Raw genomic sequence first — 288,358 nt, forward strand, 5'->3', positions numbered from 1 at the left:
AGACCTACGCAGAACGGGTAAATGGAAGAAAACGGGAAGTAATGTTTCGGTCGGAGTTGAGATATCGGCGCACTTCGTTGTGCAATGATGAGTAGCTTCTTGTGATAGGTCGAAAAGGTTAATAAGCAGGTAGGGCAGAAGTAGTGAATGGTGAAAGTTTTGCAGCGCTGCGAAGAATCCAGGAGAGTAAAAGACAAGACTAAAAGTTGCAGGTAACTCATCCAGTCTGCGATGGAGGGCAGGCTGTCGTGCAAATTCAAGAAGCGATGGAGGTGCTAGTACCATACTGTTTACTTCATTACAAGATCCTTAACTTGTTCCATAGGTTTCCCGGGTAGGTAGAATAAAGATAACCTGGTGTACTATAAAGTTACGCGCTGCTGTGTCCATGTTATCCTTTGTGTACGATGGACAAATTAAACACTGGACACTAGTTTTCACTAGCTGCAGCAGAAGCAGCTTGAACATACATGCTCTACCAAGCATTTAGATTTTTAATTTAAGACGACTGCCTTTCAGACTACACTGTCCAAGTCACATTAACGTTCGTCAACGAGTAATAACCACTCACTTACGGCAGGTGGTAGCCCAGGGGTGGAAAGTAGGAAGGTGTACAAAGCATTTCGGTGTGTGTGGGGTGGAGGCAGGGGGGGGGCAGGGGGGCAGGGTGGGGCATGGGGGGCAGAGGGGGCATGGGGGGCAGAGGGGGCATGGGGGGTCTTTGCTGTAATGTGGAAGCGGAGCGATTTATGTCATGTCCAGTTTCTGAAACGGCTAAGTCCGTAAATTGTTTGCGTGACTCCATCGTTAAAGTATACCGTGGATGGCAACACTGCGCTATTCAAAACCGACGGCGAGGCAACTGTGGTGCACCATAACCCATACATGACAGCATTGAATGACAGCTGCCGAACCGAATGTTTATGGGTGAATATAAGAACAACTTTTGTATAACTGACCACCCAGATGAACATGTGGCCACCAACAGCGCCTTCTCAAGGTCTGTTCAGAAATCGTTGCTGCGAATGGGCCTCTGCAACGTCTGGGTCTTGCATCCAAGCTGACGGTGATGAAGGTTGAAATTTGCACGACGGTACCGTAACTGAACGTCCCTCAGTGCTGACAGGTGGCTTTTCAAATGCATCACGTTTTATTCTCCATTTGGTCTAGAGATGACACTGCTCACAATAGGCAATCGTCCTGGGTGATCAAGAAAAGCCAAGCTGCATTACTTCTTCCTCGGCACTCTTGAGAAAGTTGGTAGGTTTGATTATAGTGGTTCACAACACCGGTGAGATGTTGTGCATCAATTAGTTTGCTCCATTGGCTTTTGTTTCACCTAGCGAGGAACAATTTGTTGCCTAGCCTTTTTGTGCCCATAACTAGAAGATAAAATTCCGCGTTCTGGCCTAACCGGCCCAAGGGACCCGATCGACCGCTTTGTCTTCCACTACCAATTGCGTCATGGCTATCGAAGGTTTCTTGACGTTGGAACCGAGACTAATCTGTCGAGTAGCTCCTCAGGCAGCCTCACGTCATTGAGTGAACCCTGTCCCACTCCTCCTACAAAGGAAAAATCCCTGGCAATACTGGGACTCGAACTCGGGTCCTCCACATGGCAACTGGCCGCGCTGACCGCTCAGCTACGAAGGCGGAAGCAAATAGAGCAACACGTAAATAGTGCTTCTGAAAAGTAAATCAGTAAAATTTGAATTTGAAGACTGTAATGAAAGACATCCTTTCCGAGGTTAGTTTCCTTGTTGAAAGCTGGTTCTTGATCCAATGTTGGCTAGCTAGGCCTATCGCTGCTTCACCAGAGAAGAGTGGAGGAGACGTATGGTGAATGAGTTGTGTGAAAGTGGGAAATGAAAGGACAGATGTTTCCAGCAAACAAGTGGTGTGAAACAGGGCACTGCATTGTCACCTCTTCACTGTGGTCTTGGATGACAATGACTAAAGTGGGAGCAAAAACCTATAGAAGACAAGGAGAAAGCTGTGGTATTTCAGGATGGCTTGCTGATCTGGGGAACCAGAGAGGAGGAGATTTAGGAACAGCTGGAAGCTTGGAAAAAAACTGTGAGGCAGTAGGGAATGAAACTTAATGTACGCAAATCGGAGATCCTGGTTGTAACTATAAAGAAAGATAGACCAACTACCGGAATAAGGATTGGAGGTGAACGATTGTAGAAAGTGGAAGGTGACAAGTACTTGGAAAGTGTGATAGAGGAAAATAGAACAAATGAGAAAGAGATCAGTGAACGTGGCAGACGGACAGAAGCATTCTTGCGAAGTTTTAGGAGCCCATTTTGGAACAAAGACGTCCCACAGAAAAGAAGTGAAGTAATATATAGTAGTCACTCCATCTAAGTTCTGACCTATGGATTTGAAAAATGGCTAATGAAAGAAAGAAATGTAAGCAGATAACAGGCAGGTGAAATGAAGTTCCTCAGAAGTAAGATAGGAGCAACAAGGAGAGATAGAATGAGGAATAAAAGGGTTAGGGAATTAGTGGAAGAGGAACCTTTGCAGAGGAGTGTAGAAACCTCAATGCTAAGACGGCGTGGGGATTTAAGGAGAATGGAAAAAGAGAATTCAAGGGGGCGAGGATTGGACCAGTGTTAACACAGAAAGATGGTGGGAAAACAGGCTAGATGGCGAGCCTGGGACTGGAAACTGTTCAAGACGATGATTTTACCCTGACTTAGCTTTCTTTATTCCGGGTTGGTAATCCGATGTCGATCGCGGCCTTGTTTTTAGTTCATATTGCTTCTGTTGCACATACTACTGCACAAATAACATTACCAGAGCAGCTCTCGGTCGCACAAAAGGGGAGTCTTTTAACCCAGGTTTCGGCACTGCTATGAGTGCCTTCATCAGAAATAAACTCAAATTGGTATGTCACGTATGAAACTAAAATCAATACGTGACTCTCCTTTTTTGCGACCGATGGCTGCTATTACTGGTAATTTTACTTTGTAATCGGTTGCTGACCACGCAGCCGCGTTCAAAACATTAAAAAAAAAACTTTATTGTAGAAGTGTTGGGTCTATCCCGTTATGCGACAGGGCACAGAAGTGAAGCTATAGATGGGGGTCAATTCTGTTCGAGCAGTATCAAGCGGACCCCCGTCTGCTGGATTCCACCCGTTACAGACTACACACACACACAAACACAATATGCTAACAGCATTTGAAATCACTAAAGCACACGCCGCACACCCTTGCACCGTGTTTCTTGATTCTCTGGAGGTTTCTTTTAAATTCCACGCCGTTTCCTAGTGAACAAAATTTGTGCCTATGGAATATCGCGACAGATATGAGAATTGATCGAAAAGTTCCTAGTGAACAGAAGCTGGTAGGTGCTTCTGAATGGGAAGTCATACCCGCAAGGTAAAATGGCACGTAATGTACCATGAAGGACCTAACGGACGACGATTTCTGGGACTATCCGCTGACGGCGCAGTCGTGAATGGTGATGTCACTTCATTTGAAAACTGTTACGGAACACAGAAAGGCAGGAGCCTCTGGTGTAAAGACTGGCAGCTGACGCACAAGGTAAATGTAATGTAATGCGCGCAAGCCGGCGATAAGACGGAACCCGATATCGAGTGTCAATACAATCGGCATTCAGACTCTGGAAATAGTCACGCCGGATATCTAAAAGTACCTGTCCAAATATATTTACGTAATAATGTTCCCTAAGCTATCTTACCAGGAAATGTCTTATTCCAATACGATGATTCAGAAAGGCATACGCATAAATAGCGACTTCAACTTCGAAGCCACTGTCCATGGAAGGGGGAAGTGCATAGTTTTGTAAAGCACTACATTTTGTCGCGACTGAGAACTTTACAGTGGTTTGTTTCGCTTTTAGATATATTTAGTCAACCGAAAAAAAAAATCACAGTAATTGCACTATAAAAACAGTTTAGTGTGGCACAGCAGCAACATTGTAACATCAGCCGAGGAGAAAAAACTGGTGAAATGTTAAAGGAACTGGCGAGTAGAAGAGCACAAAAGTGCTACAGGCAACAAATATCTAAACATCCGCGGAGCGGCTGTGGTAACCAGTGCTACTGGGAAAGTTTATACGGAATGTCGCATCTCCACAGACGGGAAAAAGTCGCACCACCAAAAAATGATGTTTTGTTGTTATGGTCTTCAGTTCTGAGACTGGTTTGATGCAGCTCTCCATGCTACTCTATCCTGTGCAAGATTCTTCATCTCCCAGTACTTGCTGCAACCTACAGCCTTCTGAATCTGTTTAGTGTATTCATCTCTTGATCTCCCTCTACGATTTTGACCCTCCACGCTGCCCTCCAATACTAAATTGGTTATCCCTTGATGCCTCTGAACATGTCCTACTAACCGATCCCTTCTTTTAGCCAAGTTGTGCCACAATTTTCTCTTCTCCCCAATTCTATTCAATACCTCCTCATTAGTTATGTGATCTACCCATCTAATCTTCAGCATTCTTCTGTAGCACCACATTTCGAAAGCTTCTATTCTCTTCTTGTCCAAACTATTTATCGTCCATGTTTCACTTCCATACATGGCTACACCCCATACAAATACTTTCAGAAACGACTTCCTTACACTTAAATCTATACCCGATGTTAAATTTCTCTTCTTCAGAAACGTTTTCCATGCCATTGCCAGTCTACATTTTATATCCTCTCCACTTCGACCATCATCAGTTATTTTGCTGCCCAAGTAGCAAAACTCCTTTACTAATTTAAGTGTCTCATTTCCTAATCTAATTCCCTGAGCATCACCCGACTTATATCGACTGCAATCCATTATCCTCGTTTTGATTTTGTTGATGTTCATCTTATACCCTCCTTTCAGGACACTGTCCATTCCGTTCAACTGATCTTCCAAGTCCTTTGCTGTCTCTGACAGAATTACAATGTCTCCATGGATTTTAATACCTACTCCGAATTTTTCTTTTGTTCCTTTATTGCTTGCTCAATATACAGATTGAATAACATCGCGGATAGGCTACAACCCTTACTCACTCCCTTCCCAACCACTGCTTCCCTTTCATTCCCCTGGACTCTTATAACTGCCATCTGGTTTCTATACAAATTGTAAATAGCCTTTCGCTCCCTGTATTTTACCCCTGCCACCTTCAGAATTTGAAAGAGTATTCCAGTCAACATTGTCAAAAGCTTTCTCTAAGTCTACAAATGCTAGAAACGTAGGTTTGCCTTTCCTTAACCGTCTTCTAAGATAAGTCGTAAAGTCAGTATTGCCTCACGTGTTCAAATATTTCTACGGAATCCAAACTGATCTTCTCTGAGGTCGGCTTCTACAAGTTTTTCCATTCGCGTTAGTATTTTGCAGCAGTGGCTTATTAAACTGATAGTTCGGTAATTTTCACATCTATCAACACCTGCTTTCTTTGGGATTGGAATTGTTATATTCTTCTTGAAGTCTGAGGGTATTTCGCCTGCCTCATACATCTTGCTCACCAGATGGTAGATTCTCCCAAGGACGTCAGTAGTTCTAACGGAATGTTGTCTACTCCCGGGGCCTTGTTTCGAGTCAGGTCTTTCAGTGCTCTGTCAAACTCTTCACGCAGTATCATATCTCCCATTTCATCTTCATCTACATCCTCTTCCATTTCCATAATATTGTCCTCAAGTACATCGCCCTTGTATAGACCCTCTATATACTCCTTCCATCATTTTGCTTTCCCTTCTTTGCTTAGAACTGGGTTTCCATCTGAGCTCTTGATATTCATACAAGTGGCTCTCTTTTCTCCAAAGGTCTCTTTAATTTTCCTGTAGGCAGTATCTATCTTACCCCTAGTGATATGCGTCTCTACGTCCTTACATTTGTCCTCTAGCCATGCCTGCTTAGCCATTTTGCACTTCCTGTCGATCTCATTTGTGAGACGTTTGTATTCCTTTTTGCTTGCTTCATTTACTGCATTTTTATATTTTCTCCTTTCATCAATTAAATTCAGTATTTCTTCTGTTACCCAAGGGTTTCTACTAACTCTCGTCTTTATACCTACTTGATTCTCTGCTGCCTTCACTACTTCATCCCTTAGAGCTACCCATTCTTCTTCTACTGTATTTCTTTCTCCCATTCCTGTCAATTGTTCCCTCATGCTCTCCCTGAAACTGTTTACTACCTCTGGTTTAATCAGTTTATCCAGGTCCCATCTCCTTAAATTCCCACCTTTTTGCAGTATCTTCAGTTTTAATCTACAATTCATAACCAATAGATTGTGGTCAGAGCCCACATCGGTCCCTGGAAATGTCTTACAATTTAAAATCTGGTTCCTAAATCTCTGTCTTACCATTATATAATATATCTGATAACTTCTAGTATCTCCAGGATTCTTCCATGTATACAACCTTCTTTCATGATTCTTGAACCAAGTGTTAGCTATGATTAAGTTATGCAAATGATATAAAGTAAAGAAATTTCCGAAACACATTTCTCTACGTAGAATATTTAAGTGATTAACATTGCAAGATCACAGTTTAATGTAGACGCGAGATAAGGCATTGCAAATGTGAAACGCTCGTAAATTAATAGCTGGTTTAACTACCAGAATGTTTAATGCAAGCAGGCAAACGTGCATGCATTGTCTTGTACAGGCGGTATATGGGATGGAGTTCCAAGCCCGTTGTACTAGGTCGGTCGGTACAGGGACGGTTAATGCTAGACGTCGATGACGTTGGACTTGTCGTCCGATGATGTCTACATCTACATCTACATCCATACTCCGCAAGCCACCTGACGGTGCGTGGCGGAGGGTACCCTGAGTACCTCTATCGGTTCTCCCTTCTATTCCAGTCTCGTATTGTTCGTGGAAAGAAGGATTGTCGGTATGCATCTGTGTGGGCTCTAATCTCTCTGATTTTATCCCCATGGTCTCTTCGCGAGATATACGTAGGAGGGAGCAATATACTGCTTGACTCTTCGGTGAAGGTACGTTCTCTAAACTTCAACAAAAGCCCGTAGCGAGCTACTGAGCGTCTCTCCTGCAGACTCTTCCACTGGAGTTTATCTATCATCTCCGTAACGCTTTCGCGATTACTAAATGATCCTGGAACGAAGCGCGCTGCTCTCCGTTGGATCTTCTCTATCTCTTCTATCAACCCTATCTGGTACCGATCCCACACTGCTGAGCAGTATTCAAGCAGTGGGCGAACAAGCGTACTCTAACCTATTTCCTTTGTTTTCGGATTGCATTTCCTTAGGATTCTTCCAATGAATCTCAGTCTGGCATCTGCTTTACCGACGATCAACTTTATATGATCATTCCATTTTAAATCACTCCTAATGCGTACTCCCAGATAATGTATGGAATTAACTGCTTCCAGTTGCTGACCTACTATATTGTAGCTAAATGATAAATGATCTTTCTTTCTATGTATTTGCAGCACATTACACTTTTCTACATTGAGATTTAATTGCCATTCCCTGCACCATGCGTCAATTCGCTGCAGATCCTCCTGCATTTCAGCACAATTTTCCATTTTTACAACCTCTCGATACACCACAGCATCATCTGCAAAAAGCCTCAGTGAACTTCCGATGTCATCCACAAGGTCATTTATGTATATTGTGAATAGCAACGGTCCTACGACACTCCCCTGCGGCACACCTGAAATCACTCTTACTTCGGAAGACTTCTCTCCATTGAGAATGACATGCTGCGTTCTGTTATCTAGAAACTCCTCAATCCAATCACACAATTGGTCTGATAGCCCATATGCTCTTACTTTGTTCATTAAACGACTGTGGGGACCTGTATCGAACGCGTTGCGGAAGTCAAGAAACACGGCATCTACCTGTGAACCGGTGTCTATGGCCCTCTGAGTCTCGTGGACGAAAAGCGCGAGCTGGGTTTCACACGACCGTCTTTTTCGAAACCCATGCTGATTCCTACAGAGTAGATTTCTAGTCTCCAGAAAAGTCATTGTACTCTAACATAATACGTGTTCCAAAATTCTACAACTGATCGACGTTAGAGATATAGGTCTATAGTTCTGCACATCTGTTCCACGTCCCTTCTTGGAAACGGGGATGACCTGGCCCTTTTCCAATCCTTTGGAACGCTACGCTCTTCTAGAGGCCTACGGTACACCGCTGCAAGAAGGGGGGCAAGTTCCTTCGCGTACTCTCTGTAAAATCGAACTGGTATCCCATCAGGTCCAGCGGCCTTTCCTCTTTTGAGCGATTTTAATTGTTTCTCCATCCCTCTGTCGTCTATTTCGATATCTACCATTTTGTCATCTGTGCGACAATCTATAGAAGGAACTACAGTGCAGTCTTCCTCTGTGAAACAGCTTTGGAAGAAGACATTTAGTATTTCGGCCTTTAGTCTGTCATCCTCTGTTTCAGTACCATTTTGGTCACAGAGTGTCTGGACATTTTGTTTTGATCCACCTACCGCTGTGACATAAGACCAAAATTTCTTAGGATTTTCTGCCAAGTCAGTACATAGAACCTTACTTTCGAATTCGTTGAACTCCTCTCGCATAGCCCTCCTCACACTACATTTCGCTTCGCGGAATTTGTTTGTCTGCAAGGCTTTGGCTATGTTTATGTTTGCTGTAAAGTTCCCTTTGCTTCTGCAGCAGTTTTCTAACTCGGTTGTTGTACCACGGTGGCTCTTTTCCATCTCTTACGATCTTGCTTAGCACATACTCATCTAACGCATATTGTACGAAGGTTTTGAACTTTGTCCACTGATCCTCAACACTATCTGTACTTGAGACAAAACTTTTGTGTTGAGCCGTCAGGTACTCTGTAATCTGCTTTGTGTCACTTTCGCTAAACAGAAAAATCTTCCTACCTTTTTTAATATTTCTATTTACGGCTGAAGTCATCGATGCCGTAACCGCTTTATGATCGCTGATTCCCTGTTCTGCGTTAACGGTTGTAAATAGTTCGGGCCTGTTTGTCAGCAGAAGGTCTAATATGTTATCGCCATGAGTCGGTTCTCTGTTTAACTGCTGAAGGTAATTTTCAGATAAAGCACTTAAAGAAATTTCGCTGGATTCTTTATCCCTGCCATCCGTTATGAACGTGTGAGTCTCCCAGTCTATATCCGGCAAATTAAAATCTCCACCCAGAACTATAACATGGTGGGGAAATCTGCTCGAAATAATTTCCAAATTATCCTTCAGGTGCTCAGCCACAAGAGCTGCTGAGCCAGGGGGCCTATAGAGACATCCAATTACCATGTCTGAGCCTGCTTTAACCGTGACCTTCACCCAAATCATTTCACATTTCGGATCTCCGTCAATTTCCTTCGATACTATTGCACTTCTTATCGCTATAAACACGCCTCCCCCTTCACTGTCCAGCCTGTCTCTGCGGTATACATTCCGATCTGAGTTTAGGATTTCATTACTGTTTACGTCTAGTTTCAGCCAACTTTCTGTACCTAGTACAATATGGGCGTTGTGACCGTTTATTAATGAGAGCAGTTCTGGGACCTTTCTATAGACGCTCCTGCAGTTTACTACTAGCACATTAATATTGTTATTCCCTGCTGCATTTTGCCTACTCCTACCTTGCCGCGTCTCAGGAGGCGTCTTGTCGGGCCTAGGGAGGGAATTATCTAACCTAAAAAACCCACATGTGCACTCCACACGTACTCCGCTACCCTTGTAGCCGCTTCCGGCGTGTAGTGCACGCCTGAGCTATTCAGGGGGACCCTACATTTCTGCACCCGATAGCGGAGGTCGAGAAATTTGCATCCCAGATCTCCGCAGAATCGTGTGAGCCTCTGGTTAAAGCCTTCTACTCGGCTCCAAACCAGAGGACCGCGATCGGTTCGGGGAACGATACTACAAATAGTTAGCTCAGATGCCACCCCGCAATCGAGGTTTTCCGCCTTCACCAATTCCGCCAACCGCCTGTACGAACTGAGGATGACTTCTGAACCCAGACGGCAGGAGTCATTGGTGCCGACATGAGCAACAATTTGCACTCGGGTGCACCCAGTGCTCTCTATCGCCGCCGGCAGGGCCTCCTCCACATCTCGGGTGAGACCCCCCGGCAAGCAGACAGAGTGAACACTGGCCTTCTTCCCCGACCTTCCCGCTATTTCCCTAAGGGGCTCCATCACCCGCGTAACGTTGGGGCTCCCAATAACTAATAAACCCCTCCCCCCGTGTGCCTGCTCGGACCTTGCTGAAGGAGCAGCCACATGTCCACTCACAGGCAGAGCGGGCGATGCCACACGGCCAACCTCCACATTTACCCTCCGCCTCGTGCGCCGCGAACGCCGTGCACCCGCCACTCCCCTTGGCGAGAGGGTGGCCCAACTGCGCCCGGTACCCGCGAAGATGTCTCGACAGCAGGGACAGTGGGTGAAGCTTGTAACACCTGGGGTGTACCATGCGACGCACCAGACTCCCCTCTGCCGCTACACTCCGAGGCAGCAGCCTGAAGACGGCTGACCGCGGCCATCAACACGTTCAGCTGTTCGCGAACACTGGCCAGCTCCTCCTGCGTCCGTGCACAGCAGTCACACATCCTATCCATCCTAAGGAATCAATTTACTGAAGAGATTTAATCAACTGTTAACTAGACTGCCATCACTAAAGGCGGCTGATAGTTGACTAAACTGCGATTGCTAGCGACTTGTAGAAAACAATGAAAATAGCACTACCTGTCTCTGGACTGTATGGAAAACAAACACTAGCACTACTGGCACTATGGTTGACTAAAGGGACTCTCTCTGACTGTATTCAAAACAAACACTTGCGCACTGCTGACACACTGCTCGGCAGCGGAAGGATACTACGCAATGATGATCCATATGTGCTCCATTGGAGACAGATCTGATGATCCATATGTGCTCCATTGGAGACAGATCTGATGATCCATATGTGCTCCATTGGAGACAGATCTGATGATCCATATGTGCTCCATTGGAGACAGATCTGATGATCCATATGTGCTCCATTGGAGACAGATCTGATGATCCATATGTGCTCCATTGGAGACAGATCTGATGATCCATCAGGTCAAGGCTACACGTCAGAGCATGTTGGGCTACAACAGCGGTATGAGGGCGAGCGTTATCCTGTTGGAAAAACACCCTTGAATACTAGTCATGAATGGCAGCACAACAGGTCGGATCACCAGTCTGACGTACAAATTTGCAGTCGGGCTGTGTGGGATAACCGTGAGAGTGCTCCTAGTGCCATACGAAATCGAACCCCAGACCGTAGCTTCGGATTTAGGTCTAGGGTGCCTAACACAGACACACTGGTTGCAGGCCCTCCACTGACTTTCTTCCAACCACGCACGGTCATGACTGGCACCGAGGTTGAACCTGCTTACACCAGGAAACAGAACAGACCTCCACCTGATCTCCAATGGGCTCTCGCCTGACACCACTGAAGTCGCAAATGGCGGCGGTTTGGGGTCAGTGGACAGCACGCTACAGGGCGAGTGGCTCGGAACTGTCCTTGAAGTAACCAATTTGCAACAGTTCATTGTGTCAATGTGGTGTCACCTCCTGCTCAGATTGCTGCTGGAGATGCAATGCGATTTGCAAGAGTGCTACCCCGAACGCGATGGTGTTCGAGTCCAACGCTGCTAGCAATCATGTACAGCGGCTACATTCCTGTCAAGTCTTTTTAGAACATCACAGAAGGAACATACAGTTTCTGGTAGTCCTAACACACGACCTTGTTCAACTTCGGTGAGGGGTTGATAATAGCGTCTTTGTCGCCTTAAAGGCATTCTTAACTAACAAACTCATCTCACCATGTCGAGTCCCAAAGGTAACTAACGAACGCTCACAACCGTTACAGCATGTAGTTAAAAGCAGATCCGATTTGAATCCTCATAGTGGCGCTACGCTTATGCTAGTGGAGCGAAAACTGAGTAGACATCTTCCAGATGCAGAAAGACGCGTCCCAACTTTTATTTATATCGTACAATTCCTTCTTAGTATTGTGAGTTATGGGCGCGGTGCTGCGTGGTATGATGTGCGTACCGTCAGCTTGTACGTCTAAGACTACATACTACGTCTGCTATATTATGTTTTTATTTACGCGTTCTGTACCATATAAGCATGTTTACTCTCAACACATGTAACGTAAATGACTGGAAATACTTGTTTCCAGGTCTGTTTTCCGTGGACTTTTTGACGTAGTGCTTTTTTTTTAAGTGATTGTATTCCAGTGCAACTCCTGGTATTGCTCATATTTTGCTACAGTTTTGGAGCAAACCTGACGTTAGTACTACCGGTACTGGATAATGCTCTGTGACTAACAGATCGTTCATTACAGAATACATTTAACAGCAGATTACGGCGTTACATGGTTTCATTAATTAAGAAAGTATTATCCTAAGTATTGGAGATAATAGCAGAGGTGCGGTTCAAAAATTAATCTCTTAAATAGTAACTTGTAGACGGCTGCATGTTATGCTCTCAAGTCCAATAAAATAATTTACAGCATAGCAGAACAAAATAAATCCTGTCGCAGGTGCTCGTATTGCAAAATATCAAAGGACGTGTAATTCATCCACGACGGATGTCACCAAAATCCTAAATCTAATTGAGATTGAAAGACAGGGCTAGGCAATTCGGTTTTGTTTAGATACACTGCGTCACAGGGCGACTCAACAATCTCCGAATGCACGCGCTAGACGAAAGATGCTGAACATTTCGGATGGCTTTACGCCCTCTGTTCCGAATGTTTGTTCCAAAAGTTTCAATACACGTCAGGAAACTAAGCAGGCATATTTTACCCAACACTAATCTCGCATATTGACAGCAAGGATAAAATTAATTGGAGAAATTTGGGTGTTTACAGAGGTGAATCACCAAATGTTTTTCTATACTCTGTACTAGAAATAAATAATACGACAGGTGCAATTTTTCAATTTTATACCAGTGTATGTAGGTTCTTTGTTGTTTTGATATTTCAATATTGGTTGCGTTTTATAGTAACACAATATCACTAATTCAAGTGTTACCATTGAGTCTTTGGCGCTTTTGAGATCCAAGGAGTACTGTAACGCCCCACCTACGTCCATTAACAGCCATGTTAAGAAACGTTGACAGCCACTTGAAGTGTTTTACGTAATTACAACGCCTGCGTGGGGTTTATCAATGCACTACTAAGCAATCAAAGATGCTTCATTTTTAATATAATGCTTTAAAAGCCAGCAGTATTTCACTGTAGTCTTTACATTTCACTACTACTGCAACCATTTGTAGCATTGAATCGTAATGCTCTTTCTTGGTCGCCAATATAATTTATGTACCATCTACTTACGTGTTTCGTAGTAATCCTCTCTTCAGTTCTGTGACCTGAAACGTACAATACGAGTGCAAGACAAAATATTACAAATCATGGAATGCCACAACGTCGTGAGAAATTTACCTGTCGAAATCAACGCAAGGTACCCGTCACCTCCTACTCCATTCCATAACACCTTCAGTACCCAAACTCACCAAACCACTTCAACATGGTGAAGAGTAAACAATTTTGATAGTGGTGGCATTAGTGTCAGTAGTCCCATGTCAACAGGTGAACATTAGTAATTATGCACATTAATAAAGTCCATGTATTATTGAACTTATATACCTGGTGTAAGGTACAGATCTTGAGACCTACCCACTTCCACATAATTTAGCAGCATAGACTTTCCATTTTGCGTCCACGCGTCCATACTTCAACAAGTGACTTGCTGCACCGGGGAAAATAAACATCAATAGCTTGCTTGTGCCGCACTTACTTGGAGGTACTATGGCTAGTGTTTTTATGGTGTAATGCAATGTCTGATGACTATTATTTACTATAAAGCAGCCATCGAGATTATGGCTTAGCAGCATGTTACCTACACTCATAACATCACACACTTGCTCCTTTACTTTCCACATTTTCAGAGTGTTATTTTTGATCTATCATTTTAACTATAATAAACTACTGTTTTCATCACGAGTGTTTAAACTTTCACTGTTATGTACTGTTATGTACTGTTGTTTTTAAAACATTTTCCTGTGTGTACCATTGTTTGAATAGTTATCTGAAATTCACATTCTGAACAGGCCCCTGTGAGCTGTACTTCTAGGTTCAATCTCAGTAAACTGAGACACTGCAGTTACAGCCTTGTTAGCAGAAATTTGTAACTGCAGTTATTAATATTTCTTAAAATGCAACTCTAATGACCCATATATATGTTACAAGCATTTCCTGCTATTAGGTCATAATTGGTAGTTTTCTTTCTAATCACAATAACTGCCCTGGCTTGCTTGCTTTTACATTTTTAAGATTTGCATTTATTCAGCAGTTTGTAATTTGGATGTGCCACGTAACATTGCTTTTAACATTTTGGGTTTAAATTTATGTACTAAGATATTTCGATGTATGTCATTTACTACGTTCAAAATTTAGCAGCATCTGAGGCCGTGTTAGTACAATGGAATTCCTTTATTAACAAAATTTTATATACATATGTAAATTAAATACACGAACTTTTTAAAAAAGTATAAGCGTAGGCTTCCGCGGCCGTTGTCTTCTTCAATAAAATTCTTCAGGGTATCAGACCGCATCGTCATAATTTAAAATGCGCCAACGTTTCGGCCAGCGTTGCAGCTAGCCTTCATCAGGGCCTTACGTTAACTGCTAAATGAACACACTTGGTTCCTTAAATAGCTGCACGAGAAAACCGTGTCGTTACTTGATTGGCTCTAAAAGGAGGAGGAGGAGGGGTGAAAGGTATGCTTTATTGGTGTTTCCTTTATTATCTGTCATTGGCTGAAATAGCTGTTTTCTACTGGTCTTTATATTAATCCACCCCATTGGAGGAGACGGACGAATAGCGAACAGGTGATGGCTGTGACGTCACACTGTTTCCATGCTGTCCAGAAGCCGGCTGCGGCGTGCCATTGCTTTGTGTGCTCGCGACCACTACTGCGGCTCTCCGCGTGTCTGCATGGGCCGCCACGGCTCTGCCGCCGCTCCGTAGCCCTGCTATTGCAGGCAGCCAAGACCTCGGAAGCTTGTACCCGTCCTCTCTATTCATGTTGGCGGGTCTTTTGGCTATTTCTATCGCCTCTCTAATCTTTCTTTTGAAAGTGAGAGGCTGTTTCGCCAGGACGCGGGCTTCTTGAAAAAATATTGGTTTCCCCCACTCGTCTCGGTGTTCCGCCACTGCTGACTTAGTATGTTGTTTCAGGCGGATATATCTTTCATGTTCCGAGAGCCTTGTGCTAATCGGACGTCCCGTCTCACCTATGTAGACTAATCCACACGCACAACCAATTTCATACACGCCAGCTGTGTGTAGTTTGTCAACTGCATCCTTGGTAGAACCGAGCATGTCTGATATTTTGTTTCTGCTTCGGAAAATTGGTTTGATGTCGGCTTTTCGTAGTATTTTGCCAATACGTTCGGTGACCCCTTGTACATATGGTAACACAGCAATGCTCTGTGTCTCCTTCTCCTCTTCCCTATTAGGATATATGGTGTACCGAAGGTACACAAAACCGACTTTCCCTTAAGGCCCATAGTAAACAGTATAAATTCGCCGACCTACTACCTAGCGAAAGAACTGGCACCTAGGCTCCGACACCTAGTGCATCAAACCGAGTCCTACGTTAAGGATTCCACTCACTTCGTGTCTCTCCTAAAGGAAATGCGCGTTGCGGACCAAGATCTGATGGTTAGTTTCGACGTCAAATCCCTATTCACGAATGTCCCAGTGTCAGATACTGTGAACATCCTAGAAGAACGCGTGGCACCTGATATATGTGAGTTTGTGCGCCACTGTCTGACGACCACCTATTTCAAGTGGAGAGGTCAATTTTATGAACAAACTGACTGTGTAGCTATGGGCTCACCCCTATCGCCTATCGCAGCAGAAATTTTCATGGAGGCATTTGAGGAAACAGCCCTCCAGTCCGCACCATTACGTCCAACTTGTTGGCTTCGCTATGTCGATGATACTTTCGTCATCTGGCCCCACGGAGAAGAGGAGTTACAGAACTTCCACAAGCACCTTAACCAACAGCATAGGAAAATTCAGCTTACAATGGAAACAGAGAAGAATGGGGTGCTGCCTTTTCTCGACGTGGAAGTTTATCGAAAACCTGATGGTAAACTTGGCCACAAAGTGTACAGGAAACCAACCAATACGGACAGGTACCTTCACGCCTCCTCCCACCATCACCCTACGCAGAAGTAGTCCGCCCTGCACACGCTAACGAAGAGAGCGTACAGGATAAGCGACGAAGAACATCTGAAGACAGAACTTGAACGCCTCAGGTCCATCTTCGGAACTAATGGCTATGGGAAGCAGATGATAGACAGCACCATGTCGACAAGGGAGAAGACTAATAGGGAAGAGGAGAAGGAGACACAGAGCATTGCTGTGTTACCATATGTACAAGGGGTCACCGAACGTATTGGCAAAATACTACGAAAAGCCGACATCAAACCAATTTTCCGAAGCAGAAACAAAATATCAGACATGCTCGGTTCTACCAAGGATGCAGTTGACAAACTACACACAGCTGGCGTGTATGAAATTGGTTGTGCGTGTGGATTAGTCTACATAGGTGAGACGGGACGTCCGATTAGCACAAGGCTCTCGGAACATGAAAGATATATCCGCCTGAAACAACATACTAAGTCAGCAGTGGCGGAACACCGAGACGAGTGCGGGAAACCAATATTTTTTCAAGAAGCCCGCGTCCTGGCGAAACAGCCTCTCACTTTCAAAAGAAAGATTAGAGAGGCGATAGAAATAGCCAAAAGACCCGCCAACATGAATAGAGAGGACGGGTACAAGCTTCCGAGGTCTTGGCTGCCTGCAATAGCAGGGCTACGGAGCGGCGGCAGAGCCGTGGCGGCCCATGCAGACACGCGGAGAGCCGCAGTAGTGGTCGCGAGCACACAAAGCAATGGCACGCCGCAGCCGGCTTCTGGACAGCATGGAAACAGTGTGACGTCACAGCCATCACCTGTTCGCTATTCGTCCGTCTCCTCCAATGGGGTGGATTAATATAAAGACCAGTAGAAAACAGCTATTTCAGCCAATGACAGATAATAAAGGAAACACCAATAAAGCATACCTTTCACCCCTCCTCCTCCTCCTTTTAGAGCCAATCAAGTAACGACACGGTTTTCTCGTGCAGCTATTTAAGGAACCAAGTGTGTTCATTTAGCAGTTAACGTAAGGCCCTGATGAAGGCTAGCTGCAACGCTGGCCGAAACGTTGGCGCATTTTAAATTATGACGATGCGGTCTGATACCCTGAAGAATTTTTTTTTAAAAAAAGCATTGCGATACAAGAGTTTGCCTGCTGTCATGGGCATACTGTCAGTCACACCACCTACTGGCCAAATAATTTGCTTTATGTCTCGCCGAACTGCTTGTGACACAGTTTGGACACTGATGATGCCGGTCGCGGTGGTCTAGCGGTTCTTGGCGCGCAGTCCGGAACCACGCGACTGCTACGGTCGCAGGTTCGAATCCTGCCTCGGGCATGGATGTGTGTGATGTCCTTAGGTTAGTTAGGTTTAAGTAGTTCTAAGTTCTAGGGGACTGATGACCACAGATGTTAAGTCCCATAGTGCTCAGAGCCATTTTTGACACTGATGGAGTTGCGAAATGGAGCAGGAGGCGAGAGCATAGTATTTATTGATTTTGCCAGCCACATTTCTCACTGCGTTGTTGCAATGTACGCCTCGAAATATTCAGCTTTATAAACTGGTGTCCAAAATTAAAGCAAGGAACCGTTATTTACCCGTTCTGTGTCAAATTCACGAACGTCAACAGATGTCCGTACGATCGTGTTCCGCGCGGAAGATGGCATCCCAGTGAACGGACAACCACACCAACCATGACGCCAGGGCACCTACCAAACGGGTTAGTGTTTGCCAGAGAGTACCACAATCACAATCGCTGTGTGCACAGTGACGGACGACGCAGTATGACATAGAGAAGACGCCTACCAGACTCTCTGCTGTGGAGGACCATAAGAAGAATGGAAGCAGGACAGTCGCAAATTGATGTGGCCCGATGGCTTAATGTGAATCGTTCTGTTGTTTCTCGGATGTTGTTACAGTTTATAGAGACCGAAACTGTATCCCGAAGACCAAGGGAGGGTCGACACGTGTGACATCAGAAAGAGAGGACCGTTATTTGGCTGTAAGGGCGCGACGGTACCGCGTTAGTACTGCACGGAAACTGGAATCTGACCTCGCAGCAACCATTGGGCGTGTTGTATAGAGGCAAACGGTGGACAGAAGGCTTCGGCAGAGTAGCCTTTATTGTCAGTCATCTGCTGTATAGGTACCGTCGGGAGTATAGTCATCAACATGCTATCAGGACGATCGAACAGAGGACCAATGTTCTTTTCACATATGAGTTTCGATTTGGTCTGGATAGTGATTCTCCACGGATTCGCATCTCGAGGGAACGCGGAACACGATTTCGGGAACCCAAACATCGTGCAAAGATACCGATATCGTGGAGGATCCTTAATGGTGTGGCAGGAATTATGTTGACCACTCTAACACCTTCATGAAATTGTACGTCTGAATCGGCAAAGTTTAACTGCGGCCAGGTATCGTGACGGTATCTTGGGACTTAAGGTACGGTTGGTGTGAGGTACTGTGGACTCAGACTTCGTACTGAAGGACGATAATGCTAGACCTCAAAGCTCGAATGATTGATGTTTTCTTGGAACCCTGGCGAGGTCTGCTTGCTCTCCCTATTTGAGTCCCACAGAGTATGTCTGGCATGCACTAGGGAGTCAGGTTGCATCACGTGACCATCCACAGACCACTCACCAAGACTTGGGAGTAGCTCTGTAGGAAGAATGGACCTTATTGCCTCAACATGAGACTGATGACATCATTCACAGCATACCCCGTCGTTGTCAGGTCTGTATTGCTGCCAGATGTGGTGACACCCCATACTGAGCGCATTAACCAGTTGTGGGAATGTGTTAAGATGGGAAAAAAACGGAGAACATTTTTATCTACCGTTGTGCACGTTGCAGTTGTTTACGTTCTGTATTATTTACATTGTTTCTAATTTACTATCATCTGTTCACCGTGTTTTGTGGCAAAATAAAACCAACCTTGCAAAATTTCCGTTGTTGCTTTACTTTTGGACACCAGTGTATTTTATGTTACGTACAACTGGACTGATGATATATTTATGCCGAAACGTGTAATGAGTTTATGAATAAAAGACACGTCTATCACCACTTTATTCGCAATTACATTTATTTGGACAGTTAGTGCTCAACAAAACTCCAAAATCAACGGCAAGTTAGTACAAATCTCACACATTGGGAATCGACACAAATAACTGGAGTCCGAAATTCAATTTCATATCTTTGATCATTTATTCTACTACTTATTAAGTCAGAAGGACCGCATGAACCATGTTGCTATAACCCTAACTTCAAACTCCCTCCCTACACTGACCTTCAGTTTGGAAATAATAAAAATAAATAAAACCTACTCGAGTTCGTCGTTTTAACTTCAATACAAAAACGAGTTTCCTGTAGTTCAGGCATATGCTACTATGTATCTGGTGGCCCGCCTGCGAAACTGGCAGCCCAAGCTGTCGGGAAATGGCGGCTGATAATTCTAGCATTTCTGAAATGGCGCCTCAGCAGCTACTTAACTGGATTTGCAATGTGCAGAAGTGCGCCATCTTGCATAAAACTGATCCCATCCACACATCCACGTTGTTGGAGAGCTGAAATTACGTGGTTGCGCAAAAGCGACTCATAGTGCTTATCGGTGACGGTACAGGTAACAGGAATGGGAGCACCTCTCTCTTCGAAAAATATGGCCCTATGATAAATGAACACGAAAACCCGCACCACACAGTGACCTTTTCAGGATGAAGTGGTACTGGTTGATTTGCGTGTGGATTTTCTGTTGTCCATATTCGACAATTCTGTGTATTGACATATCCTGTCAGATGGAAGTGGGCTTCGTCTGTCCGCAAAATCTTCCACGGCCAATCATTGTCCACATCCACGCGAGCAAGAAATTCTAAATCAAAGGTCCCTCTTGCTGGCAGGTCAACAGGACGCAACTCGTGCACATGGGTAATTTTGAATGCATAGCAAAGAAGGATGTTTCATACGATTTTACGCACCGTGCTCACGGGTATCTCCAACATTCGGGCAATTCTCCGTACACTACAAGTTTGCACACCATCACTCGTCATCTCCTACATTGCTGTGGCCACTGCTTCCACTGATGTCGAATCAATTCATTTCCTCCCTCTACCACGTTGCACACCAAAAGTACCTGTATTTTCGAATTTCTGAATAATTTTCTCCATACCCACGGCAGCCATCAGACAAACGCCTTTTTTCAAACATTTCAGTGTCCGGAACTTCTGCAGAGCGACGTGTGCACAGTCATCATTCTTGTAATACAACTTTACAAGCAGAGAGCGATCCTGCATTGAGACAGACATGAAGAACGTCGCAGACGCGAAAGAAGGAAAAGCCGTTTATCCGGCGTATTCATACCAACTTCAGTGGGTCGTGCACATGAGAGGTGTTTTCATTTACGTATTCCGACACATACAGCGCCATCTATTGATCAATTTCCACACTGTTTCTTTTCTTCTGACACACGTTTTCCCCTTCTCCGATAATTTTCCGTTGCAATTTGACGTCATTCTGACCACTGGTGCTGTTTCTATAGCGTTTTGAAAGTTTAATTATAATCACCCTGTATATTACAAAACATTCACATTTATACACTGTCCAGTCACCTTAATATAACCACCTGTAAAAACCTTTCGCGGCGCGGACCGCTGCGAGACGACAGTCACTGTGGTCCTGGAAGGTATCAACAGGGATGTGGAGCCATGGCGACTCCAGTACCATGCCAGCTGCGCTAGGTTTCTCGGTTGGGACAGCACGTACCGCAGGATCGAGATGGTCTCAAAGATTCTGGATTGGAACTGAATTCGGGAAGCGGCCAGTGGAGTACGGCAAAGTAGTGCTAGTGCTCTTCGAACCATGCACGTACATTGCGAGCTGTGGGACACGCTGAACTGTGCTGCTGGTAGGTGCCATCAAACCGAGGAAAAATAATATGCATTTAGTGGTGGACGTGGTCCCCAAGGATAGATCAAAGCTTGTGTTGATCTACTGTACCTTCCAGACTGATGAGATCATCCAGGGAGTGCCATGATAACATTCTCCAGACCACAACGCCCCCTTCTCCGGCCTAGACCCTTCCAACGACTGTTGACAGGTGTTTGGTTTCAAATGTTTCACTCTGTGCATAACAGCCATCTGAAAACGCCACCTGTCGCCACTCACAGAAGGTCCAATGGCGGTATTGGCTTGCAAATTCCAGGCTTTATCGCCGATGAACAGCAGTTGGCATGGGTGCATGAACCACACGCCTGTTGAATGGTCTATGAGGAGACACTGTTGGTACCCCCTGTCATCTACGGCACATGGTGCACCACATTGCCACGACACGGTTTTGGATAGTGCCATTTCGTCGTGCATGGTGTATTTTACCCATAGCAACATGCAAACAGTTTACAAACTAAGCACTTTCACCGTTTTGGACGTCAAATAAATCGCTCCGTTTCCACATTATGACGAATGCACTGTTTTCCGCGTCTCCCTGTGCGCTTTATACACACATCATTACTGGCGCTGTCACCTGCCATCTGTGACTAGTTGTTTCACGTTGACCTTGAACGTAGAGGGTGGTCACATTAACGTGAATGTGACCCTGTGTTACAGTACACAGTATCATTTTCTAGACGCACGTGTCAGTACGAACATACACTCCTGGAAATGGAAAAAAGAACACATTGACACCGGTGTGTCAGACCCACCATACCTGCTCCGGACACTGCGAGAGGGCTGTACAAGCAATGATCACACGCACGGCACAGCGGAAACACCAGGAACCGCGGTGTTGGCCGTCGAATGGCGCTAGCTGCGCAGCATTTGTGCACCGCCGCCGTCAGTGTCAGCCAGTTTGCCATGGCATACGGAGCTCCATCGCAGTCTTTAACTCTGGTAGCATGCCGCGACAGCGTGGACGTGTACCGTATGTGCAGTTGACGGACTTTGAGCGAGGGCGTATAGTGGGCATGCGGGAGGCCGGGTGGACGTACCGCCGAATTGCTCAACACGTGGGGCGTGAGGTCTCCACAGTACATCGATGTTGTCGCCAGTGGTCGGCGGAAGGTGCACGTGCCCGTCGACCTGGGACCGGACCGCAGCGGCGCACGGATGCACGCCAAGACCGTAGGATCCTACGCAGTGCCGTAGGGGACCGCACCGCCACTTCCCAGCAAATTAGGGACACTGTTGCTCCTGGGGTATCGGCGAGGACCATTCGCAACCGTCTCCATGAAGCTGGGCTACGGTCCCGAACACCGTTAGGTCGTCTTCCCCTCACGCCCCAACATCGTGCAGCCCGCCTCCAGTGGTGTCGCGACAGGCGTGAATGGAGGGACGAATGGAGACGTGTCGTCTCCAGCGATGAGAGTCGCTTCTGCCTTGGTGCCAATGATGGTCGTATGCGTGTTTGGCGCCGTGCAGGTGAGCGCCACAATCAGGACTGCATACGACCGAGGCACACAGGGCCAACACCCGGCATCATGGTGTGGGGAGCGATCTCCTACACTGGCCGTACACCACTGGTGATCGTCGAGGGGACACTGAATAGTGCACGGTACATCCAAACCGTCATCGAACCCATCGTTCTACCATTCCTAGACCGGCAAGGGAACTTGCTGTTCCAACAGGACAATGCACGTCCGCATGTATCCCGTGCCACCCAACGTGCTCTAGAAGGTGTAAGTCAACTACTTTGGCCAGCAAGATCTCCGGATCTGTCCCCCATTGAGCATGTTTGGGACTGGATGAAGCGTCGTCTCACGCGGTCTGCACGTCCAGCACGAACGCTGGTCCAACTGAGGCGCCAGGTGGAAATGGCATGGCAAGCCGTTCCACAGGACTACACCCAGCATCTCTACGATCGTCTCCATGGGAGAATAGCAGCCTGCATTGCTGCGAAAGGTGGATATACACTGTATTAGTGCCGACATTGTGCATACTCTGTTGCCTGTGTCTATGTGCCTGTGGTTCTGTCAGTGTGATCATGTGATGTATCTGACCCCAGGAATGTGTCAATAAAGTTTCCCCTTCCTGGGACAATGAATTCACGGTGTTCTTATTTCAATTTCCAGGAGTGTAGTTAACCGTCGACTTCCAAGGTGTGGTCTCTCAGACCGCGCGCAAATTTTGAACTCACTCTCTCCAAGGTCAGTTGTGCTGGAATGCTTCTATATTCCCCCAGCCTCATTAAATTGCGAAGCCTACGATGTCTTGTTGTCGGTTGCGTTATCGCTTTCTGTGTTTATTGTTGACACGTGTTACTGATAAGTGTCGGCGTCTCCTAGACCGCGCCTCGTGAACTACGTACCTGTTTTCTTCAGTACGCTACCGTATAGTTCAAAATGTTTTGGCACGAGTGTGTCATTTTTAATTTTTCCGAGTTTGATGAAATTGTTAGTCCGTTTATGGAGGAAGGTGTCAGTGATATAGATCAAGAAATAAACGAAAAAGACGACGATTTTACATTAGCCTGTGATTACAGTACTGCTATAGAACAAGAGTATCATTCAGAGGAAGAACTTCAGGAAAGTTGTGATGGGGATCTATCTGTTCCTTCAATGAAATACTTAATGCGTCTGTTAAAATCTAATGTCCTTTGAGTTGTGAAAAAATGTAGTTCCCAGCAATGAATGTCAATTTGACAGACTTTCTTTTTGTACCTATCGGGTGGAATTTTTATGCGGAAATTTAAACCCTGGAATTTAGTTTTATTTGAATTTTTTTTTGCTACAGAGTTTGTATAATTTTTCAGAATGTAAAATTCAGTACTCTAACGGTCTATTTATGTGGACTATTTAAAAGAACCAAATAAATTACGCGCTTTTGTGTGATAAATAGTAAAATGCTGCAGACTTTGTTTAGTGCAATAAAATAAAGTGGAAATATTTAAACAACACAGAAATAGTTGTAAAAATAAATGTTATATAGCATAAATTAGAAAGTTTCAAATTATTTTTGCCTTAAATCTCGGTTTAAACATAGGGGTCCCAGAAACCCCACCTCGTGGTATACGGTACAGAAAAGTCAACTCGCGATTTAAGGGTTGAGGTGACGTTCCGAAAGCGGAACTTCACAATAAGTCTCTAAATTTATTGGTCACTGTATAACCAAGTTTCCATCATTCGTGTAGCACGAATATCGCATGACATATAATTTGCTTTTTTCATGGTCGTAATCAATTTACTGTGTTGGTTTTTATGGCTTTTAATGTGTTTCCATCCTGATGCAGAGACAAATGAGTCGTTAGTTTTCCTTATTCCTGCGCACTTTTTTTTTTTTTTTTTTTGGCGTCTGTATTTCGAACGCGTACTGTCACACTTTACTGCAAACTCAGATAGAGGAAACTTGCGTTAACCCTAAAGTGTATTTTTTCCCCGTTTCGGCTTTACTTCAGACGTTTTCTGGCCCTTTCTGTACAAAGTGAAAAAATACTTTGGTTTGTTCACATTGAACATAAAATGAAAACAACTGACGATGAAATCGAACAGCAGATGAGTTTCATTTTCTTCAGCTTACTGCTAATGTCCTGCCACAATGATTCTAAGTACTGTGTGACTGGGAAAATTAGTGTACGAGCAGCATCAGAGCTCTGGTAGAGGTCCAGAAACGGTCTTTGGAACCAAACAACCAGGCGCTGCGGCAAGCAATGACTCACAGGGTAATGTCTGACACACAGCGTCGGCAAACAAAATCTGGCGCCGACTGACTCCCTGTCTCAGTCTTTCCAGAACGAATTGACGCTTGCCGGGTGATGTATAGCAAATACTCGTAGATGTTGATAAAGGATTCTCCGAAGAGTTACAACTGGTCTGGTCTGTGAGATTTAGTTGGTTGCAGCATTTTCATTCTTAGGCATCTTAGAAAAAAAAATCATTAACTGACTTTGTGTATGATTGATCCCAGGTTAAGTTTACAGAACAAAGTTCAATTCCTGTAACTCGGCGGCAGTCGTTGCTAACGTGTTTCAATACGAGTGTGTGCGATATTCCAGCAACTTATTCTTCTTTTTGGTATATCACTAATTGCTGAACACTATTCTAGAATTCGAACGACAAAGAATAACGACCTGTGGATCATGTAGAGTACTGCTTTCTACAGGGTGAGACAAAAATGTCCCGGACAAGTGGATGTGATTGGGCGCGAATGTATGCATACAACCACACCCCGTCACTCCCGACAAGATGGAGCAATTGCCCAAACAGCTGGCCGAAACTTGGAGCACATTTACACAATCTTCAAGCCTGACAGAGTTGCCAGTACAAGCAAGTATGATCGCGGCCCTAGGTGGTCACACAGGTCACCTTATTACTCTGTGTGGGGAGCCGTCAAGTCTAAGGTGTATCGCAACAACTCTGTCTTCAAGTACTGCAGCGGAACATTTCGGATGAGACAATTAAATGAAACATATAGTAATGTAACATTTGTTGGTACACTGGTTCCATATTTATCTTTTATCCAGCAGTCCAGCTTCTATTCACCTTCAATAACTTCCTCACCAGGGCCCAAAAGTGTCAAGAGATGAGTAGTGGTCACTTTCAACATCTGCTGTAGTCACTGTATTTCCTTGTCTCTGCTATATTTCTTTGTACGCTGGAACTCTGTTCTGCGGGCCACTTTTATTTGCTACACCCTATACAGGGCGTCTTACAAATCACGTTACACACTTCTAGAAGTTATAGAGGAGACTTAGTACATCAAGGTTTAGATAGAAACCCATGTCCGGAAACGGTTCGTTTCCATGTTACAAGGAAAACAAGAGCTACTCAATCGCGCGCTAGATGTTTCTTACGCAGTTTGCCTATTATGACTTCCCACATTCATGAATGGTACACTGATGCGATGTCACGTGACGTCCTCTTTCTATCTGTCTTGTTTTCACGCTTCCTGGCGATGCGTCACTTTATGCTACGGGAGTACACGTTCGCAGAGCCCATCGATGGGTTGTTAACTTACGGTGTCGTTCGCCGTAATGGAAAAGAAGCTCTATGTCTAATTTCCAAATCGTTTGACTCCATCTCATCTCATCTCATCTCATGTTTGCCACAGTAAAACAAAGGCTGCCTGGAAGTGAGAAATCCACAAGCGACAGAGAAACTGGGGAGCTCCAAGAAGTCGGCGCACTGTCGTACTGGAAGAGGGAGCGCTTCGTCAGGTTAAAGAGAATCCATCGACGAGTAATCGAGCCGTTGCATGCGATTTGCAGGTGTCTCAATCATCTGTCTGGCGTGTTCTGCGCGAACAGTAACTTCGCCCATCACCCTCAGAAGTTATGCACCATGCTCCTGGTGGATTTTGTGTCACTTGCAGTTTCTGTACTTGGTTTTTACGCCTGGGCCATACATCCTTGCTCCCTCCCATTGGGCATTCGGCACGAATTGTGGACCCAGCATGAACTTGTGGTGCCAGCACGATGGCGCGGCAGTACATTTTGCAGTTCGCCTCCGAAACCATCTGAATGTAGTCCACGGGAACAGGTGGATACGTCGAGGTGGACAGCATTCTTGGCCACCAAGATCCCCATATTCACACCACTTCGAACTTCTTCTGTGGGACCATATGAAGAGTTATGTCTACGAAACCCTGCCCACTCGGAGGAAGATCTGGTTGCGTGGAACATGGCTAAGGCAGAAGTGATAAACCATACACCAAGCATGTTGGACAGAGGTAATGGGAACTTACTGCACAGATACACTGTGTGCCCCGAACATGGTGTCTCGGTATATCGAACAGCTATAGCAATATCACATTATATAGGAGTGAAATCTGTATTTTTGTTTTCATTTTTTCCGGGCATGGGTTCCTATGTAAAACTATCTACTAAGTCCTCCCTGCAACCTCTAGAAGCGAGTAAAATGACATGTGAAACTCCCTGTACGTTTTTTTGAAAATGTACCCTTCTACATACACGTTATCTGTGGTTTCATCATTCTTCCACACAGCTGCTGGCTGATAAAACGATGCGTCTTCCACCTCACTGTCTTACAGCAACATTTACAATTAGTAGGATCATACAAGAGACGAAACATTTTTCTGTTATTGTTGTTGTAGTTTTCAATCAGATGGCTGGTTTGGTAATAGCTCTCCAGGTTGGTCTTTTTTGTGCGAGTCTCTCCATTTGTACTGCAGCGCACACACCCGTTTGAACCTTCTTACCACATTCCAGCCTTCATCCCCCCCTCTCTCCCGCCCCCCCCCCCCCGTTCAACTTTTATACTACGCAGATCACTCTCTCATCTAATTAAGTTGATGCTTCAGGATGCGTCCCATCAACCTGTCCCTTCTTTTAATCAAATTCTGTCATCAATCTCTTTTCTTCTTTAACGATCCTGTGTACATAATTAATCTTCAGAATTCTTCTTTAACACAATATTTCGAAATTTTGCATTCTCTTCTTGTCTCTATTGTTTATCCTCCACGACTCACTTTCATATACACTGAAGTGACAGAAGTCACGCGATAACGATATGCACACTTATAGATAAAAGGGCAACGCATTGACGAAGCATCATTTGTACTAAAGTGATGTGAAAGAGTTTCCGACGGGATTATGGTCGCACGGCGGGGATTAACACACTATGAACGAGGAATAATAGTTGGAGACCGACGCATGGGACATTTCGGAAACAGTTAGGAAATTCAGTATGCCGAGATCCACATAGTCAAGAATGTGCTGAGAACAGCAAATTTCAGGCATTACCTCTCACTGCAGACAATGCAGTGCTCGACAGCCTTGACTTAACGACTGAGGGCAACGGCATTTGCGTAGAGTTGTCAGTACTAACAGACAAGCCACACTGCGTGAAATAACAGCAGAAATCAATATGGGATATACGACGAATGTATACGTTAGGACAGTACGGCAGAGGACCGACGCCAGTGCCTTTCCTACAGAACCCATAGCGTCTCTCCTGGGTGCCAGATCACATCAATTGGACCCCAGACGACTGGCGTGGTCAGATGAGTCCCGATATCAGTTGATAAGAGCTGATCGTAGGGTCGGAGTGTGGCGCAGACCCCAGGAAGCTGTGGGCCCAAGTTGTCAAGAAGGCAATGTGCAAACTGTGGCGGCTCCATAATGATGTGGGTTATCTTTACAGGGAATGGACTGGGTCCTCTGGCCCAACTGATCTGATCATTGACTGGAAATGGTAATGTTCGGCTATTTGGAGACCATTTGCAGCCAAAAAAGTATGGAATTTTTATGGATGACAATATGCCATATCACTGGGCACTGTTGACCACATTGGTTTCTGGACACGTCGAGCGAATATTTGGCCACCCAGACTGCCCGACATGAATCCCATCGAACATTTAAGGGACATAATCAAGAGGTAGGGTTAGTGCACATAATGCTGCACCGGCAACACTTCTGCAATTATAGACGGCTACGGAGGCAGCATGATTCAATATTTCCGCAGAGGACTTCCAGCGACTCGCTGATTCCCTGCCACGACGACTTGTTGCACTGCGCTGGGCAAAATGAAGTCCGATACTATATTCGCAGGTACTCCTTTGGCCATCTCACTTTGAAGCTAGTGACCAGAAACATACTTTCAGAAAAGATTTCCAAACATTTGAATTTATGTTTAATATTGTCCGCTTCAGTTCTTTTTCAACTAACACACAAGCGTGCGAACTAGCCTGCCAGACTTATTGCAAGAGCATACGAAGAAATAAGAAACATTTCACGAGCGTCTACTAACTTTCATTCTTTGATTGGTGGGATGTTTTGATTTTGATAGCTGTGTACTGTGTTTGTTCTGTGTAACAAGTTGTGCTTATGTATAAGGGTATATTATTTATTGTTTCTGGACAGTACTTCCAATTACAGCTCTACGTCATTATCTGCATCCCGATCAACAAAATTTATGCAAATGTGAATGTTTGCTCGCCCTAAAACACAAATGTCTGAAACGCTTTAGAGCTACCAGGTGGTCTTAAAAGAACGGAACAGAATGCATACAAAAATTATTGTCTGAATTATTTAAAGTCCTGTCCAGATATAAAGGTGTAAAATTCAAAGTCCAGAGCACTAGTAAAACGGTTTACGAAGTGTCTTACTGTATGTGATGCAATATGACATGGAAAGGAGCCTGTGACCAGTAGTCACAGACCCACAGGTCACACCAAATTAACAACACAACATTTAAATGCTATACTAATCCAAACAAATCCATCTGATGACAAAGGTTTAAAATCCCGAAACGCATTGTGGAAATTAATTACAGGTATTACTAAGCTTGTTGTTTCATTTGACACCCACGAAAGTTTAAATTTATCAGCACAGTTCACACATCACATTGTTGAATGTAGCACAGTGCCACTCTTCAAAAACAAGTAAAGAGCGAGGTGGCATAGTGGTTAGCATACTGGACTCGCGTCCAGGACCATCCTGATTTAGGTTTTCCGTGATTTCCCTAAACCGCTTCAGGTAAATGGTAGGATGATTCCTTTGAAAGAGCATGGCCGAATTCCTTCCCCATCCTTCCCTAATGCGATGGTACTGATGACCTCGCTGATTGGTCTCCAATCAACCGAAAAACAAATCAACCGAAAAACAAATCAACCGAAAAACAAATCAACCGAAAAACAAATCAACCGAAAAACAAATCACCCGAAAAACAAATCACCCGAAAAACAAATCACCCGAAAAACAAATCACCCGAAAAACAAATCACCCGAAAAACAAATCACCCGAAAAACAAATCAACCGAAAAACAAATCAACCGAAAAACAAATCAACCGAAAAACAAATCAACCGAAAAACAAATCAACCGAAAAACAAATCAACCGAAAAACAAATCAACCGAAAAACAAATCAACCGAAAAACAAATCAACCGAAAAACAAATCAACCGAAAAACAAACTATGAAACACGTTGTAAATTTCTAGACTCCTTTCTCTACACCTCACTACTTGACCGAGAATATTTTAAGATCACAGTTAATTCAAGTTGTGTGAGAGAAAGTAGAGCGACTGGGTTCATTTTAGCTGTACTGGGACTAACTCTACATCCCTAGATCCCATGCCCATATACTGCCTGACGAAGAATGTGAAGTTCCCCAAAGAGATAATCAGATGCCAGTGTAACTCCGTATACGCATGCACCATTGGCGGTTATGTAAATGATTATGGAGAAGCAGTTCACTGTCATAGATAGAACGGCAACAAAAGTGAATTAGAGGTGTACGTGGGTAGATCGCATAACTAATGAGGAGGTACTGAATAGGATTGGGGAGAAGAGAAATTTGTGGCACAACTTGACTAGAAGAAGGGATCGGTTGGTAGGACATGTTCTGAGGCATCAAGGGATCACCAATTTAATATTGGAGGCAGCGTGGAGGGTAAAAATCGTAGAGGGAGACCAAGAGATGAATACACTAAGCAGATTCAGAAGGATGTAGGCTGCAGTAGGTACTGGGAGATGATGAAGCTTGCACAGGATAGAGTAGCATGGAGAGCTGCATCAAACCAGTCTCAGGACTGGAGACAACAACAACAACAACATGTGTCTACTGTTGTTCTCAGGCCTGGTAGAGTTTATATGAGGCGTGAACAACGCCAGTCATAGAGTGATCATTGTGAAGAAGATGGGGATGCTGCTTCCTCGTGTGGGACAGCGTTATCAGAATCTGGCAGTTTGAAAGGGACCTCATTGTCGGTCTCCATTTAGTAGGCTGGTCTAATCGTGAAATATCCAGACCTAGGGCATCCGGATGTTACAGACTGGACTGCATAGAAATGTGAGGGCTGGCATGCTAGTCGTCGAGGTTCCGGCCGACCTCGTCTGACCACCGCAAGGGATGACCGCCGTGCTGTGCACCATACATATCCAAAGCGCTTCACATATGCGCCCGCCGTTCGATAACACGAAACGGAAACTGAAACACTGTCTTATTGGGCACTACTGGTCGGAGATCAGCAGCAGTCGGATCTAAAGAATTGCCGTTCCATGAATGGTTGCATTCCGAGTGGTGACGAGCCCAGGAATCATGCTACTTCCTGGCAGATTAAAACTGTGTGTCATACCAAGACTCGAACTCGGGACCTTTGCCTTTCGTGGGCAAGTGCTTTACCATCTGAGCTATCCAAGCACGACTCACGACCTGTCCTCACAGCTCCAATTCCGCCAGTCTACCTGTCTATTTTCACAGTTTTTACCCTCTACAGTTTCCTGTAACACCATGGAAGTCGTTCCCTGATGTCTTAACTCATGTCCAATCATCCTGTCCCTTCTCCTTGTCAGTGTTTCCCAGAGATTCCTTTCCTATCCGATTCTGCGCAGAGTCTCCTCATTCCTTACTTCATCAGCGCACCCAATTTTCAACATTCGTCTGTAGCATCAGATCTCAAATGCTACGATTCTCTTCCGTTCCCGTTTTCCCACAGTCCATGTTTCACTACCATACAATGCTGAGCTCAGAAATTTCTTCCTCAAATTACGGCCTATGTTTAATAGCAGCAGGCTTCCCTTGCCCAAGAATGCCCTAGTGTGTTTTTTATGTCGTCCTCGCTCCGTCCGTCATTGGTTATTTTGCTACCTAGGTATCAGAATTCCTTAACCCCCTCTACTTCACTGTTTTCATTTCTGCTACTTCTTATTACTTTTGTCTTTCTTCGATTTACTCTCAATCCATACTCTATACTCATTAGACTATTCATTCCATTCAGAAGATCATGTAATTCTTCTTCATTTTCACTCAGGATAACAATGTCAACATCAGCGAATCTGATCATTGATATCCTTTCATCTGGACTTTTAATTCCACTCTTGGACCTTTCTTTTATTTCCATTATTGCTTCCTTCACGTACAGATTGAACAGTAAGGGCGAAAGACTACATCCCGGTCTTACACTCGTTTTCAACCCGGCACTTCGTTCTTGGCCGCCCACTCTTATTACTCCCTCTTGGCTATTGTACATGCTGTGTATCACCCGTCTCTCCCTATAGCTTAACCCTATTTTTCTCAGAATTTCCAACATCTTGCACCGTTTTACGCTGTCGAACGCTTTTTGCAGGTCGAGAAATGCTATGAACGTGTCTTGATTTTTCTTTAGTCTTGCTTCCATTATCGACCGCAACGTCAGAATTGCCTCTGGTGCTAACACATCCTCAGTTTTCTTTCCCATTCTTCTGTTTATTATTCTTGTCAGCAACTTGAATGCAAGACATTTTATGCTGATTGTGCGATAATTCTAGTACTTCTGAGCTTTCTTGCAGTCTTCGGATTTGTGTGGACGACATTTTACCCGAAGTTGAATAGTATGTCGCCAGACTCATACATTCTACACACCAACGTGAATAGTCGCTTCGTCGCCACTTCCACTATGAGTTTAGGCGGTTAGCTTTGGTGCTGATTGCGTTTTTTCAGCCGTTAGATTTCGATCCAGATTTGACCACCAGTGACAATTGTGACGGTTCACAAAACCTCCAAGTGAAATACCGCTTCATCAGACCACGGAATATTGTCGTACAACTGGGTATAATCATCTCCCCAACCAAGCATAACCCGCAAAATTTCTTTTTCATGTTGCATTCCTCATCTAACAGTTGTTGCATATAATGTGACTTCCAAGGTCGAAGAAACAGCTCACTCTTTAAAATGGCCATTAAGGTGTGACGTGAAAATCCTTTTTCTGCAGCAGATTGTCTTGTTGACTTTGAAGGGCTCTGTTCAACGACGTGCTGAACGATATTTTCATTTACTTCCGGTTTGGATGTTGAGGGTCTTTCGGATCGAACTGCTTCTTTCATACTGCCAATTGAGATTAATTTCTGTTAATAGTTTCTTTATTGTCTTAGCGATAAGCATTGCATTTCTACCTCGCTCTTCGCCTCTCCCCCCCCTCCCCCCTCCCTCCTTTTTGAACGTGCATCACTGACCGCCAAACTTTATAGCTGGTGGCAATTTTAGCCCTGACTTCTACTGTAGTAAACTAGCCATTTTTCCGCTTTCATTCGATCAACCTCTGAAAACATAAATGGTAAACTCATATTAGTGGCCGTTATTACACGCCAGTAGGAGCTGATGCTGCTTTCTAGAAGAATTAAAAATAAAAATAGCTATTGACTTTACAACCACGCCGTATGTGTCGGTTTAAACGTGCTTGGTTATAGTCAGTTGCATATCTATGCGATACTAGAAAAGTATACGTGGCTAATAACAGATACTGTGCAAAATTTAATCTAGAGCGGATCTCAATATCAGTCAGACATCGACAAAATGGAAAAATCTCAAGAACAACTTCTCACAAGAGCTGGATCATTTACACATCTTGAAGACAAATACGTAATCAAAATAATATGTGATCACAGAACCCTATATCAGTAAGTGAAATAGTTTGGAGTAGTGCGATCGCGATAACTGCTAGTCGGCTGCGACAGCTTGTGGAAAGTTCCCAGAAGTATTTGACTCAGCAACCGGTATGCTCGTGAACCAGTGAGTACGATGAGATGATCTAGCCGTTCATAAATCCACTGTATGGCTAAATTTGCAAGCTCGGTTCGTTTTGGCTATATTAAAGTGACTTGGAAGTTCACTGGATAATAGTAGTAAAGGGACTACGCAGTTTCCAAACATGGATACTACAGAAAATTTCGGTAATACGGTTACACACGAAATTGGACAGCATTGCGTGCCTCTCGTGCCATGGATAAATGCGTTTTGTTTGCTCTCTCATGTTTCAGTCGACATGCAAGGAACCCAACAACATAGAATTTAGCATTGCATTGTAAATCTAAAAAATAAAAAAAATTGATCTAAAGAAGATTCTGCCTCGCTTACCTGATCAAAATATCATGATTTGTCTTTCGAAGTTTTTCACACGTTTTCAACCGAATGCCCGGATAATTCCAACTAATAATTCAAAACCGACTCCTTCCTCTGTCCCTATCTAACAACAGTGAAACGTAAAGCTGTCCTCAATACAATGTTAGTTGCAGCACCCCCACTGTTTTTCTAGACATTGTCCTATCTGAGGTCGCATGCCTTTGCTCTACTCCGACGTTTGAATTCATTTATAGGGAAACCTGCAGTTTAACGAGGACTCTAAATAAAATTCAAGTTAATATTTTTGACATGCACAAATTTTTATTGGAAACGAAAGAAGCAACACCTGAAAGAAACTAATCTAGTACGAACTCAAGATAGTATTATGAGTATTACTACCTTTATCACTATTATTATTCTTTACTTTCTCAGACGTTAAGTCTGGTTAAAAATGGAAAGTGACGCGGACCTTGATCAAGCGTCACTTCCATTTAACTGTATGGTATGTGTTATATTGCATTTAGGAACTTTCGGGTAATTGAACATGTATCAATAATTACTGATTTCTGTAGTTGTATATATAAGTTTGGATGTAGCTGTATTGCATTGATGTACTGGTGGATATTGTGTGCTATGACTCCTGTAGTTGATAGTATAATTGGTATAATGTCAACTTTATCCTGATGCCACATATCCTTGACTTCCTCAGCCAGTTGGATGTATTTTTCAATTTTTTCTCCTGTTTTCTTCTGTATATTTGTTGTATTGGGTATGGATATTTCGATTAGTTGTGTTAATTTCTTCTTTTTATTGGTGAGTATGATGTCAGGTTTGTTATGTGGTGTTGTTTTATCTGTTATAATGGTTCTGTTCCAGTATAATTTGTATTCATCATTCTCCAGTACACTTTATGGTGCATACTTGTATGTGGGAACGTGTTGTTTTATAAGTTTATGTTGTAAGGCAAGCTGTTGATGTATTATTTTTGCTACATTGTCATGTCTTCTGGGGTATTCTGTATTTGCTAGTATTGTACATCCGCTTGTGATGTGATCTATTGTTTCTATTTGTTGTTTGCGAAGTCTGCATTTATCTATTGTGGTATTGGGATCTTTAATAATATGCTTGCTGTAATATCTGGTGTTTATTGTTTGATCCTGTATTGCAATCATGAATCCTTCCGTCTCACTGTATATATTGCCTTTTCTTAGCCATGTGTTGGATGCGTCTTGATCGATGTGTGGCTGTGTTAAATGATACGGGTGCTTGCCATGTAGTGTTTTCTTTTTCCAATTTATTTTCTTTGTGTCTGTTGATGTTATGTGATTTAAGGGGTTGTAGAAGTGGTTATGAAATTGCAATGGTGTAGCCGATGCATTTATATGAGTGATTGCTTTGTGTATTTTGCTAGTTTCTGCTCGTTCTATAAAGAATTTTCTTAAATTGTCTACCTGTCCATAATGCAGGTTTTTTTATGTCGATAAATCCCCTTCCTCCTTCCTTTCTGCTTAATGTGAATCTTTCTGTCGCTGAATGTATGTGATGTATTCTATATTTGTGACATTGTGATCGTGTAAGTGTATTGAGCGCTTCTAGGTCTGTGTTACTCCATTTCACTACTCCAAATGAGTAGGTCAATATTGGTATAGCATAAGTATTTATAGCTTTTGTCTCGTTTCTTGCTGTCAATTCTGTTTTCAGTATTTTTGTTATGTATAGCAAATGTGTGTTTTGTGTGGGTATGTTCCAGTAATATTGTATCCATAATTTGTATTATTTAGCATGTTGGATAGTGGGTTCAGGGCAAGGCAGAACCAGATAGGACTTAATGAGTCTCCTTGGTATATTCCACGCTTAATCTGTATTGGCTATGATGTGATATTATTTGAATTTGTTTGGATATTAAGTGTGGTTTTCCAATTTTTCATTACTATGTTTAGGAACTGTATCAGTTTGGGATCTACTTTGTATATTTCCAATATTTGTAGTAACCATGAGTGGGGTACACTATCAAAAGCTTTTTGGTAATCAATGTATGCATAGTGTAGTGACCTTTGCTTAGTTTTAGCTTGATATGTCACCTCTGTATCTATTATCAGTTGCTCTTTACATCCTCGTGCTCCTTTGCAACAGCCTTTTTGTTATTCATTTATAATTTTGTTCTGTGTTGTATGTGTCATTAATTTCTGTGTAATGACTGAAGTTAATATTTTGTATATTGTTGGTGGGCATGTTATGGGGCGATATTTTGCTGGGTTTGCTGTGTCTGCTTGATCTTTAGGTTTCAGATAAATTATTCCATGTGTAAGTGTATCAGGGAATGTGTATGGGTCTGCAGTGTAACTGTTAAATAATTTAGTTAGATGTGGATGAGTTGAGGTGAACTTCTTTAGCCAGAAATTTGCTGCTTTATCGTTTCCAGGGGCTTTCCAATTGTGAGTAGAATTAATTGCTTGGGTAACTTCATGTTGCAAAATTATCACTTCAGGCATTTGTGGTATCATCTTGTATGTGTCTGTTTCTGCTTGTATCCACCGTGCATGCCTGTTATGTTGTACCGGGTTTGACCATATGTTGCTCCAGAAGTGTTCCATGTCTGTTATGTTTGGTGGATTGTCTATTTTAATGTGTATGTTATCTATTGTCTGGTAAAATTTCTTTTGGTTTGTGTTGAATGTTTGGTTTTGTTTCCTTCTATTTTCACTTTTTTGTATCTTCTAAGTCGTTTGGCCAATGCTTGTAATTTCTGCTTCTTTTCATCTAATTGCTCTATCACTTCTTGTTGTGAGATTTTACCTAACCTTTTTCGTTTTTTTTCTGACATTTCATTTCTTATAAATTGTGTTAGCTGTTCGATGTCTTTTCTCAGTCTTTCTATTCTGATCTGTAGCCTGTGTTGCCATGCTGGTTTTGTGGGTTTCTTCTGTGTGTTGGTTGGTTCTGATTTCTGCCTAGTGTGCATATTTAGTGTAGTGAGTGCTCCTATATAAACCAGTAGTTGTAACTCTTCCATAGTTGTGTTTTAATTTATTTTGTTGTGTCTGATTGTGTTGACAGTTTTTATTGTTGTTTCGACTTGTGGGTTGTTTGGCGGTCTATGCAAGAATGGTCTAATGTCTGTATTTGTGTCTTTGTATTCTATATATGTCGGCTGAAATTTTTCTTCTATATCTAACATGTGTGTCACTTCGTGTTCTATTTAAGCTTGTTCTGGTGGCTGTCTTAAGATTTCGTTTTCCTCTGACTGTTTAATTGATGCGTGTTGTTCTTTGTTTGTTTGCTCTGGGATGTTTGAGTCCATTACTGTATTTTCTTCTTCTTCTGATTGCACATTATTTTGTTCCAGTATTTGCTGTACTTGTTTGATGTTTTCTAATTCTAACTGGGGTATCCTGTTATTTTTGATTATTACACAGATCTGATCAGCTAGTCGTTGTTCTGTTAAAAATTTTAATTCTGGGTATCTGGTAATAAATGTTGTGTATACTTGTGATCTGTATCCAGTTGTGTTGGTTCCTAGGTTTGTTGCTTGGTAATAACAGAACATGAGGGGTCAATTAACTTCATCTGACCATCTCATCCTCGGTCTTTGTTTTCCTTCTAGGGTGGTTGCAGGAAGCATATCCTGCAAAACACCTCTATTTGGATTTGAATCATTTTGCAGTTGGCTAGCAGTGTCGATACCATTGTGGGCGGGCATAGGGCTCAAGCGTCGTCCCCGACCATGACGGCGCTTGTCCGAGGCTTCTTTAGTTCTGTCCTGAACCAACTAATCACACTAAAAGTGGGGTTAGCCCTATTAGTGGTTTGTTCTTTTCGTCGCCTTTTACGACTGGCAGAACATACCGGAGGCCTATTATTTTCCCGGGCCTCCACGGGAATTATTATTATTATTATTATTATTATTATTATTATTCTTGTTTTCGGTGTTAGTCTGATTTGGGATATCAGACTTCCGAGTTTATTAGTCTATGAAGCCTGTGCATATTAAGACGACATTCTCCAAATTGTGTCACTTTACGTAGATGTCAGACTAAATAAAATTACACACTGGAAGCAGAGAATTTTATCAACTTAAGACTAATACGCTGCCACAGTCAGACTTTGCCCTAATTGATAAAAGCAAAGGTCCAGAAACGATCTTCGGTCAGTATCGGCAAGAATCGAGCAATGACTCATAGGATAATGTTGCCAGACTAACACTTCACTGTTATCAAACTAATTCTGATGGAGACTACCTTATAAATATACATATCTATACGCCGCAAGCTACTGTACAGGGCTCGGCGGAGGGTACTTCTCATATATATGATCCCGTCCTATTCCTCTTGAGCTTTGAGCTAGAGAGAAATGTCTGTATGCCTCTGTACTGGCCCCAATCTCTCTTGTCAGTCTCAGGATCCCTATGCGAGATATGCAATGGTGACAACGCAATGGCGGCACAGTCACTTCGAATACATATTCTCTAAATTCACCCAACAGTGCACTAAATTATGTCGCCTTTAGTCCACAAATTCCTATTTAAAATCTCTGGACATATCTGTTACCCTTCCACGTAGACTATACCGACCTGTTATACGATCCTAGCTTCGTGACATTGAATTCCTTCGAAGTCTATTGCCATTTCTGCTTGACAGGGTCGCCAGACAATGGAACAATGTTCGAGAACTGGCCGTTAGCGCCTTCTCTACAATTCCATTTGTACACACATTGGACTTTCCCAACCCTTCCAACGAAATGAAGTCTTCTATCATCCTTTCCTAACACTGATTTTACGTGAGCGTCTCATTTCGTCTCTCCTGCTAGTACGAGGGTCATTCAATAAATAATTATACATAGTTTTTTTCTGAAGACATTAGTTTTATTCAGGATTCCAATACACCATATTATTCTCCACTGTTGTGGCTTCAAAACGCTATTTTTCAACTTAATCTCCATTAAATGCGACGGACTTGCGCTACTTTACTGAGTGGTGTACTGCGCCACACTTTAGATAACACTAACGCCAACTTTGTACTATGTTTCAATAGTAGGAGATATACTGGATGAATAAGCTCAAATAGGTAGGGGAAAAGCAGCGTCGGCCAATGTAGCACGTTCTCTTAACAGTACAATTAGTTGTCCCGACAAGATCTTGCCTACACTCAACAACATAATTTGTGTGACTTGAAATAATCGTTTGCACTAACACAACGACGTCACGTAAGATTTTATGTTCAGTTTCTCACGCTGTAAATTGCACTACCGCTCGCTACGACCTCACTATGTACGAAAGGATGGACTTTTCGCGGTACAATGGGGTCAGTGATAAATACCTGGATACTAATCACAACAATGCATCTGATTATTAGCGTTCACTACCTTCGAAAGATAAACATACCATCAAAGCTAGCATCAAGCACCAGAAAAATACTAAATGCTAGAAGCTACGGCGAGTAGGAATGATGTATTTACTCTAGCAATAACAGCAACCTATATTGGTGGACACGTTTACAAGGCAAAGACATGATTTTATACAGTTTATGCATCGTTGTCAATCAACGGTAACTTGTATAAGTAGCGCCCTGTTATAATAATATCCTTGACTACTGACATTTTATCACAAACTATTTCGTTAATCTCAATCTTTCATAATTAAAGGGACTAATTTTCATTTATTATCTTTCTTTCCGTTACAATTCTTAACTGAAAAATATTATTCCTTTTCTTTCATTCCTTTGAACTTTGCTATCACCAATATTCCAGTCTTTTACTTTATTGGCCATTGAATTTACTTTTTGGCTTTACTTTTTTCCGAGAAGACATATTCCAGGTATTAGTGTGCTTTCAAATAAGCCTTTCGTTATCTTTTCTTGTAATAGTTTTGGGGATAAAAAGATAACTCGAGTAATGACTTTTTGAGTTTAAAACAGTTTTCTTTATTTCCTGCAATTGAATCATGTATATGTACAAGTCAGCGTTTTATTTTAACAGTGTTGGTTCACTATTCAAAACCCTCCCTAAACGGAAATTTAACAAAAAATAAATAAAACAAAAAACCGAAGTGTCACCGCCACTTTTCAGCTTTCTGAACTTCAAATAATCAGACAAAGAGAATTAGCGTGTTCTTTACTAAATGGTTCTTGATTTGTCGTTTAAGGCCAAAGGGAAAAGCTATCACATTCTCACTAAATTTCTGATGCTTTCTCAACACACAGCTACTGCGTAGGACGACCGTTCTCTTTATGAAGACTACACATTCAGTGCATCCAGCGAGATTTCCTGGATTTACTACATTGCGACGCTCACGCCGAAGTCACACAATAAATCCTAACTCATATATCGCTAAATCACTACTCCTTAGTGCTAGCGTACACCTATACAACCACAGTAATACAATGCAACGCTACTATCCCTTAGTGAGTGCTTTAATCCTCAACCACAACACAACACAACGGCTTCGCGTGAACACGTCTCTTCACGTACACCATCCAACGGGAAATCTCACGACAGTATTGAAATACAGTTCGTCTACCATCGCGTGGTTATTAAACAGCACAACGCACAATTAATCACAACTACGAGAAAATAATATCACACTTCAATGAATCGGAGCTCTTCCTATGCCTTGTGAGTCTACACACTACCAAAAATCGGCGAAATAATTATTTCCTACATAAGCCGATAATCTTCGCAAAAAAAAACTCGCTAAACGACTTAGAGCTGCTTTGAATACATTTTATTTCTATCCCCACTGCAGATTAGTTCATGGAGCGCACGTGTGAGCCGATCTCATCTGACTCTTGAGATAATCTCTCTCGAAGCTCACTAATCTAACGATACTCTGATACCATTATTCAAATTCTAAAAGGACAAGCCAAGAACCATTCTCTGCGAACAAACATATCACGCTAATTCTTTCTTTAACGATAACTGTAACTTCTTTGCAGTCGCCGGCGAATGTTCGTAGTGGCCAGCTGCATCGTAGCATTACCGCACGCAGTGATTCAGCAATCTGCTGGGCGTTGCAAGCTCGCTGACTTGACAGGACACTGCATTTGTCGACCACAAAGTGTCACATGTCTACAACATTTTAACACAAAAATTTACGAAAACTATGTAAACAACATTATCTCATTCTTCTAGCACATACAAATCGATAATAAGTTGAGGAGATACAAAGAAGCGACGCGCTTTTTCGGGTTGAAGACACTTTGGCGCATTACAGAGGATCTGTATCCCTGCATGGTACCACTCTACTGGTGGACATCGGCACCAACGTCTTGCTGCACCAATGACGTCCCCATCATCCACGCATTGTTTCCCGCGCAGTACATCCTTCGTTGGGCCAAACAGATGGAAGTCGAAATGTGCAAGATCGGGGCTGTAGGCTGGATGAGGGAGAACAGTCCAATGAAGATTTTACGTTCCTGTCGGGTGCGGAGATTTGTGTGAGGTTCAAATGGTTCAAATGGCTCTGAGCACTATGGGACTCAACTGCTGAGGTCATTAATCCCCTAGAACTTAGAACTAGTTAAACCTAACTAACCTAAGGACATCACAAACATCCATGCCCGAGGCAGGATTCGAACCTGCGACCGTAGCGGTCCTGCGGTTCCAGACTGCAGCGCCTTTAACCGCACGGCCACTTCGGCCGGCTATTTGTGTGAGGCCTTGCGTTGTCATTGAGAAGGAGAATTTCGTTTGCATCCGTCGACCACCTCGAATGAGAGTGTCCGCACGTGTCAATATTGCAGGAGTCAGAGAGATGTGCGGCCAGCGGACGTGCGGGAGATCGGACAGGTTTGCGCGACATTGTTGCGAAGATGACAGACGCGTCGCCCAAAGATTCACTGTGCTTTTACTCATTGCCAGGTCTCCGTAGACATTCTGCAAGCGCCTATGAATATCTGCGATGCTCCAGTTTTCCGCCAAAAGAAACTCTGTGACAGCTCTCTGCTTGGAACGCACCTCGGTTACAGACGGTATTTTGACGGCTACATGTAGCGCCGGCACCTATCGGAACTTCATAAAATTAGAGGGGCTGATGCCGGAATATTTCACGAAGTCCTACAGCAAATTCCGCATTTTTTTCAGCCGAAACTGGCCGAGAAAAAGAAAAGTGTTACATTATTTATTGATTGCCCCACACCACTAATCTCATTTACTTCCACATACATACTCCTCAAGCCAACAACCCATCATACGGTGAATGACGGAGGGTACCTTGTACCACAGGTAGTCATTAAATTTCCTGTTCTCTCGCAAATCTCGAAAGTAGCAACGGAAACCAACTCCCTGTTGCTTCTATACGAGCTCTGATATCTCGTGTCTGGTCTTCTCGGTCTTTGCGTAAGATGTCTGTGGTAGCAGTAGAGTCGTTCTTTAGTCTTTCGCAAATACCAGTTGTGTAAACTTCCGAAAAGAACATGTTCTATCCACCGGGGATTCCCATTTCAGTTCACGAAGCACTTCCGCAAGACAAGTGTGCTGATCGAACCTACGACTAACAAATCTAGCAACAGGCATCTGGACTGCTTCCACGTTTTCCTTTAATCCGACCTAATGGGGATCCCGCACACTCGAGCGGTACTCAGGAATGGGTCGACAAGTTTTCTGTATGTGGTCTCTTGCACATGAGCTACACTTTCCTAGAATTCTCCTATTAACCCGAAATGGACAATTCACCTTCCCTACTACCAACCTTACACGTCTACTCATTTTATTTCGCTTTTTTACTTTATGCTTAGACATTTAACCGCCGGGACTGCGCCCAAGCAGCACACAACTTAATTGTTTTTCCTACTAATCTGTATAGACTTACACTTTTTGCACATTCAGAGCAAGCTGCCGTTCATCAGATCAAGTGGAATTTGTCTCCATATCATTCTATATACTCGACGACGGCATTTTCTCATACACTAGAGCGTCATTGACAAACAAATCCGTCATCTTTTATTTATGTAGAGAAGAAGAGTGGTATTGTCACACTTGCTCGGAGCACTCCTAACGAAAAAAAAAAATTAAACACCGGGAGAAATGCATATTTGAACGTAAATGCAGATGCTGCCCAAGCTTGCAGATTGCGCTGTTGTTTTCGACCACGACCGAGGCCTGTGCAATATCATTAATACGAGTATGTTGCAAGTGTCAATCGTGGTCAGAACAGTGGTCTGTGTAGTTCTGTTTTATGTCCTAGGTAAGGGACTTCAAAAGTGGGCGAACTGACGGTGCTCGTATTTTATGTGCTTCTTAACCTAGGAAGCACAAGTGTTTCGTGAGGCACAGTATCCAACATTTATGCGGTCTGCAGGGAAAGCGGAAAAATATCCACTAAGTCACAACGAGCATGAAACAGAGTGTTGGGTTATCGTAACGAACGGTCATTGAAGAGTACTGTGACGAGAAATAACCTGACGACAGCTGCGAAGATCTCGGCAGCACTGAATGTGAAACGAGCTGAATAAGGAGGGAATTGCAGGAGGAGATGAAATTCCAAACTCACTTGCCGGTGATGCAAATGCACGTAGCAGAAAAACGCGACACGGCAGCCATGAAACCTGGACTGTGGAGCAATGGAAGCATGTCGTTTGGTCGGATGAGTCATGTTTCACACTGTTTCCCACTTCTGGCTGTGTTTACATCCCAACTGCGAAACATGTTCCGGGTGCGTTGATGATCTGGGCAGCCTTATCATGGTGAGAGTGAAGAAGAATGACAGGATCTGTTGAATGGAATTAACAGTCTCATGAGAACAATGTATGGATTGAGAGAAAATCGAGTAATGAGAAGTAGCAGAGGTGAGAACAGCGAGAGACTTAACATTAGAATTGGGGATCAGGAAGTAGACGAAGTTAAGAAATTCTGATACCTAGGCAGCAAAGTAACCCATAATGGACGGAGCAGGGACGACATTAAAATCTGATTAGCACTGGCAAAAAGAGGACCCTCTTGCAAAGAGGACTCTACAAGTATCAACCATAGGACTTAATTGAGGATGAAATTTCTGAGACTGTACGTTTGGAGCATAGCATTGTATGGTAGTGAAACATGGACTGCGGGAAAACCGGAACAGAAGAGAATCAAAGTATTTGAGATGTAGTGCTGCAGAATAATGAGAAAATTGGGTGGACTGATAAGTGCCTGGTAAGATATCAGGGAATAACTTCAGCGGCACTAGACGGAGCTGTAGAGCGTAAAAACTGTAGGGGAAGACAGAGATTGGAATACACCCAGCAAGTAACTGAGAACGTAAGTTGCAATTGCTACTCTGAGATTCTGAGATGGAGAGGAATTTGTGGCGGGTCAGATCAAACCAGTCAGAAGACTGATGGCTCAAAACAGTATGTTATTCCGTGGGCCCCATAGTTATTCGACAATTTCGCACTATTGTCAAGAATTATGTGGCAATATTGGCTGATATGGTCCATCCCACGGTACAATGTTTGTTCCCGACTGCCAATGATGTGTTCCGAAACGAGAGGTCCTCTGTTCACACAAGATTGGTGTTCTGAGCCCGAGGATGGATTGACACATCTCCCCTGGCCAATACAGCCACCAGATGTCAATTTTATTGAGCCTTTGTGATCTGTTTTGGAGAGAAGCATGTGTGATCGCTATCCATCTCCAACATCGTTACCTGAACTTGCAGTATTTTCCAGAAACAGTGGTGTAAGAGACCCCTGAAAACCGAACAGGATCTATATTTATCCATTACGAGGCGACTGGAAGATGTTTCGAATGCCAATGGTATCCCTGTACAGTATTAGGCATTTTTAAACGCATAATGTAATATTCAGTTTTCCTGCCGCTTGTGTTGTAGCGAGAGAGTTACAGTCTGTTTCCGCAACATTCCCCTTATAGTAACATTAAATCAAGGTGGGTTTTTGGCACCTTTCATTACTTTAGTTGACACGTATCTAGAGCGTAATTTATATCTTCTGTCAGCTTTAACTAAAATTGTCCTGCTTCTGACAAATCTCAGCTAAATGTTGTTAGTTCGACCAAACACAAATACTCCTGTACGTTTCTCAATGGCCTTTCTGCCTTTCTGACTTCTGTTACTGAACTAGCATCACAGGTGCTATTCTTCTCTCACTGATTACACTCACTACAAGATCGGATGTGACTGTAGCCGGAAAGTCTAAAATATTCCTTTCGCTTTAAGTTTTCGGGCTAGTTATTCGAGGCGGATGATATACAGTGTATTCAATATTACTTCGCTGGACTGTTTATCTTTACCGCATCAGGTAAGCGTAGTTTTCTCAGTTGGTAGGGGGCAGGCAGGCGACACTAACCACACAGGTTCCCAACCTGGGGGCAATTACCCCGTGAGGAGTAAAATGTAATTATCTGGGGAGTAGAAGCAAAAGGACTGAATTGCATTTCGTCACCAAACTAAATTATTTTTAACAGATCGTTACTGTTATCACTATTTCGTAAGTCTGTAGTACTCATTACGTAAGTTACTAATAATTGCATACTTTTTCGATTACTAGCATTAACGTATGACAATGTCTAGATGTTGCAGCTTGTGGAACCATACGGGGATGCGACAGGACAAGAAGTGAGCCATGAGACTCATCAACCATCATCTCTTACAGAAGTGGAAGAGCGTGGCATAAAGTATCCCAGGACAGTAATCGTCATCTGTACGATCGACTTGATGCCAGAGTCAGCGCCTGCATTGCTGCCCTTGGAGGGCACACCAGGTACTACGAGGGTCGTTCAATAAGTAATGCCCCACACTTTTTTAAAAAGCCATTTATTTTGTTTAATCTATGGCTAGGCCCCCTCGTCGGGCAGACCGTTCTCCGGGTGCCGGGCTTTCAATTTGACGCCACTACGGCGACCTGCAGTCGATGATGATGATGATGATGATGATGATGATGATGATGATGACAGCATTAAACCCAGTCCCTGGGCGGAGAAAATTCCCCGACCCAGCCGGGAATCGACCCCGGGCCCAGAGGTTTGAAAATCTGTCACGCTGACCATTGAGCTACCGGGTACGGACAAAAAGCCATTAATATACATAGACAAACGTCCTTGTTGGTGTTTCACATTTGATGTTTGTTCTATACGCCGGTGAAGCTTCGAACCGTTCCGGTAAATGGCAGAGCCGTAGTACAACGTCAAATGGCATCTACACGCGTCCCATGTTACAAGCAGCGTGCTGTTATTGAATTCTTATGTGCACGAAAACATCCATAAACGTTTTTGTGCAATGTATGGCGATGTTGCAATTGATAGGAGTACAGTTGGGCAATGGGTAAAGTTACAGCCTCAGGAAATGCAGAAACGAGCACCTTGATCAGCCACGCTCGGGACGTCCTGTCACAGCCACTGCACCAGACATGCTAAATCGTGCAGATGCCATTATTCGTGCAGATGCCATTATTCGTGCCGACCGGCGCATCACAACTCGACAGTTGGCTCTACAGTTGTCGGTCAGCTTTGGAAGTGCGTCTGCAATGATCGAGACTCTCGGATATTCAGAGAGGTGCTCACGATGGCTTCCACGAATGCTCGCAGCGGACCAGACTCAAAGAATGCCCATTTCATCTAAATTGTTGGAGCGTTTTGAGACCGACGGAGAGGCCTGTCTGTCGCAGATCGTTACGTGGGACCAAAGCGGGGTGTACCACTTTGCGCCGAAAACAAAAAGGCAGTTCATGGAGTGGCACCATCCTCATTAACCACAAAAGAAGAAATTCAAGACAACAACCTCTGCCGGAAAATTCATGGTGACAATCTTCTGCGATTCTGATGGCGTCATTTTCGTGGATGTGATGCCAAGAGGGTCAACCATCAATTCAGAGGCATACGTGAAGACTGAATAAACTCAAGAACCGTCCGGACGTGTTCGATAGGACAAGAACAAAGCAGAAATCTTGCTCCAACACGATAATGCTCGCCGACAAAAGTCTGAGAATCCGGAAACATATTGCAAAATGTGGTTGGACATCAGTGCCTCATCCACCCTTCAGTCCAGACCTGGCATCCCCGGACTTCCAACTCTTTGGGTCGTTTAAAGATTGTCTACGTGCAACGCACTTTGAATGTGACGAGAGTGTCAGTCATGCACTGAAAACATGGTTACGCCTACAGGAAAAGAGCTTTTACCAGCAGGAAATCCACAACGTTGGTGTATGGCCATAGAACGTGATGGAGACTACGTAGAAAAATAGAACATGGACAAGACATGTTGATGTATATTGCAAAAAAATTCTGGATTATAACAATAAATACGTTCTGAGAAAAAGATGTGGGGCATTACTTATTGAACGACCCTTATAACATTGGTGTTTCAGCATGGGAAAATATGGGGTACCTCAGCACCGCTTGTGCTGTTGATCTGCAAATGTAATTATTTCATATGTGCTGTTGTAACAATAAATACTGTGAATTGGAGGGCCTCAAAGGGTGTACTAATATTTTTCCGGCAGTGTATTTGCAAAAAATGGCTCTGAGCACTATGGGACTCAACTTCTGAGGTCATCAGTCTCCTAGACTTAGAACTACTTAAACCTAAGGACATCACAAACAACCATGCCCGAGGCAGGATTCGAACCTGCGACCGTAGCAGCAGCGCGGTTCCGGACTGGAGCGCCTAGAACCGCTCGAGTGTATTTGCACCTGATGATTTAATTTAATTTACGAAATGTGTCGTGCCTTTAATAAACGATTTACAATAGTTGCAGCGATTTTTATTCAACATGGAAAAATTTGGCTGTGGATGTCCATCCAATAAACTACTTTCGTTTTGTTCTTTCTTTCTATAAGTTCTGAGTTTGTTACGACAGTCTGTGAAACTATGTAACTGACGCAGAGTGCATATGAACCAAATGGTCCGTTAGAGCTAAATTATGAATGTGCCTAGAAGTATTCTGTCGGATATCAACAGTTACCCTGTATATCGTATCCCCTTTTTTTTTGAAAGGTTAGTGTGTGGCGATGCCGTTACACTACAGGCGCAGAACAAGCAACATGTGACATGTGACACCTGACTTAGCACGTGGTTAGCCTATATCGCAGATCCTACGCCTCGCACCATTCCTCGCCTCTCCGCTTTCGTTTTACGTGCTGCGTACGTTTTCCTGGAAGGGAACGGCGCCAGCCATCCTCGTGCGTCGTAGAATCTTTAGGAAACCACTCATGGCCCTCGGATCCTTCCCAGACACTGCTGCGCTTCCAACCACTAAAAACATACTACGCGTTTATTTACTTTTCTTCTTTACAGCGTCGCTATAAACTCGCGGTGCCGTACGCTTGTTTCCCTGTAGGCCCTATGCCGACTTTTATTACTACATTTGGCTTCACCGAAATTTAGTTTTAAATTTTATGTATTATTCTTTCGCAGAAATCCCACTGGGTTTTCAAGGGATCCTCAAGTTCCGCCGAAAATATTTTGGGAACTGCTGCCGTAAGCGACAAAGTGGCGGCAGCGGCGGACAGACAGAGATGGCATGGATAGCGTGTGGAGGTAGTCGAAGCTGTACAATTTTTAATGTCTCCCTTCAAGTCAGGCAATTACTGGACAAGATTAAAGGGGAACATCATGTTATTTCTTACCTTGGGATAAGATTAAAAACAAAATAAATACACTATGTGATCAAAAGTATCCGGACACCTGGCTGACAGTTACTTAAAAGTTCGTGGCGCCCCCCATCGGAAATGCTGGAATTCAGTATGGTGTTGGCCCACCCTTAGCCTTGATGACAGCTTCCACTCTCGCAGGCATACGTTCAATCAAGTGCTGGAAGGTTTCTTGGCTAATGGCAGCCCATTCCTCACAGAGTGGTGCACTGCGGAGAGGTATCGATGCCGGTCGGTGAGGCCTGGCACGAAGTCGGCGTTCCAAAACATTCCAAAGGTGTTCTATAGGATCCTGGTCAGGATTCTGTGCAAGCCAGTCCATTACATAGATGTTATTTTCGTGTAACCACTCTGCCACAGGCGTTGAATTATGAACAGGCGTTCAAAGATGCAATCACCATCCTCGAATTGCTCTTCAACAGTGGGAAGCAAGAAGGTGCTTAAAACATCAATGTAGGCCTGTGTTGTGATAGTGCCATACAAAACAAGGAGTGCAAGCCCCCTCCATGAAAACCACGACCACACCATAACACCACCGCCTCCGAATTTTACTGTTGGCACTACACACGCTGGCAGATGACGTTCACCGGGCATTCGCAATACCCACACCCTGCCGCGGGATCGCCACATTGTGTTCCGTGATTCGTTACTCCACACAACGTCTTTCCACTGTTCAATCGTCTAATGTTTACGCTCCTTACACCAAGCGGGGCGTCGTTTGGCATTCAACGGCGTAATGTGTGGCTTTTGAGCAGCCGATCGACCACGAATTCCTAGTTCTCTCACCTCCCGCCTAACTATCACAGTACTTGCAGTGAATTCTGGTGCTGTCTGGAATTCCTGAGTGATGGTCGGGGTAACTGTCCGCCTATTACACATTGCGACCCTCTTCAAGTGGCAGCGGTCTCTGTTAGTCAACAGACGAGGTCGGCCTGTACGCTTTTGCGCGGTACGTGTCCCTTGATGTTTTCTTCACTATCACATCGGCAACAGTGGACCTAGGGCTGTTTAGGAGTGTGGAAATCTCGCGTACAGACGTATGACACAAGTGACACCCAATCACCTGACCATGTTCGAAGTTCGTGAGTTCCGCGGAGCGACCCGTTCTGCTCTCTCACGATGCCTAATGACTACTGAGGTGGCTGATATGGAGTACATGGCATTAGGTGACATCACAATGCACCTAATAGGAAAAACTTATGTTTTTGGGTGTGTTTGGATACTTTTGATCATATAGTGTAAGTATGTCGATGACTGAATGAACAGAGCCCTTACGGCAAGATATCTCAAAGCATTTTTGAGCCATAGAGTTTTGTGCCATCAGTTATTTGGTTATCATGAACCACTTACTACGTACAGGGCGAATCACCTGAAACTTGCAACGCAAATAATATGGGAATGGGAAGTGCTGTTGGTTTGCGGTTTTTACAGAATGGATTGATAGTCAGGGCATCGTATCGTTAGCCAATAGGCAGACTGTAATAATACTTAGAAAGTGTATTTTTGTGCAAACAAACAAATTTTAACTGGAACAATGCCTATTGACATTAACAAACTTAAATTAGGATAAATTAAAATTTCGGTTTTGGTTATTGCAGGATTCTAGTGCGAGTCGTTTAAGAGTTATTGTATTTTGAAAAGTTCCCACAATGACACTTGTTTGTACCATTCGGACTGTGTAGTTGCTAGGTACGATGATGTTATGTTTGCTTACAGTGTGCTTGCTAGTCAGTGTCTGACAGTCCAAATAGTAGGTCGCAATTGGGCGATTGGATTTACCGATGCAGATAAGCCCGACATTTTCTTGGTGTACGGAGATTGTAGGAAGAATGCAGTTCTTTCTTGCATGATGTATGCGGAATGATATCCCACCAGACGTCAACCATATCGGCAATTATTTTTCATCCTCTTCAACGAGTTTCGTTAAAGTGGTAGTGTAGCACCTAGAGGACCTAACACAAGGAAAGAAGAGGAGGAAATTAATGTTGTTGCTGCAGTTGCAGTTGATCTGCGTTTTAGCTCCCGCGCAATCGCCCGAGGAAATGATGTGTGTCGGGCAAGTGTCCTATTTATGTCCATCGACGTAAGTTCCATCCGTATCACAACAATCCATCAAGAGCTGCACGGAAACGATTATAAAATCGCGTTAACTTCTGTATATCGCATCAAAGCTGGATATTCCAGACGTATCATGTATCTTGTTTAGCGATGTAGTCAAATTTACCGATCATGGTCATGTAAGGCACCGAAACATGCACTACTGACCTGTTGACAATCCCCGTTGGCTTCGTCGGATGGAACGTCAGCGTCCATTGAGTGTAAACGTATTGTGTGGGATAGTGAACCTTTATCTCATAGACCCGTTTCTCATAGACTGAACACAGATCGCGCACAAATATAGCAGCCTCCTGAAAGATACAGCTGTAACATATCTAAATCGTAACATAAAGGTCGTCATTATTTGCAGTTAATCTTCTTCAGTTACTATTTTAATGTTTCCTGTTTTTTTTACTTTGTAGACAAGTGCAAATATTATCCTTCTACTAAGAAATTCAAGAATAATAAAAGTTAATAAATAATACTTTCTCAGTTTTAGAAAATATGAAAATGCAGATAATATTTAATCTTATCTGCAAAATGAACAACAATGAATCATTTTTTTCAAAATAACCACGAAATAGGTATTCAGGTATTAGTGACTTAAAATTTTAAAATTAAAAATACCCTCAACCGTCTATACGTTGAACTTAAGTTTCGGAGTTTCACCACACCATCTTAAGGCCCCATGTCCGACGTATAGGAGGAATCCAACTTCATGTGCAGTCGAAACAGCGCCAAGTAACTGGTAACTGGTATCCGTAATCAGCTGAAGATCGGATTAGGGACTTAGTCCAGCAATGAGCTCAAGGTTTACTGTAGAGTGTTTTGTCTCTGAATACTGAAACTATTTATCAGCTTTGATGAAGAAACTTAACACTTAAGACGACATTTCCCGACAAAGTTATATCAAATACTGACAAAATCGTGACTGGCAAGTGATTCATTTCTGGTTACTTGTGCAAAACGTTACAAATCTCTGATCTGACAGAGCTCGCGCGTGTGGACCACAATAATTGCTGACACCTTGCCAAGTGCGGATTGTACGAGGAACGAAAAAGTGAAGGGTAGTCTATGTCGCCTTTACATAGCGTATCTGGTCTTTGAAAACGCATCACAAGACCAACATCAAAAAATGTGTAATACAATTTAGTGCAGTTGGGAAAAACGGCACGCAAAAAGTAGAAAGGAATTCTAGTGTTTTCGCAACAAGATAACTGACAACGGTAGAAGTAAAGAGGATATAAAATCCAGTGCGGCAATATCAAGAAAAGCTCTCCTGAAAAAAAAAAAAAAATTAAATCGAATATAAATTTAAGTGTCAAGAAGTATTTTCTGAAACTATTTCTCTAGAGCAGGGCTTCCCAACATGTGGTCCGCGGACCCCTTAGGGGTCCGACGGCTCTTTCTAGGGCGTCCGCGGCCACCTTTCACCAAATCGTGTAAAGTGAGTAAAATTATTGAATAAAATTGTGAAAATCAAATTCATCGCTATTTTTTTCGTGTGAAAAACGTGTGTACTTTTATTCAGGTCGTATTCCGAAGCAGTCTTTGCGGTTCCTAAGTGAGAACGCATACACAGTTTAATGCCGGAGAATGCAGCTTCTCTGATGGACTGTTTCGCAACAATTCGGGGGTCTTTTGTGCCCCGGCTCACGGCGCTAGATGCGTTGAAACCTTTCACGCATGCGCGGAGCGAGCTTTGTCGACCAATCACAGCGCTAAATGGCACGTATGCGGCCCCAGGCATCGTTCAATGTTAAACTTGCTTTGTCAGTGCACTAATTATTGCATAAGTCGATTTTTGACCAGTTTATTACTTCTAACATGGATCCGTCGCTGAAGTCGGGATCATTGATGAAGGGTGCGGTTCTTCCATCGCCTTCACAACAAGGGAAGTTTCCAGTTGAAATGACAGAGGAGGGAGGTCGACCAAAGCAAGACCAATCACAAGAAGCTCCAAAGACTATTGATACTTCAGGGAGTGGGGGGAGGGGGGTCATTGGGAACATGACACTAACATTAAGAAGCTTTCAGTTCCCATGGGTTTCGCTCTGAAATTTAAAGTTACCGTGCTTTTGACTGACTAGAGGTCCGCCATGGATTTTCGACTGTAGAAGGGGTCCGCCAGCTGAAAAGGTTGGGAAGCCCTGCTCTATAGTCCCATATGAAAATGAAACATGGAGAAGGAAAGAATAGAAGCTTTTGAAACTTGGTGCTACGAAGGTATACTGACGTTTAGATGGGGAAATTCATAAACTAACGAAGAGACTCTAGCTCGAACGGGAGAGAAAAAGCTTTACGACATTAACAGAGGAAGGGATCCACCGATACGACACCAACCTGAGGTGTGAAGGAATACTTAATTTGGTAATGGAGGTAAGAGTGAAGGGTAAAATTTACAGTGGGAGATCAGAGATGAAATACCGTACGTTCAAAGCTATGAAGGTTACGGTAGTTACGCAAAGGTCAAGAGGGCTTGACAGACTAGATTACCGTGGAGAGTTGAATCCTAGCAGTCCGTTGAGTGATTACAACAAATCAATACCACCACCACCACCACCACCACCACCACCACCACCACCTGTCCTACAAACTGTCCAAAGCACACGCCGAGCTCTCTCAGACGCCGCACGCTGTCCCCCCAGCTACATGGCAGGTAAAAGTATACTACCGAAATGCAGCCTGGACAAGCCAGACAACTCCTGCTCGTTCTTTTATCGTGTGCCGCATGTTCGATAGAAGAAGGGGAACGCATTCCAGTGGTCACTGGAGCGTTACTTAATAGCTGCCGTCTCGCTTGACTGCACACCACACGGGACTCTAGACAATAGACAATCAAAGTAGCATAGGGGTCCTCCCTGCCTAACTCTGCACACCACAGATGGTATTCAAACTTACATACGTAAGACCTCTTTCGTTAATACTGATTTAACTATGCCTTCTGCAGAGGGTACGTTGTATTCCAAAAGGAAACTTACTGGCATCTGTGAATAGAGTGTACTTACTGTCACTACAGAACGAAATCTTTGTTAAGGACTTGAAAGCATAACTTCATTTTAAAGAGATGATTTTCGTCTTTTAAGTGACAAATAGTACAGGGTCATTCAGCTACCCCTACCTATCGATTTTATGCAACACGCAACACCTTCAAAAATCACGGCGAGATTCTCATATTCTCTCGCTTGCTATGTGCAGACTGTTAGTCCTATAGAAAATATGAACACGACCTTTTCCCAGGAAACTTAAAAGTAGTTACATTACGTGCTGGGGCTACACTTTCGCGGGGGCCATGGTTTTCGAATAATTAAAAATAAACAAACATGCTCCAGGCTTCAAGACTTTGTAACTAAAAGTCTAAGAAGCCGACCTTGCCTCAGATATTGGAAGGGTCACAGGTGATGGATAGTGAACGTTCCATCAGTTACGGTGGACAGCTGCGAATACAGAATAAGCAGTCTTCGGACCAAGGCAAAACAAAAACAAATCGACTTATAAAAATATTTGTTTGTGGTTCATTAAAATTTTTATAAGTTTTTTGCTGTAAAATTTTCGCATCTTGATACTATATATAAAGTAAAGTGTACTGCACTGGAGGTTGAAGTTCTTTGTGTTGTATATGAGTAATGTATGTAAATTGTTTATTATGTTAAATCATCATCTGATGACCTTTCGTATTTAAAAATATTTGTGTATAAATTGTTCATGTTAATGTAAATCTGACAATTTAAGAAATGGTCACGCTTAGCAACACTACAAGAAATAGGTGTTATGTAAATACCAGTGTGCTTTTGTTTAAAACGAAAGTGGCTTTGGGGAATGGAAAAGGTGGCAAGGGTGAACTGGCGCGCTACCTAGAGCAAACGCTGGAAGTAAGACACTGTGTCTTTAGGCAGCAGTGATTGAGGCAACACCTTTGTTGAGCAGGAGAAGCTTTGCCTGCAAATTCGCATAAAATTCCTCGGATGGAGACTGCAAACGGCTTATGGCATAGCTGCGAGTTGTTAGGCCATTGTATATAGATTTGCAAAATGCCAAGAAGAGAAACTGAGCTCATGCAGCAAGAGAATTGCAGGCCGTACTGTGGGTAGTGTAGCCGCCATAACTGTTCGCCACACCCAAGCCTACCGCTATCAGATCAGACTTTTTTAACAGTAAATTTAGTTTTTTACAGTGTGAACCATTGATTTAAACTGTTTTAAGAATCATTCTTGAAATTTAAAGAAACCTGTTCACCCTGTTATTTCATCCTAATCATACATCTATATTGGGTTCCTTCCTGGTGTTTGATGAATCCGAGTGTCCTATTTTACAGACTTACGAAGTGCCAAGTTAATATAAAGAGGCACCATTTCAACTGTTTTTGTGTCTTCTTAACTATTGCAAAATGTTATAGTAAAAGTTTGCTAAGTAAGATTTAATCAGAGTGTAGCCAGGTTACTAGAATCTGGCAAATGACTATACGGAGTTCGTTTAAAGAATGATAGTTTTTGAAAGTAAATCCCAGTGAGAAAGAGGTTTTCTTGAAGTGAAATGATCAGTATAAAAAGAGTGTGCTTTATTATCTAAGTATTTTAGTATTTAAGTTGTTTATTATAGGAAATGTTTTTCTACAGATCCCCTTGGCTAAATTTTTTTGGTTTCCTTATCTACTGAGTTTTTTCGTTTACAAACGTAATGTATAAGGGTGTAGTAGTCAAAAAGAAATTCCAATGTCTGCAGCAATATTGTTAACGTGGAGTAATATCTAATATGAACAACCAAATTAAACAGTAGTAAGAAAGTAGGCAAAATTCATACTTCTGCTTTTCCAATACTTTCCTGTTTCATTGCCTGGATAGGTTGGCGACCATTAGTACATGTTTTAAACCACTAAATGAACTTGGAACTGAGTTGTCCTAGCTTCAGTATAATATTATTCATGCTGCGTTTCAATTTAACCGCTAGGTAAAATCTTAGGAAAAGAATAGAATAGTCTGGTTTACTTTTCCATTAGACACAACACACGGTCACATCTTGTAAAAAGGGTAACACTTATTATTGTTCACGTATGGGCCCAGTAAGACAACGCGAGGTACAATCCATCAATGTCGCATCTGATGGTTGGCCTTCCTTTGTGTCCAAATTTGTTTCATCCTTTCAAAATGAGATCTTTTTCATCAGACCACGGTGTTCCAGTCCGTTTTATAATTTCCCTCTGACCAAGTTTCCAACCAAATATCTTTTGTCCGAATGTTTTAGTATCTGTAAGGTCTGCCTGAGTTATACTGGCTGCTTTAAGATCCTTCTTAATCGCAGCAATCCATTTCTTTGGTTCAGTTTTGGCCTTACTTCTGTTTTCGTAGAATTCTCCTATTTGTTTTGTCAACCTAGTGGGTGCCATTCTTTCAATATGCCCATAAAATTTAAGTCTTCGTTTTCTCATGTCACAATGTATGTCTGTGTACTCTTCTATTTCCTTATTACTCTTCGATTTCCTTATTACTTCTCAGCCTATAAGCTTCTCCATCAGTAATTTTGTGGCCTAATATTTTCTTAGTAATCTTTCTTTCCTTCTTTCTTTCTTTTGAATTTCTTTCTATTTGAAGTTAAATTTTCTGCTCCTTAAAGACATTCAGGTTTAATTACAGTGCTGTAATGAGTAACTTTACAGAATTTAGGAAGTAATTTTCTATTATAGATATTTTGTGTTACTCTGAATGCGGTTGCCATCTTTCGACAGCGAACTTCATTTGCATCAGGGTAACTCTATTGATTAGCTTTTCGTGTTAACAGGACCATCCTCCCATAATGTACTTTATTTGGAAACTACACTAAGTTTTAGTAAGAGGGTCATACGTAGCTTTTCCCGTAACAAGATTATTTATTCTGTTGGGGTGTAGTATATATGACAGCAGAGAGACAGGTTTTCTGTTATTTGGGCAAAAGTATACTAAATTACAATAAGATGGGTAGGGTTATAGACTCGGCGTCCGTCTTGTAGCAAGCAGCAGAGCGGTCAGCGTCTTTTCACCAGCGGTGTGGCTGAAATTTATATTCTGGAACCAACCCTTCCAGTCTTTAAACTCTGAGTCCACTCAATGAGTCTTCTCAACTCGCCTGATTCCAAGTACAATCATCGTGGTGCATTTTGATAATCACAGTAATACCGCAGGTGATATTTCTGGAGCATCTTGTCTCTCTCTGTTGCGGCTAGATCAAACTGCAGTGTCCTTCAACACAGGAAGTTTGAGTCCTCTGGCCAACTTAAAAAGAAATACATTTTTTGCAACATTTTATATACAAACACTTTTGCAGCCAAGTAAACTTCGTAAATTTGGAGATACATTAAAAGAACAGAATATTCAAATTCTGTCGCTTCAAGAAACACGAATGACGAACAATGACACCATAGTTTTCTGCAATTATCGTCTTTTTGAAAGGAAAACTGATAAAAGAGAACTTAGTAATACACCACATCTGGGAGTTGCTTTTGCTGTCGCCAAAAATATTTTGAATTCAATAACGGAGGTAAGACCCATTAATAATAGACTAATGACAATTTCTCTTAAATGCGCAAATAAAGCATACACTTTAATTAATGCCCATATGCCAGTCAGTGAGGATAACTGTAAAAAACCTGAAGAAGTTAATGTAACTTGGGAAACGTTGAAAAGCATCCTCTCGAAAATTCCCTCAATCCATGTTAAAATTTTAATACGTGATTTTAATGTTCAATTACGTAAAGAGAAAAAATATAAGAAAACGGTGGGTGGATTTCCTACACATAGATGGACAAACCAAAATGGCCAAAGACTTGCTGAAACGTGCAAAATTATAATCTTAAAATCATGTCAACATATTTTAAAATGAGCTCTTCTAAATAAAAAAATTGGCAGGCATCCAGTACATTTATTGGGGAATTTCAAATCGATCATGTAGCAATTTCATACCGTACCTACAAAGAAGTTTTAAATGTCCAAGTTAGGAAAGGGTCTATTCTAAAGTCTGACCCTTATTTAACGCGAATAAAAGTCAAACTTCAGCCTCAAAAACTCATCAAAACATAAGACGTTATCCCAAAACGTGACACTGCTAAAATAAACTCAACTAACAAGCGAACTTGATAAAAAACAATCCGAAAATTGGCAAAGCCTAAAAGAAAGTTAATCAAAACAGCACAAAGCTTAACTCGCTGCAAAAGACAGGTGGAACGCGGTTGTGAAACAGCAATTAAGGCTAGGCATGAAGCATTCAAAAATTGAATAGTAACAAAACTGAAAATAGGTACAACACCTTCCTACCTGTAACAAAAAAAAAACTAACTTAATCCGACATAGTAAACGAAACTACGAAAATGTCCAACTTTTAGAAACTGAAAGAGACTTACAAAAGAACAATACAAGACACTTTTATAAAACATTCAAAACAAAACTAACCGGTTCCCAACATCAAAGTCACTGCTTCAAAAATAAAAATAGCAGTTTGGCTCTTAACAACTAGAAATATTATAAGGTACTTGCTAATTGTTTTGAAAAACTATTAAACTGTCCAGAACCAGCGAATAAATTCCAACCACAGCAAACTGATACCACCAATCCTAATTCTAAGGACGTGACGAAATCGAAATGACTAAACATATTAAGAGACTTAAAAACATTAAAGCATCTCGAGAAGGCGGTATAATTGCGGAACTACTAAACTCAGCTGGCCGTAACACTATAAAAGAGATCACTCAACCTAACAGGACATATCTGGCAAACTGAGAAAATACCAGAGGACTGGAAAACTGCCCTAATTCCTCCACGGAATAAAAAAGGGAATAGAACCGATGTTAATAATTACCGACGAATCTCTCGTCTCCCAGTCACACACAAGATTCTCTCGCAATGTTTATTTGATCGAGCCCAAGGACAGTTAGAACCTAAAATTGATGAATACCAAGCAAGCTTTAGACCTAACAGACCCTGCCCAGAAAAAATTCTTAATTTAAAACTAATCCTTAGGCATCAAAAGATTTGTAGTGACAATACTGTATGTACGGTGGTGGACTTTAAAAAGGCCTACGACTCATTTGATCCTGAATCTCTTTCCCAAATTTTAGAGGAACAAGGGCTAGACAATAGAAGGCAAGGGTTAGATAATAAAACTCTAAAAATGATTGGGAAAACGTTAACCAACATTAGCTCCAAAGTTAAATTCATGGGAGAAATTTCTGAACCATTTGATAGAAAGACTGGCGTTCAACAGGGAAATGGACTCTCCCCATTACTATTTATTTATTTTTTATTTGGAATAGTTAGTTACAGATTGGAGAGAGCAGAAGTCGAGTCAAAATATAGATCAATCAATCAAGTTAGGTAGAAGTAATATTAGACGGCTTCGCCTTATCAGATAATTTGCCAATTTAACTAGGGATATTACTACAGCTCGAAAACAAATTGAAATTCTTCAAGAAGTTGCGGAAAAAGTAGGACTACAAATATAATTCAAAAAAGGTGAATATACTGACATGCAACAAACAGGCACCAAAGTTTTTGAACACGAAATATGAAAAATAAAAATAGTTTCTCAGTTAAAATACTTGTGGCAAATCATACAAGAAAACGGACTGGAAACGCTGCAAACGAAGTTCGCTATCAAAAAAATGGCAACTGCGTTCAGATTAATACGAAATATAATAAAAATCACTTTCTAAATTCAGTAAAGTTACGCATTACAGCACTGTAATCAAACCTGAATGTGTTTATGGAGCAGAAACTATAACTTCAAATACAAAGAGTGGTATTGAAGAAATTCAAAAGAAAAAAAAAGAGAAAGATTATTAGGAAAATATTAAGCCCCAAAATTAATGCTGGGTAAACTTGTAGGCTGAGAAGTAATAAGGAAACAGAAAATTACACATACATACATGGTGCCATGAGAAAACAAAGACTAAAATTTCATGGGCACATTAAAAGAATGGCACCCACTATGTTGACAAAACAAATAGTAGAATTCTAGGAAAACAGAAGGCCAAAACTGAGCCAATTAAATGGAACACTGCAATTAAGGACGATCGTAAAGTAGCCGGTATAGCTCAGGCAGACGTTACAGATAGAAAAACACTCAGGCGAAAGATATTTGATTGGAAAGTAGGTCAGAGGGAAATTACAAAAGGGACTGGAATGACTGTGGTCTGATAAAGGAAAGAGACTTCACTCTGAAAGGAACAAAGAAATTAGGACACACAGAAAGGTCTACCCTCAAAAGTGACACTGATTGATTGTACCTTACGTGGGCCCACAAGTTAATAATAATAATAATAATAATAATAATAATAATAATAAATTATACTAACAACAACAGGAGTCATACCACACTATATCCACCAGTACAGCAAAGCAATACAGCTACATCCAAACTTATATATACAACTACAGAAATCTGTAATTATTGATACTTGTTCAATTACCCGTAAGTTCCTAAATGCAATGTAACATATACCGTACAGTTAAAAGGAAGTCACGCTTGATCAAAGTCCGCGTCACTTTCCATTTTTAACCAGACATAACGTCTGAGAAAAGAAAGAAATAATAATAACAATAAACAAACGTGCATTTGAAGGTGATTTTTGTACGTTTTTATTCAATAATGCGAAAACTACGGCTTCCAGCGAAAATGTACCCCAGTACAAAATGTAGCTACATTAATTGTACCCCAGTACAAAATGTAGTTACATTAAATTTCCTACAAAGAGGTCCTGTTCATTTTTTTCTGAGGAACGAATGGTTCGTGCATAGCGAGCAATAGAACATTAAAATCTTTGGAGTGGTATCTGAAGGTGTTGCGGGCTGCATAAAACCCACAGGTATGGGCAGCAAATTCACCATGCATTTCATCTTTTAATTTCAATCGACGAATGTTTTGAGCTTCCGGTACATCTGTGGTTGCTGTTGTGTTGACCCACCGCCATGTTGGGTATTACAGATAGCAAGGACTACCTACAGATGCCAGCTTGGTTAGTGAATCTACAGGGTCTCCCAAACCTGTAGGAACAAAAGTTTACAGACACAATTGGACAATTCTGAGGTAAGGAACCAATGTCAGGAGATGAATATTTCAGGCAGTACAAGGTATATGAATGTGTGTAAAGCTTGTGTTAGTTTACTGTCTGCACTTTATGGTCAAAAGTATCCAAACACCTATCAATCGACATCAATATGGGTTGCGTCCACCTTTCGCTTTTACGATGGCTTGATCTGTATTGGTCACACCTAGAATGAGGTGCCTGAATGTCTGTGGAGGATTGGCAACCCATTCTTCCTCAAGAGCCGAACCAGAAAAGAGAGTGACTTTGTACGCTGGGGTCTGCAGCGAAGTCGACGTTCTAAGTCAGTGCAAAGATATTTCATTGGGTTCAGGTCGCGACTTTGGGCAGACCAGTCCGCTTCAAGGAATGTTATTGTTAGTAAATCATTGCCTCGCAGACATCGTGCACTGCCATGCTGAAACACACGGTAATAGTCTCCAGCCAGACTGTTCCTCTACTGTACGCAGTACACAATGTTGTAACATGTCATATCCCTTCCGTATTTAGCGTTTTATTTAGCGCAAGAAGAGGACCACACCCTAATCACCAACAAGTCCCCTACACTGTAACACCAGCTCAGTACTTCACTGTTGGCCCTGAACATGGTGGTACGAAACGTTCTCTAGCCATTCGCCAGATCCAAAACTTGCCATCGAATAGCCACAGGGTATAGCGTGAATCGTCACTCCAAACCATCCGTTTCTCGTAATCAATTGTCTAGTGGTGTTGCTCTTCACAGCACCTCAAGCGTCGCTTAGCAGCGAGTACAGAAATGGGGAGCTGCTGGTCCATTGTAATAAAGTCTTTGTAACTCCCTACGTACAGTAAATTTACTGTTTGTAGCACTTTAGGGCTCGCGAGTGATTCTCCTTCCGGTAAGCCGCGCGGGGTAGCCGAGCGGTGTTGGGCGCCTTGGCACGGTCCGCGCGGCGGCTTCCCCCGTCGGAGGATCGAGTCCTCCCTCGTGTGTGTGTGTGTGTGTGTGTGTGTGTGTGTGTGTCGTCCTTAGTTTAAGAATTTCGAATTCTTTCCTTCCACAAATTTCATGTCATTTGTTACAACCAACCTCTGAATTGCTTAACGGTCCCTGTCCGACAGTACATGAGGTCCCCCTTGTCTTGGTCTAGCATGGATTGTTCCTTAGCATTTCCGCTTCATCCTCTGATCACCGTCTGCAGATAGGCGTCTGTAGACGACTATAGTTCACATATTCATCTCGTGATAATCAGCAACTGTATAGATGTGTAGAATAATTTCGATTTATTGTTCAGTCTCAGTTGCAGTGCAGGTCCCCATTGATTTGTTACTCGGGTGACATCCAATGAATAGTCCACATTAGAAGCCGCTGAGCTGTCCTGGCGGACCCATTTTGCTGTTACCGCTTCCTGCTCACAACACAGTACTCCCCGCCTACTTATACGGTGGCAGTCCACCTCTCGTGACACCTAGTGGCCGACTCTACATTACACAGGGGTGTCCGGATATTTTTGTTCAGTGTATGTTCCCGTCTACGCTAGTGGCACGACCTTAACAATACACAATGATTTGTGATGGGGTAAAAGACTATCCTCACTTTCCACTCTGATACTCTTATTACGTCTTGGTGAAATTTGTGCGCCGTGATTGAATCATCAGTCTGCTGACTTGTTTGATGTGGTCCGACACAACATCCTCTCCTGTGACAACACCTTCAGCTCAGATTAGCTCTTGCAATTTGTGTCCTCAATTGTCTGCTGGATGTATTTCGATCTCAGTCTTCCTCTACAGTTTTTGCCCTCTACAGCTCCCTCTAGTACCATGGAAGTCAGTGCCTCATGCCGGCCGCGGTGGTCTAGCGGTTCTAGGCGCTCAGTCCGGAGCCGCGAGACGGCTACGGTCGCAGGTTCGAATCCTGCCTCGGGCATGGATGTGTGTGATGTCCTTAGGTTAGTTAGGTTTAAGTATTTCTAAGTTCTAGGGGACTGATGACCACAGATGTTAAGTCCCATAGTGCTCAGAGCCATTTCAGTGCCTCAAGTCGTAAAAGATGTTCTATGATCCTTCTCCTTATCAGTGTCTTCCACATATTCCTTGCGTCTCTGATTCTGCGCAGAACCTCATTCCTTACCTTACTAGCCCACCCAACTTTCAACTTTCATTTGTAGCACCACATCTCAAATGCTTCGTTTCTCTTCTGTTCCAGTTTTCCCGCAGTCCATGTTTCACTACCACACAATGCTGCGCTCCAAACGTACATTCTTAGAAATTTCGGCCTGGGACGGAACATCGAGGAGGTCTGCAGCGCGTGGGCAGGCCAGGACCGCTGGCGGCGTGCAGGCAATGTCGGACCGAGGGGCTGTAGCCGACGACTGAACTCGGGACATTTGAAGTTGAGTGAACCGTGTCCAGTACTGAAACCTCCACTGTTTGAGATCTCGCTGTTGTTTGCATGTTGTTGCTACCAGGGTCGGTGAGACCAGCCGCGACAAGTGCAGTCTGTCAGGTTGGCGGAAGCTATTAGCCACATTCTACTTCTTGATGTTAGTTTGGATGTAGTATTATAGTCATTAGTGAAGTGCAACAGGCAGTATATTCTGCCTTGTGGCCGCTAACGCCCCAGTTACCCGCCCTGGAGGTTAGCGTACTTTTCCGGCAGCGTACCTTTCCTCGTCGTGTTGATGCTGTCCGACACGGCGTGTAGTAAGACAGCCTCTTGAATTGTACTGTTCATATGTTTTTGGGAGGTCTACCTTGGTTCTAGTGTTTCCTTCGGCCTTGGGTGTGTTTCTGAAGACGTGGTGCTGTCCGTCTCTTTGTCCTTGCCTAAAAATATTCGATCGTTGTACCGGTGATCGGACGTTAGGCGGATTGGTTAGTCGGACGGTCGGCGCTTAAGCTACCCCTATTGTGAATTGCCATCCTGTTCCGTGAGTACAACTCTTGGCTGCCTGTCTCACCGCTTACACAGCTGCAGTCACCTTCCTCAGGTCGATCCAGGAAGCACTGTCTGTGGATCACTCGACAAGTCGTTATAATTGCTTTAAATTTACACTAATGTTTTAACATGTTATTGCCTTCCCCACTTGTAATTCCGGCCTTCAGCCGTTAATTGTTTGTAACACTGCTTGTGGCCTTCAGCCAACAAATTATTTTCAATTTTCTCTTTATAAGGCCTGCAACCGTCACTATAGCCTGTTACAGTTCGTTGCGATTGTTTTAAAAAGGTTTAGTTTTTTAACATGCAACTGCCTTCCCTACTTGTAATTCAGGCCTTAAGCCATTGTGTATTCTGAAAATTGCTTGTGGCCTTCAGCCCCCAATAATTTTGAATCCTTTGAAAAATCAGGCCTTCGGCCGTTAATTGTTTATAACATTGCTTGTGGCTTTCAGCCGACAATAACTTGCAATTTTTCTAATAAGGCTTTCAAGTAGCCAGTGTAGTAAAATCTTTTAAAAAATGATTGTTGAGAGTTTTGGTTTTTTAAAATAAAGTGTATATGTTTTCAGTGGAACCAACGGTAACTGATTAGGCCCCTTCCACACCTTTCCTGCTTTCCCTAAGTCCCACGTCTCAGTGGTAGCAGAGAGTTGTTACGATTGTAATATTCCCATTACGGTTACCGTTGGTTTGAATTGTAACTTGACAATTGTCTTGCTATTTGTTGTTTTAGGTGACTAATTGTAATGGCGGTCAGGCAGTGCCCTGGGATCGGCCTGTTGAGGAGGGACCACCTCATTTATGAGCTGGCGATAAGGCGCCAGCCTACTGAGGGTAGCGTTCCGGACTTAGCAGCCGTTTGCGTGCTACCGTTCTTCAGCCTGTTCACATCAGGTCGGACGTTGTGGATGAGACAGAAGCAGCCACTGAGTTTTTGTTTAAGGCCATTAGGGGCCTTGAGGACACCATAGTCTTTATGGAGGGCACTCAACCTAGTGGCAGTCAGACAGGGTGTAGGCACAGTCAATGCATTAACCAACCGGATAGCGGATTTAGGGGCGTTAAGGGTGGAGGATAGTCATAAGAAATTAACCGCCGAATTTGAGTCTTTGGTTAATGGATTGCAGTTTAAGCTTACATATTTAGAACTTGATGCGAAAAGAACCGAGGAGCGGGACTTGCTATCTCCAGGGGGGGGGGGGGGGGGGCGGAGCGATGCTCTTGTCTCTTCCGACAAGTTAGGCGTAGTGTTTGCTAAATTGCCTAATCCTTTGGTGCACCTCCTTAGAAACATCACGAATTAGTTAAAGATCGACTCGAGCAAATTGAAAGCTTATTATGGTTGCTAGTTCGCCTTGAGCAATACGCTGCTGCTTTTGGCATTTCGCATCGACTAGTTTTGTCGCTATTGTATCCATTAGCTAGAGGCGAATTTAGGACCCTCGTATCCCGAGCTATGGCCAAGGGGTTTTCTTTGCAGCAACTGAGGGATCTTGTAACTAACGAAAGACTGACCATGGGGGTTCGCAAGCAGCTCGAGTGTCGCTATATTTGCCAGATGCAGCAAGGTAAAGAGGAGCTACATCAATATGTGGACAGAGTTAAAACAGCCTGCTTGGCACTGTTAGTCGATTTGCCAGAACGGGATTTGGTTTCTATTGTCCTGAGGGGAATGCGGGTGGCGGATAAGTCGCACTTTGTTTTTCGTGATCTTCCTTCAAACTTCGTGCCGCCGTTGTAGCGATATCTGCGTTGCCACTCGCGGACGATGCGTGCCCTAAGAGTAAGGTTCAGCCCGCGGGCATTGTCAAGGTAAACTCCTAATTATCTACTTCGGCTGAGGATGCTAAAAGGAAACCGCGGCGTTGTTTCAGGCATGGTCAGATAGGTCATTTAGTTCGTTCTTGCGTTCAACCGCGCGCGCCCAGTGTGAATAAGTGACGCCGGGCTGGGCAGCGACTTCGGGATCGAGCCTTTAAGCACTGTTGTGCCCGTGCCGCCGCGCCATCGTCACACCGCCTTTGCCTTATATCTGTTCTCGAGTAGATGGCGAACCTATTTGTGCCCTTTTGGATTCTGGTAGCTCTCTTTCGTTGTTGAGCTTTGAATGGTACCTTGAATTTGGTCATCTTATGAGACTTCGGTCGGTCCCTTCTCCGGTGCAGAGATGTCGGGTTGCCAATGGACAGCTGTTGCCTCTACATGGTTGAGTCCGAGTATGTATCTCGGTTGGGAATTTCTCCTGCCCTTGTCTTTGGTCTTAGTTAAGAAGCTCCCGATTGATTTGATTTTGGGATTTGATTTATCGATAAAACTGGTCTTGTCTTGGACTGTTCCGAGCACACCTTCTTTCAGTTCGCTTCTGCTCAGAAGTTTGGATTTTGTGTATGTGCTAAACGTACGGAGCATCGAAATGCCGGTATCCTGGCTGTTGATACTAATGTTAATAAGTTTGGTCTCTCCCATCTGTCGTCACAGCAGGCCTCTGATTTGTTGGGAAGGTTTCCTGAGCTTCTCTGTGATGGACTGGGTGTTACTAATGTTCTTAACTACCATATTCGCCTATCTGAGGATATTCCAGTCAAGCAGTCCTCATACCGTCTCTCACCGCCTAAGATGAAGATACTAAGAGCAAAGATATCTAAAATGCTTGAGCAAGGTGTTATTAGGCCTTCTACATCTGTTTATGCGTCCCCCATATTCCTTGTTCCTAGGATCAGGCGTGGGATTATAGGCCTGTGGTTGATTACCGGCGCATGAACACCAAGGTTACCCTTGAACCAGTTACTCTACCTGATCATAACTCCTTTATTTGGTTCGCCGGCGCTAATTGGTTTGCTGTGCTCAATTTGAATCAAGCCTATTATCAAATTCCCTTAGCCGAAGACTGTAAGCATGTTACCGCATTTTGTACTGATTGGGATCTGGTGGGTTCCCTTTCGTTTGGCCACTGGCGCAGTCGTTCTTACTCGTTTGCTGGATAATATTCTTGGAGACTTGAAATTAGAGTGTTTATAATTATTTGGACGATTTAGTAATTTATAGCCGTTCGTTCCAGGAGCATTTGGATCACATTCAGCAAGTCTTTGCTAGATTGCAGGGAGCCGGTTCAACTGTTAAACCCAGTAAGTTGACACTAGACAGGCAGCAGGTACCTTTCTTAGGTCACCTAGTATCAGGCCGGAGGATTCGCATTGACCAGGAGCGGACTAAGGCATTGAGAGATCTCCTGCCGCCTACTGATAAACGTGGGATCGCCAGGTTCATAGGCATGGCGAATTATTTTAGGCGTTTTGTCCCTAATTTTGCTCAGTTGGCGGCTCCTCTAAATGAACTGCGCCGGAAAGGGGTGTGTTTTGAATGGGGATCTTCCCAAGAAGCCACGTTTGGGCACATTAAGGCAGCTATAGCCAATCCTCCGGTTCTCGGAGTGACGGATTTCAATAAAAAATTCATTGTACAAACTGACATCTATTTTGGGAATTTCCGCCGTCCTCCTCCAAGAATTCGAAGGTCAAAGACAGCCATTAGCGTACGCACTTCGTCAGTTAACCAGTGCCGATCTCAAATATTCTATTTACGTGTGTGAGGCATTGGCCGTCTTGTTCGCGCTAGAGAGGTGTCTCTTATCTTGGGCGTAGAGTGTTTCAGCTAGAGCCGGCCGTAGTGGCCGAGCGGTTCTAGGCGCTACAGTCTGGAACCGCGCGACCTCTACGGTCGCAGGTTCGAATTCTGCCTCGGGCATGGATGTGTGTGATGTCCTTAGGTTAGTTAGGTTTAAGTAGTTCTAAGTTCTAGGGGACTGGTGACCTCAGAAGTTAAGTCCCATAGTACTCAGAGCCATTTGAACAATTTTTTCCCCTAGAACTTAGAACTACTTAAACCTAACTAACCTAAGGACATCACACACATCCATGCCCGAGGCAGGATTTTCTAGCTTCCATACCACGTTCAAACGCCCGACATTCCACGTCTCGTTGTAGAACGGTATCCTTTCGTCGGTTACCCAGTCTTTTTCTCATGGTCACCTCCCCGTTGGCAATCCCCTCCCGGAGATCCGAATGGGGGATTAGTCCGAAATCTTTCGCCAATGGAGAGAGCATCATGATACTTTTCCAGTTACAGGCCAGTTGTCCTGTGGATACACATAATGTGTCTTTAATGCACCTGCATGCTCATGCTGTTGATCGTTGCTGATTCTTCCGCCTTCAGAGACACTTTCCCACCCCACTGGCACCAGCGTGCCCTGAACCTTTCTTCGTTCCTGCGCACTCTTCGACAAGGTCGAATGAGGGTATCTTCTTATGCCGCTATTATCTTGGAAATCTCGTAGCTTAACTGAGTCCTAACTCCATAGGTTACGGTTGTGGGATTCACGCTGTCTGTAATCGTTTAACGCTTGTGAGAGATCCGTCGCATGCATGTGGGTTTTGTTAGGGTTGAATTTGAGTCAAGATTTATGTGTGTACTTGCCAGAAAACTCTTCACAATCTGACGTACAATCCGTTATTTTCTCGTTGTAGAAGTTGCTCTTATTTAATCGTGTTGTTCATATTTATTCCTGCTTTCGAAAAGGATAGCTCTGTTTGCTACTTGCTCTAGATGTTTGAAATGAGATCTACGCATTATGTACTAGTTTCTTTTCACTGTAAATTACAGAACGAAGAAGGAGATTTCAACGTTTTTGTTTCCGAAAGATGAAAACATTCGCACTTAGTGGTTTCACGTCTAAATCCCTGAGTGCTGTAGTGTACATATGACATGTGTATGCGTGGTTGCCGAAATAGTGTCCACAAAGGAAATAATACGCGTATAAATGAATCAAACAGCCCTGCCATTGACAGCCCACGCCTACAGAAATACGTTAGACGAGGTCGTGATGATATTCTACTCTAGCTTAAGTACGACGGCGATAATGAATCTATCTAGAATAAATTCAACTAGACACCGTCAAATTATTTTTAAATAACAGAAAAATGCAAAAGCATAAAATCAACGCATTGTCTTAAATCCTACTCTTAATCTAGCTTTGAGACTGGAAGAACATCTGTGGCTTTCCTCAAAATCGCTCCCCCGTTTATTAGACGGACACACTAGGTTGGTTGGTACTGAGTAGCCCCAAGAAACCGAACTCTTCCACCCTGTTCGGCACTAACAGTAAAGAGCCGGAGAACAAGAAGAAGGAACTCAACACATTTACTATGATTGTTTCCCCATCTGTCGAGCTGTGGTGCGTATATCATTTGTTACAGAACTGGGAAACGTGGTACTGCACCGTCGATCTGGTCGGTGACGTTGATCGCCTTGCAGAGGATGTTCGCTGTGTATCTAAAAATTCTGTCTAACAGTGGACGTAATATACTGTCTGAAAACTCCTAGAGCTGAAGCTACTTCAGTAACACAAAAAATGGTTCAAACGGCTCTGAGCACTATGGGACTTAACTTCTGAGATCACCAGTCCCCTAGAACTTAGAACTACTTAAACCTAACTAACCTAAGGACATCACACACATCCATGCCCGAGGCAGGATTCGAACCTGCGACCGTAGCGGTCACGCGGGCCCAGCCTGAAGCGCCTAGAACCGCACGGCCACACCGGCCGGCAGTTCTAGGGGACTGATGACCTCAGCAGTTAAGTCCCATAGTGTTCAGAGCCATTTGAAACCGACAATCATGAAGCTGGGTATTAGCCGGGCCGCGTAAAACTGGCCGTATCGCCAGGTGGGCAGTACGCATTTCAGCGTTTCAATTCGAGGTTAAACACACAATGAGGACTGAGAATGTGCTTGCGGACGTCCTCAGCCGTATGTTCACTGAACATCCACCTAGTGAGACGTCCAAGAAACTAGGTGGATGAGGGGATCTTAGTTGTGTTGTTAGGCGAGATCCCTCCTTTTTTTTGGTGATGCTGGTGAGCATTAGAATCAGGACCCCATTTGGGGACCGGTTAAGGGATGCCTACCGGTTGGGGAACGTTTGGATGGATATGTTGTCAGGAAGAGCATTTTGTGTAAAAGGCTGGGACGTGCCAAGGAGTTCATAATCTGTTTACCAGCCACCCTGGTAAGCCCCGTTTTCCATTACTGTAACAGTTAGTTGATTGGCGGGCATTTAGGAACCTATAAGACTTTGCAGAAAATTAAGGAACATCTGGGTTGGCTATCTATGGACCGAGATGTTAGAGAGATGGTTTCTCGGTGTCGGTTATGTCGTGTGGCCAAACGTAAGAACGCTCTTCAGCAGGGTTTCTTGAGTTCTGAGCGCGAATCCTGCCCCATGCGCAAACTCACTATCGATTATGTGGTACCTGTACCTCGCACGAAGAGAGGCCATCGTTACGTATTGGTTATTTTTTAAGCGTTTCGACGTTTACCTGGCTTCTTCCAAGTCGTAACGTGACTGCTGCTACCACTATCTCGCATTTAACAATCGTTTTTAGTGTTTTTGGAACCCCTAAGCAAATCTTTAGTGATAATAGGCCGGCCTTCCTTTCGGTTCTCTTCAATTGCTATCCGTAAAATTTCAATCTTTGTTTGGGAAGATGAAGTCCATGAATGGCTGCAAATGCTCTCCAAGTAGCTGAACATAACCATGCTCCAGTCCATTGCATGGAAACACAGCCCATGCGACTATGGAGCCACCACCAGTTTTTACAGTGCCTTGTTGACGAGTTAGACCCGTGACTTCATTGCGTCTGCGCCTCATTCGAACCCTACCACCAACTGCAATCGGGACTCATCTGACCAAACCACGGTTTTCCAGTCGTCTAGGATATAGCCGGTACTGTCACGACCCCAGGAGGGACGCTAGAGCCGATGCCGTACTCGTTAGCAAAGTCACTCCTCTCCGCTGTCTGCTGCCAGATACCAGTAACGCCAAATTTCGCCGCACTGTACGAACGGGTACGTTCGTCGAACTTCCCACTTTGATTTCTACGGTCGTTTCACACAGCGTTGCTTGTCAGTTAGCACTGTCAACTCCACGCATAAGCCGCTGCTCTCGGTCGTTACGTGAAGGCCGTCTGCATTATCCATCATGAGAGATAATGCCTGACATTGGGTGTTCTCGGCACACTCTTGACACTTTGGATCTCGGAATACTGAATTTACTAACGACTTACGACATGGAATGTCTCATGTGTGTAGCTCCAACTACCATCCCGCGTTCAAAGTGTTGTGCGGCCATAATCACGTCGGGACCATTTTCACATAAATCAGCTGAGTAAAAATGAGAACCCTACCAAAGCACTGTCCTTTCATACCTTGTGTAGGAGATACTACCGCCATCTGTATATGTACATTTCGCTATATGATCTCTTGTGAACAGTCACAATAAATGTAAGTTGTTAGATTTAAGTCGTTTGTATCCGTGAAATACGAAATATTTATTTCCGATCGTTAGTCCAGAATCCAAAAGTTCTCATTTTACGATCTTATGCCATATAATTGCGACCTTAAACGTAGCTTTTGAATATTAATTAAAGAGCAGATACGCCCACACATTGTGTGCGTCTTCACTAACGCTCCAGCGAAAAGAAGCACTATACAGGGTGGTCCATTGATAGTGACCGGGCCAAATATCTCACGAAATAAGCATCAAACGAAAAAACTACAAAGAACGAAACTCGTCTAGCTTGAAGGGGGAAACCAGATGGCGTTATGGTTGGCGCGCTAGATTGCACTGCCATAGGTCAAACGGATATCAACTGCGTTTTTTTAAATAGGAACCCCTATTTATTTATTACATATTCGTGTAGTACGTAAAGAAATATGAATGTTTTAGTTGGACCACTTTTTTCGCTTTGTGATAGATGGCGCTGTAATAGTCACAAACGTATTAGTACGTGGTATAACCTAACATTCCGCCAGTGCGGACGGTATTTGTTTCGTGATACGTTACCCGTGTTAAAATTGACCGTTTACAAATTGTGGAAAAGGTAGATATCGGGTTGACGTATGGCTGTTGTGATCAAAATGCCCAACGGGCGTGTGCTATGTATGCTGCTCGGTATCCTGGACGACATCATCCAAGTGTCCGGACCATTCGCTGGATAGTTATGTTATTTAAGGAGACAGGAAGTGTTCAGCCACATGTGAAACGTCAGTCACGACCTGCAACAAATAATGATACTACCCAAGTAGGTGTTTTAGCTGCTAGCGCGGCTAATCCGCACATCAGTAGCTGACAAATTGCGCGAGAATCGGGAATCTCAAAAATGTCGGTGTTGAGAATGCTACATCAACATCGATTGCACCCGTACCTTATTTCTATGCACCAGGAATTGCATGGCGACGACTCTGAACGTGGTCTACAGTTCTGCCACTGGGCACAAGAGAAATTACGGGACGATGACAGATTTTTTGCACGCGTTCTATTTAGCGACGAAGCGTGATTCACCAACAACGGTAACGTAAATCGCCATAATATGCACTACTAGGCAACGGGAAATCCACGATGGCTGCGACAAGTGGAACATCAGCTACCTTGGCGCGTTAATGTATGGTGCGGCATTGTGGGAGGAAGGATAATTGGTCCCATTTTATCGATGGCAATCCTAAATGGTGCAATGTATGCTAATTTCCTACGTAATGTTCTACCGATGTTACTGCAAGATGTTTCACTGCATGAGAGAATGGCGATGTACTTCCAACATAGAGGATGTCCGGCACATAGCTCGCGTGCAGTTGAAGCGCTATTGAGTAGCATATTTCATGACAGGTGGATTGGTCGTCGAAGAACAATACTATGGCCCGGACGTTCACCGGATATGACATCCCCGGATTTCTTTCTGTGGGGAAAGTTGAAGGATATTTGCTATCGTGATCCACCGACAACGCCTGACAACATGCGTCATCGCATTGTCAATGTATGTTCAAACGTACCTACGTTTTGTATTTTAATTTAAAAAAACCTACCTGTTACCAACTGTTCGTCTAAAATTGTGAGCCATATGTTTGTGACTATTACAGCGCCATCTATCACACAGCGAGAAAAGTGGTCCAACTAAAACATTTCTCTACGTACTACACGAATATGTAATAAAAAATGGGGTTCCTATTTGGGCCAACCTTAGCGCCATCTGGTTTCCCCCTTCAAGCTAGACAAGTTTCGTTCTTTGTAGTATTTTCGTTTGACGCTTCTTTCGTGAGATATTTGGCCCGGTCAGGATCAATCGACCACCCTGTATAAATAGGCTTTATGCTCTGTCCGAAGAGGCGCACGTGCTCGTGGGGAGGCCTACGGCCGCTGTGACGCGGACTGCGGCAGACGCTGGATGCTGCAGCCCGCCGGCCTCTACGCCCGTTCCGCCGCAGACGCATACAGAAGCGGAGCAGACGTCTGGCGTGACCCACTTGTCGCCGCCCGTCTGCCGGGCCGCACGCCAGCGTCGTTAGCCGGCTGTGTGCCACAGCCAAAGTGCGTGCTGAGCTATACTGTACTGGTCTGTCCGTGCTACGCAGAAGTCCCTGGTCGCGCTTCCCGGAACGGGCAGCCAGCCAACGCAGCCAGTGCGCACCGGCCGTTTCGCAGAAAGCGGCCCGTAATTGCTCCCTGTGCGTGGAAGATGCTATCTCAAATGTCACATTTCGTCTGTTGTGGCTTCACGTGAACTAACAGCAACAGAAACATTTGCGCAGAGCTCTCAGCACGCAACTAACACCCGTTAGAAAGCGAACTCATGGTCTAATCACTATTTCTTCACATACCACAGTCTTAAAGAGTGTCCTAAAACGCCGGCGGGGTGGCCGAGCGGTTCTAGGCGCTACAGTCTGGAGCCGGGCGACCGCTACGGTCGCAGGTTCGAATCCTGCCTCAGGCACGGATGTGTGTGATGTCCTTAGGTTAGTTAGGTTTAAGTAGTTCTAAGTTCAAGGGGACTGATGACCTCAGAAGTTAAGTCCCATAGTGCTCAGAGCCATTTGAACCATTTTGTCCAGGCGTGTACTCTCGAATGCGAACGATCGTAAAGCGCCGAATGGCACCCTGTGATATGTTGTAGAAAGCATCTTATGCTTTTTGTTTCAATTCCGCAACGGTTCTTGCAGGCGCTGGACAATTAGTAAGTTCCCGCTTCGTCAACTGGTGACAGATCTGTAGATCTTGCTGGTCAGGGCTGCTGTTGTACACCACGAAGAGCACGTTGCGTTGCAGTGGCCAACCTGTTGAAAAAGCCCAGCACCGTGCTGTCGAACAAATGGACCGAGCGAGGTGGTGGTGGTGCACTGTTTAGCACAGTGGATTCGCATTCGGGAGGACGACGGTTCAAACCCGCGTCCGCATCCTGATTTAAGTTTTCTGTGATTTCCACAAATTACTTCATGCAGATGCCAGAATGGTTCCTGAGACCTGGCACTCATGGAAAGGCAGGATTCGGTGTGGACGGGGCTGTAATCAATTACCGCTTGTTGCTCAGTTTTTTAAAAAAATCACGTGCACTTCATTTGGAAACAGTTGCAAATAAAGTTGACAAGATGAACAATTATTCAGTTTGACTGTTAAGACACAATGTCTGACTAAAAAAAAGTTAAGCAAGTTACACTCACGGCTGAAGGCCTTATTAACAAGAAATTCAAACTCTTTATCGGCTGAAGGTCCAAACAGTAATAACTCAAAACTAAAATATTAAAAAAGCAATCATCACAATCTGACCAAATCAAGAGAGGTGGGCCTCAGATAGTGCTCCAAGGATCGACCTGGAAACGTCGTCACTCTACTTCGTAAATGATGAGACAGGCAGCCAAGAGTTGTATTCACTTAACCGGATGGCAACTCAAACTAGTGACAGTTTAAACGCAGACCAACACTCTTGCAAAATCTACCTAACGTCTGATAACCAATACAACGATGGAATAACCCAGGCAAGTCAGAACCGGCGGACAGAACTGCGTCTTCAGAATCCGGTGTTTAGAACATCCACAAGCAGAAGAAACCACTACGACCAAGGTAGTCCACAAGAAACAAAATATCCGAACCACAATCAAGGAGGCTGTCTAAGTACACACCTTACCGGACAGCAGCGGCAAGGTGAGGAAAGGTACACTCCCGCGAAAATACACTAACCTCCAGGGCAGGTAACTGTGGCGTTTGCGGCCACTAGGCAGAAAATTGCCGCTGGTTGAACTTCACCAGTAATAACACAAGGAATTCATTGAGTAATAATAAGAAGTGGAGGACGGCTAATTAATTTCGCCAACTCCAAACACTCCACACGTTGCTGTTCATCTCAGCGACCCTGCGAGCAGCAACGTGCGAACAAACTGCATGATCTCAAAATAATAAGGTTTTAATACTGGGTTAATGTTCACTCAACTCAAACGTCCTGGGTCCGATGGACACGATGTTTTGGCCCTCGCAACTAAAGTCCCTCGATCCGGCAGTGCCTGCGTGCTGCCAGCGGTCCCGGCACGTCCTCGTGATGCCGGACCTCACTGCTGCTCCGTCCCGACCGAACTTCCAGACACACCCCGACCCGGAAAATGACTTTACGTCCGTCCATAGATAGTACCACCATGCCAGATATCGATAACCGCTGCTGCTGCCACTCGCGGAGAGACAACGCTAGGAAATGTAGTGGCGCCAGTAAACACAAGAAGAAAACGAGACGCCACTACCCCTATTGCACGATGCTAACCTACCAACGGCATCAACGCGAGCCACAACATGGCTCAGTTCCTTTGAAAGGGCACAGCCAATTTCCTTTCCCATCCTTTCCTCATCCGACGTAACCGATGACCTTGCTGTTTGGTATCCTCCCCCAAATAAACCAACCAACCAACCAACGAAGAAATGGTACAAGCATAGGAGATAGCAGCCTGTGCAATATAGTGGGCGGTGTCTACTTTACGCTGCAGAAACACCAAATGTGACCGTGAGTAGTTGTTGATAGCGCCTCACTCCATGAAGTTTGTGTGTCGTGGACGAATGCACTCTGGAACAGGCAGCTCATAGGTCTACAGTATACAAATGTACATCCATCACTCACATACATATATAACCCAGTCACATTACTGAAAACAACAGTCTTCCACTGTGCAGTAAGTTCTTTCAAGACACCAGACTAGGTGTGCTTGGCAATGTCTTGGTGTCAGTGGCAGCTGGTCAGAGGCACATGTCATCTTAATACTGCTGCAAGGAGACGATTCCCAGTAGTCCCTGACGACACAGTAGGTGCATCATGGGGCTAGATTTCGTCCCTGGATGAGAATAAATCGGCCGCCGCTGCTCATACAATGCGACATCTTGATGTGCGTCTGTACTACGCGAAGATTCAGATTCTTGTCTACAAGTGTCGGAAGGTTCCACAGAACACCGCTGAAAGCTGCACACCACCATACATTGTGCCCAACGTGTGCAGCAATCCTCCAATACGCCCATCCAGCTTCCAACAGACGCACACGGCGACCTCGTTCAAATGGCTGCAGCTGTTAGCAGGAATCCAGTAGAGTTGGTAGGGCATGGCTGCGTCCTACAATGAATGTTACACACAATTTTCACCTCTAAGCTCAACACAACTACCGCCTCCTGGGTGAAAACAGAGTGCGTTGAGAAGCCTCAGTGGCCGCGCGGTTTGAGGCGCCATGTCCCGGATTGCGTGGCCCCTTCTGACGGGGGTTCGAGTCCCCCCCCTTGGACATGGGAGGGAGGGAGGGAGGGAGGGAGGGAGGGAGAGGGAGAGGGAGAGGGAGAGAGAGAGAGAGAGAGAGAGAGAGAGAGAGAGAGATCTTAGCGTAAGTTACTTTAAGTTAGTTTAAAAATAGTTTGTAGTTCTAGGGAACGATGACCTCACTAGTTTGATCACTTAGGAATTCACACACATTTGAACATTTTGAGAAGCCTCCTGAGCGCCATCTGATAGCCGATGCCTATGACAAATGAATTGCTAACACTACAACCTCTCAGCACGCATATACTATACACTAGTGCCACTGAACACAGTACTTTAGAGTAATAAAGTTTTTCAGGCAGTGTACATCATATGAAAATGGTTAGCATTTCAGCCTAACTATGCAAAGTAGACCGGACTAAAGTCATCCACATTCGTATAAGAGCAAAGATTAATACACGATAAGAAAAAATACAAAAACAAAAAAGAAGAGACGTAACACAAAGGAATTATCCGAACGCGACGGAAATTTGTAGATGTGCCGTACACGTACAGGCAAATAAATTATTACAATTTCAGAAAAAATTGGATGATTTATTGAAGAGAAGGACCTTCACAAATTGAGCAAGTCGACAACGTGTTGTTCCACCACTGGCCCTTATGCAAGCAGTTCTTCGGCGTCGCGCTAATTGACAGAGTTCTTGGATAACCACCTGAGGAATATCGTACCAGATTCTGTCCAATTGGCGCATCAGATCGTCAAAGTCCCAAGCTAATTGTAGAACACTGCCCTAATGCTCCAAACGTTCTCAGTCGAGGTGGGATTTGGTGACCGTGCTGGCGAAGTACGAAGACAAGCAGTAGAAAAACAGTCGACGTACCGCTGTGCTGTAAGGGCGCCGCGGGCAGCAGACAAAGAGGTCCTGCTATGAAATGAAGTGGCATCCCAGACCATCACTCCTGGTTGTCGGGTCGGACAGTGGGCGACTGTCACGCTGGTATGCCATCGCTGCCTGGAGCTCTTCCAGACATCTTCACTGGTCCCGGGGTCTCACTTCGAAGCGGGACTAATCACTGAAAACAAGTGTGCTCCAGTCAATGAGCGTACAGACCGAAGACGTGTCTGGAGATGACCCAGACAGCAGTGGGATACCAGCCTGACTGTCGTCCGCAATTTCGTAACATGACCCCTTTGAAATAATTTACGGATTTTCTGCCGGGTGACGCCGTCGACCACCGCCGATATTTTGGCTTTAAGTACGGTTTCTGTTTATCTTCAACTCTCACTAAAAAAAAATGCCGTGATCCTCCACTCTACGATGCCGAAAGTGGGAAATCAGCAGTAAATTTGGGCCATAACAGAACGACGGGAGAAGTGGATACTGTGGATCAGATGTGTGCATCGTATAAAATAGCCAGAATAACCAGGAGATGGCCGGTGGCATTACTCGATTCCATCTTGATATCGCAGGAATAAATTCGGACAACACCTTTAGCCACAACAACCCAGACAATATAGACAGACGACGGCTTTTTCTAATAAACCTATGGTATAATCTTATGAACGCTCATCTAGGACAAAGAGCAAAACAAACGAACCTTCCGAAGGATATATAAATTTTTCCTGAAAAATTCAGAAAACGAGGTTCAGTTCATGACAAACGTGAATATGTCACATATGTGGACGACACAAACATGTCAGGACGAAGACATCGTGCAACTGTTGTGGAAACTATGTCAGCAAGAAGCATTCTGGTTAGAACATTGTGTGTTTCTCTTGTGATGACCAGCTGATGGAAATTTGTTCTGACTGAAGGTGTTTGTTTATGTAACCTATTTTAAAAGAATTGACTGATTTTTTTCTTTACGTTTATCCGAAAAAATAACGCAATGAAATACTGTTTTATTTCAGTGTTTATGGTCTGCCTAAAAGCAATAACAATGCGAAGACGAAATCGCGGTGTAAATGCCGCGGTGCGCCCACTCACGTGAAATCGGAAGGTGGACTCACCATATGGTTAATAATACATTAAAAAAATTACAAGCTTTTCCACAGTTACAAAGCAAGAAACATTTATCCGCTGGCAAGCGAAATAATCACAATTACATCTTTACATTTAAAAACCACAATAGTACCTTACATTTTTATAGTTACATATGCCTGTAGGAACAAAAGAAAAAATAGAAAACAAAATAAAGTCATGGCAAAATAATTTATATCCATGATTAGTAATGCCTTCACAAGGAGCTACACACACACACACACACACACACACAGAGAGAGAGAGAGAGAGAGAGAGAGAGAGAGAGAGAGAGAGAGAAACTGAAGTGGGTAGGTGGATAGGAAGAGTCTGATCGCCACCAACCGGTAGGAAGTCTGGTGACTCGGAACTGTTCTTTTTCCGGTTGTGACGTCCTGCGAACCACCAGCTTCGTTCTCTTAGCTGGCATTGTGTGTGGGGTGAGTGGGCTGCGAGCGTGCCTGGGAATGCTGGGGAGCGCGCGTGACCAAAGCGCTCCCTCCGCCTGCTTCGTGGAACGTGGCGCGCGCGACGACGACAAGACACGCCACGCCGACAGCCGGCGCTATTTTCTGCGCCGACACGTCTCCGCTGCGCCTCGTGCAGGCTTCGCTAATTAACGCTAAAAGCCATTTTCTCGGGAAATGATGCAGCCGTAAGTACGCAGACACTGCCCTGCATAGCTTCTGCTAGCTCGTTGAGAATATAACGAACCCGGAAACGACAATGTGAAATTGAACATGCGTACAGCAGGCAGGAATCCGAATATATCGGCTGCGGATTCGAAGAAAAGTTTCGCAACAAATATAAGAGATGTGCTAATCAGAATATTACTATCCCAGAAGAAACTTAGTCGTAATATACCATGCAGAGGATCAAGTACGTAAAAAGACGAGGGCTAGTAGAAAGTAACATAAGACATATTGAATTTAATTGATGGAAGGAGAAAATATAAAAATGCAGTAAATGAAGCTGGCAAAAAGGAACACAAACGTCTCGAAAATGAAATCGACAGGAAGTGCAAAATGGCTACGCAAGGATGGCCAGAGGACCAATGTAAGAATGTAGGGGCATGTATCACTAGGGGTAAGATACATACTGCCTACAGGAAAATTAAAGAGACCTCAGGAGAAAAGAGAACCACTTGTATGAATATCAAGAGCTCAGATGGAAACCCATTTCTAAGCAAAGAAGGGAAAGCAGAAAGGTGGAAAGAGTATATAGAGGGTCTTTATAAGAGCGATGTACTTGAGGACAATACTATGGAAATGGAAGAGGATATAGATGAAGATGGAATGGGAGATACGATACTGCGTGGAGAGTTTGACAGAGCACTAAAAGAACTGAGTCGAAACAAGGCCCCAGGAGTAGACAACATTCCATTAGAACTACTGACAGCCTTGGGAGAGCCAGTCCTGAAAAAACTCTACCATCTGGTGAGCAAGATGTAGGAGACAGGCGAAATACCCTCAGACTTCAAGAAGAATATAATTCCAGTCCCAAAGAAAGCAGATGTTGATAGGTGTGAAAATTATCGAACTATCAGTTTAATAAGTCATGGCTGCAAAATACTAACATGAACTAACAGAAGAACGGAAAAATCAGTAGATGCCGACCTCGGGGAAGATCAGTTTGGATTCCGTAGAAATGTTGGAACACGTGAGGCAATACTGACCCGACGACTTATCTTAGAACATAGGTTAAGGAAACGCAAATCTACGTTTCTGGTATTTGTCGACCTAGAGAAAGCTTTTGGCAATGTTGACTGGGATACTTTCTTTCAAATTCTGAAGGTGGCAGGGGTCAAATACAGGGAGTGAAAGGCTATTTACAATTTGTATAGAAACCAGATGGCAGTTATAAGAGTCGAGGGACATGAAAGGGAAGCAGTGGTTGGGAAGGGAGTGAGACAGGGTTGCAGCCTATCCCCGGTGTTATTGAGTCTATCTATTGAGCAAGCAGTAAAGGAAACAAAAATTTGGAGCAGTAATTAAAATCGACGAAGGAGAAATAAATACTTTGTGGTTTGCCGGTGACATTGTAATTCTGTCAGAGACAACAAAGAACCTGGAAGATCAGTTGAACGGAATGGAGGCTATAAGATGAACATCAACAAAAGCAAAATGAGGATAATGGAATGCAATCTAATTAAATCTTGTACTGAGAGAATTAGATTAGTAAATGAGACACTTAAAGCAGTAGATTAGTTTTGTTATTTGGAGATCGAAGTAGAGAGGATATAAAATCTAGACTGGCAAAGGCAAGGAGGATCGCCAGTTTAGCATTGGAGGGCAGCGTGGACGGTCAAAACCGTAGATGGAGGCCAACAGATGAGATTAGATTCAGAAGGATGTAGATCGCAATAGTTACTTAGAGATGAACACGATATAGTAGCACGGAAAGCTGCATCAAACCAGTCTCTGGACTGAAGACCACAACAACAACCGTAAGTTTTCCATGTCAACGCAACGAGGCCCAGGTTGCCGAGTAGATGGCTTATCCACAACCTGAAAAAGCATCCATCTACCCGACAGGTTACTTTTGTTGCTTTCGGAGACAACTATTACTAATCTTTTCCAACGTCCAAAATTCTGTTTTCCTTTCTTACATCAGAAGGTTAATCGTTCGCTTCTCTCAACCATTCCTGGAACTCCTTGGCACATTAAAATTGTGCTGGACCGGGACTCGAAGACAAGACCTTGCCTTTCGTGGGGAAGTCCTCTACGGACTGAGGTGCCACGTACGACTTACGATTCGTCCTCACACCCTTACTTCCGCCAAAACCTTGTAATATTTCTGGCTCTACAGCCATCATATTCTGCTACAAGAAACTCGTTTTAGAGCAGTTGAGAAGGCAGCAGTGGAAAGATCACATAATGTGGTGTGGGGGTACCCATGACAGATGGTTTGTTCGGTACAGTTACCATGAGAAAGACCGCCTAAATTGCGGTCCTTCTCCGCGATTGGCTGCTACATTCGGAAGTTGCGCGCCAAAATGATAATCTTCAGTTATTAATATTAGAAAAACTGAACAGTGTATTTATCGGCTTTTCACGGAAAAGCCTCTCTCAGTAGGAGGCCCTCATTCCATTATTTCAGAAGTATTCATGACCAGCAGAACAGTAAACAGCTGCTGCACGATGTGAGGGGTCCACTTGTACGTGGAGCCCGATTTTCTGAAATATTTCGTGAAAAATGACATGTAATGGTTATCACATGTAGAAGAGATTGTATTTTTGACACAACTGAACCAAAGGTGTTGCCTGAGGGTCTGAATCGATAAGTAGGGACGCGCAAAGCGCAGTAGCAGTTGCCGTTGCACTCTGTTAAAGTTAGGCTGGCTCTGAGCACTATGGGACTTAACTTCTGAGGTCATCAGTCCCCTATAACTTAGAACTACTTAAACCTAACTAACCTAAGGACATCACACACATCCACGCCGAGGCAGGATTCGAACCAGCGACCGTAGCGGTCTCGCGGTTCCAGACTGTAGAGCCTAGAACCGCTCGGCCACCCCGCCCAACGTTAAAGTTAGGATGTAAGACTTAAAGCTAGTCTCTGTGAGAATTAGCTGTTGCCCTAAGGACGCAGCATAATACAGTTTTGTAAGGTAATGAAATTTTGTGTATTTAGTTTTAAGTATGTAGTAACGCAATGTGGCTTTTGCTAATTTTACAGTTGACCCTTGAATGTAGGAACTAAGTATTTGCCATTAGATTTAATGAATAAGTTGATTTGGTATGCCCGATTTGTAATAGTTTGTGCGTTTTGTAATCCTGTTACAGCCAACTTAAATTTTGGAATCTGTTTTGTCAAACGATGTCAGACCTTTTGTCATGTAACAATCCAAGTATTGTTAACTATGTCAGTAAATGAGAATTGTAGAACAGTTTAGAAATTCACTTATTTTGAAGTTAATGTAAAGCGTTTCATATTATATTTTGTGAAAGAGAAACTTCATTTTTAATACAAATTTCGAAATGAGCAATTCAGTCTTAGCATATCCTGTTATCAGTACCTCATCGTCTATCATGTCGTGTGACATTCTTTGTATGAAGCTATTTTACGGCCGGCATCGCACTTCGCTGAGCCAGGACCGAGTATTTTGTATGCCTACTGTCGAGATAACAGAATACCAAGATTACATCCATTGTGACTCAAGAGCTAAGGAAACTGTATTTCATTTTTATTTGCATAGGGAATTTTATCAGTTTATTGCACAGGGCCATAGAACTCTGTGCTCACGAGAGAGTAAATTTCAGAGGGATTGATTTCATTATAGGCACTACATACTGGTTTTCCAGATTGAGTTGTTTAATATTTATTTGGGTTACAGTAAAACTGATTAAGCGCACCATTTGCTCAACAACATATTACACAGTAACTTTCCTTAAGACAAACATTACGCATTGTATAACCATTAACAGAGACAAATAATTTTATAAAAGAAAGTTACAACGAAAAGGCAGAGGAGGCACTTCGGAGATCTTCGGATCGCTCCTAACTTGGACGGCGGGTGAAGTGATTCGACTGTAAGATTAGAGCTGGTTCGGCAGTCTCTGATGACTGACATTTGTCTGCATTGGTCGGTATCGGCTGAGGATTTCATTGGTATTCTCTGGTTGTTTGGACATGTAACTGAAAACAATTTGATTGTACCTACGAACAGTTCATTGTTTTGTTTATTTTTTATGAACGTGTGAAAAATTGAAATGATTTACGATTCTTAAAGCGGAATATAGTTGTGCAGTTTCGCATATTCTGCTAATAAAAACCAAGTAACACCCGTATAAACAAACTAATTGAAAATTTTATTATTCGTATAATATCAGTTCCTCGCTAAGAGTTTATTACAGCCTCAAGATAACGGATTCACGACCTACGTGCTGTTTTCTGCGAGGGGACAAACACTATAGAAGACTGCAGGTTGGTGAAAATTAATTAGAACTTGCGCATTCCTCTCAGTGCGGTGGAAGCAAACAGACACCTCGCGTGTACTGCAGTCTTAGTACAAATTACATCAGTAACACTACACCTGTGCTAACACACAGAGGGTATGAAGGAGACAAAATTTCCACGGAAGGGGTTTATCACCCTCACTATCTCCCCCTCTCTTTTTCAACTCGCTGTAACCTTATCTCCTACTTCCCAAAACTTCACAGACGTTCTCCCGCAAAACTTGCAGAGTACCATCGTATCAGCGCACACTGCGCTGCAGAGTAAATAATTCATTCCATGCTTTCGCTATTCCTGTTCAAATATTTTCTCCTCATCCTCAAAATAGCAAGAATTTACTACTTGATGTATCCGTTTGTACAGAGAGCATGTCCCGATTTACTGTTCTGTCACTGTCGTCGTCGTCGTCTTCTTCAGTCCTGAGACTGGTTTGATGCATCTCTCCATGCTACTCTATCCTGTGCAAGCTTCTTCACCTCCCAGTACCTACTGCAACCTACATCCTTCTGAATCTGCTTAATGTGTTCATCTCTTGGTCTCCCTCTACAATTTTTACCCTCCACACTGCCCTCCAATACTAAATTGGTGATCCCTTGATCCCTCAGAACATGTCCTACCAATCAGTCCCTTCTTCTTGTCAAGTTGTGCCACAAACTCCTCTTCTCCCCAATTCTGTTCAATACCTCCTCATTAGTTATGTGATATACCCATCTAATCTTCAGCATTCTTCTGTAGTGCCACATTTCGAAAGCTTCTATTCTCTTCTTGTCCAAACTGTTTATCGTCCATGTGTCACCAAAGAAATATTTTCAGAAACGACTTCCTTACACTTAAATCTATACCCGATGTTAAATTTCTCTTCTTCAGAAACGCTTTCCTAGCCATTGCCAGTCTCCATTTTATATTCTCTCTACTTCGACCATCATTAGTTATTTTGCTCCCCAAATAGCAAAACTCGTCTACTACTGTGTCATTATCAACAAAAAAAACAACTAGGGTTTAACATCCAGTCGACCACTTCAGAAACCTGATGGGATACCAGTTCTATTTTACACAGAGTACACGAAGGAACTTGCCCCCCTTCTTGCAGCGGTGTACCGTAGGTCTCTAGAAGAGCGTAGCGTTCCAAAGGATTGGAAAAGGGCACAGGTCATCCCCGTTTTCAAGAAGGGACGTCGAACAGATATGCAGAACTATAGGCCTATATCTCTAACGCCGATCAGTTGTAGAATTTTGGATCACGTATTATGGTCGAGTATAATTACTTTTCTGGAGACCAGAAATCTACTCTGTAGGAATCAGCATGGGGTTCGAAAAGACGGTCGTGTGAAACTCAGCTATGCGTCCACGAGACTCAGAGGGCCATAGACACGGGTTCACAGGTAGATGCCGTGTTTCTTGCCTTCCGCAAGGCGTTCGATACAGTTCCACCCCAGTCATTTAATAAACAAAGTAAGAGCATATGGACTATCAGACCAGTTGTGTGATTGGATTGAAGAGTTCCTAGATAACAGAACGCAGCATGTCATTCTCAATGGTGAGAAGTCTTCCGAAGTAAGAGTGATTTCAGGTGTGCCGCAGGGGAGTGTCGTAGGACCGTTGCAATTCACAATATACGTAAATGACCTTGTGGATGACATCGGAAGTTCACTGAGGCTTTTTGCGGATGACGCTGTGGTATATCGAGAGGTTGTAACAATGGAAAATTGTACTGAAATGCAGGAGGATCTGCAGCGAATTGATGCATGGTGCAGGGAATGGCAATTGAATCTCAGTGTAGACATGTGTAATGTGCTGCGAATACATAGAAAGATAGATCCCTTATCATTTAGCTACAATATAGCAGGTCAGCAACCGGAAGCAGTTAATTCCATAAATTATCTGGGAGTACGCATTAGGAGTGACTTAAAATGGAATGATCGTATAAAGTTGATCGTTGGTAAAGCAGATGCCAGGCAGATTCATTGGAAGAATCCTAAGGAAATGCAATCCGAAAACAAACGAAGTAGGTTACAGTACACTTGTTCACCCACTGCTTGAATACTGCTCACCAGTGTGGGATCTGTACCAGATAGGGTTGATAGAAGAGATAGAGAAGATCCAACGGAGAGCAGCGCGCTTCGTTACAGGATCATTTAGTAATCGCGAAAGCGTTACGGAGATGATAAACTCCAGTGGAAGTGTCTGCAGGAGAGACGCTCAGTAGCTCGGTACAGGCTTTTGTTATAGTTTCGAGAACATACCTTCACCGAAGAGTCAAGCAGTATATTGCTCCCTCCTACGTATATCTCGCGAAGAGACCATGAGGATAAAATCAGAGAGATTAGAGCCCACACAAAAGCATACAGACAATCCTCCTTTCCACGAACAATACGAGACTGGAATAGAAGGGAGAACCGATAGAGGTACTCAAGGTACCCTCCGCCACACAGCGACAGGTGGCTTGCGGAGTATGGATGTAGATGTAGAAACGCAACACACCTCGGATTGGGAAAATATAGGGAAGAAAAAAGCTATATCCTTTTAAAGGGAACCATCCCGGAATTTGTATTAAGTAATTTACGAAAATCGCGTAAAACTTGAATCTGTATGATCGGACGGGGATTCGAACCGCAACAAAACCGAATACGAGTCCAGTATTTTACCCTGTCCGCTGGCGTTAGCTGAAACCTGAGGTGGAAAGCGCTCAGATATTTAGCGAGATATGGAAGGTATACCCGAAAGACAGAGGCCATTGGAGGGGAGTGTTCATTGCAGTTGACAAAAATATTTTCTCTATTGAGGTCGAAGTTGTTTGTGACAGTGAAGTCATCTGTTCGCGTGAAACAGGTGTACGTGAACCCACTTTCATCGTTGGATGTTTTTAACGGCCACTATTCCGCTGTGGCAACGTCCTTGCCGCAGTGGATACACCGGTTCCCGTCAGATCACTGAAGTTAAGCGCTGTCTTGAGTGGCTGGCACTTGGATGGGTTACCATCCGGGCCGCCATGCGCTGTTGCCGTTTTTCGGGGTGCACTCAGCCTCGTGATGCCAATCGGGGAGCCACTCGACCGAATTGTAGCGGCTCCGGTCACAGAAAACCATCGTAGAGACCGGGAGAGCGGAGTGCTGACCACACGCCCCTCCTATCCGCATCCTCAGTTGAGAAGGACGCTGCGGTCGGATGGTCCCGTTGGGCCACTTGTGGCCTGAAGACAGTGTTATTCCGCTGTGACAGTTCTAGAGTCGTTCAAAGAAAGTCTACGGACAGTAGCACGAAAATACCCAGATGATGCAATGCTAGTTGGAGGATGGATACATTGCGCAGGGTTACAGACAGTCATGCGAAATACTTTTTCTATTTGTTTTCTGGAAACTGCCTTGAGCAAGTAGCTCGGCAGCCCAAACGCAATGGTAATATCTTGACCTTGTAGTCACAAACAGGCCGGACCTTATCCACAATTTCAGTATAGAAACGGGGATTAGCGACCACGATGTCATTATAGCAAATATAGGAAACTTTCAAAAATCAGTCAAGAGGGCTAGGAGAGGGTTTGTGCTAGATAGAGCAGATAAGCAGTTGTTAGCATCTCATTTAACGAATTGACATCACTTAGTTCCAGCGATGGATATAGAGGAATTATGGACAAAGTTCAAGCAGACTGTAAATCGAGGTCTGTAGAGCTATGTGCCTAATAAGTGAATAACCGACGGGGAAAGATGCACCATCGTTTAATAATGAATTTCGGAAGGTGCTAAGGGAGCAGAGTCTGTTGCACTCATGGTTCAAAACAGAACGCACGAATGATGACAAGCGAAGGTTGAGAGAGATTCGTTGAGTCTGTGAAAAGATTTGTGCGCGAAGCATGCAACTACCACTGTCACACCCTAGCAGAAGATCTGGCAGAGAACCGGAGAAAATTCTGGTCCGATGTAAAATCGCTAAGCGGATCTGAAGCTTCCATTCAGTACATTGTGAACCGGTCTGGTGTGGCAGCTGAAGACAGCAAAACGAAAGCTGAAGTTTTAAATTTTACGTTCAAAAAATCGTTCACTCAGGAGAATCGTGCAAACATGCTGTCATTTGACTATCGGACAGCCGACCCGGGTGGCCGAGCAGTTCTAGGCGCTACAATCTGGAACCATGCGACCGCTACGGTCGCAGGTTCGAATCCTGCCTCGGGCATGGATGTGTGTGATGTCCTTAGGTTAGTTAGGTTTAAGTAGTTCTAAGTTCTAGGGGACTGATGACCTCAGAAGTTAAGTCCCATAGTGCTCAGAGCCATTTGAACCATTTTGACCATTTTGACCATCGGACAGACTTTCGTATGGACTACATAGTAATAAGCATCCCTGGCGTAGGGAATCAACTGAAAGATTTGAAAGCAAATAAATCACTTGGTGCGGATGAACTCCCAATTCAGTTTTGCAAGATAAGCTACCTGCACTGGAACGTAATGGCGTGGATTCTTCATTGGCATCACCGTGTAACGCCGGAAGCACTGGTGACTCCATTATATAAGAAGAGTAAAAGAACGGACCCGCAAAAATTACAGCTCAATATGCCTAACTTTGGTTTGATGCAGAATCCTTGAACATAATGCTCAGTCCGAATACACTACCGCTCAATTTCAATACACCCTGTTATTTCGGATTTGTAACAAATCAAACGTTATTTCTCACAAAATATAATTATATTACCTTCCACGTATATAATACATCCACAATCATATTTTACTTCCATCAACGTATCCTCCTTTGAATTTAATGAGTGCCTCACAAACTCGAGGCATGCGGTCAATCAGTTCTTGTAGGTATCGTGACTATGTGATTCCACACACCCTTAACAATATTCCAGATATGTTCCTTGCTGGATATATTAACTTCCCTGGTACGTCTGTTCACTTCATCCCAGACCATTTCCATGGGATTACAATCGGGGCTTTGGGATGGCAATACCATATCATTTAGTACTTTCTGTTTTCCCTTTGATGCAATGTAGTTCGTACAGTAGGCCGACCTATGTTTTGGGTCATTATCCTGTACTAAGGTAAACCCTTTCCCTACTCTGCGCAATCCACTTCGTACTGCATGATACTGAAGTATGCGGTAGTACTGCTTCTGATACATACATCCTATTTTCCCAATGTCGCCAGTTCTGTCTCCGTCAAAACATCCCAGTCCATAACAGAACCTCCACCGCGTTCAAATATAGGTAGAAAACTGCTGGGCTACTCTCTCCCCTACAAATCGGCGAAGAAATATTCTCCTTCTGGTTCCAAAAATCTAGAACTTCGATTCATCGGCGAATAACACCTTCGTCCACTCTTCCGATGTCCAATTAATATGTTTTCTAGCCCATTAGAGTGTCTTCTGTTTGTTTATAGGCCTTAGAACAGGTTTTCTTGCTGTGACAAATCCTTTCAAGCCGGCTTCAGTCAGTCACCTTTTTACTGATGCAGCAGATATTGTATCCATTTCCATCAATACTGCACGAATTTGGGGCGCTGTTTTGAATCTGTTTCTCTTACTGGTAATTCTGATACATTTATCATCACTTTTAGTTATTTTACGAGGTAGTCTTGGTCGTGGAATGTCCTTGTTGGTACCTGCTTTCTACTGGCGGTGAAGGATGTATTGAGCTCCCGCTACACACACACTACACTGTTTCGCAATTTGGCGAATAGATAAACCTGCTTGGCTAAGTGCTACAACTGCAGCACGTTTCTCTATTGATATCTCCACTCGTTGAGCCATACTAGCGATGTGCACACTTCACTGTCACGAAGGAACTGACGTGCGGGAACCACATGTCATATATCGTAGCAATGCTTTCCGTTCGCTGCGGACATCACATCACTACAGGGAACAACACAGCTGCACCAAATGCAGCGTCCGTCAGCAAATAGGTAAACAAACATATCAGATAGGTACATGGCATTTACGTACTCAACATTGTTTACTGGATACTATTGTATCTCGATGAAATGGTTCAAATGGCTGAGCAGTATGGGACTCAACATCTAAGGTCATCAGTCCCCTAGAACTTAGAACTACTTAAACCTAACTAACCTAAGGACATCACACACATCCATGCCCGAGGCAGGAATCGAACCTGCGACCGTAGCAGTCGCGCGGTTCCGGACTGAAGCGCCTAGAACTGCTCGGCCACTGCGGCCGGCTGTATCTCGATGACTACAAAAGAAAGCATGTACAACTGTTATACTATTCCTTTGCTTCCTCAACCGTACCCACAGTATTAGACCTTATCTACAGAGAACTAGATGTCATTTATTGGGTGTACTGTAATTAATAAGCGGTAGTGTATATTAAATTTTCACGAGACAGAGAAGCTGATGTCCACGAATCATCATGGTGTTAGAAAGCATCGCTCTTGCGAAATTCAGGTTGACCTTTACTCACATGATATAGTGTGACCTATGGATGAAGGGGAACTGGCAGATTCCATATTTCTAGATTTCCAGAAAGCCTTTGACACTGGGCCCCGCTGAAGGCTGTTAATTTAGGTACGAGCGTATGGAATAAGTTCACAGATATGTGAGGCACTCTAAGACTTCTTAAATAATAGAAGCCCAGAATATTGTCCTCGAAGGCGAGCGTTCGTCAGAGACAAGGGTATCGTCAGGAGTGCCTCAAGGAAGTGTGATAGGACCGCTGTTGTTTTGTTTACATAAATGATTTGATGCATAGGGTGGGCAGCGATCTGCGGTTGTTTGCTGATGATTCTGTGGTGTACGGTAAGGCGACGAAGTTGAGATATGGACGGAAGATAGAAGACGTTTTAGACAAAACTTCCAGTTGGAGTGATGAATAACAACGAGCCCTAAATGTTGCATGGGGGCTTAATTATATAAATATGAAAATCAGTTTTTTATTTTTCGTCGCTGTATGTCCGATTACGCTGTATCTCGTAAGCGGTTGGCCCTGACTAGTTTTTGCCCGCAATCTGAGTGCATGGAACAACAACAAAGAATGAAATGAAAATTTTCGTTAACAAAGTGTGTGTAGACAATCTTCCTTCTACTTGAGTGTTCTAGTCTGCTATCTTCATCCTCCTTGTTCCATATAGACCAACAAAAAAAATATGCACCTCACTTACTTTACCTCTTATCCACCAAAACTCCAATAATCATCAGCATCACATAATCTCAATACTTCAAAAATACCTCTTACGTCGATACATATAATCTTATCATCAATATCATTTACCTTACCTCTTGTCCACAAAAACTCCAATAATCATCAACTTCATATAATCTGAATACCTCAATAATACCTCTTCAATACGTCGACACATATAAACCTTATCGCCAATATCATTTCACTTCCATAACAACTCTTTCCTCTAGTCAGTCTCCTCGAACAAGTACAGATAAAATCCTAATGCAAACCTCATCATCCCATACAATCCGAAGACACACTGTCAACACACAACCTCTGTGTAATCCATCTGACCCAAATCTTCTACTCATTATGAATTATAAGATGGATTTTGGTTACCTTGTCCATCACTAAATAAAAGGAATGCATACATGACCTCTAACAGACTTAGTTCCAATAACTCTCAGTAATTAAGTACGATTACGGAGTGTGAATGATCATAATATTTCACAGTGTGTACACCACTTCAAGAATTATGGCAAACAGAAGCAAACATGTGGAGTATTGCTTGTGTCAAGTGTCACTTCCTATTTCAATTGCTCACGAAAAATGCAGTGTAATAACTGTCAATGGTCTAAACCTAGTTTTGGTATGTCATGTCGTTTGCTTCCTTCCTATTAGCATAAAGTTATACAGCTTCCATAAAACCTCCAGCTCATGTGACTTCTATGAAGTTTCTTGTACTAATGTCGTTCGTCGAATTATAGCAGTTCATTTTCTTATCTTAAAAATATAAGGCACTTAGCGTAAGCAAAACATGCAATAGCGAGTAAATATACCAGTAGAGAACAGAATGTCAACAAGTGGATGCAGCACAATTCTTACAACGAGGCTCTGCCAAGCGAACAATCTATAATTAATACCATAGTGTGACCTAAACTATGTTTGTACACAGTATATCAGCATTTCTATATACCAATTAAAGAGTAGTTATGACAACAAACAGAAATGTATAAAATGCAATCCATACGCATAGCAGCAAACATATATCTTACGTAATAAACAGGTCATTGGCATCATATCAGCATAAGCAAATAAATGTTCATACGTCATCTTAATAAGTAAACATGAAGGCGCAAGCAGATAAATCACAAAGTATAACTTACATACATAACCACAGTCAGCACAATTAATCAGGTGACAATTATAATTTAAATAAATAAGCACAGCAGACACATAATAAAAAATATGACATCAGTGAAAAAGCCTTGCAGCCAAGCGATGCATAATATATACAAATAACAACCCTGTTCATTAAACAATCATTGTCAAAATCAGTTAACACGCAAGCACGTCGCTTCACAAGTAAATTCATAGAACATGAAATTAGCACAAAGTATGAATCACGTAATTGCGAGCAGCAAATTACGTCCTAAGTACGTACCTAAGTGGAAATATGTTACCTGAAAAATAAACTCAATTAATAGTTACCTTTTTAGTTCATTAGTTTCTTCTTGGAAATTACATTCTTTCTGAAATTTTCTCGATAGCAAGTCCTCTTAACGTTGGAGACACACAGAATTTACCTGAAGTTCTTAAATATTTTATACAACCGTATCCTGAAAAATACTGAACGTTAATAACATAATTCATCAAGTCACTATAGCTTTATACTGAATTTAGTCTGAGAAATTAGACTGTGTATTTGTTTACGGCTGTCAGTGCATTCGCACTGAGCGCTCGATCAGCTGTAGGCGCGTGACGTAGGAAGCAATTGTTTGCGGTCAACGACTGCCTTGTGCGGCGCGCAGACTTTACTGTTGCTTTGAGTATATGCCGCCGCCAAAACACAGCGCGGTATCCTTGTATTCTCTGCATGTTTACAAGTAGCTGTTAGTTTCTCTAAAGTATGTCATTCCCCAAAAATTTTAACGTTCGATATATGATGTACTCACTTAGAGCGCCGAGATTTAAGAGTTTCTACTTCAACAGTGTTATGAATAATTTTGCTAATTCTATATGGACTGTTATAAAGCAGAAAAAATTTGCGACACAAGCCTTTTCCTTTGTGAGACAAACGATGAGACTTAATTAACACCTTTTGACCAACTGACAAAATTTTTAAACGACCAGGACGCTTAGCTGATTTCTCTCTTCTAGCAGCCGCAGATGCAATATTTTGTAGAGCCAGGTTGACAACTTCAGAATGCCGCAGTTTTCGTGAAGGCGGAAAAGGAACGATTTCAGATATGCGATTTGTCGGTGCTTTGTTTTTTAATATCAGTATTGGCGGTAAAAAAGTTGAGTCATTATGAAGTTCATTCAGCATGTTTTGAAAAATATGAAGATACTGATCCCACGTTCTGTGATTCTGATGACAATAAAGACGACACAATTTATTGATTTCCTTCATCCATCTCTCTGAAGCATTAGATTGAGGGTGAAAAAGTGAAATGAAAATTGGTTTAATTTTACGACGCCGTAGAGTACGAAGCCAAATTTTAAAGCGAAACTGATCCATTATCTGATATAACCTTATCAACATGACACACTTCTTTAAGAAAATGTTTGATGAAAGCATTAGATACTGAACGAGCTGTTGCTTTGCGTAAAGGTGTAAAACACACATATTTTGACGTCAATTCCACTGCTACGAAAATGTACGCAAAACCATTAGTAGAACGAACCACTGGACCGAACGCATCGACTGCAGCCATGTCCTTTAATTTCGCTGGAATGATAGGAAACAACGGTGCTCTGTGAGAAATTGTTGGCGGCTTAGCCTTTTGACATAATTTGCATTTGGCAAGAACAAATCGAATACGTTTTTCCATATTACAGAAGTAGCAATTTTCTCGTAATTTATGAAAGCATTTTCTGGGACCAAAGTGTGCATAACTGAAATGCGTATACCAAATCTATTGTTGACCCACTCATCAGGAATACAAACTAAACAAACAGAGTTGTTGACCGATTTTCGTTTAAAAAGAACTTTCCAGATAGTTCGCAAAAACGAGGTGTGGCCAAATCGTCCAGTTTAACAAAGCGTCTAAGAAAATTACAGAGACCAAGGAAACTACGAACATCACGTTTTGTGGAAGGAACAGCATAATTACGAATAGCGTCTAGTTTCTCTGAATCAGGAAGTATTCCTTCTGTAGAAATAATGTGACCGAGAAATTTCACCTGAGAACGACCAAATTCAGATTTTTCCAAGTTCACAGTAATGCCAACTCTTACAAAAATACTTAATAATGAATCCAAAATTTTGTTGTGTTCACTCCAAGAACGTTTAGCAATAAGAATGTCGTCAACATACGAGGGCCGTTCAGAAAGTAACCTCCGGTTGATTTAAAAAAATTCACCAAGTTAAATAAAAATATTTTAATATATACATCTTAAAACTACATCTTTGCACTATTTTTCTACATAGTCTCCATAGCGATTGAGGCACTTATCGTATCTCTTCACAAGCTTTGAAATTCCTTCTGCATAAAAATCACCCGCTTGTGCCTGGAGCCAGCCTGTGACCGCACCTTTGAGCTCTTCGGCGTCATCAAACCGCTGTGACCTGAGCCATTTCTTCAATTGCATGAAGAGGTGATAATCACTTGGCGCCAGGTCTGGGCTGTAAGGTGGATGGTTGATAACGTCCCACTTGAAGGACTCAAGAAGGGCCGTTGTTCTGCGAGCAGAGTGAGGACGGGCGTTATCGTGCAAAAAAACGATACCGGAAGTCAGCATACCACGGCGTTTGTTCTGTATAGCCCATCGTAACTTTTTTATTGTTTCACAGTACACGTCTTGATTAATGGTCGTACCACGTTCCATGAATTCAACCAACAACACCCCTTTGGCATCCCAAAACACCGTTGCCATCAGTTTTCTGGCAGAAAAATCTTGCGAGGCTTTTCTTGGTTTGGTAGGCGAATTTGAATGTGCCCACATCTTTGATTGTTCTTTTGTCTCAGGGTTCACGTACTTAATCCAGGTTTCGTCACCGGTCACGATTCTGTTTAACAATGGTTCTCCTTCGTCCTCATAACGTGACAGAAAGTCTAATGCAGAGGCCATTCTTTGAATTTTGTGGTGGTCGGTAAGAATTTTGGGCACCCATCGTGCACAGAACTTACGGTAACCCAATCTTGCTGTCACTATCTCGTACAAGAGAGTCTTAGAAATCTGTGGAAAACCAGTAGACAACTCCGACATTGAGAAACGTCGACTTTTACGAACTTTTGCATCAACTGTCTGAACGAGTTCGTCAGTCACCAATGATGGTCTACCACTCCTCTCTTCATCATGAACGTTTTCTCGTCCACTTTTAAATAAACGTACCCATTCACGGACAACTCCTTCACTCATAACTCTTGGTCCGTACACGGCACAAAGCTCACGATGAATAGCTGCTGCAGAATATCCTTTGGCTGTAAAAAACCTTATGACAGCACGCACTTCACATTTGGCGGGGTTTTCTATTGCAACACACATTTCAAACTGCCACAAAAACTAAACTAGCGCAGGTACGACGTTCACTCGACCACGGCTTGATGCCGATTGACCTGTGGAGTGCGTGAACGCACAGATGGCGTCGCTACTCCCCCCACAACCCGCACTGTGACCAATCGGAGGTTACTTTCTGAACCGCCCTCGTATGAAGTAATACTGTCACGAAGAGAAACAGGTAAGATTTCGTTTAAACTACGAATGAATCCTGCTGAAGGTACAGTAAGGCCAAACAGTAATTTCCGAAATCTCTTTTGGGTAAAATCGTCATATCCGGTTATTGTTTACTTACTCTCTAGATAGATTGATAGTCGAAGAGTTGGTTTGACAGATGCAAAGAATAGTAAAAGAGTAGGCAGCGGTGCAGAAAACTAAAAGGGAAATAGCACCACTACAGCTCGGGGCCCTATGCACGCTACGGCACATATCACTTAGTGCAGTGAATCCCCTGAGGACTTTAGTAGCCGCACATAATTTCCAGTTTGTGACTTAATGGCAACTTTGGCGGAAGTGCGTACATAAATTGATCTAACCATGCATATGGATGTATGTCATTCTTAGAATTGCGGAAGATCTTAAATTTCCGAACAGTCAAAACGTGTTTATAGTCAAAGTTTTCGCCTCGTGGCGACAAACACCTACCGCGTCTGTCCCAGTCCCAATGTTGATTATTGTCAAGTTTGCGCGCCTGGCGCTCTCTTGTTGCATCCCGTAAATGAAAAATTATTTTCTTCAAACCCCTCTGGTATCTGTGATTCTAAATTTCTTTTGCTGTCTCTTCCTACAATTTCGCATTCGATTTGTTTGACTTGCTGTTTTAATGCCTCAAATTCCCTTTTCACGCGTTCATTAAATTTTCCCTGATTTTCAACATGCTTATTTATGTTCTGGTACTCTTCGGTTTCTGCAAATGGCAATGGTGCTGTATCATCTGAATCTCTGTCCCCATTTAAACTAAGACTTGTCAATTTATCTGAAATCTCCTCAACTCTTTCCGCTAAGTCACCTATTTTTTCTTTCTGTTTATTTACGTCTTCCGTAAGTGTCGCGACTCGGGTTTCAGTATTAACACATTTGGTAGTTAACTGTTCATATTGTTGTGTTAGGTTATTTATTCTGTCATCTGGTATGGATTCCTCGACTCTCTCAAATATTTCTTCCTTATCGTGTGCGCGTTGTAAATTTAACTCTGAAAATTTCTGTACTATCATGCGATCTCTTTCCTCCTGTTCTCTATCCTGTTCCTTTTGTCTGATTTCTACTGCAATTAATCTATTATTGTGAGCATTCAAAATCGGTTGTACTTCTTCTCTAATTTCTTTCTTTAATTCATCTTTCATGTTTTTGAAAGATGTCCCTATTAGTGAGTCTAACCGTGTTTCCATTGTTTCCATCTCTGTTTTAATTGTTCCTATTTGTGATCCCAGTGAGTCTAACCGTGTTTCCATTGTTCCCATATCAGTTTTTAATTCAGATCCCAAAGTTCCCATCTCTGTTTTAATTGTTCCTATCTCTGTTTTAATTGTTCCTATTTGTGATCCCAGTGAGTCTAACCGTGGTTCCATTGTTCCCATCTGTGTTTTTAATTCAGATCTAAACTGTGTTTCCATTCGTGCTCCCAAATTTAATATAGCACCCATTAACTGCTCCATATTAGCCGGTTCGAAATTCTTTTCGCCCCTAACATTTCCCGCAAAACCAGTTTCCTTCGTCATAGCTGTAAAGCTATCTGTGTTCGATACTATTCCAGAATCTTCTATCGTTAATCTCGTATTCTGTGAATTTTCTGATTGAGAAAAATTTTGAAATGGTTCCGGACTATTTTCCCGACTTATTAAATTGTTTTCCACTTCATTATTCATGATACTGTTTTCCTCTGTTGGCGAGTTCGCCATGTTAACAATTTCGTTATTCTGGCTATTCATCATTTTTGCCTTTTTCATCGATCGCGTAATCATTTACAAATCATACAAAACTCGTCACTGTACGAAAATTACACACAATGACTCTTGATCTCCAACAATACCATTTACACGAAATGTTCCCTCAAACACGATTAATCGAACAATTGAAATAATTGCCCTAAATTGTCAAACGCGTATACAAGACAATAAAATTAAATTATGAAATACCATTAGAAGAATGACAATTACCAAATCTACACATGCAAAATAGACTACAATTACTAAACTACAAATTACTACAACAATACTACTGTCTACTATTTTTACAATCAGAAGAATTCCAAGGGACGATCCGAAGCAGCGGTCACCACGTGCATGGGGGCTTAATTATTAAATTTAAAAATAATTTTTTTATTTTTCGTCGCTGTATGTCCGATTACGCTGTATCTCGTAAACGGTTGGCCCTGACTAGTTTTTGCCTGCAATCTGACTGCATGGAACAACAAAGAATGAAATGAAAATTTTTGTTAACAATTAATTAATTAAGTCCCCAGCAACTATAAAACCTACGAAACCAAAACACAAGTGTAATTGTTCTGTGTGTGGGAGTGTGATTCAACGTACACATCTGGCACGGTTCTTCTTCAACAAGACAAGAAATTTTAAATACCATTTATACTGAAGTAATTTAAAAAAATAGAAACACTATAATTGCGCAAGAAAACCGGAATTACACTCTAATACAAGAACTCAAGCCAGATGCTTTGTTGACTGAACCTGTAATGACGCATTATTCAGGACATTGATATAATGAGAAAAAAAAGAAAAGTAGTCTGTTACCTTCATTTATATTGATGAAAAGCACTCTAATCATTACAATATTTCCACACCGACTCGCTACTACCACATCTCAACAAGAACTGACTACTGCCACATCTCGACGAGCACTCTTCACTATGACATCTCAGCAAGCACTCACTGCTACGAGTTCTCAACAAGCACTGCACTCCGCTACTTCTCAATAATCACTGCCAGTGGAGGTGGCGAAACAAAACTCTCTGGCGCTGTGGCTCAGTGTAGCCACCTTTCAATGTGGAAAAATGTAAGTTAATGCAGATGGGTAAGAAGAACAAACCTGTGATGTTCGGATACAGTATTACTGGTGTTCTGCTTGACACAGTCAAGTCCTTTAAATATCTGGGCGTTACGTTCCAAAACGATGTAAGATAGAACGAGCATGTGAAAACTGGTAAGGAAGGCGAATGGTCGACTTCAGCTTATTGTGAGAATTTTAGGAAAGAGCAGTTCACATGTAAAGGAGACCGCATGTAGGACGCTGGTGCGACCTATTCTTGAGTATTGCCTGAGTGTTTGGGATCCATGTCTGGTCGGATTGCAGGATCAGAGCAGCTCAGAGGTGGGCTGCTGGCTTTGTTACTCATAGGTTCAAACAACACCTAAGTGTTGCGGAGACAGTTTGGGAACTCTAATGGTTATCCCTGGCAGGAAGGCAAGAAACACTATTGAGAAAATTTAGAGTCCGAATTTGAAGCTGACTGCCACACGATTCTACTGCTGCCAAAATACACTGCATTTAAGGACTAAGTGAGAGGACAAGTTACTCTCTCACCTATTTTTCGCATACGAAAAATTGTTAAAGATCTAATTACAACCTGATGCACCTTGAGCAAGACTCTAGAAAGTTAATGGCCTGAGCAGATTTGATGGAGCCTGGTAGGGCGCTAAAAGCATGAGGTATTTTTATGGTTCTTAGCGCACACAAACGGCATTTTGGGAGTTGAAACCAACTGGTGGCGAGTCCATCCCTCAGTAAAACTTGCCAGACAGGCCCACAGCTGTACAGGGCAGACCCTCGTAAAGACAAGACTCCAGCAGCACAATGCCGCTCTACCTGCCGTGGTGCCAGCAGAAGCCTGGGCTGGGGCAACGGTCTAAAGGAACACGTCTACATAGTGGAGTCTTAACTCAGGCATTGTGTACAGAGCCACGTCTAATAAAAATTCGAAAGTTTTCGTATTCGCCAATAGTGGAGTTAGACAGTGAACCACTACCTCTGGGCGCCTCGGTTGTATAAGAAAAATCTGGCGTCTGACAAATGCTAGGAGAATCTTTATTACACATCATAGCTAGGGCTAACAAGCTCCAAAGCACAGGCGATTTAGATAAAGATCTTTCAGACTGTATCTGTTCATTTGTTGCCATGGGAAGACACATGAATTCAGAAAAAAATCATCCCTTCCCCTCTGCGAAAACTTAAAAAGCCAGTAACTGGCGGTTTCTTTTTCTTTTCAGAGACGCACGTTTCTTAACCCTTGCCCTGGTTCAATATGAGTTTGTGCTGTCATAGGAGAGAGGAGATTTAGCGCCTATAGAGCCTGTGATTGGCTCAAGGATGAAGGCAGTGTCGTTCGTGCACTTTGTGGGGAAATTGAATTTTTTTCTGCAGAGGTGCGAAGCACTCGGGTGCGGGACTTTGGTCTGGTAAGCACTTCTAGTCGGAGCTCTGGCATGTGTGGTACTTGGGACCTGTCCTGAGACTGGCTTCACTTGCGAGTAGTGTAGGCTGGGGAGCCTGTGGAAGTTCTTACTGTACAGACAGTGCGACGTCAAACGTCTCTGACTACTCGCTTGTCGAGGGCACACTTATTCGTTTTTGATTTACCAGTCTTGATCTTTGGTATCCTTGTGCGCTCTGTCGTATAAGTGAGCCATATTAGTCCTTGGTACGACCAGCGAATGGATGTGTCGCACACTGAGACCTACCGTGATTTCAGGGCTCTGGTAGAGAGTAAATTGCGAGCCATCTTGCCTGGTCGCTAGACCGTGAGATTTTTGCGTTTCTTTCGTGGCCGCGATCGATTCACAGGTGCCGCCCCCACGTCTCATCTCCGCCGCAAGCATCTCACCAGCTGCAAGTTACATCGCCAGACGAAGCAAACAGGGTATTGTCTCTCCGGCATTGTCAGGGCGTACATATCTCAATCGCCACTTGCTCTCAGCTGTACCTATGTAGAGAACAGTAGATTTGATCAAAGTCTGCTCAACGTCAGATCAATTCAGAAGACATCCACTTTTTTAGGGCCAGAGTGGTGGCCTCACTCCACTAGTTAAACTGCCACTCAGGATCCTTGTCCAGTGTAGTCTTAAATCACCTGTTAGTTGTTTACGGTATTCAACCAATAACTTGTTTAGCATAATTTATGTCTGTTTTGGGAAAATAAATGTTGTTAGTACGCTAAATTCTGCCTAAATTCTCAATCATTTAAACAGTGCCACTAGCGTTACCTTTCAGGACCAAGAAGATAAAATACGAGAAATTAGTGCAGATACAATTGCATGTAGATAGTCTATCCCTCGACCTATTTGCGAGTGGGACAGGAAAGGAAATTACTAGTAGTGCAGGAACTCTCCGCCACGCACCGTATAGTGGCTTGCGAAGTACGTATGTAAATGTAGATGTTTACTCAAGTTCAGAGAAAGTAGGAGCCCTGTACGACTACAGATACGACGTTCACAGGACATGCACATTAGTATATTCTGCAGTAATGATTAGCATTTGAACCCTATCAGTCCACTCGTTCAAGATGAATATCGATATCGCGGCGCAACACCGCCTACCGGTAAAATGTTCCTGCGGCTCTCGTTGTTGCTATAAACCGAAGGTAATGGATCAGTGCGACTTGAGCAGATGTGCAGGATGCCTCGAGGACGTCTGTTCTAACTGTACTGTCATATCAGTGAGTTTGGAAAAGGGCGTATTATTGACATGAGAATGTGATGCATTGTGCACAATGGTTCACGGAAGGCCACAGAACGCGACAATATGGGTCAGGTCTCAATGCCTAGACCACCCCCAGAGAAGATCGACACGTTGGTTGGTTGAGTGGGTTTTAAGGGACCATACAGCAAGGTTATCAGTCCTTTGTTTCAAATGAGGTCCCTTCAGACAGACTGACATTGCAGAAAAGTCAAAACTGTAAAAGGTAAAAGGCTAAAAACGTAAAAGTGCAGTACTGTTGTCAATGGTGAAAACAAAATGAGGGAAGTCAGCAAGTTCAAAAATAGCTGTGAGCACTATGGGACTTAACTTCTCAGGTCATCAGTCCCCTAGAACTTAGAACTACTTAAACCTAACTAACCTAAGGACATCACATACATCCATGCTCGAGGCAGGATTCGAACCTGCGACCGTAGCGGTCGCACAGTTCCAGACTATAGCGCCTGGAACCGCTCGGTCACCCCAGCCGGCGAAGTCAGCAAGTGAGCAACCCCAAGGCTATGCTAGAGGCAGGAAATATCCCACCTCTGATCCAATACATCTGCGTTCTCCTCGGCCCTGGTGCAGCAGCTGAACAGTGTAACACATTGTACACTATCAGGGGAGGCAGTCCGCCGTTTATTACGGCACTGGTTACGTGCGCGCAGCCCACGTATATACCACGTGCAGAAACATGCTAGACGTCGATGGTATATGAAACTGCGTCACGGGGGACAGGAATGGCGTCAAATAACGTTTTGGGACGGATGAAGGTTCTGTTTGAAAATGATGGCAGGATTTTGGCTCACCGCAGACAGGGGGAGGGGCAACACAGCGATTGCATTCGCAAAGAGATACAGCGCCAGGTCAAGGCCTTACGGTGTCGGCGCTATTAGGTACAACCACAAATCACTGTCGGTGGACGTCCAGGGCACTGTGACCAGTGTGGCGTACGTAAATGACATCCTTCGACCTGCAGCCATACCATTCTGCACAACACCCCAAACGCAATTTTTCAGCAAGACCATGCACTACCATGGGCCTTCTTCATGTCACAGTATGTCATCCTTTTGCCCTGGCCTGCCAGATTACCAGACTGGTCGCCAGTAGAAAGTGTGTGGAACATGGTAAAATCACAGATGCAGCGCTGTGACCCGATGCCAACCACAACAGATGAACTTGACAATTACGAAAAAGCATTCCAAATTCAGAAGAAAATAAAGGTGTTTGATCTAAAGTTATACTTTCTGATCGTATATTAATTGCTGTTGTAATGTGCAAAATCCCCAAGAGTGACTAAGTTTCATGGAAGCTCGAAATTTACTGCGAACGTCAATGCCAGATGCTTTTAATAGTTTCCACAATGAAACATTGTCTCAAAATATAGTAGAAAACCCAAACAGATTCTGGTGTTATGTAAAGTACACCAGTGGCACAAAAACAGTCAATACCTTCACTGCGCGATAGTGATGGAAGTGTTACCGATGATGGTGCCACTATAGCGGAGTTACTAAATACAGTTTTCCGTAATTCCTTCACGAAAGAAGACGAAGTAAATATTCCAAAATTCGAAACCAGAACAGCTGTTAGCAAGAGTGACATAAAAGTAGATATCTTAGGTGTTGCGAAACAACTGAAATCACTTAAGAAAGGCAAGTCTTCCCGTCCAGATGGTATACCAATCTGGTTCCTCTCAGAGTATGCAGACACAATAGCGCCTTTCTTAGCAATCATATACAATCGCTCACTTGACGGAATTACAGTTATGAGCAACTTAAATTGGAAAGACCACGTAGATAATATTGTGGGGAAGGCGAAACAAAGATTGCGCTTTGTTGGCAGAACACTTAGAAGATGCGACAAACCCACTAAAGAGACAGCCTTCATTACACTTATCCATCCTCTGCTGGAATATTGCTGCGCGGTATGGGATTCTTACCAGGTAGGATTGACGGAGGACATCGAAATAGTGCAAAGAAAGGCAGCTCGTTTCGTGTTATCGCGCAATACTAACTTTCTCTTCCGAATGCGAAAATATTTTTGTTGACACACACCTATGTAGGGAGAAATAATCATAATAAGAGAAATCAGAGCTCGGACGGAAAGATTTTGGTCTTCCTTTTTCGCACGCGCCATTCGAGAGCGGAATGGTAGAGAAGTAGTATGAAAATGGTTCGATGAACCTGAGAGGCACCCACATGCCTTGCTCATACTGTGGCATCAAGCAGTCAGGCCTGCAAGATGAGTGGTCTGCCAAGCGAGTGGATTCATTCTTATTTATCGAGTAACATGAACTCTCGTACTCACAATTTAGTTACAAATTATCCTCCTGTATGAATAATACGCAACGGAAACACGCATCTGACTATCAGTAATTTACAGAACTCTGACTGTACACTACGCACTGGCAATACCACATTTTCTTTTTGTCTTTTATTTAACGGCTTTTGTCAACACGTGGCCACCGCACTGAATATGAATGGCGCACACATTATAAATTCGGGACATTATGACAACATACAATTCGAAGGAAAAGTCCCCCATTCTTTTTCTTTTCACTATCTTATTTATTCCGATAAATTCTCTAACCTAAACACACAAATTCTATAACCTACAACAATAACACATGAGAAATTCCGCCCAGTGGGCATGGCTTTACAATGGTGAATCTCTATATTATGGTCTCGTAATTATTTTAACGCTACAGTGCACTTTCTGGACAGGATGGTGGATCTTTTGCTATATCTCACACTTCGACTCTCACAATCATCATCACGAAACTTTCCTCCAGACCGAGCGGTACCGAAGGAACAAGCATAACCCACTAATCTTTTGAAACTACCTCGCTACTCTCCCATGCAAACCACACATAGCCAAATTACATGACATACACCACACTACGACATGGAATACAAAACACAAAATAGTCACAACACTATCACTTTCAGCTTTCCCACTTCAATTAGTATTTATCCCAGTTTCACACGACACTGCCCCACTTTGTAATTCTACTTTCCTACTATGAACTCTGGAGATATTTGCACGTCTTCCTGTGCAATGCAAGCCAAGTGGCGTTGCTGGATAGACGGCCGACTCACCTTGCTTCTCTCTCAGAGTTTGAATCTAGCGTAACCCTGAATCATATCACGCAAAGTAATATTAAGAACGTATTCATCACACACGCGAGTCCTCAACTGATACCATGGACGAGTACTTCTCTTTATCTTTTGTCTCACACAGTTTGAGACTCGCACAGTACTCACCACGTGGAAGTACTCGTCTCTAATTTCAAGTCCTGCACACGCCATTTCTTAAATATTTCAACTTATGGTACACACGCTATTTCTTAAATATTTCAACTTACTGTACACACGATAGTAATTCAGCTTAACTTAAGTACACAGAAGTATTTCAACTTATTGCTACACGTGGTTTCATTGTGACCGTTGGTCACTTCCGAAGATTACTACAATCCCATTAATATTACCTGCCTGACATTTAATTCTCCCCACAAAAGTTCCTGAAATAGAGAAATTATTATTTCAAACTACTCTTAAATATTCCACATGCATACCATGTCTCCACTCTTTCATCATTACGGAGCACAACTAAAACAGGTCTTAACAGCACAAGATCCAGCGGCAGAGTGCCCAAACATGGCCGTTCTTGAGGTTCTCTCCCACCTCTGTCGAAGTGGGGGAACACCTTTCTACCGCATTGGTCAGCCACATTTCAGGCGCTCAAAGCTCAGGCAAATTTCATCTCTTTGGTCCCACCAAAGGTGGCCAAAGGATCGACTCAAAGATGATCATATATTCACATTCACTATCTGCGGTTAGCAGACGACCATACATTCATTCATTTCGCAGATCTCACCAAATTGGGTGTAGGGATTTATTTTGTGAGAATGCACATGTGATCAATTAAATAAATAAATTGTCATTCTTTCCTACACTGGTATCTGGCTTGGCTGTATTAATTGAAATTGAGTTATTATTAGAAAAATATGTTGTTCTGACAAGAATAACGAAGAATGTTGTACCTATTTTGAATGTCGGGCGGTACTGTACCCTTTCAAACCCTCTGCCAGGCACTTATGTGTGAATTGCAGGGTAACCACGTAGATGTATGAAAGGACGGCCGAACGTTCGTGTGGTTTTTCCAATCACTTGACGCTCCTGGAAGTTCGTCAGAATTTTATCAGCATATATCGCTGTGAAATCACGTATTCGTACTTAAGAATGTATTCTTCCTATTAATTCGTACTCGCAGAATAAGTAAATTTTGTTACTTGCTGCGCTTTCTGGTGTTGCAGTTTCACTGGTCTGCTGTGTGGACTTAGATGTAGAAGCAGATTGTAGCCGCATTGCGAGGAATGTTCGTTAGGTGCGCAACGCTGACGCCTTAATTCCGCCTGCGAAGTGAGCCGGCCCAGCCGGAGGTGGGCGTGTGCCGGGGGCCGCGGTGGGCGTCGCCGGGTCTGCACTGCGGCCCAGTTCCGGCGAGCATCAGGCGGGCGACTCAGCCGCCGGTGCCACTGCAACTCTCTCGAAATATCTTCACGTTGAAGTTCACTCGGATGCCCGTGTTTGCTTACGATTAAAGTTGTTTTTGGATAGTTTCCGCCTCGAGCAAACAGTTGTCCTTTTTACCCAGACATATTTCGCTGAAGATAGAACAGCGTCGGTGGTTTCCTTATTTGCTTCATAGCAAACGGGGAAAATGGATTGTTTATGCCTATTTTTTGTTTTTCAGTGGAGTAATCACATTGTTTTCGACCATAAAACCTCCTGTGGTTTCAAATGGTTCAAATGGCTCTGAGCACTATGGGACTCAACTTCTGAGGTCATAAGTCCCCTAGAACTTAGAACTACTTAAACCTAACTAACCTAAGGACATCACACACATCCATGCACGAGGCATGATTCGCACCTGCGACCGTAGCGGTCGCGCGGTTCCGGACTGTAGCGCCTAGAACCGTTCGGCCACTTCGGCCGGCACCTGCTGTGGTTTCTGAATCTTTCTGTACTTCGCGCTATTATTTTTTTACGATTGCTCTTTGCAGCTTCAGAAAATTTAATATAGACATCTATATAAGTCACTCCTGTAATGCTAAAAGTTTGTGTTTACGTTATTTTGCTCTCTGTGAAATTACATCGCCACACGGGGCAAACAGGGTAATGTACTGTCGCTTGCGAAGTACCTATGTAAATGTAGATGTTTACTCATGTTCAGAGAAAGTACGAACCCTGAGCGACTACACATACGAGGCACCCCCCCCCCCCCCTCTCCCTCTCTCTCTCTCTCTCTCTCTCTCTCTCTCTCTCTCAAAACTCCCGCCCAGAACACATTCAACGGTCTGCTACTCTCCTAACTTGTTTTAGCGTCTTGTAAACAGTGAGACGGTGCAGTTTGACAGCGGACACGGCATAGAAGCCTGTAAAAGTATGTGTAAACAATGCGCACGCGACTATAAATAGCCATACTCAGTGCATTTTGGTTGCAATTCAACAGACTCTTGACAGTTCATGTCATCATATGCTGTTACAGGTGTGTAAGTAGGACACTGAATGCGTTATTTGTAGACGAAGGAAGCGGAATGGGGTTAGCGTACGCCAGTCTATTGGGGTACAAGTTCGCAGGGCGTACTTTTATCCCATCAAGAAACTGTACGCAAACTTTTATTCCATAACCTGTGTAGTCCCCTTCTAGTCTATTCAAACATAGATGTTTTCTTTGTGTTTATTTACCCTAGATGCCTCATTATTTACCTTAGAGAACGTAAATTTCTTCTTTTACGTAGTTTTTCTTCAGCTGCGTAGCGGTTTTTGCAAACGTAGCTACCTCCCAAACACACTTCGAATATAGCCGTATCTTCCATAGTGGAATTTATTTTCCGGAAACCGATAAAGGACACAAACTCGATAGGCAATAACAGACTCGCTTCGCCATCAGGCCAAAAAACGTTGCGTCATGTAGCCGAGTAGCCCGAGCCTTAATATTACAATTTATTATTAGTATTCTGTCCAGTTACGTCGCATATATTTCGCCTCGCTATTTGTAGTGCTGTAATTTACGGTATAGTCACAAGTGTCATGTTTGAAAATTGAGTGTGTTAAATAAAGAAACTTCGTATGTCGTATACAAAAATGAATTACAAAATAACAGAGGGTTGCACGATCAGACACAGATCAAAGAACTGCGTAGTTCCAAGCAAGGTGTTCACATATTATGACACTGTCTTCTGTGCAGTTTAAGTGTAGACGTGTATGTCATTAACCAACTAACAAATACTCCTACAACCGTAAATCCAAATAATCTATTTATTTAGGGTAGATTACCGTCCGATACTGCAAGAAAATCACCAGATACCAGAACAAAATTTTGCTTTCTCCAAACCGTGGATTTTCAATGCCATCGAATACACAGTAAACGATTTTTTGTGCCCGAGTGCTAGTGCGTAAGTGCTGTAAGCAGGTCGTGATTATTTATTTGCAAATTTTACATAAACGAGACTGCATTTATATGAGCCGAAGGAAATGTAAGGGAAGCAGTAGTTGAGAAAGGAGTGAGTCGGGGTTGTAACCTATCCCTAATGTTATTCAATCTGCACACTGAGAAAGTTCTGAAAGTGACCAAAGAGAAATCTGGAAAGGGAATTCAAATTCAGTAAGAAAAAGAACACTGCGGTTTGCTGATGACTTTGTAATTCTGTCCTAGTTAGCTGAGGGTTTCGACGAGCATTTAAATGGATTCAGTGGTGTCTTGACAAGTAATAAGATGAACATCAATGAAAGTAAAGCAATGGTAATGGAAAGTAGTCGAAGTGAATCAAAACAATGCTGAGGGAATTAGAATACGAAATGAGCCACTAAAGGTGTTATATGAGTTTTGTTATTTGAGCAGCAAAGTAAAAGATGATGGCCGATGTAGGGATAGGAAAAACGACCAGTTAAAACCGATATCGGTGTTTTAGTTCTAGATAACTGGTATTTTTCCGTGTTTGTTTGGACTCCGTTATAACAGGTGTTTTTAGTTTTTAATAATAACTGGGTATAAAGTCGAAGTATTAATAGCCATAGCAACAGTGCTAAAATTTTTCGTTATTAAATAAACCCTTAAGAACAATTGACTTATTCATAAAATTTGCATTGCCTTAAAATATTGCGATTTTATAGAAATTGGGGAAGTAATCAGTGCCTTTTAATAACAATGCCGACTGAAATGAGCAACAAACACATAGCATAAGAATTGGTACAGCATCAGTGTACCTGTTACCATGTGGCATCGTCTATTAGATGGTACATGTGTACATTCAGTGTGCAGGACTTGCCCATGTGGTTCGTATACTTGTGACTGTTTCACTGGACATCAGCTATATTACGGAATGGCACCGTCCCTAGTCTGGAAGTATTTTACGAAGTGCGGTATCAATGAAGTACAATGCTCCATTTGCTTTAAGATTAAAAATGGGAGGAACAGCAAGAAATTTGCAACATAATGCTAGGAGAAAACTTAAAACTTAACGTTCATTCACAGTTTACAATAAAAATACAAAGCGGCTGCTCTGCTGGCTGTGTCTACTTACAGGGTGTGTACACGGACAAGGAAACAAAATTCCTGGATTTCCTAGTTAAAAAGACTTTTTCCCAGATGAAAATACAGTTTTTCCGCTTTAAGTGAAAGCATACTTTCCCTCGGAACTGGGAAACTTCTCAAACCTTTGAATGGCAAAGATTTTTTTACACCGGCGCAGAACGTCCCGGCACTTTAGGAAACGAAATCCAGAAAAAAAAAGACTCCTCCTGGAAAGGTCTTTGATGAGCAGCAACATGTACACTGCATTTTTCGTATCATCAAAGTATAAATATGAAGTCCACCAAACACAGCACGTTAGTTTCCGAAGCACTAAAATCGAGATGGCGATGCATTTAATCGCAGCTCACCTCACGTGATCTCACAAGGCAATGACAGCTGATATTCAGAGCACAGGACATGTGATTTAGTCAGCCCATAGCAACATCACTAGTAGTAGTAGTAGTAGTAGTAGTAGTAGCTTTATTCATCTCTAGATCTCTTTTTACAATGATACATGATCTGTCAAAGTATTTTTAAGTTTAGACCAACTTAAAATAAGCTAATTCGTATATACATACATTTACAGACTTCTAGTTAGAGAAAATCATTATGTTGGATGTTTTATAATCATTATTATTTACTTGACAAACTTTTTTTTACCAAACCCTACTGTTTTATTGAAGTAAACCTTCTATGTATAAAATGTATTGCATATCAGGTACTTTTTAGCTGCCTTTTTAAATAAGTGTATTTTTGCAATTTCTTTAATCTCTTTCGGTAATTTATTGTACAGTTTTATTCCTTGGTAGAAAACGCTGTTTTGAGTTCTATGTTTATTTTTTCTTGGCAAATGTAAATTGAGTCTAGCTCTTGTTCCATGGTCATGGACAGAACTGTTTGTGCAGTAATTATCAATGTTATTTTTGATGTGTACAACTGACAGGTAAATGCATTCACACGGAGCAGTTAAAAAATTCCCAGTGTTTTGAACACTTTACAATGAGCTCGACTACTATGTTTGGTTATTACTCTTATGGCTCTTTTCTGGAGTTTGAAAATTGTGTTCATATTTTGCGCATATGTTCCCCAAAACAGAATGCCATAGCTAAGAATTGAGTGTATGTATGAATAGTTTGTAACTAAAAGACACTGCATGTTACGCACTGATGATATAATTCTAAGGGCGTAACATGCTGATAGCATTCTGTTTGCAAGTACTTTGTGTTCACACCACTTCAACTGAGAATCAATATTCATTCCTAGAAATTTTGCATTTGTTATACAGTCTCTAGAGGTGCCATCTATATTTAATATTGCCATTTTCCCTCTTCAAACTGAAATTCATGGCATTAGTTTTCTTTATGTTCAATGTCACTTTACTGCTTATTGACCAATCGTGAACTTCCTCCGAGTTTCATTTGCTTTCTCTATTGCGCAGAGCGAATATACAAGCAGGAAAAGTTAACGGATTAAATTAATTTACATAGAGTCTAGCTACAAGAAAAGTTAAGCTTTCACACATAATATCGATCTTTTGTTTTGCATGTGTTGTCCTTTAAGATATATCAAACACAAATGCGCCAGTAAAACTTAAATGATGACACAAACGTGTGGTCTTGTGTGTCCGAAATTTTGCTAAGTGGCTGCTCCTCGAAGTGTTGTTTTGTATGAGGGTCAAATGCTATGTGATTTAAGAAATTCATTGCACATTCTCACACGTAACAGAATTCATCTTGCACAAAAGGAAATTTACTTTGAAAGTGTCGTTTCTCAAACCACTACTCGCAATATTTTACCGTGACCTGTTAGAAATGTAAACAGTTGTGACGTCACGCTCATCGAAAAGCAGTTTATTGTTACGAAGTATTGCATAGTGTCCGTCCTAAAGTCTCTGACACACTTCGCTGTAGGCGGACGTCTGTCTGAGAACTGTGTTTTGTTGTTGTAAATGGACCATTTTCTATGAAATTTGAGTTTTATTTTAGTGTTTCTCACTCGTTTGTTTTATTGCTGCATATTATTCTGCAGTAGCGGGATAAAGTAAAATTCTTTGTTAGATTATCAATTCTTACTAGTCAAAATTACAGAAATTTAACTGAAAAATGAAAATGAAAAATTCCCGGGTTTTCCCCGTATTTCCCAACTGTCCCAGAGAGTATACACCTTGCCTTTATCTGCTTGTAGCCCTTGAAAACGGACAACAAAGTAACACGAAAAATAGTGTTGTTCTCTGATGAGTTTTCATCTTTTAGCCATGACTATTGGTATTGTCCTAATAGTGTTATAATCACCGATTACAACACGATTTTTGGGCAAATACTGGTGACTTTTTGCATTAGTTGATCACTTAACCACTTTTCGAGAAAAGCACTGAACTATGGAGGTTTTTTTTTTTTTTCACTTTGGAGGTGTGGCGGTGGGACTCTTTTACTTTAGACAAAGGAATTACAGAATTTGGCTGCGAGAGCACACTCATTTAAATCAAACGGAAAGTTGAAAATTTGTACCAGATCGGGATTCGAACCTGGGTCTAGGCAGATATGCTGAGCATTGCGCCATCTAGACACTGTGGTAATTGCAACCTGTTCGGTCTACCCTCACACGCCTCCCATCATACCCTAATTCTCAACATATCCACACACTGCTGATGTAGTGCTCCTTGCCCATTATCCTGACTACTCGCGGCCCATCGCCGATTCCTGTAAAAGCTCGCGTCTGGTGCGCATCCGCACTGAAGAGATCATTGGCCGTCCTCGCTTTAATTATATATACTTTTACGTGGTGTCTGTTGGTTTGGACGTGTCCGAAGGAACTGACACCGGCTATACATTTCTTTTATTTGCTTAATATTTTGAAACTGAGGGAGACAAAATTTTTCAATCTTTGTTCGATCTCTACATTTACTACAGAAAATAATAGGAATAAAAAAACCGAAAATTGCTTATTTCGGAACCAGAATATTTTAAGTGGCTGTAACAGTCCGATTACAATGGCGTAAAAAAAACCGACATAACCGAAAACCGGTTGTTTCAGGGATAACCGCCATCCCTAGACCTATGTACGATATAAATAATATGCAGACTGACACTATCAAGAAAGGTATTTCTGAAAATGAGGAATTTGTTAACATCTAATGTACAGCTTCGTGTTAGGACGTCTATTTTTATGATCCAAAACATTATGCCACATACTTAAGAGCGCGATGTCCCACTTCTGGAACGAAGTTCAGTAGTGATTCTGCGTGCCATTGATTCGACAAGTACTTTATACACTATGTGATCAAACGTATCCGGACACATGGCTGAAAATGACTTGCAAGTTCGAAGTTCTTAGTGCCCTCCATCGGTACTGCTCATATTCAATATGGTGTTGGCCCACCCTTAGCCTTTATGACAGCTTCCACACTCTCAGGCATACTTTCAATCAGGTGCTGGAAGGTTTCTTGGGGACTGGCAGCCCATCGTCCACGGTGTGCTCCACTGAGGGCAGGTACGATGTCGGTCGGTGAGGCCTGGCACGAAGTCGGCATTCCAAAACATCCCAAAGGTGTTCTGTAGGATTCAGGTCAGGACTCTGAAGGGTCAGTCCATTACAGGGATGTTATTATCGTCTAACCACTCCGCCACAGGTCGGACATTATGAATAGGTGCTCGATATTGTAATAGTAAGTTTATTGCAGCCAAATAGCCATATAAATTCTATGTACACTGATAATAATAAGATAAATTAGAAATTTCACATATTGTGATTTGCATAGTCACTTATTGTTCGTGTCCTTTTGGTACAGGGCTCTATATGGTAGCGTTTGCAAATTTGGTGACAGTTTACACTCACACATTTCGTTTGGTTCATGGTATGACGTGTTGTTACAAATAAGGTGGTGGAAACCATGGACTGCCAATCTGATCATCACGTGTCTCATTTCGAAGTTTTCCATTGTTCACGTTCGGTCAATCATGGCACCTGTGCTGTAAAATTCTGGAGGTATGTCTTCCCTTTTTTTCTTCAATGTTTTAAGTAGACTTTCCAAGGCGCTGCTATTGGGTAGCATCAGGATTGTCCGCTTGTAGTCGATTGTGAACAGTCGCGGCACTTACCTCGCAGGCAGCATCTTCATTGCCAATTTTCCGTGAAGAATATTATGTACTTGCTCAGTTAAGACAGCTACAGTCTCAGCAAACTCACGAAATTTTATTCGGCGGTCTTACATTACCATATGACGGATTTTGTCAGTGATTTCCTTTGTGATAACTTCAATTGAAAGGCCGGAGCGCGCTTCGTTTTCGACTACTACTACGACTTTTAAATTCATTAATCCAAAAGTACATCGTCTAGAATGACGGTACAGAGTCTGTGTAAAGTCTATACAGTTCTGTTTTGACTTGTGCGGCATTTCCACCCTTCAAATGATATGTTTAATAACAGTACGAAACACTGTTTTCTCTATTTTCAATCGCAGTCGACACATTGACCAGTTCCGACGGCTGTCAACAATGAACTGTATGGTGTACGTAGTTGAAATTCTTTATAGGAACCTTGGAATAATCATGCATACCAACCATGTAGGCGCAACAAAAATGTGCCATTCTTTCACGGAAATTTACCAGACTTACCAAAATCAGCGTCGTATATTACTATAATCAACATTTAAAGCCATTTCATGAAACTTTGTAACTACCTGAATGATTAATTTCAGACTTCGGCATCCTATAAAATAGTGCCTTCAGTTACTGTGACATATTAGGAATATGTTCGATACGGAAATGTATAAAACTTGTGTAATGTGTGACTCATGCTTAAAAAGGTGAATAGCTTTTCCAAATAACTATCGGGATCAATGATCCAAATTTCCGTTGTTTAGAAGTAGTTGCGTTGCACCATTTGTTTCTAATATATCATTTCTCAAATATGATTACACTTTAAGGAATACGCCGTCAATCACCGAATAATGACAAGATATCCGTTATTTTTGTTCATTCACATGTGTGAATATCTTTCCAAGAAATAACAAAAGGAATATAATGTTATAAAAACTAATCTTTTCTCTTAACAAAATAGGAGCACTGAGATATTAATGAAAGATCTCACTAAGTTAGTGCGTTTTTCTTATTTGCCTTACATATAGACAACCTAAAATATTTAAACGCTGAAGAACATAATTGAAATGAAATTTATCTCAGCACACCTCATGAAACGTATAGAACACCTATATTTTGTTACGTCAGGATGGCCGAGTGGTCTAAGGCGCTGCGTTCAGGTCGCAGTCCACTTCTGTGGGCGTGGGTTCGAATCCCACTTCTGACAAATTATTTTTACTCGTTAGGAAAGACATCAAATTGTTACAAATTAAGCAAATCGTTTTTCAAAATAATATAGAGTTTGAAACTCGAAGTTTTTGAATTTGTATGTGAAGTTGAGTTCCGCAGAGGTTGTAATGAAGAGTACCTGGAAACAGTTATTTTGAGTTTTTACGAATTAAATGCAGAATATAAAGCTGCAGTTGAAATATAATTTCATTTCTTCAGCGTCCACTTGCCAACAAGATTATAGCAGACAAACCGCTAGCGAGGGCTGGACAGGAAACTGGGAAAAGAAGTTGCCGTTTCTTTCTCGAAGGAACTGTACTGTCATTCCCTTTAACAGACACGGGGAAACCACGTGAAAGTAAGTGTGGATAACCGGACTGCAATCGGATCCATGCTTCTCCCAATACAGAGTCCAGTGTCTGAACGGTTGCGTGATCTCGTTCAGTTAAGTGGAACATGAATATTTGCTGCATGAATAGCTTTAGATAGCTCTGAAGTTATTGCTACCTGGTTGATGGCAACTTCTGCACTAGTATTATCTCAACTCTGACGCAAAAAATCTCAGTACTGAATAATTTAATGTCAATCAAGCACAAAATAGATGAAAAAGAGATTCCTCAGTCGTGATGTCTTGAGTGTAGTAGATACGTAATGCTTGGGACATACCGTATTCAGTAATAGAAGTAGATATTGGTACTACCTATAAATCAAATATATTAACCATGATAGCAAGGTAAAATTAAAGTTAGACTATTATTTCTTGTAATTTATATATTTATATTTTTCAGGGTCGAAACAGCATTTCTGCTCTTATTTGCAAATGACATGAAATGTGCCCGCAAGTTATGCTGACTCAGTTTTATTTTTGTTTTCATCGTCAAAACGATCGCTGCAAGGATTATAGAATAAAGTGTTAACCAGCTCCATCCAATTAGTGAATTTTATCGATTGTGGATGCAGAAGAACTCCGTGACTTACTTTATAGTGTAATGTTGATGCTTTAATTTGTTCTGAAATCGGTGCTGATATTCAAGACCATAAAAGTGGGTTAAAAGCTGTGAGCTATCTGAGGAAGTTAACCTTGCATTACTGCGCAACTGTTTCACCAGGTATCCAGTCTAGCTTACCAAATTCCCAACCAGACTAAAATTATAATCTTTTAGTACTCATCTTACGATAACCGGTGATATATATATATATATATATATATATATATATATATATATATATATATATATATATATATATAAAGACAACTTAAATAAAAAGAAATAAATCAGTTTATATTTGGACATTTATTTTAACAGTGATCATTGTTCCGATAAAATTTCAGAATATCAAACTTGATTCATAACTAAACTGGTGCCTTATTTAGGATTGTGTAAACGTGAGTTTGTAATCTTACAGAACACATCAAATAGGGAGCCAAGATTGGGAGACTACATACAACACTGCATACATATAGTAACACACGAAGAACGTTGAAACATATGCAAGAGGAAATTAACCACAACCAACCGATTAAATTTTCACCCAAAGAAGTTACGTTCGTAGCGTAATCCTGTCCATCATGAAATTACCACACACTGGTATACTAAATTCATACTAACTCTCTGTGAAATCTTCCCGAAAAGAATAGCTGATGTCTACTTTGATGCTTAGACCACATGCTTCACGTGGTCAACTTGGTTTACACGAAGAGTGTAACTTCACAATAATTTTGATAATTAAAATAAATTACATCGAAACGCAATTTACAACAGAAAATCCTCGAACTGGTTACTATCGTCTTACTATTAACCTGATGGGTCAAACTATTGTATAAGCACGTGGTACTGGTCTCACGAAGTACACCCCACGTGGGTTGAACATAAAGAAAAGTTGATATATTGAAAAATATTGTCAAGACGAGACGTTATAATCTCACGCACATTCGCATTTAAGATTGATGATCTTAGTTAGAGTTACTGATCAACACGTGGTTCCTCTTTACTCACAAAGTAGTGACAAAGCAACTACTGGAACATATTCTGAACTTCACACTCTAATTACACTGTGTTGCAATTTAAGATAACATTAGATATTTTAGAGCCAAACCTGAAATAAAGGTGATTAAATTTTCAGTTAGGCTGAACTTAAGAAATCCATTGTCCTACGAACTTAGCAGACACGCGCTTAGCCGGAGATCTTACCACTTCAGATGCTCGCCGCGGACAGACTCCCATGGATCCCTCCTGAGGGGTGCCTCACAAATACAAACGGAAGTGACCAGAGAGGCAGCTTCCTATACCAACATGACAAGGGACGGACAGGACCATACTAAGAATAGAAACCTCTTTGCTTCTAGAAAGCGTAGCTACCTGTTCCATCGTTGGTCCTACTGTTCTCTAGCAGACAGGCTTGTCTGCTACCGTCAAGCATGCAACTAGAAATACATTTGCTCATTCATTCTTACACACAGAAGGGAAGGGGGATGACAGTATCTTATCATATACAGTATATAAAAGAAAGCGGATGTAGGTTCCGTATGAGACTGTGTGACATGAATTACATATAAACTGTGTTTTAAAGTGTAGTAGTGTGACAGATCGTTCTTGTTTATGTGTAAAAGTAACGTTTCACTGCTCAGTCTAACCCCAGATAGAAACACCACAGTAAATTTAGAAGTGGAATGTATGCCGTAAATGACAACAGATTTAAGAAATTAACATGAAATGAATCCAACAGAGACCTTTCAATAGGTTGTAGAATAATAACCGCTACCAACCACAAAAGGCGATTTCATTTCATGTATGCCCGGTTTCGAGCTCGGGCCCATCTTCAGGGTGTTATACGTTCAAGTACATGTTTCAATGCTCATTATTGGTGGTGGTCACTGTTTAAATATCACCATTATATTATTCGTTTTTTTTATTTAAACAGTTATCTCCAACACTGAGCATTGAAACATGTAATTAAATGTAAAAAACCCTGAAAATTGTTTGTGACCACAAACCCGAAACCGATCGTGCCTTAAATAAAATCACATTTAGTTGTGATTGGTAGTGGTTATTATTCTACACACAATACATTTAAATAAGATGTGCTAATGTGTATCAATGGGCAAGCTTCGAATAAAGTAACGATAAACCAAGGAGCGAGTTAGATGTGCCTTCTCTGTTATGAAATGGTTTTCCGCTATTCGGAAAACCTCTCGTTTAGACAACTGTAGCATTATGTGGCTGATCGCAGTGAGACAGTACCATAGCAGTTACCATATTCTCTTTAAAAAGCGTAACATCAGCCATAGAGCGAGAGCTTCATTCGTTTGTTAGTCGCTCTCTCTTCCATAATAATGAATACGTTGCTGTACCGCGGATCAAACGAAGGCGTTAAAAAAGCCACTTTTGCGTGGCGTGCTCGACTTCCCTTTCAGCGTAATTCGAAGTATTGTTGTCAAGTTGGCAACGAGACGTTTCCCAACTGTAGTGGAATCAAATTATCCGTCGCAGGATTCTTAACGATATTAACAACTGGAGCATTGTTGGGTTTTACAGAACGCCACGTGCGGTACCGTGTGCTCTGCACTATGCCTTAAATAGTAAACAATTCATCACAAGTCGTCAGATGACCACAACTCTAAGTAATTCGGACTTTTGAGGAGAAGAAAGTGCGGCAAAGCAGTCAACCTCACACTCTCTGTAAAGTTCTAAAGTCGCCCTTTTTCTTTTGTAAAACCACACCCACTTCCAACAACCAGCGACATTCTCGATTTGATTTTAGATGACAGACTATGTACTGTAGGGTATAAAAATTGCATGTTGTCTTTTATGGATTTTCTCAAATCACAATACTAATTATGCTCACTTTGCAATTTTCTAAAGGTTTTTAACATATGGATGAGCTCCGAGTGAATTGTCGAAATTTCTCAGAAGAAACTTAATTTGCTGTGACATATGTACAACAAAAACGTTCGCTCACACTTCCAAGACATACTGTCTGAACAACTTAACAAAGCTCCAGCAACCACAGATGACGTCGAACAAGAATGGACCACATTAAAGAACATCATCAAAGAAACTGCTGAGAATGTCGTTGGTTGTAGTGCACGGAAAAGAAGTGACTGGTTTGATGACAACCACGGAGAAATCCAAGCCATCATCAATGCAAAGCGGGATGCTTACCTATCCCTTGCTCAAGATCCATCCTGCGCAGAAAAGAAAGCACACTTTCAAGAACTCAAGCAGAAACGCAAAGTGAAATACGAGTAATCAAGAACAAATGGTGGCAACAGAAAGCCACAGAACTCCAAAATCTTTCTGATGCAAGGAACCTGCGTGGCTTTTACGCTGGTATTAAAGAGCTGTATGGACCTATCCGCTCCTCATCAGGAGCACTGAAAGCTGCTGACAACTCCACCATTCTTACTGAAAGTCAGGACATCTTAAATCGTTGGAAAGAGCACTTCAGCTCACTATTAAACAGCCCTTCTACTGCCGCTGGAGATTTTCTCAAAAATGTCCCACAGCACCCTCCAAAACCCTGGCTGGCTGATCCAACTTTTCAAGAATTTTGCAAGGCACTCAAGAGTGTGAAACCTGGGAAGGCTCCTGGACCTGACAGCATCCCGATGGAGCTTATTGAGGGTGGCGGCTTGCCTCTAAAAACTAGACTCTTCTCACTTATTATATTAATGTGGGAAACCCGCAAGGTACCAGCTGACTTTAAGAACTCCACAATTGTCACCATCTTCAAAAAGGGCGACAGAAGCGTCTGTGGTAACTACCGGGGAATATCTCTACTCTCTGTCACTGGAAAAATTTTTGCAAGAATCCTTTTAAATCGCCTCCAGACACTTTCCGAGACTATACTACCTGAGTCTCAATACGGGTTTCGACCTTCAAGAGGGACAATTGACATGATCTTCTGAACACGACAACTACAGGAGAAGTGCAGAGAACAGCAAAAGCCTTTACTACTTGTTTTCTACGATCTAGAAAAGGCCTTTGATACAGTTCCCAGAGAAGCCATGTGGATGGTCTTAAAACGCTTCGGCTGCCCTGAACATTTTGTTGACCTGGTTGAAGCTCTCCACGTTGATATGACTGGACAGGTCCTCTGCCAGAATGAAATGACTGGTGAATTCCCAATAACAAGTGGGCTTAAACAAGGATGCGTTCTTGCACCAACATTATTTGCATTGTATCTGGCAGCTATGCTTTACGAGACAACCGTAAACAATGCAGGAATAGAACTAAAGTACAGGTTTGACGGAGGATTATTCAACCAGTCCAGACTCCATTCAAAAAGGTTCACCAGTACCACTCGTGTGACAGAGCTGCAGTATGCTGATGACAATGCCTCTCCAGCTCATTCACCTGCAGAGTTGCAGCTGTCAGTTGATTCCTTCAGCAGGGCGTACGAACGATTTGGTCTCTCCATCAATATTCCAAAGACAAAGGTGATGGCGCAGCCAACTCCTGGCTCCTCCGTTCCTGACTTCAGCATATCCATCTATGATACACTCTTGGAACAAGTGGACCATTTCCTCTACCTGGGAAGCATATTGTCATCCAACTGCTCATCTGGAAAAGATGTGGAGAATAGATTACGTGCTGCACATTTAGCATTTGATCGTCTTACAAAGCGTGTCTTCCTGAATAAAGACCTAACACTGTACACCAAACTGATGGTGTACAAAGCTGTAGTCATTTCCACCCTGCTATATGGTTGCGAAACCTGGACGTTATATCGCTGCGATCTGAAGAAACTAGAACGCTTCAACCAACAGAAGCTAAGATATATCATGAACCTGAAATGGGATGACTTCATATCCAACACGGCTGTTCTAGAGAAAGCAAAAATGCATAGCATGGAAGCTCTTATCATTGGGCATCAACTCAGATGGGTCGGACATGTCCAGCGGATGAAAAATGACAGACTTCCACGCCAAATGCTGTACAGCGAAGTGAGCACAGGTAAAAGGCCACCAGGTGCCCCTCTCAAACGTTATAAGGATCAGTACAAGAAAAATCTGAAAAACTTGAACATCGATCCGAGTAACTGGTCCACAATAGCAGAAGGCCGAAGTCGCTGGCGCTCAGTTACCTCAAATGCTCTTCAAAACTTTGAGCTGGAACGTCGAAGAATGGAGAATGACAAACGCCAGAGACGTAAACTCCTCCAGGCTCAGCCACGTCCTCCACCTTCCATCAGCTGTAATGTCTGTGGCCGCCTGTTCCACGCTAGGATTGGATTGCTAAGCCATCAACGACACTTCCACGCCTGAACCGTGACAAAGGAAATCTCAGGAGGGAAATGAAAACTCGGATACGAGTATCAGCCGACGACGACGACGATGTACTTGATAATTTACAACTCGGCAACGCTAAGCTGCCTGAGCCAAAGCGACTCAAAAATATTGTAATATTGATAACTTTTTATCTGAAGCAATGCTGTGGACTGGTTTATGGTCAATGAGAACACAAAAACCTACAAATATAGCCATTACTGATACACATACAGATTCGTCCCTGCAGTAGAAAAGGCTTTATTAATTGCTCGTACTTTGCCTGCGACTACATGTACAACTGAACGATCTTCTAGTACTCTACGAGAAGTGAAATTGGCCTTTCTCTACAAAAAGTGAAAACAGGTTATGTAAGTTGTGCATGCTAAGTGATCACAGGAGAAAAATGTTCGAAAAACCTTATTTTACTAACTTACTCTTTGACAATTTTGGGCAATGCATCGGCCATTGTTATTCGATTTCAAACTGTATCAGCTGTAGTACTACATTTTGTGTACTTTCAAATCAGATGTGGTTCTTCATGGACTTTTTTCCTCATCATCTATTGTTAAGAAAACAGTCTTTTGATTATTTCGAACTGTAAATGGTGAGGTTGCACTTGATATGACAGAAGCCATACTTTGTGAATGGTAATAGATGCATTTTTTGGAAGCAGAGCTATAGATAAGGATGTATAAGTATTTTAAAAATTCGATCTCTGCGTTATCATTTTCAAGGAAGATTAGTCAAAGGATTTTCATGAAGGGTTATATTTGTATAGAACCAACAGTATTCTCATTTATGAATTTTTCCACTTTAAACTTTCCTCTTTCAGTACTACTTTAACATCACTGTTTTTAACAAAAATATCTTTCATAAAGATTTTTCTGCTTTATTTCCTGACTTATTGACCATTTTGTTGGATACAGTGAAGCACAAAAGCACTCGAGCACCCTCATTGTTCTTGAAATGTGAAGTTGTCTTCGAACATTTGAGGCCCACGAGAAGCAATTGCCGGTCCAGTCTGTAGTGTGAATATTGTCTGACAATGTACTACAAGCAGGTCGCTGTATAATATAATTAAGTACGTGCGATGTATATTTGCATTATAAGACACCACAATATGCAGTGACTTTATTATTAAGGCACATGTATAGGCGGCGGTGGTCCCAGCTGTAGACCGAGCAGGCTCATTCTGTGCTGCGTTTTCGTGTTAACAGACATGACGCACAGTACAATGGGGCGGAAAGGAAACAATACGTCATTTGAAAAGAGACAACTGGTTATTTTCCATCGCCCTAAAGAACGTTCCTAAAGAAAGAATGCCGCCTTGTTACAACTGAATAAGTAGTGTAAGTGACATACGAAGATTCAACATAGAAGATAGAACTGAAGATAAACAGGGCGACCAAAGAAGCTGAGTAGAAGAGAGGAAACGGGAGTAATAAGTAAAATTAAAACAAATCCAAGGTTGTCGGCAACGAAAATTGCTGCCGTAGTGCAGCAGGAATATGGGAAGGACGTGCATCCTGAAACAGTTCAAAGAATTATCAGAGGAGAGTGATAATGGTCGAATAAGCAGAAGGAAGCCAACGATAAATGAGAGGAATAGAAAGAAACGGCTGGACTTCGCGAAGCAGCCGGTAAATAAGAGTGTCAGTTGGTGGGACGAAGTAATTTTTGTCGATGAATGTGAAGTGCAGATGTTCTCAAACGGAAGACCTATGACTTGGAGAAAACCGCGTGAATAGTTTCAATCTAAGCATCTGCAACCCACAGAAACACGGTTATGGAGGTATCATGATTTGGGTTCCATGTGGGGTAGGCGAATTAGTATTAACTGAAGGTACAATGGACAAGCGTAAGTATCTGAACATCCTAAAATAGAACTTACTGCAAAGTGCTACAAGTTTCGGGCTTTCGAGGACGTTCAGATTGTATCAAGACAATGATCCGAAGCATAAAGCGGATACTGTAGCTATGGACGCCGTATAATTGCCCTAAGGCTTTGGATGGCCCTCCTCAATGTCCGGACTTGAACCCAATAGAAATCTTTTGAGTGAATTAAAGTACGACAAACGCCAGTGACATCTTAACAAGCTTTAAAGGAAGTAAGTCCTGATTATACGCGAAAGCTCGTTCACAGCATGCCTAAACGCTTGGAAGAAGTGATTAAGCAAGCAAACAGTACTGCATACAAGGTATTAAAATGTACAAGGTTGTGATTGTTGCCGCCCGAAAACTTTTATGGTTGTGATAGTGGGCGTGTTTATGTCTTACTGTTTATGTTTGAGTTAAGTTTGCAAATAAGAAAATGCTGTTCTGTTATTACATAGTTCGGGATACAACCAGTCGGCTTTGGACAATGACGTCACAAGTGGCCAATCGAGAAGCGATTCTTCTTAGTGTTGTAGCTCCCTTCAGTGGCTGATAAGTGTTTTTTGGCTTTTAAAAAAAAATCTCACGAGATAGAATAAACAGATCCACTTTATTAAGCAATCAGTAAAAAAACGAAACTGAAACATAACAGCAAAAGCGAAAATGGTAAACTGCTCTCTGGCGACTTGTGACGTCATTGTCCAAAGCCGACGGGTTGTATCTCCTGCTGCACCAGACCCCATAGTTCTATACTATTTTGTGCCGAGACTACTCCTGTAATATGTGATGCCTGTATATAATGAAGAAAAAAATAAAACATAGCACTGTTGGCCGAGTACTTTTGTGAGTCACTATGTCATGTCGTAAAAAACTATTTTAGATTAACTTAAAAAATGTCATTCAGAATCATCTTAATACGAAAAGGATTACGTAGAAGATAATCATGAGAGAATTCTTACAGAATCAAGGTATGCTACCTACATGATGTTTCAGAACAACGTTTTAAAAATTTGGGACAGGTTCCGTACACCAAAATAAGAAAAATAATGTTCAGTAAACTTGGGCTTTAAAATGCGTATGAGGGCTTGTTCATCTTCGCTACTGTGAAAGCATCTCCTTTACTGAAAGAGTGCTCAGAGCTCGTCAGGTATCCACCTAAGAGCCCATGTTTACTAGACATTTTCTTGTGTTGGTACATAGTGACAAAACATAAAAAGCGAAGAGCTCACAGTAGAAATGTGATTCACAGTATCGAAGGCGAACAAGTGCTCATAGCTCGTAAGATATGCATTTAAGAACCCATGTTTATTGTCCTTTTTTCCTTCTTTTGATTTGAGGAACCTGCCCCCAAATGTGTAAAACGTCATTCAGGAACCACCCTCTACAACAAATTATTGAGTGGGTAACCATCGATTCTCAGTTATGTAATAAATTTTAATTGTAGTCTTCCCTTCAACGCCCTCCCCCCTCCCAAAAAGATTCCACCCATGTCTATTTAGACACATTTATTTGTAGTAGAGAGTTGCAACTAAGTAAAAATACTACCTTTTAAATGATACTTCACTTGTTGATTATTTTGTTCTACTAAAATCTGAGTGTAAGCTCTAAAATGTTTATCATCTTCTACAGACAAGTATGGTAAAGCCTAATTTAAAAATTTACTTAAAACACGGTATAACTTGCAAAAGCACTAACATTAACATAGTTTAAATAACAGTAGTATTTGTTTTTGATGGCTGGTTCGAGTCAGTATAGAGCATCTTCAGATAAACTTATGTTAAAAACTGTGAATGCCACATACAATAGCTATATTGGTCAACAAAGTAAATACGTGAATGAACTTTGTTACCTAAAAACACCCCACTGCACTGTTACATGAGTCATCAGCAGCACTGTTAGAGGTATTTTAATGATTATATAGATGTGACAATGCCACATGTACACTCCTGGAAATTGAAATAAGAACACCGTGAATTCATTGTCCCAGGAAGGGGAAACTTTATTGACACATTCCTGGGGTCAGATACATCACATGATCACACTGACAGAACCACAGGCACATAGACACAGGCAACAGAGCATGCACAATGTCGGCACTAGTACAGTGTATATCCACCTTTCGCAGCAATGCAGGCTGCTATTCTCCCATGGAGACGATCGTAGAGATGCTGGATGTAGTCCTGTGGAACGGCTTGCCATGCCATTTCCACCTGGCGCCTCAGTTGGACCAGCGTTCGTGCTGGACGTGCAGACCGCGTGAGACGACGCTTCATCCAGTCCCAAACATGCTCAATGGGGGACAGATCCGGAGATCTTGCTGGCCAGAGTAGTTGACTTACACCTTCTAGAGCACGTTGGGTGGCACGGGATACATGCGGACGTGCATTGTCCTGTTGGAACAGCAAGTTCTCTTGCCGGTCTAGGAATGGTAGAACGATGGGTTCGATGACGGTTTGGATGTACCGTGCACTATTCAGTGTCCCCTCGACGATCACCAGTGGTGTACGGCCAGTGTAGGAGATCGCTCCCCACACCATGACGCCAGGTGTTGGCCCTGTGTGCCTCGGTCGTATGCAGTCCTGATTGTGGCGCTCACCTGCACGGCGCCAAACACGCATACGACCATCATTGGCACCAAGGCAGAAGCGACTCTCATCGCTGAAGACGACACGTCTCCATTCGTCCCTCCATTCACGCCTGTCGCGACACCACTGGAGGCGGGCTGCACGATGTTGGGGCGTGAGCGGAAGACGGCCTAACGGTGTGCGGGACCGTAGCCCAGCTTCATGGAGACGGTTGCGAATGGTCCTCGCCGATACCCCAGGAGCAACAGTGTCCCTAATTTGCTGGGAAGTGGCACTGCGTAGGATCCTACGGTCTTGGCGTGCATCCGTGCGTCGCTGCGGTCCGGTCCCAGGTCGACGGGCACGTGCACCTTCCGCCGACCACTGGCGACAACATCGATGTACTGTGGAGACCTCACGCCCCACGTGTAGAGCAATTCGGCGGTACGTCCGCCCGGCCTCCCGCATGCCCACTATACGCCCTCGCTCAAAGTCCGTCAACTGCACATACGGTTCACGTCCACGCTGTCGCGGCATGCTACCAGTGTTAAAGACTGCGATGGAGCTCCGTATGCCACGGCAAACTGGCTGACACTGACGGCGGCGGTGCACAAATGCTGCGCAGCTAGCGCCATTCGACGGCCAACACCGCGGTTCCTAGTGTGTCCGCTGTGCCGTGCGTGTGATCATTGCTTGTACAGCCCTCTCGCAGTGTCCGGAGCAAGTATGGTGGGTCTGACACACCGGTGTCAATGTGTTCTTTTTTCCATTTCCAGGAGTGTAGAAGCTGTGAGAAGCGATGTACTGGGCAGACAGGGCGGAATTTTCAGATACGTTACGAGCAGCGTATCTGTTCAGCAGCAACTATTACGTTACAAATATCGAGGAATACTAAACATTGTATTAGGAACAAAAGGCCAGCCTCTTATACCTACTGGAGCAAACTGAAATCACCAATATGAAAAACAAAAAAACAAAAACGGTTAACCATCGGAATTAGTTTAACGACAATGCATATTTCAATATATACAGAAATATTATCGCTAAATATAGCAGTTTTACATTGCAGTGTGACATCGGTTGAAGACGAACTTTTACCTGAAAATTGTCTCGCTTGCAGCTATGTTGATGCGTGATGCGCGCGCCGTTTCATGCGTCCACACTGACGACAGAACCAAAACTGTGCCAGTCCCTGCCAGCTTTAAGGCCCCTAAACACGCACCAATTTATCGGCTGACCGACAGACCGACCAATTTCGTGGTAGCCTACACAACGTGCGTACCGACTGCACTCAGCGATTACGGCGCCGCCGTGTCTGTTGTGATTTGTTTATGTTCTACGAGATCCCGATTGGTTTCACGCAGAAACAAAAACGGGGGTTTTCCTTGTCTATTTTAGAGGTAACAAGGCCAATAAAGACCGAGAGAAAGCTGTGGGCAAAGAACTGGCTAACACAAGGACAGAAATTCACCCATTTTCTGTTACTTAAGGCAGGTGGTATCCTATGGTTTTCGTAATTAGCTAAGAATGGGCGAATCTCTTAGTTGCTGAACATCATCAAACCATTCTTAACGAAAAAGAATGGTGTCATGACAGAGGCTGAAATTAAAACATGAGACTCAATGCTGTTGTGTCCCCAAAATTATTAACTAAAATGAATCCTGAAACCTGCAACGCGTCTTAAGCTGACTGAGGAAATGTAACATGCTAAAGAAAAACGCATTAAACGAAAGCCTTTCATGTAAACATAATTAATTTATTTATGTATGTAGTATAAAAGATGGCCCGTCAGTTTACGAAACTCATTTCAGATTCGGACAAGGAAGACTACACATGGCCGTGGCGTGCATTAACAGATACATAGGAAATGAAGCACTTAGCAACTGTTAGACTGGTGAAAGAAAAATCCTAATTTTTTTAATACTTATGACAGCAAGTAAGCATTTTACGAATGAGCGTTCATTGAATGTCGATATTTCGGTTTTTATATTTCATTTCCGATAAGTATTGGAAATAAAACCTAAAAACAAAACTACATAAGCTCGATGGATTTTCGTTTTCTGTAAGTCCACACGGAACCAATAGGATTCCTTAAAGAAATGAGGCAAGTGCTGGATTTCTTGGGTCTATATTGCTATACTCATTGCACGACGTATCCTACAAACATCCTCAGTCTTTAAATTTCTCCAGAAATGATGTCCTTAAGGTTCCGTCTGCGTCGCAGCCTGTCATGTGCATTAGAGCAGCATTTAATCCCGCGCGAGGTGAAAAAAGACAGATATCTGTAGGGAGGCTGGTACGACAGCTCGACTACACACGGCACAGTTTGTTAGGTGGTCGATTGCCGGGTGGTCCTACCCGCCCGACATCACGACAAGGAATGTTCGTCGGTCGGTCAAAACGCTTACATGCGTCCAACTAGCCGGTCGCTCGGCAGGCAGGTGCGTGTGTAGGGCCCTTTAGTCGACCGCAATATTATTACATCTGCGAGTAAGGGCGCTTTGGCTGGTTTGTTGTCAGCGCGTAATCAAGGTTGACAATACCGGGTGATCAAAAAGTCAGTATAAATTTGAAAACTTAATAAACCACGGAGTAATGTAAATAGAGGTAAAAATTGACACACGTACTTGGAATGACATGGGGTTTTATTAGAACAAAAAAAAAAGCAAAGTATTGCTAGATGCATGAAAGATCTCTTGCGCACGTCGTTTGGTGAAGATCGAGTGCTCAGCCGCCACTTTCGTCATGCTTGGCCTCCCGGGTCCCCAGACGTCAGTCCGTGCGATTATTGGCTTTGGGGTTACCTGAAGTCGCAAGTGTATCGTGATAGACCGACATCTCTAGGGATGCTGTAAGACAGCATCCGCCGCCAATGCCTCACCATAACTCCGGACATGCTTTACAGTGTTGTTCACAACATTATTCCTCGACTACAGGTATTGTTGAGGAATAATGGTGGACATATTGAGCATTTACTGCAAAGAACATCTTTGCTTTGTCTTACTTTGTTATGCTAATTATTGCTATTCTGATCAGATGAAGCGCTGTCGGACATTTTTTGAACGTTTGTATTTTTTTGGTTCTAATAAAACCCCATTGCATTCCAAGCATGTGAGTCAATTTGTACCTCTCTATCTACATTATTCCGTGTTTTATTCAGTTTTCAAATTTATACTGACTTTTTGATCACCCGGTATATGCAGTACTGACCTGAAAACATTGACAGTCCGGTGCATTTCCCTCGGTCACCACTGTTCTTGTTTACTGTAACATCACCGAGTGTTTTCGATAACGGCCAAGTGCAATAACAGTTTAGTAGTACTGAAGTGAACAACAACAATAACAGGAGACACATTGCCCCCTGTGAAATCGTCGAACCTACAACAACACAACCATTACAAAGATAATTATGCCGTTATTTTATGGCTTAATATGTTATGTATTTACTCACTGCATTTTTTTGAAGTGAAAACGTGTATTCATTGTTCGGTCAAACTGTTAGATCATAGCTGTAAGTGTGGAGCAGTACTCGTTTTCCTGCGACGCCATTGTACCAGTGTAGGGGTATGCACGTGTTTGTTAACGAATTAGCTTTGTGAAAAGTTATAAATTGGTGTATCGTGGAAATGCCTTGGGCTAGGACATTAATTCCGGTGTCATTGTGAAGCGCCGGCAGAGCAACAACTAGGACCCAAAGTAAGACAGCAAAAACATTCGCCGGAGTATTACAAAATAATGAAGGACGTCTTCTCGTATGACTCGTAAATATCCTCGGAGGCATAGAAAACCAAGTGAGAGAAAAGCTCGTTTCGAAAGGAAACCAAACAGCCTAAAACGACCAGCGCCTAGTGCGTAATGAGAGAATTATAGCAGCGACGAAAATGGCATAAAAAGCCGCGCAAAGCGATAACATAAAGTGAGCAGACGTCCATATTTGGCCGGGACAGTTCCGATTCTTGGCGTCCGGTCCCCTTCTAGCCATAGGGGACGTGCCGGCACGCCTAAATGTTTTGGTTTTTAGAAATAAAGTCAAACTCTCTGCCAGCTAAGGTATCAACATATAACTACTTGTATTTGTAGCATGATAAAGGTATCTACATTTCAATATATTACCGCTAATCTATCACGCCATGACGCACTGTATTGTGAAATGCATTCACGCGGCCTACTTGATAATGCATTCAGTTTCAAGGTCTTCAATAATACTCGCGCTGAAGCTGGTATCACTGAGTTCGATTTGCTTAGCGGTAATCCTAATGCTTTCATGTGTATTTCGTTGGCGTGAATAATGTAGGACGTATTGCACAGCTAATATTTTCTTTATTCGCTTTGTTTAGACTGTAACCAAGTCTGCAATGCCCAAGCGACAATGCATTTTCAGTTCGGAACTTCAGAAGCGATAAATAAAGTATTCATAATCCATTACCATAAACCAAGTGATATAACTCTTACATTAAACTAAATTTATACAAGCAAACTCTCATACATTATCATTTATTTACTTTTAAAACAGGTATCCATTAATAATACAGAGAGGTCCAACAGACTACAATGTACATTGGACGAAATGTTGTGTCCTGTTTACTAACTTTTAAGACTTAAGTATATTATAATCATACAGTATCCGTTTTAGGTTATGTCTGTTATATTATCATTTGCTGCCTCTTACACATTTCGCTGTAGGCATTAAAAGTGTATTAACAATTACAGATCATTGTTACATTCCGAGTAGTGAGCAGTTATACGACTGATCCCAGCTTTGACTCCCAGAATTATGGCCATCTTAGCATTAGGTAGCTGACCTATCAGATACACAGCTGCCCGCGACAGTCCAGACTTGTGAATTACTTATTTCGCAAAATTGTACTGGTCTGTGTAACCATTGTGTTAAAGAGACATAATTAAGTTAAATACTAGTATGAAAAACTTACAATTTTATCCCGACGTTTTCGCGAACAGCTTAAATGTGGATTCGAGCTGCACGCACAGAAACTTTTTTCATCCCATTTTAGTTTTTTAATTTTATTATATAACTTTGCAAACTTTCCTGTAGTTAAACTTTTAACCATTTTTGGATCGCAGTGATACTACATGCCATCATAAGTGCCAGAATTGAAACTGATTTTACTTACGTATTTACAAACTTTTACACTTTAAAACGTACTAGTTTTATTTTCTAGATAGCAATGAACGTACATGGGACAAAGAAGTAGTTTCGCACCCACTTTTCGAAGTTTTAATAATTATTTAACAGATGCAGCGTGCTCCTGACACTGCATTTATATGGAACACACACGACAGATCTATTCCTATGGTTCCACAAGAGCAAACAATAATAAAGTACTTATAATCATTTGTCAGCACAGTATTGCCTCGATTAAGGAAATGCAAAATGAATGAGCAATTACTCACACACAAAGATGCGAAAGCAAAGTTCACCACTTTCCAGTAATAAATCAATCATCAGAGCCAACTCGTGATTCACAGCGAAAAGAAGCTTGAGAATTAACTGGAGACTGAATTTACGTAAAGCGATACTGAAATCATCGCTCGCAAGAATTACACACTGCTTGTAACGATGGTTTCATCTTTACAGAGGATCCTAACTCAGAATCCAACTAATTCCTATCCAGAAATTACTATTTATTTGGTCGCAGAGCACCGACTGCTTGCTGTGTCTTGCGTCCTCTGTGCCCCGGTAATTTCTCTCCAGATCCAAACTACGTCGCCCATGCATGCAGTCACAAAGTTGGTGGGAGGCATTGACCAATCATCAAGATGCTTTTACCTGTAACTGCAGGTATTCCCTCCATTCAGAAAATATGAGAGGAACACCTGCTATCCTAACACGTGGCTTCGAAAGGGCCAACCACATCGCCGCACTCCTAGTGACACACAGCCACATGTGATGACACATTGTCACGACAGACTGTCACCACAGGAGCTGGTCTGGAAAATAACATTCAGCTGCCTTTCAAGGCTGCTACTGCAAAGGAAAGCCAAGAAATTGCACCTGAAGTTGCCTGGTTGTATGGATTTGTAATTACAACCACATCCGTTCAAAATGAGTGGTCATCCATGTTTGGGACAGGTGATTGTAGGTACATGTTGTGCTACCAGTTGCTACTGAAAAGAGAATAAACACATACAATTCTCGTTCCCAGAGTGATCCTCGTCTTTGGTACGGAAAATATGAGCATCAAAAATTTGAGCAAATGCAGGCAGAGAGAAGATACTCTGGCAAATATGACGCAACAAAACCTCAAAATTACATGAGAGGCAGATTGAGTGACGGCTTTCAGAGTCCGTAAAGCAAGACACAAAGCATACTTGATACTTCGTATTTGAAATATAGAGACCAGCCAAAGTCGGACATACTCAGTTTAGAAGAGAGAACAGAAGAGCGTAGAGAACAATAAACAGAGCACGTGGAATAAACAGACTCTCTTTACTGGCGTTCTCAGAAGTCCGTTCTGGTTGTAATACCCTACAGTGGCTGCTAGATTTGATAAATGCATGTGTAGAAAGGCTCCATATTCCAAAGATGTGGAGGAAAGCCCGAGTGGTCGCACTTATTAAACCAGGAAAGGACTCTGATGATCCAAAAAACTTCCGACCTGTGTCTCTTTTATGTCACTGTTTTAAGATCTTGGAACGCCTGACGCTAAGTCGCATAGAAAGCGTCTTGGAACAACAGATCATCCCACAGCAGGCAGGTTTCCGACCAGGCAAATCGTGCTGCGGTCAAGTCCTGAACCTGACCCAACATATCGAGGATGGGTTTGAGAGGAAAGAGATCACGGGAGTGGCATTCATAGACCTTTCAGCTGCATATGATACTGTAAACCATCGGAGGCTCCTTAGGAAAGCATATAATGTGACAAGAGATTACCATTTAACATCACTGATAGGTACTTTCCTTCATAATAGGAGATTTTTCGTCTGTCTCCAGGGCAAGAAGAGCAGGTGGAGAAACCAGAGGAATGGCCTGCCTCAGGGAAGCGTCCTCGCTCAGCTCTGTATAAAATACATACAAATGACCAACCAGTGCCAAACATCACGCGCCAATTTATGTATGCCGATGACACTGCAGTTGCAGCCTAAGGTAACAATTTTATGGACGTAGAGTAGAAATTAACCAGTACCTTGGAAGCTCTCTTCCAGTATTATAAAGCAAACCACCTAAGGCCGAACCTTTCCAAGACGCAGGTCTGTGCATTCCATTTAAAGAACAGGGAGGCAAATCGTGAATTAAATGTAATATGGAGAGGTGAACGTCTCGAGCATTGTAAAACGCCCAAATACCTTGGTGTCACGTTGGATCGCACACTGACCAATAAACCTCATTGTAATACCACAAGGGAAAAAGTCTCAACTAGAAACAACATCATCAGAAAACTAACCAGCGGATCCTGGGGTGCAAACCCAAAAGTCCTGAGAACTTCAGCCCTTGCGCTCAGTGTGTCAGCCGCGGAATACGCCGCTCCAGCTTGGTCTGCATCAACACATGCGAGAAAAGTTGATGCCTGAGGCCAACCCCAGTGCACAAGATGTACTTAATCATGGGGATCGCACCGCCCAACATACGACGTGACATCGCTGCCGAAGCCGAAAAAACCAAGCAAGAAAAGGACATGCGTCACCCTTTATATGGACACCAGCCTGCTGACCGACGGCTTTGTTCGAGGAAGAGTTTCCTGTCACGTACCCGAGCCCTGGAAGGGTCGGCTGCAGAGAATCGTTTGAAAAGGTGGGAAATCGACCTGAGAAACCCCCATAAAGATGTAAAAGAAGAACTGGCGCCTGGTGGAGACCTACCATACACAGTCTGGAGAACCCTAAACCGTATGAGGGTAGAAGTGCCAAAGTGCAAGACAAACCTGGAGCAATGGGGTTTCCTAAAAGGGAATGAGAACACTCTCTGTCTGTGTGGTTCTGTCCAGGATCCTCAACACTTGCTTATCTGCCCATATTTAGACCAGCCCTGCACAATGAATGACTTATGGGAGGCAAATGACAAGGCCATATTGGCTGCTGGTTATTGGAAGTCTGAAGTCTAGTTCCGGACACGGAAAGTAGGTATGTTTACTGGCCTAATAATCCCAACAGTATGGACCACCTGTAGGACAGTTACTTTCTTTTTTTTTTTTTTTTTTTTTTTTCAAACTCCGATCGGTCGCGAAATCGAAACCATAGTGATAATCAGAATGTTTTGTTTGCAACAATTGTCTACAAACTGCAGCTACTTCTCTATATTGTCGCTGCTCCAACTTAGACATTTGTCCCTGCATGCTATCACCTTTCCAATACACACGTGACAGAAAGCAGCCGACTGTGATTTCCGCCCATTATCTACACTGATCTGCAGCTCGGTATCTGTGGGCAAATGCTGTTCTCATAGCTAGCAGTACACGCGAGCGAAGAGATGAAAATCAGAGGGAGCTACGTCTGAGCTGTATGGTGGGCGACTAACACTTCCCATCGAAAATACTGCAGGAGCGTTTTCGTTGCACTTTCAATATGCAGCTCAGAATTATCATGACGAAGGAAACACATGACAGTTACGTTATGTGGGCTGCATGGAAACAGGCGAAACCTCTCACAGGATTTCATACTTAGCAGAGGCAATGCTTTCTAGGCATCTTCACGTTCACAGTGCTCTCTCTGTACCGAAAAGTGCGACGTGACACATAAGCGGACATACTACAGACACTGCAGAACACATTTGTGTAAAGTTTCAGGGGCTATTCACTACGGTTATAATTTCGCGACCGATCGGGGGCTGAAAAGAAAATGTATGTTCTGCAAGATTGCAGTGGAGCATCGATTAGGGGAATACCGATGAGTTGAAAGTTTACTGAAAACCTACCAGTCGACAAATTCAAGTTTGTGCGTGTGTCATGTAGAAATTTTGCTGGCCTTGGGGTGGTTAGTCCGGCAGTTTTTCTTGGGACAAGCTGATGTCACACTAGACTTGGCAGAAGTGATGTAAGAGTGACGTGTCATTTTATGCGGCCACGAAACTCTGTAGGAAGCGACGAAAGACGAACTTAGGAGATGCCATATCGGATTTCGTCTTATTTAGTTGTTTTCGTATTATAAATTACATATTATGAAAGTAAGTCGTTTCAAGGCAACAGTACTTTGTAAATTTATCACAAAGCCGTCAGTCTTGGTACGATTTCTTATAATTGTAATACCACATCTGTGGTAAAAGCCCTCTGGCGATCGTAAGATGAACGACACTGTTGTCAAATGTTGAATGTGCCCATCGTGGCGTAGTGGTTAGAGACATCGAGTTAAGGAATCGAAAAATTAGGTGTGAATCGGGCTACATTCTTGAGGTGTCACCGCCAGACACCACACTTGCTAGGTGGTAGCCTTTAAATCGGCCGCGGTTCATTAGTATACGCCGGACCCGCGTGTCGCCACTGTCAGTGATTGCAGACCGAGTGCCACCACACGGCAGGTCTAGAGAGACTTACTAGCACTCGCCCCAGTGGTACAACCGACTTTGCTAGCGATGCTACACTGACAACTAAGCTCTCATTTGCCGAGACGATAGTTAGCACAGCCTTCAGCTACGTCATTTGCTACGACCTAGCAAGGCGCCACAGCATTTGATATTGAGATTATAAAACATATATAAACCAGAGCGATGTACACCAATTATGGATTAAAGTTAAGTATTACATCAACTACGTACTTTATTTGCTACTATTAATTCCCTTAACTGTTCTAGACCTCACTCCAGTTTGCGTGAGCTTAAAAGCGTGCATTTCGGCCTCCTCTAGCAACACGGTGTTGGCTCTTCTGCCAACACTTCAATTCTAATATTTTTTAAATTTTCCTCTGCGGTTCTAGAACTTTGCTATTAATGTAACAGAAATATGTTCAGCAATGTTCGATGTTACTTACTTATAAGAGCGGTCTCTCTCAGGAGTGAGTCTCTTCGGGTTTGTGACCTCAGTCTAATTAAAACACGGAAGATTAAATTGAAATTTGTTTTCTCGCTTGACGCAAATATTTGGCGGTTTCCTCCGAATATGTCGCGATTTCAGATGGTGTAATTAGGTAGGAACCTACGTGCACGGCTTAAATAATAGCTGCGATTGAAACGAGCGCCACTGTTTACATTCTTCGCTGTGACAAATATTTAGCCGTTTCTTTTATTTTTTTCTGTACGTGTTGCGATTTGCGAGTGTCCTCTCACACAGTGGAAAAGCTGGCGTTACTCGGTGCACACTGGGTCGACTGCTATCGTGTTTCGTGGTCGCAGCGTGTGACACGTCATTTTGACGTCACTTCCGAGTAACTGGAGTGTAACACTAGCTTCTCTCGTTTTCCTCTCTCTGACAACCGCTGTTGTCCCTGTTATGTGCTAACGTTTGAACCTTCGTTCCTGACAGATCTTCATATTATTGTGACGTTCGCTGTAGCGACTAAACTTAAAAGAATAGACCAAATGAAGAAAGTTGGTAGTAGAACAATGGAGTTAGAAATTCAGCAGTAGCAGATATCAAAAATAACTGTGATGGCATTACAAAATTCTTTCACAGGAGTCGACAAGGGTGATTCCATGATGCTGTTACCAACTTTCAGGATTGATGGAGAAAGGTAAATGCATCAATGTGAGGTAAGAGCCCCTGGTCCGGTAATGACCGTGTCGAAAGGTATAAGCTAAAATCATTCTGATAGCTCTGACAGTGGAATATATGTATAAGTGCTGTTGCTGCTAAGATTGTAAGAGATGCGTTCACAGCATGGAAGATGAAAAAATGCTTCTGCCTCTCAAGGTAAGCATTCCACAGCCCATGTTTACCTGACTTTTTTCCTTCTTTTGGCCGATACTTTGACCACTGAAAGTTGTCTACGCTGCAGTCTTAGCAACATCAGTATCGGTACATGTTATCCACTGTCAGAGGTGTGAGAATGATTTTCGCTTTTAACTTTAGAATCGGTCGTTTCTGGGCCAGGTCCATTACCTCAAATTGATACATTTACCCTTCTCCATCATCCCTGAAACTTTGTAGCATCATCGCGAAATCATCCTGAATAACTGCACCTGAAGAGCCACCACCAAATAGCCGGTTTGCATCAACTTCAGGATTTGGAGAATGCAATCAGGAAAATACTGAAGACTGGCTCGAATGTGATGTTGATGACAGTGGCTATCAAGTAATGGCGGACTGTGAAATAACTGCTAGGGTTATATACGACCTGGACACTTGTGACCACGAGGAAGATCCCAGCGACAATGAATATGACTAACAAGGACCGACTGTTGCGGAAGATTCTCACTACCTGCACATCCTATGAAGTCGACATAAAAGTTTTCTGGGTATGGAGCGGCGTCATATTGTATAAAACTACTGCTGAAGAAAACCAACGTTCCGGCCAAGATTGCAGCGGCCTTCTTCTGCGTCTAGACTGACTCTGGCTTCGGAAGCCTATGCAATTAAATCCTACGAAGTGATTAGAACATGATTAATTTCATACTCTCCGTTTGATGTCTTTAAAGCGTTTGCGAGATTTAGAGGGGAAAAAACTGTCTTAATTCTGAAGCAAAAACAAAATTGGATTTATTTCCCTAAGCTGTAAGCATACTACAATGACTAAGACTATGTAGTCAAATCCTTGCGTTATTTTTGAGACGTGTGAAGCAAAATATAGATCTACATCTACATATATACCCCGCTAGCCACCAAGCGGTGTGTGGCGGAGGGCACAATTCGCGCCAAAGTCATATTTCCCCCCCCCCTCTGTTCCACTCGCGGATCGCACGAGGGAAAAACGAGTGCCTGAACGCCTCAGTACGAGCTCTTATTTCCCTTATCTTTGAATGGTGATCATTGCACGATTTGAAAGTTGGTGGTAATAATATATGCTCTACATCCTCGGCGAAGATCGGATTTCGGAATTTTGTGAACAGCCCCTTCCGCTTAGCGCTTAGCCTATCTGCAAGTGTATCCCACTTCAAACTTTCTATGAGACTTGTAACGCTCTCACAATGGATAAATGTACCAGTCACGAATCTTGCCGCTCTTCTTTCGACCCTCTCAATCACTTGAATGAGACCCAATTGGTAAGGGTCCCATACAAACGAAAAATACTCTAAGACTGGACGACCTAACACATTGTAAGCAATTTCCTTTGTGGAAGGACTGCATCGTATCAGGATTCTGCCAATAAACCGCAATCTAGAATTCGCCTTGCCCGTTACTTATGTAATCTGATCATTTTATTTGAGATCATTTCGAACAGCCACAGCCAGATACTTGACGGATGTTACCGCTTCCAAAGACTGGGCATTTCGCTTTGTTATACGCGGTAGGTTACACTTACTAATATTGAGAGATAACTGCCAGTCATTACACCAAGCATTTATTTTCTGCAAATCCTCACTGATTTGTTCACAACTTTCGTGTGATACTACTTTCCTGTAGACTACAGCATCATCGGCAAACAGTCTAATGCCACTGTCAATTTTGTGTTAAATTCAGTGTTACACAGTTTTTTTTGTTAGTATAAACACTGGTACAATGTGTCTTCGTAACTGATCGGTTAAAATCAGTTATCTGAAGCTCACCCGCCCACCCCAATTGTTTCGAACAGCCTATTCATGTAACAGGATAAAAAAAATGAAACTAAAACCACCTGTTGACGCATGTACTGTAACTAGAGTTGCGCCCTATCGAAACTATGGTTCGGTAGTTTTGGTATACTACATAAATATACCCCCCCACCCCCTCATTAACCATGGACCTTGCCGTTGGTGGGGAGGCTTGCGTGCCTCAACGATACAGATAGCTGTACCGTAGGTGCAACCACAACGGAGGAGTATCTGTTGAGAGACCAGACAAACGTGTGGTTCCTGAAGAGGGGCAGCAGCCTTTTCAGTAGTTGCAGGGGCAACAGTCTGGATGATTGACTGATCTGGCCTTGTAACACTAACCAAAACGGCCTTGCTGCGCTGGTGCTGCGAACGGCTGAAAGCAAGGGGAATCTACGGCCGTAATTTTTCCCGAGGGCATGCAGCTTTACTGTATGGTTAAATGATGATGGCGTCCTCTTGGGTAAAATATTCCGGAGGTAAAATAGTCACTCATTCGGATCTCCGGGTGGGGCCAACTCAAGAGGACGTCGTTATCATGAGAAAGAAAACTGGCGTTCTACGGATCGGAGCGTGGAATGTCAGATCCCTTAATCGGGCAGGTAGGTTAGAAAATTTAAAAAGGGAAATGGATAGGTTAAAGTTAGATATAGTGGGAATTAGTTAAGTTCGGTGGCAGGAGGAACAAGACTTCTGGTCAGGTGAATACAGGGTTATAAACACAAAATCAAATAGGGGTAATGCAGGAGTAGGTTTAATGATGAATAGGAAAATAGGAATGCGGGTAAGCTACTACAAACAGCATAGTGAACGTATTATAGTGGTCAAGATAGACACGAAGCCCATGCCTACTACAGTAGTACAAGTTTATATGCCAACTAACTCTGCAGATGACGAAGATATTGAAGAAATGTATGATGAGATAAAAGAAATTATTCAGATAGTGAAGGGAGACGAAAATTTAATAGTCATGGGTGACTGGAATTCGAGAGTGGGAAAAGGGAGAGAAGGAAACATAGTAGGTGAATATGCATTGGGGGTAAAAAATGAAAGAGGAAGCCGTCTGGTAGAATTTTGGACAGAGCATAACTTAATCATAGCTAACACTTGGTTCAAGAATCATAAAAGATGGTTGTATACATGGAAGAACCCTGGAGATACTAGAAGGTTTCAGATAGATTATACAATGGTAAGGCAGAGATTTAGGAACCAGGTTTTAAATCGTAAGACATTTCCAGGGGCAGATGTGGACTCTGACCACAATCTGTTGGCTATGAACTGTAGATTAAAACTGAAGAAACTGCAGAAAAGTGGGATTAAAACTGAAGAAACTGCAGAAAAGTGGGAATTTAAGGAGATGGGACCTGGATACACTGACTAAACCAGAGGTTGTACAGAGTTTCAGGGAGAGCATAAGGGAACAACTGACAGGAATTGGCGAAAGAAATTCAGTAGAAGAAGAATGGGTAACTCTGAGGGTCTGAGGGATGAAGTAGTGAAGGCAGCAGAGGATCAAGTAGGTAAAAAGACGAGTCCTAGTACAAATCCTTGGGTAACAGAAGAAATATTGAATTTAATTGATGAAAGGAGAAAATTCAAAAATGCAGTAAATGAAGCTGGCAAAAAGGAATACAAACGTCTCAAAAATGAAATTGACAGGAAGTGCAAAATGGCTAAGCAGGCATGGCTAGAGGACAAATGTAAGGATGTAGAGGCTTATCTCACTAGGGGTAAGATAGATACTACCTACAAGAAAAAGATACCTTTGGAGAAAAGAGGGCCACTTGTATGAATATCAACAGCTCAGATGGAAACCCAGTTCTAAGCAAAGAAGGAAAAGCAAAAAGATGGAAGGAGTATATAGAGGGTCTATACAAGGGCGATGTACTTGAGGACAATGTTATAGAAATGGAAGAGGATGTAGATGAAGATGAGATAGGAGATACGATGCTGCGTGAAGAGTTTGACAGAGCACTGAAAGGCCTGAGCCTAAACAAGGCCCCGGGAGTAGACAACTTTCCATTAGAACTACTGACGGCCTTGGGAGAGCCAGTCCTGACAGAACTCTACCATCTGGTGAGCAAGATGTACGAGACAGGTTAAATACCTTCAGACGTCAAGAAGAATATAATAATTACAATCTCAAAGAAAGCAGGTGCTGAAAAATGTGAAAATTACCGAACTATCAGTTTAATAAGTCACAGCTGTAAAATACTAACGCGAATTATTTGCAGACGAATTTAAAAAAACTGGTAGAAGCTGACCTCAGGGAAGATCAGTTTGGATTCCGTAGAAATGTTGGAACACTTGAGGCAATACTGACCCTACGACTTATCTTAGAAGAAAGATTAAGGAAAGGCAAATCTGCGTTTCTGGCATTTGTAGACTTAGAGAAAGCTTTTGACAATGTTGACTGGAATACTCTCTTTCAAATTCTAAAGGTGGTAGGGGTAAAATACAGGGAGCGAAAGGCTATTTGCAATTTGTACAGAAACCAGATGGCAGTTATAAGAGTCGAGGGGCATGAAAGGGAAGCAGCGGTTGGGAAGGGAGTGAGACAGGGTTGTAGCCTCTACCCGATGTTATTCAATCTGTATATTGAGCAAGCAGTAAAGAAAACAAAAGAAAAATTTGGAGTAGGTATTAAATTCCAGGGAGAAGAAATAAAAACTTTGAGGTTCGCCGATGACGTAATTCTGTCAAAGACAGCAAAGGACTTGGAAGAGCAGTTGAACGAAATGGACAGTGTCTTGAAAGGAGGATATAAGATGAACATCAACAAAAGAAAAACGAGGATAATGGAATGTAGTCGAATTAAGTCGGGTGATGCTGAGGGAATTAGATTAGGAAATGAGACACTTAAAGTAGTAAAGGAGTTTTGCTATTTGGGGAGCAAAATAACTGATGATGGTCGAAGTAGAGAGGATATAAAATGTAGACTGGCAATGGCAAGGAAGGCGTTTCTGAAGAAGAGAAATTTGTTAACATCGAATATAGATTTAAGTGTAAGGAAGTCGTTTCTTAAAGTATTTGTATGGAGTGTAGCCATGTATGGAAGTGAAACATGGACAGTAAATAGTTTGGACAAGAAGAGAATAGACGCTTTCGAAATGTGGTGCTACAGAAGAATGTTGAAGATTAGGTGGGTAGATCACGTAACTAATGAGGAGGTATTGAATAGGATTCTAAAATGTAGACTTTCACGGCCGGAAATATCATGTCCATTATAATTATCCGGGCTGTTATGCCGTGGTCGGTTGATGAATTCTGTGCCGATTCCCAACGTTTCGTCTCCGACTGCGGGAGACATCTTCAAGGGGGTCCATAGCTCAATGGAAGGTCCAACACACCCACTGGCTCGCTAGTGTGTTGGACCTTCCATTGAGCTACGGACCCCCTTGAAGGTGTCTCCCGCAGTCGGAGACGAAACGTTGGGAATCGACACAGAATTCATCAACCGACCACGGCATAACAGCCCGGATAATTATAATGGACACGGAATAGGATTGGGGAGAAGAAAAGTTCGTGGCACAACTTGACTAGAGGAAGGGATCGGTTGGTAGGACATGTTCTGAGGCATCAAGGGATCACAAATTTAGCATTGGAGGGCAGCGCGGAGGGTAAAAATCGTAGAGGGAGATCAAGGCATGAATAAACTGAACAGATTCAGAAGGATGTAGGTTGCAGTAGTTACTCGGAAATGAAGAAGCTTGCACAGGATAGAGTAGCATGGAGAGCTGCATCAAATCAGTCTGTGGACTGAACACCACCACCACCACCACCACCACAACCACAACAACAACAACAACATGCAAGCGAGATGAACGGAATATTATAGAAAGGGAAGTGTTAGCCTTGGGAGAGAGAGCCAGCTATGACAAAACTTTTCCACCTGGAGTGCATGATGTATGAGACAGGCGAAGCACCCTCAGACTTCAAGAAGAATGTAATAATTCCAATTCCAATGAAAGCAGTAGCTGAAAGGTGTGAAAATTACCGAACTATCAGTTCAGTAAGTCATGATTGCAAAATACTAATTTCTATAGAGAAGAATGGAAAAACTGGTAGACCGACTCGGGGAAGATGAGTTTTGATTCTGGAATAACGTAGGAACACGTAAGGCAATACAGCCCCTACGAGTAATCTTAGAAGACAGGTTACGGAAAGACAAACAAGCTTTTGACAATGTCTACTGGAATACAGTCCTTGAAATTCTAAAGGTAGCAGGGGTAAAATACGGGGACCGAAACGCTGTTTACAACTTGTACAGAAATCAAGCGGCAGTTAGAAAAATCGAGGGGCATGAAAGGGCATAAGTGTTAGAGAAGGGACTGAGACCGGGATGTAGCCTATTACAGATTAATTACTTGTATTCCATCTGTCTCGTTTTCGTTTGACTGCCCCTTATACATATAAAGCGCTTAACACAAGAAGATAGTGGCTTCAGTAGATAAATTTTATGTTCTTGACGCCGTGGTCTTAATATTTCCATGCAAGCTGCTAAAAATAACTTTAAGAGACGTGAAGATGTTTTGAAAATCGAAGCAGTTGTGAATATAAATTATTTCTCAGTAGTGTCTGACAGTTAAATTATGACGTTTTTCAAGTACTGACAATGTGTGGGGCACCATCTTCACAACATGTATTGGAATCTGGGAACAGTACTAGGTAACGATGTTATGAAATTACAGCGTTCTTCGATGAATGAAATAGCTCCGCAAAAAAGAATATTGTCAATACGTCCTGTTTATAGTAGCAGCTATGGTCGGAACGAACAGTGGGACAATGAATGCTATGGATGATGCAGTACTTGAAACACTGAACTCTTATTAGGAGGAGTATGGTTCAAATCCCGTCTGATAATCACGACTTATTTGTGTTTCTTCTCCAGCTCAGATCGTGTTCTGTATCTAATGACTTCGGTGTCAACGAGATGCTATCTTTTCAATTTCTTTTCGTAAAAGCCGGCCGGTGTGGCCGTGCGGTTCTAGGCGCTTCAGTCTGGAACCGCGTGACCGCTACGGTCGCAGTTTCGAATCCTGCCTCGGGCATGGATGTGTGTGATGTCCTTAGGTTGGTTACGTTTAAGTAGTTCTAGGTTCTAGGGGACTGATGACCACAGATGTTAAGTCCCATAGTGCTCAGAGCCATTTGAACCATTTTTTTTTCGTAAAAAATGATACATACAGTTTGTGTGCCATGCAATTGTAGCGTCGATTGGACGTCTGAAAATTTCATCGTTAGAAGGTATTCAAAAATTAATCATCACCACCATGTCAGGTTAATATCCAACAACTGTGACTTTCTTAACAACGAACTAGGGAGCTTTGACTAAACTGTTGCAAACTGGAGGTAAATAAATCATGCAATTTAGCTGTCTTGACCATATAAGAAATTGGAAACAAATGGTTATCAAGGAAATCGTGCTAAATAAAATTAACATATGCAGTTTTGATCGGAAATTGAACCCAGGCGCAAAAAAGGGTGAAGGGTGACTGGGCTTTAAAGGGTGAAGGGTGACTGGGCTTTAAAGCAAGCAGAAGAGAAATGCTATTGTTAGAAACAGTTGGTGGAAATCATAGGTTCCTAGAATAGAGTTTCACAAATGAGAAAAATTCACTTGTCAGTCTTATTTCGACAACAAAATAAAAGTTGGATGAAAGAGTTCGCTTAATCCGACGTACCTTATTAAAGATATATGCTGCTTTCGTGGCATAGGTTCATATTTCATTCGGCAAAACACGTGGTCGTCATCGAAAATTTACACTGAGCATTATCTAGACAAATAGATGGAAGATTTAAAACGAAAATCGTGAGAACTGCAGGTACAAAGTACTGTCATTGCAAACACCTAGTGTCTTTGTTGAGGGCTAAAAGTAAAACTGACTACGTTAGTAGAGCGTATCTTGTATCACCTTTAAAGCTATATATGCATCAGGTAGTGCCAGAAAAATATGTGAAATTTAAGTAGGTGAACACTGCATTGTTACTAGTGAGAGGCGAACGGCCTTATGCCCGTTTAGCTATTCAGTCGTAGTTTTAACAAATGCTTGACTGACGCAGCTGAATGCTCGCTAGACGTTATCCAGTACGACTAAAACTGTTCTAACTCTGTAAACTGAGCTATGTGTTAGGTACTCTGTAGACAGAGGAGTTTATCACACAGGTGTAACGGTCTGCTATTAAGTGGATTTTAGAGACATGACATAATCATAACCACATTCAAACTTCAGCTGTAGAATGAAATGTAAGTCTTCACTGATGTACAATGGGTCAGAAAACGAGGGTGTACTTCCAGTTACCTTAGATAACTGTGTTTGGGATGTACAGAATGATACAAGCCGCGGCAGGTTAGAAGAGAAGAAAACGTAATGAGAAGAAAACGGAGAATGAATTTTAAGGGGGTGCAACCACTCGTTTTGGTTAAATTCCCATGATGATTATTTCGACTAATTTCAATTGCAATTTTCAGGTAGACCGAAAACTGGGATGGCTACGCAGCACATTGCCTCTAGGCTCACCATTACCTTATTATTGCTGGCCACAGGTACAATAATATGACACCTGGCGTTCTTCTTGTTTCTGTATATTTATTTTGAAATATTGAAATATGGTATTAATTCAGGATCTTTCTCTACAACTGTGCAAATCTTAGCTGTCCTCAGAAAAACACGGCGACACAATACCAACTAGAAGGTGATGGGAAAAACACGTAATACACAAAGAATTCCATTACGAGACCAGTTACTACGTCTGAAACAGACATTGTGGAAAGAGATATTTGATGTAGTGGTTCTGAATGTGTGATTAGCAAACACAATTATAGTCGTAGAGAAACCAGATGGCACGGGGAACACTTTTCTATGACGCAACTGGACGATTCGAAATAAGCAAAGGAACGCAGGAAACACATTAACATGTAATTGTTGAGGCAAACTAATGGTTTTAGTGTTCTAGACGCAGTAAAACCCTAGCCAAAGACGTCTTGACAAAAGATTTATTTCAAGAATACGGGCAAATTAGTTTCAGGAAGTTTGGGAAATTGGATATTTCAGACGATCACATCAGATTCTAAAGCACATACAAGACAAAAGGACGACGCACAACGAAAGAATTGTCCAAATGGAACGGAAATCGGGAGATGTGCTGTGCATTTACAGACAAACGAATGATTACAATATTTTTAAAAAATTGAATGATTATTTCAAGAGATAGAACAAATTGAGCAAGTCAAGTGTTGGTCATTCCTGGCTCTCATGCAATCAGTTATTCGCCTTAGCATTGATTGACAGAGTTGATGGATGTCCTTCTGAGGGATGCCATGCCGAATTCTATCCAATTAGCTCATTAAACCGTCATACGCCCGATCTAGTTGGGGGATCTTGCCCATAATATTCCAAATGTTCTCAATTTGGGAGAGATCCGGTGAGCTTGCTGCCCAGTATAGGAATTGTCAAGCACAAAGCCAAGCGTTATAAACTCTCGCAATTTGCTTGCGAGCATTATCTTGCTGAAATTTAAGCCCACGAAGGCTTGCCATGAAAGGGAACAAAACGGGGCGTAGAATATCCTCGACGTACCACTGTGCTGAATGGGTGACGCGGATGACAACGAAATGGGTGCTACTGTGAAATGAAATAGCACCCCAGACCATCACTCCTGGTTGTCGGCCGTATGGCGGACGACAGTCAGGCTGATATCTCACCACTGTCCAGGACATCTCCAGGCACGTCTTCGCTGGTCATCGGGGTTAAATTCTAGATGGAACACATCAGTCCAATGAGAATCCAGGCAGAAGATGTGTCTGTAGATTCCTTAGACAGCGATGTGATACTAACCTGACTATCGCTGCCATACGGTGTGACAACCCAGAATGATGCTTTGGGATACCATTTCTTTCCATTCTTGGTTGTCATCCGTGGCACCATTCCAGCACAGTGGTGTGTCGATGTTATTTTATGTCGCCTTGTGTTGCACTTCATAGCAAGCCATCCTGGGCTTACAAAATGGTTCAAATGGCTCTCGGCATTATGGGACTTAACACCGAAGGTCATTAGTCCCCTAGAACTTAGAACTACTTGAACCTATATAACCTAAGGACATCACACACATCCATGCCCGAGGCAGGATTCGAACCTGCGACCGTAACGGTCGCGCGGTTCCAGACTGAAGCGCCTAGAACCACTCAGCCACTCTGACCGGCCTGGGCTTACATATCAGCAAGATAATATCCTCCCATGCATGGCGACGAATTCTACTGCTTGTCAGTAGTGGGACAAAGTTTGTTCTGAGCCACTCTGCATTGTTGCCAAATTTATTCAAGATGGCGGATCCAAGATGGCGACGATAGATTTGGCAATGTCACAATAATGTCATGGTGGGAAGTTCGAATTTTGGCGCGAAAAATAGGTCAATTGGGCCACCACCACTAACCTAACCCCCTACCCCCGTACCCTACTTCCCAGAAAATGGCGCGAAGTTCAAATTTTGGCAGAAAAAAGGTCACTTGGGCTACCTCCACTAACCTGAGAAAATGGCAGGAAAATAGGTCACTTGGGCTACCGCCACTAACCTAAGTCATCTGACCGCCACCTCTTCCTTGGAATTGGTGGGAAAAGGACTCAGCCTGTGCTGGGCTACAGGACAGGATGGACGTAAGACTTTATTTTGCAGGCAGACTTTATTTAAACATATTGAGACAGTCGCTCCATCTGGTGTGTTCACCATGAGATCCAGAGTCCAGCTAATCTAGTATACGGTAATGCCATCTGACAGCAATGTCATTCCATGGTGGTCTGGTGAAAAATGGTGCAAAAAGGACTATGTCTGTGTCCAGCTGCTGGAGAAAGAAAGGAGTGCACTTTATTTATTTTCGAACAATTTATTTAGGGATGAATTTGACATAGTATATTTATTACACTGATACAAAACACTAGCCTTGACATGCTTGGGGTTACAGTAGATAGCCTACAGACCTGCAAAACCACTCATAAATCACCGAAATAATGCAGTACAGAGATGTGTAGAGACGCAAACAACTCGAAAAGTGTCACAATAATACATGTAAAAGGCTCTGCAAACACGCTTGCTAATCTGTCGAAATTATGCATTACACACCCTGCACATATGTTCACAAACTAGTGTAAGAGACATGAAAACAACTCATAAATTCTCAAAAGTTAATGCCTGAGTAACACTATGCAAACATGCTCACACCACTTACACAGCCGAAATTAATGCAATGCACAAACATTCATTCTACGTAAAAAACACTTTCGAACTATCATCAACCACAACGCATCAGTGTATTCTTCCGTACAGAGCCCCAAGGTACGCAGGCTGGATTGGTGTGCTCACGCCAGTCCCATAAACGAGACGCCTCTGGGCCACGCCCATGTGTTTACCATTGCTTTCTCGATGCCCCTCTACCTGCAATCCAGCAAAGACCTAATTTCGAGTGATTCTCCATTGTAGATGCAGCTAAAAGGTTCTCAATTTTATACTGATGTCACATGGCTATGTAAATAAGAGCCAAGTCTACCTCCTAGAAATCGTAAAATGCAGTAGAAATAGTTAACAGTCGCTTTTGTAGGAGCTTTCGTGATGTCTCAGCTTGTCTGCATAGAAATTCTCGCCCTAACAGAACCTGTTTAAGAAAATAGGCCAGAATAACGATGAATGCATTCCTTCTGATGGTCCTAACGTGGCACCCCGCCCATCACATATTACTCTTCCTGGAAATAGTTAAATCCTTTCAACAAACATCTCTGAAATGCAAATGTTCTCACCACTATGTAGGGGCTCCTATGACCCAGCATAAAGGATGTCTTGCGAATAAATGGATCATTCTGATCGGCTCTTACTGAATTTACGCACCAAATTACTGATGCTTCCAGTGTGGAAGCACTGTCCGCCTTTTTATCCTGCAGACGAGTCTTCCAGTGGCAAAACTATTTTGTGCAGATCCCCTTATAGCACAGACAGTTAAACCCTGCAAAATTGGCCTACAGATCGTCAAATATGGAAAGATTCTTGCTCAAAAAAATGGCTCTGAGCACTATGGGACTCAACTGCTGAGCTCATTAGTCCCCTAGAAGTTAGAACTAGTTAAACCTAACTAACCTAAGGACATCACACACATCCATGCCCGAGGCAGGATTCGAACCTGCGATCGTAGCGGTCTCACGGTTCCAGACTGCAGCGCCAGAACCGCGTGGCCACTTCGGCCAGCGATTCTTGCTCAGTTACATTGCTCTGCAACTGAGTACAGAAGCTTGAATATTTCAGCGAGAAACCGATCGCCACGTCCCATATCGATGTAACAAACACACAATTCGTATCCTGTGGCATACAAAATCGCCTCTTTTCATCATGACCGTAGCTATCGATGACCAGGCACTAGTACATGTACCACGAAGACAGACAGCATAAGTACTTGCATACTCCTCACAGCACTAGATATTTTGCGTGAGGTTGGGCAGTCATCCACCACAACTGATGGTCAGAAGTCATCTGCTCCCAACGTGTGACCAGAGCACCCTCAGTGGACCGAAGTCACTCTCTGATCTGTTGTACAAAGTCGGGCTCATTACCCCTCACTGTTTCTAGCCCCAACCTATTTGATTGCATGCTTGCTTTCTAGACCCATCTCCAGACCCTGGGATTACAAGAACACATGTATTTTCGCATGGTTTGCCGTAATATATACTATTTCCCCGTTACTTCTCGATATCAAGCATATAGTAGTATCGCTTGCACAGTATAATTCCGAAGAAATAGACTGCAAATTATTTCTCTAGGAACCCAAAACTTTAGCGAGGTGCATGGTGCTGTAAACTACTGAGTAACTAGAAACTTATCCCATCTGCGAAGACCTTTACACGAAAACTCGAAAAAAATAGAGATAACTGATATTTCCACTCATGAATACCAATGTTGGTGATGTAACAGATTCAAAATCATCCCTATAATTTACAAAGTCAGCTAAAGTGTTTCTCACGTCTAGAGAACCAGCAAATGTGTCTTCCACTCGTCTTTCACTTGCTAGATGCACACATCACAATCGATGTTATCTCAACTAAATAAAGGCGCAAAATGTGAAGAACTAGTCAGCCAGACAATTTACTTGGGAGGGAATAATGGTCCAGCGCAAACACATGTCCATATTGAATCTTCTCAAATTTCCACGCGACCATGAAAGCAGTCTAACACATACTATGTATTAGTTCGCTAATCGGTCGTCTAGAGGACGACACGTTTAAGTCAGCAACAATTCTGCATCTCAACAGGCCTCTCCATTTGGATGGCTCCCGCCATTAGTCTTAAATGTGAATCATTCCCACCTCTGACCACCGCTGGCATGCCAAGCACATGTAGACAGAATCGTCCTAGGAAATCGGCCACATACATATTTCATCGCTATACTTACAATTAAATATTATGATCACGGTCTCAACTGCACAACATTCGACAATACACCCTGCTGACAGCTGTCGCTCTGGAAACAGAAATATCTGTACCATTCTTCTGACTTGACATACTTTTACCTTCGCTATCACAGTATTCCACATTAAATCCATACCTTATTTAAGACTGGACATAGTCATTTCCTTTGCACATGTCAGAAAACACACACACACAGACACAACACACACACACATACTCTCTCTCTCTCTCTCTCTCTCGCTCTCTCTCTCTCTCTCTCTCTCACACACACACACACACACACACACACACACACACACACACACACACACACACACTTTATAAGCCTGATGCTTAAGTAGAACCTATTACACATCCCCTGCTACTAAGTATAATACTTCGCTAATAACTGATTGCTGGCGATACGAAATAATACTGACCGAAAATCAGCGATGGATGGACATGTCTCATAAGTTTTTCTTGGAAGTGGTACCACTGTGTCTTAGAAAGAGAGGCGTGATCGTCTTACAAACCACAAGATGATAGAAAACACGATCGCAACAATTATGTTACTGTCACAAGCGGCTATGGTTCTACAGATGCATACAAGTGTCCATGTTAAAAGCTATACTGACTTTATAAATCGAGGTATGGCATTACTTCCGAATGAAGTGGTCTTTTCCAGACAAATACCATGACACTGAACATGGACAGTGATCGCCAGAGTATATATAATCCGACCATCAGTGCAGTTACACGTCGCCGAAAGTGCAACCTCATAATAAAATTACCGAATTTAGAAAGTGATTCGGCTAAGGAACGTGGTATGAAAACGGGATTTGCAACTCCCCCATGCTGCCGTTAATTATCTCTACTGTATACGCGAGTGCAGGCTTTCTCGGCGAATTTCATATATGAAGTCTTCACGGGTTGTCAGCCGAGTAGCATCGTCGTCTCGTAAGAACGTTTTGATGGAATGCGTCTCGATCATCTTCAGGCGAAGTGTCGGGATACCGTCGGTTGCGGGATTATATCTCTGCTGGACCGCTCTCCGCTTCCCGCGGCCGGCCAATCACGCGCCCGCGGAATCGCCCGATGCGCCTGGATCAGCCGGTGGTGGTGGTGGTGGTGGTGGTGGGGGGGGGGGGGGGGGTTGGGGGGACGCGTGTGTGGGGTTCGAGTCCCGGCGTCCGTCTCTGTCTGCTCTTGGTGGTACGGAATGTTCTTCTCTGTTTTTCCTGATTGCAAGCTCCCAGGCTGTGCTGAGATGGTAGCCACTGTCGTGGTTGATTAGGTTGTCGTGTAACCGTATTTCTGTGGACTCTTTGATTACTGAGTCCCAAAGTCCGTTTGTACCGCATACTTTCTTTGTGTGCTCGAAATCGAAGGTGTGCTTCTCGTAAATACTATGTTCCGCTACAGCACATTTGTTGGTCTGACCCAAGCGTACATTCGTAATGTGTTCACTGCAGCATTGTGAGATGCAACGCTGCGTCTGTCCTACATATTGCATCCCACATTCGCATCCGATCTTGTACACACCTGTATCCCTCAGGGTCCATTCACGTCTATCACCCAAATATGCTATCATTGTTATTCTCGACCATCCAAGAAAGAAAAAGTACGAACTATAAAAGCTCCACCAACTACATCCATTAAAGAACTCCATAAGATCTTTACCGAATGTTTATCCTCCCATATATCGAAAACAAATACCGTCTGCATGCAAGCATCGAGCACATGTGACGATCCTATGAAATATACAGGTATTGATCCAGTGCACAGACCAGTATAAAGTTGCATCACCTGTACTGTAGGACGATGACCACATCCAACAAACTATACTATAAGTCGCAAGAGACACTCCCTGTGACCCAGTTGTTTGAAACATGTTTTTTTTCTGCTGTAACACGCTTCGTACACTGCCACACATTTTGTTTTCTCCACTACGGCACATGCACATACATAGAGGTACGGAAAACTGAGGAAGCACACTGCAAATGTAGAATATGTGGGTGGAGGGGACTGGATGCAATCGAGTACAGTGCTATTCTATGCCGACTAGGCCAGGTGTTAGCAGCTGTACTATATTTACAAGCAATTTTAGCACATGAGACGAGAACATGTCATAATTGCACAGATAGAAGTGACATAAAATCGATAAAGTTACGAAAACGGACGGAAAATACGTATAAATTGAGAGAAAATACGCCGAAATGCGGGGAAATTGAGGATGTACTTTCGTGTCTTCTGGTTGGTCAAGAAGAAGTCTTGTACTTGGGATCATTTATGTGACAGTAAGAGGAATATTAGAAAACGTTGACATATAAGCTTCGGGAACCAGGGAAAGATCATGTTGGGGTGATGGACGTGAATGGGCCCTGAGGGACGCGCCTCTGCTTCAGCCTGCGGTATCTGTATGTAGTTTGAGAGTGCACCACAAAGCAGTAACAAATCCTCCTCCTTCTGCCAGTTCCCGTATTGTCTTGCAGGACCAGGATTTGTTTGGCGCCAACCCTACAAAAAAAAAAAAAAAAAAAAAAAAAAAAAAGGCTCTGAGCACTATGGGACTCAACTGCTGTGGTCATTAGTCCCCTAGAACTTAGAACTACTTAAACCTAACTAACCTAAGGACATCACAAACATCCATGCCCGAGGCAGGATTCGAACCTGCGACCGTAGCAGTCGCACGGTTCCGGACTGCGCGCCTAGAACCGCGAGACCACCGCGGCCGGCCCAACCCTACACATCGTACACTGTTGGCGGAGCTACAACAACTTGTTCCCATTTCCACTGAATGGTCCAAACGTGGTCCTGTCACACTAACTCAGGTCATTCTGTTTCTACATGGGTTGCAGAAGATGGTCGATATAGCTCTCTCTGTCTGCTGCTCAGTTCCAACTTAAATTGGAACGATCACATGTGCAAAACTGCCTGTAATGGTGAGTCGCTACACAAACGTTTCCCAGTGATGCATCAGCTATGCTGGGCAGATATATGTGTGCACAGCTAGACACAGCATTCATGTCTCGTTAGGATTGCTAGGAACAATGCACCCACGCTATTCTGGGTATGCAACAGATTTCTAAAGTCCGACCTGTGACTTCAGTTTAACATTGATAACCTTTTAGCCGCGCCTATGATGGTGAGTTGCTCGGCATTTAGGTCTTTGTTGGACCACAGGTAGAAAGGCATCATGCAAGCAACTGTAAACAAATGAGTGCAGCCCAGAGGCATCTCGCATATGGGACAATCATGAGCTCACCGTCCAGCTTGCGCAACTTGCGGCTCTGTAGGGAAGAGTTTGCTGGTACGTTGCAGTTGACGATAGTTTGAAAGCATTGTTTACATACTATGAGTGTTTGTACACTGCATTATTTTCGGCTGTTTAAGCGGTATGAGCGTGTTTGCATAGCATTGCACATGCATTATCTTTTGACAATTTTCGAGTTGTACTCATGTCTGTTACATTATTTTGTGAACCAGTTTGCAGGCTGTGCAATGCATAATTAAGACAGTTGATGATTAGCAAACGTGTTTGCAGAGCCTTTTACATGCATCATTTTGACAATTTACGAGTTGTTTGCGTCTCTGCACATCTGTGTACTGCATTATTTCAGTTATTTACTATTACTTTGCAGGTCTGTACACTACTTACTGTGACCCCAAACAAGCCATTGTGAGTGTTCTGTACCAGTGTAATAAATAAACTATATGAAATCTGTCCATAAATAAACTGTATGCATGATTTAGACAGTTTAGAATTAGTGAGCGTGTCTGAAGAGTCTATTTATGTGCCTTTATTTTGATAATTTATGAGTTGTTTACATGTCTGCACGTCAGAGAACTTCATTATTTCGGTGACTGACAAGTAGTTTGCAGGTTTGTAGGCTATGTAGTGCGACCTCAAGCATGCCTGGGCGAGTGATTTGTGTCTGTATAATAGACATAGTACGTCAAATCCATCCGTAAGTGAATTGTACCAAAATAAATCATGTACCTTCCTTCCTCTCTCCAGCAGCTGGACACAGACTTAGTCCTTTTCCCGCCATTTTCCCCCCAGACCGCCATGGAACGACAGCGCCCTCTGGTGGCAGTACTGTGTACTAGGTCAGTTGGACTCTGGACCTGACGGTGAACAAACCGGATGGAGCTACTGCCTCAAAATGTTTAAATAAAGACTGCCTGCAAAATAAAGACTTATGTTGATCCTATCCAGCAGCCCAGCACAAGTTGAGTACTTTACCCGCCAATTCCATTTTCTCAGGTTAGTGGAGGTGACCCAATTGACCTATTTCCCGCCAAAATTTGAGATTCCTGCCATGACGTCATTGTGACGTTGCCACATCTATCGCCGTCATCTTGGACCCACCATCTTGAATAAATTTGGCAACAATGTGGAGTGTGGCAAAATGAACTTTGTCCCAATACTCTTGTCTTCACACTAACCAAACCCTATCTTTGCCAGGAAGGTCGCAAGATCTCTCCCCAGCTGAGAGCATTTGGAGCATTATGGATGGGACTTTCCATCCAGCCTGAGATTTTGACGCCCTAAACGCCATTTGGGCACAATTTGGCACGATATCCCTCAGGAGGGCATTCAACAACTCTATCAGTCAACGCCAAGACGGATAACTGTTTACATATAAGCCAGAGATGGACCAACATTTTATTGAATTTCGCGATTTGTGAAGCTCTTTCTCCTGAATAAATCATCCAATTTTTCTGCAATTGTAGTTGTTCACTTGTCTGTACATGTAAATAACATATGCCGATTTCTGTCCCATTCAGATTAGTCTTTTGTGGTGGGTCCTCTTTTTTTTTGTCTTGCAGTGAGAGATCAGACGTATAAGGGATGGAAGGGCTGTTGCTTGGAAGGCTTATGATGATTATGATGAGGATGGGTAGACTACTGGCAAGTAGGGGCCCAGAAATAGTCGTAACTGGGAGGTTGGGAAGTTTAAATTGTCACCTCAAAAAAATAGTATTATGTAATTAACTTTTTGTTTGTATGCAGGTGCATGACTGCAGTCCTGATATATGTGAAATCCCCGCGCCACAGTACCCAAACAAGCTGATAGAAGATCCAAAACAAAATTACACCAGCCACTGGGAAGTTGAGCATCATTTCTGCGTTTGAAGGGGAACAACGCCTGTGTTTGAAGGGGAACAACCGGTGCTGACTTGGCAGAAGTGTACGGCAATAGTGCACCGTCATATGACCAATGGGTAAGTGACTCAAACACTTCCAGGGTGGTCAAAGATGTCTGAATGACAAAGAACGAATTGTCATACCATCTCTCTGTAGGCCTAAAGAACTGGGAACCACAAGAAACTGGTCAAAATGTCTAATATCGTGTAGGGCCCCTGGGAGCAGTCAGAAGTGCCGCAACACACCGTGGGATGGACTCGACTAATGTCGAATTAGTGCTGGAGGGAGCTGACACCGTGAATCCTGCAGGGCTGCCCACATATCCCTAAGAGGACTGGCGGGGAGTCGGGGGGGGGGGGGGGGGGTTAGAGATATATTCTGAACAGCACGTTTAAAGGCATCCCATGATGTTCATGCCAGGAGAGTTTGGTGGCCAGTGGAAGTGTTTAAACTTGTAAGAGTGTTCCTGGAGCCACTCTGTAGTAATTCTGGAGGTGTGGGGTGTCGCAGTCTCCTGCTGGAATTGCAGACGTCCGTCGGAATGCACAACGGACATGAATGGATGGAGGTGAGCATACAGGATGGTTATATATGTCCCACCTGTCAGAGTTGTATCCAGACGTATCAGGGGTCCCATACAACTCCAACTGCACACGCCCCACACCGTTACAGGGCCTCCACCAGCTTGAACAATCTCCTGCTTACATGCATGGTCCATGATTCATGAGGCTATCTCCACACCCGTACATGTCAATCCTCTCGATACAGTTTGAAACGAGACTCGTCCAACCAAGCAACGTGATTCCAGTTATCGACAGTCCAATGTCGGTGTTTACGGGCCCAGTCACGTTCTTGCAGGATCTTTTTCCGGCCGCCGCGAAGTAGCAGATTTGATGTTTTACCGGATTCATGATACTCACGGTGCACTCGAGAAATGGTCGTATAGGAAGATCCCCACTTCATCGCTACCTCCCAGAAGCTGTGTCCCATCCCTCGTGCGCCGACTATAACACCACATTCAAACTCATTTAAATCTTGAGAACATTCCATTATAGTAGCAGTTACCGATAGAACAGCTGCGCCAGACACTTGTTGTCTTATATAGGCGTTGCCGACCGCAGCGCAGTATTCAGCCTGTTTACATATCTGTGTATTTGAATACGTCTACCTATACCAGTTTATTTGTCGCTTCAATGTATTTCTGTACTTAGTTACGTAACACACTTCATTCACAGTTACTCACAGTCCTCCTGTCCATCTTAACGCCGTTCACACGTGGTTCCAATAGCGAGTTTTCAGACAGTTCATTCTGCACTGTTCGTCAGCGTGAGACGTTTATCGGCTTAAGCAGAGACACAGAGACTTAAAAGATGAGCTGCGCGATGTGTCGTGCCTTTCGTTTCTTAGCACGAGATATTTGCACAAAAATCATACAAAACCTGTGGGAGACATTACAAGAAAAGTCACTTGCATCGTCGAAAGGCTTGTTTTCCAAATTTTTCAAGTGACTGTTACGTCGTGCATTTTGCGAGATGACCAGGATTGTAAAAAAATAGAGAAATTTGTGATTACGTAAACTCGTACTAACAGTTATTGTTTCCAGTCATCTTCATCATGTTTACAATCCTCATATTTATGCTGAAGTGCAGAGACAGATGAATAATCAACAAAGTCCAAGTGAATGTAATAAAATCGGAAGGTCAAGAAAGATAATTCGTATCAAGAAAAATGTAAAACAGGGTTTCAGCTTATCACTGTTGTTGTTTTATTCGGACACCGAGAAAACAACAAAGGAAACGCCAGAGAATATCACGCGAGTTTTAAATGTGTAAGAAGAAGTGATGCCATCGCTAAAGTTTACAGACAACGTAGCGCATGAAGTCGGATATAAGGAAGACTCATTCTGATGAGCCAAAACATTATGACCCCCTGGTCAGCAACATCTTGGTCCACCTTTGGAAGGGAAACCAGTAGCGATCCCGTCTGCCATCGGTTCGACAAGTCCTTGATAACTTTCCGGACTAAACGTGGCACCAGGTGTGCACGCACGGGCCACGCAGTTCACGTAATTTACACTACTGACCATTAAAATTGCTACACCAAGAAGAAATGCAGATGAGAAATGGGTATTCATTGGACATATATATTATACTAGAACTGACATGTGATTACATTTTCACGCTATTTGGGTGCATAGACCGTGATAAATCAGTAGCCAGAACAACCACCTCTGGCCGTAATAACTGCCATGATACGCCTGGGCATTGAGTCAAACAGAGTTTGGTTCGCGTGTACAGGTACAGCTGCCCATGCAGCTTCAACACGATACCACAGTTCATCAAGAGCAGTGACTGGCGTATTGTGACTAGCCAGTTGCTCGGTCACCATTGATCAGACGTTTTCAGTTGGTGAGACATCTGGAGAACGTGCTGACCAGGGCAACAGTCGAACATTTTCTGTATCCAGAAAGGCCCGTACAGGACCTGCAACATGCGGCCGTGCATTATCTTGCTGAAATGTAGGGTTTCGCAGGGATCGAATGAAGGGTACAGCCACGGGTCGTAACACATCTGAAATGTAACGTCCACTGTTCAAAGTGCCGTCAATGCGAACAAGAGGTGACCGAGACGTGTAACCAATGGCATCCCGTACCATTACGCCGGGTGATACGCCAGTATGGCGATGACGAATACACGCTTCCAATGTGCGTTCACCGCGATGTCGCCAAACACGGATGCGACCATCATGGTGCTGTAAACAGAACATGGATTCATCCGAAAAAAATACGTTTTGCCATTCGTGCACCCAGGTTCGTCGTTGAGTACACCAACGCAGGCGCTCCTGTCTGTGATGCAGCGTCAAGGGTAAACGCAGCCATGGTCTCCGAGCTGAAAGTCCATGCTGCTGCAAACGTCGTCGAACTGTTCGTGCAGATGGTTGTTGTCTTGCAAACGTCCCCATCTTTTGACTCAGGGATCGAGACGTGGCTGCACGATCCGTTACAGCCATGCGGATAAGATGCCTGTCATCTCGACTGCTAGTGATACGAGGCCGTTGGGATGCAGCGCGGCGTTCCGTATTACCCTCCTGAACCCACCGATTCCATATTGTGCTAACAGTCATTGGATCTCGACCAACGCGAGCAACAATGTCGCGATACGATAAACCGCAATCGCGATAGGCTACAATCCGACCTTTATCGAAGTCGGAAACGTGATTGTACGCATTTCTCCTCCTTACACGAGGCTTCACAACAACGTTTCACCAGGCAACGCCGGTCAACTGCTGTTTGTGTATGAGAAATCGGTTGGAAACTTTCCTCATGTCAGCACGTTGTAGGTGTCGCCACCGGCGCCAACCTTGTGTGAATGCTCTAAAAAGCCAATCATTTGCATATCACAGCATCTTCTTCCTGTCGGTTAAATTTCGCGTCTGTAGCACATCTTCGTGGTGTAGCAATTGTAATGGCCAGTAGTGTACAAGCCACTGGTTTGTGGGCATGGAAAAGGTGCCCGATAGCTATGCAGATGGATACCATCTGGTTCATATCAGGCGAATTTGGTAGCGAAAACGTTATGCTAGTTCACTATTATGATCCGTAAATGACTGCACCACGACTCTGGCATTGTAACAAGGACAGTTATTCTCCTTGAGTATGCATCGCTGTTGGGGAAGATACGTATCAAGTATGAAGGGATGCAGCTGGGGGACAGCAATATTCACATAGCCCACCAGAGCATAATAGTGCCCCCATCACCCTACGTCCGTGGCGCAGGCCATGTTTTGAGCAGCCGTTCGCCAGGATGACAGCTTATCTGGACACGATCATCTTCCTTGTGTAACAAGTCACGCCATACATTGGACCAGGCGAGACGCTTCCATAGATATGCAGTGCAATCTAGATAATCCCATGCCGCTGCAATCGTAACTGACGATGTCGTTGAGTCAACACGCGAACACGTAGCGGTCTTCTGCTACGGGAACGAATTATGATCGACTTGTGCTGTTGTGCTTCGGAACGCTAAAGCCTGCGCCAGCATTGTGTGCTCTAGTCAGATCTGTGTACTGATAACTGGCTACCCTGCTGTACTGAGCGAACGTGCCTATGATTTCCCAGTTCTGTGATGAAGTGTGGACGTCTAACACGCTGTCGCCTTGTCGCGATTTCACCTTCCTTCATTAGATATTCGTGACAGTAGCACGCTAACAGTCGATTAGCTTTGCTATTTGCGAGGTGTTTGTTCCCATGTGCTGAGCTGTAGCAATGTGCCCTTTGTTAACCCCTCAGCACCACGATAGAAGTAGTGTCCTCTGATCGTTGGCGGTCCCAGTGTCTCCCCTCTAGCGTTTGCCGCTTTGTGTGGTTTTACTGTTATTTTGTTATTGCCAACTTATGCAGAAAAGGCTTGTAAAGCTTTGCAACCTTCTCTGGTCGAAGACTTTGTACCACAACAGAACCAAAGATACCCTGGGTACAGTGCTGTCCAAAATTAAAGCAACAAACCGCTATTTCCCCATCCTGTGTCTACATCACTGTGTTCTCATACAAACTTCGACAGATATGATCCGCACGGAAGACAGCATTCCAGTCAATGGACAATCAGGCCAGCGATGACGTCAGGACACCCATCAAACCTGGTATTTTTCGGGTGGTCCAACATCCACATTTGGTGAGTGCAGAGTCACAGAAGGTGCAGTGTGGCACGGAGGCGATGTCTGCCAGACTCCCTGCAGTGGAGCGGTGGAAGAGGAATCATAGCAGGAGAGTCACAAACTGATGTGGTCCGATGGCTTAAAGTGAATCATTCTGTTGTTTCTCGGACGTGCTGACAGTTTATAGAGATCGAAAACTGTGCCCCATAGAGCAGGGCAGGGTCGACCACGTGGGACATCAGAAAGACAAGACCGTTATTTGGCAGTAAGGGCACTACAGTACCGCAAGGCAACTGGCATCTGCCCTTGCAGCATTCGTTGGAAGTGTTGTATCCAAACATGCGGTGTGCCACTTCGGCAGAGTGGCCTTTATTGTCGCATAACTTCCGTGTGTACACCTCTGAGGCGTCTTCACAGAAGGGAACGTCTAGGGTGGAGCCGTCAACATGCCACCTGGATGGTCGAACAGTGGACAATGTTCTTTTCGCAGACGAGTCCTGAACTGATCTGGAGAGCGAGTGTCAACGAATTCGCGTCTGGAGGGAACATGGAACACGATTTCAGGACCCAAACATTGTGGAAAGGGAGAGTTATCGAGGAGGATCCCTAATGGTGTGGGCAGGGATTATGTTGACCACTCGAAAAGCTCTTCATGAAACTGTACGGGTGAATCGGCAAGGTTTAACTGCTGTTAGATATTGTGACCAGATCTTGAGACATCGTCTGCGGTTGCTGTGAGGTGCTGTGGGCGCAGACTTCGCACTGATGGACAATAATGCTCGACCTCATAGAGCACGGGTGGTTGATATTTTCTTCGAAACGCATGATATTGCACGCATGGCGCGGCCTGCTTGCTCTTCCGATTTGAATCCCGTAGACCATGTCTTGGATGCATAACGGAGACGAACTGCAATCACGTCAGTATCCACCAACCACTCCCCAGGACTTGTGAGCAGCTCTGCAGGAAGAATGGGCGTTTTTGCCTCAATATGAGATTGATCACATCGTTCACTGCATGTTCCGTCGTTTCAGGCCTCTGTCGCTGCCAGAGGTGAGCGCATTAATCGGTTGTCGGAAGTGTGTGCAAAGCCGTTAACGAACATTTTTGTCTGCCGTTATGCATGTTGCAGTTGTTTACAATCTGTGTTCTTTAAATTGTTTCTACTTATCTATCACCTGTTTATTGTGGCAAAATAAACTTAGTCTTGCACAATTTCCCTTGTTGCTTTAATTTTAGACACCTGTGTAGTTCGATTTCAAAGTTGGCAGGACTACTGCAAGTTGCTAAGAGGCACCTCAACTACTATTACAAGTCTGACAGAGGAAAGAAATGGGGAAACATGTCTTCCAGTCTACTAAATGGTTGTCACTTTTCCTCTTCTTTTATACTGTGGCTTGAGTTATGTTAGCGGTCGACGAAGTCCAACAGGAATAATGGAAAATCGTATGCCTCCTGCCACATGTGATGGAAAGTGCGTGTGGTACCCGTTTCAGGCGTCACAAACACAAAGCACTATATTATTATTTCTATCCTTTCTCAAACGTTATGTCTGGTTAAAAATGGAACGTGACGCGGACCTTGATCAAGCGTGACTTCCTTTTAACTGTACGGTATGTGTTACATTGCATTTAGGAACTTTTGGGTAATTGAACATGTATCAATAATTACAGATTTCTGTAGTTGTATATATACGTTTGGATGTAGCTGTATTGCGTTGATGTACTGATGGATATTGTGTGGTATGACTCCTGTAGTTGATAGTATAATTGGTATAATGTCAACTTTATCCTGACGCCACATGTCCTTGACTTCCTCAGCCAGTTGGATGTATTTTTCAATTTTTTCTCCTGTTTTCTTCTGTATATTTGTTGTATTGGGTATGGATATTTCGATTAGTTGTGTTAATTTCTTCTTTTTCTTTGTGAGTATGATGTCAGGTTTGTTATGTGGCGTTGTTTTATCTGTTATAATGCTTCTGTTCCAGTATAATTTGTATTCATCATTCTCCAGAACATTTTGTGGTGCATACTTGTACGTGGGAACGTGTTGTTTTATTAGTTTATGTTGTATGGCAAGTTGTTGATGTATTATTTTTGCTACATTGTCATGTCTTCTGGTGTATTCTGTATTTGCTAGTATTGTACATCCGCTTTTGATGTGACCTACTGTTTCTATTTGTTGTTTGCAAAGCCTGCATTTATCTGTTGTGGTATTGGGATCTTTAATAATATGCTTGCTGCAATATCTGGTGTTTATTGTTTGATCCTGTATTGCAATCATGAATCCTTCCGTCTCACTGTATATATTGCCTTTTCTTAGCCATGTGTTGGATGCGTCTTGATGGATGTGTGGCTGTGTTAGATGATACGGATGCTTGCCATGTTGTGTTTTCTTTTTCCAATTTACTTTCTTCGTATCTGTTGATGTTATGTGATCTAAAGGGTTGCAGAAGTGGTTATGAAATTGCAATGGTGTAGCAGATGTATTTATATGAGTGATTGCTTTGTGTATTTTGCTAGTTTCTGCTCGTTCTGTAAAGAATTTTCTTAAATTGTCTACGTGTCCATAATGTAGGTTTTTTATGTCGATAAATCCCCTTCCTCCTTCCATTCTGCTTAATGTGAATCTTTCTGTTGCTGAATGTATGTGATGTATTCTATATTTGTGGCATTGTGGTCGTGTAAGTGTATTCAGTGCTTCTAGGTCTGTGTTACTCCATTTCACTACTCCAAATGAGTAGGTCAATATTGGTATAGCATAGGTATTTATAGCTTTTGTCTTGTTTCTTGCTGTCAATTTTGTTTTCAGTATTTTTCTTGGTCTTCATCTATACTTTTCTTTTAGTTCTTCTTTAATATTTGTATTATCTATTCCTATTTTTTGCCTGTATCCTAGATATTTATAGGCATCTGTTTTTTCCATCGCTTCTATGCAGTTGCTGTGGTTATCCAATACGTAATCTTCTTGTTTGGTGTGTTTTCCCTTGACTATGCTACTTTTCTTATATTTGTCTGTTCCAAAAGCCATATTTATATATTTGCTGAATACTTCTGTTATCTTTAGTAATTGGTTGAGTTGTTGATTTGTTGCTGCCAGTAGTTTTAGATCATCAATGTATAGCAAATGTGTGATTGTGTGTTGGTATGTTCCAGTAATATTGTATCCATAATTTGTATTATTTAGCATGTTGGATAGTGGGTTCAGAGCAAGGCAGAACCAGAAAGGACTTAATGAGTCTCCTTGGTATATTCCACGCTGAATCTGTATTGGCTGTGATGTGATATTATTTGAATTTGTTTGGATATTAAGTGCGGTTTTCCAATTTTTTGTTACTATGTTTAGGAACTGTATCAATTTAGGATCTACTTTGTATATTTCCAATATTTGTAGTAACCATGAGTGGGGTACACTATCAAAAGCTTTTTGGTAATCAATGTATGCCTAGTGTAGCGACCTTTATTTAGTTTTACCTTGATATGTCACCTCTGCATCTATTATCAGTTGCACTTTACATTCTCGTGCTCCTTTGCAACAGCCTTTTTTTTCTTCATTTATAATTTTGTTCTGTGTTGTATGTGTCATTAATTTCTGTGTAACGACTGAAGTTAATATTTTGTATATTGTTGGTAGGCATGTTATGGGGCGATATTTTGATGGGTTTGCTGTGTCTGCTTGATCTTTAGGTTTCAGATAAGTTATTCCATGTGTAAGTGTATCAGGGAATGTGTATGGGTCTGCAATGTAATTGTTAAATAATTTAGTTAGATTTGAATGTGTTGAGGTGAACTTCTTTAGCCAGAAATTTGCTATTTTATCATTTCCAGGGGCTTTCCAATTGTGCATAGAATTAATTGCTCGGGTGACTTCATGTTGCAAAATTATCACTTCAGGCATTTGTGGTATCATCTTGTATGTGTCTGTTTCTGCTTGTATCCACCGGGCATGCCTGTTATGTTGTACTGGGTTTGACCATATGTTGCTCCAGAAGTGTTGCATGTCTGTTATGTTTGGTGGGTTGTCTATTTTAATATGTGTGTTATCTATTGTCTGATAAAATATGTTTTGGTTTGTGTTGAATGTTTGGTTTTGTTTCCTTCTATTTTCACTTTTTTTGTATATTCTAAGTCGTTTGGCCAATGCTTGTAATTTCTGCTTCTTTTCATCTAATTGCTCTATCGCTTCTTGTAGTGAGATTTTACCTAACCTTTTTCGTTTTTGTCTGATATTTCATTTCTTAGAAATTGTGTTAGCTGTCCGATGTCTTTTCTCAGTCTTTCTATTCTGATCGGTAGCCTGTGTTGCCATGCTGGTTTTGTGGGTTTCTTCTGTGTGTTGGTTTGTTCTGATCTCTGCCTAGTGTGTGTATTTAGTGTAGTGAGTGCTCCTATATAAACCAGTAGTTGTAACTCTTCCATAGTTGTATTTTCATTTATTTTGTTGTGTATGATTGTGTTGATAGTTGTTATTGTTGTTTCGACTTATGGGTTATTTGGTGGTCTTTGCAAGAATGGTCTAATGTCTGTAATTGTGTCTTTGTATTCTATATATGTTAGTTCAAATTTTTCTTCTATATCTATCATGTGTGTCACTTCATGTTCTATTTGTGCTTGTTCTGGTGGCCGTCTTAAGATTTCGTTTTTCTCTGATTGTTTTATTGATGCATGGTGTTCTTTGTTTGTTTGCTCTGGGATGTTTGAGTCCATTACTGCATTTTCTTCTTCTTCTGAGTGCACATTATTTTGTTCCAGTATTTGTTGTACTTGTTGTTTGATGTTTTCTAATTCTGACTGGGGTATCCTGTTATTTTTGATTATTACACGGATCTGATCAGCTAGTCGTTGTTTTGTTAAAAATTTTAATTCTGGGTATCTGGTAATAAATTTTGTGTATACTTGTGATCTGTATCCAGTTGTGTTGGTTCCTAAGTTTGTTGCTTGGTAATAACAGAACATGAGGTGTTGGTTAACTTTATCTGACCATCTCATCCTCTGTCTTTGTTTTCCTTCTAGAGTGGTTGCAGGAAGCATATCCTGGAAAACACCTCTATTTGGATTTAAATCATTTTCCGTGTGGCTAGCAGTGTCGTTGCCACTGTGGATGGGCATAGGGTTCAAGCGTCGTCCCCGACCATGACAGTCCTTGTTCGAGGCTTCATTAGTTCTGCCCTGAACCAACTAATCACACTAAAAGGGGGGTTAGCCCTATTAGTGGTTTGTTCTTTTCGTCCCCTTTTACGACTGGCAGAGCATACCGGAGGCCTATTCTTTTCCCGGGCCCATTATTATTATTATTATTATTATTATTATTATTATTGCAAGGGTTGACTGAAAAGTAATGCCCCCACCTTCGTAACGCCTCAACAGTATGCGACAGGTACTGGATTGTTCTGTAGCCTCTCTCTACTGTTCCAGTTGGCAGAAAGCCTTAGCATTGAACGAATGTGTTGTTACAGTGTAAAGTATGGAACCCTGCGCAGACGGTCGGTCAGTGCGTTTTAAGTAACGTGCAGTCATTGAATTCTTGACAGCAGAAGGAGTCTCCCCAAAGGAGATTCATCAGAGACTGAAAGCAGTTTATGGTCATTGTGTTGATGTGAGTATTGTGCGTCGTAGGGCGAGTAAGTTTAAAGAAATTGAGTCGGGAACATCTGACCTGCGTGACAAACTAAGAGTTGGAGGTTCTGTGACAGCAACCATCGACATTCACAAGCAAAATGTTGACAGATTGATTCAGGACGATCGTCGTATCAGTCAGAGAGAAATTGCAAGCACAATCGGCATTTCACAAGAACGTGTGGGTCGCATTATTGCTTTGCTCGGCGGTCGGAAGATCTGTGCTTGACGGGTACCGCGGATGCTGACTCCTGAAGTAAAAGCCCTCAGACTTGAAATTTGGCAGGAACTCCTCTCGCGTTACGAGAATGAAGGTGACGCCTTTCCCCACTCAATTGTGACAGGAGACGAGACGTGGGTACACCATTATGACCCTGAGACGAAACGTCAGTCTATGGAATATCGACACAGACTCGCCCCAGAAAAAGAAATTCAAGACGCAGCTCTCAGCCGAAAAAGCCAAGGTCACAGTGTTCTGGGACGCAGATGGTGTTATCCATGTTGATTTCGTTGATCGTGGAACAACAATAAATTCAGAGCGTTACATCACAACGCTGCGAACTCTGAAACGACGGCTAACAAGGGTCCTGCAGCATGACAATGCCAAACCACACACTTCACGTGCCACCACAGCAGAACTTCAGACACTGAATCTCACCACTGTACGGCATCCTCCATACAGTCCAGATTTAGCATCGTCTGGCTTCCATCTGTTCACGATAGTGAAAGACGATCCGCGGGGACATCATTGTGCTTCTGATGAGGACGTTGAGAGAACTGTGAGACTGTGGTTGCAGAAACGGGGTATCGACTTCTTCCGTGATGGCTTCAGAAAATTTGTTCATCGTTAGCAGAAATGTATCCAACTGGCTGGTGCTTATGTAGAAAAGTGAATATTGGTAATTAAAGATTACATTTTAAGGATTATTTCTGCGCTTGACTTATTAAAATATTCCCATCCAAACCCGATTAACGAAGGTGGAGGCATTACTTTCCATTCAACCCTAGTATTATTAACTACCTGGGAAACCAGACGTTGCCTGGGTATTTATTTACACTCCTGGAAATGGAAAAAAGAACACATTGACACCGGTGTGTCAGACCCACCATACTTGCTCAGGACACTGCGAGAGGGCTGTACAAGCAATGATCACACGCACGGCACAGCGGACACACCAGGAACCGCGGTGTTGGCCGTCGAATGGCGCTAGCTGCGCAGCATTTGTGCACCGCCGCCGTCAGTGTCAGCCAGTTTGCCGTGGCATACGGAGCTCCATCGCAGTCTTTAACACTGGTAGCATGCCACGACAGCGTGGACGTGAACCGTATGTGCAGTTGACGGACTTTGAACGAGGGCGTATAGTGGGCATGCGGGAGGCCGGGTGGACGTACCGCCGAATTGCTCAACACGTGGGGCGTGAGGTCTCCACAGTACATCGATGTTGTCGCCAGTGGTCGGCGGAAGGTGCACGTTCCCGTCGACCTGGGACCGGACCGCAGCGACTCACGGATGCCCGCCAAGACCGTAGGATCCTACGCAGTGCCGTAGGGGATCGCACCGCCACATCCCAGCAAATTAGGGACACTGTTGCTCCTGGGGTATCGGCGAGGACCATTCGCAACCGTCTCCATGAAGCTGGGCTACGGTCCCGCACACCGTTAGGCCGTCTTCCGCTCACGCCCCAACATCGTGCAGCCCGCCTCCAGTAGTGTCGCGACAGGCGTGAATGGAGGGACGAATGGAGACGTGTCGTCTTCAGCGATGAGAGTCGCTTCTGCCTTTGTGCCAATGATGGTCGTATGCGTGTTTGGCGCCTTGCAGGTGAGCGCCACAATCAGGACTGCATACGACCGAGGCACACAGGGCCAACACCCGGCATCATGGTGTGGGGAGCGATCTCCTACACTGGCCGTACACCACTGGTGATCGTCGAGGGGACACTGAATAGTGCACGGTACATCCAAACCGTCATCGAACCCATCGTTCTACCATTCCTAGACCGGCAAGGGAACTTTCTGTTCCAACAGGACAGTGCACGTCCGCATGTATCCCGTGCCACCCAACGTGCTCTAGAAGGTGTAAGTCAACTACCCTGGCCAGCAAGATCTCCGGATCTGTCCCCCATTGAGCATGTTTGGGACTGGATGAAGCGTCGTCTCACGCGGTCTGCACGTCCAGCACGAACGCTGGTCCAACTGAGGCGCCAGGTGGAAATGGCATGGCTAGCCGTTCCACAGGACTACATCCAGCATCTCTACGATCGTCTCCATGGGAGAATAGCAGCCTGCATTGCTGCGAAAGGTGGATATACACTGTACTAGTGCCGACATTGTGCATGCTCTGTTGCCTGTGTCTATGTGCCTGTGGTTCTGTCAGTGTGATCATGTGATGTATCTGACCCCAGGAATGTGTCAATAAAGTTTCCCCTTCCTGGGACAATGAATTCACGGTGTTTTTATTTCAATTTCCAGGAGTGTATATCTGCCCTCAGACTTCGTACACATATAATTTACTTTTGATTTATAAAGATTCTTTCTATATAACGTTTGAAGCACAATGATTGGGGACATGAACAAAGAACTTGTTTGCTTCACTAATACCGGAGAGAGCCAGGAAAGCCACCTAGAGCTGGCTGTGGGAAAAGCAACTCACACTAAGGTGCAGCGCGTGACCTCGTGCTTTGTTTTCGGTCAAGGCATAACATAAGTTCACTGGTAATCGTACACATTTAAAGCAAAATGGTAAACTGCTAGGAATAAGTGGGATTCGGGGTATAAAAACTCACACACCTGCGCCACTTCTCACCAAAATTTCTGCTTCTGTGACATTATGTTGGAGAAAAGTAACTTTAAGTCTTTGTGAGTGAAGGGTTTGAGGAGTGATGTAACGCATGACGCTCTCGATCAGAGTTACGTCACGCCTCAATATTGGAAGGAGTTTCTGAAGAGCAAGTTAAAGCCTGATATTCTCAAGCCACCACATGATCTTCATTGGATTCTTGAGACTGCATAGTCCTCAGTATTTTACTCTAGTGTAATCGGAAAGACTCGACTGTTTTCTTGGCATTTTTTATTCGTAAGCAAAACGAAATCAAAATGTAATCCAAATCATAGAGCTAACTTAATAAATTCGTTTTTTCTAGCAAAGAATAGAAATAAAACCTACTGAAAGGAGCAAAGCAATGTCGATAAGTTTTTAATACAAAGCAAAATCAGTAAGTCCGTATATCCTAGCCAAGTAAATTTACTGTGTGGCGCTTAATTCTGCCACCGACAGAAACTTCTGAAAATACGTCTGTCACTAACAGCGCCATCTATTGGTCCTTTGGTGTGCTGCACTCTGATGTTTCAACATCTAAACTGCTAAACTGAGCAGGCGACTTTCCATACCTTTTTTTTCAGGTTCCGATTTTGATGAAAGATTGCCTTTATGTTGACCGAAGCTAAGCTTAGGTTATGTGTGAAAATCTCATGAAATTTAATGTGTTCAAACAGACAAAGAGACAGACACCACTGTTTTACAGTTTTATTATTTGTGTAGATAGATTGTCCCTTAATACAGCTTCTCTGCTGTTCTAAACCATAACGGTCGAACAAACAAGATGTCGAAAACTCGGCTCTGCACTGATGCTCACAGAAAATAAGTTTGAATTCGAGCAAAAATTGCAATGCCTAACACGGAAAGCTGCAATTTACAGTTTCTGTTTCCGTGAATGAAATAGTTGTCACTTCCTTTCTGCAACTCTACCCCAGGGAATTGCTTGAAACTGTGACCAATGTTGTCACATTGTTCTCAGATCATTGTCCGCGAAGACTGAAGCGTGGCTGCCTCGGCACGACCCAGAGCGTTGCCCTCCGATTGTATGTAAAGAGCAGGCGGGGCGTGCAGGCGACCCACTGCAGTAGCTCCAGTGCTGTAGCGACAATTCTGGCCTGTCTCACTTCGTCTACAGCTGCTCAGCATGCAGTTGCTTCGATACATACAAAGTGAGACAGCTGGGTTGGTGCATGAGTTCGTAGGCTTTTGCCATAAGTTTAACAAACACAAGAGATAAACGTGACAGAGGATATAAGTAACAGACTTAAATCATCTGTAACGTAACCTCCTTCATTATTTACACCTGTCTGCCAACGCTGGGGCAACTTCTCGATTTCGCAACTGTAGAAAATCACATAGTTGTGAGAAGAAGAACTTGTCGGGACACGTTCGGAGAGCATTTTCATCCGCAAGGGAATTCCCTTGAACGTTGTTCGATAGATAGTGGAAAAGGGGAAAATCGGAGGGCGCGAGATCCGGTGAATAACTAGTTCGCGAAATGATTTCTCACGCCACTCCTTTTCGTCAGTCTAGCAGAATGCAGGCGGGCGTTATTGTGCAGTAGCATCAATCAGTTCACGCAATCTTCTTGGTCATTGTTCTTGGATTCCGTCTGCGAGACGTCTCAGTTATTGATGATAAATGTCAGCAGTGGTGGTTACACCTCGGGGAAGCAATTCGTAGTACACTACACCGTCGCTGTTCCATCAGATGCATAGCCGGCCGGTGTGGCCGAGTGGTTCTAGGCGCTTCAGTCTGGAACCGCTTGACCGCTACGGTCGCAGGTTCGAATCCTGCCTCTGGCATGGATGTGTGTGATGTCCTTAGGTTAGTTAGGTTTAAGTAGTTCTAAGTTCTAGGGGAGTGACGACCTCAGATGTTAAGTCCCATAGTACTCAGAGCCATTTGAACCATCAGATGCATAACATCCGGCTGCACATCCGAAAATTATTAGAAGAAGAAATACGCCGGGAAAATTTCAGTTCTTGCACATTGTTTCCAACTTCTGGAAGAGTTTACATCCCAAGAGTGAAACCTGGCGGCGATTCGGTAATGATTTAGGCAGTCATATCGTGATATTCTATGAGCCGTCTCTTCAAGGTCGGGTGCTGGTAGGGATTATGTGACCATTTGACTGATTAGGTCCGTCCCATGGTACAATGTTTGTTCCACAATGTGGTGCTATGGTCCATGATGACGATCGGGTGCGTTCACACAGCCCGCATCATCCAGGACTTGTTTTGTGAGCACGAGGGTGAATTGTCGCATTTCCCCTGGTCACCACAGTCTTCAGATCTCAGTATTATTGAGGCTTAGTGGCCTAAATTGGAGAGAACCGTGCGCAAACGCTATCAAAAGATGGTTCAAATGGCTCTGAGCACTATGGGATGTAACTTCTGAGGTCATCAGTCCCCTAGAACTTAGAACTACTTAAACCTAACTAACCTAAGGACATCACACACATCCATGCCAGAGGCAGGATTCGAACCTGCGACCGTAGCGGACGCGCGGTTCCAGACTCTAGCGCCTAGAGCTGCTCGGCCACTTCGACCGGCGCGAACGCTATCCACTTCCAAGATCGTTACCTGATCTTACCACTATTTCGCCGGAGTAAAGGAGTGAGATTCCATTGAAAACTATACAGTACCTGCATTAATGCATTCCTTGACGAATGGAACCACTTTTGAATGCCAACGGTTTTCGTACACCGTATTAGGCTTGGTATCGTGTTATGCTTTTTTTTTTTTTTTTGTCCACTGCCTGTATTACAAGCATTTGAATTGAATTGCAAACAGTCTTGGAGGTAACGCCTTGTGTATTGTATAATGACGATCGAGGAAAGATTGGGGAGGGACTGCAGCTGCTAAAATATTAGGCCAACTCGCCTGGGGGATCTGACGAATATAAATTGTTTTCGAAATGACTACGCCTACTGGCCACTGGTCTGCCTCCAAACAACGAGAGCATCCTGCAGCCCGGTAGGATGCCTATGCTAACGAGTACTTCACGTCTTGCAATTAACGAGAGCATTCAAGGTCAAAAGAGAAAGCCTTAGAGGAACTAGCTTGCCTATCGGTGAGATCTCTCACGTGTTTTTCATGCTGAATTTGACCTATTATCAGCTGCTACGGTTTTCAAATGGAAATCACTGGTTTCTCTAGTCACAGAAAGAGCGTTAACGTTAACGTGGATTCAGCACGGCCGCATGCTATATATTCTAGCCTCTGCTAATAGCGTAGTAGTTACAGATCAAAGAAGTACAGCTGAAGCAGGTGTTGAGAGTATTCAGAGAGAATGCCAAACAAGCCTTCCTGAGGGTAAGCCAGAAAAAAAATCAAATTGGTAATGAATTATGAATTAACTCGAAGAAAAAGGTCTATCGACACACAGTCAACATGGGTTTAGAAAACATCATTCTTGTGAAACACAACTAGCTCTTTATTCGCATGAAGTATTGAGTGCTATTGACAAGGAATTTCAGATCTATTCCGAATTTCTGGATTTCCAGAAGGATTCTAACACTGTACCACACAAGTGGCTTATAGTGAAATGGTGTGCTGATGGAATATCGTCTCAGTATATGTGACTGGATTTGTTACTTCAGAGAGGTCACAGTTCGTAGTAATTGACGGAAAGTCATCGACTAAAACAGAAGTGATTTCTGGCGTTCCCCAAGGTAGTGTTATAGGCCCTTTGCTGTTCATTATGTATATAAACTGTATGGAAGATAATCTGAGCAGCCGTCTTAGCTTTTTTTTTTTTTTTTTGCTGTCGTTTATCGACTAATGAAGTCATCAGAAGATCAACACAAATTGCAAAACGATTTAGAAAAGATATCTGAATGGTGCGAAAATTGGCAGTTGACCTTAAATAAGGAAACGTGTGAGGTCATCCACATGAGTGCTAAAAGGAATCCGTTTAACTTCGGTTACACGATAAATCAGTCAAATCTAAAGACCGTAAATTCAACTAAATACCTAGGAATTACAATTACGAACAACTTAAATTGGAAGCAACACACAGAAAATGTTGTGAGGAAGGCTAACCAAAGACTGCGTTTTTTTGGCAGGACACCTAGAAAATGTAATAGACCTACTAAGGAGACTGTCTACACTACGCTTGTCCGTCTTCTTTTAGAATACTGCTGCGCGGTGTGGGATCCTTACGAGATATGACTGACGGAGTACACCGAAAAAGTTCAAAGAAGGGCAGCACGTTTTGTACTATCGCGAAATATGGGAGAGAGTGTCACAGAAATGATACAGGATTTGGGGTGGAAATCATTAAAAGAAAGGCTCTTTTCGTTGCGAGGGAATCTTCTCACGAAATTCCAATCACCAACTTTCTCCTCTGAATGCGAAAATACTTCGTTGACATCGACACCGATACAGGGAGAACATAGGGAAGTCAGAGCTTGTACGGAAAGATATAGGTGTTCGTTCTTCCCGCGCGCTATACGAGATTGGAATAATGGAGAATTGTAAACGTGGTTCGATGAACCCTCTGCCAGGCATTTAAATGTGATTTGCAGAGTATCCATGTAGATGTAGATGTAGATGAAGTGGGTGGACTATGTGAGGAACCTGTAACCTCCACCGGATTAATGCTACTAACTGAGAAAAAGTAATTATTGATAACTTATGTACACAATATTAGAGTCTTACAAAATTGTAATAATGATAAGGATCTTTTGAAAATAATTTAGTTTCGTGATTGAATCAGAATCGAATCGTTTAGTTTTTACGCCTTAGAAAATTTATTTTTACCCCCAGCGGGTAATAACCCCCAGGTTGGGAAACATTGAACTTGGCCCACTTTAGTGCACTCATTCCATACGACTGACTGGCTGAGACATAGTTTGACTGCCATGACGTCCATCATCGGGAGAGAATCAGATGACAGCCCGGTAACAATTCTCAAAAGTGCTTCAAAAAGACCAGAGCGGTGTTTTAAGGGGTGACTATAAAATTTAGTCCTGCTCGGTTAAACGGAGACATATGACAACAGAAAACTGTGGGTAATGGCCGAAGCACTGACCGTAGCATCCTAATTTGAAGGTAAGAGATTCACCCACTTGGTAAGGGGATGTAATTAGAAGAGATATGGAAAGCGTGAGGGAAAGTTTGAAAGGAAATACGGGGAGAATAAGATCAAAATGAAGACCAAGACAAAGATGGCCACATAACATCAAAACAATACATTGCTTTACTGCAAATAGAATTTTACATCAACAAGAAGGGTCTGCGAAGGCTTAGTGATGAGATAAGAAACCAGCTTAGGTTTGAGTGACCACCATAGGCAGTCTCAATCGGAACTGTGGATGTTCTGTATTATTATTTTATTTCGTGAAGCGATTTTCGGTCTACAAGACCATCAGCAAACGATAGCTCGCTATCCTCTTTGATGAAATACGTACGAAATATCGGTTATTTTAGTCTTACAATCATTTAAGTTTCTTAGGTGATCATGCGGATTGCAACGAAATTGACGCCGGCCGCAGAAGTCTACGTGTTTACATGTGTCGTTCGTTTGGGAGATTCTGTAGAAATAGTGCATAGCGACCCACAATTAATGTTTAGAGGCGGCAAAATGTCTGTCATGAACTCCTGAAGAATCACCATGAAATCACGTGTCGCAATTACGACACAGAGTGGTCCTTTCGCGCGGCAATGATTACGATTGTCGCGCCTTTTTCAGAGCTCAATGGAACAGTATATTACGGTACCGGAAGTATTTCTTCTGTTTCTGACATACAGTACAACAATACAAGTTGAATTTTATATTATGTGTGATAGCTGACTTGATTCCTGAATCGTGGTAACCGGAATTTGATTAATGATTCACTTCTAACTAGCAAAATGTAAATTGCCATTTTTCTTTGTCTGCCCAGTTTTTCACAGCACACAGCTCAGCTTATCTTGTATGTACAGTGTAAATAATTATGGTCCTCCTGCGGCGGGGCGGGGTAGGTTCGTCTCTCGTACGTCTCGTATTATAATGTCCACCCACCTCAATAAGGCTTCCGCCCGACGTCCCTTCACTCTGCAATCGCAGTTACTTACTAGGCAGCGAAAAAGCAGCGTTGAAGAAAAATCCCACCTAATACCTACCCTGCTGAGGCCGAGTAAGTCTGGTAGTGAAAAACAGTTCCCGCAAATTCATATTTATCAATATTTCGGGCGGTAATATGGGGTATTTTTGACTAAAATAAGTGTCCGAAATATGCATGACCAGTATGTTAAACAGAGGGAAATGGCTACCAAGTCCTTATTTAGAGATATACGACTCTATCAGGCACAATTCACAGTCACAACTACAGGTTTCATACGCAAAAGCTCCCAGATTCTATATCAGTCTGACCCGACTGAATATGCGATCTCACAGTCACTGATCCACTATTATAAGTGAGTTTTACATTCGGTCTTATCAGTTGGCTTTTATAAAAGAAATGCTCGCCAAATATTCCATAATGAAATGCGGAATATGCCACGCGGAATTTTAAATAGATGCTGAAATCTCACATGCTCATAACTCTTCAATCAATAGACTCAGACACATCAAACTTTACTCAAATTGTTCTTAACTGAAATCTCCGGTGTTACGATTAGTCCTAAACGCAATGAACTCAACAATTCTTCATTTTACACATAATTTTCAGCGTGACATCTGACATGACCTTTCACGTCAGATGGCTAACGAGCGACGCTCCCGATGGTACCCCACTCTCTACCTATCTACTTTCAGTATGCGGGAACCTCTTCATTCTGATTGGTTGATCAGTCTGACTGACCAATCAGAATGATGCTTCTAGATCATTCTCGAGGCAAAACTTGCCTAAGCCAATCACTCTGCCATCCGGTGTGGCCGTGCGGTTCTAGGCGCTTCAGTCTGGAACCGCGTGACCGCTACGGTCGCAGGTTCGAATCCTGCCTCGGGCATGGATGTGTGTGATGTCCTTGGGTTAGTTAGGTTTAAGTAGTTCTAAGTTCTAGGGGACTGATGACCACAGATGTTAAGCCCCATAGTGCTTAGAGCCATTTGAACCAATCACTCTTCAGAAAGTTATTTACGTCATTCCAAAATGCAAATGTTAATATAATGTTTAATAAAGAGGATCGAAATGAAAAATAATCTTGAAATTAATTTAGAAACCGATTACACTTCCAATTCATATTCTGGCTGCTCTTTTACAAAAGCACGCACACCTCTACATACATCATTAGCAACGTGGGTACAATATATGTTTCCCACAGTCTAATTTCGACAAGTTTTACAGAAAATAATATTGAATTTTAAAGTATGCCTCACATACACACTCTCATTCATTCCCATTTATTCACACTACTACATAATAAGCAGATATTAATTTTTCATGAATTTTATACTACGAAATGCAAAGTAATTGAAGTATTTGAAAAGAAAAAATCCAATTATTTTTTTTACACCCTGAAAATTCTGGTAATGATTTCAAATGATAACAAAAGACCAACTGTTATTATTTCTAACAAAGTTTTGTAAGACGCAATTCTGCAGTCTCCTTTCAGCCACCGGCTCCACGTCTGCGTATCTTACTGCAATAAATGTTATCCCTTAATAATTTTCTACGTTACACTCCGTCACTGATATTAACGGGAGGTTTTGCCTGTGTACAGCTGCTGCGGAGGCTCATTACAGGCAAACGCGGAGCAGAGGTAATTTTGTTAGTACTTGTTGCTTTACTCGGAATTTCACAGTGACCTCTGCTACGAAAAGTGAGAGGAAAGACCATTAAAGACAAATACGCGACAACAGTAGTTTTGCTGGTACTTGCTGCTTTATTTGGAAAAGTGACAGGAAAGACAGTGACGAAACGGTCAAAGGAGGCGCTTTAAAACCAAACACATGCTTTTATATATCAGTGATGTTAAGTAGACGTATCTTGACAGAAGCGAGTAAATACGTAACTGTGCTTCATGTTTCAAAAATTTTTCAATAAGATTACATTAGACTAGGCAAAGATGTCCAAAGAAATATGGAAATTTGCATAAAGTCACAATAATTTTGAATATTATCCTAGTCTGACATGAGCCTCCTACTCGTCCTTCTGAGGTCTGGGCAGGGTGTTTCAGAAGATATGGTCAATATTCAGAGATATGCCAAGAATGATCATCCGAAACACGAAAATTCAAGTAAACATGGATTCTAAAACGCATTCCTTAAGAGCTATGAGCAGTTTTTTGTCTTCGATACTGTGAAACAAATCTCTTCTACTTCAAGTTCTTTGCTTTCCATATTTTGGGAAGTGGTAGCGTGGACCAAAAAAAAAAAAAAGTTCACTAAACATGTTCTTTAAAATTCATACGTTAAGAGCTATGATCACTTGTTCTTTTTCACTACTTTGAAACACAACTCTTCAAAAGAACAAGAGGCCATAACTTTGAAAGTATGGGTTTTACGGCATATGTTTACTGCATTTTTTTATTTTTGTGGCCCATACTACTACTTCCCAAAATATGGAAAGCAAAGAGCTTGCAGTAGAAGAGATATGTTTCACAGTATCGAAGATCAAGACTTGCTCATAGCTCTTAAGGAATGCGTTTTAGAGCCCATGTTTACTTGACTTTTTTCTTTAAAAAATGTTCAAATGTGTGTGAAATCTTATGGGCCTTAACTGCTAAGGTCATCAGTCCCTGAGCTTACACACTTCTTAACCTAAATCATCTTAAGGACAAACACGCACACCCATGCCCGAGGGAGGACTCGAACCTCCGCCGGGATCAGCCTTTTTCTTTCGAATGGTCTCTTCTGTCATATCCCTCAATATGGACCATAACTTCCGAAACGCCCTGTATTACTATGAAGATTTCTCTACCGAAATGTTATCAACGACGATAATCATTTTCTCTTTATCCACGTTTCTACTTCGTTTCCCCATGAATGTACGCCTACTGCACACTGGTGTAATAAATTTCCGTAATTCCTTACACATCAGACAGTGCTCATAACAAAGGCCGAACACTGAACAACGACGACGATGACAGAATGCGCGCCGTGTCTTGCAGAGGCAACTGCAGGGCGCGAGCTGCTACCTGGAGCCAGGCTGAGTGTGTTTCACAGATAACGGCACCGGCTTCTGGCTCAGTGCCTTAACCTTTAAGGTTAAGGTGGTGACGCATTTGATAATGCCACAAGGTGCTCATAAACACATGCCCGATGCAGTTGGGTAACTTCGCAAAGTATCTTATGCCCCAGCGAAATTTATAAGCAGTCAGTCGGTGAAGTAATTAATTTTTTTCTGTGCTGTAGTCCTAAAATCTCTGAGAGGCACTGTCTGAAAATTCTTTGTACCGCAAAATCTTCAATAAATTACAATTATCTGACAATTTCCAAGTATAGAAAAGAGAGAGTGAACGCATAAAAAATTGATAACTGACAGATACCGCAGGCAGTAATAGCCCCGGTTCCTATCCTAAATTTATGAAGTACGTCAGTTGCTTTTCCAATGTTCGTAGCATACAATTCTAAGGACGCCATAATTTTGGTCGTAATTTTCACACTTGTTTGATACCAAATAAAGCGTCGCCATCGGGAGTGTGTACGAGTGAATACATTTTACAGTTCCCGTTCTCTATTTTGAGAACACGACGTCCTCTGCCAAACATTTACTGAAATATTGGAGTACCAATTAGTCATGGTGACATAAAAAGGCCTTGTGAGAATTTGCTGCTAATCTCCACCATCACACCTGAAATACGACGATTTTCGTGCTACTAGCTACATCATTTTCATTACACCAAATATTACAGTAATTCGGATATTGCAAACGACTATAGGTGTAAAACTATCTTGGTACCGCCAATCAGATGCAAGTGAATGGGTATATTTTAGCTACTATTGAATAATTTAACACAACCACGTTAAAACATTAATACTTTCACTGACATTCAAAACAGGAATCTGCGAGGGACACTATTTAAGTTTTATTTGTTTGGGTCTACTTCTGGCCTTCACCGTAAAATAGAATTATTAAATACCATAAATCATGGTGTAGATACCGGTGTCTTTAAATAAAACCGCTACAAACAGAAACGGCCGATCAGTGCTCGGTTCCCGTGAGAAACTAAAGTGTGTCAGCTTTCACCATATGCTACAAAATTAGATCAGTAACAATGATTTTACAGCTGTTACAGGAACTAAATAACGCGTATTTGTCTATACAAATAACACTTAACATCTGCAGAGTACTTAATTTTGCGTTGCTGCCAGTCGTTTCGAACCAGTAATATAAAGGGAGAGAGAATCGAAAACACTTTCAACCACAGACTACAAAAAAGAGAGGAAACAAAAACAAATGTTTACAACTATAGTGCAGACAGACTCCCACAAAGCTGGAGTGAGCTGTGCCTCTCTCCAGTAGCCTTTCATTGCTCCAACTTCGATGTGTTGGTGCCAGAATGGGGGCACTTCATCGGGTCCAGTTGCCTTTCCTGTAGTGCCTGCCGATTCTAAAGCATCTATCGGCGTTAAGTAGCCAGACGTTTGCTCTAATTGACTATGAAGTTACATCATATAACATAATCGTCGTGTGTTGATGACAATTTTTTTTAATCATTGCCGTTTATGCGTTTCGACCATTGGCCGTCTTCCAAGGACTGCACAACTACTATAATTAGAAAACAGTTATGAGAGTAAACCACATTACCATTCACAAGTTCGAACATACCACGAGCCAGAATCCATAAAACCCCTTCGTCCCAGTTACTAAAAAAATGGAACAATCAGTGTCCAGAAAAGAAACAGTTTTGTTTGCCAAGTGACGCTGTAGAACGTAGAACACTCAACAAGAACGATGCATTTGACATCAAGATTAACGCGATTGGTGGCGTCGTCTTGTCGTGGCAACGTTTCGATGACTTTCGTACCCATCATCCTCAAACGAGGTGTGCCTTTTAGAGAGGAAATCGTTCAGAGGAAGAGGTGGTGCAATGGCTAGCGTTACAGCATCACATTTTAGCCACCCTCGCCCCACGTTCAAGACCCGATTGTTATACGTTTGTTTTTCGTTTATCTACCCTTTTCCGCAAAAGATTACTACACGAAAGTTTTCCAATATATACTGAAATAATGTTGATCTTATTCGTCTACTCCTTGGATGTCTGGTGAATAAATTTAAAAAAAATAGAAAACAAAAAACAATAAATTAATGAAAAAGTTATTTGAAATTATTACGATGAAATTCCTGTTGTGTATCTTCATTCGTACTCCACTGCAAGTGCCAGTTTTCGGTAAAGTGATCCTTTATGTATGGCTTGCCCGAAATAATATCCAACGTGTGAAATCTTGAACAGTGTTAACGTTTCTTTCCCGTGTGAGATTCATAAGAAGAATTGTCACTGGCGCGATGCTCGTTATGTTACGAACTGCTGTGTTTCGAACGTTTCTACAACTGATACCATCCAAGGGAGTGCACTGAATCTTCCTGAAGAATAAACACAAGACTAAAATAAAAGAATTAATATACGCATTGATATAAGAACGACACACAAGAACATACGAATTTAAAAACGTTGTAATCCCTGAACATAGAATACACACTTATATAGTACAAGCATGTCACTTATTGTGAAACCCAGTTGTGTTTTTACAGTTAATATAACGCCCCTGTTTCCATCAACTTGGTAAGAAACATTCGTGTGATAACCTTCTACGGACATCGATAGTTAAAAGAAAAACAAAAATAAAAGTAATAGTCAGGTTTCGAACACGAGGCGCAAAATTCAGAAACCGCGACGGTAATCACTGTGCCACTATTTCAACTGAAAAAAGCGCTCACTAAAAGGCATGTAAATTACATCAAAACTTTGACCGTCGTTTTCTCAGAAACGGTCGAGTACCTACAGATAAACCGAGACACGTGTCCTCTTATTTCGACTCTCCTTCCACTGAGCGAAGTGTCTGGGGAATCGGGTTACGGTACTTGCCGTGTTCTCATCTTTAGTACAAATGCCCAGACCCATAGCTGGTGCATACATGTTACGGTACCAGCACATGCCACTGTAAGGAGAGACTAAAACGGCGGTAAGGTAAGATAGGTCGATCACGGTTTGTACCTTTGCCTGTAACATCGTCTGGGATCAGTCCTCTGGATTTTCGTACTTGGGATCATCTCAAAAGTGTACAGCAGTCCCACTGATTAGAATTGAATCAGCGAATTGTCCAGGCCTGCCAGATTTACGAACGATCGAGAGGTATTTGAAGTAATTTGTAACTCAGAAACGAATGCGATATTGCTTCCAAAGGCCAAAGGTACGAGTGCACAATTAGTGCTTTATGTCTTCTTTAAGATGCGCCATGGTGCATTAAATTGCAGTAAAATAATATGTGGGTGCCGTACATGCAGGTACCATATTCCCGAACCATGGGCTATGGGCGAAATTTAAGCTCAGTTGGATTGGGACTTCACCAAAAACCTTAAGCGTCGTACACTTTTGTGCTGCTTAAGACAATATTTCGTACTGAAGTCATTGGCCACTCGTAACCACCAAGTCACATTTACCTTGGTCGCAGACCCTGTTTACTTGAACGCTTTTACTTCTATGGGTAGATACTTTCTCCAGTATTAGTTTTCGCTATTAATTAAAATATACCGAGTATATGCACGCATAAGAAGGTGGCGACAGCGTGAAAATAATACTGCTGAAACTGATTGCGTCCATCGATGACACAGGAAGATATCGACTGACTTCCAGAGCTGCATCATGGTTCCCACACCGAGGAAAGCGACAGCTACAATAAGTGAACGTTACCGAATCTTAACACTGACATCACATGCATAAAAAAATTCTTAAAATTCCCCTAAGGATATTCATGAGGAATCTTCGAAAGGAGGTGAAGAGTATACTGAGCGAAAATCAATCAGGATTTAGAAGGGTTTTAGGAACAAGACATGCAATTCTGGCACTGGGGCGTTTATCTAAAAAGAATTACACTAAAATAAGCCAACTTATGTTGCCTTTGTAGAACTGAAAAAGGCACCTGACAGTGTTATCTGGCAAAAGATGGTCAGAGGACTGAAGAAAGCACGCCTAAATTGAAAAATGCTGGCGAGACTTAGCTTCTACAAGAACGAAGTGGTTGTGATTAGGAATTTTCATGAGCACCAAGAACCATAAACCGTAAAAGGCGTCAGGCAAGGATGTACTCTCTCTCCTCTTATATTCAGTGCTTACGACCAGGAGGCTGCAGATTTTCGCGAAACTGCTGAGGTGGAGATAAAAAAAGACTGAAGATAATGCTGAGTCATGCAGATGATATTGCTATAATAACGGAGAACAAAGGTCTAAAGAAGGTTCTCAGCAGAATGAAAAGGATTTTCTGAAATCAATAGGCACGAGAATAAATAAGAGACATATAAAGTGATAACATGTATTACTGAAGAAGACTATGAAGCTCTAACAATGGAAGTTGGAAGAGAGGAGTTAGAAGTGAGAGAGTAATTAACCTATTTAGGAAGCAGGATCACAAGGGGTGGTATAAGCCGGAAAGAAATTGTGGGCAGAACGCAGCAGGCCAAAATTGCATTTCATCTCAGAAAGGACTTACCCACGAGTAAAAACATTAGTCTGCAAATAACGAACGGAAAATGAAAGTGAAACTTGAACACTAGGAAAGCAAGATAAAAGGCGACTGCAGGCGCTGGAGATCTGGTGCTGCGGAAGGATGAAGAAAACCAGGCGGAGGGATGGAGTTACCAATGAAGGCATGCTGAAAAGAATGTAGAACACCAGATCTCTTCGGAGGCACATCCAAACATGGAGGTACAATATCATCGTTGGAGCTTCAAAATGGGTCCGAGCACTATGAGACTTAACATCTGAGGTCATCAGTCACCTAGACTTAGAGCTACTTAAATCTAACTAACCTAGGGACATCACGCACATCCGTGCCTGAAGCAGGATTCGAAACTGCGACCGTAGCAGCAGAGCGGTTCCGGACTGAAGCGCCTAGAACGGCTCGGTCACAGCGGCCTGGTGATCATTGGAGCAATATCAGAGTGAGCTATCGAGCCAACAAATCGCCGGGAATGATTATGATTTATGAATTATGCGAGATCTGCTGCATAACCAGAGAATAAAGGGAAGGCAGGCAGAGGAGTGAAGTGACTAACTAAGGCAAACTAACCTCAGGAGAGATGAAAGACTTGAGAATTTTCTACCCCTTTTACTGATTCTTGTTGGTATGCTAAGTTAATAGGCGGTGGGATATTGTTGGCTGTACAAAACTGGATGAGGCGCGTGTTTTCAAAATTTGAAGCTAGCTCATTCATTATCCGAATGGGATGGAAATCCGTAGATGTGATGTACATGTACAGGTAAACAAATGACTACAATTTCAGAAAAATTGGATGATTTATTCAAGAGAATGTGTCTCATAAACTGAGCAAGTCTATAAAGCGTTGGTCCACCTAGGGCCCTTATACAAGTTGTTATTCGATTTGAAATTGATTGAGAAAGTTGGATGTCCTCCTGAGGGATATTGTGCCAAATCCTGTCCAAATGACGCATTAGATCGTCAAAATTTCGAGCTGGTTCGAGGGCCCTGCCAATAATGCCCAAAAACGTTCTTAGTTGGAGCGAGATCTCATGACATTGCTTGACAATGTAGGATGTGCCAAGTGTGAAGACAAGCAATACAAGCTCTTGTCGTGTGTGGACGGGCATTATCTTACTGGAATGTAAGCTGAGAATGGCTTGCCATCAAGGACAACAAAACGGGGCGTAGAATATCGTGGACGTGCCTCTGTGCTGTAAGGTTGCCGCGGAAGACAAGCAAAGGCAACTCGCTACGAAATGGAGTGGCACCCCAGACCACAACACCAGCTGGGCCACATGTCGGTCGACTGTCAGGTTGGTATCGCACTGCTGTCTGGTGCGTCTCCAAACACATCTTCGGCGAGTGTCGAGACTCAGTTCGAAGCAGGACTCATCACTGAAGATATCACTTTCCAGGTCGTCTCCAGACCACTCCAATGTCTGGAGTAGTCCAGTCAATGAGAGTCCAGGCCGAAGACGAGTCTGGAGAAGACCTGGAAAGCAATGGGGCACCAACTTGACTATCGCCCACCATACAGCCCGACAACTAGGAGTCTAGTCTGGCGTGCCATCTCTTTTGTTAGCAGGACCCCTTTAGTTGTCATCCGCGACACCCTTACTGCAAAACGATAAGTCGACGATATGCTACGCCCCGTTTAGTTGCCTTTCGTGGTAACCCAAGTGGTTCAAAATGGTTCAAATGGCTCTGAGCACTATGGGACTTAACTTTTGAGCTCATCAGTCCCCTAGAACTTAGAACTACTTAAACTTAACTAACCTAAGGACATCACACACATCCATGCCCGAGGCAGGATTCGAACCTGCGACCGGAGCGGTCGCGCGGTTCCAGACTGTAGCGCCTAGAACCACTCGGCCACTCCAGCCGGCCGTGATAACCCATTCTGGGCTTACATTTCAGCAAGCTAATGTCCACCCATACACGACGAGAGTTTGTGTTTCCTGTCTTCGTGCTTGCCAAACTCTTTCTTGGCCAGCAAGATTGCCGGACCTCTCCCCAACTGAGACCGTTTAGAACATTATGGAAAGGGCCCTCCAACCAACTCGAGATTTTGACGATCCGACGCGCCACTTGGTCACAATTTGCACGATATCTCTCAGGAGAACATCCAACAACTCTAACAATCAATTTCAAACCGAATAACTGCTTACGCAAGGGCCAGAAGTTGGCCAACGCCTTACTGACTTACTCCATTTGTGAAGCTGTCTCTCTTGGATAAATCATCAATGTTTCTGAAATATTAATCATTTGTTTGTCTATGCATGTACATCATATCCACCGATTTCCGTCCCATTCGTACAATTCCTTCGTGGTGAGTCTTTTATTTTCGTCTGAGAATGTATTACTTAGTGATGACAAATGTTACGGTTTTTCGATGAGCAGTTAATTATGGGGAGCTATTTTGTTTAGTGGGTCTTCGATGTCAGTTCCTTTCTGGCTATAACTCGTAAGTTGTCAAGTTGCAGCTCCGCTGCTCCTCCTTCCCCCCCTCCCCCTCCCCCCCCCCACCCCGAAATAAACACCGATTTCAAGGAGTTTCGTGGTACCAGTGCTCAGAAACAATATTGGAGTTGTAGAAATGTAATAGCTCTAAGATGGTAGCCTAGATTGCCGTTTTACATACCAAAGCATTCTGAATTCCGATAATGTGTCGTAACGCAGATGAAGTATTGCAACTGGCACCAACAAGAAACTCAAACGTATCAGCAGAGTGGTGTGAGCAGCGCGCTATAAGTGGGTGGCACGGCTGTTGGGCAACGCTCACTGGAACGCTATCTGTGACGCCTCGCGCTGCCCACGTCACAAGCTGAACGCGACACCTCGCCAGCCGCTTATTTTTTACTGCCTCAAGGCGGGTGCAGCGTTACCGAGTGCCACCACGCGGCCCTTGCGTAAGCTGCCATTCAGTACCTCTCAGATAAGCTTTTACGTAAGACCAAAGCGTGCCGTTGGGCAACAGACGGGCAGATAACGAATTCCTGTCTCTGTTTTAACGACAGCACCTTGCTGATTTAACCGAATGGTTCAGATTGGCCACTGCTGTTCTCACAACCACAATTCTGAGTTACTTTTCTACAACTGTGAAAGTGTTGTCCTCAGCGTTCAGGTCGATAAGACAAAGAACTGTCGCAATACGAGGGGGTACCACGAAGTCACGTAAATAACTTTTCGATTGTTTCAGGTATTATGTCTGCAATCCTGGTACATATTGAAATAGCCGAGTCACAGTAGCTTAACCCGTCGCTAAAGGAGCCGAAAAATAACATCGCAGCCGACTGAAAAATTAGAGCATTGTACGATAAATCTTTTTCTGCGTTTGAAGATCAACGCTATGAAAATTCATGCCGAGTTGACGGAAGTTTGCCGAAACATAATATCGCAGCCCACTGAAACCTTAGAGCAGGGGTCTCCAAACTACGGCCGGCGGGCCGAAATCGGCCCGCGATGTCCGGCAAACCGGCCCGCGTTAGCTGCCCGGTCATCCATCCCCGGTATCCGGCCCGCCAAATATTTGAGGTGGTACCTATACTGCCAAAAATTGAGTTTCGAGGCCTATCGCGTCCAATACACCGCGACATTGTCGGAGCTCTATCTTTACAAAGCGGAAGGTCATGGTTATACTTGTGGCTATCCACAATAAACAGACAGACCATTCTCCGTGCGATAGTGAAAAAAAAGAACGGCTAACAGACTAGTTTGGCGAAAACATTTTACTAAAAAAAAGATTCTCTGCATTTTATTCTACTCACGAGTCTGGGACAAGTCTTTCAAATGGACGCCACTTCGGCGACTAGCCTTAGTAATCAATCATTATGGAAGATGCTTCTTAAGCGAAGTTTCACTTTTTTTTGATTACGTTGTAAAATACACATAGCAAGTAAATCGCATAAAATATTTTTATTTAAAGGCAATTTAAAGAAAATACAATACCTGGTGTACATAATGATATTGGATATTTTAGTTTTAACTGATGTATAAAAATAACTGTTATTAATTTATATCTTGAAAACTCAGTGTTACAGTATTCACGTAAAGAAATTTAACATCTTAGTGATAATTAGTGACTTTTATGTAGCTGTAACTTTCCTTTCATAATTACCTCCAGTTGTGGATCAAGTTTACTGGTAGAGATAATCATCAGCGACTTCAAATGCTCGTCACTTAATTTTGATCTGTAAATACTTTTTGCATGTTTCATTTTGGAGAAACTTTTTTCACACAAATAAGTAGTGCCAAAAGCGGAAAAAAAGCCACAGGCAAATTTATGTAAATTTGGAAACTGTGTGGATGGAAGACACTTATAAAATTCCAGTAATGTTGACTTTGAATGTTTTTCTTTAAAAAAGTCGCTACATTGCAAATCAATAACTTCAAACTGAAGGTCTGCGGGTAACGCTTCTATATCGACGTCAAAGGGATTTTGAAATATCTTGATATCGTTTGAATTTGCATCCACTAAAAAATACAGTGAAAAAATACTCAAGTCGTGCTATATGTTTTTCGAATTTCAGATTTTCCTTGTCTCTTCGAATTCAAACTTTGAATTGTCCCACACTTCGTCGTCTCACCTACTAGTACAGCGCATAAAACACTAAAAAACTCGTGAGACATTCGCAACATAGACACAATCACGCAACAGAACTATCAAATATATGCTCTGGTTCTGCTACTCGCTACAAGACTACATAACTAAACTTATTGTTGCGCCGCTTGAAATAACAATGCGTTGACATACTCTACCTCTGTTATGTCTTGCAGTAATAGTGTTGCTAACAATGATTTTGAGATTTCGTTAACTTTGCAGGACGCTTTCGTGAAGAATGTGCAGTGACATACTTTTTTGTCGGTGAAATTCGCCAGAATAAAATACGCCAGAATTTCGGTCACGTACGTCCACCAATCAAAATTATGTAATTAAATAAAAATCTTAGTTCGTTTCAGTGCTAGCTATTCCCACAACCTTAGATTTTTGCGATTTCATCTTTCCTTTAGCCTTACATTACGGAGATCATGGAGTGCTAGGGTGCTTTAATCCCATTAGGTAGATCTTGCCCCTTATGACTTCGTGGAGGAGTCAATGTGGCCCGCGGACTAAAAAGTTTGGAGACTCCTGCTTTAGAGCATTGTGCGCTAAATCGTTTTCTGCGTTTGAATGAGAACAACGATGCGACAATTCATGCCGAGTTGACGGACGTTTACGGTAACAATGCACCATCATTTAACTTTGACATAACTTTAGGAGCCGCGGACGCTTCGTCTGGCGACTACGTTGCAGCGATTCCGCCGCGCGGTTCAATCGCTGCAATGTGTGCGACTATCGCGCGTGAGAGCCGCCTGGTTGAATCGCACAGCGGATGCGCAGAAGCTAAGTGATAAGAGCTGTCTGTGTGCTTGTGCGAGCCAGTTACGAAATGGATTCTGACGAGTAAGTGTTGCTTTTCGCCTTGTTAATGGAAAGAAAATACAGATGCTACCGCCTCAACCAAAGTACTTGGTTCATCCTATGTTAACTAAACGAGAGAAACACGGCGTTTTTTTTAAGGTTTATAAAGAACTGAGAGAAAACCCTGCAAAATGTTTTAACTATGCAAATAAAATGCTTATTTTACATACTATACATTTATTTTTAACGTCGATTTAACAGTAATTCATTCCCATGTAGTACATTAAAATACAATGAACAAACTCGTTAGTATTTACCCCACACGGAAAAAAATCAGTGACTACCAATGAACCAGATGATACAGGTATAAACATGGCATCTTGCTTTTATATATTTGGGCTTGGCTGAATGGAGGACTAGTTGTGGATGGATTTGAACATATAGGTGAAGTAAACAGAAAATTAAAGTTTCCTCAAAGTGGACATTTGTTTCAAATGCTGTGGCACAGATTTCAAATCATCTAATAACGACGGCGCGGGATTAGCCGAGCGGTCTTGGGCGCTGCAGTCATGGACTGTGCGGCTGGTCCCGGTGGAGGTTCGAGTCCTCCCTCGGGCATGGGTGTGTGTTTGTCCTTAGGATAATTTAGGTTAAGTAGTGTGTAAGCTTAGGGACCGACGACCTTAGCAGTGAAGTCCCATAAGATTTCACACACATTTGAATATCTAATAGTGACGGTAGAAAATGCTTGTCAGCATCATCTGACTCAGGCTTTGATGACGTTTTTATGTTTGTTGCAGGTATCTTCTCTGATCATCCTCTTGTTTCTTACGAGAATTAGAGGCACATCCTCAACACGAAAATAATTCACCTCATTAGTATGAGCAACTGATTCTTCCAACCCTGCTGGTTAACTCACAACTACAGCTGACAGGAAATTTAGCACATCTAAATATACGTATTTTTTGTTTGATTCTGCAGGAGAACCACTTCTTGAAGCTTTCCTCTTGTTGGGTTAAATTTTGCCAAAGAATCGATCTTTCTCTGCTATGTCGGAGATGAAGACAACATGCAACGTTCGTACAGTGTAAAACATTTTGCACAGAAAGAAAAGATTATAATTACAGGATATGGAGAGCGCGCGCTATATTGAGTGTACTAGTGGCGTTCAATCCACGCGAATATTTCATCGCCCTTGTGAAAGAGGACTTGTGTGCAGCAATAACTGGAGCATATTGTGATCTGCACAACTGCGTTCACAAAGAGGTGTATTCAAGCTGGATGAAACTTTAGAAATCATTGGTTTAGTTTCGAAGTCACGAACAAATTTTGTACACATCCTCCCTGCATTATGTTTTTCGATATTATTGCTGTAATCCTTACTTCCTGAATCGCGCCGTACATTACGACGTTGTTCTTCAGTTCTGGAACGTTCCACGTCGAAAGTCATTTTTGCAGCAGAAAAGCGCCCATAATTATTTAAACGACATAGAAGCAGCATATGATACAACAGTCAGAAACCTTTAAAAGACAACAAACGGAGCGCAGCTATTCGAAGTGGCAATTGCTTACCCCCGTCACAGAACAGAGCATACAAAAAGGAAAGCAGAGGGCGGCTCCTCTGATGTGTATGAAGTCAAGCGTTGCGCTAGGCGCCATATAGAAGCCGAGTAAACACAAAACGAAAGCTGCTTCTACTACCACGGATCTAAATGGATACTCTTACGGAACGGAAGAAATCTAACCGACTAAATGAAGACTTTTACGAAAGGAAGCGCTAATGAAGCATGTGAGAAATCATTAATTAAAAACATCACATAACCGTTTAAATTCTTTATAATGTCCACATGGGCAAACTGTCAACTGCCACTGCTTTTAGCCTCAGACGTCAGTGAAGCTACTTTGTTTTGGAAATATCGGTTTTTTCCTTGCAGCAGTTTTATTTTGCTTCTTAATTTTTCTTCCCTGGGACTTTGAGCTGATAAATCAGCTTCACTTCCAGCAGAAACAGCTGCTATGGGACACATTGCAAGAATTTCAATGTTTGTATCAATGCCGGAATTTTCACTCATGTTTTCAGCCTGAAAGTAGCAATTACGTATTATTTACTTGCATATTTGTATGAACAGTCATTCATCACAATTGACAGCCATTCGATATTACTTCGAAATAAATTGGCCTGCACGGATAACCGAAGTGCTGAAGGTGACCGCTTGCGATAAGCAAGAAAACCAGGTTCGATTCCCGGTCTGCCAAAAATTTTCACATGACACAGCTGATACCAAGATATTCGCAGTCAGCGAATTTATTTTGAAATAACATAGGTATTATTATAAATGAAGGCAGTAAGCTCCATTAAAATATAATTTCTACAAATGGTCTGAATTAGGCCCAGACCTGAGCTGCAGGCTACTTGCACATGCCATCGTCAGGCAATGCACTCAAATAAAATACTGTAACCTATATTTTCTCCATACTGTAGTGAAATGTGGCTTTCCTTCCAACTTAAAAAAAAAATCGATATGTTATCTGCATCTGGCACACAGCAACGCGTCATCTAAAACGAACTAACCGTAAAGTAACTGCATATCCTTCAAATTTTATGATGCAGTTTATTAGGAAACTAAGTATCACAGTAACGATGACCAATATCGAAAAAATAGATACTTCATCATCGAACTGCCATATGAAACTGTAAGATATGATAGAAATCAGTTTCTTGTGGCAATTAGTTGCTTCAGAATGTAATGAGAGGTATTATATATAGTGATGAAGAAAATGCACGAATTCTAAACAAGTCGTTTTCAATTTTTAAAGGAAGAGGAGAACCTCTACCGAAAACTAACTCCAGGATTTGATGCAGCTTTGCCACATTTACCTACAGTATTTTTTATAGTTTAAAGAGGTTTCTATTGTTTACAGCAAAAAAATTGTAAAATTGATTTTTCTCATGCACTATTATCTGCCACTTTGTGGAGACCACTCGTTACTTTCCTGATGTGCCCTTCTTTCTTACTGCTGATCATTACATACAGGGTGATTATAATTAAACTTTCAAAACCGTGTAGAAATAACACGACTGGTCAGAATGATGTGAAATTGCAAATGAATATTATCGGAGAAGGGAGAAAACGTATGGCTGAAGAAAAATAAATAGTTACAAAATGTAGCAATAGATGACGCTGTAAGCATCATAATTTAATAGTGGTCGACAATGACAAATTAATCATACAATAATGCCTAAGGTGCACGTCTGACGTTAAACAACCTATACTACTCAGTGTGCATGGGAGTACACGTGTGATACTGTTAGTTACGTAAGCCCATCCACCAAGGCAAGGTCATATCACATCGGATGTGTTTACTTGTAGGTAACCCAGCAGTTAAAATGCACAATTAACAAACAAACAAAACCTATCCGTTCGCCTTTGATTTGAGGCACTGCTGTTTCGATAATGCAGACTTCAGGCATTCGCACTAAATTTTGACACATGGATTGCAGCCGAGTTTCATCCTGCATACTTCCTGTTCTGTGCCGCCGTCCTCTACAGTCGCACTGTTCGGTCGTCAGGTGTGACAGGCTCAAACGCAGCTGAATCGCCGCGACCACCAAATCGCTGGGTGTCGTGGACTTTCCGATCGTGGATTTTGCGACCCGAGACGTTAACGTGGTGTTTCCGACCACAAATATTTTAGCCGTGGCATTATAGCCGTCAAAGGCAGCCACATGGGTGGGTGAGGCCCTGGTCGGAAATACCACGGTGCAGTACTGATTGTTGTTAGCGGTCATTTACCGGCAGTATTGGAAACAACATCTCTTCACATTTTATTCAGTCCTTGGACTGGCCAAGCACATAGTAGATATGGGTTCTCAAAATTTTTTTACTATCAGCCGGCCCCAGCTTCGCGCAGGTAGCACTAAGTATCTACGTCTGAGCAACTGCTTTGACTTATGCCTAAAATTCTGAGAACAGTGTTAGGTAATTGAATATCATCAGTTTCATGTTACTGAAATGATTTGAGCAGTGCACGCCAGGAAACTTCTTAGGAGGAATGAATGTTATCTACTCCATATGTAATTGGCGTCTGGTGTGTTACCTCGTGGCAATGATGGGAGGAAATCATGGTTTAATTAATGTGTTTACAACCAATGTAAATATGCTATGCAAACTGTGTGTGTGTGTCTACAAGAGAGAGAGAGAGAGGAGAGACTGAGTGATTGGCTATGTCTGAATTTGTAGCAAATAAAGTATTAGAGGCTGCATGAGTGGATCATGCCTCATGGACACAAATAACAGAGACAAAATTGCCTAACCTAGTTGTGTAGCTAATGACAGCACCCCTCCTGTAAACTACAGTACTCTCATTCACTGCTCAGAGACATTGCCGCAATTCTTTGTTGTAGACCCTTTGTGGCGCATTTATACATCCTGCAATGCAAAGAATCGTTTTTGCACCTAGGTTTCATTGAAGGAAAGGAGAAAGCTGGAAGTTCAGTCATCTGCTTTGCTGATAAAATTTTTTTCTTGATGTAAACGAATCAAAGGTGCATTTCCTGCTAAAGTAGGTTTTCGAAAAACGTTTAACTTTTTTCATAAAAAATGAAAAACCACAGAATTTCAATTTACATGTTTTTTCGCTATGCAATTGTCCTTAAACTATTGCTCATGATACTTTCCCAGTTAAGTAATTCACTGCTTGTCGTTCGAAGAATTTGCATTGAATTACTGCTATTGCAAATGTGAGGGCAGCACAAACTGACAGACTGAAATTGTTGCCGTTTTTCGAAATGCATTACTCAAGCATCTTCAGAAACCTTTCGCAAATTTATTAACTCATCCTCTAGAAGTTCCTGTATGACATTCCACTCACTATCTTTAAGGAGTCAAGAAGATCATGCCCGTGTCTGTTTCCGTCTTTAAGAAGCGCAAGGAATACACAGACGTTTATGAACGATACTGCTACTCTTCGGTTGGTGTACTTTATGTACTTTAGGTTGTTGAGTGGTACGCACGAAATGTAGCTTAATTTCAAAGTGTCCAAACACGTAATATCTGAATACGTTAAGTCGCATCCACACTGACCGCGCTGTAGCACACACATTCCTTCTCTTGTCGGTACATCAGAAGTAGCAGATCGTTCATGCGCACTCAATTTGGCGTTGGCTACATCGTGCTGCGCAGAGTTGTGGATCTAAAGATCACCGTTAGATGACAATGAGATCGTTCACACAGCAGTGGTTGACAAATTCGTCATAGTTCAAATGGTTCAAATGGCTCTGAGCACTATGGGACTGAACATCTGAGGTCATCAGTCCCCTAGACTTAGAACTACTTAAACCTAACTGACCTAAGGACAAGACACACATCCATGCCCGAGGCAGGATTCGAACCTGCGACCGTGGCAGCAGCGCGGTTCCGGACTGAAGCACCTAGAACCGCTCGGCCACCGCGGCCGGCTCGTCATAGTTAAACCACTTTGTTCGAAATATTTATAAATTATATACACAAATCTACCTCATAAATCGATCAACCTGTTAGTGAAAACTGTATCAAAATATCTAGAATACTTCATGAGATTTACCCGAATATACAGAAAGAAGCGAGGATGGAACTTGAACTTATTCATTTAGAGACTTTTAGTCTCAGTAAAACGCGTAAGATTAAACTGTAAACTGCTGTGAGTGAAACGTGGAGCAATGACATTTATATTATTGCTTTCTATAAATATCTGGCTGTTCATTTCCGAATATGTCGCGATTTCCGAACATGTGTTTAGGCAAGAGTCTAACACCGCAGCTTTAAGGGTTGCGAGTGAAAGGAGCAGCGATGACGACACAACTTTGTTGCCGAGCCAAAGGAAGCCGCAACAGTGGGGACATGTTCTGTCGGAAATGCCACAGTGCGAAGCTGGTTTGTCGAAAGTGCCATGGTACTTCTGGGCATTTACAAAAGGATCGAAAACGCCACGGTCGGAAGGTCCAATGAGTCTTCCAGTGTAGTCAGACAAGTCAGAATAACGAAGAACGAAGTGAAAGACCCATCTCTTGTAGAGAGCAGGTGATCACACGATGAATGGACGCCCTCGTGCGGACCGGGTGTATCATAATCGAGGCTATAAAATAAAAGGCGAAATTCAGTCACAGATCAGTCTTCAGCATGTTCCACGACATTTTGAACACGACAGACTTCTCCGAACGCTACGTTCCATTCAAACAACTCTCTGAAGCAAGAGCTAGTGAAAATCTTGCAGCTGTGCTAACCCAGTCCAGATGACATCTTTAGTCGTCTAATCGCAATGAATGCTGGGTGCATTACTATGATCCGAAACAATGTGGCAAAGTAAGTAGTGGAATGTGTGGATTCACCAGTGCCGAAAACGAGAAGGGGCTGCAGAGTATTTTTTGAGATTGCCATGGCGTGGTGCTAACAGATACATGTCAGCAGTCAGCAGTCACAGATGCACAAGTCGGCTGCTCACAATAAATTGCAAAGCGATTTAGGCAAGATATTTGAATGGTGCGAAAAGTGTCAATTGATTCTAAATAACGGAAATTGTGAAGTCATCCACATCAGTACCAAAAGGAACCCGCTAAATTTCCGTTACACAAATGTTAAGACTTTAATTCAACAAAATACTTAGGAATTATGGTTGCGGATAACTTAAGTTGGAGCAATCATGTAGATAACGTTGTGGGTACAGCAAAACAAAGCCTACGATTTATTGGCAGAACCCTGACAAAATGCAACAGTTCTGCTAAAGAGATAGCCTGCACTACGTTCGGCCCTCCCTCTTCTCGAGTACTGCTGTGCGATGTGGGATGCGCATCAGATAGGAGACATCGAAAAAGTTCAAAGAACGGCAGCTCGTTTTGGACTATCACGAAATAGAGGCGAGAGTGCCACGAATATGACAGGCGAATTGGTGTGGCAATCATTAAAACAAAGCCATTTTTCGTTGCGGCATGATCTTATTATGAAATTTCAATCACTAACTTTGTCCTCCGAGTGTAATAATATATTGTTGGTGCCCACTTGCATAGGAAGGAATGATCATCATAATAAAATAAGCGAAATCAGAGCTCGCACAAAAAGATTTAAGTGTTCGTTTTCCCGTGCGGTGTTCGAGAATGGAACAGTAAAGAAACAGCTTGAAGGTCGTTCGTTAAACCATCTGCCAGGAACTTAATTGTGAATTGCAGACTAATCATATAGAGGTAGAGTACACTACAGAAATCTGCCTCGGCAAATGCAGGCTGCTTCCGCTTATTCCGCCTCAGCTACACTATGTCGGCGATTGCTGCGCAGACAAGTTCTCCACGTACGCGTACACCACCATTACTCTAACACCAAAATATAGGATTACACTCGTCTGGTGTGAGACGTTCTTCCCTGGGGGGGGAGGGGGGGCACCGGGGGCGAACCGCACAATAACCCTGAAAGAGTGGTTCGGTGTGGGGCGGCGGAGGGGCGAGGTGGACTGCGGTAGTCGTCGTGGGGTTGTGGACCACTGCGGCTGCGGCGGGGACGGAGCCTCTCCGTCGTTTCTAGGTCCACGGTTAACATACAATACAATACAGAAACCTCCTGGCAAGGTTAAGGAGACTGTAAAGACAAAATATCACATGAAACTGCACAAGCACGACAGACCAAAGAAGCTGAGCTCATAATGCTGTATATCAAACAACTAAGCCAACAGATAGAGAACCATGCCCGTATTAATGAACATCAATGCCCATCACAAAACCACAATTCAGCAACAAAACAAAAGACGATAGCTCAGTTCGTTATGCACAGGACAGACTTCTTTGGTCCATCAGATTTTGCCTAATTCCTGTACTCTCGTGGCACAGCACCCAGTTTTACTTATTTCTCTTTTCTATGATGAAGAAACCATTCTTTGGCAGGCATATCCAGAATGATGATGGGTGATTTTAGAGGTGGAGTGTTTCCTGAACGGAGAAAATTCAAATTTCTATAAGTAAGGTCTTCGCCAAGTCATCCAACTTTGGCAAAAATGTCTCGCCCTAAAGGGCGAGGATCTTGAAAATGACTAAAGTGCATTACTAAGTTTCGTTGTTGCAACTTCATTCTTTCGGATGACCATTGAAACTTTGTTACTGCTCCTCGTAGGAAAACATATGTCGTAGTTAAACCACTGCCGTAGCCGAGGTAGCTAATTACGCTCGGACTGGCCCTCGTCAAGGAGGTACCGTGCTGGTGGTGAAACGAACTTCCCCGTAAGCATTTAACTACAAGGGAAAAGAGGGGTTGGTATTTTAGCGGACAGTTCTCGAGCGTCAGACTGCTCACCAGAGCTTTGTGTTAAGCCCCAAACATCACCACAATGTCTCACTGAATGGATGATCCACACATTGGTGAGGACGCCGAGTACCGCATCGGCCTTAAGGCATTGCAACAGTACGCGGGCAGCGATCGTGCGACGTCGGCCGTCGGCGATATGGCTGAGTCACACACCGAGCGATGTCTGTGTGAGTGATCCAGTGTTGTCACAGTTTTCCGCAGAGCAGGTTCACAGTAGTGTTTTTCACTAATGAAAGTGTTTTCAGGTTTTCTTGGAAAATGAGTTGTTCCGATGAGGAGCAACTCTTACTTCCACTAGCACTACAGTGCAGTAGAAGGAAAATACGTTATTGGGCGCACCCAATTAATGAAAAAAGAGAACAACTTGGTGAATACCACCGTCTCTATAGGGAATTGCAATCACACGAAGACAGATTTTTGTGTATTTCCGTATGTCAAGACCAACTTTCGAGGAACTATATGACCTACTGCAACAGAACATTGAGATCACCATGAACTGGAGGAGACGTAGTGGAACTAGGGAAAGTTAGCCGTTTCTTTGAGGTAGGTCAATCAAAAATATACTCTCACCTACGTTATATGAACAGTAATCTATTTCAATATGTCAGGTAATATTACAAACATAGTAATAAGTAATATACATTTCAAACATTAGTTATTAATTACAAATACTGTTACCTAACGTGACTGATGAACGGGACCCGTAATTGTCGTAGAAGTGACGAGCATTTTCAGACAAATCATTGGTTGATGAGCCAGTCAGATTCATAATGTGATAAACTGGGGACATATATACTGAGCCATATGCCTTGTTATTATTCGTTGAGGAATAGGAAGAATTATCAGATACCAATGGAAAGTAGAGTGTAGATACTCCAGGTGAGTGAATTGGGGTACCAAGCTTTCTCATTTCTGAACTTGCGAAGAGTAGCTAGTATCTTCAGCATTGCTTGTGTTGTTGTCTGAAATTTTCTGAACATGTCAGCATAACTGAGAGAAAAGTTGTCCATGCCATCAAACTCACGTTTAACAGGGTTGCTTTGCAAATAAGCAATGACTTTGGGAACTTCAGAGTTTTGGGATGGATCACCTGGGGCTGCAGATCCGGTAACACTCGTGGGGAGTCTGGAGCTACTTGCATTTCACACTGCTCACTTTCACGTTCGTATCCAGGAATTACCTTATCAAGTATACTGGAATCTTCAATGTCGACATTTGGTATACTGCTGCTCGTGTAACAAGATCGAAGTGTATCATTCAAAAATTGCACGTGTTCGCTACATGGCCACTTGTGATCCCTTTTGGCCTGTCCCGTTACACGTTTTAAGCTTGTCTTGTGTCTCAAATAACTGTCCTGTAAATTTTTCCACTCTGATTTGGCTTCATCACCTGAAACAAAACCGAGCGAGGTGGCGCAGTGGTTAGGACACTGGACTCGCATTCGGGAGGACGATGGTTCAATCCTGCGTCGACCATCCTGATTTAGGTTTTCCGTATTTTCCCTAAATCGCTGCACGCAAATGCCGGGATGGTTCCTTTGAAAGGGCACGGCCGACTTCCTTCCATCTGATGGGATCGATGACATCGCTGTTTGGTCCCCTCCCCCAAATCAACCAACCAAACAACCTAAAACAAATTTGAATGTAAATTACATGATTACGGAGGCTTTGCACTTATGACGTTCCTAACGAGATCGTGTCCAAAAGCTGGAATTACCTCCGATCCGAGAAAAAAATGATTTAATGCACAGCTCTCTCGAGCACGTCACGTCGTTGAAAACTCATCTGGTATATCGGCCATGAAATGGCGTGTATTTATAAGACTTATAGATACAGATGAGTCAGCTGCAGAATGCACAGTTAAAGCAGCTTGCTGTGCGCATAACTTCATATTAATGAAGAACCACAGTGAATGTTCAGCTCACGTTCAAAGTGAAGGAGTCATACGGCCTATGCACTTGCCGTTGCCAATGCATGCTACCGATCAGAGATCAACCCGTACTGCAGTTCACGTCCGCGAAACTTTCGCTGATTATTTTGTGAGTAGAAATTAACTTCAATAGGCATTTACTGTAATATTTGTATGGGGTACCTTTGAAACAATAACTACACAATAAAATAATATTGTGAAATAAAAACATATTTGTACTTACTAGTAACATTCATCTCTTCTGTAATTATGGTCCATGTTTCTGCTGTTTTCACCACTTTTTGTAGAACTGCTACTTTATCACGTTTTCTATCAGCCGTTCCGTTTCGTCTCCCACCTTGAAAAAAACCTCTCGACAAAATGATGTAGCTTGCCTGGACCACGCGAGAGTATGATTTTGTACAAACGTATCGCCAGCTGCCGTGGTCGAAAACGTAACGCTGAGGCAGACCGCCCCGTATGTGACGGGTCTCGTGCAATGTTGCGTCATACAAATGTATTGCTAGATGGCAGCGGGCAGAGATTGCTGTCGCGACGACCGCGTCCTCTGTGCCAAAGCCTTTATTGCTGTTTGAGACGATTAACCAGCGTGCGGGCTAACGATTTAGCTTTTCCATTTCTATGAGCGTCCGCTAGTTCAATGTTGTGCAACCTTTTGTAACCGACGGTACATTCACACGGACCTAGGCTCAATAAGGCACACCAAAATATCTGTCCTCTCAAAATCGTGTGTATCTTAATGAGAGTGCGAATTATTATATCGTTAAGTAGACAGTTATTACCATTTTTAAACAGGAATAGACTTCTGCATTTATTAACAACTTATCTTTACTTCACTTTAGAAAATAAACATCCCCAAAAATGGTTCAAATAGCTCTAAGCACTCTTGGACTTAACATCTGAGGTCATCATCCCCTAGACATAGAACTACTTAAACCTAACTAACCTAAGAACATCACACACATCCAAGCCCGAGGCAGGATTCGAACATGCCACCGTAGCAGCAATGCGGTTCCGGACTGAAGCGCCTTTGAACCGCTCGGCCACAGCCAAACATCCCATATACGACTTTTAAAGTAAATATCTCTACTCATACCAACAATGTGATACTTGATCCTGCTTATCTGCACACAGACGGCTCATTCGGGGTGGAATCCTTGACAAAGCAAGCCTCATTTCTTCGTCAATGTATTTACATCCCTCTCTCTCTCTTTGATGTTTTAATTTCAGTGAACTTCGAGTAGCCCAGTTCACACACATATGTAGTTGAAAATGGTAATAACTCATTAACTGCCATCTTAGAGATAGCGGGGTATTCACTGCTTATTAACAACACAAATGTATCCACAGGCATTTCGAGAAATTTCGATTTCAATGTTATGTCTGCTTTCAGATCTGTCAGTTCCTCTCGTAAGTTTAAAACCTCAGTTATTCAGAAGATTTTTCGATTCCACGAATGGATCACGAACCTTGTCAAAATATACAACACTATCTCCAAACTATTTTTTGAAATTCTGCAACAAGAGTACCAAATCTTCTTCAATTAAGTCCGTCAACGCCTTATTATCGTGAGTAAGGGGCCATATAGTTGGAAACATCCCACAAGATCCATTTTCAACTCTCCATATCCACAAATTTAACTTATGAATAATATTCAAGGATTTATAAATATCAATCAGAATATTTTCGTTTCTACCTTGCGTTTTCTGTTTAGTCCATTTAAGTGTACAAACATATCAGAAAGATATGCCAACTTAGATGCCCATTCATCATATAAATCTGCCTACTCAAGGCTCCAATAGTAAAAAACGCAAGTACCTCATCTCTGAGTTCGAACATTAGAGTTAACACTTTACCTCGCGATAACCATCGCACTTCTGTATTCTGCAGGAGTGTAGTCTGCTGTAATCTCATTTCTTGACACAAACGTTGAAAAGGTGCATATTTAGGGACCGCAATTTGACGAAGTCCGCGGCTTTTACTGCTTCGTCCATCACAATTTTTAGAGGAGATGGCAAAGACTCAGCAACAATGGCTTCGCGGTGCATGTTCGTAAGTCAGGATTTACTTTGCGTACTTTACCCACGAATCCTTTCACTCTGTCTGTCACAGAAGCGGCTCCGTTTGCACAAATACTAACGCAATCCTCCTACGTTAATTCATTACGGACCAAATATTTATTAGTTAAACTAAATATTTCTTCACAAAAAAAAAGAAAATGGTTGGACTCGTCGATCCGAAGTGAGAACTTGCTCTGTATGTTCTGCTTCAAAATGTCTTCGATGTCACTGTCACTAATTCGGTGGCTGATTGTGTCAGCAGACAGAGGAATTTTAGAAAATTCGGTAGTAGTTTCTGAACGAAGGACTATATTTACCATTTCTTACATGCGGGCGGCAATTCTTTTTTTCTCCGCGCGGGTTAGCCCCCCCCCCCCTCCCCCGCGTCGGAGGTTGGAGTCCTCCCTCAGGCATGGGTGTGTGTTGCCTTAGCGTACGTTAGTTTAAGTTAGATTAAGTAATGCGTAAGCTTAGGGACCGTTGACCTCAGCAGTTTGGTCCCATAAGACCTTACCACAAATTTCCAATTTTTTATTTTTATTTTGTTCCGACAACCGACGAAAATATCACATCTTTACTTAACGGAGAGGAATGTTTTGTTGACAAATGGCGTTTCAATTTACTGAGAACCATAGCAGCATTACTGAGGTGTTTTACCACACACAACACGCTCGGGCTTTGGGCATGTTTTGTTACAACACAAATAGCTACAAGATAAATAAATATCACTATATTTCCGCTGAGATACTTTCTGTTTCTATTCTCGGGCTCGATGGTTTCACTACTTGCACTTGAGGATGAACCACTTACCCATATCTAAAAGAAATATTTAATAACAGTGTAATAGAAAATACTAGAACAGCAGTCACAGTATTCGCACTGCTGCAGAACACAGCTGTGATAAAACTGAGCTGAAATACTCAGACACCGGAACGTCCAGAGTGGAGTGACAACAGTATTCTTGAATCGAAATTCTGCCTTGCCGCAGTGGTAACACCGGTTCCCGTCAGATCACCGAAGTTAAAGCGCTGCCGGGCTGTGCTGGCACATGGATGGGTGACCATCCGGTCTGCCGAGCGCTTTTGGCAAGTGGGTTGCACTCAGCTCTAGTGATGCAAACTGAGGATTGAGAAGTAGCGGCTCCGGTCTCGTTAACTGTTGTACGGTCACGTGAGCGGTGTACTAACAACATGCCACTCCACATCCGCATCCAGTGGTTTGAAGATGACACGGCGGCCTGTCGGTACCGTTGGGCCTTCATGGCCTGTTCGGGAGGAATTTAGTTTATTTGACAATGTGTGGGTCAAATGGCTCTGAGCACTATGGGACTTAACATCTTAGGTCATCAGTCCCCTAGAACTTAGAACTAGTTAAACCTAACTAACCTAAGGACATCACACACATCCATGCCCGACGCAGGATTCGAACCTGCGATCGTAGCAGTCGCGCGGTTCCGGACTGCGCGCCTAGAACCGCGAGACCACCGCGGCCGGCAATGTGTGGATCCTTTGACGATGAGCAAAAAGAGCAATAAAGTTTAAGAAGGCTACAAACTGGAACAACTATGAAATCAGGGCAATAAAAATAATAAAAGAGGGACGTTTTTGCTGATACCCGCAATTTTAGAGAAAAGCACGTACTGAGACAGGTGTTTAAAACCATTGAAAAAAATATTCTGGATCGCGATGATTATTTTATTAAAATGACTGGTTCCGGCTTAGTCCTAGGCCATCAGCTGTAGTTGACGATGCGTAGAACAGCCAGTTGACCTCAGTCGCTGAAACAGTTTTAACGACTGATGTCAACCGACTGTTCTACGCATCACCAACTTCAGCTGATGGTGCTGTCTGAAGACGGCCTAAGACTAGGCCGAGACCGGTCGTTTTAACAAAGTAACCATCTCAATCTATACTGTTTTTTGACTGATTTTATATAACTTACAAGACCGCTGTCTTCGAAAACTTCTACCAAAAATTTTGACGGTTATTTAAGATGTTCAGAAGTATTGTCCACAACACTCGTTTTAAGGAAAGTCGTCCCATCTCCGCCGAGGTAGTAAGAGATGAAGCACGAGCTCTGGATTCGGGAAGGAAACTGGTCGTGCCGCCTTCGTAGGAACTATGTCCGCATTTGCTTTAAGCTTATTAAGACTTGGAACACGTGAGGCAAGCTTTTGACAATGTTGACTGGAATATTCTCTTTCAAATTCTGAGGATGGCAGGGGTAAAATACAGGGAGCCAAAGGTATTTACAATTTTTACAGAAACCAGATGGCAGTTATAAGAGTCGAGGGACATGAAAGGGGAGCAGAGGTTGGGAAGGGAGTGAAGCAGGGTTGTAGCCTCTCTCCGATGTTATTTAATTTGTATATTGAACAAGCAGTAAAGGCAACAAAAGAAAAATTCCGAGTACGTATTAAAATTCACGGAGAAGAAAAAAAACTTTAAGGTTCGCCGATGACATTGTAATTCTGTCAGACAGCAAAGGACTTGGAAGAGCAGTAGAACGGGATGGACAGAGTCTTGAAAGGAGGATATAAGATGAACATCAACAAAAGCAAAATGAGGATAATGGAATGTAGTTGAGTTAACACGGGTGATGCTGAGGGAATTAAATTAGGAAATGAGACACTTAAAGTAGTAAAGGAGTTTTGCTATTTGGGGAGCAAAATAACTGATGATGGTCGAAACAGAGAGGATATAAAATGTAGACTGGCAATGGCAAGAAAAGCGTTTCTGAAGAAGAGAAATTTGTTAACATCGAGTATAGATTTAAGTGTCAGGGAGTCGTTTCTGAAAGTATTTGTATGGAGTGTAGTTATGTATGGAAGTGTAACATGGGTGATAAATAGTTTGGACAAGAAGAGAATAGAAGCTTTCGAAATGTGGTGCTACAGAAGAATGCTGAAGATCAGATGGGTAGATCACATAACTAATGAGTTGGTATTGAATAGAATAGGGGAGGAGTTTGTGGCACAACTTGACTAGAAGAAAGGATCGGTTGGTAGGACATGTTCTGAGGCATCAAGGGATCACCAATTTAGTATTGGAGGCCAGCGTAGGGGGAAAAATCGTAGAGGGAGACCAAGAAATGAATACACTAAGCAGATTCAGAAGGATGTAGGCTGCTGTACGTACTGGAAGATGAAGCAGCTTGCACAGGATAGAGTAGCATGGAGAGCTGCATCGAACAAGTTTGAGGACTGAAGACCTCAACAACAACAAGAAGACATCTGCAGCTAGATGTCGCCATCCTCGTGACTGTGAATCTAGTGTCTTATCAGTGCGCCGCTGGTACAGTCATTCGACTCGAGTACACACATCGCTAATACTAATATTTGCAGAACACTTTTAGACAAGTTGCCGAGTACATTATACCGTACAAGTTCAACAGTCGGGTCAAGAACCCAGCAGCATATTCAACACATCAAGCAAGACTTCGATAATCTGAAGAATTAGTCGTTTTGAGTGAAGTCTAGTCTACAAGTATCGCAAGTGTTAGCTGTCAGACTGTACTGTTGATCCAGCCGGACGTGGTAGCACCTTTTATTTGTTGAGTTCGAGATAGCTGATGACCTCAGAGTACATCGAGCCAGCACATCTGCCTTCCTTGTCGAATTACGGTCCAAATAGAATGCAGAATAATCGATTCATGTAACATATTTGTAGCAAGTCTTTTAACCAGAGATAAGTAAGACTCGTCCAGCTACGCAGTGTGTTATAGACCCAGATTCAAGAGCCCATTGAATCATGATGCGTCGACAGTTCATGGCCATGTTCCAGAAATTATTTGATACGTCAGACGGTACTTGATAACACGGGCTGTCATGGGTTATTACCACTGCTACGAATTGCTGATATAATGGAGAAAAATCGGTAACTCGAGGAAGTTTAAAAACGCAAAGTCACGTCCTTCCTTCAGCACACTGCTGGCCTTTCGTTCCGGGAAGATAACGTCCTGCCACAAGATGACTGGAATGACTACTCATTCTGTACAGTACCCAACAAGTAATTCTTTCTATACCATCTTGATCGTTAGGCTTGGCACCGACTGAATACGTATGACTTGGGATCGTCATTTGCCTAAATCCGACAACAAGTTCCAATTAACTGCTGACAAAACCTGATAAGAGATAAACCAGAAACTTATCAAACTTCTTTGATTCAATCTCCTGACGTGTACAGTTTCTTATTTGAACTTAAGGTACCTTTGGAAAACACATAATGAGGTAGTTTTTAGTCATATTGTGTTAAAACTCTTTACAAGAATTTTAGACATTTGCGACATCCATTTAATTATATTCCGATGTTGCAGTGTTTCTGTTTCAGTTTGTTATACGTCTACACCGCGCGAATCTTTGAAGCGTGGAGCAGAAAGTATTTCGATTGTACCGAATATTATGGTATCTTCCAGTTCAATACAGGTTGATGTGAGGTTGCAGCCGAGCCATCGAGATATTCCCGTAGATGTCAGAAAAAATTGTATCTGTTTCCTTACCGATAATCAGATCGCTCCCCATAGAATCACCTGCATTTAATTACACGTGTCACACATCGAATAATTTAATGAATTTAATTTATTAAACAGTGGTGGCCTAGCGTATATGAAAAATGAGTGCTGTAACTCGTAAGATGGTAAGAACAACAAGTTCATCAAACTACTGAACGCAATAATGGTCACTGTATAACCCCGTTTATTACAACTCGCTATAGACTTCAGGTTAAACGCAAGTGCACAAAAAGAGGAAACGGTTACTTCCGTCAAATATTAACAGGGGTTACAAAATTAAAATATGAACACCTTGGTAAAGGTTGGGTAGTGAGTTTCAGGTGAATACGTTACAGTGAACACATTTGGGAGTGTATTTTTGTTCTGTCGTTGCAACTACAAAAATGCGTGATTTTTTTCACCAGACACGTTTTGCATTATCGAGATAAAGCGTCATCAGTGGTCTGTAATTAAGTTATTTATGTTTTGATTTGCTTTTAGACTGAAAAACAACTTTCAGTTGATTTCTCGCTTACATCGGGGAATGCCGTCTGCTAGCACATCGTTATTTTTCTGCATTAGACAATGATAATTTTGGTCTAATTTTTAGATGTTCTGCAGCACTATGCACTTCTTATGTTTTTCACAATACACCATTGTATTCTGTTTGAGTCTGTACTTCAAGTATGTGTTGTGGTTTGTGTTTTGTAGTGTTGCCAACATAACCTTTTCACTACTTTGTCTTTGAGCTACAATATTATTTTTTATTTAGATTATTGTATGTATGTACTTCTATTTAATTATGTTTTTGTGTTTTTATGTGCTGTGTAAGAGTAGAGAAGGAATAACGATGGAGGGATTTTGTTTGGGTGGGGGAGAGGGAAACCGTATAAGAATGTAGACTGCAGGGAATTTTGTCGACCTGTTTATGTTCAATAAGGATTTGTGGCGCCAATAACGTCCTTCTACAGCAGACATCAAATCAGCAGGATATCACAACAAATCACAAGCCAATTATTTGTTATGATAGGACCATTGCTGATAAATACAATGGAGTCGAACACTCAATGGCTTTTTTACTTTAATTTGATGCATCAAGAAATGCGAGTATATTTTATACAAGGATGTGGTCCGAAAGAACCTCGCTCTCGTATAATAGATTCATTATCGTTTTGCATTTACTCTGTTCATTAATATGATGTCACACAATTTTGCATGTGAACGTGTAAGTGAATAGTCATATCGCTGCCCATATCAGTACCGTGCCTCCTCTTACAGCAGGAATGTAACTGTTGGAAGCAGCAGTAACGGTTATAAACTAGTGAGTCTTGAGACGTGAAAGCAACTAACTGGACGTGTTATTGTAATGTACAATAAAGTCGCTGTCAACTGATCGCAGCTTCGCTAAAGGGCTTCTTATTGAACAATCGGATGTGTGTGCTTCGTCTGGAACAAGTGTACGAACTTTGCATAGGTCTATTATTGACTTTCGAGTACTGGTATTTGCGTAGAGCAGAGATTGACAATTACCTGCCCCAGTACAGTTTCGGAAATCGTAAGCGCGCACAGATTTGATATCTTCTTGTGAAATTTAAATGGAAGACAAAGTGTACGTTGTATGAAAATATTTCTCGAGTATTAGAGCATTCGCTTCGTTATCGTGTTGTGGTGATCAAATTCATCTGCGTCGCGATAGCTACGTTCCCCTTAGCGAACTGGGATAGTGTGTCACGTACGTTTGGACGAAAAATACATTACTTATTATATGCAAACTGTATCTGTCTTACAATAAATATTACAGTGAACTATGCTAGTGACTAAACAGTGTAGTCCACATTTACTTATGTTTTTACTAGTTTCAGTGGGGCAAAATTTTACTAGAGCTCTGGGAAGAATGATTTAAATGTGTGTTCTTTCCCCATCCCCGCAGACAGTAGTTAAGTACATTAACGATTCCGTTGCTGGAACTGATGCACGTGGCTGAAGGTATCACGGAAGATCAGGTAGTTACGTAGAAATTGTAGGCATTGGCCGACAGCGTAGAGCAGGCCGCTGTGGCCGAGCGGTTCTAGACGCTTTAGTCCGGAACCGCGCTGCTGCTACGGTCGCAGGTTCGAATCCTGCCTCGGTCATGGATGTGATGTCTCTAGGTTAGTTAGGTTTAAGTAGTTCTAAGTCTAGGGGACTGACGATCTCAGATGTTAAGTCCCATAGTGCTCAGATCCATTTGAACCATCGACAGTGTAGTGCGAGTTAACCATCCATATATTTCAAGGGGCGCTTACAAATAAAATATTATGGATTGAAACGAATGCATAAGCGAATGTAAAGGCATTCAATATAGTGCCCTTTAGCTCAATGAAATGTAGCATTACATACGTCATTTATGAATGACGCGTCCGGCCATCCTGATTTAGGTTTTCCGTGATTTCCCTAAATCACTCCAGGCAAATGCCGGGATGGTTCCTCTGAAAGGGCACGGCCGACTTCCTTCCCTAATCCGATGAGACCGATGACCACGCTGTCTGGTCTCCTTCCCCAGACAACCAACCAACCATTTATGAATGAAGCTGCAATCTGCGTTTATGGTTCCGCATTAGCTGTAGAATATTTCAGAACAAATGAAAAGTTGTGCCGGACTGCGACTCGAACCGGGATTTCCCGCTTGTCGTAGGCTGTTTCCTTAAAGAGTAGGGAATAAAAGAATGCGACATTTTTATATATACATAACGTCAAAATAAAATGTACCCATCCAAGGGTAAGGTAAAAAAGAAAACAGACGCTTCACGTAGAGTATAAAAGCAAAGAGTATTTGTGTAAGTGAATAAATTCAGATGAATGCAGCGATTTGAAAAAATCTGTCTGTCTGTTGCTACTGGCCAGCCGGATTTCTTGCGACGCTTGAGGGACCATGTATCATCAAAGATTCGCCCTCCGAAAGCCACACGTCATGGCAAGCCGGCCACTTTCGTGCACCAGGACCTGGAACAATGTCGTCACGTCATGCTCCGCACTGAGGGCGTTAAACCGCCTCTACAAGCTCCTTATTCTGGTCCATATGAAGTGCTACGGCGCAGTGCCCACACCATGGATATCCTAGTGAACGGCAAAACCACGACTGTTGCGTTGAATCGGGTTAAACCTGCGTATTTTTTTCCTGACACCCCACTAGCGGCACCTCGTCGTAGGCATCCACCTACCGCTGTTCCAGACACTGACGCCACATCTCCGGCGCCGGCTCTTCAACATCCGCCGTCCAACGCAGCACAACATCCGCCTCCTGACGCTGTTCCTCCTCCTCCGACGAGGACGACCCGTTCTGGACGTCGGGTGCACTTTCCGGCGCGGTATCTCGACGCCGACGCTCCGCTTCCGCCCGGGGGGCTGATGTAGCGACGCTGCCCCGCGCTAATTCAAGCTCGCCGGTGTGTGTGTGTGTGTGTGTGTGTGTGTGTGTGCTGTGCGCGTGTGTCAGTGCAGTGTTATGCGGTCGTAATTACTGTACACGACGTTTGTGTAGTTCCGCGCCCAGCCTCTAGAGGCTCTGTGTTTTCTAGCTTTTATATACGTTCTGTTTATTGTTATTATTCCTTGTTTTTGGAGTTAATGAGTAGTTCCGTGTCTCCTGGTTTGTGTGGACAAGTACTGTTTTCTCCCCAATAACTACTGAAGTTTTCCCAGGATTAAGGATCCTTCTGTAGAGACCGGAAGCAAATTTTGTAACTCCGATCAGTCCATGCATGCCGAGCGTCGTCATACGCGCGCTCGCAATAAGGTTATTGTTGCTGAACTGAAGGTCTTTATTCTTCTGAATCACGTTAAGCAAAGGTCGGACAGCCATCAGTTTAGCTGAACCCGACAGTACGCATCCAAGGGTAAGGTAAAAAAGAAAACGGACGCTTCACGTAGAGTATGAAAGCAAAGAGTATTTATGTAAGTGAATAAATTCAGATGAATGTAGCGATTTGAAAAAATCGGTCTGTCTGTTGCTAAAACAGTAGGAATTTGTTGAGGGAAGAAAATTCTTCCTCCACACGGTTGCCAAGTTGGCGGAATTTCCGCTAAATTTGACAGATTTTACACATTGTCAGCGGGTGAAATTTTGCATTTAGCGGTCAAGGGAGTTTTTAACGGATTTGTGGACTGATGTCTGCAACAATATTTTTCCGTAAATTCAGTCTTTCCACTATACAATTTGAAATTATATTTAGCGTGAAAAACCCTAAACTGGCAACAATATGGCTCCAGCTAACTCAATCAGATTTCGATATACTGTTTCCCCTGCCTACCTCAACACAACAGAACAATCCTTTCCAGTCTTAGTTCTTTGCCTTTAGCATTGCAGTTGCTAGTTACCATGGACCGAACTCGGTACAGTGCATAGTGTTGAATCGTTCATGTTTATGGTGCAGTTAATTGCTTTGTAATCAGTGATTTTCTTTACCTTTTTATTTATTGTCTCATCAAAATGTCGAAGCAAAAGGGCAAAAAATATACGCAAAAGTTTATAAAATAGTGGCTAAGCAACAAACAACTGAAAGACAGGCTTCTTGAAATCCCCTCTGATCCTTCTAGTGTGCGATGTCAATTTTGCCAGAGAAATTTAAATTCTAGTCTGTCGGATTTAATGAATCATTCTAAAAGCAAAAAACATGTAAAAGCTGCGGCACCCTTTTCTTCAAAGGGGCAGCTGAAAGTAGATGCACATTTAGTTAGCCTTTCAAAAAACCCTAAACTGTGTTTCATAGGTGCTGACCATGTGTCTCAGATGCGTTGGCATAGAAGCAAGGGTTGTGGTGTGATTAAAAACATTCTTTACCTACATTTCAAGGCCAGTCTGAAAAAGGACATCGGAGATGGATATTTCAGTGTACTTCTGGATGAATCTACAGACACTGGCGACAGTAAGTTGTTAGCTGCGTGTGTGATATACTTTTCTGAGGCCCACGGTCGCATTGTTTCCACATTCTTGTGAATGGTAGAGTTAGAGGAAGGCAACGAAGTGGCGGTAACCAACTGCTTGAAATCTTCGCTTAATGAGTACGGTTCGAACATTCGTTTAATGCGCGGTTTGGGTACTGACAATGCAGCAGTTATGGTAGGCATCAATAACGGTGTGTATCAGAATTTGAAAAGAGAAGTTCGTCATCTTGTCTTAATTCCTCGTGGTTGCCATTCCGTGCAGCTGGCGGTATCTTCTGCCGCAGCTGAAACTTGCCCCGTAATTTGAATTTTTGTTGTCAGAAACGTATTCTTGATTTTCCAAGTCTTCATCTCGTCTAATTGCTTATAGAAAGTTATTCAGTGCTATAAATGACGGAGCTAATCCATTGAAAATAGTTCAGAAGTGCAATACACGCTGCATATCTATTTTAGAGGCCGTTTCTCGTGCTTTGCCTCAGTGGCTTGAACTAAAAACCCACTCTGAGATAGCGGCGCTTCTTGAGAAGTGTTATACTGCCCGAGTCCTCCATAATAAGTACAGTGTTGACGTAAACAAAATTAATCTTACTGTTCCGAAACTATTTGGAAGAATGTCAGCGGGTAAATAAGGAATTTCAGTCAAATTCTGTAGACCAATCACGGCTACTAAACGATGTTGATTACTAATCAGTGGGCTCGTAAGCAGAATTGTTCTACCAGGGTATAGACGCTATCTTTCAACTGCAGATGTTCGCAAATATAAGTTGCCAAGAATATGCTTGGATCATGAAGTCGAAAGCTTACTGCAGGATAAGTATACTTCCAACCAAATTTCATCTGAGTTTCAGAATGCCATAAGGAAAAGATTTGAACATTTCCTTCTTTCCCTTTCTTCTGAGCTGCAACGTCCTTGCCCCAAAACGTAAAAGCGTTGCAAAAATTATGCTTAATTGCTACAAGAGAATGCTGGAGAGTTATGAAAGTTATCGCTAGCTAAGGAAATGGGCAGTACAGTAACAGAAATTGGTTTTCAGTGGTACAAGCTCACTACTGCGGCATTCTGGAATGAAATTAGGTCATACAGAGATGCCAGCGGCTTAAATCCTTTCCGAAAACTCTCAGATATGGTTATTATGCTTTTGGTTTTACCATGGTTCAATGCAGAGGTGGAAGGAGCCTTTAGCTGACTAAATTTGATAAAAACGGCTCTCCAGACAGACTAACTACTATTATGGTGAACGCCATAATTACAACAAGAGCCGGTCTTAATCGTGTTGGTAAGTGCTGTCACGATTACGAGCTGCAGGAGATGTTCTCCAAGAAATCGGCACAATGAGAGCATAAGCCGCAGGGATACGTTCACTCGCTGAACTTAGTAAAGTTCCTTTTAGTGGTAATAATAATAATAATAATTATAATAATAATAATAATACATGAGGATGACAACAAATTTCTTTGTAAGTTATTAGTGCATTGAAATTTCGTTTTTAGGAGGGTAAATAACAATAATAAGCATTTAGCGGAATTTCAACTTCAGTTTAGCGGAATAAATTTCTCTGTGTTGGCAACGCTGTTCCTGCAAAATATACTCTCGCTTCTTCTGTCTTGCAATACAGACGCAGGTATGACTAACTGGCAAATCTTGTACTTTATATTGTTGTACTTGGCGTACTTATCAAAAGTGTTTATCATTAATGTAGTCACTTATAGATTCCTCACCTACGTTTTTATGCTGTGTATTTTCATTTTTTGAGAGGTGTGTCAGGAAAAGTCCCCACATTACTTGAAATCAGTCAGACTGCTCATCAAAGAATGGCATGAGTGCTCACCGCCTGATACACACACCGATCAGTAAGCGACAGCCACTTCATTTGAAACGTCCCCTTAGAAAAATTATAACTGACTGTGCTTAAACTGACACACAATATTTTTAGCGCAACGCAATCTGACTTTCAATAATCCCTACAAGAGAATGGCCCTGACTAACAATAACCTATACCTTTCATGAATTCTTACCTCACAAAAATCTTCGTTACTCGAACTACTGCAATACAGCGAGCGCCAATACTGCCAGCTGAATTCTAACTACTGAAGGCACTATTTACTGATAGGCATTGTTAGCAAATGAAAGATTTTGATAGAGAACAAACAATGTATTTACCTTAAAAGTGTTCAAAAGTCATAATATATATTACAAATTTACTCTTTCTGATGGACACACGTCCAGATCGTCCGCTCTTAAAATTCTGCCATCTCTCTCCCCATATCCACCACTGCTGGCGGCTCACCTCCAACTGCACAGCGCTACGCGCTGTTAACAGCCAACTGCCCAACACTACAATAGCAAATTCCAACAATGCAGATCAGCCACAGACTGCACACTAGCACAGTCAGTGATTTTCATATAGAGCGCTACATGGCGTTACCAACATAAAAACCTAAACAGCCTACTTACATAGCCCCCCATGCTCCCCACAAAAAAATTTACAAATTGTTTTGAGCAGTGGCCAATACAGATTTGAAAAAAATTTTCATAATTACAATAACAAAGAAATCAAATTCATACACCGATTGATACACTGTTGGTCAAAAGCAAAGATTTTCTCACAGTCCATGAAGACAGTCCTGATCATTCATCACAGTAAAATTGCAGTGTTTTCCTCAAAGTCTGAGCAATAAAAAAAATGCTCACGGAAGTAGTGGATTCCATGCAGTCTTGAAGAAGTAGTGTTGTTCTTCCAACGGAAAGACAGTGCTGACTCTCGACATGCAGACAGGTAATGGGCCACAACAGAGCAAACCCACCGCAGAATCAGTCGACGTTTTGAAGAATATTGATAGGTACATCATCACAGAGCAGACCCACTGTAGTCCTGGTAGAGACGGCCGGCAGCCATCTGTTGCCACTGTGCATGTGCACAATCAGCATCGAAGAGTCTTGCAGACAATATAGCAAGTCCATGAACCACCACTTGTACATTCACAAAAAATTTTTTTGAAATGTCCTTAGAACCAGCAATGCTGTTAACCAGTCTCTTGCTGGATTATTAACACACGTGCAAACACTAACGGTCCCAACTTCTCACATATTGTGCATATATTATGAACAACAGAAATGTGTGAAGTGAAATGTATGCTTACAAGTTACTTAATTTGATGAACTGGTGCCCATTACAATTTTATAACATGAGAATACAAAGATACAGAAAACATCATTAAAACAATAATACAGATAACATTTGTAGTAATACAGGCTTTACAAAAGAATAGAAATAGACATATACATCACTGTTACAGGAATTATGACGAAAGTAAATATATAAAAGAATGAGAATAGTTTTTGAAACATTAATTTCACACATGAGCATTAAAACAGAACAGAATAAATAATGTCTAAACATCTTTACAAAGAAAATAACTTATTATTAGAAAAATTCTACAACATAACTCGGATCAGCTAAACACATAAAGACAGGAAAAACACAAATACACAGAAGTACACAAACACCTAGCGGAATAACACAAAAGGAAAGGACAGGGTTTGTTTTACTGCAGTATTTTGCAAACAAATCTTTCTTTACTTCTTGGAGATCTCCCTTCATTCATCATTATTCCCAAAAAGCACTCTCTATACCCATTGTCCCTAAACCCTACTGTTTTGTTCATATCCTCTTTCTAAATAAATTTTTCTCATTGTACAATACTCATTTTTGCCCAAATATTTTTCATATAACTTCTCAATGCATTCTTTCCCTATTCTTCATAGTTAGTTTCTTATATAGTCTACCCCCTGTTAAGGTAACTTAAATCTACCGAGCTCAGATATATATACCAAGGGACGAGGCAATGCAGCAGCACATAACAAATTAACACAAACAGCAATGACAAAAAAATGCAAATTGGCAAAGCAAGCAGCAGTATATCTAAATTAGCAAAGCAATTGCAATATTACAACTAATATAGGGCACAGTGCAGCAAACAAACAAAACAAAAAATCAGTAGTAAAACTGGCTTAACACAAGGTAAAATTCAGTAGGACAATGCCTGACAAACAGCAGCAACAAATGCAATAACTTATACCTAAACATGACAAAGCTCAAGCAGAAAAAAGATTACAGTAAAGATGGCCATATCTAATACCTATGTCACATCTTAACACTAGAGTGATGCATCACAAAAACTTACTCTGCAAAAATTACCAAATCGTTAAAAAATTATTTATGCAATTCCTGTGAAGGGAAATGTCTATTTGTGTTCCTTTTTTTTTAAGAAAGTAGATCATAATATTATTCTTTACTGGGTGTTAATAGTGTTCAAAAGTCGTAATATATATATCAGTTCATGATATCCAGTATTACAAATTTATTGTCTCTGATGGACGCACGTCCAGATCATCCGCTCTCGAAACTCCGCCATCTCTCTCCACCACTGCTGGCGGCTCACCTCCAACTGCGCAACGCTACGCGCTCTTAACAGCCAACTGCCCAACAATACAATAGCAAATTCCAACAATGCAGATCAGCCACAGACTGCACACAGCACAGTCAGTGATTTTCATATAGAGCGCTACGTGGCGTTACCAACATAAATACCTAAACAGCCTACTTACACATTTCCTTTACGGAAAATACTTAATATTTTCAGATGTTTAGATACAAATCCAATACTTAGTGCTACCGCTTCTGTGATGTGTCTTTCCAACGGCAAACGCTTAGTTAGTGAACTGAAAACTACTGTTCATATTCAATTAACTTTACCACTTTTTAACTTTCTCATTACTGCTCCACGAATGATACATCGCTGCCTTAAGCAGTTCGGCAGCCTGAGCAGCCTGCAGGAGCGGTCCAAATCTTCATTTGCCCTGGCGCCTTCACTTCCATGTGCTCGCACTATATACTATGATTTCGCGCAGGCTAAAAAAGTGTTTTCTCTTGTTTGGACCACTCCTCAAAGCACGCTCTTATAGCCGAAGTGGTCAAGGTCCACTCACAACAAACGGGCAATCCGAGTTTGAGATCACGGTCCAGCACAAATTTTCATTTGTTCTGAAATACTCTACGGCTAATGCGGAACCATAATCGCAGCTTGCGAGTTCATTCGTAATCGAATACGGCTGTTAATCGTCAACATATGGTCTCTCACTGCACTACAGTACAAACGTCGTTGTTGCAAAGTACAGTATCACGCGTGATTCTGGTTCTACAGACGTGTTTGTTGGCCAAGTGTCTCTGCGTTAATTTGTGCTAATCTTAGAAGATACATTTCAAAATACTATTGCACTCGAGGTCATAAATTTTAGGCCTAGACAAACGACGAGGTCACAGCTGGTAGTGTCAGTGATGGTAGTAATAAAATTTTAACTACCACATCCAAAAAAGTAAAGGTATTTTGTTTGCAGGTACATGTCTGTATTCGTGGTACACATCGAAATAACTGTGCAACATGCTACAGTCGCAGGTTCGAGTACTGCCTCGGGCATGGATGTGTGTGACGTCCTTAGGTTAGTTAGGTTTACATAGTTCTAAGTATAGGGGACTGATGACCTCAGATGTTACGCCCCATAGTGCTGAGAGCCATTTGAACCATTTTTTTAACCGTGCGACAGTGCCACAGCGCATCGTTAGAGGAGACAATGGAGCAACTCACTCGTATTGTAAGGGGAACACCCGTGCAACAGTCCATGTTGAGTCGATGGAAGTGCACGACAACGACACGCATCAGCCACAGTAGGCAGCTAGCGCAGAGGCACCCGGTGTGGTCAACCAAGTGTGAATGACATAGAGCGGAGTGGCACAGTGGGAGTTTCAACAGGAGGCCTTGGTGCTCGAAAACCGGTATATCACAAGCCAAGTGGTCGTGGAAAAATAATGAAAATTTGTCTTGCATCAGTTTTCAAAATATTGCATGAGATTCTGAACATGAGAACCGTCACAACCCGCTGGATTCCACGACTGCCCACATCAAAAAAAGCCCGCTGTGGGAGGCAGCAGCGGAAGTGTTGTAGCAATGTCAGGCTAATCCACGTGACTTCTCCAGCCAGCTTATCACCACGGGCGACCGTTAGATGCGTAACTTTGACCCCGAGGCGAAGCAAATAGTGGAAAGATACGGATGCATCACTGACAAATACGACTATCATCGAGCCATGATGAAAGATTAGCGAATTACATGCAATTCAGAACTTGTAAGAGGTTTCCCACCAGTATGTGCCTAAAATATGATGACAAACAAGTAGAAGAAGTAGACAGTGTTAAATTCTTGGGATTACAGCTTTATAAATTCAGCTGGTAGCACCACACCAAAGAAATGCTGAAGAGCCTAAACAAATCTCCATTTGCAATGTGAATTTTGTCAGGTATAGGGAATATAACAATGACAAAGTTGGCTTACACTGCTTACTTTCACTCCATACTGTCGCATGGGTTTATTTTTTGGCGTAACTTTTCAATCCAAGCTAAGGTTTTCTGATTATTTGTGGTGTGAACTCAAGAGGCCTGTTTGGGCAATTAGGGATATTAATTACAGCTTCCCAATATATTTATTCCTTAATGAAAGTTGTCATTGAAATATACAGGGTGAGCACAAAGTCTTGCCCTGATTATAAAAATTTATAACAGAATAACCGTTTTACATAATAAGTTACATTATGATGCCGTTACGTAGGTTAACGTTACTAGTTTCTTAAGACCACTTACATTAGTAAACCTCAACGTGTGCTCCATTAGTAGCTCGGAGAATGCGTTTCATTGGCAGGACACTTAGAAGATGCAACAAGTCCACTAAAGAGACAGCTTACACTACACTCGTTCGTCCTCTGTTTGAATATTGCTGCGCGGTGTGGGATCCTTACCAGGTGGGATTGACGGAGGACATCGAAAGGGTGCAAAAAAGGGCAGCTCGTTTTGTATTATCACGTAATGCCAGCAGCTATAAAAAGTTAACTACCAATAAAGCTCAGTTTAAGAGGAGCCTAAAGGATTCATTAATGACCAACTCCTTCTATTCCACTGATAAATTTCTTAGTACGTGTCTGTTTGTGTGTGTGTGTGTGTGTGTGTGTGTGTGTGTGTGTGTGTGTGACTAACAATATAAAATAATGCGTATGTTAGTAGAATCTGACTTCTGTGCAAATTCAGTGCAGTAGTGCTGTAAACTGATAAATGAAAATGCATTTAAAAATTTCGTTGACTCCTTCCACATCCACGACTATCATTCCGATTGGGATCTTTGGAAGGTACATAAGCATATTTGTTACTAATTGTTTATATTTCTTGTGTATTCGTTTTCTTCCTACATGTTCTACATCCTGGAGGATCTCCCCACATTGAATCAACTGCAACGAAAAGTACATCTAATCTAATCAGACTGATGTATGCTTATTTTTAGATTGAAAATTGGTCTGAGTTATGCAGTATATGAGCACATCTGATTGACGTTGAATAACAAGCACAACAGACTCATAAATAATTAATTCCAAGCACATCTGGACAGAATACACAAACACGTCTGGCCAAGACCGATTCAGAGTAAATAACTGATAAGGAACAGTGCAAGCACGCTCTAATTAATAACGTTAATTGCGTCTGACTAATATTGACTAAAAAGTATAACGGGCTAATAATGAATTTAGAACCGCAATGGACTGATAATTAATTACATGTCACTTTATGAATGTTGCATCTGACTCATTATTTAAATACAGTGGGATTAATTTCCTATTATTTATACAAAACACACACTTCGATAACGTTTCTGGCTGCACAGATATAACCGCTCCACCTTTCTAGCGTCCTGTATCCATATACATCAGAAACGTTCTAGCTGGCCCGTGCAGTTAGCGGACAAATTAGCACTTACCTGCGATCTTATTCACAGCCTATTTCACACTGGAATGTAAAACTGAAAGAAAAGCGATCCTGTACTACACATTGTAGCAAGTGATCAAGCTGTGTCCTTAGATGGACCCTAACACATGTTTTCCAAAACCTTGCATCTCTTAATGCAAATCTTCCCTTCCTTCGTACGGCCTCCCCACTCCCCAATAATAGGTTAATCTTCAGACAGAACGTCCATTTTAATAAGAAGAGATCAAAGATGCGGACACAGACAGTAGTTGATGAACAAGTGGAAACAAATCTTCAATAAAGATGAATAAGACACAAGAAGAAGAAAATGTAAATGCATTAATTCAAATGAAACAAATTTATACTCGAATTACTTCAAGCTGATTGCACACTTTCGTATATAGTTCGCTCCAAGACAATACATTCGGGAACAAAAGAAATTTCTGTAACCAAACTCATGAAGTCTGCTTTTCACTTAGGTAATATATTTAGATATGGAATTAACAACAGAAATTACGTGACACATGATACACATATAACACTATAAAGCGTTCCTGCAAACTCTCTGTGGCATTCTACATATGTGTATACGCAACACGAAGGACTCGGTTTCCTATAATTAACGAAATAAGTACTCATCTAAAGTGACGCAAATAGCTGTAAACTGCTACGCAGTATGAGAGAGCGATCCTATTTCGCAAGAGACGCACCTATCCTGGCCTCAATAATCAACATCCCGTAAAGCAAAAGACTTTGTGGCTACTAGGCACCACACGGTATTCAAAATCTCAAATTTACAAAGAATTTACTGTCCAGGATGCTACAAGCATACCACACATTTCAACGAAACCAATTACCACACGATTACGATACACGCAGCCGAGAAGCTGCCACAGTAATAGCATCTGAATCCACACAAAGGAAAGTGGCGAGAAACTCCAGTCAGTGCGATGGGATAATAATTTACGAAATATTATATGCAAACAATCACATTATAATAAAACATTGAGGGACACATCATTTGTGTAATGAATGAGCACCGCAATGTAATGATTGATTAGTTGGCTGGTGGTTGCCTGGTATTGGAAGAAAACAAAAATGAATCTATTGTAAATCTCCTTGTCACACGCAAGCTGAGCCTGGCTTTCAGGTAGCAGCGGCAGCGCGGTCACCTCAAACAGCTTGTCCTACACGAGCATGTGAGCAAGAGGCTCCTTGTTCTCGCATTTCAGCTCCCTCAAGTCCTTCAGCTGAGTGCCTAGGATAAACCACTTCCTTTTGCTCAGTTCGACAGCCACTTGTCTTACTTAACCGCCGGTGACGATACATCTTTGACCAATAGGAAAGCCGCCTGGTGACCGAGAGGTTCTAGCACGCGAAAACAAAAACAGTTTACAATACACTGAAAGCGCTCTTCGTCTCTCCGAATGCGCATGCCAAATATACACGTGACTTAAAATTAGCTCCAGGACGGAATCTGTGTACCCCATCTGTTTGCATTTAGAGTAAATCTCATACGTAAGTGTTGGGACGTTTTTTAAACATCTGTGTGCTTTTTCTGAGGTGGGGCCGGGGTAGATGAGAAGATGATGAGGACAACACAACATCCAGTCCATGGGCAGAAAAAATCTCCAACCCAACTCGGCCGGGAATCGAACTCGGGCCTGGTGCATGGGAGGTAACAACAACACTTTATTTTTTGCTGGTCTCATTTTGTTCGTCAATGTTCGTTGCATTCGTCGGGGGCAGACGTCCCATGAAGCCTGTTCATCGTTAATCTGTTCACTCAATTTTTTTTATTACAGAGGGCAGCTAATCCGACTGAACACACTGAGCTATCATGCCGCCACATTCAGCTAAGCAGGACGAGTTATCTTCAAGGTGGAACATTTGTTCAACATCCAAATTACAGCCTTCTGTATCCAAGGTCTTTGTCAGGACATCCATAGTTCGAGAAAAGGGGTTACAGTGAAGGATGAATTTGAAAAGGAGGGCTAACATCGGGGCTTAATTTCAATCTGAACGCTCCGGAATGGTGTCCCAGTTCCTCCCAGTGAATTTATTTTGAACGCGTCGGTACAAAGCGTCACTGGAGATTTAAAATAGTACATTTGTATTAAATTGTAACTATAATTTGCTGCCCGAAGTTGTGATCATTGCTTATCACTATCGACTGTCTTTTCTTTACGACTGCTAGCAACCTCAGAGATCTACTGTATAACCAAGATGAGTTGAGCTTTGTTCCAAAATTGTGATCGGTACATATCGCCTTTTATTTGTGACTGTCAGCAACCTCAGCGTTCCAATGTCATGGCGATGTCTCGTGTCATGTGCGACAATGAGGAAAAGTAACGGAAGGAGTGTTTGAACATGAGCATCGACATAATGCACTTTCACAAAATCTTGTTTCTCGTTGAGTTAGTTTAGTGCATTATGTTTATGTAACAACAAGGGAACATTACCGCCAGATCCAGAAATCCAAACTCGAAATGAGGCTAATACTGTGGGCTTTAGTAGGCTAAAGCCAGGAACAATGATCACTCATATTTTTCAGGGCTGGCGTGGCCTCACGAGAGTCAGCAAGTCACCTGATCTTTTAAACTGTATACAATTCGCCACAAGATGCAGCGGAACCCATTTCTAAATAATTCAAACGTAGAGGAGAAGGATGTATACCTCCGCCATGGGAAGACGGCAGAGCCTTCAACTTCACTTTATCATGAGGCTTCTCCAGCAGTCTTTTCTCTTCCATAAAAACATTCACTTGGATACCTATCTTCCGATTATGTGATTTGAAGATGGAGGGGGGAGAGGAAGAAAAGTCAGCAAAGGGAAGAAATTAATAATATTAGTCTCATTTCAGGACTTCATGTGGAATCAATAGCGACTAGTTAAAACGTGTGACCGAGTGGGATTCGAACCTAGAATCTCCAACTTACTAGGCAATTGCAGTAACCACTCTGCCATGCAGACACATTGTTTGTTATAGTTTCGTGGACTGTTTTGGTGCACCTATCGACCAACTCATATTCCCACCCAGCGCCACCTATCTAAGTCCCAGTCTATATCCCCCTAGCTCACTACTTTGAGATTCCTACAGGAGATCTAACATGACTGTGCATTCGTACTGAAGGTAACAGATTCATAGCCCATGAAGGCGAATCAGTTACATGAATGTGTCGTGTAATTGTGTGGTCTCTATCGTTTCTGACACGTCAGAGACAACAGACGCCACGCATTCATATAAATGATTCGCCTTATTAGGCTATGCCCTTCAAATATCCCGATCACATCGCCTTCCTGGGTCTCTATCCTACCCTTCAACGGCCCCAACGCATCCTCCAAACCCACCCTGACCAGTTCACCACTTGGTGTAACCAACCCCTCCAAAACATAGGCAATCATCATAGCCTTCACCACCTGCTCCTTCTGTCTACACGATTTCTAACTCACCATTTATGGTCGTCCCATCCAGCTCACCACCACCCTGAGATACGTTGCCCTCACCCTTGACTGTCACCTCACCTGGACACTTCATCTCCTGACAATCCAGCAAAAAGCCCATTCCCACCTCCACCTCCTGAAACTCCTGTCTGGCTGGACATGGCGATTGCATCCTTCCACCATCCTCCACACCTACAAATCCCTCATCCATCCTATGCTCTGTTGTGCCGGCGTTGCTTGGATCTCCGCCCCCCCCCCCCCCACTTTTATAAGGCCCTCCAAACCTTCAAACGCCACAAGCTCCATCTTGCCTTCCGTATCCGCCTTCCTTCCCCCATACGACTCCTGTGTGACTTCATGCCCTTTCCCCGCCTCCTCCTTTTCCTCCAACATCTCCGCATCGTTTACACTGTCTGCAGGATTGATCCCCTCCACCCCCTGGTTTTCTCGTTCCTCTTCCCTCCCCCCCCCCCCCCGCCCATTGCCGCACCTCTATCACTTTATCCCTCCCTCTCTCCACCTCCACACCCTCCATCTCCTTCATCGAGGCAATTTACAGCACCTCCCCCTCCTGGATGTTGAACTTCGCCGTGACATCTACCCTTCCTTCCAACTATAACCTGGCCTTGTCTCTCACACCCTCCCGAGGCCCCCCTTTTCCTCTCCCCTCCTTCTCCGAGAGTGGATTTCCCTCCTACCTCCTTGAGTCCCTGCCCCCCTCCTTGACTGTTTCCCTCCCTAGTCCTGCCCTCCCCATCCCTCTTCAGGGTGCCATCCCTTCTTCCCTTCACCCTTGTCTTCATGACCCTGGCAGATCCTCTCAGATTACTCATTGTAATCAGTGTGCTCCATCAGTGTTGTGTGTGGTGCTGTTCTCCCGTGCATCAAGAGCTGTGATTTTAATTCTGTGCTGGCCTTGTACATAGTGTTACAGTCAATGATTCTTATGTGCTACACCATCTGTTGGTACTTTTATGATCCGGTCATGCTTCACCTTGTGTTCTTTTAATTGTCCCAGTGTGTGGTTTTTTGTGTGTGCTACTTTTTTACAGATTTAATCTCCATTTTACAGTCCCCTCCCTTTTTGTCTGTTCTCTTCCGTATTGTTCCCACTTTTTATATCTATGTACACCATATTTTCTCCTTTCTATTATTTTAAATGTCTTCTTTTGTATAATTACTGTCTTTCAGCTGAAGAGCAGGGCACATGCTGCTGCCAGCCCACCCCATATGGGGCACTGAATTACAATACAAGAAAAAGAAATCGATGGACTAAGAATCCACCACCTTCGTTTCAAATGCACAGTCACATTCGACGTTTTGCGGGAATCTCAAAGTAGGGGGAAAGGGGGAAATAGACGGTGATTGGGAATAGGTGGCGCTGGGTGGAAATGTGGATTGGCTGAGGGGCGTATCGAGGGAGCCTGTGCAAGTACAATGAACCCTTTGTTCAGGTGGCGTAATGGTCAACGTAACTGCCTATTAAGCATGAGATCACAGGTTCGAATCTCGATCTAGCCCAAATTTTCATTCCTCATTTCTTACTTTGCATAAAGTCCGGATGCAGTTCTGTTTCTTTCTCCCTACATCTTCGATTTACACGACATGTATCACAGCTTCACACTCTGCATATGCGAAAGAACAGACACCATGCATTCATATAACATCTTCCGATATTCTCGATTTGGTTTCGGGAGACGAAGACTGTGTAGATAGCTACCAATACTGTAAGTTGTGTTTCACAGGATTTCTCAAATTACAATACTGACTAGGATCACTCTTGCAGTTTGCTACATGTATCTGATATCTGAATGAGCACCACTATTTCGCCGGCCGCTGTGGCCGAGCGGTTTTAGGCGCTACAGTCTGGAACCGCGCGACCGCTACGGTCGCAGGTTCGAATCCTGCCTCAGGCAGGGATGTGTGTGATGTCCTTAGGTTAGTTAGGTTTAAGTAGTTCTAAGTTCTAGGGGACTAATGACCTCAGATGTTAAGTCCCATAGTGCTCAGAGCCATTTGAACCAATTTTGAACCACTACTTTTCTCTCAAGAAATTTAGTATACTGTAGCATATGTACTAGATAATTTACAGCTTCATCGAACTAAGTCAAAAAATTATGATATTCACAACTTGTTATCTGCAGCAACAGTGCGGTATGACTTTTGTTCTATGAGAGGAAAAATACTTATAAATATATCAATCACTGATATTTTTAATAAACATACAGAGTTCTTTTTCTGCCGTTAAAAAGTCTGTATCAATTGTTCTCACTTTGCTTAGTAATACATGCACAATTCAGCAAACCTTCAGTGCTCTAGGAAGAGTAAAACTGGTCGTATTCTACAGTGAGTGAAAACGGGCTATGTGGGTTGTACGTGTAAAATGTTCATAGAAGAAAAGTGACTGAAAAATCTGATTTCACTAGCTTAATTATTTACAAATTTGAGTAACAGTAGTTTCATATTACACGTGATTCTTCGCAGTTACTCGATGAACAGAAGGCAAATAATATTTAAGGCATTTACTAAACACTTAACTCCGTGTCTCATGTCACATTGTGCTTTTTTTCCCTAACTCTGCGGAAAGTCGGAACTGAACGTGACCCCGATGGGCTAGGAAAAGCTTCATCCTCACTCATCGCTAAATGCTTTATTAATTAATGCTGGACACACGTTCACAGAGTAGCTACAGTGCAACTCTTTGAACTTTGCAGCTGGCAGCAATTGAAAACATAACGTCATAGTGACAAAGACTAGCGGCTTGTGCTGTTATGTAATCGAGCAGAAATACGAAGCATAGTGACACGCCTCTGGCGATAGACAGGATAGCACCTGTGTTTATGTTAAACCTTGAGGTTTTATTGCTTTCATTATAAGAAATTGTGTTTTAAAAACGTGAATTTCAAAACAGTATTTCGTAAAAAATGTTTTCTCTCTGTACGTTTTATCACAAGCTGTCAAAAAACCAAATTCGAGATTTTCATGGCTGGGCGAAGGGGGAGGATGGCGGGCGGGGTGCTTGTACGATTGAACTGCGCAACGCTACGCGCTGTTCGCATCCAGCTGCCCAACACTACAATGGCAGACAACAATGCAAACTAGCCACAGACTGCACACAGCACAGCCAGTGATTTTCAAACAGAGCGCTACGTAACATTGCCAATAATAAAACATAAACAGCCTACTTACATTAACGATCAAGTTTATTTTTCCCAGATGATAATTAAAACTTTATGACTGTCCATCAAATTCGGTCTAAAACGTGATGCAAATGTCATCTTAACCGAAATATTAGGCTGACTAATGGTGAGAATACGTAATTTCATAACTTTGGAATCATGCTAACGAAAAACGCACATGGTCAATAAAAAAATAAGGGTGAATTTACACGTAATCAGCGGCAAGTGAAGAGTAACAAAATGTTCAAATGTGTGTGAAATCTTCTGGGACTTAACATTCACAACATTTCTCGTATATCATAAACGGTTTGTGAAACGTCCCCTTTGAAAAATTACTGACACAATATTTTTTTGACGCAACGCAATCTGACTTTCAAAAATCCCTACAAAAGAATGGCCCTGACTAACATTAACCTATACGTTTCACAAATCACTTACCTCACAGAAATCTTCGTTACTCGAATTACTGCAATACAGTGAGCGCCACTACTGCCAGCTAAATAAAAGATTCAAACTACGGAAGGCACTAACTACTGATAGGCATAGTTAGCAAATGAAAGATTTTAATAGAGAACAAACAATGTCTTTACCTTAATAGTCATAATATATATAGCAGTTCATGACATCCAGTCTTACAAATTTCAAAATTCCGCCATTTCTCTCCCCACATCCACCACTGCTGGCGGCTCACCTCCAACTGCGCAACGCTACGCGCTGTTCGCATCCAGCTGCCCAACACTACAATGGCAGACAACAATGCAAACTAGCCACAGACTGCACACAGCACAGCCAGTGATTTTGAAACAGAGCGCTACGTAACGTTGCCAATAATAAAACATAAACGGCCTACTTACATTGCCCCCATGCTCTCCATAAAAAATTTTACAAATTGTTTTGGGCATTGGCCAATAATGATTTGATAAAATTTTTCATAATTACAATAACAAAGATATCAAATGCACACACTTATTGATACAATGTTGGTCTAAAGCTAAAATTTTCTCACAGTCCATCATAAAGATAGTCCTGATCATTCATCACAGTAAAATTGCAGTGTTTTTCTCAAAGTCTGAGCAGTAAAAGAAAATGCACATGGAAGTAGTGGATTTCCATGCAGTCTTGAAGAAGTAGTGTTGTCCTTCCAACGGAAAGACAGTGCTGACTCTCGACATGCAGACAAGTAATGGGTCACAACAGAGCAAACCCACAGCAGAGTCATTCGAAGTTTTGAAGAATATTGGTAGGCAGGTCATCACAGAGTAGACCCACTGTAGTCCTGGTAGAGATTACGGTATTGGTGGACCACCAGAGGTGCAGACCCACTGTAGTCCTGGTAGAGATTGTGGTATTGGTGGGCCACCAGAGGTGCAGACCCACTGCAGTCCTTGTAGAAATAATGGTATTGGTGGGCCACCAGAGGTACAGACCCACTGCAGTCCTTGTAGAAATAATGGTATTGGTGGGTCATCAAAGATGCAGACCCACTGTAGTCCTTGTAGAGATGGCCAGCAGCCATCTGTTGTGACTGTGCAGGTGCACAATCACCATTGAAGAGTCTTGCGGATAATATAGCAAGTCCATAACCACCACTTGTGCACTCACAAAATTTTTGGAATTGTCCTTAGAACCAGCAATGCTGTTATCCAGTCCCTTGCTGAATTATTAACACACATGCAAACACTAGCAGTCCCTACTTCTCACATATTGTCCATATACTATGACCAACAGAAACGTGTGCAGTGAAATGGAACTTACAAGTTAATAATATGATGAACTGGTGTCAATTACAATTTTATAACATAAGAATACAATTACAAAGGTACAAAATACATCATTAAAGAACATAACAATACAGATAACATTTGTAGTACAGGCTTTACAAAAGAATCGAAATAACATATACATCAGTGTTACAGGAATTATGACATGAGTACATACATAAAAGATCAGAATAACTTTCGAAACATCAACTTCACACTTGAGCATTAAAACAGAACAGAATAAATGTCTAAACATCTTTACAACGAAAATAACATACTATCAGAAAAATTCTACAACATAACTCTTATTAGCTAAACACATTAAGACAGGAAAAACACAAATTCACATAGTGTAATAACACAAAAATACAGGACAGGGTTTGTTTTTAGTGTGACATTTGGTACTGCAGTCCACCCCAAAACTTCATTCTATATATCTTTCCTCTTATTTCAACATTTGTTTCCACCAAAAAAATTCTATCCAAGAATGCTTTCTGTATTTATATGTTCACACATTTCTTACCTCATTATTTATTTTCCATCACCTTACCTCATCATTTATTTCCAAGAAAATCCTACCTAAACCTGTTGTCCCTAAACCCTAATTTTTGGTTCATATCCTCTTTCAAAATACTTTTTTGGCCAAACCATTTTCTTATAGCTTCTCAATGCATTTCTTCCAATTCATCACAACTTGTTCTCTTATATGGCCTACCCCATCTTAAGCTAACTTAAATCTACTGAGCTCAGATGCTAAACTAAGGGACGAGGCAATGTAGCAGCACAAAACAATTAATACAAACAGCAATGAAAAAAATGGAAATTGTCAAAGCAAGCTACAGTAAATCTAAATTACCAAGCAAATGCAACATTGCAACTAATATGAGCTAATGTGCAGCAACAAGAAAAAATAAATCAGTAGTAAAACTAGCTTAACAGAGTAATACAAAGTGAAATTTAGTAGCACTATGCCTGGCAAACAGCAGCAGCAAATGCAATAACTTATATCTAAAAATGACAAAGCTCAAGCAGAAAAAATAGTACACTAAAATGGCCATGTTTAATACCTATGTCACATCTTAATACTAGAGTGATGCATCACAATTTATTCTACAAAAGAAATTGCCAAGTACTTGAAAACAAAATTATGTATAGAGTTACTCTTATTAATCCCTTCTTATTGTTCTTTCCTTTCCAAGTGCTCCTTTTTCGAAGAACGTGGATAATAAAATTATTATTTAATAGATCTGTTGACAGAAAGTTTTCACATTAGCAAATGCATTTAATTTTATTTTATAAAACCAATGCTGCAACACAGCTGGAAAACAGATATCAAATGAAATAAGCAACTATGTACAAAGCTTAAAAATGTCATTCAATAGTCATGTGGCATTTCATAAGTGAGTAGAAATTCTCTCAATTCTCGTGGAAAGACGTTTGTCATAATCCGGTGTGCAGATGTAAGTATCTTTCCAAGTAATGAGCGTGTCGTATTTGCGATGCTTTCTACAAAGGAATGTCATAGCGAGGACAATGGCCTCTTCTTTTTTCTCCACCTAATGGCTTTCTTTTGTCAGATGACTACCTCTCAGCTGGGCACCCAAAACGCATTACGTCAAGGTCACTTACCTTTCTTACTGAAATATTTATGACAGCAGTTTCTGCTACAGTGGCAGTCTCATATAAAAAATTTCACAGGTCAAGAATTTGCGTTACAAACCTATAGAAACAAAATCCTATTGGTATAACAGTGCCCAAAAAAATTTTTGTCGCCATTGTAATACATTCACGCATTTACATGCATTTCATAATTCTAAAATACGATTCTTGGTTTCCAACATCCTTTTCCACAAAGCAGAGTCCCTAACCACTACTCATTATTCCTTACCTTATTATACATATACACTCCTGGAAATGGAAAAAAGAACACATTGACACCGGTGTGTCAGACCCACCATACTTGCTCCGGACACTGCGAGAGGGCTGTACAAGCAATGATCACACGCACGGCACAGCGGACACACCAGGAACCGCGGTTTTGGCCGTCGAATGGCGCTAGCTGCGCAGCATTTGTGCACCGCCGCCGTCAGTGTCAGCCAGTTTGCCGTGGCATACGGAGCTCCATCGCAGTCTTTAACACTGGTAGCATGCCGCGACAGCGTGGACGTGAACCGTATGTGCAGTTGACGGACTTTGGGCGAGGGCGTATAGTGGGCATGCGGGAGGCCGTGTGGACGTACTGCCGAATTGCTCAACACGTGGGGCGTGAGGTCTTCACAGTACATCGATGTTGTCGCCAGTGGTCGGCGGAAGGTGCACGTGCCCGTCGTCCTGGGACCGGACCGCAGCGACGCACGGATGCACGCCAAGACCGTAGGATCCTACGCAGTGCCGTAGGGGACCGCACCGCCACTTCCCAGCAAATTAGGGACACTGTTGCTCCTGGGGTATCGGCGAGGACCATTCGCAACCGTCTCCATGTAGCTGGGCTACGGTCCCGCACACCGTTAGGCCGTCTTCCGCTCACGCCCCAACATCGTGCAGCCCGCCTCCAGTGGTGTCGCGACAGGCGTGAATGGAGGGACGAATGGAGACGTGTCGTCTTCAGCGATGAGAGTCGCTTCTGCCTTGGTGCCAATGATGGTCGTACGCGTGTTTGGCGCCGTGCAGGTGAGCGCCACAATCAGGACTGCATACGACCGAGGCACACAGGGCCAACACCCGGCATCATGGTGTGGGGAGCGATCTCCTACACTGGCCGTACACCACTGGTGATCGTCGAGGGGACACTGAATAGTGCACGGTACATCCAAACCGTCATCGAACCCATCGTTCTACCATTCCTAGACCGGCAAGGGAACTTGCTGTTCCAACAGGACAATGCACGTCCGCATGTATCCCGTGCCACCCAACGTGCTCTAGAAGGTGTAAGTCAACTACCCTGGCCAGCAAGATCTCCGGATCTGTCCCCCATTGAGCATGTTTGGGACTGGATGAAGCGTCGTCTCACGCGGTCTGCACGTGCAGCACGAACGCTGGTCCAACTGAGGTGCCAGGTGGAAATGGCATGGCAAGCCGTTCCACAGGACTACATCCAGCATCTCTACGATCGTCTCCATGGGAGAATAGCAGCCTGCATTGCTGCGAAAGGTGGATATACACTGTACTAGTGCCGACATTGTGCATGCTCTGTTGCCTGTGTCTATGTGCCTGTGGTTCTGTCAGTGTGATCATGTGATGTATCTGACCCCAGGAATGTGTCAATAAAGTTTCCCCTTCCTGGGACAATGAATTCACGGTGTTCTTATTTCAATTTCCAGGAGTGTATATATTCGTCGACACTTCTTCAATATTTCATCATAAGAAATACGTAGCATAATCAAACTCCTCATATACGGTATCATCATCTTATTGATCATAGACATACCTCAACAGCATAATACACATCGTTGTCATAATAATATTATAACATCTCAGTCAATTCTCAAAATCGTCGTAGCTTCCTCCAATAACTTCAAAACCTAAAAAAAATTCTCTGCTCATTTCAATACTGTCATCTACCTCAAACGTACTTTAAAATCATGATCCCATACCAAATACATCATTTAGAGCTCTCATAGTATCACAATGGTTCCGAAAAATATGAAGGGTTCACACAGTACAGACAAAATACAATTTCATGAGTGTGAAGTTATCCAACTGTGTAATTGGGTAAATATCTGTCACTGACGTAGTAAAAAAAAATGTTTGTTTCTCTGTTAAATAATCAGATAGCTATGTAATTCTGTGTTAGAGAAATATGGTACCGATGTGTAAAGTTGTATAAGAGAATACCATATTAGCTAGGGCTCCTTGTGCTTGCCAAACACATGGTACACAAAGTAAGCGTGTACCCCCTGAGGATTAATGTAATGATACCCTCAGGTGTTACAGATTACAGCAATGGAATGAAATGTATCACGGAAAACTTTCTTTGTAATTCAAAAATCTTGAAAAATAAATGGTTTAACTACAAAATTAATCACTCAAATGCGTGTCCTGTAGCGCTAAATGTGCGTCTTGCTGTAAGATAATTCTGTGGAAGTGTCGTCGTTATCGTCCTCTGTAAGCAAAGTTCTGCTGAAATCAATGTACGTACCTCTTCATAAAGGAAAGTGAAATGCTTTGCGTAGATATATATATATCGTAGTTATTACGTACCTTACCGTGATCAAGAAAGTACTATAATGTGACGTATTGTTGTGCTACGAAAAAGGCTGTCTCATTGTAGCTATACCACAAAAGTTACTACTAAAACATGTTTTACTTTCCAGAATAATACAGAAAAACTGTGCAGATATAAAGCAGATTCACCGCAAAAGCAACAATGTAAACTGTGTCACATATTAATAGCGTCGTGATATAATCGTGTAGCTATCAAAGAAACCAAATGCTAAGTAATCTTTAATCTCACCGAATGTACTTCAAATAAAGAGTATCTTTTTTAGTAAACCAAAATGTTGCATTAAAATCTCATTAGCAGTATAAGTTCTAAGTATGTAAGCCTGATAGTCGTTACATAATCGTGCAACTTGTTGCAAGAATGTACAACACTGTGCCGTCTGTTCACTATAACAATGCATTCGTAATTACTGTCTAAATAAGTTGCCCAGGTTCTTGACTGGATATTTAACTTCAAACATTGTTGAATGGTAACAGTTTCTGAAGTCTGACAAAGCATACTAGAAATGTGAAGTGAAAAGTTTTATGGCAAAGACAAAGTTAAAAAGCAGATTATCTTTCAACAAACGGTTTATATGTGGAATGTGGTGCAATCCTTTACCCTTTCTAGTACGCAGAGTTTCAACGTCATCGCAATTATCATGTGGTATACGTCGGTAAAGAGTACTGGAATTTTTCTCAAGGTTAGCGTCTGTGTTATTTTTCTCTGAGCCAGCCGGCGCACGTGGCTGCCTGCGGTGCAAGTAATTGTCTGTGTCTTTGTTGGCGCACGTCGTTATTGGGACCTAACTTCTACAAATTCACCTTGTCGAGAGTGCCCTGCCCTGTTTGAATCTCGCCAGTTCTGATGCAATTCAAGTCTGTCGTTACGATTATATCGTCTGTCGTCATGTCGGTAGTTCCTGCAGTTTCTTTCTTGTCGGTTAAGTACTGGAGAGTTTCTCCCTGAATCGTAACTACGCGCTGGACCATTGCGTCTAAAATTATTCTGTCTCCCTTGATAATAATTATTTCGGTTCTCATATTGTCCGTTTCTCTGATTGTCTCTGTGATAGTCACTACCACAGAGAGGTGATCTTTCCCTGTAATTATTACTACTCTGCCAACGGTTGTCATACGGGTGGTGTCTGTTTTGGTCACGATTTGTGTTGTGAGAATAGCCTTGTCGTGTCCAGTTATTATTTCTTTCATCGCGGAATTGCGATGGATGTGACCTGTAATTGTTGTGTTCCTGTTTTCGCGTTCCGTGATTGTCAGTGTCAATTTCTAATTCTTGTAAGAGTCCCTGGAAAGCTTCAATGTCGTCTTTGCAACGTCCTGCCAAAATAATATGTCGTAAATGTTCAGGCAATTTGGTTAAGCAAATGCGGATGAGTTCTGGGGGCTGTATGGGTTTGACTGGTACTGATTCTTGTGCAACATGTCTTCAAAATATTTCACAAGACTGGAAAATTCAGATTGTTCGAAATGTTTCATCATTATGATGCTATGTTTTACTCGGTCTTGTGTAGCTTGAGACCAGTATGCCGAGAGGAAGGCATGATAAAATTCTCCTTCACTGTGGCAATCGTGAATGATTGATCACATTGTTACAGCTGGTTCATTCTCCAAGTAGCCACACATAAATTCTAACCCGTGCTCCAATGACCAGTTGGGAGGCAAACAATGAGAGAATTGATGAAGCCATGCTTGTGGATGAATGTCGTTGTCAGAATTCTTAAATGTTTTGAATTTATGTGTAGTAATGAACAGCTTATAGTCAAAATCATCATGTCGGCGAGTCGCATGTCGGTCATTGTTACGCCGTTTCGGCGGTTCCATCTCAAAATTCGGTGTACCTTGCCAATTTCTTTCATAATTTCCGAAGTGCCCTGAGTTATTATTTTGTGACTGTTCCGTATTTCTATGTCCCTCTTCCCGTATTGAAGCGCGAGTGGTCTCTAAATTATGTAATTCCTGTATTACCTGTGTCAACTGATCTTGTACTTCGCGGATTTCTCTTTGGTGTTGCGTATTAATTTGATTCTGATTTTGTTTGAATTTCCTAATTTGTTCACACTCTTCTGTGTCATTAAAGACTACCGGTTTTGTGTCATTCACATTATCATCTACCTTTGTAGATAAATTATTTAGCTGATCTGAAAGTTCAACTGCTTTCTCTGATAATGAACTAATTTCCACCATGTGTCTTTCTGAACCAATTTTCAGAGTATCTACTGTGTCCTTCAGGTTTTCCTGAGTTTTTGCAAGTTGCGTAACCGAATCGGTAGATGAAACTGAGTCAATTTTAGCTTGCAAGGTGTCGTGATTTTCATGCACTATAGTTTGTAGTTCCTTTCTGGCTGCTTCGTGATTCTGTAATGCATTTTCATGACGCGAAAAAATAGGTTGGAAATGCTCACAAATTTGTGTTTTTACGTCATTACAGACTTTTTGACATTTCGATTCGATTTTATGTAACTCAGTAGTTAAATCTTCACGTGTTTGTTCAAGTGTGGTGTCTAACCTTTGAAGATTTTGTTCCATTGCGTCTAAATGTTGCTGTGTTTGTCTCTGGTGTTGTTCCATTGTGTCTAACTTTTGAAGATTTTGTTCCATTGTGTCAAACTTTTGAAGATTTTGTCCCATTTGTTTCTGATTTTGTTGACGCGTTGTGTCTAACTTTTGAAGATTTTGTTCTGTTGTGTCTAACTTTTGAAGATTTTGTTCCATTGCGTCTAACTTTTGTAGCCTTTGTCCCATTTGTTGCATTAACTGTACTAACAATGCACTGGTGTCTGAAACATGTTCCTCAGTGTTTTCGGCAGTGAAGTTGCACCAGAAACATTCACATTTTGACAAGCAGAAAATGTGTCTTGACTTATTTGAGAAAACGGTGAGGATCCAAAACCTGAATCTGCAGTAGTTGCAAAATTGTGTACTGTCATTCCCGATTCCTGAGGCGGGCTGTTGCCGACCAATCGATCGATAATGCTTCCCTGTTCACTAATTGTTTCATTGTCTACACCATTGTTTGCCGCCCGCTCCATTTCCCTATGCACAATTACCAAATTACTGTGTTGAACATTAGTTAATTCATTACACAGTGGCGCTAACACACTTCTTCGTCTTCACGTCATTTCTCAGTTTACTTTGGAGCCTAGTATTATGTTTTTCACAAGACATTATTGTCACAATATTTCACACGACAACACAGAAAAGCGCAATTTGAAGAGCAAAATAAGAAAACACATTAACATAGCATTGAAAATGACATCTCGTTAATTGCAAGCGCAGCTGCGAAATACTTGTTGCAAATCTACATGCATGCCACAACTATGTAACTGTACAAGAGTGAAAAACTACAACTACAAAGGAAAATCTCTCTACAATTACGCACTAGCAATAAACAAAAGCTACACTAATTACACAAACTACAAGAAAAAATGAGAAGATTCCAGTGAGGTATCCTCGGTTAAAGGGTCGACATATGAATCGTCCCCTTTGAAAAATTACTGACATACAATATTTTTTTGGCGCAACGCAATCTGACTTTCAAAAATCCCTACAAAAGAATGGCCCTGACTAACATTAACCTATACGTCTCACAAATCACTTACCTCACAAAAATCTTTGTTACTCGAATTACTGCAATACAGCGAGCGCCACTACTGCCAGCTAAATAAAAGATTCAAACTACGGAAGGCACTAACTACTGATAGGCATAGTTAGCAAATGAAAGATTTTAATAGAGAACGAACAATGTATTTAACTTAATAGTCATAATATATATAGCAGTTCATGACATCCAGTCTTACAAATTTCAAAATTCCGCCATTTCTCTGCTGGCGGCTCACCTCCAACTGCGCAACGCTACGCGCTGTTCGCATCCAGCTGCCCAACACTACAATGGCAGACAACAATGCAAACTAGCCACAGACTGCACACAGCACAGCCAGTGATTTTGAAACAGAGCGCTACGTAACGTTGCCAATAATAAAACATAAACAGCCTACTTACATTTGTTATTGTGGTCTTCAGTCCTGAGACTGGATTGATGCAGCTCTCCATGCTACTCTATCCTGTGCAAGCTTCTTCATCTCCCAGTACCTACTGCAACCTACATCCTTCTGAATCTGCTTAGTGTATTCATCTCTTGATCTCCCTCTACGATTTTTACCCTCCACGCTGCCCTCCAATACTAAATTGGTGATCCCTTGATGCCTCAGAATATACCCAGCCAACCGATCCCTTCCTCTACTCAAGTTGTGCCACAAATTTCTCTTCTCTCCAATTCTGTTCAATACCTCCTCATTAGTTATGTGATCTACCCATCTAATCTTCAGCATTCTTCTATAGCACCACATTTCGAAAGCTTCTATTCTCTTCTTGTCTAAACTATTTATCGTCGACGTTTCACTTCCATACACGGCTACACTCCATACAAATACATTCAGAAACGACTTCCTGACACTTAAATCTATACTCGATGTTAACAACCATCTCCTTAAATTGCCACCTTCTTGCAGTTTCTTCAGTTTTAATCTACAGTTTATAACCAATGGATTGTCTTCAGAGTCCACTTCTGCCCCTAGAAATGTCTTACAATTTAAAACCTGGTTCCTAAATCTCTGTCTTACCATTATATAATCTGTCTGATACCTTTTAGTATATACAGGGTTCTTTCATGTATACAACCTTCTTTCATGATTTTTAAACCAAGTGTTAGCTATGATTAAGTTATGCTCTGCGCAAAATTCTACCAGGCGGCTTCCTCTTTCATTTCTTAGCCCCAATCCATATTCACCTACTATGTTTCCTTCTCTCCCTTTCCTACTCTTGAATTCCAGTCACCAATGACTATTAAATTTTCGTCTCCCTTCACTACCTGAATAATTTCTTTTATCTTATCATACATTTCATCAATTTCTTCGTCATCTTCAGAGCTAGTTGGCATATAAACTTGCACTAGTGTAGAAGGCGTGGGCTTCGTGTCTATCTTGGCCACAATAATGCGTTCACTATGCTGTTTGTAGTAGCTTACCTGTACTCCTATTTTTTACTCATTATTAAACCTACTCCTGCATTACCTTTATTTGATTTTGCATTTATAACCCTGTATTCACCGGACCAAAAGTCTTGTTCCTCCTGCCACCGAACTTCACTAATTCCCACTATATCCAACTTTAACCTATCCATTTCCCTTTTTAAATTTTCTAACTTACCTGTCCGATTACGTGATCTGACATTCCACGCTCCGATACGTAGAACGCCAGTTTTCTTTCTCCTGATAACGACGTCCTCCTGAGTAGTCCCCGACCGGAGATCCGCATGGGGCTATTTTACCTCCGGAATATTTTAGCCAAGGGGACGCCATCATGATTTAATCATACAGTAGCCGGCCGCTGGTGGCCGAGCGGTTCTGGCGCTACAGTCTGGAACCGCGCGACCGCTACGGTCGCAGGTTCGAATCCTGCCTCGGGCATGGATGTGTGTGTTGTCCTTAGGTTAGTTAGGTTTAAGTAGTTCTAAGTTCTAGGGGACTTATGACCTCAGCAGTTGAGTCCCATAGTGCTCAGAGCCATTTGAACCATTAATCATACAGTAAAGCTGCATGCCCTCGGGAAAAATTCCGGCTGTAGTTTCCCCTTGTTTTCAGCCGTTCGCAGTACCAGAACAGCAAGGCCATTTTGGTTAGTGTTACAAGGCCAGATCAGTCAATCATCCAGACTGTTGCCCCTGCAACTACTGAAAAGACTGCTGCCTCTCTTCAGGAACCACACGTTTGTCTGGCCTCTCAACAGATACCCCTCTGTTGTGGTTGCACCTACGGTACGGCTATCTGTATCGTTGAGGCACGCAAGCCTCCCCACCAACGGCAAGGTCCATTGTCCACGAGGGGGTGGGGGCCAAGCTTACACACTACTTAACCTAAATTATCCTACAAACACACACACCCATGCCCGAGGGAGGACTCGAACCTCCGCCTGGACCAGCCGCACAGTCCATGACTGCAGCGCCCTAGACTAATTCCGCGCGGCGAAGTGTAACAAAAATAAAACTTCGCCACAATGAGGAAGAACTCTGCGTCTCCTGCTTGATAATCTTCTGAAGTTTAGGGAGCTTGCAGGCAGTGAGTGATATGGCGCCTATTTTTGGATGCAGGAGACATGACGCCACGGGACTCCCCCCGCTGTATTTCTGTCGGCAGCTGCTCTGCGCGTGTGCAGAATCGTTTCCTCCTCGCAATTCCAGCTCGCTTCGAAGCAGCCAGCGGGAACCACGGCGCATGCGCTGGTTCGGCCCTGGCTGCTGACGTCACGCGGCCCCGCGCTGTCTGGCGCTGCGAGGCCGTCCGTGGTGGGCTCTTAAATTAACGCAGCGCGGGCCCTGGCATTCGCTTCACCTGCCCGCTCGCTCCTAAAGCATTCATAACGCCTTCAGCCCCCTCCGTTTTCGTGCTTGCCCTGGTCTTCGCTCTAATTGCATCCTCTCTATATCCGCAGTATACGTCCGAAGCACCATACTGTGTGTACCACGCTCGTAATGATATTCTGGCTCACACGGAAATCTCCTACATAGGTATGTGCGATGTTGGTAAATCGTCGGCGCCGATTTCATCCCCGACGTCTCAATGTCGATGGTCGACGATAATTGTCTGCAAACCGTAGATATTTAATGATGAACGGTGTAAGAAGCAGCATACAAATACTCTAATATTACAAGCATTAATCAATAAATACAGCAATAATTAACATTACACATCCTGAAATTGTTTTTTCTACATATTGTAATGCTTTTTTTATTGTCTGTTGGTGTTTCTAGTAATGATCCAGGAAGAATAAATTGATTCTTACTGCTCAAACCACATTTAACGTAACAAAGAATCCTCCTCCATTTCTGTAATACATTTCGTAACACCGTATATCCTGAAAAATACAAAATAAAGTAAGAACAATCGCTGTATCACTCGTCAGTGAATACGACTTTCCTACACTGCCGAATCATTTGGTAATCATCTTTAATTCTGACACAGAGCGCGTGAAAATGAAAGATGTTTGTAAGTATGCATTATTCGTGCCCGCCAGGTTAGCCGATCGGTCTAATGCACGGCTTTTCGGAGCGGGAAGGAGCACCTGGTCCCCAGCACGAATCCGCCCGGCAGACTTGTGTCGAGATCCGGTGAGCCGGCCAGTCTGTGGATGGTTTTTAGGCGGTTTTCCATCTGCCTCGGCAAATGCAGGCTGGTTCCCCTCATTCCGTCTCAGCTACACTACGTCGGCGATTGCTGCGCAAACAAGTTCTCCACGTACGCGTACACCACCGTTACTCTACCACGCAGACATAGGGGTTAGACTCGTCTGGTGTGAGATGTTCCCTGGGGGGTCCACCGGAGACCGAACCGCACAATAACCCTGGGTTCGGTGTGGGGCGGCGGAGGGGTGAAGTGGACTGCGGTCATCGTCGTGGGGTTGTGGACCATTGCGGCTGCGGCGGGGACGGAGCCTCTCCGTCGTTTCTAGATACCCGGTAAACATACAACACGATTTATTCGTAATTAGTATATTTCAAACCAACAAACGAAAATAGCACTTATATTAACGTGGACCAAATATAGTCTTACATATCTTAGACAAAAAATGTACTTACATAATTCGAAGTATCATTCTTAAGAATTAAAAAAAAACCGGCACTCTCTAGATGAAGCCATGAAAGCATGCACTGAATGAACAATGAAATCCTTTAGCCCAGACTTAGATACAACAACAGTGAATTTTTCCGTCTTGGTTCATTTAAAAATATTGCTTCCCGCTTCCCCCCTACCCCATGGCTACGTTAGACAGTCGAAACAGTGTTGCACTGGTGTTTTGTTTAAATAACGAAAACATAACTCACAGTAACAAGTTGCCTACTTTATTTTGTAACATCGAAGTTCGATCTTTTGTCTGTAACATCATTGTACAATGTTTCAAAGACTTCATTATTGATTTTACGATATGGATTATTAAACACCAAACATCAATTTATTGTAAATATCGATGATCAACAGACGTCCCTAATTATGGCTCAAATGGCTCTGAGCACTATGGGACTTAACTTCTGAGGTCATCAGTCCCCTAGAACTTAGAACTACTTAAACCTAACTAACCTAAGGACATCACATACATCCATGCCCCAGGCAGGATTCGAACCTGCGACTGTAGCGGTCGCGCAGTTCCAGACTGTAGCGCCTAGAACCGCTCGGCCACCCCGGCGGGCCCCTAATTATCTATGGCCCGGGAATATGGTGGTGGTCATTAATATGTGGTAAGCCACTGTTTCACTTAATATTGTTCTGGGGATGTATAAAAATGTAAACAACGGCTGTACAGTAAATTATTTTTTCAAGCGGTTCATAATTGTGAGTTACTTTGTAATGTGAACTAGAAGGCGGAATTGATGAAGACAATCGGCACCCAATGTGGTTTTGAAATGCCTGCGACAGTAAATAGCCAGTAAAGTTCATTGTAATCCCATATCAATGTCCAGAAATTTTGAGACATAGGCTGGAATCTTAAAACAGTTTATTATTTAGCCACATTTATTTTATCATTTTTTGTTGTTTGTAGGACGCCCTGAGTTGTAATGTTCGACAACCGGCTGGAGTGGCCGAGCGGTTCTAGGCGCTTCAGTCTGGAACCGCGCGACCGCTACAGTCGCAGGTTCGAATCCTTGCCTCGGGCATGGATGTGTGTGATGTCCTGAAGTTAGTTAGGTTTAAGTAGTTCTATGTTCTAGGCGACTGATTACCTGGGAACTTAAGTCCCATAGTGCTCAGAGCCATTTGAACCATCTTTTTGTTCGACAAACAAGCGGCTTGTAACAACATCTGTGGCAGAACATTCGGCTGCATTTGTATCTGCCTCTTTCCGTTTCTCCTATTTCGCAATTCATAATGCTGAACACATTTTTGTGGCCTGCACACTGTGCCAAAACTAAAATGGTAACAGCAGTACTTTTCGTTTTTATTGAATGCTGATCGGAATCTGCTCCATTATGAGAACTGGGAAACGCTGCAGACTGTGGCGCAGACTCATTCTGTCACATATTTAAGGAGAGTATGCCGAACGTTTATCGCCGTAAACGTTCACGATCGGTTCGCAATGACGTTTCCCTAAGTGGAGGGCGCCCTGGCCGGGGCGCTGCTGGCTACAGGCCGACGCGTGAGTGACGCATTGTTTATGTTTACGTGCACGTTTGTGTACGCCAGTGGCGTACTCTAGCACTGCCAGCCGGCACCTGTTGTGTACCACTGTGTACACAACAGTAAGGAGAAGTGAGCTGCTGAGTGATGTAGCAACTGCCGTCGTAGGAAAGCCGGATGGGAGCAGAAATTATTAGCAGCAACTTAAACACAGTAAACAGCCTTAATTTCCCAACGATACAAAGACTCATTACAAATAATGCAGCAAGAAATACTGTCTGGCTCTCAGTGTCAACAAGGAAGAGGTTCTCTGATCTAAGCATAAAGGATGGTGACAGAGCCGCGACTAAGCAGCGTCTGCGTAGCTCATATAGCGAAGCGGCGAGGCACTGGAGAAAGACAGGCCGCGGCGCGTACGTCACGAAGATAGGCCTGTCGCTCAACTCAGCAAACCACTTTTCTACACCTGTTAACTCGTAACTAGTTGTGTACGTACAAACGAGACCTGCGTCTTCTACTGGAATCCGCTATTATGGAGTGTTACTGTTATTAGTCCTGCAATGATCGGAAGTCCATAGGTCTACTTATAATTTGTTACCGCTGTACTGGGGCACAATAAAATTAAAATCATGCCAACATGATTAGCAGTTACATAAGGCATCACTTCTTGTATGAAATGAGAATTGCCGGCCGAAGTGGCCGTGCGGTTAAAGGCGCTGCAGTCTGGAACCGCAAGACCGCTACGGTCGCAGGTTCGAATCCTGCCTCGGGCATGGATGTTTGTGATGTCCTTAGGTTAGTTAGGTTTAACTAGTTCTAAGTTCTAGGGGACTAATGACCTCAGCAGTTGAGTCCCATAGTGCTCAGAGCCATTTGAACTTTGAAATGAGAATTGTTAAGCAGAAGAGGCTAAATGGTATAAAAAAGCCGTTATACCATTTATATCGAGTGTTCATCTTAAATTTCGTTGAAGTACTGTTACTCAGTAAGATTTCATAATAGGAGATTCCAGTAGAAGATGCAATCCTCGTTAGTACGTAAACATCCACCTACGAGTTAACAGGTTTAGAACTGCATCTTGTCTGCTGAGCTGAGCGAGAGAGCTCTGGCCTACTTTCGTGCGCCGCGGCCTGTCATTTTCGTGGGCCTCGACGAATGGGCTTGCAGCGTGAGTGGGCCGTGTGGCTGCCGCCGACCATCCTGTATTGCATGAAGACGGTTCAGAAGGTTCAAATGGCTCTGAGCACTATGGGACTTAACATCTTAGGTCATCAGTCCCCTAGACTTAGAACTACTTAACCCTAACTAACCTAAGGACATCACACACATCCATGCCCAAGGCAGGCTTCGAACCTACGACCGTAGCAGCAGCGCGGTTCCGGACTGAAGCTCCTAGAACCACTCGGCCCCAGCGTATGGCCATGAAGATTGTATCTGTTCTTTCGGACATGTCCGAAAGAACAAATACCATCGTCATATAGTTAAGGCTAACTGGCTATTGACCTTCTTCGTCTGTGCTGGATGCAGACGCATTGACCGAACTCTTACGGTTCAAATGGCTCTGAGCACTATGGGACTTCACATCTGTGGTCATCAGTCCCCTAGAACTTAGAACTACTTAAACCTAACTACCCTAAGGACATCACACACATCCATGCCCGAGGCAGAACTCTTACGGGACTCGGTAAGATTGTCTGCTACGAGTAATGAGTGTAGTGGGCAGGGCACTACGAATGTAGTGTGTGGACATTAAGTTGGGAATAGGGGTCTCACGGGGAGCGTGCAAGTGTCTGTAGCCGAGCTATCGTCTGTGCCCTCGGTGGCTCAGTTCGATAGAGTGTCTGCCATGTAAGCAGGAGATCCCGGGTTCGAGTCCCGGTCGGAGCACACATTTTCTACTGTCCCCGTTGATGTATATCAACGTCTGTCAATAGCGTAGGGTTTCATTTAATTAAAATTTCATTGTATATTGCAGCGGCACGGGGCGCTCGTGGTACGGAGCCAGTGGAGGCGTGGCTCAGCGGGTGTGTACCATTGGGTCCAACGGATCTCACACGACCCCCGTCGGCATCTGACGGAAACTTGCAATTATGTGGGGCTGGTACTGATACTTGATACCACAGCAAGCTTAGCTAGGGGCAGCGTAAAGCCATCTTTAAGACTGACACTGTTCGCACATTTAGTAACATCTATTGTCTCTCTGACTGTTTGTTGCAATCTATGTTCTGACTGCATTTTTCACTGTGCTCATCTACGGCTGATGTGCCGCATTGCTCAAGATGTACATGTCGTTTGTACTCTTTCATCTGTTCTTTAACTGCACGAGCTGCCTCCCTTATGTGTACTTCATCACACTTGCACCTAACTTCGTATACTCCAGCTGTCTGTCAAAATATCCACCTTACATTTCTCTTATTGCTTCCATGCAGAGAGGTCCACGAAAGGTGACTAAAGAGCAACCGTTCAAATACTGTGTTTCTTGCTATCAAAGCTGATACATTACGACCGTGCTGTTTTCGAAGCTCCGATTATAAAGAAAGAAAATTACATAAGTTCGCTCGTTCGCTCCTTCAGTTCAACCGCTTGTTGAAGTAGCTCTCTTCAGACAGGAGTTGTGAAAGATTGAAGAACTAATTACACACGTTGCTTCAGAAGGAATATCACATAATTTGCGAGGTGATTCTACACGAGAAATAACGTGAGAAAGTCCTCTGAACATTCGTCTGAGTTTCGATGGTTACGGAACTGGGGCACGTTGAAGACTACAGATATCCATGAATGAAAATGAAGACAAGTGTGAATATTACATAACAAAATGCCGTGTAGGCGCTGTAGTGGACAGGATGATGATGAGACAGATGACTGAACCATCGCATAAGAACTGTGGAGTTCTCCAACAAATGGCAGCACTGTGATGTCACACTGAGACAACAGCTGCAAAGGTACCCAGAGTGCAATCGTGCACTGGCTCAGTGAATGAAGTGATAATTAAATCCAGACCCTAAACTGTCGACAGGCGTTGATATACACTCCTGGAAATGGAAAAAAGAACACATTGACACCGGTGTGTCAGACCCACCATACTTGCTCCGGACACTGCGAGAGGGCTGTACAAGCAATAATTCACACGCACGGCACAGCGGACACACCAGGAACCGCGGTGTTGGCCGTCGAATGGCGCTAGCTGCGCAGCATTTGTGCACCGCCGCCGTCAGTGTCAGCCAGTTTGCCGTGGCATACGGAGCTCCCTCGCAGTCTTTAACACTGGTAGCATGCAGCGACAGCATGGACGTGAACCGTATGTGCAGTTGACGGACTTTGAGCGAGGGCGTATAGTGGGCATGCGGGAGGCCGGGTGGACGTACCGCCGAATTGCTCAACACGTGGGGCGTGAGGTCTCCACAGTACATCGATGTTGTCGCCAGTGGTCGGCGGAAGGTGCACGTGCCCGTCGACCTGGGACCGGACCGCAGCGACGCACGGTTGCACGCCAAGACCGTAGGATCCTACGCAGTGCCGTAGGGGACCGCACCGCCACTTCCCAGCAAATTAGGGACACTGTTGCTCCTGGGGTATCGGTGAGGACCATTCGCAACCGTCTCCATGAAGCTGGGCTACGGTCCCGCACACCGTTAGGCCGTCTTCCGCTCACGCCCCAACATCGTGCAGCTCGCCTCCAGTGGTGTCGCGACAGGCGTGAATGGAGGGACGAATGGAGACGTGTCGTCTTCAGCGATGAGAGTCGCTTCTGCCTTGGTGCCAATGATGGTCGTATGCGTGTTTGGCGCCGTGCAGGTGAGCGCCACAATCAGGACTGCACACGACCGAGGCACACAGGGCCAACACCCGGCATCATGGTGTGGGGAGCGATCTCCTACACTGGCCGTACACCACTGGTGATCGTCGAGGGGACACTGAATAGTGCACGGTACATCCAAACCGTCATCGAACCCATCGTTCTACCATTCCTAGACCGGCAAGGGAACTTGCTGTTCCAACAGGACAATGCACGTCCGCATGCATCCCGTGCCACCCAACGTGTTCTAGAAGGTGTAAGTCAACTACCCTGGCCAGCAAGATCTCCGGATCTGTCCCCCATTGAGCATGTTTGGGACTGGATGAAGCGTCGTCTCACGCGGTCTGCACGTCCAGCACGAACGCTGATCCAACTGAGGCGCCAGGTGGAAATGGCATGGCAAGCCGTTCCACAGGACTACATCCAGCATCTCTATGATCGTCTCCATGGGAGAATAGCAGCCCGCATTGCTGCGAAAGGTGGATATACACTGTACTAGTGCCGACATTGTGCATGCTCTGTTTCCTGTGTCTATGTGCCTGTGGTTCTGTCAGTGTGATCATGTGATGTATCTGACCCCAGGAATGTGTCAATAAAGTTTCCCCTTCCTGGGACAATGAATTCACGGTGTTCTTATTTCAATTTCCAGGAGTATACATCAACGGGGACAGTTGAAAATGTGTGCCCCGACCGGGACTCGAACCCAGGATCTCCTGCTTACATGGCTGACACTCTATATATCTGAGCCACCGAGGGCACAGAGGATAGTGCGACTGCAGGGATTTATGCCTTGCACGCTCGCCGTGAGACCCACATTCCCAACTTAATGTCCGCACACTACATTCGTAGAGTCCCTGCCCATTACACTCTACTCGCGGCAGACAATTTTACCGAGTCCCGTAAGTGTTCGGACAATGTATCTGCATCCAGCACAGAAGAAGAATGTCAATGGTCGGTTAGCCTTAACTATACGAATATGGTACCTGTTCTTTCGGACAAACCATATAGTTAAAGCTAACCGGCCATTGACCTTCTTCTTCTGTGCTGGATGCAGACACATTGCCCGAACACTTACGGGACTCGGTAAGGCTGGCTCTGAGCACTATGGGACTCAACTGCTGAGGTCATTAGTCCCCTAGAACTTAGAACTAGTTAAACCTAACTAACCTAAAGACATCCCAAACATCCATGCCCGAGGCAGGATTCGAACCTGCGACCGTAGCGGTGACTCGGTAAGATTGTCTGCCGCGAGTAATGAGTGTAATGGGCAGGGGCACTACGAATGTAGTGTGTGGACATTAAGTTGGGAATGTGGGTCTCACGGGGAGCGTGCAAGGCATAAATCCCTGCAGTCGCACTATCCTCTGTGCCCTCGGTGGCTCAGATAGATAGAGTGTCAGCCATGTAAGCAGGAGATCCTGGGTTCTAGTCCCGGTCGGGGCACACATTTTCAACTGTCCCCGTTGATGTATATCAACGCCTGTCGACAGCTTAGGGTCTGGATTTAATTATCATTTCATTCTAAGAGAGCTGCATGGTCACCGATGGTATCTGTTCTTTCGGACATGTCTTCCTGGAAGACGTAACATTAGAGGACGACGGCAAATGTATCTGCAACATGATGCATCACTGATTCACTATACCAAACAAATATACCCCAGTATTGGTAACACATTTCCTCAACAGTGGATTGGCCGTGGTGGACCCATTAACTGGCCTGCCATTATCACCCGATCTTATACCATTACACTTTCGTTTATGGGGTATGTTACAGGGGAATGTATGCGCTATGAAGGTGGATACACGTGAAGAACTTGTCGCTCGCGTCACCGACGCTGTTGCCCGCATTAAAGCCCGCCAAGATGATGTTCTATGTGCAACACAACATACCTTCCAACGCATTGACAAGTGCGTTGAGATGGGTAGGATGGATCAGTCATCTGTCCCACCATTATTCTGTTTCACCTTCAACCCGCTGCAGGGCCGTAACGACCGAAAATTGGACACATGTTCATAGGACTTTTTCTTTTTATTTTCACATGTAGAATCATCTCACAAACCTTCTGAAACACCCTGTATGTGATCATATGGGAAATAAAAGAATCAACACTGTTTGTTCTACCCACTGACAGGAGACAGCTCTCTGTGGTAAACACTTCGTTATGTAGCAAAAAAACACTGAGCTTTGGCTAATAGCCAGATGAGACCTCTGAAATCTTGCTCCTATTGGTATCTCATACCCATGAGTTGATGATCATCTGATAAAAAAAAAGAGAGAAAGAGAGAGGCTATTCGGAGGACTGCATTCTGCTTGTCTTTATACGCGTAGCGAGCAGCGAAATTCCAAGGACGGCGATTGTGGGGCAGTATTCACGCAGCACATTCAACCTCAAGGTAGACGACTACAATAGCCGCCGAGCGCCGAGCCAAATGACCTTCGGGCATTTGTCAGTGGTTAATGGAGTTTCCGAGATGGCGCTAGCAGATGTCTGCACGTCCACCTCACGAAGGTCGGCGCGTGCCGTCAGCAGTCTATAAATTAGCGCAGTAAGTTACGAGAAAATGCCGTAGCTTTATATACTGCTCCGTCTGAACAGAGTACCGCCACTAGTGAACGTCGCTACACACTGAAGCCACTTGGGCAACAATAGATATCTGTCATTGCAGTTGCTATCCAAGTTATGCGTTGTACAGATGCATCAAAGAAGGCGCCATTATGAACGCTGCGCCTGTTGATAAACACAAATAAAACAGTTTTCTGCGCAAGTCATTTGTTTATTTTGCGACTAGGCGTTTCAACGTTTCACACCATATTCTTCAGATAGAGAACTGTTTATTTACACAGCTGGTGCTGGTGAAGAGTGCGGACGTCTTATCACAGTAGCAGACCAAGTGTAGTGTAGATTACTTTTCGCAGTTTGCTAATAATGAAAATTGTATATTTGGAGCAGACAGTTCCGACAATGAATTGTACTTACAGGGGCGGTAGAGTCGTAAAAAGTCTACACACTGCTGCCTGCTGTATGTCCTATCCATTGCACATTATGTTTACACGGTCACTTCAAAGATGTTGTAAATGTTACAGGTGTGCTTGGTTACACTGGATACAAACATAAAAGATTAAATGATTTCTACATAAATACGTTTTCTCACTGATACAGCCCGTTCATATCTTTTTTAAAAAGAAAACAAACATATTCGCGTAGAAACATTTAGCCTTTTGCCTTTGTGTCCAATGTAAGCAAGCATACCTACAACATGTACATCTTTGAAGTGACAGTGTTAACATAATGTTCAGTGGAGGGTACATACACAGGCAACATAATGCAGACTTTTTACGACTCTACCGCCACTATAAGTACAATTCACTATCAGAAATGCATGCTTTTTAACCTCAAAAGTGCCTTTTCTAAATAAACAATTGTGATCATTAGGAAAAGACGCAACATAACCGTTACTACCCTTGGTCTGCTACTCTGAAAAGTACCCTTCACCAACAATAACTATGTAAATTAAGAATTCTCCACCTGAAAATGAAGGTGTGAGCCTTCGAAACGTGAAGGGGTTGTCATCTTTAAGGGGGAGGGGGGGGGGCGAGTGAAATCATAAGATATAGACCTGTATATGATCAGAAGGGAAGTTTTTTCCTTGTTCGGAGTACACTTTGGCGCTGCCAGGTTGGTTTGTAAGGTTCCAGCCAGTCATGGCTGGGATAAGAGATGATGCGTTAAAAATGTAAGTAAGTCACTGTGGAACTTCGGTTTATAGGGAGAATTTTATGAAAATGTGGTTCATGTGTAAAGGAGAGCCCGTAAAGAACTCTAACGCAACCAATTTTTGAATATTGGTCGACTGTCTGGGATCCCCACCAGGGTGAATTGAGGGAAGACATCGAAGCAATTCAGAGATGGGCTGCTAGATTTGTTACCGGTAGATTCGATCCACAGGCAAGTATTACGGAGATGTTTCGTGATTCAAAAGGGAATGCATGGAGTAAAGGTGACGTTCATTTCGCGGAGCACTTCTGAAAAAATATAGAGAACCGGCATTTGACGCTGACTGCTGAATGATTCTGCTGCCGCCAATGTACTTTTCGCATTAAGGACCACGAAGACAAGGGAAGAGAAATTAGGGCTGGTACGGGGACATAGAGACAGTCGTTTCTCCCTCACTGTATCTGCGAGTGGAAGAGTGTAACCTCCCAACTAAATGTGTAAGTATGAAATTTAGCCGAATTTACCTCCCGCCCTATGAGAAGTCTACGTATTACCAAAACTATGCACCTACAAACTGTTATGCAACCTAAACTCGAACGAGCAAGGTGGCACAGTGGTTAGCACACTGGACTCGCATTCGGGAGGACGACGGTTCAATCCCGCGTGATTTCGCTAAATCGCTCCACGAAAATGCCGGCATGGTTCCTCTGACAGGGCACGGCTGACTTCCTTCCCCATCCTTCCCTAATCCGATTAGACCGATGACCTCGCTGTTTGGTCTCTTCCCCCAAACAACCCAACCCAACTTCAACTCGTATGCTAACCTTTGACTAAACAGGATCTAATTTGAATTGAGCTATAACTGGTCTGAATGCAACTTGTCTTTATATTAAAAGCACAAGTAAAGTAAAACAATTAGCTGGCCTTAATCAAAATTTCCACTTACCTCACGCCTTAGCAAATTTATTGCAGATCTCTCGAAAACACAACAGCAAGCAGCCGGCGACTAAGCAAGATTTCTATTTTCAAATAAAATTTTCGAACAATATTCAGACTGTTGCATACCATGTGGTGCAATGTGGTAATGCATAATGATAAACATTCGTTAAACAGTGGGGCGGGAAGTGTTTCCTACGAAATGATACTTCGAGGCAAATATTTTAGAATGAAGTATGTGTTCAAAGAGATAGAGTAAAATTTCACTTGATCTCCACACGTAACACTGGTCTGCACAGTATTATTCTTGAGAAACTGAACAAAGATTTAAAATGGATACAATGTTAACAGAGAATTTGTATAAAAGTTAAACGGTTTAATCAGTTGTTATCTAAATGGATGCCTCGGGGAAATAGGTTGGTCTCTTCCTCAGCTCTGAGCGAGTTGACTAGCTGACTATCATTCTGACTAGCTGCACAGTGCTGCAGTCTTACCTTAAACGTCTTCTCTTCAAAAAATAACAACATTATTCGAATTTTTTGTTCTTTTCACCTACCAATATATACGTCATATTCATCCTCGTTGTCCTTTACAATAAATCTTTCTTCATCGAACACATACAATCGCAAGTCAACAAAGCAGTACTGAATATGTCCATCACCTACCACACTTCATCTAAGAATGTATCAGACTGCGCAGTGGCAAAGACTGTGCCACAAAAAGACCAAAGATCGTGCAACAGTAACATAACTTGCTCGCTCTGTGACTTGCACGTCGGTAACTTACAAAAATCAAACTGACATGTCCACCTTACAAGAGGAAAGGAAATGACTAGAAGTTGTACAAGGTACTCTCCGTCATGCACCATACGGTGTCTTACAGAGTATGCATGTAGATGAACTAGAGTTAGGAAGAAAACGCGTACGAGTTAACTGGGAGCCGATGCCAGAGACGGGTTGTGGCTACCAGCCAACGCTTTGTGGCGGCGGCCAGCAATCAACACGTGGTTGCTTACCACGGTCCCTTGGCAACACACAAGAGTGCGTAGCGGGCAGATGGTCCGCAGTTCACGTGTCACTTGACACGTAGGCCACCATGAACTATAATTGAAAACTGCAAGAAAAATTTTGATGACGAAATCGAGACAAACACCAGACAGGCTGGGCGACCTGTGCTGCGTTTCACGAGAGGTATGAGCGCTGCGCCCTTTGCTTACAGGATAAATGACTCACAGAGGGAATCATTCATATACAACTATTTGTGAGTGTAACAATACACTATGTGATAAAAAGTGTTCAGACACAGATTTATGGACTTTAATAAGGGGTGTGTCCACTCTTCGGCTTTATAGAGGTTTGAACTATGTTGAGGACGCTTTCAATGAGATGCCTGAATGTATGTCGAGGAATGGGAGGCCATTCTTTCTCGAGATCCGCAACAAGAGAAGGTAGTGCTGCTGGACGCTGGGAACTGGAGCTTAGCCGACGTTCAAAAGGTCTTCGCAAAGTACTTTACGAATATGTTACTCAGTTGCAACTGTCCACCATGTCAAATCCTTTGTAGTATCCCGAAATGTTCTATTGGGGTTTAGGTCGGGACTCTGGGCAAGCTAGTCAATTTCCGGAGAGTTATTGTTCGTAAAGCATTCCTCACAAACAATACTTTAAGGCAGGGTACTCTGTAATGTACAGTTCAGAAACATGGAGCATGACTAAGCGAGAAAGGGAAAAACTATTAATATTTGAAAGAAGAGTAATGAGGAAGATATGTGGACCAGTTTTAGATAACGGAGAATGGAGGAGGAGGAAAAATGAGGAAATCTACCTTCTGATGCGACAACCAACTATCCTACAGAAGATAAAGAGCAAAAGAATACAATGAGTGGGCCATGTAGCCCGTATGCCAGATGGAAAACAGGCGAAGATGACACTAGAGGGGAAACCAACCACCAAACGCCCCATTGGACGACCAAGGTAGAGCTGGATGGACGACCTGGCGAAGGACCTAGCAGCCCTGGGAACTGAAGACACCTGGAGGAACCGGGCACAAAACAGGAAGGAATGGAGGCAGTTTGTGGAAGCAGCGCGTGGTCTGCAGGGCCTGTGATCGCTGAATATACAGGGTGATTCAAAAAGAATACCACAACTTTAAAAATGTGTATTTAATGAAAGAAACATAATATAACCTTCTGTTATACATCATTACAAAGAGTATTTAAAAAGGTTTTTTTCACTCAAAAACAAGTTCAGAGATGTTCAATATGGCCCCCTCCAGACACACGAGCAATATCAACCCTATACTCCAACTCGTTCCACACTCTCTGTAGCATATCAGGCGTAACAGTTTGGATAGCTGCTGTTATTTCTCGTTTCAAATCATCAATGGTGGCTGGAAGAGGTGGCCGAAACACCATATCCTTAACATACCCCCATAAGAAAAAATCGTGGGGGGTAAGATCAGGGCTTCTTGGAGGCCAGTGATGAAGTGCTCTGTCACGGGCTGCCTGGCGGCCGATCCATCGCCTCGGGTAGTTGACGTTCAGGTAGTTACGGACAGATAAGTGCCAATGTGGTGGCGCTCCATCTTGCTGAAATATGAATTGTTGTGCTTCTTGTTCGAGCTGAGGGAACAGCCAATTCTCTAACATCTCCAGATACTATAGTCCAGTTACAGTAGCACCGTCGAAGAAAAAGGGACCAAAAATTTTATTGGCTGAAATGGCGAACAAATGTACAACTAAATCAAACTTTATAGCTCCCTTAATTCGCCGACAGATAGTGCTTAGCTCTGCCTTTTGTCGTTGCAGAGTTTTAAATTCCCAAAGTTGTGGTATTCTTTTTGAATCACCCTGTATATCTAACTCTGTAATGCTGATAAAATCATAAACTCCGGACTGTTCCTCATTGTACGCAGTACAGAATGCTGTAAAATATGTTCATATCCCTCCGCATTTAGCGTTTCTTAAGCGCAACAAGGGGCCATACCCTAAACATCGAAAACACCCTCATACCGTAAAACCATCTCACCACTCCACTGTTGTAACTGCACATGACGGCAGGTAATGTTCTCTAGCCGTTCGCCAAACACAAACCCTTCCATCGGTTTTCCACAGAACATAGCGTGATTCTTCACTACAAATCACTCGTTTTCAGTGATGAACTGTCCAGTGGATTCATTTGTTACACCACATCACGCGTCGCTTAGAAGTGTCAACAGATGTATGTGGCTTATGAGGAACTGTTCAAGCACTGTACCCGATTCATTTCAACTCCCTGCGCACAGTCACTGTGCTAGATGAACTACTGGTAGCACTTTGGAACTCACGGCTGATTCGTTCCGCTAATTTAAAGGGGTTTTTTTAAAATCAGCCTCGTCAATTTTCTACGGTCACTGTGTGCCACTACACGAAGGCATGCTTGCTCTTAGTTTAGCTGTCGTTGTTCCTTCGCGTTTCCACTTCACAATGACAACAGTAGCACTTGGCCAGGTTCAGAAGGATTGAAGTGTCCTTGATGGATTTGTTACACAGATATCCAATTTCGAGGTCACAGAGGTCTTCTGACCTACCCATGCCGCTATTCCTGCATCTCTACTGACACCACGATACACCCAGCCCCCTTATGTACAGGCCGGTCCGCCTCACGTGACATCCGCATTACGTAAAGCTGTTCTGATACTTCTGATAAGATAGTTTCGGTAGAGAGATGAGCGATGCTCTTCGGCGCTAAATAGCTCTGGCGGTAAAATTATGTTAAACAATTTCAAATGAGCTAGTTATTGGTAAAGCAGCTGAAAAGCTACTATCATTGACAGGATACTGGCAAACTAGTTTGTACCAGGCCGTGCTGAAAGGTAATGTCTTCGCATTTTTATGTGAAAACTCTTAAACATCTTTAAATGAAACAAGCTTTATTACAATTCTACATCTTTATTCTTGATGTCTACATATTTATTTTTCAACCTAGTCACCGTGGCGACGAACACATTTATCCCAACGAGTGACAGGTTTGTTGATACTGGCAGTGCAGATATATTTGACTTCATTGAGGGACCCACAACCTTCACCCCTCCTTGTACCGCTTTATCACTATCAAAGTGAAGTAGTCGAAGTCGTCCTTTAAGTTTCAGAAACAGGTGAAAATCGAGGATGAAATATTCACTCTGCGGCTGAGTGTGCGCTGATATGAAACTTCCTGGCAGATTAAGACTGTGTGCCGTACCGAGACTCGAACTCGGGACCTTTGCCTTTCGCGGGCAAGTACTCTACCATGTGAGCTACCCAAGCACGACTCACAGCTTCACTTTCGCCAGTACGCCTCCTCCTACCTTCCAAACTTCACAGAAACTCTCCTGCGATGCTGCAGAACAAGCACTCCTGGAAGAAAGGATATTGCGGAGACATGGCTTGCCACAGCCTGGGGGAAGTTTGGAAGGTAGAAGACGAGGTACTGGCGGAAATGAAGCTGTGAGGTCGGGGCATGAGTCGTGGTTGAGTAGCTCACATGATAGAGCGCTTGCTCGCGAAAGGCAGAGGTCCCGAGTTCGAGTCGGTCCAGCACACAGTTTTAATCTGCCAGGAAGTTTCATATCAGCGCACACTCCGCTTCAGAGTGAAAATCTCATTCTGGAAACATCTTTTCGTTGGGCGGAGATGTGTGAGCGAAATGCTGACGTAATAGGCGCTCGGCGCTACCAACAGAAACTGCAACGTTTAGCTTCACCATGCAATTTTGACGCCACAACTGACAGGTCGCTGGCGTTAGCAGAAATAAAAAAAAAAAACGGTGAACTACGATTAAATGTTCCTGACGAGTCCGATTATGTGACGAAAACGAACGATGGAATCGGACACCTTTTATTGTGCCACTTACATGTAGTTACCATTGTTTGCAAAGTGATTATCGCCAAGCATGAACGTTCGTAGCTTTCCTTTCAGTTCTTGCTTTAAGGGGAACAGGCGAGCTGCTAGCTTGTTGATGTATGAAATATGTAATAATAAATCAATACTTACGTATACAGATCTAGAGCCGACAGTAAATTCACAATGCGCAGCCGATATTTTTGTAGGTCAGTAAGTCGATTTTTTTTCTGTCGACATTTCGATATGTTATTTTGATATACTGAGAGTTGATAATGATATTTTCTTAAATATCGATATATTGGACTCCTGATATTTTAAAAATATCAACAGTCCTGTTAGGAATGGAACTCTTCATTACAATATGCACATCACTACCCAGACAAATCCTGTGCGTAAGTTTCTTTGTTACTGAGACACTATCTTCTGACGCGGATGGCAGAGAGCATCTGAATTGCCAGAACTGTATGTCCACTGTTGGTCTTGTGGCTTAACTTCGTACTCCTGTCAGACAGAAATCGATTTGTCCTGTTAAAAGAGGTACAGTACCGTCAAGACACGGCTTCGCATTTTGCTAGATCTCCAGGAAACAGACTCTTACACAACTTCCAGTGAAACGCCGAAGGACGTCATAGTGAGAAAGAGAAGTGCACTGCTTCTAAGAAAGACTGTAGCTCTTGTGCAGATGTTCGTCTGTAACGACAAATAACGAAGGGAAGTCTCATATTAAATTTTAAAAAAAACTTGTTTTTCATTTGACAGTTACATCATAATTGTAGATGATAATTCGCTTCATTTGAACACTGCAGTTTTAATATCTGTGTAAAATGAAATGCACTACACTCTTACAAAGGAAGTAAAACATTTTAAGGGAAATTACAGCGTTACACAGCAAGGAATTATACTTCATATTTTACTGGAAGAGAAACAGTAGATGTATAACGTAGGCACATTATACATGATACGACTCCAAAACCTGGAATGACGAAGACCTCGTCCCTCGTCGATACATTAGAAAATCCGTCAACTTCACAGTGTGGTCCAGGCATTGTACAAACAGGACAGTATCCTTCCTGCCATTTTGTGATGTCTCCGCGTCTACCCATCTTACAGTGTTGATTCCCTACATCCGACAGGCACACATAAACACTGTTATGCAACTGTTTTCACCACACCGTTCAGTAAAACGCATAAGAGTGAGTCAGATCATATCGGAATAAATTAACCCTACCAGATAATGGAATATGGGTCGGTACCGGTGATTGCCAGTACTTAACTACTTAGATTACGATTTCCTGTGTTGAATTACATGCGTAGCTAAATGAGAAACTCCTGTGAAAGCAGGCTGGACTCGGCTGTTGACGAGGGACGTACTGTAGATCGATAAAACCGGCCGAGAATCAGTTCCCAGGCATTTTGCAGAACCACCTCTTGCTCCCGAGTGACGTGAAACGCCAAGCAGGTAGAGTTTCAGACTGGGCTGTGTTTGTGGAACGAGAGTTTGGAAAGAAGCCGTTCTGGCTCTAGGCGTTTGAAACCATACAGGCAGATTACATCTCCAGCACCGCAACGGTTAGCGCACTGGACTCGCATTCAGGAGGACCACGGTTCAAAACCGCGTCCGACCATCCTGATTTAGGTTTTCCGCGATTTGCCTAAATCGCTTCAGGCAAATACCGGGACGGTTCCTTTGAAAGCGCACCGCCGACTTCCTTCTCATCGTTCCCTAATCCGACGGGTCTGATGACCTCACTGTTTGGTCCCTTCTCCCAAACCAACCAACCATCCAACATCTCCAGGATGTGCAGGGCAACAGAGACTGTTTTCGGGTGCTGTGTGGTCACGGGATGTGTGCTTCTAAACGGCAGCGTTCCGGGAGAACTACTATTGTTGGGAGAGAGGGTGTGGAGTAAAAACTTTGGCTACAAGGATGGGTACGTTCTTCCACAATAGCGGAGTCGCAGAACATGCAACTCGACATGTGACACATCAACTAAATCCAGCATTCCCCAGAAGATGGTTCTGCAGAAATGGCCAAGCTTCGTGGCCACCAACGTCCTCGGACCTTACCCCGTTAAGCGCTACAGTCTGGGACCGCGCGACCGCTACGGTCATAGGTTCGAATCCTGCCTCGGGCATGGATGTGCGTGATGTTCTTAGTTAGGTTGAAGTAGTTCTAACTTCTAGGGGACTGATGAACTCAGAAGTTAAGTCCCATAGTGCTCAGAGCCATTTGAACCATTTGAACCTTACCCCATCTGATTTTTTTTCCTGTGGGGATGGTCGAAAGACAAAGTCTAAAAAGAAAAAATAAACACGAGAGAGGAATTGATCGTTTGGATTATGGACAGTGCTGTTGTCTTGAAAGAACACCATGACGACCTCAGAAGAGCTACACTCAATCCTGTGTAGAGATTTCGAAAGTGAACTGTGTCGGAGATACAGTTTAAGAAAAATAACTTTGAACTTGACCGTTTCCATTTTCTTAACACCTGCCTTGAGTATTTGTTTGAGTTGCATTCTGATACCTGAATCTCTTTAACGAACAGAAATTGGACCTATGTAATATGGAATGTTTTATACGAAATATTCTATACTGACACCTCCTAAAATATTTACTGTTCCTCCTGAAGTATCTGCAAACCGGCACCCGAGACTTGTGATGTCTTCCAGTAGACTGTGTATGTTGTATTTACACGGTAGACAGGCTGGAGAGAGATATTTAATTATTATCCTTCTGTTATATACCGGCTGGTTATAATTAAATCGCAGCTATTAACCGAGGTCCAGTGTGGGCTGTAGTTACCATATGGCAGCGGAACGTGGTGGGTATGCGGAACCGAATTACACTGGAAAAAATTAGTTCCAGTTTTGACCACCAGAGCACATCTGCCACTGTACAGCATCTCCTCGACCTCTATATTGCTCATCGAGAATAAATTTTGTAAGTGGCGATTATGCCTTTTCACTTGTTTTATCTTTTTTTTTTTTTGCTCTCCTCCCGTTCCTAATTCATTGCATATGTAGACATTTCTATGCATCTTTCGCGCATTTGTAGCGCCAGATTTGCATCTGGTGGCCAAAACTGGAACCATTTTTCAGCTTAAATCGGTTAGGCATTAACGCATTAGAATATCTACCGGGTTTCGCTGTCATACTATAATTACAATCTGCACGGGACCTCTGTGAGGAATTGCGTTTTAATTATGACCACACGGTACCTATCAAAAAGCGGTTCAAATGGCTCTGAGCACTATGGGACTTAACAGCTGAGGTCATCAGTCCTTTAGAACTTAGAACTACTTAAACCTAACTAACCTAAGGACATCACACACATCCATGTCCGAGGCAGGATTCGAACCTGCGACCGTAGCGGTCGCGCGGTTCCAGACTGAAGCGCCTAGAACTGTTTGGCCACTCCGGCCGGCGGTACCTATCAGGAAAGTTAGGTTTCCTCACAAATTTCTAATGTTCAGTGACATTTTACAGATACTGCAGATATCCATATAGTTTTCTTATTGTCATTAAGCTGGGAGTAATAGCAGGAAAACATTTCCGTAGAAGAGTTGCGTCTAGACTTAAACAGTGTTCCTATCTTATGAAGGGATTGTTAACTTGAAAACAGGGCTGATGAAAGATAGCGTATAGTGAAGCTTCCGACAAACAGTAAGCTAAACTTCTTGCGTGAGCTGGAAATCGACAAAAACTTTGTGCGGAACAGGCAAAGCATTAGCGTTGTATTCACCAGTCGGGAGCTGCGAGGTCGCTGAACGATCTGGGCCAAGGACGAAGCCTGCGGTCACGACATTCCCACACCCACACCAGGGCCGCAGCCGCTGCCATTTCATGCAGGAGCGGCACCTTGGCGGTTTGTTGCCGAGTGATATTTGCCACGTCTCTCACAAACTGGTGCGAGACGTGCTTCGTTATAGCTGCATATCATCGCATGGAAACCAAAGAAGAAAAGATGAGTCGTATGCCACTGTTGGCTGGAAGACCTCGAGGGGTAGCCTCAGCCCAATCTGAAGGGGTTTTATTCCTCCACTGACAATATTCTCTTTCCTCAAACGGTGTCAGAGCTGAATCTTAAGTGCATCAACTGAATGTAGGTGCCTGTAATGGCGGACAGTATCTGATCAAAAATATCCGGACATATCTTAGTGCACATTAGTATGGGGTGTGTCCACCCCTCTCCTTCATGACGGCTCGAACTCTGCTGGTGACAGCTTCATTGAGGTGCCTCAATGTCTGTCCAAAAATGGCAGCCCATTATTCCTCAAGAGCCGAATCCAGAGAAAGTGGTGACGTTGGGCGAAGTCGGCGTTCTTACTCAACCCATAGGTGTTGCGTTGGGTTCGGGTTGGGGATCTGAGCAGGCTAGTCTGTTTCCGGAATGTTGTTGTCCGCTAATCATTGCCGGTCACATGCTGCTTTGTGGCACGGTGCGTTTTATGCTGAAACAAACAATCACAGTCTCCGAACTGTTCCTCCACTGTACGCAGTAAACAATGCTGTAAGATGTTCAAAAAAATGGCTCTGAGCACTATGGGACTTAACTTCTGTGATCATCAGTCCCCTAGAACTTAGAACTACTTAAACCTAACTAACCTAAGGACATCACACACATCCATGCCTGAGGCAGGATTCGAACCTGCGACCGTAGTAGTCCCGTGGCTCCGGACTGCGCGCCTAGCTGTAAGATGTGTTCATTTCCTTCCAAATTTAACGTTTCCTTATGCACAACAAAGGGACCACAAATCAACCGCGAAAAGCACCCCCAAACCGCAACACCATCTCCTCCGAACTCCAGTGTGCAGACGGCATGGAATATTCTCCAGGCAGTCTCCAAACCCAAGCGCGTTCCAGCGCTCTTTACACAATGTTGAGTGTCGTTATAGAAATATGTGGCTTATGAGGAGTTACTCTAGCATTGTACCCCATTCATTTTAACTCCCTACGCACACTCATTCTGGTGGCTGGACTGCTGGAAGCACTTCGAAACTCACGATTTTTTACAATCACCCTCCGCAAAGTTCTACAGTCATTGTCAGCCAGTTCATGAGGTCTGTCTGGGCTTGGTTTAACCGTGGTTGTACCTGATCCGTGCGCGGCTCGTGTTCATTCCGTTTATTCTTTGTCATCTTCTCTTACCGTACTGCCGCCTCGCTTTCTTATTCCATTTACTGGTGTCACTAACTTCCTGCCTTACCTGCCCGTGAGTGGCAGCAGCAGCGCTTATCGGTAAGTGCTCTGTCGTACTATCTCTGGAGCGACCGATACTATTTCCGGGTCGTCGTGTGTCTGGAAGCAGTCGGGCACGGAGTTGAGTCGGGGACGGAGCGCTAGTGAAGTGTGGACAGCCAGTGCTCGCTGACCGCTGGCGACACACACGAACTGTCCGACGGAAGATTGGAGCGGGACGACCGTTGCTTGGTCGTTCGGTTGGTCGTCTCATCGGGCGACATGTATTTGTTCTTTTGACCGTTTCTGGGCCTCGTCAGTTGGTCATCTTGCGGGACGTGTGTCGGTTCCTTCCTTGTGCAGAGATGTCGTTGTCAATGGTTGGGTGCGAGCCAGTGTGCGCGGGTCGCCGTGTCTCAGAGTTCCGAACGGACGGAGTTGAGTCGGGTTGGAGCTGCAGTCAGCTTCGGACAGCCAAGACTCGCCCGATCGTTGCCGACACACGTAACTTGAGTGGGAACGACCTGGGTTGGTCGTTCGGTCTATCGCCTCATCGGACGACGTGTATTTGCTCGCCGACCGCTTGTGGAAACTCTCTGTTTGTCGAATTGATTCGTCCTTGTTGTTCCACAGTGATTGTTTTTACAATTGTTCGAGTTCTTGCCCAAGTGTGTTCACGTGGAACTGTGTGTAGCTTCTGTGATTCCCACTGAGCGGATGGATGCTGTGTACGTACTGGAGTAGTCAGTCGGTCGGTTGAAATAGAGCAGCGAGTGTGTCGGGTGGAAGGGAACTGATTAGGCTGTTGGTTGGTTCCACAGCCGTCGCCACCCGATTGTTCAGTGTTACGCTTGGCTGCCTGCCTCACCTAAACTGTGGTTAGAGGTTCCTCCCCAGGCCGACCCTTGGAACACTTCTGAGTACCACTGTTTGTTGTTTGTTATTTTATTTGGTCGCAGGTACTGTGCCAGGCCTTCAGTGGTTTATTAATATTGTCTGTTTATATTTAGTATATGGCCTTCAGCCGAACTTCATGACAACTACTTTAAAATTAAGCCTTCAGCTGTGTTTCATTTAAAATTCTTGTTGCTCTGTATTTAGGCCTTCAGCCGTGTTTCATTTAAAAATCTTGTTGCTCTGAATTTAGGACTTCAGCCGCGTTTGTTTCAGAATCTGTGGCTTTAATATGTAAATCCTTTTCTGTAAGGTTTCTCTTTATTTATCTGGAATTCTTCAAACGGCCTTCAGCCGTGTTCGGTAAATGTTTATTTTAAGGTTGTCTTTAATTATTCTTGAGTAATTGTTTGGGACTGCAAGATACTTCAAGTTTTCTTAACATGTTTTTCTGTTGTACAGTGTAAAAGCTTACCTTTAAAGTCTCTCTTTTATTATGTAAAAAAAAAAAAAAATATTATTTGGGCTTTCAGCCGAAGAATTAATTTGAATTTCCTTAATATGGCCTTTAGCCGAAATTGTAAATGCTTGGCTTTTAAAGAATTTCCTTAGCTGATCTCAAATATTATTTCGGCCTTTAGCTGAGAAGATATTGCAATTTTACGTAGGAAAGGCCTTCAGCCGTTACTCTAAATTCTGGAGTTTTAAAATGAATCTTTTAAACTTATTCTGGAGAAGTTACTTGGGCCCTCAGCCGTGAATTGATCTTTGTTGTCTTAAAGAGAAAACTGTGCATTGGTTTGGTGTTCTTGTATAACAAACAGTAATTGACCGTGGCCCCTTTCCACAACCTGATCCACTCTGTCCTGCGAAACCAGTTTTCAGTAACTTCTCGTTTCCACTTCACAATCCCATCACCAACAGTCGATATGCGCCGTTTTAGAATGGTTGAAATGCCCCTGATGAATGTGCGACCCAGGTGACATCTAGTGGCTAGTCCACGTTCGAAGACATTGAACTCTCCTGAGCGCCCCCCACTGCAATTACTGTTTCTGTACTGATACTCACCGCTTTCTTTTTCGCTGGCACGTCCTAATACTTTTGACCAGATAGTGTTTGTGTACGATATGTTGTCCTTCGTGCCGAGCACCATCGATCCGTGTGTCAGCTAGTACGGCTACATATGGACACCGTATCTCAACGATACTCCCTGAAACGGAACTGGAGGCCGCCACAGAATCCCGCCAGACAAACCACAACAGCACTCACTACACTTATACTACTGTACAATGAGGTGACGGCCGGCCGGTGTGGCCGTGCGGTTAAAGGCGCTTCAGTCTGGAACCGCGTGACCGCTACGGTCGCAGGTTCGAATCCTGCCTCGGGCATGGATGTGTGTGATGTCCTTAGGTTAGTTAGGTTTAATTAGTTCTAAGTTCTAGGCGACTGATGACCTCAGAAGTTAAGTCGCATAGTGCTCAGAGCCATTTTTTGAATGAGATGACAAAAAGTCATGGGATAGTGATATGCACATGTGCAGATGGCGTTAGTATCGCGTAAACAAGACATAAAAGGGCACGGAATTGGCGGAGCTGTCATTTGTACACAGGTGATTCATGTGAAAACGTTTCCGACGTGATTATGGCCGCACGAAGGAAATTAACAAACTGTGATCGCGGAACGATAGTTGCAGCTAGACGCATGGTCCACTCCATTTCGGAAATCGATAGGGAATTCAATATTCAGAGATCCACAGGGTTAAGAGCGTGCCGAGAACATCAAATTTCAGGCATTACCTCCCACAGCAGACAACGCATTGGCCAACGGACTTCACTTAACGACCGAGAGCAGCGACGTTTGCGCAGTGTTCAGTGGCAACAGACAAGCAACACTACGTGAAGTAACTGTAGCCATCAGTGTGGGACGTACGAGGAACGTATTCGTCAGCACAGTGCGTCAAAATTTCGCGTTACTGGACTATAGCAGCAGACGAACGACGCACGTTGTCCGCCCTTGGTAGCTGAATGGTCGGCGTGACCGATTGTCAATCATCTGGGCCCGGGTTCGATTCCCGGCTGGGCCGGAGAATTTTCTCCACCCAGACACTGGGTGTTGTGCTGTCCTCATCATCGTCCTATCATCCTCATCGACTGCAGGTCGCAGAAGTGGCGTCAAATTGAAAGACCGGCACCCAGCGGTTGGCCTGCCCGACGGGGGGCCCCTAGCCATACGGTTAAATAAATGACCGACGCAAGTGCCTTTGATAACAGCACGACATCGCCTACAGCGACTCTCTGGGGCTCTTTACCATATCCGATTTCAGTTGGTAAAAACTGATGGTAGGGTTCAGTTGTAGCGCAGACACCACGGAGCCATAGACAAAAGTTGTCAACAAGGCACTGTGCAAGCTGGTAATGTTTACATTGAATGGACTGGGTCCTTTGGTCCAACTGAACCGATCACTGACTGCAAATGGTTTGTTCGGCTACGTGGAGTCAATTTGCAGCCATTCATGGACTTCATGTTTGCAAACAGCGACGGAATTTTTGTGGATGACAATGCGCCACGTCAGAACATTCCGGACAATTGGAGCGAATGATCTGGCCACCCTGATCGCCCAATGCGAATCCCATCTAACATTTATGGGACATAATCGAGAGCCCTGCACCGGCAACACCTACACAAAGGAGGTCCGACACGATATTAGGAGGTTACCTTATGACTTCTGTCACCACATTGTGAACTCTTGTTGTGTTGTTGTTATCGTTGTTGCTTTGTTGTTTGATCTTCAGTCCGAAGACAGTTTGATGCAGCTTTCGTCGTTAGCCTATTCTTTGCAAGCCTCTTCCTCTCTGAATAACTACTGCACTCTGCATCCACCTGAACGTGCTTCTTTTATTCATCCCTTGATATCAGTCTACAATTTTTACCCCTCCCCTCCCTAACATTTCCCTCCAGTATCAAATTGGCGATTCCTTAATGCCGCTGGATGTGTCCAATCAACCGATCTATCTAGCAATTAATCTTCAGCGTTCTTCTATGGCACCACTCTACATAAGCTTCTACTCTCTTCTTGTCTTCTGTCTTGCCGTCCACATTTCACTTGCTTGCTATCTTAAATTTAAACGCTTTCAGAAATTTATATTTGATGTTAACGATTTTTTTCTTTTTCAGAAATGCCTTTCTTACTATTGTCAGTCTTAATTTTCCCTTCCGCTTCTCTAATTACAAGACAATGTAAATTGTACGCAATACGCCTAGGATTATACTTTTCACTATACAATTTGCTTGTATGATGTTTTAAAGTTGTTGCTGTTGTTATGGACTTCAGTACTAAGACTGGTTTGTTGCAGCTCTCCATGCTACTCTTTCCTGTACGAGTCTGTTCGTCTCCGAATAACTATTGCAGCCTGAATCCTTCTTAATCCACTTACTGTCTTCTTGTCCTCCCTCTATGATTTTTATTCCTCACACTTCAGTACTATATTAGTGATCACATGATGTCTCAGAATGTGTCCTATCAACCTGTCCCTTCTTTTCGTCAAGTTGTGTCACAAATTTCTTGTCACGCCAATTCTATTCAGTACCTCCTCATTAGTTACGTGATCTACCTATTTACTCTTCAACGTTCTTCTGCAGTTACAATTAACAATTATATTTATTTATATTCAACACAGAGTTACAAACTAAGAAAGTGAATGTTTGCACCAGCCCTGGGGTAAACATCCTTTTGTTATAGGCCAAAACTCCACATAAACAGAAATTATTATCATTATAACATTTTAAAGGAGAATTACAATATTTGTCACCCACTGTCATTATTAACTTGTATAAATCATCACTATCATAGCAATCATCATCATCATTCTCTTCACCAACGTCATATATTAAACATCAAAACATGAGACTAACATTCCACTAATTTAAATACAAAACATTCTAACACAAGGAAACACATTTTATTGTTATTAATTGGCCTTCCCTTAATACAGTTTTCTGCAGTTTTCCTGGTACAGGCTGTAATCCTGTTTCGACTTCATTGTGGACTAGATGGGCCAGAAAATTATAATTAGACTGAAAAGTTCCCGAGGGGTTTTAACAGACGGACAAACAGACAATCTAGTAGCAAATGACAATTTTGTTTCGTGCGATTACATTACAAATTAACAATTTTCGGATTTTTTCCTTTGGTCGTACTGTGCAACTACGCTTCGTGCCAAATTTCATGATTCTAGGTCAACGGGAAGTTTCGATGAGTGAGTTTGCGAGTTTCAAAACATGTGACAAAATTGCCTTATCTTTTTTCCATTAATTTACAAGTTAACATTTATTATAACGCCAAGGAACCATAGACCTTACTATACGACATAAATTTCGACTTGATATGTCTATCATTTTCTCAGAAAGAGGAATTATAACTGTCGGACAGATAGATGGACGGACAACAAAGAGATTCTGTAACGGTTACGTTTTTACCGGTTGAGGAACGGAACCCTAAAAGTAATTAATTTTTAAGGTACACCATATTCCTGCTAGTGGTGAATAGACTCATAAATGAGGCGGAATTTATAAGTTAGTTTAATGACATTACAGGGAAATATGCGTACCTTCAGAACGTCCTGTCGGTACACATCTCTAACGATTCCGCTGTCGCAGTTTCCTTTCCATAGCGGTGCTGAGTTGCTCTACGTAGCCGACAGCGCTTTCCGCTGACGGGGAATCTGCACGTCTTCCATCTATTGGACAGCGGCCGGACTACGTCAGCGCCGCGGGCAGGTGTTGCCTTTCGCTTCCCGTGGCAGGCTGCCCGAGGGCACGGCTGCGGTCGCGTCGCCCCATGTCGGCTTACTCGTACCGGACGCCAGGTGTCTACTGTCTTCTGTCTGCTGCTTTTCTCGTCTGGCTGACATGAGACGCGTTTGTCTTCAGTCTCCAACTGAGTCACAAGTCATATTAAATCTTCTAATGTAACATATAATGTAACATACACGGACCAGTCACGTCAATGTAACTATCGCCAACGTTCTACGTAACGTGCAACAAACACCCACAGACGGCAGATTGCAGCACTAGCAGTGGAGTGTTGTAAAGCGTGTCGGGGGGACGCCGTAAACAGGGCAGTCGTTATCGTAATGCGGAAACAGTGCGATTTATCTGACGTCCAAATGGGAACGATGCTTGGCATTTGGGCCAAGGATGGAAGCATTTACGAAACGGCTAAATTTGTAAACTGTTCGCGTGCCGCCGTCGTTAAAGTACACCGTATACGGCAAAATGGCGCCGAGGTAATTGTGGTGCACCACGGGCCAGGTGAACGACAGTAGCAGGCGAGCAGACGTGCAACTGTTGAGCAACTGATCGCCCAGATGAACCAAGAGGCTACCAACAGTTTCCTCAAAGATTGTTTAGAGAACGGTTTTGTTTACGGGCCTCCACAGTAGGCTCCTCATTTATAGACATATGCTGACTGCTGTTCATCAGCGACTAAGGCTGGGATTTGAAGAAATGGAAATCCACTGAGTGGCGATGGGTGGCCTTTTCGGACGAATCACGTTTATGCACAATCGAAAAGACTGCTGTTGATGCGTACGGCGTGAAAAATCTGAATGCCAACACCCAGCAACGAGGAAGAAGCATTTTGTCCTGGGGAATGGTTTCATGGTATTCCCTGAGTGATATCGTCATTCTGGATGGCATAATGGATTACCACAAGTATGCCTCTATCTTTTTGGACCATATTCAACCCTACATGCAGTTTGTTTTTCCACAACACAATGGCATGGACCAGCAGGACAATGCAACGTGTCACACATCTCTCAGTGTATGTGTGTGGTTTTAAGAGCACCAGCACGAGTTTACCGTACTCTCTTGGTCAACAAACTCCCCGGATTAAAACCCAGTCGAGAATCAGTGCGAATCAGTGCGACCACCTCGAGCGGGCTGTTCCCGCCATGGATCTTCAACGGAGAAAGCTAACGCAGTTGGCCACAGCATTGGAGTCAGCATGGCTCCATCTCGCAGCTGCCCGCACTGCAGAAGGTTATTATGCAGGCTTTTGACAGATGGTAACATTAATGTGACTGGATAGTGTGTATACAAGTTGAAACAGCTCAGATGGGCCAACCAAAATATACACTGTATGTTAAAAAAGGTAGCCCAGATTTTTAGAGGTGGTAGTTTGGACCAAAACAAACAAGAATGTCCAGAAAAAATGGGTCCTAAAATGCATAATGTAAGAGCACTTGTTCGTCTATGCTGCTGTGAAACACATTTCTTTTATTGCAAGACAAATAAGATCTTACATAGTGCGAAACAGATCGACTGGTGCAATGTATCGTCAGTTCCTGTCAAATGGCTTGGCTGTCCTGCCAGAGAAGATATTATTCCAACAACGGCTGGAGATGTGGTTCATGCATGATGGAGAACCAGCCCCTTTTCTAAGAAATGTCCGAGAACCCCTCACAGAGACATTCATTGGGTAATGGGTTGGTCAGGCACGACTAGTACGATAGCCAGTTCGTTCCTCAGATCTCAATTCCACTGATTTTTGGTTGTGACGACACTTGAAATGCAAGCCCCAATAATGATGTACAAACACTACAGGAACGTGCCATGAAAGCCTGCCAACGCATCCAAGGTCAACCTGAAGTTTTTCAAAAACGGCGTGGCAAAGATTCACAGTGCTCGTAACTCTTAAGATATTTGTTTTAGGGCCCATCTTTACGGACTGTTATCCTCGTACTGGTCAATAATACTGCTATTAAAAGATGTAATATTTTTAACACCCTGTATGTAACGAACAATGTGGCGAATATTATGACGTACTCAAGTAATTTCTAATTTCTTATGATACCAAATTATTTTTTTTAAATGTATACATTTTGCAGTGGCTTCGAAGAAGGCTTCAACAACGCATTAGGTGTACAACTTGATCAAGTGGTGGTGGTATAATGGAAATGTCGTGTGGCTAGGGCCTCCCGTCGGGTAGACCGTTCGCCTGGTGCAGGTCTTTCGATTTGACGCCACTTCGGCGACCTGCTTGTCGATGGGGATGAAATGATGATGATTAGGACAACACAACACCCAGTCCCTGAGCGGAGAAAATTTCCGACCCAGCCGGGAATCGAACCCGGGCCCTTAGGATTGACAGTCTGTCACGCTGACCACTCAGCTACCGGGGCGGACTTGGTGGTTAGTGTTTAACGTCCCGTCGACAACGAGGTCATTAGAGACGGAGCGCAAGCTCGGGTTAGGGAAGGATTGGGAAGGAAATCGGCCGTGCCCTTTCAAAGGAACCATCCCGGCATTTGCCTGAAGCGATTTAGGGAAATCACGGAAAACCTAAATCAGGATGGCTGGAGACGGGATTGAACCGTCGTCCTCCCGAATGCGAGTCCAGTGTGCTAACCACTGCGCCACCTCGCTCGGTTGATCAAGTGGTAACAAGATAACAGCGCACCTCAAACCACTGTCCCATTGTCGGGAGGAGAGGAGGTCCAAGCAAATATCTGTCCTACCAATCAAATGTAAGCACACTCCCACCTCAGGTACTGTTCATGCGTTTAGCTGTCCGTTTGAAGTCCGTCAGTCGGGGTTCTGCTGTTGTAGTGATCACTTAAATTGGTCGTGAAGCTATTCCTACTTTCGCAATGTACACGACGGCCAAAAAGATTGTATATGGATCTCGTTTATAGTTTGCTAGCGAACTTAGCAATGCGATGGAATTGCTAAATATGTATGGGAATTGGATATATGTGCTAATCTCTGTCTGCCCTGTCTCTCTGTTCATCTCCTCCCCTCTCTCTCTCTTTGTCCACCTCAGCCTCCTCCATCTCTCTCTGTGCAACATCTCCTCCTTCCTCTCTTTCTCTCTCTGTCATTTTCCTTCTCCATCCTCTCTCTGTCCGTCCCCTCCCTACCCCTCTTTCATTTCCTGTCCCCTTTCTGTACACATTTTCGTTCCCCCCCTCTCTGACTTTGGTGTTTGAAAGGAAATTGGTATTGAAATCGCTTACAGTGAACGGGTAAATCGGTTGATGTCGTTGGTGCACGGGCTGTGTGAGAGAGAGACTTCTCTAGGTGCTGCATCTGTGAGGACAGTAGCTTCAATGACAATATTTTGCATGGTTTTAATCTGCGAACGGTTAGGATTACAAATTTTTGAACGATTTGGATTCCTTAGAAGCATTATAATCGTAAGCCACTAACCCATAAATACAACTTCCTTGTTTTCTGTTAAAACCGACTGTGAACAATAACAGGAAACTGCACATTCCTGTGTACACAAATTTTGTTTGAAATTATACATATGGGGAAAGCATAGAATTATACAGCAGAAATAATTTGTCTAAAAATTTAAATGCGAGGATATCATAGTTTCAATTGACTGAGAAAGAAAAGTAAATCACAGCACAACACAGCATTTTTTTCTCGCAGTAAGTTTTAACAGAAAATCTGTACAGTGTTCTTTAACAAAATATACATCCCATGTCCGTCTGAATGTCTATTAAATATTGTGCAAAAATTTGAAGCAAATCGACCAAGAACTTTTCGAGATATTTGCAAATAATATTTCCGTATTATACATACTGAAAATATTTAGTCTGCGGCCATCTAAATTTTGTTGCAGTATCCTGTGAAAATTCAAGATATCGGGATTTTTTCTCACAACGTTTCCCTTTTATGTAGTTATGTATGTATATTTATATTCAGTATATATTAAAAATGTAGCATATCTCCGTCTGAACGTTTATTAGAGTTCCGTGTGAAAATTTTAAGTCAATCGCGTAAGGGCAAACAACCTTTTCCATTTATCTAGTATATATATAAACCGTGAATATTAAAAACATATGTAGCTTGTGTCCATAGAAAAGTTTATTAGATTGTCGTACAAAAATCTGTTTCAGTAGGTCAATAACTTTTCGAAATTTTTGGTAAAAATGCTAAACTACAACTTGTCTTTATACAGGGTGGTCCATTGATCGTGACTGGGCCAAATATATCACGAAATAAGCGTCAAACGAAAAAACTACAAAGAACGACACTTGTGTGGCTTGAAGGGGGAAACCAGATGGCGCTATGGTTGGCACGCTAGATGGCGCAGCCATAGGTCAAACGGATATCAACTGCGTTTTATAAAATAGGAACCCCCAGTTTTTATTACATATTCATATAGTACGTAAATAAATATGAATGTTTTAGTTGGACCACGTTTTTCGCTTTGTGATAGATGGCGCTGTAATAGACACAAACATATGACTCACAATTTTACACGAACAATTGGTAACAGGTAGGTTTTTTAAATTAAAATACAGAACGTAGGTACGTTTGAACATTTTATTTCGGTTGTTCCAATGTGATACATGTACCTTTGTGAACTTATCATTTTTGAGAACGCATGCTGTTACAGCGTGATTACCTGTAAATACCACATTAATGCAATAAATGCTCAAAATGTCCGTCAACCTCAATGCATTTGGCAATACGTGTGACGACATTCCTCTCAGCAGCGAGTAGTTCGCCTTCCGTAATGTTCACACATGCATTGGCAATGCGCTGTCGCATGTTGTCAGGCGTTGTCGGTGGATCACGATAGCAAATATCCTTCAACCTTCCCCACAGAAAGAAATCCGGGGACGTCAGATCCAATCCACCTGTCATGAAATATGCTACCGCTTCAACCGCACGCGAGCTATGTGCCGGACATCCATCATGTTGCAAGTACGTCGCCATACTGTCATGCAGTGAAACATCTTGTAGTAACATCGGAAGAATATTACGTAGGAAGTCAGCATACATTGCTCCATTTAGATTGCCATCGATAAAATGGGAGCCAATTATCATTCCTCCCATAATGCTGCACCATACATAAACCCGCCAAGGTCGCTGATGTTCCACATGTCGCAGCCATCGTGGATTTTCCGTTGCCCAATAGAGCATATTATGCCGGTTAACGTTACCGCTGTTGGTGAATGACGCTTCGTCGCTAAATAGAACGCGTTCAAAAAGATCTGTCATTGTCCCGTGATTTCTCTTGTGGCCAGTGGCATATCTGTACACAACGTTCAAAGTCGTCATCAAGCAATTCTTGGTGTATAGAAATGTGGTACGGGTGCAACCGATGTTGATGTAGCATTCTCAACACCGACGTATTTGAGATTCCCAATTCTCGCCCAATTTGTCTGCTACTGATGTGCGAATTAGCCGCGACAGCAGCTACTTGGGCATCATCATTTGTTGCAGGTCGCGGTTGACGTTTCACATGTGGATGAACACTTCCTGTTTCCTTAAATAACGTAACTATCCAGCGAACGGTCCGGACACTTGGATGATGTCGTCCAGGATACCGGCAGCATACATAGCACACGCCCGTTTGGCACTTTGATCACAATACACAACACGATATCGACATTTTCCGCAATTGGTAAACGGTCCATTTTAACACGGGTAATGTATCACGAAGCAAATACCGTCCGCACTGGCGGAATGTTACGTGATACCACGTACTTATACGTTTGTGACTATTACAGCGCCATCTATCACAAAGCGAAAAAAGTGGTCCAACTAAAACATTCATATTTATTTACGTACTATACGAATATGTAATAAAAATGGGGGTTCCTATTTAAAAAAACGCAGTTGATATTCGTTTGACCTATGGCAGCGCCATCTAGCGGGCCAACCATAGCGCCATCTGGTTTCCCCCTTCAAGCTAGACGAGTTTCGTTCTTTGTAGTTTTTTAGTTTGATGCTTATTTCGTGAGATATTTGGCCCGGTCACTATTAATGGACCACCCAGTATAATGGCATACATTTTGATCGTGTGAAGCCCTCACGATGTGACTTTGCAAACATTATAAGAAAATGAAGAAATTGGAAGTATGAAGAATAAAATATGCCAAATGAAGAGAACAACAAGTGTTCAGAGCAATGCAGCTAACGTTATTTTAGGAGCGACTTCATGCAATTCACGTATTCCTGAGAGGTGGTTTCAACATGCGAGCTGGTTCAGACAAAGAAGTGTTCCGTGAATATTATAATGCAACTGGCTTAGTTCTTTAAACATTTCGCTCCATCGACAGCTTCAAACTTTGAAAATCGGTGCCTACGAAAACTGCAAAGTCCTCTGACTATTCTACGAAAATTTTTCTTTACGGGTGAGCCATCGTTTAGGAACCAGTCTTCACAATATGTACGAGAGGTCATATGAAACCTCACGTTGACTGTGAGAAGTGGATAAACTATGACCCCAGTCTGTCAACATGTGGTGCGGGCTTTTCGGGAACCGCATCATTGGTCCCCGCTTAAATGGTGGGATTCGCGCGTAAGTGCAGTCTTGGAGGCTTCGGAGCAAGTACAGGTTGCAGCGTGGGTACTTCCTTATTTAAAAGAAAAAAAATCGTAAAAGAGAAAGAACCGGAGATGTCAGTTTAATTCTCTTTTGTTTGCATAGAGTTAAATTTAAAGTTTTATTTCATTAGGTTTGGAAAATTATATCTTGAATGTGGCGTCCGTCAGTGCATTTGAGGAGTCGAAATCTGGAATTTCGGTCCACTTGTCCAGCATGTCTCTGTCCATGTTGGCAACAGCGGCACGAATATTGTTCCGTAGCTCACCCACGGTCCGTGGACCTTTGCTGTACACCAAGGGTGTAAGATAACCTCATAAGAAAAAGTCACAGGGCGCATAAATGTGGCGGGCGTGCTGGCTACTGAAGATCGCCCCTCAAAGAGATGAGACGTTGGGGGAAGTAAGTGTTGGCGCGAGAGAGTCACTGTCGTTCGTGCCGTGTCAATCGTGGCGCCGTCTTGTTCAAACCAGACATCCTCCACATCCATTTCTTCAAGTTCGGGAAGAAAAAGCTCCTATTTCATCTGGACGTGCCTCTGAAAAGTGACCATAGCTGTTCCATCAATTTCTTCGAAAAACAATGGGCCAATAATGCCAATTTTGGTTAATGCACATTTTGGTTAATGCACACTAGTCACACGCTCATGAAGTTCTCGGGGGTTCGCATCAATCCAATGCCGCACGTTTTATTTATTCACCCATCTAGGGCTTCGTCACTGTAGAACATAAGGGCATCATGAAGCAGGTTTTCGATCAAGGTTTCACATGCATTGTTTCGTGAAATCAAGTGGAGTGGATTAAGTATATGCACCACTGCCAGTTTGTGTGGATGAAATTTCAAGTCTTCGTGAAGAATTCGTCTAACCGTGCGATCAGAAATTGCAAGCGCAACTGCGAGTTGCGTGCAGGTCGCTTTGGCCAATTCAAAATTGCCAGCCTTACTTTCTCTACGGTTCCTAGTGGTTCTTGAGGGACCTGATTTTTTTTCTTCACGCTACCAGTATTCACAAATGTGTCCAATAACTGATTTTAGATCAGAAAAACGACTTGCAGGTGCGATATTAAACTATTCCCTGAATGCACTCTGGGTTGCGATAGCCGAACGGCCACTCGCCACGGCGATCGCGCATTCCTCTCTCGCCCACTGCATGATCGCTACAAAAATAAAATAAATGACGTTACATCCCGACCTTTGGAATGCGCTCAGCCCATTACAATAATAGTGCGTTTCAAATAAAGAGGTTCCCACGCCGCACCCATTGCTTAAAGTGGGACCATCTCCCCCTGCACCATGCCTACCCCTTCCTCAAAAGGTAGTCTATTTTACTTGAAATACTTTACTGAAGCAAAATAAAATCTTAACAATTTTCCCCTGAACTGACTATTCATCTCTGCATCATTGCACACAACAAATACTGCATGCTACTCGACGAACATTTTAATTAATTACAAAACCAAACTATTTCTGATGAGTAATTGTGTTTAACTAGAAAGAAAATGTTTTTACGCGGATATTACTAAAAGCTAATTACCTGCAACACTGTGCAATGCCACAAAAAATGAAATAACGACTAATACTGCACTGCAAGACAAAAGAAGAACAATAGATAAGGTCAAATAAGTACATAAGATAGAATATCCACGTAAAAATGTAAACTGCTAATGAAAAGTATTTGTTTAGTGATCTCAAACTCTTTCTTTACTTAAATGATCATTCGCCGCCTTGACGATTTTTGATTTGTGGGCGTTAGGCCTTGGTCTAGAGCTTGTTTTTGTGCCTGATGTTTCGTTCCCTAGTGCTGCAGCTATCATCAGAGCCTGCAAAAACAGCAGTTTCAGACATAAACAAGCTCGGCAGGCCAAAGTGTTTACACGTATCCGTGCAACAGTCGGTTCGTGACGTTACCAGACCGCTGGCAAAATCGCGCAGTCGGGGGTATGTCTTCTACATACACTGAAGCACCAACGAAACTGGTATAGATATGCGTATTCAAATACAGAAATATGTAAACGCATTTCACGAGTGCACCGTGGATATCAGGAATTCAGTAAAACATCAAATTTTCGACATCGCTGCTGCCGTAAAAAGATCTGCAAGAACGGGACTAACGACGACTGCAGGAATGCGTTCAACGTGACAGAAGTGCTACTCTTCCGCAAATTGTACAGATATCAATCCTGCGCCATCAACAAGTGTCAGCGTGCGAACCATTCGACGAAATATCATCGATATGGGCTTCCGGAGCCGAAGGCCCGCTCTGTCCTTGATGACTGCACGAGACAAAGCTTTACCCATCGCCTGGGCCCGTCAACACCGACATTGGACTGTTGATGACTGGAAACAAGTTGCCTGGTGGGACGAGTCTCGTTTCACTTTGTATCGAGCGGATGGAGGTGCCATGGACCCTGTATGTGAGCAGGGTATTGGGGAAGGTGGTTGAGGCTCTGTAATGGTACGAGTACCTCATTGCATGCTTTTCGACTCTGGTTTTTATACAGCTTGTAGGAAAGCTTTTCCTCCCTATAATTTATCCCTAAAAGCTAAACTCCGTCCGAACAGGCCTTGGAAGGCCCAAATGTACCGACCGGCCGCCGTGTCATCCTAAGCTCGTAGGCGTCACTTGATGCAGATATGGAGGGGCATGCAGTCAGCACACCGCTCTCCCGGCCGTATGTCAGTTTCCGAGACCGGAGCCGTTACTTCTCAATCAAGTAGCTCCTCAGTTCGCCTCACAAGGGCTGAGTGCACCCCGCTTGCCAACAGCGCTCGGGAGACCGGATGGTCACCCATCCAAGTGCGAGCCCAGCCCGACAGCGCTCAACTTCGGTGATCTGACGGGAACCGGTGTTACCACTGCGGCAAGGCCGCTAGCAATTTATCCCTACCTTCATCATTTCAAATAGTGTTTTCTGGTGAATACTGAAACAACTAACTACAATCGAAGGACTGATAGTACAGTTGTAAAACTACCATAGGCTACTGTAGACTACCATATATAAGCGTTGACTACGGTAGTTTTCATATTATCTTTGGTCAATTAAGGTCCTACCTGCATTACCTGTACATGAAGGCCGCTCGGAATGGCCGCGCGGTTTGAGGCGCCATGTCACATATTGCGCCGCCCTCCCGCTGGAGGTTTGAATCCTCCGTCCCTTGGGCATGGGTGTGTGTGTTGTTCTTAGCATAAGTTAGTTTAAGTTACTTTAAGTAGCGTGTAAGTCTAGGGACGGATGAGCTCAGCAGTTTGGTGCCCAAGGAATTCACACACATTTAAACGTTTTGTACATTAGGTGTGTTGAGTACCTATTGGGCGTTACCTCGTTTGGAAATTTGTGATAAGGTCTTATGGGACCAAACTCCTGAGGTCACCGGTCCCAAAGCCTACACACTACTTAATGTAGCTAAAACTAACTTACGCTATGGACAACACACACCCATGCCCGAGGGAGGACTTGAACCTCCGACGGGGGGAGTCGCACGGACCGTGCAAGGCGCCTAGACCGCGCGGCTGTTACCTCGTAACAGTCACTTTGTTTATGTATGCGATCAGTTCTTTATTAGATTCCCCTAAAAGCTGTAAGCTGTGAACTGTCTACAAACTGAATGAGGATATATAAAGGGCCCGGCAACCTATGGAACATTATTATTCTACATAGTTATTCTCCTGTCTGTTACTTAAGAATGAACAGCATTTACAGCAAAACTGAAGTTGCCGATGTTTAATTCAGGCTGTATTGAAAAATTCTTGATTTTTAACGTGAAACAGGGGGATGCTGTAGTAAAAATAAAGGAAACAATACAGTAAATGAAAAGCACCAGTTTGCTTTTGTTCATTTATTATAATGCTGTTCTACCACGAACCGACGAAAGATTCTGTTAAAACAATAGATTTACCACATAGCGCTAGAAAACGCAGTTTCTCCAGCAAAAAGGTAAAATAACAGAAAAGCTGCCAAGCAAAAATGTATCAAACATCGCTTTAATACTTGGTCGAACTCATGTAACACATGTTTCTGTTATTCATAAGCGACTTCTGCAGTTATCAATAGTAACAGAACACTCTTGCGTTCTATTGAGGATAAAATAATAATAATAATAATAATAATAATATATTTTTATGATTGTGAATGTTAACTGTACTTGCATCAAACAGATTTCTTTGGTTACATAAAAGTGCAGAAGTTACATAATCACCTAATTTTTATTACTTACAAAACGCAATTTATGTTCTGTAACGATATAAAATACGCGATGGACTAACACAGAATGATGTGCAGTTCTAATTATGTGCAAAACAAACAACCAAACAAACAAAGAAACAAAGAGAAATCGTCAGGTCCCAGTTTCCGTCTTACACATTCATTTACGTTTCTTTCTCTACCAATTCTACCAACGCTACCGCTAATCCTACCGTTTAATATTTATGTAATGTACTAAAACGACTGAACTGTAGGTTTGGTAGAGCACAACTCTCTTGATGATTTCATATAAAGACCCTGTGGGATAACTTCAGACGTCAGACCATCGCACTTTATAATAAGCTTCATACCCCTAAAAACTCCTACGATGTCTTGGAAGCAACTGTGATCGGGCTTCTGCAAGGTGCGAATGCCTTTGTTGACGCCCGCCGGCCGTGTGATGGCTTCACTTTTAACAGCCTCGCACTGGGTCGCTGGTGACGTCACGACGGGGAGTTTAGCGGAGCGTTATCGCTGCTGCAGCTGCAGACACGTCAGTGTTTACTCGCTTCCTGCCGTGTGAGGTCGCGCTTTACTTAGACCTGCAGCTCTTCCGCATGCATCTCAGCGTGAGGCTGTTGGCCTGCCTAGCGCTGTTTATAACCGAACCGCGGTTCGCCCAGAAGCGATATGTTTGCAGTTTTCGAAGAGGGCAAACTAGCTAGTGCCCGTTTTGGGAAGAGGGCGTCGACGGTAATATGAAGTTATCCTGAAATACACTCTTTGAAGTTCTTAAGGTAGCAAGGGTAGAAATTAGATTATCTGTGAGTTGTAAAGCAAAGTCGAAGGACATGAAAAGGGGGTGAGACACGGTGGTAGCCTATGTACGTTGTTATTTTAATGTTGGCACTGAATAGGCTGTGACGAAAATCAAGGGGAAAGTCGGATGCGAAATTGATGCTCAGGGAGAAGAAATGAAACTCTGAGTTTTTGCCAATGACATTATAGTTCTATCAGATACAACTAAAAGACTTGGAAGGTCACAGGACTTGGAAAGTCAGCTAACGAAGTCGATAATACCTTGAAAAGTGGCTATAAGATGAGCATCAACAAAAATAAAACAAGAGTAACAGAAGGTATTCGAACAGTATCAGACGACTCTGAGAGAATTAGATTAGGAAAAGAGATATTACAGGTAGTAGACAAGATGTGGAGAAAGTGTTTTCCAATACAATTAAGAGGGTTCAGAGTTATACAGCCACCGACGGGCGTCATGTCTGACAATGTTGTAACTCCACAGTAACTGCCGGCCGTTGTGGCCGATCGGTTCTAGGCGCTTCAATTCCGGAACCGCGCTGCTGCTGCGGTCGGAGGTTCGAATCCTGCCTCGGGCATGGACGTGTGTGATGTCCTTATTTTAGTTAGGTTTAAGTAGTTCTAAGTCTAGGGGACTGATGACCTCAGATGTTAAGCCCATAGTGCTTGGAGCCACTTGAACTACCTGCACAGCAAATTCCCGAAAACCCTGTATTTTCTGGACTACAGATTTACATTTACTCAAGGAAGCAAGTAGCTTGCTCTGAAGCTAGAAAAGAGTGAACAGGTTCGAATCCTGCCTCGGGCATGGATCTATGTAATGTCCTTAGGTTAGTTAGGTTTAAGTAGTTCTAAGTTCTAGGGGACTGATGATCTCAGAAGTTAAGTCCCATAGTGCTCAGAGACATTTGAACCATTTGAAAGAGGGAACAGGTATTGATCAACATGTATCCCAACTTAACAGTCATCAAAAAAATGGTTCAAATGGCTCTGAGCACTATGGGACTTAACATCTATGGTCATCAGTCCCCTAGAACTTAGAACTACTTAAACCTAACTAACCTAAGGACATCACACAATACCCAGCCATCACGAGGCAGAGAAAATCCCTGACCCGCCGGGAATCGAACCCGGGAACCCGGGCGTGGGAAGCGAGAACGCTACCGCACGACCACGAGATGCGGGCTAAAAGTCATCATTCTAGTGAATGAACATTTTCTGATATTTAGGAAAACAATATTGGACTGGTAAGAACAATGGCAAGTGCCTTTGAGACTTGTTTGTTAGACCGTAGGGTGAGTATGTAGCACCAGACTGCGGACCAGCGGGTCCTTGCGTGAACTGAAGGTAATTTATGCCTTGCGAGCGGTAAGCGTTACGATCTGTATATTAAAGACTCCCATTACTCGTACGAGACCTCCAGCTCTTACAGCACTATCGCCAAAATGGCGTCCAGCACCAGGTCCGTTCTGACGGACGTTGACCTGCTCCACACCGATGACAGTCGTCGGCTGCTCCAGAAGACTGACACGTGCGGTGGAGAGATCCTCGGCTGGGTGCTACTTAATGACTCGGTCCCAACAAGGAAACGCCGCATTGTCGTTGTTTTTAGTATTTCTATTGTCAACTCTAATGGATGCTGTTATACAAAAAACTAGCGAACCCGGCAGAGGTTATCTTGCCTTCAGGTTTAGTTACCTCTGTGTGCATAAAAGATTGGACAGACGCGAGCGGAACTCGCGCACTGTCTGTTCCGTACCAATTTAATTATGCATGCAGACAGTTCATCCATTCCGGGAATCGAGAATCTCGGCAATTTTGCCTGTTATCGACATTGACACTCACAAGGCACCTGTCCCATGGATTCCAAGTGTTTTAATTTCAAGTCTGAACTTTTTTGTCGTGTGATGTAAGTGCACGTTAACAATTTTCTGATCTTTTCCTTTACTTGTGCTGCGAAACCTTGCTTCTTCCCAAATTTCAAGATCTTACGTCAGCAGGAAATACGCTATAGGCTTTTGCGAGTATCAAATTACGCGACATAGATAGCCGCATCTTTTGATTCCATTGACTTACGAGCTTAACGTTTTTGCGCCACCAAAAGACCATGGACCTCAGAAAGTAACATAAATTTCAAATTTATATGCCTGTCCGTTCATGAGAAAAAGGAATTTTAACAGACCTCCATCAGGACGACTGTGGGATAACATGATAATTTTGTTCGTGGGACATAACTACCAATTAACAATTTCGGAACTTCTCCTTTACTTGTACTGTGAAATCTTTCTTGTTGCCAGATTTCATCATTCTAGACCAACGGGAAGTACTCTATGGGTTTTGATGAGGGCGTTTTGAAGTATCAAAATATGTAACATAGAAGACCGTGTCTTTGGTTTGCATTGACTTAGAAGCTTAAGTTTGATATACCACCAAGGGACCCTACACCTTAGTATGTGACATGAATTTCGAATTGATACGTCTATCCGTTCCTGAGGAAAAAGCGTCTTAATAGAAGGATAGACAGACAGACAGATAGTCTAATAATAAATGCTAAAAATATTTTGTCATTTGTTATCATTACAAATTAACTATTTTCCAATTTTTTCTTTGGTTCTTGCCTCTTGCGAAAGTTCATGATTCTATGTCAGCCAGAGGTACCTTATAGGTTTTAGTGAGTAGATTTGCGAGTATGAAAATATGTGACATAAAAGTAAGTATCTTCTGGTTGCTTTGACTTGGGAGCTTACATTTATTGCACCGCTAAGAACTATAGAACTTAGTGTGTGACATTCAACTTGATACGTGTACCCGTTCGTGACAGAAAGGGGCCTTAACAGACGCACCGCCAGTGTCTGATAACAAACGACAAAAAAACATTATTTTGTGAGATATCATTACAGATTATCGGTTTTTCGATTTTTTCTTTGATTGTTCTGTGAAACCTTGCTTCTTGAAAAATTCTACGATTCTGTCAACGGGAAACAGTTTTTGTTTAGTTTGCGAGTATCAAAATGTGTGGCATAAATGACCGTGTGTTTGATTGCATTGACTTGGGAGCTTCAAAGCTTCAATATTTTACATCGCCAAGGGAACGTAGGCCTTACTTAATACGTGACATAAATTTAAACTTCACACGTCCACCCGTTTCTCAGAAAAAGGGTTTTTAAAAGTCGAACAGACTGACGTACAGACAGACAGATAGACGACAAAGTGATCATCTAAGGGTTCAGTTTTTACCGGCTGAGGTACGGAGCACTAAAAAGGATGTTGTGCGTCACGTTTTGTGACAGAAGAGGCGTCCAAAAATTGTTTAGCTGTCTGTGACACCAATTCTTTCGCCTCTAAACAAAAGAAGAATGGAATGTCATTCCCTTGCAAACAAAAGAAGAATATTCATATCTATGTCCAGAATTCAACAAAATGAAACTGTTATTCCATTTCAAATGCAGTCATCAGTTAGTAATCATAGTCTCAATCACTATTTGTTATTATTGAGGACTGAGGCATCGAAATGATTTTTGTTTTCGATTGAACGGTATAGTGATGTGCTGCAGCGTCATCTAGTGGATAGCATAAAAACCTTCGCCATTGAAATATATACATCTGTGACTACTTTTATGGTAATCGGTCAATGGGTGTCGAAGACTTAATCTCAAAAAGATACATCAACATCTGTTTTTATATATATATGATAAAAAAATTACAAATAAAGCTAGGTCACTTTTACAAGCGAATTCTGATTCAAAAGATTTTTTACTTGGCTGACTCTAACCACGACCTACCTCCTCTGTATCTTTGGGCTCATGATGTCACCCTTTGTGGAAAAGAATCTAACGATCACCGCCATATTAATGAAAACTAATAATTGTACATTGAAATGACTTATTAAAATTCAAAAATAATTCCTCATATACGAACAACGTGATCTAATTTTTGTATCACAGAAAATAGTTATTCAAAATTCAACACTTATTTTAATTAGTAAACTATTCGGTAAACAAATTGTGGATTAATTGTAATTTAGATCCATTCTCTCTACTTTCGTTCTTCTCACATCATTGCAGATCTGTTGACGGAAACATCACGAGCAGAGTGAAAATATAAACGGTGATCTCTGTACAGATTTTGGACGGTGTTTGTGGGATCCATTTCTGTAGAGACCATAATGTGTACAGTGGCAGAGTTGCAGCTAAGGCACACGGAAGAAGACAAACTGGACACTCTCCACTAACCCATGTTCGTCGCGTACAGCCCAATGCGTAAGAAAAACGGAAAATTACGAAAAGTATGTCAGGTATATCCGGACTGGGATTGAACCTGGATCCTTCCGTAAACGAGTCAAAGTTTACATCTGTCCAGGACTCCCTTCCGTAGAACTGACTGACATGGAGCTGTGATTAAAGCACTAGACTCGGCAGCAGCCAGTTTCGTACTACCGTTAGGGTATTCAAATTCGAACGAAAATTCAAAATACTTTTCTGCTGTGGCATTTGAAAGAAGCTTCTAAGAGAACTTCAACGACATTACAAGTATGGGATTTTAGAACATGTTTTTTGCTCGAGTATCATGTCGTTTTTGGAAACCCGGAATCTACTATGTAGGAATCAACATAGATTCCGGAAACAGCGATCGTGTGAGATCCAACTCGCTTTATTTGTTCATGAGACCCAGAAAATATTAGATACAGGCTCCCAGGTAGATGATATTTTTCTTGACTTCCGGAAGGCGTTCGATACAGTTCCGCACTGTCGCCTGATAAACAAAGTAAGAGCCTACGGAATATCAGACCAGCTGTGTGGCTGGATTGAAGAGTTTTTAGCAAACAGAACACAGCATGTTGTTATCAATGGAGAGACGTCTACAGACGTTAAAGTAACCTCTGGCGTGCCACAGGGGAGTGTTATGGGACCATTGCTTTTCACAATATATATAAATGACCTAGTAGGTAGTGTCGTAAGTTCCGTGCGGCTTTTCGCGGATGGTGCTGTAGTATACAGAGAATTTGCAGCATTAGAAAATTGTAGCGAAATGCAGGAAGATCTGCAGCGGATAGGTACTTGGTGCAGGGAGTGGCAACTGACCCTTAACATAGACAGATGTAATGTATTGCGAACACATAGAAAGAAGGATCCTTTATTGTATGCTTATATGATAGCGGAACAAACACTGGTAGCAGTTACTTCTGTAAAATATCTGGGAGTATGCGTGCGGAACGATTTGAAGTGGAATGATCATATAAAATTAATTGTTGGTAAGGCAGGTACGAGGTTGAGATTCATTGGGAGAGTCCTCAGAAAATGTAGTCCATTAACAAAGGAGGTGGCTTACGAAACACTCGTTCGACCTATACTTGAGTATTGCTCATCAGTGTGGGATCCGTACCAGATCGGGTTGACGGAGGAGATAGAGAAGATCCAAAGAAGAGCGACGCGTTTCGTCACAGGGTTATTTGGTAACCGTGATAGCGTTACGGAGATGTTTAACAAACTCAAGTGGCAGACTCTGCAAGAGAGGCGCTCTGCATCGCGGTGTAGCTTGCTCGCCAGGTTTCGAGAGGGTGTGTTTCTGGATGAGGTATCGAATATATTGCTTCCCCCTACTTATACCTCCCGAGGAGATCGCGAATGTAAAAATAGAGAGATTAGAGCGCGCACGGAGGCTTTCAGACAGTCGTTCTTCCCGCGAACCATACGCGACTGGAACAGGAAAGGGAGGTAATGACAGTGGCACGTAAAGTGCCCTCCGCCACACACCGTTGGGTGGCTTGCGGAGTATAAATGTAGAAGTAGATGATCAAGTTGCATCAGGCACTATCAGAAGAAAACTTTCCACAAACGTCTGCCCTATTATATCACAAGTAACCCAGGTACGGTTCTTGTGTTTCTTATCACGATTGTCATATCAAGTGCTCAAAATGTTAACCTTAAGCATTGCTACATTGTATAAAGTTATTCTGAAGAGACAATACTGTACGTTTCATTTCATCCGGTGGTTCTACATCTACATCTACATTTATACTCCGCAAGCCACCCAACGGTGTGTGGCGGAGGGCACTTTACGAGCCACTGTCTTTACCTCCCTTTCCTGTTCCAGTCGCGTATGGTTCGAGGGAAGAACGACTGTCTGAAAGCCTCCGTGCGCGCTCTAATCTCTCTAATTTTACATTCGTGATCTTCTCGGGAGGTATAAGTAGGGGGAAACAATATATTCGATACCTCATCCAATGGTTATGGCTGTCCAGGCTCGTGTTGTAAAGCATTCATACCTTCGGGAGTTGTCACTGTTTCCTAATAGAGATCCTGTTTTAATTTTCGCCACAGAGAAAACTGCAGAAGTGTTAGGTGAGTTTGCAGACCATTTTACGTTTCCTAAAAGACCGTTCCAATGCTCTCCAAATGCTCTCTTAACAGGATCTGTGCAGAATAGGGGGGCTTAACGGTACCTAATGAGGACATTAAATAAATTGAACATTTTTATTTGCTAAAATATTTTTGACTACACGCAGGGACTTCGTTAGAGGCGTGCGTAAAGGAAAACGAAAATGAAATTAATTTAAGAGTAATGTCGGTAAGACTAGCGTAGAAATTCTGTAGTAATAAAGAAACTCTTTGTTCTGTGTAATTAGAATGAAAAGATTTTATGTGTTAATTATTGTACAAGAACAAAGAATTCACTATTAGGTTTCTCTTGTTCTGGAATGCACACAACGTTCGGACACTGAACATTGTAAGTCTGTAATAATTTAATAACTGTTAAAATATGTGAGTAATATAGAAAGAGCTATTACTGTTTCATTTAAGGAGACAGTGCTTTCCCATCCAGGAAGTAGTAACTCTTCCACTTTTCAGTGACTGTAGCAGAGCGGAATGATCGCGGCAATAAAAGTCATTGTTGTCCGCCATTACCGGCCGTAACATTTCTTCTATTTTCGCAGCTGATCTTTGAGCGGCCTTATATGAATATATTAATAACTTTAAGGTTTTGCAGTTTTATCGTAATTTGTACATTACAATTTCAGTGATACCAATAGGCCGCTTCACGACGATCGATTACCACTTCAGAGACAATATTTTGAGGTAAAAGATAATTAATAATTTATGTTTCGTTACTAAGAGGCAACAATATTTCGCCACGAATAATAATATTTTCTCATGCTCAAGTTTATCAAACGGGTCCAGAGATGTTTAGGTTCTCGTTAAATCACGTAAACATTTTACGTGTAACATTTTAAGGCGCCTCACACCACGCATACTTAGCAAGGCTGTGCGCCGTTTTTTTAAACAAAAGTTATTTTAGTTAAAGAATCAGAGCAGATTTCCGTATACTGTCCCCCGTTTGTGATTAGAATTCTATCCTTTTCTGTAGTATATATTTCATATCGTACAGTTTAGTATAATTTCCCCCCTTCAGCATAAGCACTCGGTCTTCAGGCCACAAGTGGCCCATCGGGAACAGCCTACCGCCGTGTCATCCTCAGTTGAGGATGCAGATAGGAGGGGCGTGTGGTCAGCACATCGCCCTCCCGGTCGTTACGATCATTTTCTGTGACCGGAGCCGCTACTATTCGGTTGAGTAGCTCCTCCATTGGCATCACGAGGCTGAGTGCACCCCGAAAAACGGCAACAGCGCATGGCGGTCTGGATGGTCACCCATCCAAGTGCCAACCACGCCCGACAGCGCCTAACTTTGGTGATCTCACGGGAACCGGTGTATCCACTGCGCCAAGGTCGTTGCCCCCCTTCAGTTTACATGCCACGAAAACCAGTACAAGGGACATTCGTCATTCTGTAACACACTGATTACCTTTACGTCAAGTGGGATATCTTTCAATAGCTGTGGCAGTTGGGAACTAAACAAAATCTTGCTTAGATATGCCACAACACCGTGCACTGTTCGCAGTTAACATGCGGAAAAGTGTAACCAAAAATTCGGGAGTCATTGCCATGAAACTGTAGGTGCAGCGAAATGTGAAGAGGTTGAAACGCGGTGGAATGTAGTGTCCGCAGGACACTCGTTTCGTTGACCCCTCTCGTACTTCCTAGACGCCTCCAAACGACATTTGCATGGTGTGTTACTGCTGCTAAAATTCTAATGTCATTTCTTTCATCAGTTGCTCTTCTTTTACCTTGGTGTACCTTATTATCCTCACTTTCAATTTCTAGAACATTTTTTATAATGTTTGCAAAGACAGATCGTGAACGTTTGTCACGATCAGGGTATTCTTCAGTATTCAACCGTACCGTTGCTCTAATAATTTGACGATATTCGCCACGAAAGACATTCACTTTTTCTACTGTCGTATACACTGTTAATGTCTCAATAGCTTTACGAGCAAATTGTATGATTGCTACAGCAGTAGAGTACAGGTAACCAAAACAACCATACTTGAGTTATGCGTTTGCTTACATTTTGTATAATAGAGAAGACGATTGTGGAACCTCTTCTCCTGATGGTGGGAGAGCAGCGCTGTTATCTTGATACTATTTGATCAAGTTACACACATTTAATGTAGCTGAAATGCTCTTAGAAGGCTCTTTCACATACCACAGACATAAAGCATATGGTTCTAGTATTAAAAACCAAGTCAGTGTCATAATTCTACGACTATAAATGATAAAAATTGCTTCGAATGTTAGGAAATTCGCCATATTGTTCGCTATAAATTGGCGAAAACCGCTCCTCGATATATTTATTCATTCTATATATATTTGGGGTGGCGTGTTTTAAATGCCTCAGGCCATATACAAAAAAATTGCTCTGAGCACTATGGGACTTAACATTTATCGTCATCAGTCGCCATATACAGACCCAATTGTCGTTCATTTCTCAGGTTTTCTTTGCGATGATTAAATTTTCACAGCCAAGAGTAAAATTATAAATGTATGTTAATGCCATTATTGTATAGTACAATACTGAAGACGATGAATAAGATGCAGCGGCGAATTTTCACAATTTTTGTACCGTTATAGCAAACAAAGGGGGAATAGACATCGTACGTAAAAAAGATACACCACAAAGTTTGGAATTTAAAGGTCCTAAAATATCTTCTGCAGAGTGCTGTCGAAGAACTAACTACGACTAAACATCATAAAGTCAAGAGAGTCCGGTATGATAACATCAGATGTGCATACCAAGAAGCTGTACACAGTTCTAGAAACCATCGAAGTTTGAAGATAAATGTTTCGTAAATTCAGAAGTTGACGCACAACCTTTTTCCATTACAGTCTCTTGCAATTTATGCTTGGCTATTCTCAGAAGTCAAACATGTCAGCTGATAAAATCTTAGCGCCTTTCTATATCGTGAGGTAAATGGAAGTGACGAAGTGAGTAATGGTTTTCCAATGACGACATATTACCGCTGTGATTTCTTTTCAGATGCTTCCATTGATAAAAGCTGTTATCTTATTCGGATAAGAAACAGTGTGGAGAAATATACTCTTATCTTCTATTGGTTTCTCGTTCTCTGCATACTTATACAGAATTAATTGTTTGTACGCTGTTCTTGAAAGATCAGGAGAACGTCAGTATGTTATCTGTTTTCTGGGTATCGCTTCTTTCATTGCTGCTCTCCACTCAGTAACAAGAACCAGCGAATGTCCAATTAATACGTGACGCTATAACCTGCTAGTGTGTTCCAAACATTCCATGTGATACACTTTTTCCGAAATATGTTCCATCTGTTCTTCATGTCAGGCTACTTTTGAAATTTAATCCACCTCTTCTTATATTCAGTAAGGTAGTTAGCTCTGTTGATACTAGAAAATTACTCTCGAGATTGCGACGGGGCGGTAAATAAATTAAGTGCGGTTGCAGAGTTCTCACGAATGTGCATATACAAATGTTGGTTAAAATGTTATTGCAAATTTTGGCTCTCACGTAAGTCTCAGGGGATGATTTCCACACTCGGTGCATTAATACACTTCCACACCCACGCATTTGTTATAGTTTTTGAATTAATTATTCACTCAGACATAAGTACAGTTCATGCTAGGGAACAAGAATTAGGCGATTATTATACTAAAATCAGTTTTTCACGACACAGTTCAATCACTATTTATTCGCGTTGTTCTTTTCTTTCACACAATGAAATTAGCACCGGTGAGACGGTTTACAGTTTTACTTTAATAATAATTTGACTCCGAGCTCCAAATAGCAGTAATGTAGGCTGCTATAAACTAAAGTACTCAATCAATTCGAACAGAACCACAAGTACCACTGTCCTTTTTGTTCTAACAGTTTTGGCGCGAAATAACAGTTCGCCACATGTTCACTTACATGTACCTCGTAAATGGTACTCACACAAATAATCGTAGCTCCTCCAGATCATCAAGTATATGCTTGCACACTTGCACTTTTAAACAATACTCTTTGTCGAAATAAACCAGTGCGAAAGAGAATTATCAAACGACCACATGGGCCACCCTCAAGTGGGGCTTGCTGGCCACACACCCTCCTAAGCGACTGACCAACGACTGATCCCTGGCCAAGATGGCCGCTCGCTTATATAGGCTCGGATGTCCAACCCCCTGGTTATTACCAATCTCACCAGTTAAGGTTACAAATTTTGGTACATATACCCCTAGACAGAAATAAGTACACCATCGGTACTGCGCTAAAAAGTACATCTTATTTACTATGTTACATTAATTTCTAGGAGTAATCTATCACCCGTAAATCAAGTTTAAGTTTTTGCAAAATTTCGCCACTTAGCGCAAATTTGTTTGTTTACATCTGTGCTGCAAAGTTTTAACATGGAACCGCATATAGCACTGTTTTTAGACGTAATCTATAGCGATCTACACACTGCGCTGCTCAAAATCTTCATATCTATAATAATTATTTATGGGCGATAAATGTTAATAATAATTTGCAAACAATGAAACCTGTTGTAAGTTACATGTAACGAGTTTAAAATACGTGTGATGTCACCCAAAATATAATATAGTGCCGTTCTTCACGTCATGAATTTTCTATTGAATTTTATAAACAATTTCCCGTCAAACTTTCTTTATTGCTCTTTACGAGCTTAATTATTTATTAATCTTAACATATGACTACGGCACTCCATCCGCTATGACGAGATGTTTTTAATGAGTGCTCGCTCATCCCTGTAAGTTGTTATTTACTATTTTTATTTATCTTTCAGTTTTCATGATATTAACCGATTTTGAGGTTACTATAACTTTTGCGTCTCGTGACTTGAAATATAGATCGTTCTTTCAGAAGGTGCATATTGCTGACGACAATCCACTGCCGCATCGCTCTTCACCGTAAGTTACATGATATCGCGTAATACGCGAAAAACCAAACAATGCCCCAAGCTACGGGCCACGTGGCCGCCCCCCCCCCCCCCCCGCCCCTCACCACCCGGCGAAGACATCTCACCGACCTTTGCAAATCTCGCGCAGGCGCGCCATGCGCTTCCGAGAATCACGCACCACGTAGCGCGTTCGCTGCGCTGTCCACAAAGCAATCCTTGGATACTAGAAATAGTCATCTAGTAACGGGGGTTTGTACCGTCACAAGACTACACACCAAGAAAGAACCACAAAAACAACTACTACACAAGACAGAAAACAATTATTGCGAAACTTGGGTATATTTTTGCATGTAAACGTGCAGGACGTCTGTCTACATTAGATGTGTGTATGTATTAGAGTAGAACGGCAAATCGTAATGAACAGTAAAAGCCGAAGCATCATTCAACCAAACGAAATTCGGTTGGAGGAACTAGGCAGATGCGCAGATTGGAAGCACGTTGGGCCTAGACTACAGTACATGGTTAACTAATATTTAATCTGTTTCTCATTTGTTGTAGCAACAATCTCTAACGCTAGGCTCGGGATCCAGAAATATGTTTTCCGTTACACACTTAAAGGACAGGCATGCGGCTATCACTCTATAGCAATGGTTCCCAACTTTTGTGAGATCATTATCCCTGAGGGCAATCAGATATTAGCTATCCACCCCCCCCCCCACCCTCCACCCCCCCAGCCACTCTCCCCCACCATGTTTAACATCAGTTCCCAACTAAACTTAAGAAGTGAAAAGAATTTTCTTTGATCACATTCATTTTTAAAATGATGGAAGATAAATGATGTTAAACCCTTCCATGTGTGTTATTAAACCATGAGGCAAATGCTATGGCTTACTTGTGGCACCCTTTTTCATAGAATGATGAAACAGTTCTCCATGCATTGCGATTATTACCCAAATCACCTTCTCAGAAAGGAAAGGTAACTATCCACATTGAGGCTAACTGGGGCAGACATCTGTTACAAAACATGACTCCTTTGCATCACTCCTCTCCCTCGAGACACTTGCTTTAGCCACACTTGCACCCCCATTCAGAATCAGCCGAATTAAAATGTGTGAACTATACTTAGGCCCACTGTTTGTAAATGATTCCTTATTCCTGAACAGGTAGAAATTGGATGACTTCAGGCTACCAATGCTTTGTGTCTGACGACTGTTACCAATAATAATAATAAAAATAATAATTATTATTATTATACACTACTGGCCATTAAAATTGCACCACCACGATGATGACGTGTTACAGACGCGAAATTTAACCGACAGGAAGAAGATGCTGTGATATGCAAATGATTAGCATTTCAGAGCATTCACACAAGGTTGGCGCCGGTGGCGACACCTACAACGTGCTGACATGAGGAAAGTTTCCAACCGATTTCTCATACACAAACAACAGTTGACCGGCATTGCCTGGTGAAACGTTGTTGTGAAGCCTCGTGTAAGGAGGAGAAATGCGTACCATCACGTTTCCGACTTTGATAAAGGTCGGATTGTAACCTATCGCGATTGCGGTTTATCGTATCGCGACATTGTTGCTCGCGTTGGTCGAGATCCAATGACTGTTAGCACAACACGGAATCGGTGGGTTCAGGAGGGTAATACGGAACGCTGTGCTGTATCCCAACGGCCTCGTATCACTAGCAGTCGAGATGACAGGCATCTTATTCGCATGGCTGTAACGGATCGTGCAGCCACGTCTCGATCCCTGAGTCAACAGGTGGGGACGTTTGGAAGACAACAACCATCAGCACGAACAGTTCGACGACGTTTGCAGCAGCACGGACTATCAGTTCGGAGACCGTGGCTGCGGTTACGCTTGACGCTGCATCACAGATAGGAGCGCCTGCGATGGTGTACTCAACGACGAACCTGGGTTCACGAATGGCAAAACGTAATTTTTTCGGATGAATCCAGGTTCTGTTTACAGCATCGTGATAGTCCCATCCGTGTTGGGCGAACCACGGTGAACGCACATTGGAAACGTGTGTTCGTCATCGCCATACTGGCGTATCACCCGGCGTGATGGTATGTGGTGCCATTGGTTACAGGTCTCGGACACCTCTTGTTTGCATTGACGGCACTTTGAACAGTGGACGTTACATTTCAGATGTGTTACGACCAGTGGCCCTACCCTTCATTCGATCCCTGCGAAACCCTACATTTCAGCAGGATAGTGCACGACCGCATGTTACAGGTCCTGTACGAGCCTTTCTGGATACAGAAAATGTTCGACTGCTGCCCTGGCCAGCACATTCTCCAAATGTCTCAACAATTGAAAACGTCTTCTCAATGGTGGACAAGCAACTGGCTCGTCACAATACACCAGTCACTACTCTTGATGAACTGTGGTATCGTGTTGAAGCTGCATGGTCAGCTGTACCTGTACACGCCATCCATGCTCTGTTTGACTCAGTGCCCAGGCGTATCAAGGCCGTTATTATGCCCAGAGGTGGTTGTTCTGGGTACTGATTTCTCAGGATCTATGCACCCAAATTGCGTGAAAATGCAATCACATGCCAGTCCTAGTATAATATATTTGTCCAATGAATACCCGTTCATCATCTGCATTTCTTCTTGGTGTAGCAATTTTAATGGCCAGTAGTGTTAAGTGTAGGAAGGAAGGCATTTTAATGAGATTTTTGACCATGTGTGATGCATGTTTATTAATTTAAATGTCACAGATGTGTGGAACAAAGTATAAAGTATGTGTGTAGTTGGTGGACTACTTGAGGAAGATGTTCATACATTTGGTTCACAAGCTGTAATCTACACCACATTGTGTCATGCATAATTGGAAAAACAGACCTAATTATGGTTAACTTACGTAATCAGGGTCACAGTCTTACGGAACAATAATAATGAGCCGTGGCGCCATGGAATCAGTAGACTGTTCTGTCTGGCGCCACTGGCTCACGTGTAGTATCGACTATCCCTCTTGCGGCCCCATTGCCAATATCTATGAGGAAGAGTTGGTATCTGTGGGTTGTGTCCTTAGAAGGTCTTTGCTTGCCGATATATATACGGGGTTCGCTGGCCCGAGATGAGGCACCAAGTTTGAGGACTGGCGGTAGCGTCGCGACGAGAGGTGGTCACGAGATCCGAGCGGCCGGAACCACGAGCTGCGCAAGGAGGGCCTGCGCAGAGCGAAAATACCGGAGAACTTCACGGGGGTCAGCGTAGACCGCAAGGAGCAGGCCGACATTCCGTCGGTTGGTTGGCAGATTCGTGTCAGGCGACCGCTCGTGGCCTGGCTGCCCTCTTCTACCTGGCTTTCATCGGCACCACTCAGTAACCGCTGCGACGCACCGTGGATCCATGGGACTGCTTGCTGATAAAGGGGAGAAACATTCTATAATACTCGTGGTGATTTGTGGCATTGTCTACCTGCCCTCCTTGGTTTCTACCCGACCCTCAGAATTTTACTCGGTCGATTCTTTGGTCGTAAATAAAGGCCGTAGTATTGTCCCGCTATTATATTGCCTTTCCTTTCTGGTTTGTACCCGATCATTTATGTTCTAATGAATCAGCTCCTGGTCGTAAATACAGCCGGAACAATTGTACTAAGGCACAGGTTGCCGTTAAACAAAGAGGGACCGTGTGGTTAGATTTAGATGTTGACCGATTCACTTCTTTGATTGTAATTACATTTCTCAGTCATTAGTTATAATCTGTTGTTCTCCGAAAACGGAGGGCTGTAGGGCCGGCCGTCTTGTAATCATTGTCATATTGTTTGCTGTTTTGATTTCTTTTGCAAGGGTTGTTCGTTGTTGTGTTTGAAAGACCGGGTCATTATTGGTGTATTTCAGCTGGATCTTGTAGTTCCGCCGAGTGAGTTCTCTTGTAATAAGTGTTCACAAGTAATGTTTTAAGACGGTCTTTCAGAGCTACTGATAAGAAATGGGCGCGGCAGGAAGTAAGCCCGCCGCGCAGCGCAATGGCGTTGCCTGTTGCGCAATCGCAACTTGATTTTCCAGCAACACGGGCCTAGTAATACTAGGGCCCGTGTTGCCCGGCTGCCTCGCTCAGCGGCCAAGTCCCGCTCAAGGTCACCCGCCTTACACAGGTAAATTGTCCATAACCATATGACGAATTTCAAGTGGCAATTCATGGTTAACAATTGCAGTTGTGAGAGGTACTGACAAATATTAACAGACAACTCAGGGCTTTAGTCAAAATAAGGTTGTTAAAAGGGACGGGTTGGGATTCAGTCGCACCTTGGTTGCCGATTGAAATTAAGAAGTTGGTTGCTTTGAAGTAAGCCTTATCACTGTTATATTGTTTCCTAATCAGTTTAACCTTTAAGCACAGGTGCGTATCTTAACCCCGAACCTTTCGACATAAAGCTTTCAAATTAAAAGTTACGTCATCTGTTTCTTCTCATCAGTGATGTTTATATGTTTTTCATGTGTTGCAGAAGGGCATTTAATAAGAGCGACTGTCTCCAGCGTTGTAGTACACACCGCTGTTTGACCCGAAAACGGATGGCTGTAGGGCCGGCCGTCTTATAATCATTGTCATATTGTTTGCTGTTTTGATTTCTTTTGCAAAAGTTTATTCATCTTAAGGTTTAAGGTCAAAATTGTAAATTTATTCATTTTGTAAAAAAAAATTATGATTATATGTTGTTAAATAAACAGGTTGTGTGAAAAGAAAGTTATATTGGTGGGTCCTGCCTTCCACGTTTTCCTTAATTCCAGTAACTACTGCGTACCAAGTAA

General features: G+C 42.8%; 1 non-coding gene and 1 pseudogene across 1 annotated transcript; one reads left to right on the forward strand and one right to left on the reverse strand.

The window, feature by feature from the left end:
* The first annotated feature begins 113,222 nt into the window (after positions 1-113,222).
* On the forward strand, positions 113,223-113,306 carry Trnal-cag. The gene has a single exon. It is a non-coding gene; the product is annotated as a tRNA-Leu (tRNA).
* A 156,778-nt stretch (positions 113,307-270,084) lies between these two features.
* LOC124709361 lies at positions 270,085-270,202 on the reverse strand (annotated as a pseudogene).
* Positions 270,203-288,358: the final 18,156 nt, after the last annotated feature.

The sequence above is a fragment of the Schistocerca piceifrons genome, chromosome 7 (genome assembly GCF_021461385.2).
Source record: "Schistocerca piceifrons isolate TAMUIC-IGC-003096 chromosome 7, iqSchPice1.1, whole genome shotgun sequence".
NCBI lineage: Eukaryota > Metazoa > Arthropoda > Insecta > Orthoptera > Acrididae > Schistocerca > Schistocerca piceifrons.